Below are 288,358 nucleotides of genomic sequence, written 5' to 3'. Positions count from 1 at the left end.
TTCCTACCATTTGTATATATTAATTTAGCAGGAATTACGTTACCACTAATATATGTTGATATGAAGCAATCTTGTTTAGTACACAATTATCTTAAAACACGTGTATTGGACAATATGAGTCTGTACAAGGGTACATATAAAAGTGCATATAAATAAAAAAGCAGTTTATAATCATATAATGTAAAATAAAAAAGCCATGTACAGACTGTTTCTGCTATACTCGAACCGGTGTTTAAATATGGCTAAAACAATACAATATAACATAAACATGTAATTATAGTACACTTTAAAAACAAAAGCTCAATATTCTAAAAGAAGAGGACGAATAAAAAATTGTAATACTTAACGGGATGGTATACTAATAGATTTTTTCCAGTTGTTCATTAAGACCCCCCGGAGTAAGGGACCTAAGGATTTGGATCCAATACATCTCTCGCGACTTGAGAAGCTCAAACGAGTTGAACCGGTTTTGTGGGATGGTGTCAATAAGTGTAATGTGAAACAGTTCCGGATTGCTGTTGTGGTGGGTGGTGAAGTGTCGTGATACGCTGTGAAGGGGGTATTTTTTGAGTATGTTCCTTTTATGTTGTCCAATTCTGGATCTTGCGGGTTGGGTGGTTCGGCCCACATACTGGAGTTGGCAAGGGCATGTAATGATATAGATTATATATTTCGATTCACAGTTAATATGGTGTTTAATCTGGTGATCTGTTTTGGTGACCTGGGATTGGAATATTGTGGTCTGGTGGATGAATTTACAAGCCAGGCATTTTTTATGATTACAGGGATATGATCCCATGGGGGAATCAATTGGGGTTGGGGTGAGGTCGGGAAGGGGTGTGCGCAGCTTGCTCGGGGCCAGCAAACAACGCACGTTGGGTGCCCGTTTGTAGGTCACTGCTGGTTTCGGGGTCAAGATAGAACGGAGGTGGGGATCCTGTAGTAAGATTTCCCACCTTTTGTTGAGTATATTGCGGATAGATGAATGTTGGGCTCTATATTTCGTAATGAACCGGGGCGCAGTATAGGTCTGAGGTTCGGGGGTGGAGCGGGGGGGGGGGGGTTTGCATCTTGGCTTTCTGTTGTGTGTCAATCAGTAATTTTTTGGGGTATTTACGGTCTGTAAATTTTTTGGTAAGTATTTTTGATTGGGCACTAAACATCTGTGTTTCTGTGCAGTTGCGATAGATTCTTCTGTATTGGCTATAAGGGGTGTTTTTTGTCCAAGGGCGGTGATGAAAGCTATGGTAATGTATGTAATTGTTGGCATCCACTGGTTTGAAAAAAGTTTTGGTTAATATACGGGCTGAGTTTGTGTATAATACCAGATCAAGAAATTCTATGGAAGTAGGGTCTTGGTGGAAAGTGAACTGTAAGCCTGCTGGATTTGAATTGAGGAAATCTACAAAGGACGGAATCAAGTTGCTCGGGCCCTTCCATATAAAAATTAGGTCATCAATATACCGTTTATAAAACATGATGTTGCTGATGAAGGTGTTGTCATTGTACATTTTTATCTGCTCGAGATAGCCCATTGCTAGGTTTGCATATGAAGGGGAGAACGAGCTTCCCATTGAAACCCCATTGACCTGTTGGTATACGTCCTCCCCAAATGTAAAGAAGTTATTGTGGAGAATGAATTCAACGCAGTTTATCAAAAATGTTTGTTGTGTTATGGGCATATTGGTATTGGTTTGTAGGTAATATTGGAGGGCTGTGAGTCCAAATTGGTGTGGTATGTTTGTGTAGAGGGATGTTACGTCACAGGTCAGCCAGATGTAGTCGTCCTGCCAAGGTGTAGACTGTAAAAAACTGATGAGATGTTGTGAGTCCTTGATGTATGAAGGAAGGGCTTGGACATGGGCCTGTAGATGTGTGTCTATGAATCTGGAAAGATTGCTGGTGACTGAGTCTATTCCTGAGATGATGGGCCTTCCTGGAGGTTTATGGATGTTTTTGTGTATTTTCGGAAGATAATAAAAGAATGGAGTTTTGGGGTGGTGATTGATAATAAAATTTCTTTCATTTTTAGTGATGATGTTATTAAAAAGGGCGGTGTTAATAAAATTTTTTAGGGTTTTGTTGAGTTCTAGTGTGTGGTCTGCAGCAAGTAAGGTATAATGTCTGGAGTCACTTAGTAATCTGGCGGATTCCTCGAGATAGTCTGTTCTGTTGAGGATGACGATCCCTCCCCCTTTGTCGGCAGGTTTGATGATAATGTTGGTGTTGTTACGTAGGTTTTTTAGGGCAATCTTTTCTAGTGATGTGAGGTTGGAGTGAGGGCGAATGTCGTCGGCGAGTAGTCCCTGTAGGTCATTGAGGACCAGGGCATAAAAAGTATCAATGTAATTACCCTTGGAGGCCGTGGGATAGAATCTAGATCGGCCCTTTAGGTTGGTGTTGATGAATTTTTCTGTGGCCATGGCTGTAGGGGATACTGAGACTAGTGGAATCGAATCGTTATTTGTGATGATTAGGTTCGCTGGGTCTATGTGTGGTGCATCTTGGAGTTTTTTCATGGCAAAATGTCGTTTCAGGGTCAGTTTCCGAATGTAGGTGTTTAAGTCACTGAATAATTCGAATAGGTCTGAGTTGTTAGTGGGGCAAAAAGACAGGCCTTTCTCTAGGAGGTAGTATTCTTGTTTTGTCAGGATATGATTGGATAAATTAAAGATGCTTGTTTTATTGATGGATGGATTAGTGGTGGGGTTGGGGATTGTTACCGTTTGTTTCTTTTTTCTTTTCCCTCGACATCCTCGTTTTCTGTGTCTGATAATTGGCGTTTCGTTTTCCGAAGTGGCTGCATTATGGTGCGGGTCGGGATGGGGCTGGGTAGTTGGGTGGAGAGGAGGTTCTGTGATAGGGAGGCTGGTAAGTCTAAAAAAGATGAGGACATGTTAACAATTTGCGTCACCTCTGTTGGGGTTGAGTCAGTAAGTTCAGGATTTTTCTCATTGTTTGCTGTCTGTTTGGGATTCAAGATGGTGGATGTGGGGTCTGGGAGACTGGGTGGTGTGGTGGGTTGACTTATTGATGTGGTAAGGTTGAGGTCAGATGTGTATGTGCTGATTTGAGATAACCTTAGATCATTTTGAGAAGGATTTTTATCTATGTTGAGAAACAGTGGGGATGGGCTGACATCTAAAGGGGGTCTTTCAGAGGGAGTCTCGCATATGACCCATTTCTTAAAACTGAAACTGGAAGCGGAGGGGAGAGTTACGGTATTGTCTTTAACATGCTCAGCTCCAGTATGTGGGTTCTTGGGAGCTATGGGTGTGTGTAGGGGTTTAGTGGATGATGGGCGTGATTTTGGGAGTGCAGGGCGTTGTGTTTTGGGTGTATTTTTTTCCGGGGTGGGTTTTTTGTAATTGAAGCTGTGAGGTGGTGGTGCTGTGAGCTTCGGTTGATTGGTGGTGTTTATGGGTGCCAGGTTGTGTGATGGTGGTGGTTGTGTTGGGAAAGTTGCTGGTGCCGTGAATGTGAGGGGGGGAGGAGGATACGGTGGATATTGGATATGTGTGGGTTTGGGTATGGATAGGCTCATTAGTGGCAGCGGTGGTATGGTTGGTGCCACAACCTGGCACCCATAAACACCACCAATCAACCGAAGCTCACAGCACCACCACCTCACAGCTTCAATTACAAAAAACCCACCCCGGAAAAAAATACACCCAAAACACAACGCCCTGCACTCCCAAAATCACGCCCATCATCCACTAAACCCCTACAGACACCCATAGCTCCCAAGAACCCACATACTGGAGCTGAGCAGGTTAAAGACAATACCGTAACTCTCCCCTCCGCTTCCAGTTTCAGTTTTAAGAAATGGGTCATATGCGAGACTCCCTCTGAAAGACCCCCTTTAGATGTCAGCCCATCCCCACTGTTTCTCAACATAGATAAAAATCCTTCTCAAAATGATCTAAGGTTATCTCAAATCAGCACATACACATCTGACCTCAACCTTACCACATCAATAAGTCAACCCACCACACCACCCAGTCTCCCAGACCCCACATCCACCATCTTGAATCCCAAACAGACAGCAAACAATGAGAAAAATCCTGAACTTACTGACTCAACCCCAACAGAGGTGACGCAAATTGTTAACATGTCCTCATCTTTTTTAGACTTACCAGCCTCCCTATCACAGAACCTCCTCTCCACCCAACTACCCAGCCCCATCCCGACCCGCACCATAATGCAGCCACTTCGGAAAACGAAACACCAATTATCAGACACAGAAAACGAGGATGTCGAGGGAAAAGAAAAAAGAAACAAACGGTAACAATCCCCAACCCCACCACTAATCCATCCATCAATAAAACAAGCATCTTTAATTTATCCAATCATATCCTGACAAAACAAGAATACTACCTCCTAGAGAAAGGCCTGTCTTTTTGCCCCACTAACAACTCAGACCTATTCGAATTATTCAGTGACTTAAACACCTACATTCGGAAACTGACCCTGAAACGACATTTTGCCATGAAAAAACTCCAAGATGCACCACACATAGAACCAGCGAACCTAATCATCACAAATAACGATTCGATTCCACTAGTCTCAGTATCCCCTACAGCCATGGCCACAGAAAAATTCATCAACACCAACCTAAAGGGCCGATCTAGATTCTATCCCACGGCCTCCAAGGGTAATTACATTGATACTTTTTATGCCCTGGTCCTCAATGACCTACAGGGACTACTCGCCGACGACATTCGCCCTCACTCCAACCTCACATCACTAGAAAAGATTGCCCTAAAAAACCTACGTAACAACACCAACATTATCATCAAACCTGCCGACAAAGGGGGAGGGATCGTCATCCTCAACAGAACAGACTATCTCGAGGAATCCGCCAGATTACTAAGTGACTCCAGACATTATACCTTACTTGCTGCAGACCCCACACTAGAACTCAACAAAACCCTAAAAAAATTTACTAACACCGCCCTTTTTAATAACATCATCACTAAAAATGAAAGCAATTTTATTATCAATCACCACCCCAAAACTCCATTCTTTTATTATCTTCCGAAAATACACAAAAACATCCATAAACCTCCAGGAAGGCCCATCATCTCAGGAATAGACTCAGTCACCAGCAATCTTTCCAGATTCATAGACACACATCTACAGGCCCATGTCCAAGCCCTTCCTTCATACATCAAGGACTCACAACATCTCATCAGTTTTTTACAGTCTACACCTTGGCAGGACGACTACATCTGGCTGACCTGTGACGTAACATCCCTCTACACAAACATACCACACCAATTTGGACTCACAGCCCTCCAATATTACCTACAAACCAATACCAATATGCCCATAACACAACAAACATTTTTGATAAACTGCGTTGAATTCATTCTCCACAATAACTTCTTTACATTTGGGGAGGACGTATACCAACAGGTCAATGGGGTTTCAATGGGGAGCTCGTTCTCCCCTTCATATGCAAACCTAGCAATGGGCTATCTCGAGCAGATAAAAATGTACAATGACAACCCCTTCATCAGCAACATCATGTTTTATAAACGGTATATTGATGACCTAATTTTTATATGGAAGGGCCCGAGCAACTTGATTCCGTCCTTTGTAGATTTCCTCAATTCAAATCCAGCAGGCTTACAGTTCACTTTCCACCAAGACCCTACTTCCATAGAATTTCTTGATCTGGTATTATACACAAACTCAGCCCGTATATTAACCAAAACTTTTTTCAAACCAGTGGATGCCAACAATTACATACATTACCATAGCTTTCATCACCGCCCTTGGACAAAAAACACCCCTTATAGCCAATACAGAAGAATCTATCGCAACTGCACAGAAACACAGATGTTTAGTGCCCAATCAAAAATACTTACCAAAAAATTTACAGACCGTAAATACCCCAAAAAATTACTGATTGACGCACAACAGAAAGCCAAGATGCAAACCCCCCCCCGCTCCACCCCCGAACCTCAGACCTATACTGCGCCCCGGTTCATTACGAAATATAGTGCCCAACATTCATCTATCCGCAATATACTCAACAAAAGGTGGGAAATCTTACTACAGGATCCCCACCTCCGTTCTATCTTGACCCCGAAACCAGCAGTGACCTACAAACGGGCACCCAACTTGCGTGGTTTGCTGGCCCCGAGCAAGCTGCGCACACCCCTTCCCGACCTCACCCCAACCCCAATTGATTCCCCCATGGGATCATATCCCTGTAATCATAAAAAATGCCTGGCTTGTAAATTCATCCACCAGACCACAATATTCCAATCCCAGGTCACCAAAACAGATCACCAGATTAAACACCATATTAACTGTGAATCGAAATATATAATCTATATCATTACATGCCCTTGCCAACTCCAGTATGTGGGCCGAACCACCCAACCCGCAAGATCCAGAATTGGACAACATAAAAGGAACATACTCAAAAAATACCCCCTTCACAGCGTATCACGACACTTCACCACCCACCACAACAGCAATCCGGAACTGTTTCACATTACACTTATTGACACCATCCCACAAAACCGGTTCAACTCGTTTGAGCTTCTCAAGTCGCGAGAGATGTATTGGATCCAAATCCTTAGGTCCCTTACTCCGGGGGGTCTTAATGAACAACTGGAAAAAATCTATTAGTATACCATCCCGTTAAGTATTACAATTTTTTATTCGTCCTCTCCTTTTAGAATATTGAGCTTTTGTTTTTAAAGTGTACTATAATTACATGTTTATGTTATATTGTATTGTTTTAGCCATATTTAAACACCGGTTCGAGTATAGCAGAAACAGTCTGTACATGGCTTTTTTATTTTACATTATATGATTATAAACTGCTTTTTTATTTATATGCACTTTTATATGTACCCTTGTACAGACTCAAATTGTCCAATACACGTGTTTTAAGCTAATTGTGTACTAAACAAGATTGCTTCATATCAACATATATTAGTGGTAACGTAATTCCTGCTAAATTAATATATACAAATGGTAGGAAAAAATCGTGTCTGTGTAAACTCTGACAATGTCTTGTACATAGAGTCCAGTAGAGGGCAGCAGAGCCCTTTGGTTAATAGAACTAAACATACGAATGGACACACCACAGAATCCCTTATAGTAAATTAATATATATATCCATTTTCTTATATCCACACACTGTACAGATAGATAAGGTCCACCGTACTAGAATATGTAGTGCCTTCACACTCTTAAGAAAAGATCTTGCGCCATCCTTGCCATTCCCACCCTTCCCTATTCCAAAATGTCCGCTTTGGATGAGGAAGAGCTCAGTGCGCATCACACTGCCCACATACGCAGCGTGCACATGCGCATAAGATTGGGACCATAACAAATCCGCCCCACTGTCCACGGCGTGCGTACGTTCCATACGACGCAACGCACTGAACTCAGCCGCCCTCCAGACCCCGCCCATTCCCTCCACAGGGGCCAAACAAACCTGGCCGCTCAATCACGCCCACCGCATCGCCCCGCCCACGCCACGCTGTCCTCCACGTCCTCAGCTTTCTTTTAAACCCCGCAGTAGCAAGATGCCGGCACAGAGGTGCCAAGCTTTATTCAGACTACACGCTGGTAAGTCCTTATTCCTTCCCTTCACGTTTGTTTAACCCAGTAACACAATGTTCGATATACTGTTATTGGTTTTGCTTGATCACCAGTTAGTCCACCTCACAACACAGCCCACACATATATTGTCCCACTTGGTCTATGTTATTCTCACAGCAAAAAGAAAAGCCATACACATATATAAATATTGGGATTGATCTGTGACTAACTTTTAGGATTCCAACATGGCACTCTTGGAGACTAGCTCACAGCATAGTACTGTATCTTACACTGAAATTATATGCATGTAGACACCAGAAAATGTATGCATGTTGATACCGGTTATAATCATGTATTTATAGAACATACTGTTCTTTTGCAATTTGTACCACATATAGTTTTCTGATGATTGCTACGTATCTCTGTCATTTTTCCAGTGTATTGCTCCCGTCCCTTATTGCCTGAAGAAGCGGGTTCTTGCCTGCGAAACGCGTTGCGACTCTTGTACCGGGAGTATTTGAATAAACTGTCTATATGTTTTGAAATTCGACAGCTTGTGTCCGTTTATGGTTGGTCGGTCCACCACCACAACCACAACAATTTTAAACGTTTTAGTTATTTTTATCCTGCCGGCGCCTCTGTACATCTCTACGTATCAATGTGTTATTGTACATGTGACAATGGAAGTATTTGAATTATTTATGCATGAGTTGATTGTACCCAGAGTGGAGCTCATCAGAGGAGAAGGATGTCACTTATAGCTACTAGCTTGTGAAATCCATCTTTTGACAATTTCCCCTGCTTTACCCACCTAATTAACAAATGTTTTAGACTAGGTCAAAAAACATGAGTAATACATTTGGTAATACCAAACTCCCCTTTCATGAAACAGACAAAACGATCAGTAAATTAAAAACCACCCGTAGACAAGTCTTCTCTGCTTCATGAATTGAGGCCAATGACTTTGTTGGACCTCCCCACCTACATTGTGCTTTATAAAGTACTTGCTTTCTTCGTAATTTTTATTCACTTACTGCTGTGAGAGCCTTCAAACTAAATTTCAATTGAACACTACCATGCAACAACTCAATAACTGAACACACTAATAGAACAAACAAATGTAGTGTTGAGTCACTTTCAACCCACTAAAATTTAAAGATAACATTATCCCTAAAACAGGAAAAGTTTACCTTTGTCAGTACTCTGATTGTACCATAGTGTTTCCTCTCTGTAGGTTTTTTTGTTAAAAAACCTGGCGTGTATGTACATTGTATGTGCTTGTTGATATTAAAGAAGGACTGGAGGGGAGGTCGTGGCAAAATGAGTTTAACTTAGCCTGTGCTTGTAATATCCCTCACAAGACATCCTGTTCCCACGGAGCCACTCACCTATGCTCCTGCCACTTATGCACCGGCACCACCTCTTGTCCACGCATGTAATTTCAGACTTTAAATTAGTAAAACCACTGCGCTTGCGTTGCCGAGTCCTCTCCACTGCTAATGTCACCAGGAGCGTACGGCGCAGGCACAGACCATACAGGGCCTGCACAGTCTGCTCCTGGTGACATTAGCAGTACTGAGGTCACGGTGTAATGTCTGATTACGCTGCCTAAAAGCTGCCCTCCATGGCATACGTGTGCAGACATTACTTCCTCAGTAAGTCCAGGGAAGGGCAGCATAATCAGACATAGGAAACCGCAGACTCGGTGCTTCTGCAGAGCTGCCGTCCAATGGTATTTAATACACAGCACTTCCATGCTGTAAATGTGGGCTATTGTAGAGGCTGGCTGCAGGGTGTATTGTAATGCACTGATGGTGGCCGATAGTTGGAGGAGATTACAGGACAGGTCGGTAGGTTAATTTGCAGGGCATACAGCAGTCAGAAGTGCTACATTATTCTTTCTTTTGTCTACCTGCTGTTCCGTCTGCAAATTTTTACATTAACTGCACTTCTTTACTTCTGACTACTGTCTGCCCTGCAAAGTCACCGAATGTCCTGTCCTGTCAGTAGTCTCATACAATCATCCACCTTCAGCGCATTACAGTTGACCCTGCAGCCACTGTAATAAACCCTGCAGGAAGCTCAATACAGGAAGCACTATGCAGCCTGTGTTTTGTTCAGCTGAAAACTTATGCATCTGTGCATGTGTTAATAAATGTCACATGATCCAGTGTGATTGTACATGATGTTGATATTGAGCATGTGAGTCAGCGTAATTGTTAGGGCTGCGTAATCGGTCACTACACCGGCAACACATGCGCAGTCGTTTTCTAACTTTAAAGTCTATAATTCGATAAGTGAACCAGTAGCGGTGATGGAGCATCGGTGAGTGGATGCGCGGGCACAGGATGTCTGTGGTGGAAAATTACAAGCCCATGGTAAGTTTAACTCATTTTGACCAGACCACCCAAGAGGACTCCCTTAACATGCCCACTTAGCTTGGCAACATTGGACCCTGATTTTCAAGCAAAACAATGGAATTATGTAATGTATAAATTGTGATATCAATGTTCAAATCAAGTATTACCAATATTTTTGTGACGGTGCACCTTGATGTGACATAGAGATAAAGTAATCTCATGTATTCTAACATATAGATCATTGTGAACATCAAAAAAAAATTAGACCTAACATGTTTTAAAGAGAATCTGTATTGTTAAAATCGCTCAAAAGCAAACATACCAGTGCGTTAGGGGACATCTCCTATTACCCTCTGTCACAATTTCGACGCTCCCCGCCACATTACAAGTGGTTAAAAACAGTTTTAAAAAGTTTGTTTGTAAACAAACAAAATGGCCACCAAAACAGGAAGTAGGTTGATGTACAGTATGTCCACACATAGAAAATACATCCATACACAAGCAGGCTGTATACACCCTTCCTTTTGAATCTCAAGAGATCATTTGTGTGTTTCTTTCCCCCATGCACTGAAGTTTCAGGCTGCTCTTTTCTTCTTGCAAACAGCTTTGCCCTTGTCTGTAATTCCTCAGTATGTGAAAGCCCAGCCAGCTCAGAGGACGATTTATCCAGCTGATTAGAGCAGCTTCTCTCTTCTCTCTTATCTAAATAACACACAGGCAGTGTGCATAGAGGGGCCAGAAAGGGTAAGTTCATAGCAGAACCACAACACTGAAGAACTTGGCAGCCTTCCAGACACAGGCCGACAAGTCTGACAGGGGAAAGATACATTGATTTATTACAGAGACTGTCATAGTAGAAAGTGCTGCAGTTAGCCAGAACACATTAGAATAGCTTTTGGAACATGTAGGATGATAAAGAGACTCCGTAACAAAAATTGCATCCTGTTTTTTAAGTTTCTCAATGGAATGCACAGCCTTTTTTTTTTGGGCTGATAGCCGATAAAATTCCTGAGTGAGCATTAGGTGTACTTTGGTTGTAATGAATCCTGAGTTAAGCTAGCAGGCAGCAGGCCTGAACTTGAAAATAAAGAGTGAATGCAAAGTTGCTTACTTTTTCATGGCTTATTAGAAGCAATCTTGCCAGTGAAGTTCCTAATTTAACACCAAGGATAGGTAGTATTTTTCTCTACTGTTGACACTGATATTTATGTTAAAAAGTTAGTATCCGGCTCAAAAAGAAAATGTAAGTCTCTATTCTTCTATGCTAAACAGTTTTGATGGAAGACAAAAATGCATTTGTTCATCAAATAAGCTCTGTGATTTAGCTTTTATCTGAAAAACAATGCTCTGTTCACACAGTACACAGTATGTCAAGAAGTACGGAAGGCCGACAACTTGAAGGAATATTTTTTTTGTTTTCAGTGCCCTTTGAAGCCTACGAAGCCAGTGAGGATAAAGAAATAAATAAAAATCTTCCTTCTGTCTGTCGGCCGTTCTTACTGCTTATCATAGTGTTTCAACACAGGATTCATTTTCTACTATAAGCAACATCATACAGCTTCTTAACTGCAAAACGAACTTCTTGCCTTCCTTCCACACTGTTTAACAAAGGAAAATAGAGAATTACATTACCTAGTACAGCCTGAATCTTTCTCTTTAAAAATCTAAGTGTTGTTTGTGTCTGGTTCCTTAACAATGTTTTCCATTTCAAAAGGTCCACTATGCTGAAAAAAAAGACCAATTTGTGATAGTTGCAAAAATAAAAAAGGAAAATAAAATGTGAAAAGGTTGAACATCACATTAGTAATTAACTATGTTGAGGTTGCTTAAAGAGAACCCGAGGTGGATTTTATGAATGTTATCTGCATACAGAGGCTGGATCTGCCTATACAGCCCAGCCTCTGTTGCTATCCCAACCCCCCCTAAGGACCTCCTGCACTCTGCAATCCATCAAAAATAACAGCCACGCTGCTGATAAACAACTTGTCATAGCTGGCTGTGTTTATCTGTATAGTGTCAGCCTGCTGCTCTCCCCCCCTCCTGCATAACTCCAGTCACGGCCTGCATCCCTTCCCTCCCTGCTGATTGGAGGGAATGGACGGGGGCAGGGACCGAGACCGGAGGGAAGGGCGGTGGAGCAGCTGAGACTGACACTACAGATGTAAACACAGCCTCACAGCACGGCTGTGATTTATGAGGGATTGCAGAGTGCAGGGGGACCTTAGTGGGGTTTGGGATAGCAACAGAGGCTGGGCTGTATAGGCAGATCCAGCCTCTTTATGCAGATAACATTCTTTAAACACACCTCGTTTTCTCCTTAAAGTTGCTCCTAAACTTATTGGATGTATAGGACTTATTTGAGTAGGACCTTGTCAGTATGGGTGATATTAGGGGCAATGAGTGAAGTCATGGAAAATGACAGAGCCGTTATAAGTATGTAAAGAACGGATATGTTAACCTTTACTTTTACAAATTAAATCTTTGAACAGTTGTGAAGATCAACTGGCATAAAAAAAAGACTGTTATTCACACTATGCTGAGATTTAGTAATCAAAAATGATTACTCACTGTCAAAGCACTTCAACCAACTGTAAGCGATATCGTCATAGGAGTGAAAATTTTTTTCCATCAATGTGCATAGTTAGATTATGTTACCTTATTTTGAAATCTATTTTGAACATTGTACCACAAAAATATTTTTCAAGTGAACAGTAACGTGACATGTAAGCATGTGAAACCTTACACTTATGGATACACAGTGATGGGGTGGAGTGAAAAAGATTAGAAGCTTCCCGATGCTTGTAATGGTTCATACACAAAGACACTTGGTTCACGCAGCTACTCACCGATGCTCGGGCTACGCCTCGGCTTCAAGGGAAACAAAGAGGAAAGAAATTTTTTTCTATACATACATGGATCGTAACGCAGCTCCACAAACACTAATCGCTCCCACAATGCGGACCTCCGCTTCCTCCTTTGGCCTGTTGCGTGTCACGTCCTTACAGGGGGAGCGTACACATTAAGCAAGTGAAGTGCGCTCTTTGCGCATGTACAGCAGCCACTGGAGAGGTAAGCAAGGAGCAGACTTCCGACTCGCCAATCACCCTAGAGGGACGTGACCCACAGTACAAAATGGAGTAAAGTGAGGACACCGTCGTGGGAGATATTAGTATTAAGGTAGCTGCTGGAAGACCAAGGTATGTATAAAGAACTTTACCACTTTCCTCTCTATTTCCATTTAATTTTTGAAGATTAAGACTTTAAAGTAGGGATGGGACGAATCCACAATTTCTTCAAATCCGAATCCGGATCCAAATCTAAAAAGGTTCTCGAATATCTCGAACCTTTCGAATCCCGAATCTAACGAATCCTGCACATAAGAATTGTGCGATCCATGGTATAGTTGCCCGCAGTATAGGTACCCAGGCATAGGTAGCGAGGTAAAGGTGCCTTCAGTATAGCTAGCTAGGTATGGGTGCCTTCAATATGGGTAGCTTTCAGTACAGGTAGCAAGGTATAGGGGCCTTCAGTATAGGTAGCAAGGTATAGGGGCCCTAAGTATAGGTAGTAGGGTATATGGGCCTTCAGTATAGGTAGCAGGGTATATGGGCCTTCAGTATAGGTAGCAGGGTATATGGGCCTTCAGTATAGGTAGCAGGGTATATGGGCCTTCAGTAAAGGTAGCAGGGTATATGGGCCTTCAGTAAAGGTAGCAGGGTATATGGGCCTTCAGTATTGGTAGTTAACTAGGTATAGGGGCCTTCAGTATAGGTAGGTAGGTAAAGGGACCTTCAGTATAGGTATATAGGGTATAGGGCCTTAACCACCCTGGCGTTCTGATTAAATCGCCAGGGTGGCTGCGGGAGGGTTTTTTTTAAATTAAAAAAAAACTATTTCATGCAGCCAACTGAAAGTTGGCTGCATGAAAGCCCACTAGAGGGCGCTCCGGAGGCGTTCTTCCGATCGCCTCCGGCGCCCAGAATAAACAAGGAAGGCCGCAATGAGCGGCCTTCCTTGTTTTGCTTACATCGTCGCCATAGCGACGAGCGGAGTGACGTCATCGACGTCAGCCGACGTCCTGACGTCAGCCGCCTCCGATCCAGCCCTTAGCGCTGGCCGGAACTTTTTGTTCCGGCTACGCTGGGCTCAGGCGGCTGGGGGGACCCTCTTTCGCCGCTGCTCGCGGCGGATCGCCGCAGAGCGGCGGCGATCAGGCAGTACACGCGGCGAAAATCGGCCCAGCAGGGCCTGAGCGGCAGCTAGGACACTCAGCAGCTAGGACACTCAGTCACTGTTCATAGGCTACTAGCTCCTGCGTGTGTGCACTCACTGTCTGTGTACACACTACACACACTCTATTTCCTTCTGATAACTGATTGATTATTGTAATTAGTTAGTTGTACTTACTGTTACTACTTACTGTACTAGGAGTCTAGGACACTCAGTCACTGTTCATAGGCTACTAGCTCCTGCGTGTGTGCACTCACTGTCTGTGTACACACTACACACACTCTATTTCCTTCTGATAACTGATTGATTATTGTAATTAGTTAGTTGTACTTACTGTTACTACTTACTGTACTAGGAGTCTAGGACACTCAGTCACTGTTCATAGGCTACTAGCTCCTGCGTGTGTGCACTCACTGTCTGTGTACACACTACACACACTCTATTTCCTTCTGATAACTGATTGATTATTGTAATTAGTTAGTTGTACTTACTGACTGTTACTGCTTACTTACTTACTGTACTAGGGACACTCACTCAGTCACTGTTCATAGGCTAGCTCCTGCGCGTGTTTGCGCGTGCGTGCACTCACTGTCTGTAGTGTACACACACTAAATTTACTTGTGATTACTACTGATTATTGTAAGTTGTAACTGCTAGTTGTTCTTCCTGACTGTTAATACTTACTTACTGTACTAGGGACACTCACTCAGTCACCTCACCCACCAACCCACTCCATTAAAGTACCCCACTTTTCACCCGCCCTTTTAAAAAACTTTTGTCTATACGCCCAAAACATCGAAGATGTCTGGAAGTGGCAGCCAGCGCGGTTTGGGCAAGGGGAAGGGCAGCAAGGGAATCAGGAGGAGAGGGAGCAGCATTGTGGCAAGCCGCGGGCGCGGGCGCGCCACCATGCACAGTTCCGCAGCAGCAGCGTCAGTGGCTAACATTCCTCCCATAGCCACTGGCCCTGGACGCCTTGGGCGCCGCCCAGCAGGAGCATCTGCAACTCACGCTGCAGAGACACAGCAGCAGCAGCGTGTAGCACCTGCTCCGATTTTCCTCCAGCCGGGTCGGAAACGTCCCATTGAGGAAAAGCATGCAGACACTGTGGTGCAACTCATGACGGAGGATGAGCAGCCCGCCATCAGCTCTGCATCTGAGGCCTCCACCCTCACCACCACCACCACCACCACCCCTGTTCGCAGCAGCCGCCCAGCAGGGTCTGGGGAGGAGGCCAGTTCACCGTCACTCGCCGACCTGTCATTCAGCAGTCTTTTGACCCCAGGCATCATGAGTAAATTGTCTGCTGTTGTTGGCGATCTTGAGGAGGAGATGCTGATGGGCACTTTGGGGGATGAGGGATTGGACAGCAAGACTGTGGCGACAGTCAAGCAGCCCATCCATGCATCAGGAGAGGAGTTTGGGGGGTCCTCATCCCAGCAGGACATGTTTCAGGAGGGGGAGGATGTTGATGACCCGGTGACAGACAGAGACTGGGTGCCACCACCTCCAGGGGATGTCGTCCTCAGCAGCTCTGAGGAGGAGGAGGAGGATGCTCTTGTGGGCCTTGCAAGGAGGCGCATCATTGCAAGCATTGGCAGCAGCAGTAGGCAGGTCCCACAGCCTGCTGGTGTCTCAGGCTCAGCAGCAGCAGCATCTGCCAGTACCACCACCAGCCGCACCCAAGCCCCCCAAGCTCCCCCCCAAACCACCACAGGGAGACAGGCAGCAGCGCTTCCATGCCGTAGGGGGATGTTTCTGTCACCAATCTGGCGCTTTTTCACCATGCCCACAGTGTACAGCAAGTACGCCACTTGCAACCACTGTCAGCGGAAGTTGAGCAGAGGCGCAGACCCCTTAAAGTTCTGCACCAGCTCGCTCATCAACCACCTTGCTGCGAAACATTTCCACCAGCATCAGGAGTTCCAGAGGCTGAAGGCATCTGGTGCTGGCAGTGGCACCACACCCATCACTGCACAGCCTTCAGCAGCAGCAGCAACAGCAGCCACCCGCCCTCCTGCTCCTCCAGCAGCACCAGCAGGAGTGCGGAAACGCACTGCTCCTCCCCCCTCTGCAACTCCTGCCGCCGACACTGAGGCCTGTTCTGGCAGCCAGTCCTCAGTGGCCTCCTCCGCTGTGTCTGCTGATTCCCGTGCCAGCAAAAGGCCACGCCAGAGCCTTTTGAGCTAGTCCTTCCAGGGGGTGGTTAGGGCTCTGCCTCCCAGCAGCCGTCGCGTGCGGCAGCTGAACGGCTTGCTGGCACGGGCCATGTGCTCCCAACTCCTGCCGTACACGCTCGTGCAGGAGGGGAGCGACATTCGTGCGCTGCTTGCTTGCGCAGCCCCAGACTGGCAGCTCCCCAGCAGACACTTTTTCTCCCGCAAGGCCATTCCTGCACTGCACCGCTTTGTGATGGCCAATGTGGAGCGAGGGCTGGAGCACGCGGTTGGTGAAAGTGTCCACGTCACCATGGACTCCTGGAGCAGCCGCTTCGGGACAGGCCGCTACCTGTCCTTCACTGTCCACTGGGTCAGCTTGGTGGAAGGGGGTGAGGATGGGAGAGCAGCAGCGGGCACAGCAGCAGCAGCAACACAGTGGGTGGTGCCACCCCGCAGGGTCAGGGGAACTGCAGCAGGTTCCTCCGATCCTCTGCCATCCTCCGGCACACCTGGCCAAACCCCCCGCCTCAGCAGCAGCGTGAAGGCCCGCCACTGCCAAGCGCTGCTGCACTTGGTCAGCCTTGGGAAGACCAAGCTGACGGCAACCCATGTGTTGGCCAAACTCCAGGAGCAGGAGAGGATTTGGCTGACCCCCAGAGGCCTCAGAGTCGGAGAGGTGGTGGCCGACAATGGGGCCAATCTGGTTGCCGCAATAGACAGGGGAAACCTGACCCACATCCCCTGTCTTGCCCACGTGCTGAACCTGGTGGTGCAGAAGTTCTTGCGCACCTACCAGGGGATGGGCGAACTGCTGGAAACGGCAAGGAACGTTGTACGTCACTTCCGGCGCTCGGCTGCAGCCTGTGCGAGCCTGGAAGACGTGCAAAAGGAGCTGGATCTGCCACGCCATCGGCTGATCCTTGACGTTCCGACTCGCTGGAACTCCACCCTGGCGATGTTGGAGCGTCTGGTTGAACAGAAGCGCGCTGTCAAACAGTACCTTGCCCTGGCCACTGTTTCCGCCGCTCAGAGAAGGGACAAGACCAGCAACATCCCGTCCATCGTCCCCGATGATGACTGGAGGCACATGCAGCAGGTGTGCTTAGTGCTGGCTCCCTTTCTGCAGGCCACTAACATGGTGAGCAGGGACCATGCTATGGTCTGCGAGTGGGTGCCCCTGGTTTGTCTGCTGAACAGGGCCCTCGATGCTTTGCTGGAACAGGGAGCAGCAGCCTTGGCCCAGCAGGAGCGGCATGCAGCTGCACAGTCCACCTCTGAGGGGGAGGAGGAGGAGGACTTGGTGGAGGTCCCTGACCTTGCTGCTGATGAGGGGGATCAGCACAGTGCAGCTGAGTTGGTGCGGGGGTGGAGAGAGGATGAGGCTGACGAGGCAGAGGAGGAGGATGAGGACAGCAGCACTGCCGTCGATGTGCCAGCAGACGTGGCCCGCCTCTTCCCAATGGCAGCGCACATGCTGACGTGCCTGCGCAGAGACCCCAGGGTGATCCAGATGAAGCAGAGGGAGGACATCTGGATCAGCATGATGTTGGACCCACGCCTCAAGGGGAAGTTGAGCCAGTTCCTGCCGCCTGCAGGAGGAGACCCAGCGCAACAAATAAGGAGCTTGCAGCAGGCCCTTGTTGAGCGCTTGGAGGAAGCCTTCCCCCAGCCTTCCACCCCCACTGTCCAGCAGCCAGCACAGAGGCAGCAGCAGGTGCCTGCATCCAGCAGCAAGCGCCCCACAGACCTGCTGTCTCTCAGCCACGAGCTCTACAGGACTGTAGAGGCTCCGGCAGCAGTGACTAGAGAGGAGGTGCATGCAGCAGCATCCTCCACCGGTCACAGCCAGCGCCTGACCCGCATGGTGGCTGACTACATGGGGTCCTACAGCGGGCTTGACAGCGATGCCCCTGTTGATCCCATGGAGTATTGGGTCAAGCGCCTGGAGATCTGGAGCGAGCTGGCGCAGTACGCCCTGGAAGTGCTGTCCTGCCCCCCTTCCAGCGTGCTGTCCGAGCGCTGCTTCAGTGCAGCTGGTGGTGTGGTCACCGAGAAACGCTCACGTCTGTCTCACAAGTCTGTGGACAGACTGACGTTTCTCAAGATGAACCAGGCGTGGGTGGAAGGCGAGTTCCTGGCCCCTGTTGTCGGCGAGAGGGGGACATGAACTGGCTAAGAACCATCGTTAATGTGCCTTACCACCCTTTACCACCTCCTGGCTCCTGCTCACTAAGCCAGCCTGGTTCACTTTGACTATTACGTCGCCTGCAGCCACACATTTTACACCTACAGTGGGCTGCTGTGTACTGCCCTTCTGCTGTCTGTCTGTGTTTCCCACTGCCAGGGTACACAGATTTACCTTCTGCTGCCACTCTGCCACCAGCTATTACGTCAAACAATAACTATATATCTGTGTAATTTGTTTTACAAACAAAACCAAAAAACCATAAAAAAAAAGGTTTAATTTTTCTGAGGTGCCCGGGTTGAAAACTGTGTTGTCCCAGTTGTGTATTGGACACGATGTGGGCTGCACGACCGCTGTCTGGGACCTCCTGTTGTGTTCATTTACGGCCTGGTATCACCGCTAGGTACCAGGGCTATTATGTCATGCTGCCTGCCTGCTGCCACACTCACACTACTCCTCCATTCCTCCTGATGATGCTGCTGTCTGTCTGTGTTTCCCAACGCCAGGGTACACAGATTTACCTTCTGCTGCCACTCTGCCACCAGCTATTACGTCAAACAATAGCTATATCTGTCTGTGTAATTAGTTGTAAAACCAAAACTACAAAACCATAAAAAAAAAAAAAAGGTTTAATTTTTCTGAGGTGCCCGGGTTGAAAACTGTGTTGTCCCAGTTGTGTATTGGACACAATGTGGGCTGCACGACCGCTGTCTGGGACCTCCTGCCTGCTGTGTTTATTTACAGCCCTGGTATCACCGCTAGGTACCAGGGCTATTATGTCACGCTGCCTGCCTGCTGCCACACTCACACTACTCCTCCATTCCTCCTGCTGATGCTGCTGTCTGTCTGTGTTTCCCAACGCCAGGGTACACAGATTTACCTTCTGCTGCCACTCTGCCACCAGCTATTACGTCAAACAATAGCTGCTCACATTACTCCTCCATTCCTCCTGCTGCTGCTGCTGCTGTCTGTCTGTCTGTGTTTCCCAACGCCAGGGTACACAGATTTACCTTCTGCTGCCACTCTGCCACCAGCTATTACGTCAAAAAATAGCTATATCTGTGTAATTGGTTGTAAAACCAAAACTACAAAACCATAAAAAAAAAAAAGGTTTAATTTTTCTGAGGTGCCCGGGTTGAAAACTGTGTTGTCCCAGTTGTGTATTGGACACAATGTGGGCTGCACGACCGCTGTCTGGGACCTCCTGCCTGCTGTGTTTATTTACAGCCCTGGTATCACCGCTAGGTACCAGGGCTATTATGTCACGCTGCCTGCCTCATTGACTGCCTGCTGCCACACACTCATCCTCCTCCTCCTGCTGCTGAATTTACCTCCTGCTGTCTGTGTGTTTCCACTGCCAGGGAGCACATACAATGGCGCTTCCAACATGCGTGCGCCACCAGCTATTTGTTACGCTCAAAAATAGCTGCATTTCTTTAAAAAAAAAAATTTGAAAAGAGAAATAAGTGAAGAAGAAGACGATATAGAAGAAGATGAAGAAGATGAAGAAGAAGAAGATGAAGATGATGAAGAAGAAGAAGATGAAGATGAAGAAGATGAAGATGATGAAGAAGAAGAAGAAGAAGATGAAGAAGAAGATGAAGATGATGAAGAAGAAGAAGAAGATGAAGAAGATGAAGATGAAGAAGATGAAGAAGAAGAAGATGATGAAGAAGAAGAAGAAGATGAAGAAGATGAAGAAGAAGAAGAAGATGAAGAAGATGAAGATGAAGAAGATGAAGAAGATGAAGAAGAAGAAGATGAAGATGATGAAGAAGAAGAAGATGAAGAAGAAGATGAAGATGATGAAGAAGAAGAAGATGAAGAAGATGAAGAAGATGAAGAAGATGAAGAAGATGAAGATGATGAAGAAGATGAAGAAGAAGAAGAAGATGAAGAAGTTGAAGATGAAGTAGATGTAGAAGAAGAAGATGAAGAAGATGAAGAAGATGAAGAAGAAGATGAAGAAGATGAAGAAGAAGATGAAGAAGAAGATGAAGAAGATGAAGAAAAAGAAGATGAAGAAGAAGAAGATGATGATGAAGAAGATGAAGAAGAAGAAGAAGAAGAAGAAGACAATATAAAAGAAGAAGATATAGAAGAAGATATAGAAGAAGAAGATATAGAAGAAGAAGATATAGAAGAAGAAGAAGAAGATATAGAAGATAAAGAAGAAGAAGAAGAAGTATATACAGTACTGAACAAATTTCTGGACACAACTTCTCTTTTCAACTTTTTTTTTTTAAAGGAACATCCCCACATAATCACTTGCTGTTGTTACTTGGAAAAGTAGACAACAGCAAGTGAACCCGTGAAAAGTAGCAACAGGTATGCAGTGAACCCGCCACTGCATACCTGTTGTGTTCAGTGAACCCGCCACTGTATACCTGTACTGTTCAGTGAACCCGCCACTGGATACCTGTTCAGTGAACCCGCCACTGCTTACCTGTTGTGTTCAGTGAACCCGCCACTGCATACCTGTTGTGTTCAGTGAACCCGCCACTGCATACCTGTTGTGTTCAGTGAACCCGCCACTGTATACCTGTACTGTTCAGTGAACCCGCCACTGCATACCTGTTGTGTTCAGTGAACCCGCCACTGCATACCTGTTGTGTTCAGTGAACCTGCCACTGCATACCTGTTCTGTGAACCCGCCACTGCATACCTGTTGTGTTTAGTGAACCTGCCACTGCATACCTGTTCTGTGAACCCGCCACTGTATACCTGTTCTGTTCAGTGAACCCGCCACTGTATACCTGTTCAGTGAACCCGCCACTGCATACCTGTTGTGTTCAGTGAACCCGCCACTGTATACCTGTAATGTTCAGTAAACCCGCCACTGCATACCTGTTCAGTAAACCCGCCACTGCATACCTGTTGTGTTCAGTGAACCCACCACTGCATACCTGTTGTGTTCAGTGAACCCGCCACTGTATACCTGTAATGTTCAGTGAACCCGCCACTGCATACCTGTTCAGTAAACCCGCCACTGCATACCTGTTGTGTTCAGTGAACCCGCCACTGCATACCTGTTGTGTTCAGTGAACCCGCCACTGTATACCTGTACTGTTCAGTGAACCCGCCACTGCATACCTGTTCAGTGAACCCGCCACTGCATACCTGTTTTCAGTGAACCCGCCACTGCATACCTGTTGTGTTCAGTGAACCCGCCACTGCATACCTGTTGTGTTCAGTGAACCCGCCACTGCATACCTGTTGTGTTCAGTGAACCCACCGCATCAGTGCGCATACCTGTGCAGTTAAGTGAACCCACCTACCTACGTGAGTGCACGCAGTGTGATATACCACTCCGTGCATACCCGATATGGACAAAACAGGTAGAGGAAGAGGTAGTGCCAGAGCCAGAGGAAGGCCACCCGGCAGGTCTGCGCGAGGTTGTGTAAATGTAATTTCGTGTGGACCTGGCCCACAGTACAGTGCTCGGAAGAAGGCACGTCCCATCACCTCCCAAGATTGTCAGGACGTGGTTGAGTATTTAGCGACACAGAACACCTCATCTTGCTCAGCCACCAGCGCTACTACTAGCACCACTTCCGCTGCATTTGACACTTCGCAAGAATTATTTAGTGGTGAAATCACTGATGCACAGCCATTGTTGTTACAGCCAGATGATTTTTCACCAGCTCATATGTCTGCGTTACGCGGCAACACTATGGATGTAACGTGTAAGGAGGATGAAGGACCTACTGATGGTGCATGTTTGGATTTTTCTGAGGCAAGCGAAGCTGGGCAGGATGATTACGATGCTGACGATGATAGGGATCCTCTGTATGTTCCCAATAGAGGAGATGAAGAGGGGGACAGTTCAGAGGGGGAGTCAGAGAGTAGTAGGAGGAGAGAAGTTGCTGAAAGAAGCTGGGGCAGCTCTTCGTCAGAAACAGCTGGTGGCAGAGTCCGGCACCATGTATCGCCACCTATGTACAGCCAGCCAACTTGCCCTTCAGCATCAGCTGCTGAGGTCCCCATAGTGCCCACATCCCAGGGTGGCTCAGCGGTGTGGAAATTTTTTAATGTGTGTGCCTCAGATCGGACCAAAGCTATCTGTTCGCTCTGCCAACAAAAATTGAGCCGTGGAAAGGCCAACACTCACGTAGGGACAAGTGCCTTACGAAGGCACCTGGAGAAAAGGCACAAACAGCAATGGGATGGCCACCTGAGCAAAAGCAGCAGCAGCACACAAAAGAAAAGTCACCCTCCTTCTCCTCTTCCTCCTTCAGGTGCATCATCTGCTTCTGCCACTTTCTCCCTTGCACCTTCACAGGCACCCTCCTCCACTCCGCCTCTGCCCTTGAGCGGTTCCTGCTCCTCTGCCCACAGCAGCAGTCAGGTGTCCGTGAAGGAAATGTTTGAGCGGAAGAAGCCAATTTCGGCCAGTCACCCCCTTGCCCGGCGTCTGACAGCTGGCGTGGTGGAACTGTTAGCTCGCCAGCTGTTACCATACCGGCTGGTGGACTCTGAGGCCTTCCGTAAATTTGTGGCCATCGGAACACCACAGTGGAAGATGCCAGGCCGCACTTATTTTTCGAGAAAGGCCATACCCCAACTGCACCGTGAAGTTGAGAGGCAAGTGGTGTCATCTCTTGCGAAGAGCGTTGGGTCAAGGGTACACCTGACCACGGATGCCTGGTCTGCCAAGCACGGGCAGGGCCGCTACATTACCTACACAGCCCATTGGGTGAACCTGGTGGTGAACGATGGCAAGCAGGGCGCAGCGGACCAAATTGTGACACCTCCACGGCTTGCAGGCAGGCCTCCTGCCACCTCCTCTCCTCCTGCTACATGCTCTTCGCTGTCCTCCTCCTCCTTGACTGAGTGGCAGTTCTCCACTCCAGCTACACAGCCCCAGCTCCGCAGGGCCTATGCTGCATGCCAGGTACGACGCTGTCACGCCATCTTAGACATGTCTTGTCTCAAAGCGGAGAGTCACACTGGAGCAGCTCTCCTGGCTGCTCTTAAGAAACAGGTGGATGAGTGGCTGACCCCGCACCACCTGGAGATAGGCAACGTGGTGTGCGACAACGGCAGCAATCTGCTTGCCGCTTTGCATATGGGGAAGCTGACACACATACCCTGCATGGCACATGTCATGAATCTAGTTGTTCAAAGATTTGTGGCAAAGTACCCTGGCTTAGCGGATGTCCTGAAGCAGGCCAGGAAGTTCTGTGGGCATTTGAGGCGGTCTTACACAGCCATGGCACGATTTGCAGAAATTCAGCGGAAAAACAACATGCCGGTGAGACGCCTCATTTGCGATAGCCCGACTCGCTGGAATTCGACCCTGCTCATGTTCTCCCGCCTGCTAGAACAGAAGAAAGCCGTCACCCACTACCTCTACAACTACAGTAGAATGAAACAGTCTGGGAAGATGGGGATGTTCTGGCCCGACAACTGGACACTGATGAAAAATGCATGCAGGCTCATGCGGCCGTTTGAGGAGGTGACCAACCTGGTGAGCCGCAGTGAGGGCACCATCAGCGACTTAATTCCCTACGCTTACTTCTTGGAGCGTGCTGTGCGTAGAGTGGTGGATGAAGCTGTGAATGAGCGTGACCAGGAACCGTTACGGCAGGAACAGGCATGGGACCAATTTTCATCAGACCCAGCTGTTTCCTCAACACCTGCGGCAGCACAGAGGGGGGAGGAGGAGGAAGAAGAGAAGTCGTGTGCAGAAGACGAGTCAGACTCAGGATGATGAGCAAGGTGTTTCTTTGGGGGAGGAGGAGGAGGAGGAGGAGGGGACGGCGGCAGGAGAACACCCGCAGCAGGCGTCGCAGGGGGCTTGTGCTGCTCAACCTTCCCGTGGTATTGTTCGCGGCTGGGGGGAGGAGGTTGACTTACGTGACGTCACTGAGGAAGAGCAAGAGGAGATGGAGGGTACTGGATCCGACTTTGTGCAGATGTCGTCTTTTATGCTGTCCTGCCTGTTGAGGGACCCCCGTATAAAAAACCTCAAGGGGAATGAGCTGTACTGGGTGGCCACACTACTAGACCCTCGGTACAGGCACAAAGTGGCAGACCTGTTACCAACTCACCGGAAGGTGGAAAGGATGCAGCACATGCAGAACCAGCTGTCAACTATGCTTTACAATGCCTTTAAGGGTGATGTGACAGCACAACGCCAGCAAGGTACCACTGCCACTAATCCTCCTCCCGTGTCCACGCAGTCAAAGACAGGACGCTCCAGCGATCTCATGGTGATGTCGGACAGGCGGACGTTCTTTAGTCCAACGCCTCGCCGTAGCCCTTCCGGATCCACCCTCCACCAACGCCTGGAACGGCAGGTAGCCGACTACCTGGCCTTAAGTGTGGATGTAGACACTGCGGTGAACAGCGATGAGGAACCCTTGAACTACTGGGTGCGCAGGCTTGACCTGTGGCCAGAGCTGTCCCAATTTGCCATCCAACTTCTCTCCTGCCCTGCCGCAAGCGTCCTGTCAGAAAGGACCTTCAGCGCAGCTGGAGGCATTGTCACAGAGAAGAGAAGTCACCTAAATCACAAAAGTGTTAAGTACCTCACCTTTATCAAAATGAATGAGGCATGGATCCCGGAGGGCTGCTGCCCGCCCCAAGACTAAGTCAGTCCCCGCACACACAGCATCTCTGCCTGCACGCCGTGTGACTGGCTGCCTGGGCTGCCCCAAGAAGACTAAGTCGCTCCCAGTCCCTCCACACAGCATGTCTGCCTGCAGGCCGCTTAACTACCTTCTCCGCCACCACCAACAGGGTCCGGGACTCCAGGCGGATTGCTGAATTTTTTAGGCCGCTGCTAGCAGCGGCCGCTGTAATAATTTTTCTGTTGCGTGTACATGACTGCCTAATTTTTCTGGCTGCACTGCGGGCAGCTGCAACAACAAAAGAAAAGGCATGTACATGCGCCCATTCCCCTTCGTGATCATTACCTTGCCGTGGTGAAGGGGCTTGCGTATCACAATGAAGAAATGACCGGCGCCTAGATGAGTGTCTCGGGGGGCACACAAAAGATAATAAGGTCGTTACTTCATTGTGGTCAGACCAAATTTGATCAGCTGGACAGTCACTGTTCTGTCATTCAGCTACATCAGCCAGGCGACCATATGGGCTGTAAAGCCACCAAAACCTGCACTCTCGCCATGGTGCGCACCAGTCCAGCACGGCCATCACTACACAAACAGCTGTTTGCGGTGCGTTACACGTAGTGTTGGGCGAACATCTAGATGTTCGGGTTCGGGCCGAACAGGCCGAACATGGCCGCGATGTTCGGGTGTTCGACCCGAACTCCAAACATAATGGAAGTCAATGGGGACCCGAACTTTTGTGCTTTGTAAAGCCTCCTTACATGCTACATACCCCAAATTTACAGGGTATGTGCACCTTGGGAGTGGGTACAAGAGGAAAAAAAAATTAGCAAAAAGAGCTTATAGTTTTTGAGAAAATCGATTTTAAAGTTTCAAAGGGAAAACTGTCTTTTAAATGCGGGAAATGTCTGTTTTCTTTGCACAGGTAACATGCTTTTTGTCGGCATGCAGTCATAAATGTAATACATATAAGAGGTTCCAGGAAAAGGGACCGGTAACGCTAACCCAGCAGCAGCACACGTGATGGAACAGGAGGAGGGTGGCGCAGGAGGAGAAGGCCACGCTTTGAGACACAACAACCCAGGCCTTGCATGAGGACAAGAAGCGTGCGGATAGCAATTTGCATTTTGTCGCCATGCAGTCATAAATGTAATACAGATGAGAGGTTCAATAAACAGGGACCGGAAACGCTAACCCATCACAGATGTTCATTGTTCATGTTACTTGGTTGGGGTCCGGGAGTGTTGCGTAGTCGTTTCCAATCCAGGATTGATTCATTTTAATTTGAGTCAGACGGTCTGCATTTTCTGTGGAGAGGCGGATACGCCGCCGATCTGTGACGATGCCTCCGGCAGCACTGAAACAGCGTTCCGACATAACGCTAGCTGCCGGGCAAGCCAGTACCTCTATTGCGTACATTGCCAGTTTGTGCCAGGTGTCTAGCTTCGATACCCAATAGTTGAAGGGTGCAGATGGATTGTTCAACACAGCTACGCCATCTGACATGTAGTCCTTGACCATCTTCTCCAGGCGATCGGTGTTGGAGGTGGATCTGCACGCTTGCTGTTCTGTGTGCTGCTGCATGGGTGTCAGAAAATTTTCCCACTCCAAGGACACTGCCGATACCATTCCCTTTTGAGCACTAGCTGCGGCTTGTGTTGTTTGCTGCCCTCCTGGTCGTCCTGGGTTTGCGGAAGTCAGTCTGTCGGCGTACAACTGGCTAGAGGAGGGGGAGGATGTCAATCTCCTCTCTAAAGTCTCCACAAGGGCCTGCTGGTATTCTTCCATTTTGACCTGTCTGGCTCTTTCTTCAAGCAGTTTTGGAACATTGTGTTTGTACCGTGGATCCAGAAGGGTATAAACCCAGTAATTGGTGTTGTCCAGAATGCGCACAATGCGTGGGTCGCGTTCAATGCAGTCCTAGGCCGAAGAGGTCATAGCCTAGGGTCACAAAACCTGTTTATTTGGGCAATTTCAATGGTGGCGAGTCTGACAAATCGCAGCAATGGCCGTTAGCAACGTCTGAATCTCACGAAATGTCTCATGCAGGTAGAAGACAGATTGTTAGACTTGGGCTCCAAAGATGGGTTCCCTACATCTCTGCAAACCAGAGTTACAGGGCTCCAAATTTGGTAAAATCCCCCATAGGCTTTCATTGGGCCTCCTATTTACAGTTCCAAAATCTCACATCTTTTCAAAGGGCAATTACTCAGCAGTGGCAAATTTTCTAGCATTGTAGGGACCCTTAGGGGGAACATGACTGGTGAGTTTCGGGCCCCTAGGCCGAAGAGGTCATGGCCTAGGGTCACAAAAACCTGTTTATTTGGGCTATTTCAATGGTAGTGATGGTGACGTACATAAATCGCAGCAATGGCCGTTAGCAAAGTCTGAATCTCACGAAATGTCTCATGCAGGTAGAAGACATATTGTTAGACTTGGATTCCAAAGATGGGGTCCCTACATCTCTGCAAACCAGAGTTACAGGGGTCCAAAATTGGTAAAATCCCCCATAGGATTTCATTGGGCCTCCTATTTACTGTTCCAAAATCTCACACCATTTCAAAGGGCAATGGCTCAGCAGTGGCAAAACTCACCAGTCATGATCCCCCTAAGGGTCCCTACAATGCTAGAAAATTTGCCACTGCTGAGTAATTGCCCTTTGAAAAGATGTGAGATTTTGGAACTGTAAATAGGAGGCCCAATGAAAGCCTATGGGGGATTTTACCAAATTTGGAGCCCTGTAACTCTGGTTTGCAGAGATGTAGGGAACCCATCTTTGGAGCCCAAGTCTAACAATCTGTCTTCTACCTGCATGAGACATTTCGTGAGATTCAGACGTTGCTAACGGCCATTGCTGCGATTTATGTACGTCAGACTCGCCACCATTGAAATTGCCCAAATAAACAGGTTTTGTGACCCTAGGCTATGACCTCTTCGGCCTAGGACTGCATTGAACGCGACCCACGCATTGTGCGCATTCTGGACAACACCAATTACTGGGTTTATACCCTTCAGGATCCACGGTACAAACACAATGTTTCAAAACTGCTTGAAGAAAGAGCCAGACAGGTCAAAATGGAAGAATACCAGCAGGCCCTTGTGGAGACTTTAGAGAGGAGATTGACATCCTCCCCCTCCTCTAGCCAGTTGTACGCCGACAGACTGACTTCTGCAAACCCAGGACGACCAGGAGGGCAGCAAACAACACAAGCCGCAGCTAGTGCCCAAAAGGGAATGGTATCGGCAGTGTCCTTGGAGTGGGAACATTTTCTGACACCCATGCAGCAGCACACAGAACAGCAAGCGTGCAGATCCACCTCCAACACCGATCGCCTGGAGAAGATGGTCAAGGACTACATGTCAGATGGCATAGCTGTGTTGAACAATCCATCTGCACCCTTCAACTATTGGGTATCGAAGCTAGACACCTGGCACAAACTGGCAATGTACGCAATAGAGGTGCTGGCTTGCCCGGCAGCCAGCGTTATGTCGGAACGCTGTTTCAGTGCTGCCGGAGGCATCGTCACAGATCGGCGGCGTATCTGCCTCTCCACAGAAAATGCAGACCGTCTGACTCAAATTAAAATGAATCAATCCTGGATTGGAAACGACTACGCAACACTCCCGGACCCCAACCAAGTAACATGAACAATGAACATCTGTGATGGGTTAGCGTTTCCGGTCCCTGTTTATTGAACCTCTCATCTGTATTACATTTATGACTGCATGGCGACATAATGCAAATTGCTATCCGCACGCTTCTTGTCCTCATGCAAGGCCTGGGTTGTTGTGTCTCAAAGCGTGGCCTTCTCCTCCTACGTCACCCTCCTCCTGTTCCATCACGTGTGCTGCTGCTGGGTTAGCGTTACCGGTCCCTTTTCCTGGAACCTCTTATATGTATTAAATTTATGACTGCATGCCGACAAAAAGCATGTTACCTGTGCAAAGAAAACAGACATTTCCCGCATTTAAAAGACAGTTTTCCCTTTGAAACTTTAAAATCGATTTTCTCAAAAACTATAAGCTCTTTTTGCTAAAAAATTTTTTCCTCTTGTACCCACTCCCAAGGTGCACATACCCTGTAAATTTGGGGTATGTAGCATATAAGGAGGCTTTACAAAGCACGAAAGTTCGGGTCCCCATTGACTTCCATTATGTTCGGAGTTCGGCCATGTTCGGCCCGAACCCGAACATCTAGATGTTCGCCCAACACTACACGTGACCCGTTCGGCCAATCACAGCGCTAGCCGAACGTTCGGGTAACGTTCGGCCATGTGCTTTTAGTTCGGCCATATGGCCGAACAGATTGGCCGAACACCATTAGGTGTTCGGCCGAACCCGAACATCACCCGAACAGGGTGATGTTCTGCAGAACCCGAACAGTGGCGAACACTGTTCGCCCAACACTAGTTACACGGTGAGTTTGGTGTGTCAGTGTGAAGCAGTACCTTAATTACACTACCTGATTGATGTATACACATGCAAGATGTTTTAAAGCACTTTAGGCCTGTCATTTAGCATTCAATGTGATTTCTGCCCTTAAAACGCTGCTTTGCGTCAAATCCAGATTTTTCCCGGGGACTTTTGGCGTGTATCCCACTCCGCCATGCCCCCCTCCAGGTGTTAGACCCCTTGAAACATCTTTTCCATCAGTTTTGTGGCTAGCATAATTATTTTTTTTTTCAAAGTTCACATCCCCATTGAAGTCTATTGCGGTTCGCAAACTTTAACGCGAACCGAACGTTACGCGAAAGTTCGCGAACCCGGTTCGCGAACCTAAAATCGGAGGTTCGGCCCATCTCTACTAAAAAAATGGTGACAGTTTGGGCTTGTTCATCTACCACTGGCATCAGTGGCTGCTGCGTCACACAACTTGTATCGGATAATGTCTGACATGCGTCACCTGCATTGACGTTTTCGTCCTCGGGAATCTGCTCAGATACCTCTTTTTTCTTGACAACCCGCTTTCCGTGCGCAGCACAGTGCTCGTCATCGCAGTTGCCACATCGCCGCTGTCTGGAGATCCTAGTGGGACTTCCGCGTTTACCCGGCATTGTATTTCGCTATCTCGTCATGGCACGCCACCTCTTCTCCACCAAAGCGCCAGAGGAAAGGGCGTCACTGGCCGCAACCCTACGTAATCACGTGTGCGCGGGACTTAACTCCCGTCACGTGACCTCATTCCCGCGGTACCCTTAGCTCTGAAGCGCCGATGAATTTGGACTGACGTCAGGAAATTAGATTTATAATTTAGCGCGCCCTTTGCAAGAATGCGGGAGAGTAAATGATTTGTTCATACAATGTCACGTCATAAAATAAAGATTTTGCAAACCAATCACATGCCAATGTTTTATTTTATTAACATAAATTCTTTCTGCTTGTTTGGTTGACACAAGGGAAAACCAATGGGGAATTAAGAATTTTTTTTAACTGTACATAAAAGCATACTTGACTGTGTGTTAGCACACACTTGTCCGTGTACCAGAGAGCCATTTATTTCTTTGAGCTCCGTCAGCATCGTTCATTAGTGATTACAGCTTAATCAATGTGAGTACATTAATTAAAATTATTTATGATATGTTTATACATGAAAAAGAGATATTGCATTTTTCAAAATTTTTGGGGGTATAACTATTAATATTTTCGAGGCAACATAAATTAAAATTTAACTATAAGTACCAATTACTTTGAATGATCTTTTAAAAAGAGGTTTTTGATAGGGTTGAAAGTGGAATATCCTTTTTTTCAATCGAAAGATGGGTAGTTGAGTCTGCCGCAATATAATATTATTTACTTAAAACTGTAGGTGGCTATGAGCGCTCCTCAATTAGAACTAAGTGTATCTCAATTAGAACTATGTATATCACAAATACAAAAAATTTAGATAAATGAACATAAATGTCCCTTCGTATCTATGGATCGCCACACAGTGGGGGGTAAACACCCTATTTGCATATATAGTAGTTATCTGTGCAGGCGCTCAACATCAAGTCCCAACAATAGTGACAGTTCCAGTATTTCATATTAATAGCAACAGTTCCAATTCCTGATAAACTTCATGGGTTAATAGTGACAATTCAAATAGCTGATAATCTTCATAAACTCCACTCAGAACAGACAGACCCACACTGGGTACTCCCACCGGATTTACAGGCTGATTGTGTTACAGATCAGCTAAAACGCGTATTTTTGATGATATCCCATCGGTCTTCAGTCGAGATTTTATCTAGAACTCAAACAGGGATACAAGGACATAGCGTAATCCAGTATACACTATAACGCAAGTGACATCAAGTGTAGCACTTCCACCCATACAGTGCCAAAACCGTGATGACCCTCCACCGATACTATGAAGGTAATGTTAACCGCTCACCAGATCACAGGGCTGACCACTTGTAGGAGATCAGCTAATGCGCTTTGTGATCCGACTTGCGTTATAGTGTATACTGGATTACGCTATGTCCTTGTATCCCTGTTTGAGTTCTAGATAAAATCTCGACTGGAGACCGATGGGATATCATCAAAAATACGCGTTTTAGTTGATCTGTAACACAATCAGCCTGCAAATCCGGTGAGAGTACCCAGTGTGGGTCTGTCTGTTTGAGTGGAGTTTATGAAGATTATCAGCTATTTGAATTGTCACTATTAACCTATGAAGTTTATCAGGAATTGGAACTGTTGCTATTGATTTGAAATACTGGAACTGTCACTATTGTTGGGACTTGATGTTGAGCGCCTGCACAGATAACTACTAAATATTATTTACTTATAAGCTTTTTTATTTATGTCTGAACTAAGTTGAAATCAATCTTTTGATGTATGGTGTGAAACAACATTATTTCATACCAAGAATAAAACTTTGTTATGGTTCTTTAGTGATCGGTTCTTTTTTGAGTCTGTTCTTCACTTTGAGTCGAGTGATCCAACTCTCTGAAGAACTATGCAGCACAGTTGTTTAGTAATGAAGTGACGCTGCAAAGCTTCATTCTCACCTTCAAAATTTTTTTATTCAAGTTATATTTGCTGGCAGAATAACAGTGAAATAGAGAAGTTGTTAATACTTTTACACAGATGACCAAAAATTTTCGGGGCGAGGTTTTTTACATTTTTTGGATTGTGACGTGCCTTAAATTTCGGCCCCCAAAAAAATTGTTACATCCTCTTTTTAAAGTGATACTGTAGGCCAGTCGTGTGAAAATGAGTTTTAGTTACCCCGGGCTTGTATTGGTCACCCGCAGACATTCCGTGCCCGCCAAGCCACTCATCGATGCTCCGGCCCCACCTCCAGTTAACTTCTGGAATTTCAGACTTTAAAGTCTTAAAAGCACTGCGCCAGTATTGCCGTGTCCTCGCTCCACCAGATGGCACCAGGAGCATACTGCGCAGAGCCAAGACCATACTGGACTTCTGCTAAAAAATACCGGTTGCCATCAGCGGGAGCGAGGACACGGCAATGCATGCGCAATGGTGTTATGACTTTAAACTCATAAATTGCAGAAGTGAACTGGAGGCGGGGCCGGAGCATCGGTGAGTGGATCTGCGTGCATGGGATGTCTGCGGGGGACCATTACAAGCCCGGTTAGTTAAACTCATTTTCACATGACCACCATACAGTATTCCTTTACACTGACATGATAAGAAAAAGCCTATCTATTAGCAGTGCATCAGTGTAAACAGTGTACGCATCAGTAACACATCTCAAGATGCGATGATACATTAAACTTGATTTTGTCAGTCTACATGCGTGCATTGGCAGTAAACAGAAAATTGTAAGCATGCAGCTTAATGTCGGATCATAGCGGAAAGTATTGCATTTCATGAAAAGTTTTTCACTACTTCACAACCGCTACTCCTACCGTGCGTTGGCAAAGTGCCAGCTGCATGACCAGTGACGCACATATGCTTCCAAGCCCGGCAGGATAATTAATCTGTGAATGCACGTCTTAAGCCAAAAAAAGCGTTACCAAGTGAAATAACATCACCGATACTTCAAACCACATATAAAAATCGCAGGATGGATGTTATGTCGGCGAGCGATGGATCAATATCTAAAAATACGCTCATTAATGTATGCAAAGCTTATTACACAGGCTGCCTAATACCCTCGTGTTCCTAGTGAGCGAGGTAATACTAGGGAACACTGCAGACCTCATTGTCTTCAACCAAGCAGACTGATTCTTCAACCTTATCGGCCACAGCACCCCTAAGAAAACACCCTGACCCCCACCTCTGAAAAATGTTGGCAGACACATTTGACGCACCACCCACCCCACTCAACCAACAATAAACCCCTGTCAACGTCTGTCAATGCTAGCCATGAGATCATAATCTACAGAGTCCTATGTGGGCAACAGAACATCCACAATCACCCACAGACCAGGCCTCAACACCTCTCCAGTGCATTATTTTCATCTGTTTTCTCTTGTAATATTCCAATGATGAACCATCAATCACCTCCTGTCAAAAACTCTCACCCACTACCACAACAACCCATACGATCAGTCCATAATTATTGACGTGTGTATTCCTGAACACTAGGCCAAATCCTCAGACACTTCCAATCAACTCACCAGTGCATTTATTCAATGTATTATGCCCTCTACTCACCCAACGAGAAAAAAAATTAATTAACCCATTTCTCCCCCTAGCAAACGTCCAAAATCAAAACATTTTAGAAACGGACACCTGTGTCCCTCTGATCATCCATACAAACACTCACACGCACCGCTGCAGTTGATGAAAATTATTTCTCTGAACAGTAGTGGTCTGTACTACTTCATATTTGATGAAAAAAACCTTATGCCACAGAAAACGCAAACGCCAATCCAATAATATAGCATGCCCACAATGTTTTTTGAAAATGTATTCAAGTTCCACTACATAACATTTGTTTACAACTTCTCCATTGCACTTCTCTACTGAAATAAAATGTTTATTGGTGTTATTGGTTAGCGCTTCCGATAGCTCATCTGCCCATGATCTCTGAAGACATGTCTAGGTATATTTTTAATTATTGTGTCTCTAGACATGGCATCTTATTCATTAATTTGTTTGGTTTAATTAAAACAGTGTATGAGTACGGTCACACATGCATGTTACTGATAGTTAATACAATTTACCGTATTTTTCGGACTATAAGACGCACTTTTTCTCCCCCAAAAGTGGGGAGAAAAAGTTGGTGCGTCTTATAGTACGAATAGTACGCTAGGCTCCGCCCCCATCCATGGTAATTATGTCCGCTCCCGCTGTCCACTGTAATTACATATGCTCCCGCAGGGTCTTTGTTATGTCGGCTACCATATGCTGTTTGAAATCATGCCCGCTCCTCCCCCGCCATTGTAAGACAGGTCTGCTCCTCCCTCCTATTGAAACAATGTGCGCTCCCCGGCCACGCTAAGGATCCCCACGCAGCAACTGCAGTGAGCAGTGGAAGACCTTACCTCTCAAACAGTGTGCTGCGATTCCTCCCGGGTGTTTTTAAATACCGGCATGTCCGCTCCCCCTGGCTATGGTTAAGGATCCCCGTGCGGCAACGGCGTGCTTGGATTCCTCCTCTACCTCTCAAACGGCGTGCTCGGATTCCTCCAGTCTCCTGAGTCTTCTTATTGGCTTACATCATCACTGGCGCCCTCTCTCTGCGTGACCCCGGCGCACGTGCGAGGAAGAGGAGGAATCCAAGCACGCTGTTGCCGCACGGGGATCCTTAACCATAGCCAGGGGGAGCGGACATGCCGGTATTTAAAAACACCCGGGGAGGAATCGCAGCACGCTGTTTGAGAGGTGAGGTCTTCCACTGCTCTTTGCAGTTGCTGCGCGGGGATCCTTAGCATGGCCGGGGAGCGCACATTGTTTCAATAGGTGGGAGGAGCAGACATGTCTTACAATGGTGGGGGAGGAGCGGGCATGATTCCAAACAGCATGGGGTAGCCGACATAACAAAGACCCTGCGGGAGCATATGCAATTACAGTGGACAGCGGGAGCGGACATAATTACCATGTCTTACAATGGCAGGGGAGGAGCGGGCATGATTAAACAGCAGGTGGGTGCCGACACTGCTTTCTGCAGTTACTGGGTGGGGATCCTTAGAGTGCCTGGGGGAGAGGACGTGATTTTAATGGGAGCGAGCAGCAGACATATTTGCGGTGGCGGGGGGGGGGGGGGTTGGGAGGACTCAAGGGGTCATGATTACAATGGCAGGGGGAGGGGAGGAGCAGACATGATTGCAGGGGGGAGGGGGAGCAGACGTGATTACAATGGGGGGGAGGGGAGCAGACATAATTACAGTGGGGGAGCAGACATGATAAGCACTGGGGGTAAGCAGACTTTTTTCATACAGAATTATTGTATTGGGGACTGGACCTGTGGATTTATGAACAGAACTTAAAGCACTGTAGTGGGATTTCTAGGACGAGGTCTATGTCAAAAAATGAATCCTATTTATCCACTATGTGAGAAATATGTAAATACTTAATGTTTACTACATGCTTTCATAAGGAAACAGTTTGGTAGGAGTAGATCGACAAGACGCCCTGCACCATGGACGTACCAGGTTTAGTAATTTTTTTTCTCTGGTTTTGTCCTCTAAACCTAGGTGCGTCTTATTGTCCGGAGCGTCTTATAGTCCGAAAAATACGGTATTCGCTAGAGCTATCTCCTTTGTTTTTCACTCTATCCTGTTCTTAATTGTAATTCAGATCGTTCACCGTCCAACAAGACAAGTGTAATAATTAGTGGTAAGTATGTCTCAGTATGATCAGAAATGTATACAATTTGGATTACATCATAAAGAATAAGTGACTGAGGCCTTTACCTGGTTTGTGCTTCTCCACAGATTGACTTGTATTTTTTGCACCCCGCTTGACTGTCCGTGGCCCTTTGTGGCCTCTGTGAAAAAGCTTGTTGGCTCGGAAAGTAGGTGAGATGGTGGGAGGAGCTGGGAAGGGTTGTCCTTTACCTTTAGCGAGCTGAAAGACTAACTGAGGCCTGTACGTGGTTTGTGCTTCTCCACAGATTGACTTGTATTTTTGGCACCCCGCCTGACTGTCCCTTTGCCCTTTGGGACCTCTTAAGCAGCCTGTTGGCTCGGTAAGTAGTTGAGATCGTGGGAGGAGCTGGGAAGGGTTGTCCTTTACCTTTAGCGAGCTGAAAGACTAACTGATGCCTGTACGTGGTTTGTGCTTCTCCACAGATTGACTTATATTTTTGGCACCACGCCTGCCTGTCTCTTTGCCCTTCGGGACCTCTGAAACAGCCTGTTGGCTCGGTAAGTAGTTGAGATCATGGGAGGAGCTGGGAAGGGTTGTCCTTTACCTTTAGCGAGCTGAAAGACTAACTGAGGCCTGTACGTGGTTTGTGCTTCTCCACAGATTGACTTGTATTGTTGGCACCCCGCCTGCCTGTCCGTGGCCCTTCGTGATCTTAGTGAAACACTCTTTTGGTTAGGCAAGTAAGTAATGTAAGGGAGTGATCATGTGCGTTTTGTATATATAGCTGAGACAAAAATAGATGATTTATGGCACTGATTTGGTTATAATTTTTCATAGATTTACTTTGATTGAGTTGCGTGAGTTGCGTGCAAGCTCTGCCTTCGTATCCCCGTCCTTCCTTTGTGGTAAATTAATGTTGAGCTTTGGTTCTGTGTAATTTTTATAAGATATCTAAAGAATAGTTCACTGATGCAATTTTTTCTTTCTTTCATAGGTTAACTGATTGTGTTTGGTCCCCGTTTAGAGTGATTTTAAATTTGTGGGCTGTACTCGTCCTTTATCGCTGTAAGTATATGTAAATGTGGGTTGATTTTCTTTTACATCAATGAAATGTGATATGGCAAACTCTCATACATTATTCACATAACAATAATGTGAATTATTATTATAATGGATGTTAAATGTTGGTTAATTTTGCTGTAGGTAATATGGTTTTGAATTAATGAACAAGCTCCATTGTGTTATCTAGAATTTTTTTAATAAAGAATACTCACACACAATGGGGTTGACATGACCATACAATTATGTAATTCTATTTTTCTACAATTATAAGGTTTCACATATACTGAATAACACATTTGAAATATTACTGTCATGATCGCTGCTGCAGCAATTGCTGGAAGTAGTAGTGCTGCAGCTCAGGCAGTTCTGATCTCTTTCCATGCAAGCTGCATAGCTTTGTCTGCCTTTCCCTGCTGTCAGCTTGTGACTGATTATCATTCACCTGTGTGGGAATCTGCATGTCTGCTCCCATTGGATGACCTCAGTATAAAGATCTGCTTCCTGCAGGACTCCTCGGGTTTTCATAGCTTCAGTTTAAGCCTGTCTTGCTGTCGCTTCAGCCCCCGATCGTGTTTCTTGTTCTAAAGATACTTTGCTGGTCTTTGCATCATATATTGGTTCATTGCCAATATATATGCATACCAGCACGTTTATTATTTTCCTTGTATTCGTGTTACGTTGATACATCAGTGTCGCTGATGTATACGTACACGAACTGTTTATATCCTGTGTGCAGTTAGTCAGCTTTCCAGCACGTTTTGGTAGTTTGCGCGTATTCGTGATCACCCGTGCTGAGTAAGTTACCCTGCTCCTGGTTCTGTTTGTGGATTGCGTTCATCTCTGCAAAGAGATAACGAATCCTTCTGAATCCTGTTCTGTTACCGTTTGTGGATTGCGTTCATCTCTGCGAAGAGATAGCAAATCCTTCTGAGTCCTGTTCCCTGTACTACTCCTGTCCTAGTCAGAGTTCCTGCTTATGTCATATATCGGTTCATTGCCGATATATACATATGTTAGTCAGACGTTACAAATAGTTTCATTGATAGCTGTAATTGTAATACGCTAGGAAAACATACTTATTGTATATTTATCTGTGTTACGTTCATCTGTCTCGATCCTGCTATTTTCTGACTATTCTGTCCTGTCTTTGTGAGGCACGCCATCGCTGCAACGCATTGGCTGCCTCATTCCAGTCGGTCTGGTTTTGGACGCTTGCTGTCGCTAAGTAGCCGCTAGCTAGCAAGCGTTCATTCTGTCTACCTGTCCTGATCTCCTCAGTTCTGGTTTATGCGCTCCGCGCTACTTTGCGCTGAGACGTTATCGCAAAAGTATTGTTTGTGGCTGTCAGATCTGCACCGGCTCTGTGCGCCACAATCTCCTATTGGAGTCAGTCCTCCCCTCCACTATACTAGGGATAGCCTGTTTCCTGGTGCTAGTGTGTGTACCTCCTCCACGCCAGCTCATGCGTTGCATGCTGACTGTGGAGAATACACCACCAAGCCTTACATTTACCTTATAACAAATGTTATCAAGCAACATCGATACCTGCAATTGTAGGAAAAAATAAAGTTGAGAATTCAAACCCCTAAAATATGTAGTTGCTCATACAGGTTTGTTAATACTTAGATTGCTGTACCTCTCTCTTTCTCTCTCTCTCTTTCTCTCTCTCTCTTTCTCTCTCTCTCTCTCTCTCTCTCTCTCTCTCCCTCTCTCTCTCTCTCTCTCTCTCAAACTCTCTCAAACTCTCTATATTACGCTTTCTCTCTAACACAAACTGTCTACATCACTTGCCCTACCTACCTGCCTCCCTCTCTCTCCCTCACCACATCAAACTACGTCCATATCCCTTACACTCACTCACCCCCTTCCCTGCCTCTTTCTTTACAACCCTCTCTCTCCATCCACTCCCTCTATCTCTCTCTATTTCTCTCTCTCTCTTTAAATCTAAAACTGAAATGTAAATTGAGATATATATATATATATATATATATATATATATATATATATATATATATATATATATATATATACACACATATACACACACTTACAGTTCTTTATCGATTAAAGAGAACTCTATACATAACTTGTTTAAAAAATAAATTTGGTTATGAAGTCATATTTTCAGGTTATTAAACAGAAAACTTACCCGTCTCACTTTATTTTATTACAGCTGTGGATTTCTCCATTACTGTCAGAAGCAGTCCAAGACAGCTCTTCAGTCCGTCTTTGCTAACTTCACTATTCTACTGCCGTGTTTTTTCTATTGTTGGACACTTAAGGAAGTACGATGGTAAATATTCTGAATTAACTACAGCAGTTCCTTGTGCAGATTTAGACATGTGAATTTAGACATGTGAATACTTTCATACTGAACTTTAAAGATTAGTGAACAGAGGCGCAAGCAGGATAAAATCCGATACAATGGTTAACACGTTGCTTTGAGGAAGTGGTGTGCTTCTCTCCAAATGAGCAGACACAAAATAGTGTCTTATTTAATCCTGCCGCCGCCTCTGTGCCCATACAAATTTAATGTATCCACTACTGGTTGAGGGGAATGTCCACCTTAGCTTGTTCAGTTCAGAGAAATACTTTGTAATGCTGAGTGAGGAGAGGTGTAATCTCCTCACCTGCCTATACATTTGGTTGCCTGAATGTTAAACCAAGTTTGTGAGTATATTTCATCTCACTTATTTGTCATTCACTCCCAAAAATAGTACACAAAATTGGCCTCTCACTTCTTCCATATTATAAGTTTAAAGATGAATGATTCACAAACTTTAGTTCAATATTCAAAGATAAAATAAAAACACAAAAAATATAACAAAAATTCATTTAAACAAAAATTGAAAACCGAGTAAGATACATTAAAGAACGAAATCCTAACCAAAAATATATATATAAAAATTATAATTTTAAAAAAATATGATGTTCTATACTTGTAAAATGTAGATGTTGGTGACATAGTTTTGTACACCAAATGCATTAAGTAAATGTAAGTTAAGGAGGGTAACAAATTGGTCAGTAATACAGACCGTGGGTTCCCAACATGATGGGCCGTGGGCTTTGTAATGGTGGGCCGTGTCGTCTCCCTCTTCCACCTGCCTTCCCCCCCCCCCGGACGCCACTTCTGTTACCTTAAGAGCGAATGGCTGCTTACTTACTTATTAACTTATATTGCCAATAGCCTTGACAGCATCACATACAGCAGTGCTTCAAGCTCGGCTGCTGGGAGGGAAGGAGGCAGGCCAGCTGTTCACCTGATAGCGGGCATCGACGCTACAGAACGATGATGACCCGCCTCCTTCACTCCTTCCAGCACATCACAAGAGCAGGAAGCCCTGCTTTACGAGATGCTTCAAAGGCAATGGGGAATATAAAGAAGGAACTCTACCTAGATACCTACTTGCCGATATACTACATTCCGAATCATTGAAAAAAGGTGGTGTTTGCCCAAAATAGTAACAACGCACCCCCAATTGGACACAGAGGAACGTTTGGGCCCGAGAGTGGCAACCGTGCTTCAAAAGGTTTGTGAACCCTGGTAAAGACAACTAATAAAAGACATGTAAACAGAATGTAACATCATTATGTATGTACCATGTTAACAGTGCTAAAGAGCAACGTTGTCCTACCATTATCAATAAATCGGTGGAGGTTTTTTTTAATTAAGAGTTAATAATTAACAACATTTTTTGGATTACACACTGGCATTTTGATGCTTCATAGCACATTATATAATTTGGTTTCGAAAGATTGGTAGCACACATGCTCCCACCACCACCTTACATAAAAATGTGATATAAATTTACATAGCACTGTGGTGAATGTAATAATGGAGAAGGAATGCTTTGGTTGGTACATCACTTTTATATTTAAAAAAAAGTACCGTATATACTCGCATAGAAGCCGAATTTTTGAGCACAAAAAATGTGCTGAAAAGTCCACCCCTCGGCTTCTATGCGAGTCAGCTGGCTGTGCCCCCGCTATGTCCGTCCTTCCCATGCCCGTAGCAGCGTTAGCACAGCAGTAAACAGACTGATGTTCCCGAGAACCGTGCAGCATTGCAGAGAGCAAGAATCCTTTTGCTGTAACTTTCACTGTTTTTACTCCCCTCCCTCCCGACACGCTGAAGCCGGGAAATGTTCAGTGTCTTCTTGTATTCTCAATGCTGCATCCTCCGTGGCAATGCTGTGCTGTTATGTGCCAATAGATGTGTTTATGTGACAGGCAGCCATACGCTGTTATTATGCCCGGATCTGTATACTGCCATGGCTGCAGCTCGTTATCATGAAGCTCTGATAGTGAGCTGCAGCCACAGTATACAGATCCGGGCATAATAACACAGCGTGTGGCCGCTTGTCACATAAACACATCTATCGGCACATAATAGCACAGCATTGCCACGGAGGATGCAGCATTGAGAGTACAAGAAGCAACTGTACATTTCCCGGCTTCAGCGTGTGGGGAGGGAGCAGGGTAATGACAGTCAAAGTTACAAGTAAATGTCGGGCTTCAAGAAACTACATCTCCCTACATGCTTTGCTGTCTTCAGCACATGCCCAGTAGATGGCAGCAGTCAGGAAGTCAGCTGTAAGGTGCACATGGAGATCAGACGTGCAGAGGAGATGGAAGCAAAGTATTCATTGCAGAATGGCTGTGTTTAGTTTACAAGGAAATGTTATATTCCCTGCTTGCAGCTTTGCAGATCCTGTGGGAAGTACTTTAGTGCCCTGGTGAGTCCAGCTTCACCTTACTGATTTGTCCTATGTCTATTGAGACTCATCTGCCATCATAGGGAAATGCACTTTAGTTAGCAACATTTGAGAGTCCAGACTCCAGGGTGTGGAAGATTTGTCTTGGGCAATGTCCTGGTTGTCAGCAGGATTTGTGTCAAGAAGAGGATGGGAACGAAGGAGATGTGAGGGGCAATTCGCAGAGACATGGATGCACATCTGGCTATGGGGAGATCCTCTGCTTCATACTGGGGGCCTATTTGGCTTTGGGGAGGGGGGGGGGGGGTGTCTCATACTGGGAGCACATCTGACTTTTTTTTACTGGGTATTGGGATGCCTCATATTGGGGGCACATCTGGTTATTAATCCTGAGGCTATACTGGAGGGGGGGGGGGGGGGGGGCTTATATGCGAGTCAATCACTTTTTCCTAATTTATGGGGGGAAAGTGGGTACCTCGGCTTATATGCGAGTCGGCTTATATGCGAGTATATACGGTAATTGATTTTCTTTTGCAATTACAGGCACAATCTTCTGTTGACCCCTTATTAAAATCGAACAAGGGTCACAATATATTTGAACACGAAGGATACATTTACACCTTCGATAGAAAAATCAAAGACGGACTGAAGAACTTCTGGCGCTGTCAGAAAAAAAATTCAGACCCGCCATGTCTTGGAAGAATACATACTGATGCTTCGACAGGGGAGGTGCTCAAAATAGTGCAAGAACACCTCCATGGGGAATCCATAGAGGCGGTTGAGGTAACACGAGTTCGCAACGCCATCAAAGAAAAAGCAATATGCTCAAAGGGTGGTCCCTCCACAATTATTAATTTGGCAATCCAGAATGTGGAACCTGCAGTACTAGCTTCACTACCGCCGAGGGAAAGTTTACGTCATATGGTCCAGAATGTCAGAAAAAGAGAAATGGCACATCCAACAAATCCTGTCTCTCTATCTGACCTTGTCATACCTGACGCGTACAGAACTTATTCTGTGTCAGATCTAGAGACCGTGCCATTTCTCCTTTACGATTCTGGACCTGATGATGAACATAGGATTTTGATTTTTGGCAATAGTACAAACGGTGCTTGGATTAAAAATGTTAAACAGTTATACGGGGACGGAACATTTAAAGTTGCTCCGGTCCTTTTCAAGCAAGTGTTTGAACTATTGGGAAAAAGAAATGACTATGTTCTCCCTCTGCTGTACCTCTTGCTGCCAAACAAGACGCAAGCTGCGTACCAAAACATGTTTGACGCTATCCACCGGATGTGGCCTGAACTGAACCCTGATCACTATTCCTCTGATTTTGAAGGGGCAGGCATCAATGCATTCAAAGCAGTTTTCCCCTCCTGTCGTGTTCACGGCTGCTTCTTTCATTTGAAGAGGAATGTGAAATCAAAACTGGAGAAAATCGGGCTTAAAAAACTCTACACAAGTAGTGCAGAGTTTTCTATGCAGGCAAAAATGATTGCATCTCTTGCCTTTGTCCCCCCTGTGGATTTGGAGGCGGCATTAGATGCAATCAGGTTTGACATGCGACCCGAGATTCTACCTTTGCTCAGATGGTTCAGTCGGGTTTACATTGGGGTCTGTGAGAGCGGGCTTCGTAAACCGATCTTTCCTCCCTCCCTGTGGTCGGTTTATGAGCGCACTCTTACTGGCTTGGACCGCACAAACAACTATGTGGAGGCAGCGCACCGTTGCCTGCGGTCACATCTGGGATTTGAACACTTGAGCATATGGCAGTTCATTGATGGCCTGCGAGAATTCCAAAAAGGGAGAGACCTGCTATACCAGCAGTATGTCCGCGGGGACCCAGCACAAGACAAAAGAAAGAAATACAAGGATTCGGATAAAAAATTGAAAAAAATTGCAAAGGAATACAACAACAGAACTTTCAAAGAATACCTAAGAGGGGCCGCAGCAAATCTTGCCTTAGATGAATGCAAGATATTGAATTTTAAAAAATGTGGACAAATACAATTTTTATCCAAATCAATGTATTTCTGTTAACCGCAAAGGAAGGACGAGGACAAGGATTATGACAAAAGCACACTTTAGCTGTTTCCCATGCCATGTGTTGATTTTTTAGGATCGAATTTAGATCTACTTACACTGCTCGGCACATGATTTCTTGGGATAAAGCCCCACTGAGCCATTTTTCTTAACAATTATACCATCAAACATTACATTATGGGAGCAAAGTTTTGCACGCCATCGATCCACACCTGCCTACATTTGCCCAAATTTTTTTTTTGATAAAGCCAACATCAAGGTGGGGTGTAATATTTAATGATGAAAAGCCATGGCACCTACTTCATGCAAGCACAATCAAAATATATATTAATACCAACAGGCTACTATTTAATACCACCTCCTCCGGCCTAATATTTCAAGATAGACTGCTAAGTTTAGCACGACATATATACACACCTGACATACATTGCTACAAAAAAAATGTATAAAGAAAACATCGAGGTTGTTGTCTGATATTCAATGATGAAAACACATGGCACCTACTTCATGCAAGCCAAATGTAAATATATGTTAATACCAACAGGCTATTATTTAATACCACCTCCTCCGGCCTAATTTTTCAAGCTAGACTGCAAAGTTTTGCACGGCATAGATACACACCTGCCTACATTTGCAAAAAGAAAAAGTTTTATAAAGCCAACATCAGGGTGGTGTCTACTATTTAATGATGAAAACACATGGCACCTACTTCATGCAAGCCCAATGAAAATATCTATTATTAACAACATGCTATTATTTAATACCAGCGCCTCAAGCCTAATATTCAAAGCTAGACTGCTCAGTTTTGCACGCCATAGCTACACACCTGACCTACATTTGCAAAAAAAAAATATATATATAGCCAAAAATCAGGGTGGTGTCTACTATTCTATGATGAAAACACATGACACCGACTTCATGCAAGCCCAATGTAAATATCTGCTATTAACAACAAGCTATTATTTAACACCACCTCCTCCGGCCTAATATTGACAGCGAGACTGCTAAGGCCATAGATACACACCGGCCTACATTTGAAAAAACAAATTGTTGTATAAAGCCAAAATCAGGCTAGTGTCTAAGATTTAATGCTGAAAACACATGGCACCTACTTCATGCAAGGCCAATGCAAATATCTATTAATACCAACAGACTATTATTTCATACCTCCACCTCCGGCCTAATAGTTTGAGCTAGACTGCTAATATTATTGAAAACCAAACAAAACATCCATTTAAAAAAAAAATCCATTATTAATTGTTATAACTGATTACAATACTATTACTTATGAACATCTTTGTTATTTTACAAAGAAATAATTTTTGTCGGGAGATACAACACTATCTTTTGGCATGGTAATAGTACACTTTTTTAGTAATATACATACAGACTACACACAGTAAAATATGTAACTAGAATTTTACACAGTCATAACCGGCAGGTGTTGCTTATACAACACTGTCTTATGGCATGGTAGTGGCGAGAGCCAAAGCAATGAGTACAGATTACTCAGCGTGACATAGGTCAGTACGGTAGTAGGCCACATCTGTTGCTGAAACACTACAGTCTCTTGGCACGTTACTGTAGACAATAATAATAAGAGGAAACACAGCCTTGCACATAGCAGCAGGTGTTGCTTATACAACACTGTCTTATGTCATGGTAGTGGCACGAGCCAAAGCAATGAGTACAGATTACTCAGCGTGTCATAAGTCAGTACGGTTGTAGGCCACATCTGTTGCTTACAAATGACAGTCTCTTGGCACGTTACTGTAGACAATAATAATAAGAAGAAACACAGCCTTGCACATAGCAGCTGGTGTTGCTTATACAACACTGTCTTATGGCATGGTAGTGGCACGAGCCAAAGCAATGAGTACAGATTACTCAGCGTGACATAAGTCAGTACGGTTGTAGGCCACATCTGTTGCTGAAACACTACAGTCTCTTGGCACGTTACTGTAGACAATAATAAGAAGAAGAAACACAGCCTTGCAGATAGCAGCAGGTGTTGCTAATACAACACTGTCTTATGTCATGGTAGTGGCACGAGCCAAAGCAATGAGTACAGATTACTCAGCGTGACATAAGTCAGTACGGTTGTAGGCCACATCTGTTGCTTACAAATGACAGTCTCTTGGCACGTTACTGTAGACAATAATAATAAGAAGAAACACAGCCTTGCACATAGCAGCAGGTGTTGCTTATACAACACTGTCTTATGGCATGGTAGTGGCGCGAGCCAAAGCAATGAGTACAGATTACTCAGAGTGACATAAGTCAGTACGGTTGTAGGCCACATCTGTTGCTGAAACACTACAGTCTCTTGGCACGTTACTGTAGACAATAATAATAAGAAGAAACACAGCCTTGCAGATAGCAGCAGGTGTTGCTTATACAACACTGTCTTATGTCATGGTAGTGGCACGAGCCAAAGCAATGAGTACAGATTACTCAGCGTGACATAAGTCAGTACGGTTGTAGGCCACATCTGTTGCTGAAACACTACAGTCTCTTGGCACATTACTGTAGACAATAATAATAAGAAGAAACACAGCCTTGCAGATAGCAGCAGGTGTTGCTTATACAACACTGTCTTATGTCATGGTAGTGGCACGAGCCAAAGCAATTAGTACAGATTACTCAGTGTGTCATAAGTCAGTACGGTTGTAGGCCACATCTGTTGCTTACAAATGACAGTCTCTTGGCACGTTACTGTAGACAATAATAATAAGAAGAAACACAGCCTTGCACATAGCAGCAGGTGTTGCTCATACAACACTGTCTTATGGCATGGTAGTGGCGCGAGCCAACCCAATGAGTAAAGATTACTCAGCGTGACATAAGTCAGTACGGTTGTAGGCCACATCTGTTGGTGAAACACTACAGTCTCTTGGCACGTTACTGTAGACAATAATAATAAGAGGAAACACAGCCTTGCACATAGCAGCAGGTGTTGCTTATACAACACTGTCTTATGGCATGGTAGTGGCGCGAGCCAAAGCAATGAGTACAGATTACTCAGCGTGACATAAGTCAGTACGGTTGTAGGCCACATCTGTTGCTGAAACACTACAGTCTCTTGGCACGTTACTGTAGACAATAATAATAAGAAGAAACACAGCCTTGCACATAGCAGCAGGTGTTGCTTATACAACACTGTCTTATGGCATGGTAGTGGCACGAGCCAAAGCAATTAGTACAGATTACTCAGTGTGTCATAAGTCAGTACGGTTGTAGGCCACATCTGTTGCTGAAACACTACAGTCTCTTGGCACGTTACTGTAGACAATAATAAGGAGAAACACAGCCTTGCACATAGCAGCAGGTGTTGCTTATACAACACTGTCTTATGGCATGCTACATCTGAGAAGCACACTAAGGATTAAAAAGTTAACATAGTTAGTGAAATTGAGATAGTTTAAAAGAAAAACACCTTCTTATACAGTAATCTCTCATAGCATGGTACTGAACATACTAGCCCAAATTAATATTGGCCACAACACTAACATTTGAACTACTAGGGATTTTGAATACTATGTAAATTATGTATTTGAATTGCATGGTGTTTTTAAATGTAGTATTAAAGATGTAGAAGGAGAAAAAAAGGATATATATTAAAGATATATAAGAGAATTATGTTAATGAGAAATGTTTTTATTTTATTACATCCAGATACTGTATGTGATATAGCAGTTGTATGGAATGGTGATTAAAGTAATAAATAAGTAAGTTTAAATAAAGATATTGTACTGAAGCATGTGTTTCTTTCTAATTCTTGTAGAATTTTTTTTTTCACAATTACAATGTTGTCAGAATTCTAGCGGTTTTATTTATGCAGGAAAAGATGTCATAAGTATATGGTTTAAGCTTTAATGTTCTATGCAAAATTTCAATGTGAACTGTAAAGTTATAGCACTTCTTTAATATTGCTAAGTGACTGAACATATTCCAGGCTGTAAAGCTTAGAAGATTTTAACTTGCAAGCTGGAAGATTGTTGATGTACTGGTTACAAGAAGCCAAAACATTCTTTGTTAATGTCAAGGTTAGACTGCACAGTATGTGTAAGACAGAATGCTGGTTTAAAACTCACATTACTGCAGCAATTATAAATGCACATAATTATTACACATAGATATTATTAATCTAAATATTAATGATCAATACAGTCCTTCTAAAGAAAAGAATAGTTATTGTTAAACCCTATATAATAGAATCTATTACTCTGGAAGATATTTAAAATCTGTAGTCTACCCGTGGAAGATTAGAAAGTAAAACTTTTATAAAATTGTTTCAACTTGTAAGCTAGACAATTGTTGACGTGCTCTAGTCTCAGAAAGCTGATAACACATGATGTTTTGGGAACAAGTTATATAAATATTAAACAAAGAAGTTGTTTTCCCAATTAGTTAAAGATCATTCCATGATGCCACCTGGCGGTCTTATGAAATCAACATTATTAATGCTGTTTGTTATTTGTTATGAAAGCCTGACCTCTGCCGGTTGAAATTAGATATTTATTTCTTCATCAGAAAGACAAATATATGGAAAAGGATTTTATATTATCAAGATTTAATATGCAATTATTTCTTATATGATTCATTGTTTTAAGAAGAATTATATAATAAGCTTTATATTTAAATAAGTATATTAGAAGCCCTGTATGTTTTAATAAGCCTTAAATTGCTGAAGGCTCTTGCAGGTCTGTGTTAGTGTCAATCTGACCTGGGGAAGTACCAAGACATTCCAACATAATTAGCAGCGAACACTTTATCAGAAATGCGTCATGAATGACATTGTTTAGTCTCCATGTCTGGGTCAGCCAACAGACAAGATGGCTGTTGACGTCCATTTTTAACCACTTCGGGACCACAGTCTTTTCGCCCCTTAAGGACCAGAGCCTTTTTCTCCATTCAGACCACTGCAGCTTTCACGGTTTATTGCTCGGTCATACAACCTACCACCTAAATGAATTTTACCTCCTTTTCTTGTCACTAATACAGCTTTCTTTTGATGCTATTTGATTGCTGCTGCGAGTTTTACTTTTTATTATATTCATCAAAAAAGACATGAATTTTGTCAAAAAAATGACTTTTTTAACTTTCTGTGCTGACATTTTTCAAATAAAGTAAAATTTCCTATACATTTGAGCGCGAAAGTTATTCTGCTACATGTCTTTGATAAAAAAAAAAACATTCAGTGTATATTTATTGGATTGGGTAAAAGTTATAGCGTTTACAAACTATGGTGCCAAAAGTGAATTTTCCCATTTTCAAGCATCTCTGACTTTTCTGCGCACCTGTCATGTTTCATGAGGGGCTAAAATTCCAGGATAGTACAAATACCCCCCAAATGACCCCATTTTGGAAAGAAGACATCCCAAAGTATTCAGTGAGAGGCATGGTGAGTTCATAGAAGATTTTATTTTTTGTCACAAGTTAGCGGAAAATGACAGTTTGTGACAAAAAAAAAAAAAAAAAAAAGTTTCCATTTCTTCTAACTTGCGACAAAAAAAAATGAAATCTGCCACGGACTCACTATGCTCCTCTCTGAATACCTTGAAGTGTCTACTTTCCAGAATGGGGTCATTTGTGGGGTGTGTTTACTGTCCTGGCATTTGGGGGGTGCCTAATTGTAAGCACCCCTGTAAAGCCTAAAGATGCTCATTGGACTTTGGGCCCCTTAGCGCAGTTAGGCCGCAAAAAAGTGCCACACATGTGGTATTGCCGTACTCAGGAAAAGTAGTATAATGTGTTTTGGGGTGTATTTTTACACATACACATGCTGGGTGGGAGAAATATCTCCGTAAATGACAATTTTTTTATTTTTTTTACACACAATTGTCTATTTATAGAGATATTTCTCCCACTCAGCATGGGTATGTGGAAAAATACACCCCAAAACACATTATACTACTTCTCCTGAGTACGGCGATACCACATGTGTGGCACTTTTTTGCACCCTAACTGCGCTAAGGGGCCCAAAGTCCAATGAGTACCTTTAGGATTTCACAGGTCATTTTGAGAAATTTCGTTTCAAGACTACTCCTCACGGTTTAGGGCCCCTAAAATGCCAGGACAGTATAGGAACCCCACAAATTACCCCATTTTAGAAAGAAGACACCCCAAGGTATTCCGTTAGATGTATGGTGAGTTCATAGAAGATTTTTTTTTTTTGTCACAAGTTAGCGGAAATTGATTGTAATTGTTTTTTTTCACAAAGTGTCATTTTCCGCTAACTTGTGACAAAAAATAAAATCTTCTATGAACTCGCCATTCTCCTAACGGAATACCTTGGGGTGTCTTCTTTCTAAAATGGAGTCATTTGTGGGGTTCCTATACTGCCCTGGCATTTTAGGGGCCCTAAACCGTGAGGAGTAGTCTTGAAACCAAATGTGGCAAAATGACCTGTGAAATCCTAAAGGTACTCATTGGACTTTGGGCCCCTTAGCGCACTTAGGGTGCAAAAAAGTGCCACACATGTGGTACCGCCGTACTCAGGAGAAGTAGTATAATGTGTTTTGGGGTGTATTTTTACACATACCCATGCTGGGTGGGAGAAATATCTCTGTAAATGACAATTATTTGATTTTTTTTACACACAATTGTCCATTTACAGAGAGATTTCTCCCACCCAGCATGGGTATGTATAAAAATACACCCCAAAACACATTATACTACTTCTTCTGAGTACGGCGATACCACATGTGTGACACTTTTTTGCAACCTAGGTGCGCTAAGGGGCCTAACGTCCTATTCACAGGTCATTTTGAGGCATTTGGATTCTAGACTACTCCTCACGGTTTAGGGCCCCTAAAATGCCAGGGCAGTATAGGAACCCCACAAGTGACCCCATTTTAGAAAGAAGACACCCCAAGGTATTCTGTTAGGAGTATGGTGAGTTCATAGAAGATTTTTTTTTTGTCACAAGTTAGCGGAAAATGACACTTTGTGAAAAAAAAAACAATACATATCAATTTCCGCTAACTTGTGACAAAAAATAAAATCTTCTATGAACTCATCATACACCTAAAAGAATACCTTGGGGTGTCTTCTTTCTAAAATGGGGTCACTTGTGGGGTTCCTATACTGCCCTGGCATTTTAGGGGCCCTAAACCGTGAGGAGTAGTCTTGAACCCAAATGTCTCAAAATGACCTGTGAAATCCTAAAGGTACTCATTGGACTTTGGGCCCCTTAGCACAGTTAGGCTGCAAAAAAGTGTCACACATGTGGTATCGCCGTACTCAGAAGAAGTAGTATAATGTGTTTTGTGGTGTATTTTTACATATAACCATGCTGGGTGGGAGAAATATCTCTGTAAATGACACATTTTTGATTTTTTTTACACACAATTGTCCATTTACAGAGAGATTTCTCCCACCCAGCATGGGTATGTGTAAAAATACACCACAAAACACATTATACTACTTCTCCTGAGTATGGCGATACCACATGTGTGACACTTTTTTGCAGCCTAGGTGCGCTAAGGGGCCCAACGTCCTATTCACAGGTCATTTTGAGGCATTTGTTTTCTAGACTACTCCTCACGGTTTAGGGCCCCTAAAATGCCAGGGCAGTATAGGAACCCCACAAGTGACCCCATTTTAGAAAGAAGACACCCCAAGGTATTCCGTTAGGGGTATGGTGAGTTCATAGAAGATTTTATTTTTTCTCACAAGTTAGTGAAAAATGACACTTTGTGAAAAAAACAATAACAATCCAATTTCCGCTAACTTTTGACAAAAAATAAAATATTCTATGAACTCATCATACACCTAACAGAATACCTTGGGGTGTCTTCTTTCTAAAATGGGGTCACTTGTGGGGTTCCTATACTGCCCTGGCATTTTACGGGCCCAAAACTGTGAGTAGTCTGGAAACCAAATTTCTCAAAATGACTGTTCAGGGGTATAAGCATCTGCAAATTTTGATGACAGGTGGTCTATGAGGGGGCAAATTTTGTGGAATCGGTCATAAGCAGGGTGGCCTCTTAGATGACAGGATGTATTGGGCCTGATCTGATGGATAGGAGTGCTAGGGGGGTGACAGGAGGTGATTGATGGGTGTCTCAGGGGGCGGTTAGAGGGGAAAATAGATGCAATCAATGCACTGGGGAGGTGATCGGAAGGGGGTCTGAGGGGGATCTGAGGGTTTGGCCGAGTGATCAGGAGCCCACACGGGGCAAATTAGGGCCTGATCTGATGGGTAGGTGTGCTAGGGGGTGACAGGAGGTGATTGATGGGTGTCTCAAGGTGTGATTAGAGGGGGGAAATAGATGCAAGCAATGCACTGGCGAGGTGATCAGGGCTGGGGTCTGAGGGCGTTCTGAGGTGTGGGCGGGTGATTGGGTGCCCGCAAGGGGCAGATTAGGGTCTAATCTGATGGGTAACAGTGACAGGTGGTGATAGGGGGTGATTGATGGGTAATTAGTGGGTGTTTAGAGGAGAGAATAGATGTAAACAATGGATTTGGGAGGTGATCTGATGTCGGATCTGCGGGCGATCTATTGGTGTGGGTGGGTGATCAGATTGCCCGCAAGGGGCAGGTTAGGGGCTGATTGATGGGTGGCAGTGACAGGGGGTGATTGATGGGTGGCAGTGACAGGGGGTGATTGATGGGTGATTGACAGGTAATCAGTGGGTTATTACAGGGGAGAACAGATGTAAATATTGCACGGGCGAATTGATAAGGGGGGGGGGTCTGAGGGCAATCTGAGCGTGTGGGCAGGTGATTGGGTGCCCGCAAGGGGCAGATTAGGGTCTAATCTGATGGGTAACAGTGACAGGTGGTGATAGGGGGTGATTGATGGGTAATTAGTGGGTGTTTAGAGGAGAGAATAGATGTAAACAATGGATTTGGGAGGTGATCTGATGTCGGATCTGCGGGCGATCTATTGGTGTGGGTGGGTGATCAGATTGCCCGCAAGGGGCAGGTTAGGGGCTGATTGATGGGTGGCAGTGACAGGGGGTGATTGATGGGTGGCAGTGACAGGGGGTGATTGATGGGTGATTGACAGGTAATCAGTGGGTTATTACAGGGGAGAACAGATGTAAATATTGCACGGGCGAATTGATAAGGGGGGGGTCTGAGGGCAATCTGAGCGTGTGGGCAGGTGATTGGGTGCCCGCAAGGGGCAGATTAGGGTCTAATCTGATGGGTAACAGTGACAGGTGGTGATAGGGGGTGATTGATGGGTAATTAGTGGGTGTTTAGAGGAGAGAATAGATGTAAACAATGGATTTGGGAGGTGATCTGATGTCGGATCTGCGGGCGATCTATTGGTGTGGGGGGGTGATCAGATTGCCCGCAAGGGGCAGATCAGGGGCTGATTGATGGGTGGCAGTGACAGGGGGTGATTGACGGGTGATTGACAGGTGATTGACAGGTGATTGACAGGTGATTGACAGGTGATCAGGGGGGATAGATGCATACAGTACACGGGGGGGGGGGGGGGGTCTGGGGGGGGTCTGGGGAGAATCTGAGGGGTGGGGGGGTGATCAGGAGGGAGTAGGGGGCAGATTAGGGACTTAAAAAAAAAATAGCGTTGACAGATAGTGACAGGGAGTGATTGATGGGTGATTAGGAGGGTGACTGGGTGCAAACAGTGGTCTGGGGGGTGGGCAGGGGGGGGTCTGAGGGGTGCTGTGGGCGATCAGGGGGCAGGGGGGGGGGAAATCAGTGTGCTTGGGTGCAGACTAGGGTGGCTGCAGCCTGCCCTGGTGGTCCCTCGGACACTGGGACCACCAGGGCAGGAGGCAGCCAGTATAATAGGCTTTGTATACATTACAAAGCCTATTATACACTGTTGCAGCGGCGATCCGGATGCCAGTAACCCGCCGGCGCTTCCGAACGGCCGGCGGGTTACGGCGAACGGGGGGCGGAGCCAGTCCCCGGCGGCTGATCGCGTCACGAATGACGCGATCGCCGCATAGCCACTCCCGCAGCCGCCCCCGCCGATGGGCGTATTGCGGTCGTTTGGGCCCAGACTTTGCCGCCGCCCATCGGCTGGGGGCGGTCGTTATGTGGTTAATTAAGTGCGTCAGAAATGACCCTATATAAAATGTCAAGCACTCCAAATGACGTTAATTCCCACAAGATAAGGTAATTAAGAATTTATAAACAATAATATTGTGACTTAGGTAATCAAAACATGATAAAGCATTGACGCACGAAAGCTTTAGCCAATCAGAGCCTGGGATTCAGGGAAAGTCCAGATTAGGCAGCCATATTGCCTCCAACCCCTATAAAAGTAGGGCCTGAAAGCTCATAGTTTGCAGAAGCCCAGCAATCTCCTGAGAAGACACATGAGGCAGAAGTTACCTTCCCACAAGTGGTTCTAGATGCTGAAGAGATGACAGAGAAGGGGTAATATGCTTAATATTCTGGTGATTTACTTTATTAATTTTTCAGCATTAAGTTTTGTTAAGATGTTAGCAAGAAGTTTTTTTAGAAGCTATTTTTTATGCTATTTCTTTAAGAAGATTACTACAAGTTTTACACAGCTACTAGCTATTGATACAGATGAGACTACTTTTGATCTTATTCTACATAACACAACTGTTATATTACTTTTTGAATGTATTTAGAAGATTGATGATCGCTTGGCTCTAAAGCCTTGATAAGATGGAATACTGTTATAAGGAAACACTACTTGGAACTGTTCATATTTTGTATATATGCTGTATGATAAGCAAATACAATTTTTTATATAAAATCATATACTGAGTGCTCTGATTCATTTCAAGGTATACCGTCAATCTATAATTACTGTTATAGAGGGTTCAGATCCCACTATGCCAGATTTATATGATAGCAACGCTTTAAGGGCTGGTCCTTTACTGAGTTGGCAATCATGAAAAAGGCAAAAACCGCTCGGGTTTTTGACAGTTGGCGCCCAACAGTTGATGGTTACCTTGATTGTTATCTTGAAGTATACTTTCTATGGTGGAAATATAGACCATAGTTTTCTATCGCGATAAGAGAATAAAAAAGTACTTATATACTCATATATAGAGTTGGATATGCATATGAAGCATCCAAAAATCTAAAGCAAAGAAGGAAGATATTCTTATGCTTAAAAATCTCATAGAAGAGAATTACTAATGAGCACACTCAGTTTATAGTCTATGAAAAGACTTAGAAGAGAGAATAAATACTTTGACCTATTGAACCTAAGAAAAGGAATAGCGCTACATGTACTTTTCTGACAAAATGAAGCAGATTACATTGGAGCAGCATACTGAAGCAGAGTATATAGCTATACATTATGAAAATGGCTACCCTACAAGTGCAGAAAAACATTTTGAGACAAGGGTCAGTGAAAAAAGAAAAATGAGAGAGCAGTTTTTGTCAAACAAAGAACATTTTTTTTTATATATACGTAAGAGATTCTACTATCAAAAGAATTAACATTGTTTTTTTATACTAGAGAATTGAACAGACTTTGTGATGAAAGCAAAAGCTCCTATAAATAACTTTTTTGAAAAAAAAAAAGAGAAAAATCCTGTTTTAAAGATGTATGGCTCTTTAAATGTAGAAGACTACAGATACAAGACAAGTTGCAGCAGACATAAATGAGATGTAAGAAAATGTTTATTTTAATTTTTGTAATTTTTTTTTTTATGAGAACAAGAATCTTTAGTGTGTGGTTAGCACTACTAGATGCCGACACAGAAGAAGACAAGACAATCCTCAAACAGGCAGCAACACAACATGCATTCAGAAATAGACTTAAAGAGATATGACACTTGATTTTTTTTTTCTCTCTCAGACTACAAATGAAAGATTTTTTTTATATGACTTCTCAGTTTTTTTGTTGAAGATAAGAAAGAAAGAAAAAAAAAAAAAGCCTACTACAGTCTTTTTATACAGACATTAATAAGCTATTATGCCAATAAGTAAAAGAACACACTAGTGAAGATTCAAGTAGTGAAGATTGAAGTGTTTTTTTGTTTTTAATTTTTTTTTATCATGAGAAGCTAAAGGAGTAATGAAGACTCATATATAGCAGCTGCCATGTTGAGATGTAACGGATGAACATACAGAAGTGACTGTTAAAGAAGATTTTAAATTTTTATAGTCCTAGCCTCAAGGGGGGAAATCTCTACTCATTTTTGAGGCTAGATCCTATTAAGAAGCATCAAGAGACTCTATTTTTGTGACTACATTATACTAAGAAGGTTTCACTAAAGAAGAATTGAAAATGTTGCTATTGAAGCTTGGAAGACTCACAAGATAATCTCTTTTGTCTGAACCAAAGAAGACTCCAAACAAGCATTCCTTGCAGGCACCCAGAAGAAACCCGCTAAGATAAAGCGATGAAAGCTACATGCTATAAGACTATGCAAAGATATCAACATGAAGACAAGCCATTGGATGAGGCTATGTTATAAGAAGCTCTGATCTGACAACAGCTGAAGAAGAAACAATTGGAACTGGAGTAACCAGAGAAGTGTGAGGACTAATAAGTACTTTTACTTCTTTAACAACTCCAACCACTGGTTGACGCACCAGCTGAGATAAGATCAAGACAACACTAAGAGAAAAGTGGGCCTGAAGGAATACAAGAAAAGAAGACCAGACAGAAGAATACATCAGGTTAAAAGATAAATGAGATTATCAGGTGGGTGAAGAGAGAGCATTACAAGATGGAGATATTCAGTTTTTACAGATAAATCTGATGAACTAGAAGAGGACAAGATTTTTGATATAGAAAATACCAGAAGATGAGTGAAAGAAGACGTTGATGGACATTTGAAACTACAATAGAGACTGTTACATCATATCAAGATATCAAGACTAAGATGTCAAGATCACCCAGTTTTAGAAGAAGACAGCCAATGTAAAGTTTTTGAAAAAGACTGATAAATATACATAGATATTCTATTTTTGATTCCGTATATGAAGAAGATGTGGAAGATATAGATTTTTCTACCTATGCAGCGATATACTGACATGCTACAAATACAGAAGCAGATGCAATAAAGACTTATGAGAAGTTACAGGAAGAAAGCCATACTACATGAGAAACAAGGAGATAACTGTTCACAATAATGACACACAGCAATCAAGCTGGTACTATGGAAGACTGCACTAAACGACATTATATGTACAAGATGATTAAAGGCCTAATGTGAAGAATGAAGCCTAGATTGATGAAGATTTTTAAATACATGAAGGAGAAAAGAAGTTATGTACACCAAGAGACTGGAAGAGAAATCCATGCCTTAGGTAATCGACTGACGAAGTTCAAGAAGAACAGTTTCAAGATGAATACTCGATTCAAGAAGTGTAACACTGAGGACAACAGATAACTAAAGTGATGAACAGATAACAAGAGAAAATGTTTTTATACATGGACAAGGACTTACTGATGTCAAGCTATGATAAAAGCCACGACACACATAAAGCAACCAATGAAGACATGTATGATATGCTATCAATGGATTTAATACACAGCTTAAACGTGAACGTTTTTTTTTATTGAAGAAGAAAATGAACACTTTTCAAAGAGAAGACATATCTCAACATTTACAGAAAATGGATAATACTACTTTGATTTTTAAAAGACAAACTAAGATGAACTTAAGAAAAGACATAAGCAAGAAGAGAAGGAACCTGCTGTTATAACTTTGAACACTAGAGCAAACTAGTAAGAATGCACCCAGCACCATATAGCATCAATAATATTTTTCTTTTTGAACCACAAGTGGGAAGGTAGTAGTTAGTTTAGTTTTTTATGCTGAAAATTCACCAGAATGTTGCATATTACTTTTTGTATTTCCCCTTCTCTCCTCTTCCTTTTTATTTTTTCTCATAGGTGCTGAGAACAATATCAATTATCCGCAAAAAAACCCATACAATGGGGTTTGCTGTACCTGATACATTTGATGACTACAAAAGCTGAACTTTGCAACTTACAAGGAAGACTTCAAAATAAATTGAACTTGATGCATCAACAGTATGCCCAGCGCCTGAACAAGAGTGACTGCTGGATTTGCTCATACAGCTTTTATCCTTGAAGAGGATGCCCAACCTAGCCATTCCAGTACTATCTGAAGAGTTGGAAACCAGAGTGTCCGGAGGAAACCCACACAGACACAGAGAGCACATACAAACTCCTCTCAGACCCAGCACTGCAAGGCGAGAGCACTAACCCCTACACTACTGTACTGTTCATATGAAGTTAAAGAAAAATATTCTTCAGAAACGTTCAAATATGCAATACATGGACAATTAAAAGAGAAAATCCAATTCACAAGAATAAAGGACAGTTTAACATTTGTTTGCATTCCAAGAGAGATGAAAATATCCTAAATGGTGAAAAGATATGTTCCGCAAGGGACTATTGTAAATCTGCACATAGCTCTGCATAGTGAATGGCAACTGTACTAAACTGCAACCCGACTGATAATGAAAATAATACAACGTTCCGTTTAATAATACAACTTGTAGATGACCGTTGTTACTCATCCTTTTCAAGTTCCAAGAAAGCATCCTGGGACAAATGAAATTGCCCTATGACTGGTTCTAGCATACAAGTTATTGCCTGATGGTGGAAAAGGAAGATGCACCATAACAAGAGGAACACCCACTACATGGCCTAAAGAGCAAGAACAGTTCAAATATCAATTAAATACCTAATCCCTATATATACAAGAGAAGTACTGAAGAAACTAAGAGAGTGAAACGCCTTCAAGTGCCATGATATGCAAAGACTGTCTTATACACTAGACGTAAAGATGCAAGATGACTAGCCATAGTCAACTCAGAAAACAGAGTTATTTGCGAAACTATTGATAATATTACAGATGAAATGTTCTAAACAACCTGAACTGTCAATAATGAGCTAAAGTGGCAGACTTCACTGCTAGTAAAACATTGGACTGGTACTAGATTGCTATAAAGCGGCACAAGGGGGGATCCTATCATGTTATCATGAGAACTGCATGTTGTATACAAGAATTACAGAGACTGAAAGCTATATGAAACATATGATACCTGTAAAAGAAGTTTCCAGAAAAGAAAATTCTGAATGACTACTGATTCCAATACTGATGAATGATTAGTGCGGAGAATTACTTCCATCAGAGAGAAGATCTACACATGACATATCCAGGATCAAGCGTGTAACTACATTAAATATTGCCATGAGAAGAGACTGCTTAACAAGAAAATAATCGTATATCACACTTAATCTACAGAATAATCTATCACATTTGACTTTTTGCGGAAGTAAACATGCCAAGATTTACATACAAGAATGCTGACCGTCTACAACATAAGTTTCAAGAGACTTTTAATTCAACAGTAAAGATCCTAATTAATTCAAGAGAGAGAATTACTCCTAAATATTGGAAACATGAAGTGGAGAAGCAACTTCAACAATGATATGTTAATATATGTTTTATTGAGAATATATTTGAAAACAGCTACTGCAACTAGTTAGCTTGCAATTTGAATTGCTAAAGAACTTTTCCATGCCTACATTTTTGATATGATATCTATATTTAAATAGAAAGATTATATTTTATGGGATTCTGCTGGTAAACTACACATACTTTATTTTACTACATACCATTTGTGAAAAAACCTTGGGGTATAAGAAAGGTGTAATTAACTGTATTAATACATAATACTAACCAACTAACTAATTAACCTGTTGTAAGCTAACAATAAAATGTTGAATGTATTGTGTTCAAAAGAACCTAGGGGCCACATGAACGGTATAATTCCTGTTTATACATTTTGAACTTTAAGTTTTACCACATGTTTTAATGGGTGACAAATATTGCCTAGAATTTTCCTACATATCTACACAAGCTACCACAGTGATAGAAACTACAAATTTAAGGGTGAATCCATACATATGTTATATACAAAGACTATAGCCATATCTAGACCAGCAAAATATGTTTATTGGAGAAGATATTAATTTTACTATTGAGTCTATTGTCAGACAGGTACCACAGCTGACAACGCTACTTAATGAGCAAGGTTTTGCAAGAATGAAAGATTGCATTACTTTTAATTTTGATTATAGATTTTTTTTTTTTTCAGAGAAATATAACAACTACGGAGATCGCTAATCATCTGCCATCATTTTCCTGCAAGGGGGGATGTCAGAATTCTAGCGGTTTTATTTATGCAGGAAAAGATGTCATAAGTATATGGTTTAAGCTTTAATGTTCTATGCAAAATTTCAATGTGAACTGTAAAGTTATAGCACTTCTTTAATATTGCTAAGTGACTGAACATATTCCAGGCTGTAAAGCTTAGAAGATTTTAACTTGCAAGCTGGAAGATTGTTGATGTACTGGTTACAAGAAGCCAAAACATTCTTTGTTAATGTCAAGGTTAGACTGCACAGTATGTGTTAGACAGAATGCTGGTTTAAAACTCACATTACTGCAGCAATTATAAATGCACATAATTATTACACATAGATATTATTAATCTAAATATTAATGATCAATACAGTCCTTCTAAAGAAAAGAATAGTTATTGTTAAACCCTATATAATAGAATCTATTACTCTGGAAGATATTTAAAATCTGTAGTCTACCCGTGGAAGATTAGAAAGTAAAACTTTTATAAAATTGTTTCAACTTGTAAGCTAGACAATTGTTGACGTGCTCTAGTCTCAGAAAGCTGATAACACATGATGTTTTGGGAACAAGTTATATAAATATTAAACAAAGAAGTTGTTTTCCCAATTAGTTAAAGATCATTCCATGATGCCACCTGGCGGTCTTATGAAATCAACATTATTAATGCTGTTTGTTATTTGTTATGAAAGCCTGACCTCTGCCGGTTGAAATTAGATATTTATTTCTTCATCAGAAAGACAAATATATGGAAAAGGATTTTATATTATCAAGATTTAATATGCAATTATTTCTTATATGATTCATTGTTTTAAGAAGAATTATATAATAAGCTTTATATTTAAATAAGTATATTAGAAGCCCTGTATGTTTTAATAAGCCTTAAATTGCTGAAGGCTCTTGCAGGTCTGTGTTAGTGTCAATCTGACCTGGGGAAGTACCAAGACATTCCAACATAATTAGCAGCGAACACTTTATCAGAAATGCGTCATGAATGACATTGTTTAGTCTCCATGTCTGGGTCAGCCAACAGACAAGATGGCTGTTGACGTCCATTTTTAATTAAGTGCGTCAGAAATGACCCTATATAAAATGTCAAGCACTCCAAATGACGTTAATTCCCACAAGATAAGGTAATTAAGAATTTATAAACAATAATATTGTGACTTAGGTAATCAAAACATGATAAAGCATTGACGCACGAAAGCTTTAGCCAATCAGAGCCTGGGATTCAGGGAAAGTCCAGATTAGGCAGCCATATTGCCTCCAACCCCTATAAAAGTAGGGCCTGAAAGCTCATAGTTTGCAGAAGCCCAGCAATCTCCTGAGAAGACACATGAGGCAGAAGTTACCTTCCCACAAGTGGTTCTAGATGCTGAAGAGATGACAGAGAAGGGGTAATATGCTTAATATTCTGGTGATTTACTTTATTAATTTTTCAGCATTAAGTTTTGTTAAGATGTTAGCAAGAAGTTTTTTTAGAAGCTATTTTTTATGCTATTTCTTTAAGAAGATTACTACAAGTTTTACACAGCTACTAGCTATTGATACAGATGAGACTACTTTTGATCTTATTCTACATAACACAACTGTTATATTACTTTTTGAATGTATTTAGAAGATTGATGATCGCTTGGCTCTAAAGCCTTGATAAGATGGAATACTGTTATAAGGAAACACTACTTGGAACTGTTCATATTTTGTATATATGCTGTATGATAAGCAAATACAATTTTTTATATAAAATCATATACTGAGTGCTCTGATTCATTTCAAGGTATACCGTCAATCTATAATTACTGTTATAGAGGGTTCAGATCCCACTATGCCGGATTTATATGATAGCAACGCTTTAAGGGCTGGTCCTTTACTGAGTTGGCAATCATGAAAAAGGCAAAAACCGCTCGGGTTTTTGACAATGTAGCCGATTTGAAAAGAAAATATGCAAAAACTGGAAAAAATGTTTAGTACGTTAACAATACTACAATGATAGGAAAAAGCCATAACTCTCTCATGTGTGAGTACACTGTCAACTAGTCAGCCATTGAAGAGGTCATTTGTGAAAGTGAGTCATGTTAGTATTTGGAATATCAGGCGTGTTACACAGTTACATTGTCATAGATGTTTAAGTTCTGGGTAACACTGAGAGGAGAAGAATGTAATTATTTAAAAAATAGGTTTCAATGTGACACAAAAATGGGAGGTGTACATGTATGCTGTAAAGGGACATATAAGGACATGAATTAGAGTAACCAGGAGAAACAGACATTACACAATACTAGAGTAAAAAAATTAATAGAAGGATAAAGCAAATAGTAACAAGTGACACAAGGAGCACAGAGGTTTACATAGAAGATGAACACAGAAGAGAACACAACTACAAAGGGTGTACTAAGAAACGAGGGACATAAGGTGAAGTGACATTAGTAAATTGAAACGTTACAAAGCTGCAATACATGAAAAAAACTAAACACGGACATGAGATCAACAGAGTTAAAGATGAAAATATTTATAACAAGAGTGGGAAATACAAGTGTCACAAGAAGAGTGGGCACTGAAAATTAAAAGTTTAGAAAATAATTTTATCACAACTAATATAATACCACGTATTTCGGGAATTATATAATATGGGTTTGTAATTTATTACAAAAATTTTGGTTACAAAAATTAGATAATGATTTAGTATTAATTATTCTTTATAAATCGATTAGTAGCGTACATATGTGAAATAGTGATTTATTGTACATATTAAAAATATAATTAATTGGTGGGCAGATTTTGAAAGTGTCAAAATAATGATTAAACAGAAATAGTATATAAGCGTTAAAATAGGTATGTAGTTAAACATATATGTAAATTTGCAATAGAAAATGAGAAATGGGGTGTAAAAATGAATGAAATACAATTTAAGGTTTATTAGTTTTATAAACTTTCTATTAACATCTGCGCCCTTTTTTCACGGTTGAAAAAAAAATTAAGGTTTATTAAAAAAATGCTTATTAAGTGATTTATAAGGTGTGTTTTAAATCATTAAATGAATATTTGGTAACATGCATGTAAAACAGTAATTTATAAGTTTGTACACCTAAAATGAGGATTAATGTATGTATAAAACCTATATTAACACAGGCGCCCTAATTTCCCATTAGGCGCCAGATAAACGCTAATTAATATGGCCGTCTATGGCGGCGCCCTTTTTGTCCACTAGCCCCATGCGCCCAAATTTCCCAGCTCCCCAGTGACCATGTATGGTGTAATAGAGGAGGAGTTACACGCAGAGGTCACTCCATGATGACAGAAGGTCCTGTGGCCACCAGTGACCATGTATGATGTAATAGAGGAGGAGTTACACGCAGAGGTCACTCCATGATGACAGAAGGTCCTGTGGCCACCAGTGACCATGTATGATGTAATGGGAGTCAGAAGATGAGTTACACACAGAGATCACTCAGGGTTCTTCTCGCAGATCCAGCGCAGTTCAGTGTAGCAATTCTCTATGATCAGGTTACGGCCAAGCTTAGCACATCTTTGATCTTTTATTCCCTCAGTGACAGTTCTAGAACATAAACAGAATAAAAGCTGATCGAATCACAGAATCACTTTATCCTGTAAAAATTCACAACACACTGACCCCTCCGCTGGGCAGAATCCCCTCCCTGGAGAAGAACGTCAGTGTCCTGTAAGGAGGATCTGGTCAGCAGTGACAGTGGCTCAGGAACACAACACTTTCCTCACCTGACACTGAAGCTCATACAGGTTACACACATTTAAATGCCAAATCTGGTCACTAAGTCTGTATGTATACAGGATCTTCTCAAAAAATTAGCATATTGTGATAAAGTTCATTATTTTTTGTAATGTACTGATAAACATTAGACTTTCATATATTTTAGATTAACCACTTCACGACCGCCCCCAGCCGATGGGCGGCGGCAAAGTCCGGGCCCAAACGACCGCAATACGCCCATCGGCGGGGGCGGCTGCGGGAGTGGCTATGCGGCGATCGCGTCATTCGTGACGCGATCAGCCGCCGGGGACTGGCTCCGCCCCCCGTTCGCTGTAACCCGCTGGCCGTTCGGAAGTGCCGGCGGGTTACTAGCATCCGGATCGCCGCGTGTACTGTGTATAATAGGCTTTGTAATGTATACAAAGCCTATTATACTGGCTGCCTCCTGCCCTGGTGATCCCAGTGTCCGAGGGACCACCAGGGCAGGCTGCAGCCACCCTAGTCTGCACCCAAGCACACTGATTTCCCCCCCCCCCTGCCCTCTGATCGCCCACAGCACCCCTCAGACCCCCCCCTGCCCACCCCCCAGACCACTGTTTGCACCCAGTCACCCCCCTAATCACCCATCAATCACTCCCTGTCACTATCTGTCAACGCTATTTTTTTTTTTAGTCCCTAATCTGCCCCCTACTCCCTCCTGATCACCCCCCACCCCTCAGATTCTCCCCAGACCCCCCCCCAGACCCCCCCCCCCCGTGTACTGTATGCATCTATCCCCCCTGATCACCTGTCAATCACCTGTCAATCACCTGTCAATCACCCGTCAATCACCCGTCAATCACCCCCTGTCACTGCCACCCATCAATCAGCCCCTAACCTGCCCCTTGCGGGCAATCTGATCACCCACCCACTCCAATAGATCGCCCGCAGATCCGACATCAGATCACCTCCCAAATCCATTGTTTACATCTATTCTCTCCTCTAAACACCCACTAATTACCCATCAATCACCCCTATCACCACCTGTCACTGTTACCCATCAGATTGGACCCTAATCTGCCCCTTGCGGGCACCCAATCACCCGCCCACACGCTCAGATTGCCCTCAGACCCCCCTCACCTTATCAATTCGCCCGTGCAATATTTACATCTGTTATTCCCTGTAATAACCCACTTATCACCTGTCAATCACCCATCAATCACCCCCTGTCACTGCCACCCATCAATCACCCCCTGTTACTGCCACCCATCAATCAGCCCCTAACCTGACCCTTGCGGGCAATCTGATCACCCACCCACACCAATAGATCGCCCGCAGATCCGACATTAGATCACCCCCCAAGTGCAGTGTTTACATCTCTTCTCTCTTTTAAACACCCACTAATTACCCATCAATCACCCCCTATCACCACCTGTCACTGTTACCCATCAGATTAGACCCTAATCTGGCCCTTGTGGGCACCCAATCACCCGCCCACACGCTCAGATTGCCCTCAGACCCCCCCTTATCAATTCGCCAGTGCAATATTTACATCTGTTATTCCCTGTAATAAGCCACTGATCACCTGTCAATCACCCATCAATCACCCCCTGTCACTGCCACCCACCAATCACCCCCTGTTACTGCCACCCATCAATCAGCCCCTAACCTGACCCTTGCGGGCAATCTGATCACCCACCCACACCAATAGATCGCCCGCAGATCCGACATTAGATCACCTCCCAAGTGCAGTGTTTACATCTCTTCTCTCTTTTAAACACCCACTAATTACCCATCAATCACCCCCTATCACCACCTGTCACTGTTACCCATCAGATTAGACCCTAATCTGGCCCTTGCGGGCACCCAATCACCCGCCCACACGCTCAGATTGCCCTCAGACCCCCCCTTATCAATTCGCCAGTGCAATATTTACATCTGTTATTCCCTGTAATAAGCCACTGATCACCTGTCAATCACCCATCAATCACCCCCTGTCACTGCCACCCACCAATCACCCCCTGTCACTGCCACCCATCAAACAGCCCCTAACCTGCCCCTTGCGGGCAGTCTGATCACCCACCCACACCAATAGATCGCCCGCAGATCCGACATCAGATCACCTCCCAAGTGCAGTGTTTACATCTCTTCTCTCCTCTAAACACCCACTAATTACCCATCAATCACCCATCAATCACCCCCTACCACCACCTGTCACTGTTACCCATCAGATTAGACCCTAATCTGCCCCTTGCGGGCACCCAATCACCCGCCCACACCTCAGAACGCCCTCAGACCCCAGCCCTGATCACCTCGCCAGTGCATTGCTTGCATCTATTTCCCCCCTCTAATCACACCTTGAGACACCCATCAATCACCTCCTGTCACCCCCTAGCACACTTACCCATCAGATCAGGCCCTAATTTTCCCCGTGTGGGCTCCTGATCACTCGGCCAAACCCTCAGATCCCCCTCAGACCCCCTTCCGATCACCTCCCCAGTGCATTGATTGCATCTATTTTCCCCTCTAACCGCCCCCTGAGACACCCATCAATCACCTCCTGTCACCCCCCCTAGCACTCCTATCCATCAGATCAGGCCCAATACAACCGTCATCTAAGAGGCCACCCTGCTTATGACCGATTCCACAAAATTTGCCCCCTCATAGACCACCTGTCATCAAAATTTGCAGATGCTTATATCCCTGAACAGTCATTTTGAGAAATTTGGTTTCCAGACTACTCACAGTTTTGGGCCCGTAAAATGCCAGGGCAGTATAGGAACCCCACAAGTGACCCCATTTTAGAAAGAAGACACCCCAAGGTATTCTGTTAGGTGTATGATGAGTTCATATAATATTTTATTTTTTGTCAAAAGTTAGCGGAAATTGGATTTTTATTGTTTTTTTCACAATGTGTCATTTTTCACTAACTTGTGACAAAAAATAAAATCTTCTATGAACTCACCATACCCCTAACAGAATACCTTGGGGTGTCTTCTTTCTAAAATGGGTTCCTATACTGCCCTGGCATTTTAGGGGCCCTAAACCGTGAGGAGTAGTCTAGAAAACAAATGCCTCAAAATGACCTGTGAATAGGACGTTGGGCCCCTTAGCGCACCTAGGCTGCAAAAAAGTGTCACACATGTGGTATCGCCATACTCAGGAGAAGTAGTATAATGTGTTTTGTGGTGTATTTTTACACATACCCATGCTGGGTGGGAGAAATCTCTCTGTAAATGGACAATTGTGTGTAAAAAAAATCAAATAATTGTCATTTACAGAGATATTTCTCCCACCCAGCATTGGTATGTGTAAAAATACACCCCAGCGACATTTGGTTTCAAGACTACTCCTCACAGTTTAGGGGCCCTAAAATGCCAGGGCAGTATAGGAACCCCACAAATGACCAGATTTTAGAAAGAAGACCCCAAGGTATTCCGTTAGGAGTATGGTGAGTTCATAGAAGATTTTATTTTTTGTCACAAGTTAGCGGAAAATGACACTTTGTGAAAAAAAACAATTAAAATCAATTTCCGCTAACTTGTGACAAAAAAAAAAAATCTTCTATGAACTCACCATACATCTAACGGAATACCTTGGGGTGTCTTCTTTCTAAAATGGGGTAATTTGTGGGGTTCCTATACTGTCCTGGCATTTTAGGGGCCCTAAACCGTGAGGAGTAGTCTTGAAACGAAATTTCTCAAAATGACCTGTGAAATCCTAAAGGTACTCATTGGACTTTGGGCCCCTTAGCGCAGTTAGGGTGCAAAAAAGTGCCACACATGTGGTATCGCCGTACTCAGGAGAAGGAGTATAATGTGTTTTGGGGTGTATTTTTCCACATACCCATGCTGAGTGGGAGAAATATCTCTATAAATAGACAATTGTGTGTAAACAAAATAAAAAAATTGTCATTTACGGAGATATTTCTCCCACCCAGCATGGGTATGTGTAAAAATACACCCCAAAACACATTATACTACTTTTCCTGAGTACGGCAATACCACATGTGTGGCACTTTTTTGCAGCCTAACTGCGCTAAGGGGCCCAAAGTCCAATGAGCATCTTTAGGTTTACAGGGGTGCTTACAATTAGGCACCACCCAAAATGCCAGGACAGTGAACACACCCCACAAATGACCCCATTTTGGAAAGTAGACACTTCAAGGTATTCAGAGAGGAGCATAGTGAGTCCGTGGCAGATTTCATTTTTTTTTGTCGCAAGTTAGAAGAAATGAAAACTTTTTTTTTTTTTTTTTTTTTTCACAAAGTGTCATTTTCCGCTAACTTGTGACAAAAAATAAAATCTTCTATGAACTCACCATGCCTCTCACTGAATACTTTGGGATGTCTTCTTTCCAAAATGGGGTCATTTGGCGGGTATTTGTACTATCCTGGAATTTTAGCCCCTCATGAAACCTGACAGGTGCGCAGAAAAGTCAGAGATGCATGAAAATGGGAAAATTCACTTTTGGCACCATAGTTTGTAAACGCTATAACTTTTACCCAATCCAATAAATATACACTGAATGTTTTTTTTTTTATCAAAGACATGTAGCAGAATAACTTTCGCGCTCAAGTGTATAGGAAATTTTACTTTATTTGAAAAATGTCAGCACAGAAAGTTAAAAAAGTCATTTTTTTGACAAAATTCATGTCTTTTTTGATGAATATAATAAAAAGTAAAACTCGCAGCAGCAATCAAATAGCATCAAAAGAAAGCTGTATTAGTGACAAGAAAAGGAGGTAAAATTCATTTAGGTGGTAGGTTGTATGACCGAGCATTAAACCGTGAAAGCTGCAGTGGTCTGAATGGAGAAAAAGGCTCTGGTCCTTAAAGTGACTCTGTAACAAAAATTACAACGTTTTTTCTTCCATCCTACAAGTTCCTAAACCTATTCTAATCTGTTCTGGCTCACTGCAGCACTTTGTACTACCACAGTATCTGTAATAAATCAATGTATCTTTCCCTTGTCAGACTTGTCGGCCTGTGTCTGGAATGCTGCCAACTCTTCTGTGCTGGTCTGTTCCTCTATGCACACTCCAGTGTGTGTTTTGTTTACATAAGCCAGCAGCTTCTCTGCTATCTTATCAGTGATAGAAGAGAGCTGGATAAAAATCCTCCTCTGTTAGGCTGTGAAAGTAGCTGGCTGACACATACTGAGGAATTACAAACACAGGCAGAGCTGTCTGCAGGAAGCCTGTAATGTTCAGTGCATGAGAGAAGAAGGGGCTGAAGGTAAACACACAAATGATCTTTTGAGATTCAAAAGGAAAGCTGTATACAGCCTGCTTGTATATGGATGTATTTTCTATGTGTGGACATATTGTACATCAATCTACTTCCTGTTTTGGTGGCCATTTTGTTTGTTTATAAACAAACTTTTTAAAACTGTTTTTGACTACTTTTAATGCGGCGGGGAGCGGCGAAATTGTGACAGAGGGTAATAGGAGATGTCCCCTAACACACTGGTATGTTTACTTTTGTGCGATTTTAACAATACAGATTCTCTTTAAGGGGCGAAAAGACTGTGGTCCTCAAGTGGTTAAAATACACACAACTGAAGTAGTTCAAGCCTTTTATTGTTTTAATATTGATGATTTTGGCATACAGCTGATGAAAACCCAAAATTCCTATCTCAAAAAATTAGCATATTTCATCCGACCAATAAAAGAAAAGTGTTTTTAAAACAAAAAAAGTCAACCTTCAAATAATTATGTTCAGTTATGCACTCAATACTTGGTCGGGAATCTTTTTGCAGAAATGACTGCTTCAATGCGGCGTGGCATGGAGGCCATCAGCCTGTGGCACTGCTCAGGTGTTATGGAGGCCCAGGATGCTTCTATAGCGGCCTTAAGCTCATCCAGAGTGTTGGGTCTTGCGTCTCTCAACTTTATCTTCACAACATCCCACAGATTCTCTATGGGGTTCAGGTCAGGAGAGTTGGCAGGCCAATTGAGCACAGTAATACCATGGTCAGTAAACCATTTACCAGTGGTTTTGGCACTGTGAGCAGGTGCCAGGTCGTGCTGAAAAATGAAATCTTCATCTCCATAAAGCTTTTCAGTAGATGGAAGCATGAACCCACTTTTGAACCAGAAACAGCGGCAGAAGCGCCTGACCTGGGCTACTGAGAAGCAGCACTGGACTGTTGCTCAGTGGTCCAAAGTATTTTTTTCGGATGAAAGCAACTTTTACATGTCATTCGGAAATCAACGTGCCAGAGTCTGGAGGAAGACTGGGGAGAGGGAAATGCCAAAATGCCTGAAGTCCAGTGTCAAGTACCCACAGTCAGTGATGGTCTGGGGTGCCATGTCAGCTGCTGGTGTTGGTCCACTGTGTTTTATCAAGGGCAGGGTCAATGCAGCTAGCTAACAGGAGATTTTGGAGCACTTCATGCTTCCATCTGCTGAAAAGTTTTATGGAGATGAAGATTTCATTTTTCAGCACGACCTGGCACCTGCTCACAGTGCCAAAACCACTGGTAAATGGTTTACTGACCATGGTATTACTGTGCTCAATTGGCCTGCCAACTCTCCTGACCTGAACCCAATAGAGAATCTGTGGGATATTGTGAAGAGAAAGTTGAGAGACACAAGACCCACCACTCTGGATGAGCTTAAGGCCGCCATCGAAGCATCCTGGGCCTCCATAACACCTGAGCAGTGCCACAGGCTGATGGCCTCCATGCCACGCTGCATTAAAGCAGTCATTTCTGCAAAAGGATTCCCGACTAAGTATTGAGTGCATAACTGAACATCATTATTTGAAGGTTGACTTCTTTTGTTTTAAAAACACTTTTCTTTTATTGGTCAGATGAAATATGCAAATTTTTTGAGATAGGAATTTTGGGTTTTCATGAGCTGTATGCCAAAATCATCAATATTAAAACAATAAAAGGCTTGAACTACTTCAGTTGTGTGTATTTGAATCTAAAATATATGAAAGTCTAATGTTTATCAGTACATTACAGAAAATAATAAACTTTATCACAATCCTGAATTAGAGTGTAAGTGCCTAAGGTCAGTGATATGAGGCAGGGATTAGACTTTAAGCTCCTGAGGTCAGTGATCTGAGGAAAGGGGGCTGCCTCTCCCACATAAGGAGCCTATAGGCATGTGCCTACAGCCCTGAGTGCATGTATGATAGTGTAGGGCCAATTTAGTGGGGGAAGGGGGAGGAAGAGGAGGGTAAAAATGCAAAAAAATGCACTATTTTTATTAATTAAAATAAATTAATTTAATTAATTACTTAAATTAAAACAAAAAAAATAGCAGCAGCAATCAAATACCCCCAAAAGAAAGCTCTATTTGTGAGGAGAAAAAAAACTCATCTGGGTGCTAAGTTGTATGACTGACCAATAAATCGTTAACATTGTGAAGTGCTGAATTGTAGAAAAGGTCACTAGGGGGTATAAGCCTCTGGGGCTGAAGAGGTTACACAGCTGCTTTTGGGTTAGGAAGGTGCTATTAGAACAAAGGTAAGTAACTTGGATGCTATACGTGTCTACCTCTTTATTCTTGTTTTCAAAATATATTATGCATAAAAGATAGTTTGCATGTGAGCTACTTACTCCATGCTGCCGTCATCCCATCTTCCTGTCCACACTCCACCATGTTTGGGATAATACATCAATCCAATCCAGAATTCCTGCCCAGTGATATTCACCAGTCTCTGCAGAAATACATCATATTATTCAACAATATTATAGCTGTGGATGCCCTTTGATGCAAGGAAAAACATCCAGGCCCACTTTAAAGTGTGCTCAATTACAAGAAAATGTATGCGTGCTCTACGCCAAGCTTAACCCTTTCAAGTCTAGCTGTGCAAATCTGGCTAAAATGGCTTATCATGAGACATGCTCATGCAGAAATGCATCTGCTTTCGCATGCCAAACTTTGCAGGGTCAAAAACCAATACCGCGAAGCGGTTGCCCTGCGGGAATTAGTTCATGCTATACAGCACTATCCAGGAGCGCCTCGGGGAGGCTTCCCATTGCCCCCATACAACCGGGGGGGCTGTGGGGCCCCAGGCTCTCTCACTGCCTAGGGACCACAGCAACACCCCGGAGGTGGAGGCTGGGTAGCGCAGACGACCCCCTCAAGCGTGGCCGGCGCCGGGGGGGGCCATCCGCACCCATCTCCCAAAAATTTAAAAACAGGCACTTACCTGAACGTCCATTGCGTTCTGCTGCTGCGCATCGACTCGGGGCACTGCATGGGAAAGGAGTGACGCATGGGTCACCCCGAGCTGTGGGGCTCAGGGCTGGCTCACACACATCACTCCAGAAGGGGGGGGGAGGACAGGCACAGACAGCCCACTTATAGAGCAAGCCATCCACCACCTGCCTCCAAAAGGACAGAATGCAAATATGCTCAATTACAAGAAAATGTATGCGTGCTCTACGCCAAGCTTAACCCTTTCAAGTCTAGCTGTGCAAATCTGGCTAAAATGGCTTATCATGAGACATGCTCATGCAGAAATGCATCTGCTTTCGCATGCCAAACTTTGCAGGGTCAAAAACCAATACCGCGAAGCGGTTGCCCTGCGGGAATTAGTTCATGCTATACAGCACTATCCAGGAGCGCCTCGGGGAGGCTTCCCATTGCCCCCTACCGTCTGCACTACCCAGCCTCCACCTCCGGGGTGTTGCTGTGGTCCCTAGGCAGTGAGAGAGCCTGGGGCCCCACAGCCCCCCCGGTTGTATGGGGGCAATGGGAAGCCTCCCCGAGGCGCTCCTGGATAGTGCTGTACAGCATGAACTAATTCCCGCAGGGCAACCGCTTCGCGGTATTGGTTTTTGACCCTGCAAAGTTTGGCATGCGAAAGCAGATGCATTTCTGCATGAGCATGTCTCATGATAAGCCATTTTAGCCAGATTTGCACAGCTAGACTTGAAAGGGTTAAGCTTGGCGTAGAGCACGCACACATTTTCTTGTAATTGAGCATATTTGCATTCTGTCCTTTTGGAGGCAGGTGGTGGATGGCTTGCTCTATAAGTGGGCTGTCTGTGCCTGTCCTCCCCCCCCCTTCTGGAGTGATGTGTGTGAGCCAGCCCTGAGCCCCACAGCTCGGGGTGACCCATGCGTCACTCCTTTCCCATGCAGTGCCCCGAGTCGATGCGCAGCAGCAGAACGCAATGGACGTTCAGGTAAGTGCCTGTTTTTAAATTTTTGGGAGATGGGTGCGGATGGCCCCCCCCGGCGCCGGCCACGCTTGGGGGGGTCGTCTGCGCTACCCAGCCTCCACCTCCGGGGTGTTGCTGTGGTCCCTAGGCAGTGAGAGAGCCTGGGGCCCCACAGCCCCCCCGGTTGTATGGGGGCAATGGGAAGCCTCCCCGAGGCGCTCCTGGATAGTGCTGTATAGCATGAACTAATTCCCGCAGGGCAACCGCTTCGCGGTATTGGTTTTTGACCCTGCAAAGTTTGGCATGTGAAAGCAGATGCATTTCTGCATGAGCATGTCTCATGATAAGCCATTTTAGCCAGATTTGCACAGCTAGACTTGAAAGGGTTAAGCTTGGCGTAGAGCACGCATACATTTTCTTGTAATTGACCACTTTAAAGTGTATTTGGGGCGGTGTGGGGGGAAGAGGGGACAGATGGGACACAGGGGCATGTGTCCTGCTGCATTACATGCATTTGTACTCCCCCCCCCCACACCACTTTCTGTCCCCCCAGCACCATGCTATCACCCCCTAAAATTGCTGACATGCAGCATGTTAACAACATCGAAGGGAAGGGAGGAGAGGTATTCCCTGCTAAATGCCCGCTGGGGCATTCCTGAAGCTACTGGGCAGCTCTTCCACTCCCCCGCCTCCCTGGCTGTACCCTGCTCTGTGTGAGACACACAGAGCGGAACTTCAGGCATCGTGACCCCAGGGGTCAGGTTCCCTTTAAATGCTGATATAGAATTTGCCATAACTACTTCCTGTAGTAAAATATTACAGATTTTAACCACTCTCAGTGTAAAAGACCCCTTTCTAAATACTGTAGATGGCAAGAAGTTGTTTTACTCCATACACAGATCATGTGACCTTGTCTGTCGTACAACCTTAGGTACAAAAAGCTTTCAAAGGGACTCTGAGCAGTGGTAAAAAAAAAATCAAATCTGGACTTACCTGGGACTTCCTCCAGCCCCCGTAGCCTGCAAGGTCCCTCGGCTTCATCTGGGTCCCCTCTGTTGTCCCGCTGGTGGATGCCAAAGCTTTCCACTTCAGCTGAAGTCACCAGGTTAACAGAGGCACCAGTGGGACCATGGAGGGGACCTAGAGGATGCCAGGGTATGTTGCAGGCTATGGGGCTGGGCTGGAGGAAGCCCCAGGTATGTCCAGATTTACTTTTTTTTTTTTTTACTGGTGTTTAGGGTACCTTTAAATGGTCTGAGATATTTCCAGTCCTGGATTGTGCACAATAGTACACAGGGTTGCTCATCAGGACCTCGTGCTTTGGCTTTGAATTCGGGAAAATTTAAAAGTTGTGATCAATACAGATCACGGCATTCAAATTTGTGTACATTTGTGATTAACGCGAACTCGTTCATGATCACGGGTTAAATCCATGATCACGAATTCGCATTGCACACGGGCGGTAACCATTGGATGACGTCATGTCATTTGGCCAATCAGAGGGCCCCCGGCCGGGCACTAGCAACCAATCCTGGCCCTCCCCTCCTCTATATATAAGGCGGCCATCTTAAGGATCTCATCCTTGCTGTGTGACTTGTGGTACTGAGAGCATCTCCAGTGCTGCTGTGTGTCCGAGCAAGTGCTTTCACTGTGAAAACAGAGCATTTTGCATCCTAAACACATTCTGTACACCTTTATTGTATTGCTGTATAGGTAGATAGTGATTTGAGTGTTATAGTTTTCAGTCAGCTAGTGTACACTGTATACTGTATACTGCGCTAGGCTAGTGTTACTTCTGTGTGCAGGCTAGGCCTGCTAGCCTAGGGTAGCCTTTGCCTACAAGTCTCTGTAGGTTAGGGAATAGGATTACTTAGCTCAGCTGTTATGTAGTGTAATTCATCATTAGTACTGTTTATTTTATTATTACTTCATTTAGTGTTAGACTAGCAGCCGCAGTACTAGTTAGCACTTAGCAGCAGGCAGGCCAGCATCTGTTTGGTTATTTTCTGACTGCTGCATCTGCCTGACTGACTGTATTGATTGCAGTGTGACAGACAGTCTTTTGGTGTCACTGTCTGTCACTCTTGTTACTTAGTTAGTGCTACGTACATGTACCGTATTTTTCGGACTATAAGACGCTCTGGACTATAAGACGCACCCAGGTTTAGAAGACAAAAATCAGGGGGAAAAAAATTCTACTAAACCTGGTGCCTCCATGGTCCAGGGGCGTCTTATGTTTAAGCCCTGGGTAACGTGCATAGTGTGTGGAAGCCAGTTATTACTCCACAGTTTCAGCTGACTGGGATGGAAAAGGGAAAGTAGGAAAGGGAGACCCACAGCACAGAAGGATTAGTTGAAAAGCATACTAATCAGCATATCAGCTGATCAGCATATCAGCATAGTATACAGTATGACTGAGTGATCAAATACTATATATATATATATATATATATATATATATATATATATATATATATATATATATATATATATATATATATATATATATATATATATATATAGTAAAGCCCTACAAATCATGTTCAAAGATGCTGCAGTATCACAAATGAAAATACAGTGCACATAATAGAATTGAAAGTATCCAGTAAAAGTGGTAGGGTGTACTGTGCAGTGTGAGAGTCACCCAGCCAGTCCTAATTGCACTTGTATTATTGCTATAAAAAAAGTACGGTAAGTGTAGCAAGGGTGAGGTGGGGAAAGAGGACAGGATCCTTTTGTTACTTACAGCTTCCCGGATTATTCTGGCGGTGGAGTGCGCCGCGGATCACGTGGTGTGGGTCCGTTAAGGAATCGGCATGACCATCGGCTTATTTCCTTCATCCCCCTGTGTCCTGCTCCCGGTGTCTATGGGTCCCCCTTCCCGTGTCGCGCTGCTCTCGGTCCCCACGTCCGCGTATATACAGTATACACGCTGCAGCCACGCGGCCATCAATAGCAACAAGCCACGCATGTTTGGGTGCCATCTTCCAATCAGGTGCGGGGGCGCTGCCCCAGACCGCCAATCACACAGCTCATTGCTCCCTTCTTCCGGCCCGCTGGTCTCGAAGGCGGGACCACAGGTCCATCATTGTGGCGAATCACTGTGCAGTGAAGGGAGCAATGAGCCATTGGTGCGCCATTGCCACCACCACTGGCCGTACAGTTTTAGAGGAGGGAGCAGAGGCGCAGCAGCAACGTGTTGCGCCCATCTTTGCCATGGGTCATAGTCGCCGGCCCATTGAGGAGAGTCAGGTACAGGCTGTCATGGAAATTATGGCTGAGCAGCAGGCCACCGATTCCAGCCAGACCTCCAGCGAGACCAGTGCCACCACCAGCTCTCTGGTCCCCAGCAGCAGCCGTCCGCCACCGCCGCTTGAGGTCACGTCGACCCCAGCGGCCACCAGCCTGCCCTCAGTGAGCTCGCTGTTTACCCCAAGGACCGCAAGCGAGGGCTGTTGTGGCAGACTTTGAGGAGGAGATCATGGGGACAGGTGAGGAGAATTTGGAGATGGAGGAGTCTGTTGTCGGCGAACAACAACGTGATTTTGATGATGAGGAGGAGAAGCCTGATCCAGGAGATATTGGGGCAGAAGAGGTGGTTGGAGGCTCAGAGGAACTGTTTGGGAAGGATGATTATGCCGATGATGATGAGGTGCGGGACGGTCCCAATGTGCCACAGTTGGGAGGAGGCAGCTCTGGCACAGAGGGGCAGCAGCATGGCAACCAGGGGCCGTGCCAGCAGAGGGCGTGGAAGGCAGGAGCCACAGCCTGCTGCTTCAGCCGCTACCACCTCCGCCGCACCAATCAACCCACAATCAAGGGGAGAAAAAGCCAGCCTTCAAGCCTGAAGGGGCGGTTCACATCCCCAATCTGGAGTTTTTTTTAAAGTGTCTGACACGGATAAGAGTTGTGCAGTTTGCAACAACTGCAGGGCCAACCTGAGCAGAGGTCGTGATCTGTCCAAGATGGGTACCTCATGCCTGAACACCCACTTGCAGACCAAGCACCCGCAGGAGTACAAGGAGTTTAAGAGGCTGAAGGACAGTGGCACTGGCAGTGGTCAGAGCAAGAGATCCACTGCACAGTCTGTAGCAGCATCAGTAGCAGGAGCGGGGAAACTCACTGCCCTCCTCCCACCCCCTGCGCACTTTGTCAGTCCCTCCGCAATTGAGGCTGGTTCATGCAGCAAGTCCTCAGTGGCGTCCTCAGTGGCCACCTCTGCTCCCTCCACAGTTGCTTCCTCATCCTCCTGTGCAGGCAATCACCGCCAGACCCTGCTCAGCAAGTCATTTCCCGGCGTGACCAAAGTGCTGCCTCCCACCAACAGGCTCATCCGGATGCTGAACGTGTTGCTTGCCCGGGCCATGTGCTCCCAGCTACTGCCATTCTCCTTTGTGCAGAAGGGGAGTGACATGAGAGCACTGCTGCAGTATGGGATTCCTGAGTGCTGAATCCCCAGCCACCTCTACTTCTCCTGCACGGCGGTCCCAGCACTGCACCGGTTTGCATTTGCCAACGTGGCCCATTCACTTGATCACGCCGTGTGCGAGCGGGTCCATGTCACCATGGACTCCTGGAGCAGCCGTTTCCAGTCAGACCACTACCTGTCCTTCACGGCTCACTGGGTCAGCCTGGTGGAAAGGGGTGAGGAAGCAGCAGGTCCATCTTCGGCACAGCAGCAGCAGCCCAGTTGGTGGTGCCACCACATGGGTTCAGGGGAGCTGCAGCAGGGTACTCTACACGACGGTAGAGGAGCCGAGAGTGGAGTTGCCTGCAGCAGCATCCTCCTCTCAAAGTCAGAACCAGCGCCAGACCCAGATGGTGGCAGACTACATGGGGTCCTTTAGCGGGGTACTGGGTCAAGCGCTTGGAGATCTGAAGTGAGCTGGTGCTGTATGCCCTGGAAATTCTGTCTTGCCCCCCTTCTAGCATGTGGTCCAAGAGGTGCTTTAGTGCGGCCGGTGGGGTTGTCACCGAGAAGCGCTCTCGTCTGTCCCCAGAGTCTGTGGACAGACTCGCCGTCCTGAAGATCAACCAGCCCTGGATTGAAGGCGATTTCCTGGCCCCTGTTGTCGGTGACAGGGGGGCATGAGGTGGCTGGGAATCTCTTTAGCACACCAACCTTCAGTCTCATCATCATGCTTATTTGGCCTGTTGTTATTTTAGGTGCTGTGGTACCACCACTAGGTGCTATGGCCTATGCTGCCTGCTGCCATGTATGTTACTCCTCCTGCTGCTGCTGCTGCATTTAACCTCCTGCTGTCTGTGTTCCCACCGCTAGGGTCCCCTCAATAATGTGCTGCTGCCACTAGCTATTACACCATCAAAATAGCTACTACTGTGTAAAAAACAAATTTCTGAGGTGTCTGCAAACTGTGCTGTGCTGTCTGAGTTGTGGGGAGAACCCAACTGTGGCTGTATGACCACTTCCTGGAACCTCACGGTTGTTTATTTTTGTTTGTGCTGTGGTACCACCACTAGGTGTCATGGTCTATTATATTGCCTGCTGCCAGACAGGCATGCTCAGATGTACCAAAATTTGATTCGGGTACACTTGAATTCTGGTCCGGAAGGCATTCGGATTCAGATTCGCCCACGAAATTCGGTTCGGGTTCGGATTCGGTTCGGGTGACAGTAACAAAATTCGTTAAAAAATTTGTGTTCGGGAATTCGGATGGGTTTTTTTTTCAAAGGGAAATCACATTTAAATTGGTGTAATTAAAAAACAAAACAAAAAAAGGTGAAGTATGGCATTGGCAGCAGTCAATGTATTGTGTGGAACCTGGCGGTGGGAAAACAGACAGCAGGAGGATAAATACAGCAGCAGCAGGAGGAGGAGTGACGTATGGCAGCAGGCAATGTATTGTGTGGACCCTGGCGGTGGGACCACAGACAGCAGAAGGATAAATACAGCAGCAGCAGGAGGAGTGATGTGTGGCAGCAGTCAATGTATTGTGTGGACCCTGGCGGTGGGACCACAGACAGCTGGAGGATAAATACAGCAGGAGGAGGGGTGACGTGTGGCACTGGCAGCAGGCAATGTCTTGTGTGGGCCCTGGCGGTGGGACCACAGACAGCAGGAGGATAAATACAGCAGCAGCAGGAGGAGGAGTGACGTGTAGCAGCAGGCAATGTATTGTGTGGACCCTGGTGGTGGGACCACAGACAGCAGGAGGATAAATACAGCAGGAGGAGGAGTGACGTGTGGCACTGGCAACAGGCAATGTATTGTGTGGACCCTGGCGGTGGGACCACAGACAGCAGGAGGATAAATACAGCAGCAGCAGAAGGAGGAGTGACGTGTGGTAGCAGGCAATGTATCGTGTGGACCCTGGTGGTGGGACCACAGACAGCAGGAGAATAAATACAGCAGGAGGAGGAGTGGCGTGTGGCATTGGCAGCAGGCAATGTATTGTGTGGACCCTGGCGGTGAGACTACAGACAGCAGGAGGATAAATACAGCAGCAGCAGCAGCAGGAGGAGTGACGTGTGGCAGCAGGCAATGTATTGTGTTGTGGACCCTGGCGGTTGGACCACAGACAGCAGGAGGATAAATACAGCAGGAGGAGGAGTGACATGTGGCACTGGCAGCAGGCAATGTATTGTGTGGACCCTGGCTGTGGGACCACAGACAGCTGGAGGATAAATACAGCAGGAGGAGGAGTGACGTGTGGCACTGGCAGCAGTCAATGTATTGTGTGGACCCTGGTGGTGGGACCACAGACAGCAGGAGGATAAATACAGCAGGAGGAGGAGTGACGTGTGGCACTGGCAACAGGCAATGTATTGTGTGGACCCTGGCGGTGGGACCACAGACAGCAGGAGGATAAATACAGCAGCAGCAGGAGGAGGAGTGACGTGTGGCAGCAGGCAATGTATTGTGTGGACCCTGGCGGTGGGACCACAGACAGCAGGAGGATAAATACAGCAGGAGGAGGAGTGACGTGTGGCACTGGCAGCAGGCAATGTATTGTGTGGACCCCGGCAGTGGGACCACAGACAGCAGGATGATAAATACAGCAGCAGCAGCAGGAGGAGTGACGTGTGGCAGCAGGCAATGTATTGTGTTGTAGACCCTGGCAGTGGGACCACAGACAGCAGGAGGATAAATACAGCAGGAGGAGGAGTGACGTGTGGCACTGGCAAAAGGCAATGTATTGTGTGGACCCTGGCGGTGGGACCACAGACAGCAGGAGGATAAATAAAGCTGCAGCAGGAGGAGGAGTGACGTGTGGCACTGGCAGCAGGCAATGTATTGTGTGGACCCTGACGGTGGGATCACAGACAGCAGGAGGATAAATACAACAGGAGGAGGAGTGACGTGTGGCACTGGCAGCAGGCAATGTATTGTGTGGACCCTGGCGGTGGGACCACTGACAGCAGGAGGATAAATACAGCAGCAGCAGGAGGAGGAGTGACGAGTGGCACTGGCAGCAGGCAATGTATTGTGTGGACCCTGGCATTGGGACCACAGACAGCAGGAGGATGAAAATCAGTGCGGCTTAATATGTTGGCGCTTTATAAATACAATAAATACATAAATAAATTCATAAATTCATAAATAAATAAATAAGTACAGCAGCAGGAGGAGGAGTGACGAGTGACAGCAGGCAATGTATTGTGTGGACCCTGGCGGTGGGACCACAGACAGCAGGAGGATGAAAATCAGCGCGGTGTAATATGTTGGTGCTTTATAAATACAATAAATACATAAATACATTCATAAATTCATAAATAAATAAGTAAATAAATACAGCAGCAGCAGGAGGAGGAGGAGGAGTCACGTATGGCAGCAGACAATGTATTGTGTTGTGGACCCTGGCATTGGGACCACAGACAGCAGGAGGATGAAAATCAGCGCGGCTTAATATGTTGGCGCTTTATAAATACAATAAATACATAAATAAATTCCTAAATAAATAAATACAGCAGTAGCAGGAGCAGGAGGAGGAGTCACGTATGGCAGCAGGAAATGTATTGTAATTCCCAGGCACCTCATGTCCTCCTCTCGCCGACAACAGGTGCCAGGAACGTGCCTTCAATCCAGGCCTGGTTTATCTTCAAAAATGTGAGTCTGTCCACGCCCTCTGGGGACAGATGAGAGCGCTTCTCATTGACCACGCCACCGGCTGCACTGAAGTATCTCTCAGACAGCACGCTGGAAGGGGGGCAAGACAATACTTTGAGGGCGTACTGCGCCAGCTTCCTCCAGATGTGCAATCGCTCCACCCAGTACTCCATGGGGTCCCCAGACTCCGCGCTGCCTGTGTCAAGCCCACTGAAGGTCCCCATGTAGTCGGCCACCATCTGGGTCATGCGCTGGCTGTGACTTTCAGAGAAGGTGGCTGCTGCACGCACCTCCTCTCTCGGCTGCTCTACCGTCATGTAGAACGCCTGCGTCAATGACAGCAGGTCTCCTGGGCACCTGACGCTGCTGCTGGCCACAGGCACCTGCTGCTGTGCTGGCTGCTGGACAGGGACAGAGGGGGTGGAAGGCGGGGGGAAGGCTTCCTCCAGTTGCCGAACAAGGATCTCCTGCAACTCCCTTGCTCGCTGCTCACGGTCTCTACCAGGCAGAAACTGATCCCACCTCCCCCTCAGCCGTGGGTCCAGGATCATGCTGATGTAGGCGTCCTCCCTCGCTTGCATCCGCTTGACCCTGGGGTCTGTGCGCAGAAAGCGCAGCATGTGCGCTGCCATGGGGAACAGGGTGGACCGTCCAACAGAGACATCAGTGTCAGCGTCCTCCTCCTCTGGCCCCAGAACCTCTTCCTCCTCTCTCCACCCTCGCACCACTGCTGCTGCGCTCCGATGTTCCCCCCCAGCAGCAATGTCCAGCACCTCCAACTCCTCCTCCAGGGACTCAAATACCTGCGGAGCAGTGGACTGCGCAGGCGGCTGCTGTTCCAGCTGCTTCAGGGCTTCCTCTCCCAAACCCACCAAATCACCAAGTGCCCTGACCAGCAGACAAACAAAGGGCACCCACTGGCAGAGGGATGCCTGTTGTTCACTCATCAGGTTGGTTCCCTGCAGTAAGGGAGCCAACACCAAACAGACCTGTTGCATCTGCCCCCACTGTGCGTTGGTGAGGAGCTGGAGTTTAGTGGTGCCGGCGAGAGTGCCATCCACGATGTAGCGGTTGACAGCCCTTCTCTGCTCAACCAGTCGCTCCAACATCGCTAGGGTGGAGTTCCAGCGAGTTGGCACATCTATGATAAGGCAGTGTCGTGGCAGGCCCTCGAGCTGCTGGATGTCTGCCAGTTTTGCTGCGGCAGCAGATGAGCGGCGGAAAGTGCACAATTTTCCGCGCCACTTCTAACAGCTCCTCCATCCCCTGGTAGGTGCGCATGAACTTTTGCACCAAGCAAGGGACGTGGACCAAGTCTCCCCTGCTGATGGCAGCCAGCAGGTTGGCGGCATTGTCGGACACCACCAATCCGATTGTGAGGCCTCTGGGGGTCAGCCACGTCTTCTCCTGCTCCCTGAGGTACCGGAGCACATTGGCTGCCGTCAAGCAGTTTTTCCCCAGGCTTTTCATCTCCAGCAGCGCTTGGCAGTAGCGGGCCTTAAAGGGAACCTTAACTGAGAGGGATATGAATGTTTCCTTTTAAACAATACCAGTTGCCTGGCAGTCCTGCTGATCTCTTTGGCTGCAATAGTGAATGAATCACACACCTGAAACAAGCATGCAGCTAATCCAGTCTGACTTCAGTCAGAGCACCTGCTCTGCATGCTTGTTCAGGGGCTGTGAATCAAGAGACAAATGCGAATTTGAATTGGTTCGCGTGGTCATGATTACGACCAAATCCAAATTTTCGGAAACCCGAATTCACAACCACTCGAATAGTAAAAGGGGGTATTCGAGCAACCCTGATAGTACAACATAAAGTTTATCAAGTCATCTTTTAATTTTTCTTCTGGACCAAACTCCTCTGTTGGGGGTCATTTCTGTAGAGTAGCTGAAAAGAACAACTTAATCTCTTTCTGCCAGGGGCGTCGCTAGCCCTATTTTGGGGGGCACGTGCCCCCAATCTGTCCTGGGGTGCCACGGATCTCTTCCCCAGGGGTGCCCGGCACTGCCCGCTGTCCCCTCCTAGCCACCGCTGTCCCCTCTTGGCCGCCGCTGCCCCCCCCCCCCGGCCGCCCGCTGCCCCCTCCGGCTGACCCCGCGGCCAGAGCTTCAGACCTCGATCAGCGGGCGACCAGATACAGTGGCCGCTAGGACCTAGCGTACACCGCTGATATGCAGACGTGACATCACTTCCACATATACATCGTGGTGCATCCGGCACCCACTCTATCTGGTCGGGTCGCCCACGGCGCTGATCGAGGTCTGCTGGCTGCGAGGTAAGGGATGGGGCGCACCTGTCACTCACTACCTAACGGGGTTCCCTGTCACTCACTATCTATCGGGGGTCCCTGTCACTCACTATCGGGGGTCCCTGTCACTCACTAGCTAACTGGGGTCCCTGTCATTCACTAACTGGGGTCCCTGTCACTCACTATCGGGGGTCCCTGTCACTCACTATCTAACTGGGTCCCTGTCACTCACTATCTATCGGGGGTCCCTGTCACTATCTATCGGGGGTCCCTGTCACTCACTAGCTGGCGGGGGTCCCTGTCACTCACTAACGGGTGTCCCTGTCACTAGCTAACGGGGGTCCCTGTCACTATCTATCGGGGGTCCCTGTCACTCACTAGCTAACGGGGGTCCCTGTCACTCACTATCTAACGGGGGTCCCTGTCACTCACTATCTAACGGGGGTCCCTGTCACTCACTAACGGGGGTCCCTGTCACTCACTATCTATCGGGGGTCCCTGTCACTCTCTAACTGGGGTCCCTGTCACTCTCTAACTGGGGTCCCTGTCACTCTTTAACTGGGGTCCCTGTCACTCTCTAACGGGGGTCCCTGTCACTATCTAACGGGGGTCCCTGTCACTCACTATCTAACGGGGGTCCCTGTCACTCACTATCTAACGGGGTCCCTGTCACTCACTAACTGGGGTCCCTGTCACTCACTACCTAACTGGAGGCGCCTGTCACTCACTAGCTAACCTGGGGGTCCCTGTCACTCACTACCTATCTTGGGGGGCTACCATATTAAGGGGGCATTCTTCCTATTTATATGAAATGCTGTCTATTTATGTGCCTCATGACTGCTGAATTTGTCTTGTTAGGAGCCTTATGATTTGTTGGGGGCCTCATGACTGCTGAATTTGTCTTGTTGGGCGCCTTATGATTTGTTGGGGGCCTCATGATTGCTGAATTTGTCTTGTTGGGGGCCTCATGATTTGTTGGAGGCCTCATGATTGCTGAATTTGTCTTGTTGTGGGCCTCATGATTTGTTGGAGGCCTCATGATTGCTGAATTTGTCTTGTTGGGGGCCTCATGATTTGTTGGAGGCCTCATGATTGCTGAATTTGTCTTGTTGGGGGCCTCACGATTGCTGAATTTGTCTTGTTGGGGGCCTCACGATTGCTGAATTTGTCATGTTGGGGGCCTCACGATTGCTGAATTTGTCGTGTTGGGGGCCTCATGATTGCTGAATTTGTCTTGTTGGGGCCTCATGATTTGTTGGAGGCCTCATGATTGCTGAATTTGTCTTGTTGGGGGCCTCATGATTGCTGAATTTGTCTTGTTGGGGGCCTCATGATTTGTTGGAGGCCTCATGATTGCTGAATTTGTCTTGTTGGAGGCCTCACGATTGCTGAATTTGTCATGTCGGGGCCCTCATGATTGCTGAATACAACCCACAATTCCTGCCCACCTGACACAGCCCAGTGCCAAACATCTGAAGATCTATAACATAAGCTTCACATGATTCACAAACCTCAACCTGCACAGAAACCAAGCGTGTTTGTTTTACTTTAAAGATATTGATTCACATGTGTGTGTTATTAATTTAGAAATTACCAAATTACTTTATGTTAATTCCAATCAGTTATTCCCAGTTAATCAAAGTGATCTTATTGTAGAATCACTCCTAAATATTGTCCCTGGTAATGGGGACCTGAACTCTGCAATGGGATCTGTCAGTATGAGCCGGTAAAGTGCTGACACATGGGGAGTGTTTCCATTTATGTTGCTGGTGAGCACAACTGCATACCTCTCAACTTTTTAAGATGAGAAAGAAGGACACTTTAGCCACGCCCCTGCCACACCCCTGATCACCCCCCCCCCCCCCCCCCCCCCCCCCCACCACCACCACACCCTGCAGCTGAGGAGCTATTGCACCACTGCAGACTGCACATGGTAAGTAGTATGTAGGCTGTGTGACGTGTAATGCTTATATACACAGAGTATATATATATTATTTCTTTGCCCCTGGTCCCCCTTTATTTATATTCGTCCACAAGAGGAAACATTGGTGTGGTTTACAGCCTGGATCTGCTGGTCTTCTTGGGGGGGAGAGTTATATAAATGCTGCTATTGTTATCTTCCAGCCGATGCTAAAAAGATCACTCCAGAAACAGTTTGTCTCTATTTCTTTATATTATTACAAACATCAGTCCCTCTATTGATCTGCATGTCCCACATTGCCCTCTGCCCCCTTCCCACCCCTCGTGACCCCAATACTCACCCTAATGGGCCCCTCCTTCACCATAGCCAGTTTGAAGCCGAGGTTCTCACAGGCTGCAGAGACATCTCTGTGGGGCTTCCTGTCCTCAGAGAAGTAATAGCATTTATTGCCAGCTCTGATCCAGAGATCCGGACACAGGAGAGACTGCCCTGTAATATGGAACAACAGAGACTGTCAGTAATGATACAGACAGCTGGACACAGGAGAGACTGCCCTGTAATATGGAATAACAGAGGATGCTGGTAAGGGTGAGGAGACAGCTGGGCACAGGAGAGACCGCCCTGTAATATGGATAACAGAGGATGCTGGTAAGGGTGAGGAGACAGCTGGGCACAGGAGAGACTGCCCTGTAATATGGGATAACAGAGGATGCTGGTAAGGGTGAGGAGACAGCTGGGCACAGGAGAGACTGCCCTGTAATATGGGATAACAGAGGATGCTGGTAAGGGTGAGGAGACAGCTGGGCACAGGAGAGACTGCCCTGTAATATGGGATAACAGAGGATGCTGGTAAGGGTGAGGAGACAGCTGGCACAGGAGAGACTGCCCTGTAATATGGGATAACAGAGGATGCTGGTAAGGGTGAGGAGACAGCTGGGCACAGGAGAGACTGCCCTGTAATATGGGATAACAGAGGATGCTGGTAAGGGTGAAGAGACAGCCGGGCACAGGAGAGACCGCCCTGTAATATGGGATAACAGAGGATGCTGGTAAGGGTGAGGAGACAGCTGGGCACAGGAGAGACTGCCCTGTAATATGGGATAACAGAGGATGCTGGTAAGGGTGAGGAGACAGCTGGGCACAGGAGAGACTGCCCTGTAATATGGGATAACAGAGGATGCTGGTAAGGGTGAGGAGACAGCTGGGCACAGGAGAGACTGCCCTGTAATATGGGATAACAGAGGATGCTGGTAAGGGTGAGGAGACAGCTGGGCACAGGAGAGACTGCCCTGTAATATGGGATAACAGAGGATGCTGGTAAGGGTGAGGAGACAGCTGGGCACAGGAGAGACTGCCCTGTAATATGGGATAACAGAGGATGCTGGTAAGGGTGAGGAGACAGCTGGGCACAGGAGAGACTGCCCTGTAATATGGGATAACAGAGGATGCTGGTAAGGGTGAGGAGACAGCTGGGCACAGGAGAGACTGCCCTGTAATATGGGATAACAGAGGATGCTGGTAAGGGTGAGGAGACAGCTGGGCACAGGAGAGACTGCCCTGTAATATGGGATAACAGAGGATGCTGGTAAGGGTGAGGAGAGAGAGACTGCCCTGTAATATGGGATAACAGAGGATGCTGGTAAGGGTGAGGAGACAGCTGGGCACAGGAGAGACTGCCCTGTAATATGGGATAACAGAGGATGCTGGTAAGGGTGAGGAGACAGCTGGGCACAGGAGAGACTGCCCTGTAATATGGGATAACAGAGGATGCTGGTAAGGGTGAGGAGACAGCTGGGCACAGGAGAGACTGCCCTGTAATATGGGATAACAGAGGATGCTGGTAAGGGTGAGGAGACAGCTGGGCACAGGAGAGACTGCCCTGTAATATGGGATAACAGAGGATGCTGGTAAGGGTGAGGAGACAGCTGGGCACAGGAGAGACTGCCCTGTAATATGGGATAACAGAGGATGCTGGTAAGGGTGAGGAGACAGCTGGGCACAGGAGAGACTGCCCTGTAATATGGGATAACAGAGGATGCTGGTAAGGGTGAGGAGACAGCTGGGCACAGGAGAGACTGCCCTGTAATATGGAATAACAGAGACTGTCAGTAATGATACAGACAGCTGGACACAGGAGAGACTGCCCTGTAATATGGAATAACAGAGGATGCTGGTAAGGGTGAGGAGACAGCTGGGCACAGGAGAGACTGCCCTGTAATATGGGATAACAGAGGATGCTGGTAAGGGTGAGGAGACAGCTGGGCACAGGAGAGACGGCCCTGTAATATAGGATAACAGAGACGGTCAGTAATGATACAGAAATCTGGACACAGGAGAGACTGCCCTGGCCTGTAATATTGGAATAACAGAGACTGTCAGTAATGATACAGACAGCTGGACACAGGAGAGACTGCCCTGTAATATGGAATAACAGAGGATGCTGGTAAGGGTGAGGAGACAGCTGGGCACAGGAGAGACCGCCCCTGTAATATGGAATAACAGAGACTGTCAGTAATGATACAGACAGCTGGGCTCAGGAGAGACTGCCCTGTAATATGGGATAACAGAGGATGCTGGTAAGGGTGAGGAGACAGCTGGGCACAGGAGAGACTGCCCTGTAATATGGGATAACAGAGGATGCTGGTAAGGGTGAGGAGACAGCTGGGCACAGGAGAGACTGCCCTGTAATATGGGATAACAGAGGATGCTGGTAAGGGTGAGGAGACAGCTGGGCACAGGAGAGACTGCCCTGTAATATGGAATAACAGAGACTGTCAGTAATGATACAGACAGCTGGACACAGGAGAGACTGCCCTGTAATATGGAATAACAGAGGATGCTGGTAAGGGTGAGGAGACAGCTGGGCACAGGAGAGACTGCCCTGTAATATGGGATAACAGAGGATGCTGGTAAGGGTGAGGAGACAGCTGGGCACAGGAGAGACTGCCCTGTAATATGGGATAACAGAGGATGCTGGTAAGGGTGAGGAGACAGCTGGGCACAGGAGAGACTGCCCTGTAATATGGGATAACAGAGGATGCTGGTAAGGGTGAGGAGACAGCTGGGCACAGGAGAGACTGCCCTGTAATATGGGATAACAGAGGATGCTGGTAAGGGTGAGGAGACAGCTGGGCACAGGAGAGACTGCCCTGTAATATGGGATAACAGAGGATGCTGGTAAGGGTGAGGAGACAGCTGGGCACAGGAGAGACTGCCCTGTAATATGGGATAACAGAGGATGCTGGTAAGGGTGAGGAGAGAGAGACTGCCCTGTAATATGGGATAACAGAGGATGCTGGTAAGGGTGAGGAGACAGCTGGGCACAGGAGAGACTGCCCTGTAATATGGGATAACAGAGGATGCTGGTAAGGGTGAGGAGACAGCTGGGCACAGGAGAGACTGCCCTGTAATATGGGATAACAGAGGATGCTGGTAAGGGTGAGGAGACAGCTGGGCACAGGAGAGACTGCCCTGTAATATGGGATAACAGAGGATGCTGGTAAGGGTGAGGAGACAGCTGGGCACAGGAGAGACTGCCCTGTAATATGGAATAACAGAGACTGTCAGTAATGATACAGACAGCTGGACACAGGAGAGACTGCCCTGTAATATGGAATAACAGAGGATGCTGGTAAGGGTGAGGAGACAGCTGGGCACAGGAGAGACTGCCCTGTAATATGGGATAACAGAGGATGCTGGTAAGGGTGAGGAGACAGCTGGGCACAGGAGAGACGGCCCTGTAATATAGGATAACAGAGACGGTCAGTAATGATACAGAAATCTGGACACAGGAGAGACTGCCCTGGCCTGTAATATGGAATAACAGAGACTGTCAGTAATGATACAGACAGCTGGACACAGGAGAGACTGCCCTGTAATATGGAATAACAGAGGATGCTGGTAAGGGTGAGGAGACAGCTGGGCACAGGAGAGACCGCCCTGTAATATGGAATAACAGAGACTGTCAGTAATGATACAGACAGCTGGGCTCAGGAGAGACTGCCCTGTAATATGGGATAACAGAGGATGCTGGTAAGGGTGAGGAGACAGCTGGGCACAGGAGAGACTGCCCTGTAATATGGGATAACAGAGGATGCTGGTAAGGGTGAGGAGACAGCTGGGCACAGGAGAGACTGCCCTGTAATATGGGATAACAGAGGATGCTGGTAAGGGTGAGGAGACAGCTGGGCACAGGAGAGACTGCCCTGTAATATGGAATAACAGAGACTGTCAGTAATGATACAGACAGCTGGACACAGGAGAGACTGCCCTGTAATATGGAATAACAGAGGATGCTGGTAAGGGTGAGGAGACAGCTGGGCACAGGAGAGACTGCCCTGTAATATGGGATAACAGAGGATGCTGGTAAGGGTGAGGAGACAGCTGGGCACAGGAGAGACTGCCCTGTAATATGGAATAACAGAGACTGTCAGTAATGATACAGACAGCTGGACACAGGAGAGACTGCCCTGTAATATGGAATAACAGAGGATGCTGGTAAGGGTGAGGAGACAGCTGGGCACAGGAGAGACTGCCCTGTAATATGGGATAACAGAGGATGCTGGTAAGGGTGAGGAGACAGCTGGGCACAGGAGAGACGGCCCTGTAATATAGGATAACAGAGACGGTCAGTAATGATACAGAAATCTGGACACAGGAGAGACTGCCCTGGCCTGTAATATGGAATAACAGAGACTGTCAGTAATGATACAGACAGCTGGACACAGGAGAGACTGCCCTGTAATATGGAATAACAGAGGATGCTGGTAAGGGTGAGGAGACAGCTGGGCACAGGAGAGACCGCCCTGTAATATGGAATAACAGAGACTGTCAGTAATGATACAGACAGCTGGACACAGGAGAGACTGCCCTGTAATATAGGATAACAGAGACGGTCAGTAATGATACAGACAGCTGGACACAGGAGCGACTGCCCTGTAATATGGAATAACAGAGACTGTCAGTAATGATACAGACAGCTGGACACAGGAGAGACTGCCCTGTAATATGGGATAACAGAGACTGTCAGTAATGATACAGACAGCTGGACACAGGAGCGACTGCCCTGTAATATGGAATAGCAGAGACTGTCAGTAATGATACAGACAGCTGGACACAGGAGAGACTGCCCTGTAATATGGAATAACAGAGACTGTCAGTAATGATACAGACAGCTGGGCACAGGAGAGACTGCCCTGTAATATGGAATAACAGAGACTGTCAGTAATGATACAGACAGCTGGACACAGGAGAGACTGCCCTGTAATATGGAATAACAGAGACTGTCAGTAATGATACAGACAGCTGGACACAGGAGCGACTGCCCTGTAATATGGAATAGCAGAGACTGTCAGTAATGATAGAGACAGCTGGACACAGGAGAGACTGCCCTGTAATATGGGATAACAGAGACTGTCAGTAATGATACAGACAGCTGGGCACAGGAGAGACTGTCCTGTAATATGGAATAACAGAGACTGTCAGTAATGATACAGACAGCTGGACACAGGAGAGACTGCCCTGTAATATGGAATAACAGAGACTGTCAGTAATGATACAGACAGCTGGACACAGGAGAGACTGCCCTGTAATATGGAAAAACAGAGACTGTCAGTAATGATACAGACAGCTGGACACAGGAGAGACTGCCCTGTAATATGAAATAACAGAGACTGTCAGTAATGATACAGACAGCTGGGCACAGGAGAGACTGCCCTGTAATATGGGATAACAGAGACTGTCAGTAATGATAGAGACAGCTGGACACAGGAGAGACTGCCCTGTAATATGGAATAACAGAGACTGTCAGTAATGATACAGACAGCTGGACACAGGAGAGACTGCCCTGTAATATGGAATAACAGAGACTGTCAGTAATGATACAGACAGCTGGACACAGGAGAGACTGCCCTGTAATATGGAATAACAGAGACTGTCAGTAATGATACAGACAGCTGGACACAGGAGAGACTGCCCTGTAATATGGAATAACAGATACTGTCAGTAATGATACAGACAGCTGGACACAGGAGAGACTGCCCTGTAATATGGGATAACAGAGACTGTCAGTAATGATAGAGACAGCTGCACACAGGAGAGACTGCCCTGTAATATGGAATAACAGAGACTGTCAGTAATGATACAGACAGCTGCACACAGGAGAGACTGTCCTGTAATATGGAATAACAGAGACTGTCAGTAATGATACAGACAGCTGGACACAGGAGAGACTGCCCTGTAATATGGAATAACAGAGACTGTCAGTAATGATACAGACAGCTGGACACAGGAGAAACTGCCCTGTAATATGGAATAACAGAGACTGTCAGTAATGATACAGACAGCTGCACACAGGAGAGACTGTCCTGTAATATGGAATAACAGAGACTGTCAGTAATGATAGACACAGCTGGGCACATGAGAGACTGCCCTGTAATATGGAATAACAGAGACTGTCAGTAATGATACAGACAGCTGGACACAGGAGAGACTGCCGTGTAATATGGAATAACAGAGACAGTCAGTAATGATACAGACAGCTGCACACAGGAGAGACTGCCCTGTAATATGGGATAACAGTGACTGTCAGTAATGATAGAGACAGCTGGACACAGGAGAGACTGCCCTGTAATATGGAATAACAGAGACTGTCAGTAATGATACATACAGCTGGACACAGGAGAGACTGCCCTGTAATATGGAATAACAGAGACTGTCAGTAATGATACAGACAGCTGCACACAGGAGAGACTGCCCTGTAATATGGCATAACAGAGACTGTCAGTAATGATACAGACAGCCGGACACAGGAGAGACTGCCCTGTAATATGGGATAACAGTGACTGTCAGTAATGATACAAACAGCTGGACACAGGAGAGACTGCCCTGTAATATGGAATAACAGAGGATGCTGGTAAGGGTGAATAGACAGCTGGGCACGGGGCAGACTGCTTTTTTGTCATTGCAAATACCAGGGGTTGGGATGGGACACACCGATTTCGAGGTGACAGTTTTATGCTTTCCCTACACATATCTCTGTGTCACATTATCATTGCCACTGTACTGTTTTTATTATCTGCTTATCTGTGAATCTGCTGCTGCTGCTATATCCTGTTGTTGTTGTCACTGACAACCAATGTCTGTCTTAAGGTGCCCATACCTCAGACGATATATGGTCAGATAGACCAAGGGACAGAGCTCTCTCTGACCGAGTCTGATCTGGGAGAGATTGGCTGCCCATACACTACAGGCCAGCCAATTCCAGATCAATTTCATGCTGAAACCTTGTGACGCTGCATCCGCCGTCTCCACGGCCCAACACTGTCCCCCCTAATGTTCAATGTGCCCCGCCCCCCCCAGTGCCTAGTGCACTATACATTACCTGTCCGCATCTGCCACTGTCTCTGGGCGCCATCCTCCGACCATACACGTGCCCCACGTGGTTGCGTGATGTGGGGATGTGTGTGACGTCACACACAGGGTGTGTGTATGGACAGAGGATGGCGCCCAGAGCCAGCAGCGGACGTGGACAGGTAATGTATAGTGCGCTGGGCACTGGGGAGGCACATTGACCATCGGGGGGGGCGGGGGGGGGCAGCATCTGGGGTTTCGTTGCTCATCCTGATATCGCTTGCCTGACTGACCACACCAGCCTGAGGGCACTGTTTTCATACATAATTATTATTGAATCGTATATCAAATCAGCCACTGAGTCACTACTCTCTAGATGTATGGGAACCTTTACCGCCTACTGTGCCCTGCTGTTGCCAAAGCCAATTCCGGACACAACCTAGTCAAACTGATTGTGATGAAGGCAAATCACTGACAAGCTATTACCTGATGAGTTCTGTGATGCTGATCCCTTAGCAGGTGGACTCTGATCTCCTTGGCCTGGAAAGTGAAGCAGAAACAAGACTCATTGTGATGGATTGCAGAGAAACCGCCGCGCGTTCTGGCAGTGAGGCGGCGGAATCCGCGCACAGAGCGGCGGTTTCCCCGCAGCAACATGCTTCTGGTTTGCCTGGACCTAGTAGTGCACACAGATGGAGAGCTACGCACGCGCGTGCCGCAAGACAGGCTCTTTATGCCAATAGGAGAAGGGTCAGCTGATCGAGGCGGTCAGCTGATCCCAGCTCAGCAGGTGATTGGTTGATGGGAGCTGGGCGGCGCTGTGGAGCGCTTTACTATATATATCTCTTGCTGTTCAGTTGCTGGTTGTCTGGCGTTGCGAATACCTATGTGTTAGCACTCAGACCTTAATCAGATCCTTCAGTGTGGTGGAACCAGGAGGACCTGGGAATCCACACTTAGCCAGTTCACTGTATTATTATCTGTGTTATTCCTTAGACCAGTTCCAGGGTGTAGAGACCACGGACCTCACACCCCAGACTAGGAATATTGTATATCATCTGTGTTATTCCTTAGACTAGTTCCAGGGTGTAGAGACCACGAACCTCACACCCCAGTCTAGGAATATTGTATATCATCTGTGTTATTCCTTAGACCAGTCCCTGTGTGTGAGACCACGGACCTCACACTCAAGACTAGGCATTATTGGATATCTGTTTATGAATTGTATCTCTCCTGACTTCTCTTCTGTTTTCTGATTCGGTACCTTCACACATCTGATCTACTGTTGCCGACCCTGCCTGTCCCTGGTTACCGAATCTGTCTCCAGTCTCTGTACTTTCTCTGCCTGTGTGTTGCCGACCCGGCCTGCCCGACCCTTCTGGCTGTCACCCAACCTTTGGGTGCTCAGTCCTCCTGCAGGGGTCCCCTGCTCCTCAGAGGGGGGCCCTGCTGCAAATCCAGTCGGGGACTCTCCCTCCTGGAGCCCTTGACTGCAGTAGAGTCTTTCTCTACTTATTGGACCACCTGCTACCCCGGTGGTTCAATTCCTACTGTTACACCAAACACTTACACGCTTCAGGTGTCTAGAGGTTAGTACTATATCTGTATTATTGGTGATTCTGCAGATCATCCATAATCAGGTATAGATCTGTATTATTGGTGATACTGCAGATCGCCAATGATCAGATTCTCTCTGGTTGCTGACACCTATCGTTACAAAGGTATCCCAACATCAATTCAGAGACTGTGTCTGACAACCCTGATAGAAAACAATCCAGCAACACAAAAGCCCCCCACCTAGCCGACACCGACCACTTCCTGAACTCAGCTGCATAAACCTCCACTGGATCCTTGCCTTGGCGCAAGGTCTTCAACCTCCGTTCAGCGATAGAGGCAATGTCTGGATCATCAGAAGCAATCTCTTTGGCAGTACGGGTTGATCGTCGGGTACGATATCAAAAACAAACCCGTGGTAAGGACAGGATCAGATATGTCTCCTATGCCACTCCTCCACCTGCCTCACCGCCACCTGAACCAATGCAAATAGGTCAGTCTAAATTGACGCGGTCAGAGAGAAATCGCAGGAAGACAGAACAGCTCTGTTTATACTGTGCAGAGGAGGGTCATAGAGTGCAGAATTGTCCCAGGAAGTCGGGAAACGCTGCCGGCTAGGAGTAGTCAGAGGTAATACCCTAGGCGCACAGTCTTTACCTCTACATAACAATCGTCTGCTACTTCCCTGTTCTGTCACATGGGAAGATCAGACTGTCTCCACTGGAGCTTTCATTGATTCCGGTTCAGCAGCTAATTTTATAGATTACGAGTTTGCTAAAAATTGGGAATACCCATGCTCCCCTTGGATCAACCGATCCTGGTCACTGCTGTAGATGACTCTCCTCTGCAGAGTAGACACCCCTTATCCCGTACTCCAAGTTTGCAACTCAGTGTGGGGGTATTACATGGGGAGAATCTGCAATTTCTGGTTTTGCATATGGCAACCTCTACCATCATTCTTGGCATGCCCTGGTTACAAATTCACTCACCTCAGATAGACTGGGTTTCAGGTCAGCTAACGAGCTGGTCATCCCATTGTTATCATCATTGTTTAGCAAAAGTAACCTTGGGTAATACCAACATTCAGGTTGAAGGTGTACCGAGACAATACGCAGAATTTGCTGACGTTTTCTGTCCTAAGTCAGCGGACAAACTTCCCCCCTATCATGCCTTCGATTGTCCCATCGATCTGAGATCTGGTTGTATGCCGCCCAGAGGTCATCTTTATAACCTGTCTGGGCCAGAGAAACTAGCTATGCAGGAATACATCAGGGAAAACTTGGCGAAATGGTTCATTCGTCCCTCTCGTTCACCAGCAGGGGCACGTTTCTTTTTTGTAAAGAAAAAAGACGGAGGCCTCCGTCCTTGTATTGATTATCGAGGCCTGAATAAGATCACAGTGAAAAACCGCTACCCTTTGCCATTGATTGATGATTTGTTCACGCAAGTGACCAACGCCAAGATTTTTTCCAAAAGCTAGATCTCAGGGGTGCATACAATCTAGTCCGCATCAGGGATGGTGACGAATGGAAGACGGCCTTCAACACACCCGACGGGCATTACGAGTACCTGGTGATGCCCTTCGGGTTGTGCAACGCACCGGCCGTCTTCCAGGAGTTAATTAATGAGGTGTTCAGGGAAGTGTTGGGGAAGTTTGTTCTGGTCTACTTGGACGACATACTAATCTTTTCGTCCAATCTATCTGAACATCGCCAGCATGTCAGATGGGTATTAAAGAAGTTAAGACAGAATCAACTTTATGCCAAACTGGAGAAATGCCTCTTTGAGGTAGAGTCAGTAGCCTTCTTGGGGTACATTATCTCCACTTCTGGTCTCTCGATGGACCCAGGGAAAGTTTCTGCTGTCCTGGAGTGGCCTCAGCCTGTGGGGCTGAAGGCACTTCAGAGATTCCTGGGGTTTGCCAATTACTACAGAAGGTTCATTAAGGGGTACTCTACCATCATCTCCCCTCTCTCCAGTCTCACCAGAAAAGGGGCTGACACTCATCAATGGTCACCGGAGGCTCATGCGGCCTTTCAACTTTAAAAAACCTGTTTTGTTCTGCCCCGATACTCAGGCATGTTGATGTCGCCTTTCCCTTCATCGTGGAGGTTGATGCCTCAGAGGTGGGGGTTGGAGCTGTGTTGTCTCAGAAGTCAGGCTTGCAGGGCAAGCTGCACCCATGTGCCTACTTTTCTCGCAGACTTTCACCCGCCGAGAAAAACTATGACATCGGCAACCGGGATCTCTTGGCCATTAAATTAGCTTTTGAGGAATGGCGACACTGGTTAGATGGTGCAGAACACATTATCACAGTTTACACAGATCACAAAAATTTAGAGTATATTGAGGGGGCTAAGAGACTTAGCCCTCGCCAGGCCCAGTGGTCCCTGTTTTTTTCAAGATTTAGATTTGTAATCACGTATACTCCCGGAAGTAAGAATGTCAAGGCCGATGCTCTCTCCAGGTGTTTTGAGCCCGAGTCAGTGCAGCCTGCAGCCCCTGAGACCATCCTACCCCCAAAGGTAGTTTTGGCGGCCACTGAGACATGGAGAGATTGGACAGCCACTTTGAATCTCTACCAACAGGATGTTCCAGAGGGGAAGCCTGAGGGGGTCATGTTTGTGCCACTGCCTTTCCGCTTACAAATCCTACAATTCTTTCATTCTCACAAGAATGCTGGTCATCCTGGAGCCACCAGAACTCAGGATCTACTAGCTAGATGTGCCTGGTGGCCTACTTTGACTACAGATTGTACGGAGTTTGTAAGAGAGTGTGCGGTATGTGCGAGGAGTAAGCCCTCTCGTCACTGACTTAGGACAGAAAACATCAGCAAATTCTGCGTATTGTCTCGGTACACCTTCAACCTGAATGTTGATATTACCCATGGTTACTTTCGCTAAACAATGATGATAACAATGGGATGACCAGCTCGTTAGCTGACCTGAAACCCAGTCTATCTGAGGTGAGTGAATTCGTAACCAGGGCATGCCCCATTGGCACTTTACAGTCCTTGCCAGTCCCCAATGAACCCTGGACTCATATTTCCATGGATTTTGTGGGGAAACTCCCTCGGTCTGAAGGCAAGACGGTCATTTGGGTGGTAGTGGACCGTTTCAGTAAGATGGCACACTTTGTCCCTCTGAAAGGACTCCCGTCGGCCCAGGAATTGGCTGATCTCTTCATCCAACACATTTTCCGGCTGCATGGCATTCCGGAAAACGTAGTGTCAGATCGGGGAGTCCAATTTGTTTCAAAATTTTGGAGGGCCTTTTGCCATCAATTAGGCATGGAACTCGCGTTCTCATCAGGCTATCACCCACAGACCAACAGTTAGACCAAGAGAGTTAACCAATCTCTGGAACAATTTCTCAGGTGTTATGTTGCTGATGCGCAAACCGATTGGGTAAAGTTTTTTCCGTTTGCAGAGTTTGCGCACAACAACCTGAAGAGCTCTTCTTCTGGGTTCTCCCCATTCCAGGTGGTGTCAGGGAGATCACCTAAGTTTGCTCCCTTGCTGGTCGCATCTACTCCGTTTCCAGCTCTGGAGGACTGGCAAAGGTCCCTGAAAGAGATTTGGGGAATGGTTAAGAGGAACCTAGGGAAAGCTTTCCAAACCCAGAAGAAGCAAGCAGATAAACATCGGTCTATAGAGTGGAGTTTCTCTCCAGGAGATTTGGTGTGGGTGTCCACTCGTCACTTGGCTTTAAAGCAATTGTCACCCAAGCTGGGCCCTAAGTTTATAGGACCTTTTCCAGTGGCCAAGAAAATTAATAATGTCACGTATGCTGTTGATCTCCCAGCCAGTATGAAAGGTGTAAAATCATTCCATGTGTCCCTGTTAAAACCAGCAGTACAGGTGGACTCCTCTCCCCCCCCCCCCCCCTGTGTTGGTGGATGACCAACCAGAGTATGAGATTGAAAAGATTCTGGATTCTCGCCTGGTGCAGAATTCTGTGCAGTATCTGGTCCACTGGAAGGGATATGGCATAGAGGAGAGATCTTGGGTGCCAGGTTGTCGCATGCATGTGGAAGAATTAAAGAAAGAGTTCCATGACTTACATCCTGGGAAGCCTGGTGGAGAGTGTCCGGAGTCCACTCCTCGGGGGGTTACTGTGACGGATTGCGGAGAAACCACCGCGAGTTCTGGCAGTGAGGCAGCGGAATCCGTGCACAGAGCGGCGGTTTCCCCGCAGCAACATGCTTCTGGTTTGCCTGGACCTAGTAGTGCACACAGATGGAGAGCTACGCGCGCGCAGAGTTTGCGCACAACAACCTGAAGAGCTCTTCTTCTGGGTTCTCCCCATTCCAGGTGGTGTCAGGGAGATCACCTAAGTTTGCTCCTTTGCCGGTCGCATCTACTCCGTTTCCAGCTCTGGAGGACTGGCAAAGGTCCCTGAAAGAGATTTGGGGAATGGTTAAGAGGAACCTAGGGAAAGCTTTCCAAACCCAGAAGAAGCAAGCAGATAAACATCGGTCTATAGAGTGGAGTTTCTCTCCAGGAGATTTGGTGTGGGTGTCCACTCGTCACTTGGCTTTAAAGCAATTGTCACCCAAGCTGGGCCCTAAGTTTATAGGACCTTTTCCAGTGGCCAAGAAAATTAATAATGTCACGTATGCTGTTGATCTCCCAGCCAGTATGAAAGGTGTAAAATCATTCCATGTGTCCCTGTTAAAACCAGCAGTACAGGTGGACTCCTCTCCCCCCCCCCCCCCCTGTGTTGGTGGATGACCAACCAGAGCATGAGATTGAAAAGATTCTGGATTCTCGCCTGGTGCAGAATTCTGTGCAGTATCTGGTCCACTGGAAGGGATATGGCATAGAGGAGAGATCTTGGGTGCCAGATTGTCGCATGCATGCGGAAGAATTAAAGAAAGAGTTCCATGACTTACATCCTGGGAAGCCTGGTGGAGAGTGTCCGGAGTCCACTCCTCGGGGGGGGGGGGGGGTTACTGTGACGGATTGCGGAGAAACCACCGCGCGTTCTGGCAGTGAGGCGGCGGAATCCGTGCACAGAGCGGCGGTTTCCCCGCAGCAACATGCTTCTGGTTTGCCTGGACCTAGTAGTGCACACAGATGGAGAGCTACGCGCGCGCGCGCGCGCCGCAAGACTGGCTCTTTATGTCAATAGGAGAAAGGTCAGCTGATCGAGGCGGTCAGCTGATCCCAGCTCAGCAGGTGTTTGGTTGATGGGAGCTGGGCGGCGCTGTGGAGCGCTTTACTATATATATCTCTTGCTGTTCAGTTGCTGGTTGTCTGGCGTTGCGAATACCTGTGTGTTACCACTCAAACCTTAGTCAGATCCTTCAGTGTGGTGGAACCAGGAGGACCTGGGAATCCACACTTAGCCAGTTCACTGTATTATTATCTGTGTTATTCCTTAGACCAGTTCCAGGGTGTAGAGACCACGGACCTCACACCCCAGACTAGGAATATTCTATATCATCTGTGTTATTCCTTAGACCAGTTCCAGGGTGTAGAGACCACGGACCTCACACCCCAGACTAGGAATATTGTAAATCATCTGTGTTATTCCTTAGACCAGTCCCTGTGTGTGAGACCACGGCCCTCACACTCAAGACTAGGCATTATTGGATATCTGTTTATGAATTGTATCTCTCCTGACTTCTCTTCTGTTTTCTGATTCGGTACCTTCGCACATCTGATCTACTGTTGCCGACCCTGCCTGTCCCTGGTTACCGAATCTGTCTCCAGTCTCTGTACTTTATCTGCCTGTGTGTTGCCGACCCGGCCTGCCCGACCCTTCTGGCTGTCACCCAACCTTTGGGTGCTCAGTCCTCCTGCAGGGGTCCCCTGCTCTTCAGAGGGGGGCCCTGCTGCAAATCCATAGGGACTCTCCCTCCTGGAGCCCTTGACTGCAGTAGAGTCTTTCTCTACTTATTGGACCACCTGCTACCCCGGTGGTTCAATTCCTACTGTTACACCAAACACTTACACGCTTCAGGTGTCCAGAGGTTAACAATATATCTGTATTATTGGTGATTCTGCAGATCATCCATAATCAGGTATAGATCTGTATTATTGGTGATACTGCAGATCGCCAATGATCAGATTCTCTCTGGTTGCTGACGCCTATCGTTACACTCATATGTTGTGAACAATGATGAACAATTATGGCTCCCTCATTAGACATAACACAATAAGGTAACACATCTAACAAAACCAATCCAATTTACTCCCCACTCCCCTCAAAACAGCAAGGCAGCACCTCAATATAATTAAAGGACCACTGTCACAAAAAAAAAATTGTAAAGCACATGTAGGCACATAGATACTGTATAGTCATACATTTCTCCAAGAGTAATAGGCTCTATAAATTACCCCTATATCCTCCAATATAAGTCAATCCCATGTATAGGTTGACTCCAAAATGTGACCTTCTTAAGCTGGAATTGTTATTGCCTCCAGTATGAGTCTACCCAGCAAGTTAATGGCTGCACTTGGGGACCAGAAGGAGTATTGGCTGTACTGCATACAGTATTACAGCCATTAACCTCTCCTGTCCCTTCAGTGTAGCCACTTTCTCCTGTTCCCCCCAAGTGCTGCAATCATCCACTCCCCATCCTTAGTAAGCACTGCAGCCCAGTATATTTCCCTCTGTCTCTTCTTGTTAATTGTTGTGGTCAGGACTTTCTTTCTTGTCATTTAACTATATCAAGAAAGTGTTACCACTGGGTAAATTGGTGAAATGGGAACGTCACTAATAGTACACACATTACTCAGTGTGCTCAGTGCTGCAGCCATTGGATGGTAAATGTCACAGCGTCTCAGAGGCAATGGATGTCTTTAAAAGCTTCTCATAGCAAAAGGAAACTGGAAATATCCCACGCCAATAAAATAAAAACGGGTACCCGAACGCGAAGGCATTTTGGGTAACCCGTAGGTACCGACCTGATGCTGGCCTTTAGCATGGGATATTTGTGAGGATATTGGCGTGGGATATTTGTGAGGATATTGGCCTGTGATATTTGTGAGGATATTGGCGTGGGATATTTGTGAGGATATTGGCGTGGGATATTTGTGAGGACATTGGCGTGGGATATTTGTGAGGATATTGGCGTGGGATATTTGTGAGGATATTGGCGTGGGATCTTTGTGAGGATATTGGCGTGGGATATTTGTGAGGATATTGGCGTGGGATATTTGTGAGGACATTGGCGTGGGATATTTGTGAGGATATTGGCGTGGGATATTTGTGAGGATATTGGCGTGGGATCTTTGGATATTGGCGTGGGATATTTGTGAGGATATTGGCGTGGGATATTTGTGAGGATATTGGCGTGGGATATTTCTGAGGATATTGGCGTGGGATATTTGTGAGGATACTGGCGTGGGATATTTCTGAGGATACTGGCGTGGGATATTTCTGAGGATATTGGCGTGGGATATTTCTGAGGATATTGGCGTGGGATATTTGTGAGAATATTGGCGTGGGATATTTGTGAGGATATTGGCGTGGGATATTTGTGAGGATATTGGCGTGGGATATTTGTGAGGATATTGGCGTGGGATAATTGTGAGGATATTGGCGTGGGATATTTGTGAGGATATTGGCGTGGGATATTTGTGAGGATATTGGCGTGGATTATTTCTGAGGATATTGGCGTGGGATATTTCTGAGGATATTGGCGTGGGATATTTCTGAGGATATTGGCGTGGGATATTTCTGAGGATATTGGCATGGGATCTTTCTGAGGGTATTGGCGTGGGATATTTCTGAGGATACTGGCGTGGGATATTTCTGAGGATACTGGCGTGGGATATTTCTGAGGATACTGGCGTGGGATATTTCTGAGGATATTGGCGTGGGATATTTCTGAGGATATTGGCGTGGGATATTTCTGAGGATATTGGCGTGGGATATTTCTGAGGATATTGGCGTGGGATATTTCTGAGGATATTGGCGCGGGATATTTCTGAGGATATTGGCGCGGGATATTTCTGAGGATATTGGCGTGGGATATTTCTGAGGATATTGGCGTGGGATATTTCTGAGGATATTGGCGTGGGGTATTTGTGAGGATATGGGCGTGGGATATTTCTGAGGATATTGGCGTGGGATATTTCTGAGGATATTGGCGTGGGATATTTCTGAGCATATTGGCGTGGGATATTTCTGAGAATACTGGTGTGGGATATTTCTGAGGATATGTAATGATGGGTGTCTGCACACAGAGAGTATCTGATTATTGGTGATCTGCAGTATCACCAACAATACAGACGTATGCCTGATTATTAATGATCTGCAGAATCACCAATAATACAAGTATGACTAACCTCTGGACACCTAACCAGTGTAAGTGTTTGAGTGCAACTGTAACTTTATTAGTTTGGTCAGACGTCGCCAGAGGAGCTGGGGAGGTACTAACAGTACACTAACCGTGCACTAGCGTACAAATTCCAGCAGGCTGGAGAGTACAATAACGAAGAGGCTGAATCTCCCAGGGAGCGGGTGATTCAGACACCACTGCAGGCTCGAGGACACCCGTGGGGCGGGTGACCCAGACTGAACAGCAGCCAAGGAGATACAATAACTTTAATGACAGATGCCCTACTAGAGCAGGTAGTTGAAGCTGTACAACAGCTTAGCAAAACTGTTTCACCAGAGGAGCTGGTGTAAGCAGAACCTCACCAGTGGCGAGGGCCCACTGGTGAATAGAGTGGTCAGGCAGGCAAGGTTCGGCAACAGAGAGGTAAGTATATACAAAATCGTGAGACAAGAGAGTAATCGGTAATCAGGCAGAGGTTCAGCAACGGATAGACAGATGGGCAGAAGTACAGGATCAGAAGACAGGTACAGAGTCACAGTGCTAGCCAGAGTCAAATCACAGGAAATCAATACAATAGTAATATCCTAGCCTGGGTGTGACGTCCTTGGTATCAACACCCCGGATCTAGTCTATACAATAACAATAATAAGAGCAATTCCTAACTTGGTGTGAAATCCGTAGCATCAACACCAGGGAAGCTATCTAAGGTCTGCGCGCTAACACGCAAGTATTCACGACGACAGACAAAGTATCAATGCAGCCCGGCTGCTTATGAAGCAGAGGAGACCTCACTGGCACGCCCTCCTCTCAACAGCCAATCCTGGGCGCCGTGGGTCTCCTCTGACGTCAGCCGACCAGCAGGTCAGCTGACGGGCTTCCTCCCCGCATAAAGTTCTCGTCTATGCGTGCGCCCGCGCGCTATGGCGGCCCCCTGCATGGGAGAACGTTCCGTCCTCGGCGTCCTGCACGCCGAACGGACGGATGGCCGCATGGAGGCAGCTGCGGCGGCGGTGCTGTTCGCCGCAGCTGCCTCGGATATTACAGGATATTGGCGTGGGATATTTCTGAGGATATTGGTGTGGGATATTTCTGAAGATATTGGCTTTAGATATTTGTGAGGATATTGGTGTGGGATATTTGTGAGGATATTAGCGTGGGATATTTGTGGGGATATTGGTGTGGGATATTTCTGAGGATATTGGCATGGGATATTTCTGAGGATATTGGCATGGGAAATTTCTGAGGATATTGGCGTGGGATATTTGTGAGGATATTGGCGTGGGATATTTGTGAGGATATTGGCCTGGGATTTTTCTGAGGATATTGGTGTGGGATATTTCTGAGGATATTGGCGGGGGATATTTCTGAGGATATTGGCGTGGGATATTTCTGAGGATATTGGCGTGGGATATTTCTGAGGATATGCGGGGGATATTTCTGAGGATATTGGCGTGGGATATTTGTGAGAATATTGGTGTGGGGTATTTCTGAGGATATTGGCGTGGGGTATTTCTGAGGATATTGGCATGGGATATTTCTGAGAATATTGGCAGGGGATATTTGTGAGGATATTGGCGTGGGATAGGCATGGGATATTTATGAGAATTTCAGCATGGGATATTTGTGAGGATATTGGCAGTGGATATTTCTGAGGATATTGGTATGGGATAATTCTGAGGATATTGGTGTGGTATATTTCTGAGGAAATTGGTGTGGGGTATTTCTGAGGATATTGGCGTGGGGTATTTCCGAAGATATTGGCAATGGATATTATTTAAGAATACTGGCGTGGGATATTTCCAAGGATACTGGCGTGGGATATTTCCAAGGATACTGGCGTGGGATATGTCCAAGGATACTGGCGTGGGATATTTCTGAGAATATTGGCGTGGGATATTTCTGAGGATATTGGCGTGGGATATTTCTGAGGATATTGGCGTGGGATATTTCTGAGGATATTGGCGTGGGATATTTCTGAGGATATTGGCATGGGATATTTCTGAGGATATTGGTGTGTGATATTTCTGAGGATATTGGCGTGGGATATTTCTGAGGATATTGGTGTAGGATATTTCTGAGGATATTGGCAGGGGATATTTCTGAGGATATTGGCTTGGGATATTTCTGAGGATATTGGCTTGGGATATTTCTGAGGATATTGGTGTGTGATATTTCTGAGGATATTGGCGTGGGATATTTGTGAGGATATTGGCGTGGGATATTTGTGAGGATATTGGCGTGGGATATTTGTGAGGATATTGGCGTGGGATAATTGTGAGGATATTGGCGTGGGATATTTGTGAGGATATTGGCGTGGGATATTTGTGAGGATATTGGCGTGGATTATTTCTGAGGATATTGGCGTGGGATATTTCTGAGGATATTGGCGTGGGATATTTCTGAGGATATTGGCATGGGATCTTTCTGAGGGTATTGGCGTGGGATATTTCTGAGGATACTGGCGTGGGATATTTCTGAGGATACTGGCGTGGGATATTTCTGAGGATACTGGCGTGGGATATTTCTGAGGATATTGGCGTGGGATATTTCTGAGGATATTGGCGTGGGATATTTCTGAGGATATTGGCGTGGGATATTTCTGAGGATATTGGCGTGGGATATTTCTGAGGATATTGGCGCGGGATATTTCTGAGGATATTGGCGCGGGATATTTCTGAGGATATTGGCGTGGGATATTTCTGAGGATATTGGCGTGGGATATTTCTGAGGATATTGGCGTGGGGTATTTGTGAGGATATGGGCGTGGGATATTTCTGAGGATATTGGCGTGGGATATTTCTGAGGATATTGGCGTGGGATATTTCTGAGCATATTGGCGTGGGATATTTCTGAGAATACTGGTGTGGGATATTTCTGAGGATATGTAATGATGGGTGTCTGCACACAGAGAGTATCTGATTATTGGTGATCTGCAGTATCACCAACAATACAGACGTATGCCTGATTATTAATGATCTGCAGAATCACCAATAATACAAGTATGACTAACCTCTGGACACCTAACCAGTGTAAGTGTTTGAGTGCAACTGTAACTTTATTAGTTTGGTCAGACGTCGCCAGAGGAGCTGGGGAGGTACTAACAGTACACTAACCGTGCACTAGCGTACAAATTCCAGCAGGCTGGAGAGTACAATAACGAAGAGGCTGAATCTCCCAGGGAGCGGGTGATTCAGACACCACTGCAGGCTCGAGGACACCCGTGGGGCGGGTGACCCAGACTGAACAGCAGCCAAGGAGATACAATAACTTTAATGACAGATGCCCTACTAGAGCAGGTAGTTGAAGCTGTACAACAGCTTAGCAAAACTGTTTCACCAGAGGAGCTGGTGTAAGCAGAACCTCACCAGTGGCGAGGGCCCACTGGTGAATAGAGTGGTCAGGCAGGCAAGGTTCGGCAACAGAGAGGTAAGTATATACAAAATCGTGAGACAAGAGAGTAATCGGTAATCAGGCAGAGGTTCAGCAACGGATAGACAGATGGGCAGAAGTACAGGATCAGAAGACAGGTACAGAGTCACAGTGCTAGCCAGAGTCAAATCACAGGAAATCAATACAATAGTAATATCCTAGCCTGGGTGTGACGTCCTTGGTATCAACACCCCGGATCTAGTCTATACAATAACAATAATAAGAGCAATTCCTAACTTGGTGTGAAATCCGTAGCATCAACACCAGGGAAGCTATCTAAGGTCTGCGCGCTAACACGCAAGTATTCACGACGACAGACAAAGTATCAATGCAGCCCGGCTGCTTATGAAGCAGAGGAGACCTCACTGGCACGCCCTCCTCTCAACAGCCAATCCTGGGCGCCGTGGGTCTCCTCTGACGTCAGCCGACCAGCAGGTCAGCTGACGGGCTTCCTCCCCGCATAAAGTTCTCGTCTATGCGTGCGCCCGCGCGCTATGGCGGCCCCCTGCATGGGAGAACGTTCCGTCCTCGGCGTCCTGCACGCCGAACGGACGGATGGCCGCATGGAGGCAGCTGCGGCGGCGGTGCTGTTCGCCGCAGCTGCCTCGGATATTACAGGATATTGGCGTGGGATATTTCTGAGGATATTGGTGTGGGATATTTCTGAAGATATTGGCTTTAGATATTTGTGAGGATATTGGTGTGGGATATTTGTGAGGATATTAGCGTGGGATATTTGTGGGGATATTGGTGTGGGATATTTCTGAGGATATTGGCATGGGATATTTCTGAGGATATTGGCATGGGAAATTTCTGAGGATATTGGCGTGGGATATTTGTGAGGATATTGGCGTGGGATATTTGTGAGGATATTGGCCTGGGATTTTTCTGAGGATATTGGTGTGGGATATTTCTGAGGATATTGGCGGGGGATATTTCTGAGGATATTGGCGTGGGATATTTCTGAGGATATTGGCGTGGGATATTTCTGAGGATATTGGCGGGGGATATTTCTGAGGATATTGGCGTGGGATATTTGTGAGAATATTGGTGTGGGGTATTTCTGAGGATATTGGCGTGGGGTATTTCTGAGGATATTGGCATGGGATATTTCTGAGAATATTGGCAGGGGATATTTGTGAGGATATTGGCGTGGGATAGGCATGGGATATTTATGAGAATTTCAGCATGGGATATTTGTGAGGATATTGGCAGTGGATATTTCTGAGGATATTGGTATGGGATAATTCTGAGGATATTGGTGTGGTATATTTCTGAGGAAATTGGTGTGGGGTATTTCTGAGGATATTGGCGTGGGGTATTTCCGAAGATATTGGCAATGGATATTATTTAAGAATACTGGCGTGGGATATTTCCAAGGATACTGGCGTGGGATATTTCCAAGGATACTGGCGTGGGATATGTCCAAGGATACTGGCGTGGGATATTTCTGAGAATATTGGCGTGGGATATTTCTGAGGATATTGGCGTGGGATATTTCTGAGGATATTGGCGTGGGATATTTCTGAGGATATTGGCGTGGGATATTTCTGAGGATATTGGCATGGGATATTTCTGAGGATATTGGTGTGTGATATTTCTGAGGATATTGGCGTGGGATATTTCTGAGGATATTGGTGTAGGATATTTCTGAGGATATTGGCAGGGGATATTTCTGAGGATATTGGCTTGGGATATTTCTGAGGATATTGGCTTGGGATATTTCTGAGGATATTGGTGTGTGATATTTCTGAGGATATTGGCGTGGGATATTTCTGAGGATATTGGCGTGGGATATTTCTGAGGATATTGGCATGGGATATAGGCCTGTGCGGGTCTCATTTTTCAGACCTACACCCGATCCGCACCCGCAGCCCCACTACACCCGGTTGTGACTGCTACGTGCCTGTTGGAGGTACTACATAACACAGAAGGATATCTGGAGAATGGTGGGATGTCTTTTTAACCCATCTGTGTACTCACATCTTTTACTTGGGGCCAGGTAGATGATCACTATGAGGAGAATCACACAGATGATGGTCAGCACGCCGATCAGGATCATCGTCTGCCTCCCGCCTGGAACTAAAGGATAAGGCAGACAAATTACTAAATGGAAACTGTTCCCCAAATTCAGAGGCCCAGCCTGGTGACCCCATCAGACTAGTAATGCCTAACCGTGTTGCCATAGCAATGCGTGTGTTACCATAGCAGTGCGCGTGCTACTCAGGTATCACAGGTTGCACTCCTCCCGCTACGCACATATCTCTACTGGCATGAGTACCGGTAAATTGCCATGTGCTGTCTGCAAACAGTATTTATACTGACCTTTTGTGAATCATTTTTATGTTTGCCAATACAGCATTACACTGTATTTAATGCATTGCTTTACACACATTATTTCACATGTGTAAAAGTTTAGGCTTGCCAGGGAAGTCTCACTGAAGCTTAATGCCTGACAACCTCACAACACAGATTGTGAGTGAGCAGATAACAGAGGCATACCTCCCAACTTTTTGAGATGAGAAAGAGGGACACTTATGCCACACCCCCATCACACCCATAGTCATGCATACCATAAAGATTTCATAAGAAAAATATGTTTTATAATTCAAACCACACTGGTCCTTTCTAGCCTGGTTCATTTTCCTTCATATTAACAATTTAAAGGATTGGCATAAAGTTTAGAGTCAATCACACATTTTAGTAGAGAAATATATATATTTACATAGAAAGAGGGACAAAGTCCTGAAAGAGGGACAAATGAGGAGGAAAGAGGGGCAGAGGGACAGGGCTCCCAAAGAGGTACAGCTGGGAGCTATGCAGATGTAACATTTGTACCTACTCATGTGCAGTCTGCTTGGTCACCCCTTCTTTTATGGCTTCTATAGGTAATGAGCACTTACAAGTGTAAACTTTAATATAACATGTGTAATCCCATGTGTCACAGCACAATCACTCCCATATACTACACTAAGAGAGCTGCCTGGCTCGGGTGTCAGCTGCTCCTGAGATTGGAGTGACTCCGGCTGCCATGTAATATAACATTTAATATAACATACATAATCCCATGTGTCACAGCACAATCACTCCCATATACTACACTGAGAGAGCTGCCTGGCTCGGGTGTCAGCTGCTCCTGAGATTAGAGTGACTGCAGCTGCCATGTAATATAACATGTAATATAACATACATACATACATACATATAACATACATAATCCCATGTGTCACAGCACAATCACTCCCCATATACTACACTGAGAGAGCTGCCTGGCTCGGGTGTCAGCTGCTCCTGAGATTGGAGTGACTCCGGTTGCCATGTAATATAACATGTAATATCACATGTGTAATCCCATGTGTAACAGCACAATCAGCCCCATTTACTACACTGAGAGAGCTGCCTGGCTCGGGTGTCAGCTGCTCCTGAGATTGGAGTGACTCCAGCTGCCATGTAATATAACATGTAATATAACATACATAATCCCATGTGTCACAGAACAATCACCTCCATATACTACACTGAGACAGCTGCCTGGCTCGGGTGTCAGCTGCTCCTGAGATTGGAGTGACTCCGGCTGCCATGTAATATAACATGTAATATAACATACATAATCCCATGTGTCACAGCACAGTCACTCCCATATACTACACTGAGAGAGCTGCCTGGCTCGGGTGTCAGCTGCTCCTGAGATTGGAGTGACTGCAGCTGCCATGTAATATAACATGTAATATAACATACATAATCCCATGTGTCACAGCACAGTCACTCCCATATACTACACTGAGAGAGCTGCCTGGCTCGGGTGTCAGCTGCTCCTGAGATTGGAGTGACTCCAGCTGCCATGTAATATAACATGTAATATAACGTGTAATCCCGTGTGTCACAGCACAACCAGCCCCCATATACTACACTGAGAGAGCTGCCTGGCTCGGGTGTCAGCTGCTCCTGAGATTGGAGTGACTCTGGCTGCCATGTAATATAACATGTAATATAACATGTGTAATCCATGTGTCACAGCACAATCACCCCCATATACTACACTGAGAGAGCTGCCTGGCTCGGGTGTCAGCTGCTCCTGAGATTGGAGTGACTCCAGCTGCCATGTAATATAACATGTAATATAACGTGTAATCCCGTGTGTCACAGCACAATCAGCCCCTATATACTACACTGAGAGAGCTGCCTGGCTCGGGTGTCAGCTGCTCCTGAGATTGGAGTGACTCCAGCTGCCATGTAATATAACATGTAATATAACATGTGTAATCCCGTGTGTCACAGCACAATCAGCCCCTATATACTACACTGAGAGAGATGCCTGGCTCGGGTGTCAGCTGCTCCTGAGATTGGAGTGCCATGTACCATACCCAGCAGCACCCACAAATGTGAGATTTTTGTCCTATAAAGATGAATACAAACACATCTTATATACAGTTGTCTTAAAGGAGTCATCAGGGGAAAAATGCTAAAATAAGTGGTACTTACCGGGGGCTTCCTCCAGCTACAAGCTCCCTCGCTGCAGCTCTGCCCGCAGCCGTTCGCCGCAGGTCCGTCCCGATCCCTGGCGATGACGTACTGCAGGTATAGAGTTTCCCATAACGACTTCCTGTGGCAATGCATTCCACATCTTAATCACTCTTACTGTAAAGAACCCTTTCCTAAATAAATGGCTAAAACGTTTTTCCTCCATGCGCAGATCATGTCCTCTAGTCCTTTGAGAAGGCCTAGGGACAAAAAGCTCATCCGCCAAGCTATTATATTGCCCTCTGATGTATTTATACACGTTAATTAGATCTCCTCTAAGGCGTCTTTTCTCTAGACTAAATAAACCCAGTTTATCTAACCTTTCTTGGTAAGCGAGACCTTCCATCCCACGTACTAATTTTGTAGCTCGTCTCGGCACCTGCTCTAAAACTGCAATATCTTTTTTGTAATGTGGTGCCCAGAACTGAATTCCATATTCTAGATGTGGCCTTACTAGAGAGTTAAACAGGGGCAATATTATGCTAGCATCTCGAGTTTTTATTTCCCTTTTAATGCATCCCAAAATTTTGTTTGCTTTAGCTGCAGCGGCTTGGCATTGAGTACGATTATTTAACTTGTTGTCGATGAGTACTCCTAAGTCCTTCTCCAAGTTTGATGTCCCCAACTGTATCCCATTTATTTTGTATGGTGCTAGACCATTGGTACGACCAAAATGCATGACTTTACATTTGTCAACGTTGAATTTCATCTGCCATGTATGTGCCCATATAGCCATCCTATCCAGATCCTGTTGCAATATGACACTATCTTCCTGAGAGTTGATGATTCTGCACAATTTTGTATCATCTGCAAAAATAGCAACATTGCTCACTACTGCATCTACTAGGTCATTAATAAATAAATTGAAGAGCACTGGACCTAGTACAGACCCCTGTGGGACCCCACTGCTAACAGTCTCCCATTTTGAGTACGATCCATTGACCACAACTCTTTGTTTTCTGTCCATTAGCCAGTTCCCTATCCATGAACACAGACTCTTCCCCAGTCCTTGCATCCTCAACTTTTGCACCAGACTTTTGTGGGGAACAGTGTCGAAGGCCTTTGCAAAGTCCAAGTATATCACATCTACAGCATTCCCAATATCCATATTAGCATTCACTACCTCATAAAAGCTGAGCATGTTAGTCAAACAGGACCTGTCTTTAGTAAACCCATGTTGATGCTGAGAAATAAGATTATTTTCTACTATGAAGTCATGTATAGTATCTCTTAGTAACCCCTCAAATAGTTTGCATACAACTGATGTTAAGCTTACAGGTCTATAATTTCCTGGATCTGATTTTTTGCCCTTCTTAAATAATGGGAAAACGTGGGCTGTACGCCAATCCACTGGGACTCTGCCAGTTGCAAGAGAGTCACAAAAGATAAGATAAAGGGGTTTATCTATAACTGAACTGCACTCCGCTCCGGCCCACGTGGAGGTGATTGACAGCGCTGTTTGCACAGGCGCAGTACAGAGCGACCTGGAGTTCGCTCTGACGTCATCGCCCGGGACCGGGACGGACCTGCGGCGAACGGCTGCGGGCAGAGCTGCGGCGAGGGACATCCTGGGAACTTGGAGCTGGATGAAGCCCCCGGTAAGTACCACTTATTTTAGCATTTTTCCCCTAATGACTTCTTTAAGTTATAATAACTGTTGCAACAAGTTTAAACTGAGGCTCTGCTTTTTATGAATCAGGGTCTGTTTCCACTGCACGCAGATTCTAGATGCAGAAAAACTGTCTGCAATGAAATCCTATGTAGAGATGTCGCGAACCTCCGATTTTCGGTTCGCGAACTTCCGCGGAAGGTTCGGTTCGCGGAAAAGTTCGCGAACCGCAATAGACTTCAATGGGGAGGCGAACTTTGAAAAATAGAAAAAATTATGCTGGCCACAAAAGTGATGGAAAAGATGTTTCAAGGGGTCTAACACCTGGAGGGGGGATGGCGGAGTGGGATACATGCCAAAAGTCCCCGGGAAAAATCTGGATGTGAAGCAAAGCAGCGTTTTAAGGGCAGAAATCACATTGAATGCTAAGTTGCAGGCCTAACGTGCTTTCAAACATCTTGCATGTGTATACATCAAACAGGGAGTGTAATTAGAGTACTGCTTCACACTGACGAACCAAACTCACTGTGTAACGCACCGCAAACAGCTGTTTGTGTAGTGACGGCCATGCTGGACTACTGCGCAACATGGCGAGATTGCTCTTCCTCACTCAGTGATGTCAGGTAATGTGTGACTTCCTTCTCAACTTTCCATGGCATTGTTAAAAAGCTTACGTTTTGTTTTTAAATTACATTTTCTACTTGCTGTGTACTTGTTCAGTACCGCTACAATGAGAATCCTGTGGAGGCGGGCAAGTCTGCCATTGTGACCCCGGGTAATGGCCGGGGAATGAGGGGTTTGAATCCGGTGTGGAGCCTGAGCAACGGCTACCACTACACACCCAAGGAGGGCAGCGGGCAGGCATGCACGCCCGCCCGCCCCGAGGTAGTGACCAAAAATAACAATACAGGAGGCGGACTTTCGAGGCCCTGCTGTGTATTTGAAATGAATGTACTTTAAATCCTTTAACGAGAACCAGTTATGGCCGGCAAAGATGACACCACATTCCTTTCACGAGAATCATATGGAGGCGGGCAAGTCTGCCAATTGTGACCCCGGGTAATGGCCGGGGAATGAGGGATGGAATCCGGTGTGGAGCCTGAGAAACGGCTACCACTACACATCCAAGGAGGGCATGCACGCCTGCCCTGAGATAGTGACCAAAAATAACAATACAGGAGGCGGACTTTCGAGGCCCTGCTGTGTATTTGAAATGAATTAACTTAAAATCCTTTAACGGGAATCCGTTATGGAGGGCAAGTCTGCCATTGTCACCGCGGGGAATGAAGGTTGGATTCCGGCCCGAAGTGGGAGCCTGCTGAGACCCATGCTGTAGCTGCCCTGACCGTGCTTTGCAGACCAGGCATCTGTGGTCAGATGGACCCTTGAGCCAGCGGAAGACAAACCAAGACGAAAGCATTTGCCAAGAATGTTTTACGGAAGGCAAGTTTTTTTGCCCTTTTTTTTACATTGTTTGAAAATGATAGATGGTTGTATTTTTAACTTGTTTGAAAGTTTAGATGGTTGTATTTTTAAATTGTTTGAACGTTTAGATGGTTGTATTTTTAAATTGTTTGAAAGTTTAGATGGTTGTATTTTTAAATTGTTTAAGTGTAGCCATTCTTCCTCCCCCCAGCCACGAACAATACCATGGGAACGTGGAGCAGCAGAAGCCCCCTGTGACGGCTGCCGCGGTTGTTCTCCGCGGCTTGTCTTTTGAGGGGTGCTGCTTTTCCTCAGGTGTTCTTGCCATAGCTGTATGTGCCTTCTCTCCAGGTGCCTTCGTAAAGCACTTGTCCCTACGTGACAGTTGGCCTTTCCACGGCTCAATTTTTGCTGGCAGAGATAGATAGATAGCCTTGCTCCGATCTGAGACACACACGTTAAAAAATGTCCAAACCGCTGAGCCCCCCTGGGCTGATGATGCTACGGTGGCATCAGCAGCTGAGGTTGAAGGGCATGTTGGCTGTCTGGCCATAGCGGGCGATACATGGCGCCGGACACTGCCCCCAGCTGTTTCTGAGGACGAGCTCCCTCTTGTATTGCGTTCCGGAGTTGGAGCCTGATCAACGGCTACCACCACACATCCAGGCAAGGAGGGAGGCAGGCAGGCATGCACGCCCGCCCCGAGGTAGTGACCAAAAATAACAATACAGGACTCAGGAGGACCTTTTGCGGCCCTAATTGAAATGAATTAACTTTAAATCCTTTAACGGGAATCCGTTATGGAGGGCAAGTCTGCCATTGTCACCGCGGGGAATGAAGGTTGGATTGCGGCCCGAAGTGGGAGCCTGCTGAGACCCATGCTGTAGCTGCCCTGACCGTGCTTTGCAGACCAGGCATCTGTGGTCAGATGGACCCTTGAGCCAGCGGAAGAAAAACCAAGTCGAAAGCATTTGCCAAGAATGTTTTACGGAGGGCAAGTTTTTTTGCCCTTTTTTTGAATTGTTTGAAAATGATAGATGGTTGTATTTTAAAATTGTTTGAAAGTTTAGATGGTTGTATTTTTAAATTGTTTGCAAGTTTAGATGGTTGTATTTTTAAATTGTTTAAAAGTGTATCCATGCAAGTGCAAGTTATGCACTGACTGCCAGGTATAATGTGCAGTAACAGATGCAGTGAAAGGTATGCAGTGACTGCAAACAGCCATTTGTGTAGTGACGGCCGTGCTGGACTGGTGCGCACCATGACGAGAGTGCAGGTGATGGTGGATTTTCAGCCCATATGCTCGCCCGGCTGATGTAGCTGAATGACAGAACAGTGACTGTCCAGCTGATCAAATTTGGTCTGACCACAATGAAGCAACGACCTTATTATCTTTTGTGTGCCACCCCCACCCGAGACACTCAAATAGCCGGCGGTCATTGCTTCATTGTGATGGGCAAGCCCCTTCACCGCCGCAAGGTAATGATCATGAAGGGGGATGGGCACATGTACACGCACCAGAAAAATTAGTGTAGCGGCCGCTGCTAGCAGCGGCCTTAAAAATTCAGGAATCCGCCTAGAGTCCTGGACCCTGTTGGTGGTGGCGGAGAAGGCAGTCAAGCGGCCTGCAGGCAGAGATGCTGTGTGTGGGGACTGACTTAGTCTTCGGTCGTGCAGTAGCCCTCCGTGATCCATTCCTCATTCATTTTGATAAAGGTCAGGTACTGAACACTGTCGTGACTTAGGCGACTTCTCTTCTCAGTAACTATGCCTCCAGCTGCACTGAAGGTCCTTTCTGACAGGACGCTTGCGGCAGAGCAAGAGAGAAGTTGTATGGCAAATTGGGACAGCTCTGGCCACAGGCCAAGCCTGCGCAACCAGTAGTCCAAGGGTTCATCGTCGCTTTTCGCAGAGTCTACAACCACACTCAAGGCCAGGTAGTCGGCTACCTGCCGCTCCAGGCGTTGTTTGATGGTGGATCCAGAAGGATTATGGCGAGGAGTTGGACAAAAGGACGTCCGCATGTCCGACATCACCCTGAGATCGCTGGAGCGTCCTGTCCTTGCCTGCGTGGACTTGGGAGGAGGAGGGTTACTGCCAGTGGTACCTTGATTGCGTTGTGCATCCACATCACCCTTAAATGAATTGTAAAGCATCATCGACAGCTTGTTCTGAAAGTGCTGCATCCTTTCCGCCTTTTGTTGAGTTGGTAACAGGTCGGCCACTTTGTGCCTGTACCGAGGGTCTAGTAGCGTGGCCACCCAGTACAGGTCATTCGTCTTGAGTTTTTTGATACGGGGATCCCTCAACAGGCTGGACAACATGAAAGAGGACATCTGCACAAAGCTGGATGCAGACGTACTCTCCATCTCCTCTTGCTCTTCCTCAGTGACGGGATGCAACTCCTCTTCCTCCCCCCAGCCACGAACAATACCACGGGAACGTGGAGCAGCAGAAGCCCCCTGTGATGGCTGCCGCGGTTGTTCTCCTTCCGCCGCCTCTTCCTCCTCCACAGAAACACCTTCCTCATCATCACCATCATCAGAGTCTGACTCCTCTCCTTCCCCACATGACTCCTCTTCTTCCTCCTCCTCCCCCCTCTGTGCTGCCGCCGGTGTTGTGGAAACATCGGGTTCGGGTGTAAATGGATCCCACGACTCCTGCTGCCGTAACTCGTCTTGTTCACGCTCCTCCACAGCTGTATCCACCACTCTACGCACGGCACGCTCCAGGAAGTAGGCGTAGGGGATCAAGTCGCTGATGGTGCCCTCATCGCGACTCACCAGTTTGGACACCTCCTCAAAGGGCTCCATGACCCTGCATGCATTTCGCATCAGTGTCCAGTTGTTGGGCCAGAACATCCCCATCCTCCCAGATTGTGTCCTTGTACTGTAATTATACAGGTACTGGGTGACGGCTGTTTCCTGGTCTAGCAGGCGAGAGAACATCAGCAGGGTGGAATTCCAGCGAGTCGGGCTATCGCAAATTAGGCGTCTCACCGGCAAGTTCATTCTACGCTGAATCTCCACAAAGCGTGCCATCTCCTTGTAAGAGCGCCTGAAATGCCCACACAACTTCCTGGCCTGCTTCAGGACGTCCTCTAAGCCTGGGTACTTGGACACAAATCTTTGCACGACCAGATTAAGCACATGTGCCATGCAGGGTATGTGTGTCAGCTTTCCCAAATTCAACGCAGCAATGAGATTGCTGCCGTTGTCACACACCACGTTGCCGATCTCAAGCTTGTGCGGGGTCAGCCATTGCTCCACCTGTTTGTTAAGAGCAGCTAGGAGAGCTGCTCCAGTGTGACTCTCCGCTTTCAGGCAAGACATGTCTAACACTGCATGACACCGTCGCACCTGGCATGCAGCATAGGCCCTGGGGTGCTGGGGCTGTGTAGCTGGAGAGGAGATGGCGGCACCAGCCAAGGAGGAGGAGGAGGAGGAAGACGACAGCGAAGCGGTGATAGCAGGTGGAGAGGAGGTGGCTGGAGGCCTGCCTGCAAGCCATGGAGGTGTGACAAGTCGGTCCTCTGTGCAGCCCCGTACTCTCTGCTTGCTGCCATCGGTCACCAGGTTGACCCAATGGGCTGTTTATGTAATGTAGTTGCCCTGCCCATGCTTGGCAGACCAGGCATCCGTGGTCAGATGGACCCTTGACCCAACGCTGTGTGCCAGAGATGACACCACTTGCCTCTCAACTGCACGGAAGAGTTTGGGTATGGCCTTTTGTGAAAAATAATTGCGGCCTGGTATCTTCCACTGCGGTGTACCAATGGCCACAAACTTACGGAAAGCCTCCGAATTCACCAGCTTGTATGGTAATAGCTGGCGAGCTAATAGTTCTGCCACGCCAGCTGTCAGGCGCCGGGCAAGAGGGTGACTGGCAGACATTTGCTTCTTCCGCTCAAATACTTCCTTCACGGACACCTGGGTACTGCTGTGGGCAGAGGAGAAGGAACCGCTGAAGGAAAGAGGCGGTGTGGAGGAGGGTGGCTGCGAAGGTGCAAGGGAGAAAGTGGATGAAGACGATGCACCTGAAGGAGGAAGAGGAGAAGGAGGGTGGCTTGTCTTTTGAGGGGTGCTGCTTTTCCTCAGGTGTTCTTGCCATAGCTGTTTGTGCCTTTTCTCCAGGTGCCTTCGTAAGGCACTTGTCCCTACGTGAGAGTTGACCTTTCCACGGCTCAATTTTTGCTGGCAGAGACAACAGATGGCTTTGCTCCGATCTGAGACACACACGTTAAAAAATTTCCAAACCGCTGAGCCCCCCTGGGGTGATGGCGCTACGGTGGCATCAGCAGCTGACGTTGAAGGGCACGTTGGCTGTCTGGCCATAGCTGGCGATACATGGCGCCGGACACTGCCCCCAGCTGTTTCTGAGGACGAGCTCCCTCTGCTTCTATCATGGAGTCGTCTCCTCCTACTCCTCTCTGACTCCTCCTCTGAACTGTCCCCCTGGTCATCTCCTCTACCGGGAACATATGTGGTATCCGTATAATCGTCATCATAATCCTCCTGTCCAGCTGCACTTTCCTCAGACACCTCCTCAACTGCACCAACTTCAGGTGTTTCATCAGCCCCCTCCACACACGTTACGTCCATACTATCGCCACCTAACTCAGACGTAGGAGGTGGTGTACCTGCGCCTTCTTCTTGTTGTTGCAGTAGTGGCTGTGAATCGGTGATTTCACCACCACCACCACCAAATAACTCCTGCCAAGTGTCAAATGCAGCGGATGTGGTGCTTGTTGTAGCGCTGGTGGCTGCGGGAGATGAGGTGTTCTGTGTTAAATACTCAATCACCTCCTCACGATTTTGGGAAGTGATGGCACGTGCCTTCTTCTGAGCACTGTATTTTGGGGCAGGTCCGCACGAAATCACAGCAACACCACCTCGCACAGACCTGCCGGTGCCTGGTGGCCTTCCTCTGGGTCTGCCTCTACCTCTTCCTCTACCTGGTTTGTCCATTTTGTCCATCTCGGGGGGATGCTATGTATATGCAGTGAGCTGGGTTCACTGAACAGTAAAGGTACTAGGATGCAGTGAGATGGGTTCACTTAACACAACAGGTAGTAGGTATATGCAGTGAGCTGGGTTCACTCAACACTACAGGTAGTTATGTGCAGTGATGAGGTGGGTTAAGTAAACACAACAGGTAGTAGGTGTATGCAGTGAGCTGGGTTCACTCAACACTACAGGTAGTTATGTGCAGTGATGAGGTGGGTTAAGTAAACACAACAGGTAGTAGTAGGTATATGCAGTGAGCTGGGTTCACTCAACACTACAGGTAGTTATGTGCAGTGATGAGGTGGGTTAAGTAAACACAACAGGTAGTAGGTGTATGCAGTGAGCTGGGTTCACTCAACACTACAGGTAGTTATGTGCAGTGATGAGGTGGGTTAAGTAAACACAACAGGTAGTAGTAGGATGCAGTGAGCTGGGTTCACTCAACACTACAGGTAGTTATGTGCAGTGATGAGGTGGGTTAAGTAAACACAACAGGTAGTAGTAGGATGCAGCAAGCTGGGTTCACTCAACACTACAGGTAGTTATGTGCAGTGATGAGGTGGGTTAAGTAAACACAACAGGTAGTAGGTGTATGCAGTGAGCTGGGTTCACTCAACGCTACAGGTAGTTATGTGCAGTGATGAGGTGGGTTAAGTAAACACAACAGGTAGTAGTAGGATGCAGTGAGCTGGGTTCACTCAACACTACAGGTAGTTATGTGCAGTGATGAGGTGGGTTAAGTAAACACAACAGGTAGTAGTAGGATGCAGTGAGCTGGGTTCACTCAACACTACAGGTAGTTATGTGCAGTGATGAGGTGGGTTAAGTAAACACAACAGGTAGTAGTAGGATGCAGTGAGCTGGGTTCACTCAACACTGCATGCATGCAAACACAACAGGTAGTAGTAGGATGCAGTGAGCTGGGTTCACTCAACACTGCATGCATGCATGCAACACAACAGGTAGTTATGTGCAGTGATGAGGTGGGTTAAGTAAACACAACAGGTAGTAGGTGTATGCAGTGAGCTGGGTTCACTCAACACTACAGGTAGTTATGTGCAGTGATGAGGTGGGTTAAGTAAACACAACAGGTAGTAGTAGGTATATGCAGTGAGCTGGGTTCACTCAACAATACAGGTAGTTGTGTGCACGGAGGGAGGGTGCGGGGATGCTCTTCGGGTCTACCACACTGCTTGCCGCAGGGCTGCTGCTTTCCCACCACGCAGCCCGCTCCATCACCGCCGCCGATGGGAAGCACATTGCCGCTGCACACGTCGGCGGGCTGCAGCTGATAGGGCCCCCGGGAGACCTCCGGGCTCTGCTGGCTGCTCCAACACCCGCTGCACTGCCACCTATAGCCGACCCACCCGCCGCCGCTTCCTGCTCGGCCTGCACGTGGAGGAGCTCCTCACCGCATGAGCGGCTCTGCGGGCCACCTTCCGCGTTCATCTGCCAGCTGCCATCCCACGTCCTCCAGCGTGACCACCACCTGAGGATCAGCTGCCCACCATTCAACCGGTCCACAGAGCGGGATACAGGGTCATTTTGCCCAACTCTGCCTGCTCGAGCCACCTGAGCAAAGAGAACATCTTGGGCTACAATATGCCCTCGGCCGCTCCTGAATGTCTGGGGCTGCCGCCCGGGAAGAGGCCGCCACGTGCTCCCGCCGCCATCACCAGCAGCCCAGAGCCGCCTGAGACCTCCCCAGAGACCTCCACATCACCGGGCGGGGACCCGACGTCTGCAACTCAGGATTGCTGGGGTTGCCGGACCCTCTTCACCACGGGTCTCCCAGGGGCCTAGGGACCAGCTATGTCCACTAATGCTGCCCAGACGAGATGCCCCCCGGCCTCATGTTCACCACTGCTGCCCAGCCCGGGTGGTCCCAGGCCCCACGTCCACCACTGCTGCCCAGCCAGGGTGCCCCCCCCGGCCCTATGTCTACCAATGCTGCCCAGGCGAGGTGCCCCCGGCCTCATTTCCTCCACTGCTGCCCAGCCCGGGTGGCCCCAGGCCCCACGTCCACCACTGCTGCCCAGCAAAGGTGCCCCCCGGCACCACAGGGCCCTCACTGCATCTGCACCCGTATTACCCAGCCGTGCGGACTTTGAAATTAGAAGCGCTTCTCCTCGAGCAACCTGGCTCAAGTGATCCCTGCTGTCCGCCTCCATCAGGATCCCCCCCAGCTTCCTCTCTACTTTTCGCGGACAATCGGTAGCACCTGTCTAGTTGGGAGCGTGTCGCTGTTTAGCGTCCAGTGCCGAAAATGGCAGCGCTCATATCAGCTCTCAGGCTGCTCCTCCAGTCCCACGCTTTTCTGTTCCTGCTATCAGTGTATGTCTTGCTCTGTTTGTATTACGTTAACTGTACGTGTATGCTGCATTGCTCTCTGTGTTTGCTTTTGATTTTACTTTTATTGTTTATACGTATGTACCATGCTTAACTGTATACGACGCTCTACTTAAATGTACGCACAAACTGTAATGTTGTCCTATGTATGCTTGTCACATTGTCTACGTATGTACCATGCTTAACCGTGCTATTTTCTTGTTTTTCACCAACTACCCTGTATGCGCCAAAACCAATTCCGGGTACAATCCACCGTTGTACTTGGCGAAATAAATTCTGATTCTGATTCTGATTCTGATGAGGTGGGTTAAGTAAACACAACAGGTAGTAGTAGGATGCAGTGAGCTGGGTTCACTCAACACTACAGGTAGTTATGTGCAGTGATGAGGTGGGTTAAGTAAACACAACAGGTAGTAGGTATATGCAGTGAGCTGGGTTCACTCAACACAACAGGTAGTAGGTATATGCAGTGAGCTGGGTTCACTTAACACAACAGGTAGTTACGTGCAGTGATGAGGTGGGTTAAGTAAACACAACAGGTAGTAGTAGGATGCAGTGAGCTGGGTTCACTCAACACAACAGGTAGTAGGTATATGCAGTGAGCTGGGTTCACTTAACACTACAGGTAGTTATGTGCAGTGATGAGGTGGGTTAAGTAAACACAACAGGTAGTAGGTGTATGCAGTGAGCTGGGTTCACTCAACACAACAGGTAGTAGGTGTATGCAGTGAGCTGGGTTCACTCAACACTACAGGTAGTTATGTGCAGTGATGAGGTGGGTTAAGTAAACACAACAGGTAGTAGTAGGATGCAGTGAGCTGGGTTCACTCAACACTACAGGTAGTTATGTGCAGTGATGAGGTGGGTTAAGTAAACACAACAGGTAGTAGTAGGATGCAGTGAGCTGGGTTCACTCAACACTACAGGTAGTTATGTGCAGTGATGAGGTGGGTTAAGTAAACACAAAAGGTAGTAGGTGTATGCAGTGAGCTGGGTTCACTCAACACTACAGGTAGTTATGTGCAGTGATGAGGTGGGTTAAGTAAACACAACAGGTAGTAGGTGTATGCAGCGAGCTGGGTTCACTCAACACAACAGGTAGTAGGTATATGCAGTGAGCTGGGTTCACTCAACACTACAGGTAGTTATGTGCAGTGATGAGGTGGGTTAAGTAAACACAACAGGTAGTAGGTATATGCAGTGAGCTGGGTTCACTCAACACTACAGGTAGTTATGTGCAGTGATGAGGTGGGTTAAGTAAACACAACAGGTAGTAGGTGTATGCAGTGAGCTGGGTTCACTCAACACTACAGGTAGTTATGTGCAGTGATAAGGTGGGTTAAGTAAACACAACAGGTAGTAGTAGGATGCAGTGAGCTGGGTTCACTCAACACAAAGCTAGGTATATGCAGTGATGAGGTGGGTTAAGTAAACACAACAGGTACTGGGGTATATGCAGTACTGGGTAGTACAATGTGCAGCTCCCTGTCACACACACAGGTAGTCAGTCACTGAATGTGCTGGGCTGCTGGCAGTGGCACACACACTATCAATTAGCAAGGCTGTGCATACAACAAAAGTGTCAGTTTGACACACAGTAAAAAAAATAAAGTACAGGATGAGTTCTGACAAAAGCTAGGGTGCTATAAAGCAATAACAATCAGCCAGGAGCAAACTAAGCAGCCAAGAACCTAACTAATCTGTCCCTAGAAGAACAAGTCTGCAGCAGCTCGCCCTAGTCTGTCTAATAGCAGGCACACGAGTGAGTGTAATGGCTGCCGGACCCTGCCTTATATAAGGGGGGGTGGGGCTCCAGCGCTTACTATAGCCTGACTGGCTACAATGCGCCTGCTGACTGTGATGCAGAGGGTCAAAGTTGACCCTCATAGTGCATTATGGGGCGAATCGAACTTCCGTAAAAGTTCGCCTGGCGCAGGCGAACGCGAACCACCAATGTTCGCCTGGAACCGTTCGCCGGCGAACCGTTCGCTACACCTCTAATCCTATGGGCCTGTTTAAACTGAACGCAATTTGCAGATTTCTGCATCATGCATCGTTTCCCATAGCCACATCCAGAGATCTGGATGCAGAAAAACGGATGTAGAACTAATGGAAATAGGCCCTAACCCCCCTGCTGATCAACTCTTTACAATGCTGTGACTATACATTGGGCCAGATGCACTAAACTGCGCAAAGCTGTGCACAACCGGATCAGTGAATAATGGCGCACAGCGCCTATGCATAAAAATGGCGCCGCATTAAAAAGATACGCTTATCGCTATTTATCGTTAGTACTGCATAATAATGGCGCACAGGGAAAAAAGAAGAAAAACGGCACACACTAACGTTATTTATCAATAGTGGCACACACTAACGTTTATCAATAGTGCCGTTCATTTCTCAAACAGCAGACGTTATTGCCCACAGTAACGTTATTTATCAATAGCGCCCTACATAAGCCAAACTGCAGATGTTATTTAACTGCAAAATGGTGAATGGATTTAATGTAACACTGTCAAGGTTAGGGTTAGGCACCACTGGGGGGTCTTAGGGTTAGGCACCATCAGGGGGGTGGTTAGGGTTAGGCACCACCAGGGGGGTCTTAGGTTTAGGCACCACCAGGGGGGTCTTAGGTTTAGGCACCACCAGGGGGGTGGTTAGGTTTAGGCACCACCGGGGGGTTTAGGGGTTAGGGATAGGTACAGAGAGGGTTCTGTGTGTTAACTCTAAATAACTATAAGGCTTTAACGCTAAATAACAATAAGGCTTTAATGTTAAATAGCGATAAGCGGCAAACGGATTAGCGTCAACACCGTGCGCCATTATTCGCAAGCGCCATTTTCAGATGGATCCGTGCACGCCTATTTTACCACTACTGCTGCCGGTGGAGCATCTCCCGTTCACCTAATAGCGTCACTGGAATGATCACGGTAACATGCACATTGCTATGGTAATGCGCATTACACCTCGCTAGCATAGCAACACATATTTCTGCAGTAATGCGCATGGTGATAACAGATTAGTGGGCGGGGCTTCACTGGCAGCAGTAATGGCAAAATTGTCGAGCATAATTTACACAGTTTATTGCATTCTGCTCTATTATTACAGATCTTCTTTACCTTGGTGTTATGTGCATATTGTAGTAGTCCTAACAAGGACTGCAGCATGGTACTGTCAGTCTGCTGTAAGTACTTGAATGGTGTCAGGTGTGCCTAGATACAAAAACACTCACTTTGGCCTGGTGCACACCAAAAACCGGAAGAAGATCCGCAAAACGCTAGCGTTTTTAGCTGCATTTTTTCGTATTATTTTGAAGCGTTTTGCTAGCGTTTTGCGGTTTTGTGCTGCGGTTTTTGGTACAGCAGATTACAGATATTGTTACAGTAAAGCTGTTACTGAACAGCTTCTGTAACAAAAAACACCTGGCAAACCCCTCTGATCTAGCGTTTTTCAGAGCGGTTTGCGGTTTTCCTATACTTTACAATGAGGCAGAAATGCCTCCGCAATCCAAAATCTGCAGCAGCCCGGGAGTATGCCTTTCTGCAAAACGCCTCCCGCTCTGGTGTGCACTAGCCCATTGAAATACATTACCCAAGCGTATCCGCAGCCGCATGCGGATCGCAAACCGCTGCCGAACCACTCTGGTGTGCACTAGGCCTTTATGCCCTTTGTGTTTATCAGATCTGATCACTGATATGAGTAAACCTCACAATGCAGCAAGGAATAATGGGAATTCACTGTTCTGTGGAGCAGATGAAACACGGAGGGAAATAGGATTTTGGGGATGCTTTGTGCACAGAAGCGAATGTTGATCTGTACTCTAAACTCTGTATTCTTGAGATTCATGCGGTTTGATCAGCCTGAACATTTTATAAAACTAAACTTAGGCCCGGTTCACATTAGCGGTTGTTTGCCAAACGGACCGGATGACCTGACCGGATCCGGACCGGATCCGGATCGGAACCGTACGGTTCTGATCCGGATCCGATCCGGATCCGGTCAGGTTGCATCAGGTGTCCATCAGGATGCGATCCGGATCCGTTTGGCAAAAGTTCATTAAAAACAAAAAAAAAGTTGGGGTCTGGGAGGTCAGCAGAAGGGGGACCTGTGGAATCAGGCCCTCTGCTGTTTAGCACTCACCTCCACCTCCGACATGCTGCCAACATCTCCGGATCCGGATCCAGCTGTGCTGCTCCACTCCAAAATGCTTGCCCATGTGTCCCCAGCCAATATCGCCGCAACAATCCGCATAGGAAGTGGGGTAGAACATCCGGATTTCTCAGCCAGTGTGTTGTGCGGCCTCCGGTTCCCATTGGTTTGTATTGGCCGGATGGTGCAGTCCGGCTCCGCCCCGGATACGGCTGCCGGAGGAGCCGGACCAAAAAATAGCGCATGTTGGAACGGAGGCCGGAGTCCGGATCCGGCCCGGATCCGGTCCGGCTCCGGTTTGGCAGAACGGACGCATGTGAACGGACGCATAGGCTTTCATTGCTATGCCGTGCGTCCGTTCCGTCCGTTCTGCAGGCGGTGCGGCTCCGGCACGGCGATTCCGGAGGGCCACCGCAAGTGTGAACCGGGCCTTAGGCCCAGTGCACACTGAGCGGTTTTGGATGCGATCCGCCGGCCGCATCCACCTGTAAAAACGCTTGGCTAATGTATTTCAATCAGATGGTGCACACCGGCGGTTTGAGGATTGTAGCAAACCGCAAACATGCCTCCTGCTGCACGTTTGCAGTTTGCAGAGGCGTTTCTGCCTCAAAGTAAAGTATAGGAAAACGCAAACTCTCTGGAAAACACCAGATCAGAGCGGTTTTCCAGGCGTTTTTGTTACAGAAGCTGTTCAGTAACAGCTTTACTGTAACAATATATGACATCTGCTACACAAAAATGCTCCAAAAAACGCCAGGCATGTTTAGAAATCCCCTCTAAACATGCCTAGAATCACTCTGAAATCTGCCTCTAGCGTTTTGTGGATCTGCTAGAGGTTTTGGTGTGCACTGGGCCTTAAATGAAAAACTGATCCTAATACTACTAATCCTTCCTGCTGCACTCTCTGGCTGTGATAAGTGGCAGAGGCAGAGCCTGCCCACTCTATGGTTTATGTACGCCACAGCCAGGTCAGTAACCTGAGAGCTGGGCGCAGCTAGGGCGAGAAGGGGCATGACCGGGTGGGCTCTGAGCTGGACTGTCCAGGAACAATAGGGTCGCCAGGTGTGAAAGAAAGTGAGGGATGGACAGGGGGACGCAGGACGTAAGGGAGTCCCAGCATGATAGGGCAGGCTTGCCGGGACAGGATAGGGTTAAGTGTGTCGGGGGGGAGGGGCGGGGCAGCTAGGGTTGCCAGGTGTCCGGTTTTACACCGGACAGTCCGGTTTTACACCGGACAGGCCGGTTTTTGTGCGCTGTGTCCGGTGCAAAAAGGCATGCTAAACCGGACAATTAAGTTGTCCGGTTTAGAGCCCCCCCCCCGCAGCGCAGGAGGAGAACAGCGCAGCAGAGAGAGAGCTGGGAGCAGCGGTGGAGAAGGGGGGCAATCTCCCCCCCTTCCCTCACCTTAGGGTGCTCTCTCTCCCCCGCTGTCTCCTCCAATATGATGTGCAGGCTGGCGGGTGGCTGCGGGCGGAACTTACCTCTGTGTCGCTCCAGCGCCGGAAGTTCGGGTCCCGCAGCCGCTGAGATTCGACTCAAAAAAGATCCGGATCAAAGATCCGAATCATTCATGAGCCGGACAACACTAATCAGTCTGAATAGTGTTGTCCGGCTCATGAATGATTTGAATCTTTGATCCGGAACTTTTTTGAGTCGAATCTCAGCGGCTGCGGGACCCGAACTTCCGGCGCCTGCGACACAGAGGTAAGTTCCGCCCGCAGCCACCCGCCAGCCTGCACCTCATATTGGAGGAGACAGCGGGGGAGAGAGAGCACCCTAAGGTGAGGGAAGGGGGGGGGAGATTGCCCCCCTTCTCCACCGCTGCTCCCAGCTCTCTCTCTGCTGCGCTGTTCTCCTCCTGCGGGGGGGGGTGGGGCGGGGGGCACCTGGCTACCTATTCTGGGCACATATACCCCCTGGCTACCTATTCTGGGCACATATACCCCCTGGCTACCTATTCCGGGCACATATACCCCCTGGCTACCTATTCCGGGCACATATACCCCCTGGCTACATATACTGGGACATATATACCCCTGCCTACGTATACTGGGACATTTACACCCCTGCCTACATATACTGGGACATATATACCCCCTGGCTACATATACTGGGCACATATATCCCTGGCTACATATACTGAGAACACTGGCTGTTTGTCATTATGTGCATTTAGTGGTGAAAAGCTGTCTCTTTTGTGCATTTACTGGTGAAAAGCTGTCTCTTATTATGTGCATTTACTGGTGAAAAGCTGTGTCTTATTATGTGCATTTACTGGTGAAAAGCTGTCTCTTGTGCATTTACTGGGGAAAAGCTGTCTCTTATTATGTGCATTTACTGGCGAAAAGGTGTCTCTTATAATGTGCATTTACTGGTGAAAAGCTGTCTCTTATGTGCAGTTACTGGTGAAAAACTGTCTCTTATGTGCACTGGACCAGTACTACTGGTGAGGACAGTTAGTGACATGGCTATGTACTCTGTAATGTGCTGCAGAAGATGTCAGTGCGATATAAATACTATAAAAAAATTTTAAAATTGCTTAGCCCCACTCTACATAAAAGTGCGCTTCTGACTCCGCCCCTAACTCCTCCCCTAACTCCACCACCTGTCCGGTTTTCTCCATCAGCCGACCTGGCAACCCTAGGGGCAGCGCCCGGGGTTCTGGCACGTAGGAGAGAGCGCTGATTGGCCAGGGGCGGGGGGCGCAGAGGATCTTGGGTGCAAGATGGGGGGGCGGAGCAGGCATTCAGGCAGACTGCGCGCGGAGATAGGAAGTCTGTCACGCGCGTCTGCACCGAGCGGGGCCATGGAGGATCTGATGAGGTTAGTGAGGGAGGCAGCAGAGGCAAACGGGGCCCGCTGGGTTCAGGAACAACTTGCGGGCAGCCAGCCTTGTCCCTCGGCGCCACCCACAGAGGCTTTGCGTCCCCGCAAGTCCAGGCCGCCAGAGCGGCTTAGCCCTGATGTGACCCCGCGAGCACGCCGCCGGCATGGGGGCCCCCTCGGGGACCCTCCGCCCGCCGCCAAAGCTTCCACCCATGCTTCTGGTCGGTCGGGTGGGAGGAATCCCGCAAAGAAACTGAGCTCGCAGTGCGGGAGGGGAGGCAAGGGCAAGGCATCCAGCAGTACAGTCCCCTCCACAGGTGTGACTGCGGCAGCAGTGTCCGCTGCTGCCCGGCCGGGAACAGGAGCAGCACCCACCCAGGCCAGGGCGGCCCACCCCCACGGGCGTCCACCTCTTCGGCCGGTGGCTCTACGGCAGCCCCCCCTGGGGCTGCCCGGTGGGGGAAGAGTCAGAGCACGGGGACCGGCAAGGGCAAAGCTCCTGCTCCCCCAAAAAGCACCATCAAGAACGTTTCCAAAGCCCCGGGCAAGGGGTCAGGCAAAAAAGGACATGGAGTTTCGGCCGCCAGGAGAGCCAGGTTTCCTTCCCCAGCATCTTCCGCTCAGCAGACATCCGAGCCGGAGTCGAGATCCTCTGAAGACGAGGCCCTGCAGCAACAAGGATCGGGATTGCCCGCTGATCGGGACGGACGTCCGATGCAGCTCGGTGAGCCAGCAACCTTGAATGTTATGCATGCTGTACCAAACATTGTTGCAAATAATTTGTCTAGTTCTGTTGTAGATGGGGGTTTGGGTGTCGGCGGGAGGGTTGCCGGAGTTGGGAGTGGAGTTGCATCGCCACACATGGTAGTGTCAGGGGGACAAGGGTTGCCTCAGTCAAGCGGGGTTGGGGTGGCGGCAGATACTGCGTTAGCACTTTTGAACTCAGTTATGGTTTCCATCAGGGACGTTATGGCTAAGAGCGCAGGCTCGTCGCGCCTTCCTTCCCCGACAGTAGCATGGACAAGGTCAGCTCCCCTGGCTGGTTCGGCGCCCGAGGGGACAGCAATGGTATCGTCCGAGGTTACGCAGGCACCAACAACACTGGCGCCCGCTGCTTCTGCAGCCTCTAGTGGCGTTGTGGTGGGCAAGTCAGACAAAGGTGTCCGTATAGCGGATGCGGCTCATTCAGAGATGTATTTGTGTGTGGAAGGGCCGTTAGGGTCGCATTTGAAGCAGGAGGTACGTGAGCGCATCTGGAGGGGTGAGTACGTGGAGATCTTTTCCCTCCTTCCGCTCGAGAAATTTAATCTCGACAGAGTGAAGCCTGACGAGAGTAAGAAGGAGGAGGAGGAAAAGCGGAGGTACCGGCTGATACCGAGAACATTCCAAAATTGGTTTCAGGCCTTTACCATCCTGGCAGGGGTAATCGGTGAGAATCAGCCGGAATGCTGCACCGGTTTGTTCTGCTACATGGACTCAATTGGTCACGCATATCGATCATACGGAGGCAACGCCTGGCTCCGGTATGACGAATTGTTTAGGAAGAAAAAAGCGGTGCGGCCTGGGGTCCGGTGGGATCACAAGGATATGATCTCCTGGATGAATTTGATGATTCCGACTCGGAGTTCCCAGTCCTTTCTCGCCACGGCTAGTGGGTCGTCCACAGCTGGACAGCAAACAGGTAAGCGAAAGGGGCAGTGCTGGCAATATAACGAGGGAGCTTGCAAGTTTGGTGGATCATGCCGCTTTCGACACGAGTGCTCCTCATGCAATGGAAGTCACCCCGCCAGCAAGTGCTCAAGGCCAGCAAAGTCGCGGGGTAGCGAACCTCATTCAAAGAGGGACGATGCCGGTGAGAGCGGACGCGATGGCTCCTTTTCTAAGTAGGTATCCGGACGCGGAGGCGGGAACCTTCTTAAAGAACGGTTTTCAGTTCGGTTTTGTGATTCCCAGTTCGTGCTCCACTGCAGTAAGTTCGCCTTCAGTTAATTTGAATTCGCGTTTGTTAATTTGAAATCCGCTCAGGAAATGCCCGAGGTGGTGGCGGAAAAGTTGAAAAAGGAGGTGATCTTAGGTCGAATGGCAGGTCCTTTTAGGGAAAAACCTTTCAATGATTTAGTAGTGTCACCGCTTGGAATCGTGCCCAAAAAAGAGCCAGGTAAGTTCCGTATGATACACCACCTTTCATATCCTAGAGGTTCGTCGGTGAACGATGGCATTAGTGACATGGAGGCATCAGTGGCTTACACGTCTTTCGATGTAGCCATACGTTGGGTGAGTAAATTAGGGCAGGGAGCTTTGTTGGCTAAGTCCGACATTGAATCGGCCTTAAGATTGCTGCCAGTTCACCCGGAGAGTTCACGACTGTTGGGTTGTGTGTGGAATGATGAATTCTACGTTGATCTTTGTCTCCCTATGGGGTGTTCGATTTCCTGCTCTTACTTCGAGTAATTTAGTTCATTCTTAGAATGGGTAGTGAGGGACATCGCTGGAGTGAATTCGGTTATTCACTACTTGGATGACTTTTTGTTTCTAGGCCCGCCTGGCTCAAATATATGTGCGCAATTGTTGGCTACAATGGAACACATATGTGAGAAGTTCGGAATTCCGTTGGCTAGGGACAAGACCGAGGGGCCGGCCACTACTATGAAGTTTTTGGGCGTGGAAATCGATTCCATGGCCATGGAGTGTAGATTGCCTCAGGAGAAAATTGAGGACCTACGGGGGTCAATTTTACTGGTTTTGGAGTCCAAGAAGGTTACGTTGCGGTCCCTGCAATCTCTGTTGGGTAAGTTTAACTTTGCGTGTCGCATTATACCCATGGGTAGGATGTTTTGCAGATGCTTGGCAAGGGCGACATCGGGGGTAAAATCCCCTCATCACAGGATCAGGATTACGGCCGAACACAGGGAGGACCTAAAAGTGTGGTTATCGTTTTTGCAAGAGTACAACAGTCGGTCATTTTGGTTGAGCGATACGGTGGAGGATTTTCAAATTGAACTTTATACGGACGCTTTGGGGGCGCATGGATTTGGAGCTTATTTTGGAGGGAAGTGGTGCGTGGCGGCATGGCCGGCGGATTGGAGAGAGGCCGGTCTTACAAAAAATCTTTTATTGTTGGAACTATTCCCAATCGTGGTCGCGGTGGAATTATGGGGTGATTTCTTTAGGAATCAGCGCATACATTTTCACTGTGATAACCTGGGAGTGGTGGGGGCCATTAATAATGTGTCCGCCTCGTCGCCACAGGTGGTACGCTTGTTGCGTCATTTGGTTTTGTGCTGTTTACGTTTGAATATGTTTGTGTCGGCTGTGCATGTTCCGGGTTGCACTAACACTATCGCCGATGCTCTCTCTCGTTTTCAGTGGGAGAGGTTTCGAGCGGCAGCACCGGACGCGGAAGATCAGGGGTATCCTTGCCCGGATGCGGTGTGGTTGATTCCGGGAGGGCGGTCGCATCATTGATTCAGAGGTCGTTGTCAAGAGCTACCTGGGCGGCATACTCAGGGGTCTGGGAGCAATGGAACGGCTTAACGCGCCATATAAGTTGCTCGTCAGATGAAGATTGCCTAAGTCTGCTGATCTACTTTATTGGTAATGGGTTTGCTCAGGGTATTTCGGCGACGGCCATGTCCAGGAAGCTGGCTGGGCTTGCCTTTATGTTCAAGCTACATGGGTTTAAGGATGTGACGAAGGAATTTATAGTTAGGCAAGCAATGAGAGGTTTTCGGTTGGGTTCCAAAGTACGGGACTCCCGTAGGCCAGTGACATTTGAAGTGTTGGGTTCGCTAGTGGAGCTTTTGCCAGCGGTATGTTCATCGCACCAAGAAGTGTTATTGTTCAGAGCGGTGTTTACGCTAACATTTTTTGGGGCGTTTAGAATAAGTGAGGTGGTTAGCCCGGCAAAATGGAAGCATGGGGGTTTGTTGGCTGATATTGGTGGGGGAGGGTCTGAGGGTTCATATCAGAGAGTCCAAAACGGACCAGGCAGGGAAGGGTGTCACTGTTGTTTTATCGCCAATTCCGGGTTCAAAGATTTGCCCAGTTGCAGCGATTAGGGAATTCCTGGTAGAGCAGAGGCAGTCAGGGGTATCCTTCTTTTGCCACGGGGACGGATCTTCATTATCTCGCTACCAATTTGTGGCAGTTTTTAGGGCATGCTTGACTCGTTTGGGTTTTCAGGCGAAGCAATTTGCTTCCCACTCTTTTAGGATCGGGGCAGCCACGGAGGCCGCCAGGTGGGGTCTAGGTAGTGCTATGGTAAAGCGCATCGGCCGTTGGGAATCCAGTAGATTTTTGGGTTATGTTAGGCCGCATTTAGTGTAGTATTTAAGTTGTTAAGTTACATTGTTATGTGGACATATTACTGAGTTGTTTCCTCCTTTGCTCGCTTAACCCCTCACCCAACGCCCCCCCACCCCTCCTCACCCCCCCCCCTTCACTCCCACCGCCCCTCATCCTTCTTCCCTCCGCTTTATCTTTCTTGTGTCCTCAGATGGCTCCCCACCTCTACTGGTTTGGATTTTGGGACATTCCTATGTAGCTTGGGGTGCCAGGAGAGCGGACGTCAGGCCTGAAGGCCGTCAGTTGGGCTTTCCAAGAGGTAAAGTGTTGGTACGTTGGTTGGGGTTCCCGGGTATGCTGTGGTCAAGAGTTTTGATGGAGGTTCACAAATACTCCAGACTGGATCGGGCCCCGGACGTGCTGGTGGTGCATGTGGGCGGCAACGACCTGGCGGCCAGATCGGCTAGATCATTGAAGCAGGACATTAAGTTCGACGTCTTGAGAATCAGGAGGGAGTTTCCCGACACGTTTATAGTCTGGTCCGACATAGTGGCCAGAACATCATGGCGGCTGGCCAGATCGGTTGACAAAGTTAACAAAGCACGGTCAAAATTGAACAGGGCTATTGCTAAGTTTGTGACAAGGAATGGGGGGTTTGCGATTCGTCATAGGGAGCTGGAGGATAATGTGAGTTTGTACTTGAGAGCTGATGGAGTTCACTTAAACGCGGTAGGGATTGATATGTGGGCTTTGGGCTTGCAGGATGGCATCCAGAGGGCACTCAGGTTGGTGGAGGTATCACGGGCTTAAGGGGGTCAAGCACGCGATCTGTGGCGGGGTGAGGTCTCCGGAGGTCAGTTTCTTGTGTTTTTTGTGAGGGTTTTGCCGCGGGGCAAAACACCTAGTGTAAAAGAAAGCTCTGCTGTTGCAGAAGAGGTGGGGGACATTCAGCTGTCCCTGAGGCGGGAACACAGCTGGGGGCCGGACAGGCTGCTTGCCCAAAATAATTCCTTGGTTGGAAAATAGTAGGCCCCCGGTTGACTCACCTCAATTTATTTTGTGTTCTTTATAAGAATTGTTAATTTGGTTCTGTTAATAAAGAAGGGCTGCTTTGGCCTATTTTATCCAACTAGCTAAGCAGTCCAGTGTTTTAATCGTTTGTCTAAGGGAAAAATGTGACGGGAGGGGGATGTTTGAGTTATGGTCCTGGAGGCATATAAGCCTTGCCCATTATCAAGTGAAGGATGGACAGCGGGACGCAGGACGTAAGGGAGTCCCAGCATGATAGGGCAGGCTTGCCGGGACAGGATAGGGTTAAGTGTGTCGGGGGGGAGGGGCGGGGCAGCGCCCGGGGTTCTGGCACGTAGGAGAGAGCGCTGATTGGCCAGGGGCGGGGGGCGCAGAGGATCTTGGGTGCAAGACGGGGGGCGGAGCAGGCATTCGGGCAGACTGCGCGCGGAGATAGGAAGTCCCACCCTCCCTCCCAAAATTTGTTAGTTATTGGGTTAAGAGCTTAGTGTATGGGTATAGAGTAAGAATTAAGTAAGGAAGTTAGGTAAGAATTGTCATTGCAGCTTGGCGGGGTGAGGTCTCCGGAGGTCAGTTTCTTGTGTTTTTTGTGAGGGTTTTGCCGCGGGGCAAAACACCTAGTGTAAAAGAAAGCTCTGCTGTTGCAGAAGAGGTGGGGGGCATTCAGCTGTCCCTGAGCCAGGAACACGGCTGGGGGCCGGACAGGCTGCTTGCCCAAAATAATTCCTTGGTTGGAAAATAGTAGGCCTCCGGTTGACTCGCCTCAATTTATTTTGTGTTCTTTATAAGAATTGTTAATTTGGTTCTGTTAATAAAGAAAGGCTGCTTTGGCCTATTTTATCCAACTAGCTAAGCAGTCCAGTGTTTTAATCGTTTGTCTAAGGGAAAAATGTGACGGGAGGGGGATGTTTGAGTTATGGTCCTGGAGGCATATAAGCCTTGCCCATTATCAAGGTGGAGAGTCCTGGCCAGGGCCAGGCTACAATAAAACCAAGGGTGCAGGCCAAGCAGCCCCCTTTTGTGATCATGTGGATACAGCAAACTTCTCTTCGCTGGAAAAAAGGCTGGAGGTAAGTGCAAACGTTTTTCATTATATTCAGCCCCTTATCCCATCCATCCAGCGCTGCTCCAGGTTACGACAGTCCTCCCATCCCGAGCAGCCTCAGGCCGAGCCAGCCCTCCTGCCCCATCTATCCCGGAAAGCTTCAGGCTGAGCCAGCCATCACATCCCATCCATCCCGAGCAGCTTCAGGCCGAGCCAGCCCTCCTGCCCCATCCATCCCGGACAGCTTCAGGCTGAGCCAGCCATCCCATCCCATCCATCCCGAGCAGCTTCAGGCCGAGCCAGCCCTCCTGCCCCATCCATCCCGGACAGCTTCAGGCTGAGCCAGCCATCCCATCCCATCCAACCCGGGCAGCTTCAGGCTGAGCCAGCCATCCCATCCCATCCATCCCGAGCAGCTTCAGGCCGAGCCAGCCCTCCTGCCCCATCCATCCTGGACAGCTTCACGCTGAGCCAGCCATCCCATCCCATCCATCCCGAGCAGCTTCAGGCCGAGCCAGCCCTCCTGCCCCATCCATCCCGGACAGCTTCAGGCTGAGCCAGCCATCCCATCCATCCCGAGCAGCTTCAGGCCGAGCCAGCCCTCCTGCCCCATCCATCCCGGACAGCTTCAGGCTGAGCCAGCCATCACAAACCATCCATCCCGAGCAGCTTCAGGCCGAGCCAGCCCTCCTGCCCCATCCATCCCGGACAGCTTCAGGCTGAGCCAGCCATCCCATCCCATCCATCCCGGGCAGCTTCAGGCCGAGCCAGCCCTCCTGCCCCATCCATCCTGGACAGCTTCAGGCTGAGCCAGCCATCCCATCCCATCCATCCCGGGCAGCTTCAGGCTGAGCCAGCCATCCCATCCATCCCGAGCAGCTTCAGGCCGAGCCAGGCATCCCATCCATCCCGGGCAGTTTCAGGCTGAGCCAGCCATCCCATCCATCACGAGCAGCTTCAGGCCGAGCCAGCCCTCCTGCCCCATCCATCCCGGACAGCTTCAGGCCGAGCCAGCCATCCCATCCATCCCGGGCAGCTTCAGGCTGAGCTAGCCATCCCATCCATCACGAGCAGCTTCAGGCCGAGCCAGCCCTCCTGCCCCATCCATCCCGGACAGCTTCAGGCTGAGCCAGCCATCCCATCCATCATGAGCAGCTTCAGGCCGAGCCAGCCCTCCTGCCCCATCCATCCCGGACAGCTTCAGGCTGAGCCAGCCATCACAAACCATCCATCCCGAGCAGCTTCAGGCCGAGCCAGCCCTCCTGCCCCATCCATCCCGGACAGCTTCAGGCTGAGCCAGCCATCCCATCCCATCCATCCCAAGCAGCTTCAGGCCGAGCCAGCCCTCCTGCTCCATCCATCCTTGACAGCTTCAGGCTGAGCCATCCCATCCCATCCATCCCAAGCAGCTTCAGGCCAAGCCAGCCCTCCTGCCCCATCCATCCTGGACAGCTTCAGGCTGAGCCAGCCATCCCATCCATCACGAGCAGCTTCAGGCCGAGCCAGCCCCCCTGCCCCATCCATCCTGGACAGCTTCAGGCTGAGCCAGCCATCCCATCCATCACGAGCAGCTTCAGGCCGAGCCAGCCCCCCTGCCCCATCCATCCTGGACAGCTTAAGGCTGAGCCAGCCATCCCATCCATCACGAGCAGCTTCAGGCCAAGCCAGCCCTCCTGCCCCATCCATCCTGGACAGCTTCAGGCTGAGCCAGCCATCCCATCCCATCCATCCCGAGCAGCTTCAGGCCGAGCCAGCCCTCCTGCCCCATCCATCCCGGGCAGCCTCAGGCTGAGCCAGCCATCCCATCCATCCCGGGCAGCTTCAGGCTGAGCCAGCCATCCCATCCCATCCATCCCGGGCAGCTTCAGGCCGAGCCAGCCCTCCTGCCCCATCCATCCCGGACAGCTTCAGGCTGAGCCAGCCATCACATCCCATCCATCCCGAGCAGCTTCAGGCCGAGCCAGCCCTCCTGTCCCATCCATCCCGGACAGCTTCAGGCTGAGCCAGCCATCCCATCCCATCCCATCCATCCAGAACAGCTTCAGGCCGAGCCAGCCCTCCTGCCCCATCCATCCTAGACAGCTTCAGGCTGAGACAGCCATCCCATCCCATCCATCCCGGGCAGCTTCAGGCCGAGCCAGCCCTCCTGCCCCATCCATCCCGGACAGCTTCAGGCTGAGCCAGCCATCCCATCCATCCCGAGCAGCTTCAGGCCGAGCCAGCCCTCCTGCCCCATCCATCCCGGACAGCTTCAGGCTGAGCCAGCCATCCCATCCATCCCGAGCAGCTTCAGGCCGAGCCAGCCCTCCTGCCCCATCCATCCCGGACAGCTTCAGGCTGAGACAGCCATCCCATCCATCCCGAGCAGCTTCAGGCCGAGCCAGCCCTCCTGCCCCATCCATCCCGGGCAGCTTCAGGCTGAGCCAGCCATCCCATCCATCCCGAGCAGCTTCAGGCCGAGCCAGCCCTCCCACACCATCCATCCCGAGCAGCTTCAGGCTGAGCCAGCCATCCCATCCATCCCGAGCAGCTTCAGGCCGAGCCAGCCCTCCCACACCATCCATCCCGAGCAGTTTGCTCCAGGCCCCATTCCTCACACAGCAGCCCCAGCAGACTTTCCCTTCCATCCATCCAACCAACCGTCCCAGGGCGAATAGGCTCTGGCACCCCCTCCTTCCTCTTGCCAAAACCCCTCCAACCTCAGCCCCTCCAAAAAGGGATCCCCCCTGCCGGCCCTGCTGGGGAGGCCAAGTGCTCTCCCAGCTGGGCAAAGTGAGGATTGGGTCAGGTCACACATGCCCAGCTTACCTTCAGAGGGCATATCTGATCCATCCTCTTGCTGGTCCAGGAGGCCTCCGGCCCGGTCAGCCCCTCAGGGTCCACAGCTGGTCTGACCAGGAGATCGGCCTTGGCTCAAGCCCCAGCGGCCGCCCCGCAGCTCCATCCTCCCGCCAAGGACAGGATGCAGGCCCCAGGCTCCACGTTGCCTTGCGCCCGGCTTCCCCCGCCCCCTCCAGGTTCCCCCCTGGTGGCCGCAGACCATCAGCCGGCCACAACAACCAAAAGATGAGGAGGGCCGGGCCACAAGGTGGACCGGACAGTTGACCACCCGCCGCAATAACCCCCGACCGCCGCACGCCAGGCCGCCTCCTCTACAGCTCTCCCCTCCGAAGACCAGGCACCACCAAGATGGCGGCACCCGTCGGCTCCAGGAAAATGGCCGCCGGTCAGCCAGCCTCCCACAAGATGGCGGCGCCCATCGGCGCTGTCAAAATGGCGACCGCTGACCCGGACCCCCACGGTTTTCCTCCCTCCATTCACCTCTCGCTCTAGAAACACTGCGTCCCCCGCCAAAGTGGCCAACAGGTAGTCCTCACCGCAGCAAAGGTCCCACAAGAAAATGGCCACCTTAAAGGGTGAAAGGCAGAATAGGGGGCAGGAGCGGGGGACCAGGAGGGGATACATGGACTGGAGTTGAGGGACCCTAGGGGGGCAGGCAGGCACAGACCAGCCCAGGGTATAGGTCACAGGGCAGGGGGAAGCTGAAAGGGGCAAAGTAAGGGGGGCCACTAGACACCAGGGCAGGGGCCTCGGGGCCACAGAGATACCCAACGAGGCAGAGGGAGCCAGCGGGCACCAGGAAGCGGAGGGGGAGAGGGGCGTATGGCAGGCAGCAGGAGGAAAGCGACACAGAGGTGAGTTCGGCGGAAGACTGGGAGGGGGGCGAGGAGGAGGAAGAGCAAGAAGAGGAGCAGAACCAGTGCTGGGATCAGCAGGAGGAGGGTATGAGCATCTATACTCAGCAGGGGAGGCAAGGACGGAATGCCGGGCCACAGGCAGCGGCAACGGACGGCAGACGCAGGTCGCCCGACCGCAGTACAACTGGGCGGAAGAAGTTCCTTCTTTGTTGTTGCCTCAACAGGTCACCCACTGTAGCTCCGGGGAGCAGAAAGCTCAGGAGCCGCAAGGAAGGGGTCGGACCAACGGCGGCAGGGACCGAAGTCCGGGCAGGTGAGACAAACGGTGCTATTGCTAATCAAGTGCCTTCTAAAGTCTGATCCCTGCCATAGTCATGTGTCTACGTCTGTATTGGGTAGAGTATGTATTGTTGTGTATGAGGAGGATGTTCTCATATGCAGGATTGTCAATACTTTTCTACAAATTTTACTGTTAGAAGTTTTGAATCAGGATGATACCGTTTGTTGGCTAACCTACAGGTAAATAAAAAGTAAGCCTTTGGAAAATACCCCTTCTTCAGACATCCATCCTGTATATACAATTTTTACAAATACACATTTAGTTATGCTCTCCCTGAATCTAAAACTTTGGAGGGCAGCAAGGGGTGCTAGTTCTACTGCTGCAGTTCCCATTTTAAACGTCCCAGATCACCCGTAAACAACAATGTCCTGCTAGTTTCTGCAGGAAATAGGTTGTAACTGAGCTTACGCAATTTGATTCTCTGCAAATGCATGTTGACATAATACTGCAGACAGGGCCGGATTTGTACTTTTTACCGCCCAAGGCCAATGTCACCAGCCACCCCCTTTCAGTATAGGTAGCGAGATGACCCTTCCCTCTAGTATAGGTAGCCAGATGACCCCCCCCTCCAGAATAGGTAGCCAGATGACCCCACCCCTCTTTCCCTTTAGTATAGGTAGCCTGATGACCCCTTCTCTTCCCCCTCCAGTATAGATAGCCAGATTACTCCCTTAATCCCTTCCTTTCCCACTCCCCCCTTTCAGTACAGCTTGCCTCCACACCGTAGCAGCCATCCGTGTCACTCACTTCTCTGCTCGTCTCCATTGCAGAAGCTTCCTCTTCCCCTCCATCTCCAATGCTGCCAAAGTCAGAAGCCGCCCCTGCCACAATGCCAACGTGCACAGAGAACATGGCAGCCGCTGCACAGATAGCTGGCAGCAGAGTACTCGAGGTCAGGCACTTGCCTGATCTCCCTGCATTGCAGCATTTACAATCTTGCAAATGCTGCACCAGTTTAGTCTGCTGCTTTGGTGCCCTTGCTGCTGTGGTGCCCTAGGCCATGGCCTAGGTGGCCTAGGCCTAAATCCGGCCCTGACTGCAGACCCAGTACACTGAGGAGTAGACTGCACGGGAGGTAAGTGACTTGGGTTGGTTATTTTGACTTTTGATTTTCAGTTCAGGTTTTCTTTAACAGAGCAGAGAGCTAGAACCTTTTTTTCTTCAGGGCCAATGTTAAGCATTTAGCACAGTGATATACACATTAAATCCAACAGGGGGGAGGTGGTTCCTAAATGCCTCATCTAGTAATATTTATTTATGGTACTTGTAAAGCGCCAACATACGATACTAGTTGCATTATACGTATGGCGTAGGTTACATTATACGCTTCTACGCATTGGAGCACATAGCTGGAAATAATCCAACCCGATAAACTATATCATGTCATAATGATTGGGATCACATTGCCAAGCAATGTTATTATCTCCAACATCCTTTACAAATAAAGCACAAATAGGCAGAGGCCTTATTACTACCCCTTGTTGCCACCTGAAAAGACGCAGACAATAATCACTATAGAGTCAGAGAAAGGGAATTAACAACATGGAGTTGTTTTACTTTAGTGTGGCAAGCCGCCCTTGGCCTGAGTTGGGGCACTGGTAACTCCGAGTCGTGGAGTGACCCCCTTTGGGTTCCTCACCGAGGGTACATAATTTGATCCCACGTCATGACCAGAGTGCATTGCTTCATATTACACTCAGTAAAAAGTTATTTAAAGTACTAACAAGAGGTACTAAGTTTATTTCATGGAGTTTTCATACCAAATTGGTTTGACAAACAAAAGCCCGGTAGCCAGTTCTGAAGGATAAGGGAATGGAAGATCACTGCTGATGATAAAGAAGCGTTCATAGTAGGGCTTGGTTATCAGAGCTTATAGCAAACACCCACCTTTGTGCATAAGGAATATGGGGCACCATAGAATTGGGTGCACCCCCCTCCCCCCTTTTCCCCGGTATATAAAGCTATATTGCACAATACCTAGGGGAGCCTAGGACAGCCGGTTAGTCTGCTTCTGCATTTAGCAAGGGATTTAGCCGGAAGAAGCAATAAGGCAAATTAGAGTCATGTAGACATCTTTGCACTACATTGCATGCAGAATGATGCCTGGCTTTATACAGCCTTTTGGCAAGGAGCGGGTGTAACGATTGTGGAATTCTCTCCGTGATCAGCGCACAAGATGTGCGCTGACACTGCGGAAATCCTCCACAAGCGTAGAATTTGAGGGAACCCAGCACAAGGTGCAATGCACCTGTAGAGGGAAATTCCTGTCGGCAGATGGAGCTGTGGAGTGCAGAGGAACAGATCCTCTGCCCTACCACAGACGCCAGACAGGAATTGTACGAAGGGAAGAAACGCAATCACAAGAGAAGCGATTGAGAATGAGCACAGAGACAGATTGTATGTGTATGTACCAAACTAGTCGCCAACCTGCAACGGTGCACACACAACAGCAGATATGAAATAGGAACGCGATCGCGAGAAGTGCGATCGCCAGACGTGACACAAGGCTACAGCAAGGCAGAGCACGAGAGTAGCAAAGGCACAGCAAATCATACAATGAGAATGACAAGGAAAACAACAAACGCTAGCTAAACGCGAACACCGCACTCATTCGCAACAGTGCATGCGTAAGCACAACAGGGACAAGCACGCCTAACTAACCACCGACAGACAAACATAAAACAGAGGACTCGAGCGCTTGCTTAACGGTTACCTCACCGAGCCTCCAGCAAGCGTTCGTAGCAGACAAGACAGATACACGAAAACGGGATTACGTGAGAGATACGATCCACTGCTCTTTCCGCCAGAGCGAGTGTGATCCAAGTAAGCAACAGAGCGAGCTGGACCCACTGCTTTTACCGCCAGAGCGAGTGCGATCCAAGTAAGCAACAACAGAACAGAAGGGCCTACCAGTAACAACCGCTGCTCTGGTTAGCACCCCACAGACAGACAGAACAGGCAATACAAATAATGCAATCCTAACTGCTCTAGCAAGGATGCCTAGTGCAGTCCCTGAGAATTACTCTAAGCTAATCTTCAACAAGAAGCAAGGCTGACACTCCAGGAGTGTTCCACAGGATGAATCCTTATGACCAGCCAAGGTCTGTGATATCACATGGTATATATAGAGCAAGCCTACAAAGGATGTGGCTAGGCAATTTGCAGGACAAACGTATGCAAATTCCGCAGCAGCAGCAAGCTGAAAAACTGACAAAAGGTCTCTCTTCCAGAGACCTGCAGAATGCAGACCTGAACAGCAGCAGATCATTACAGCGGGGTGACGGACAAGTCTTGGTAAGCATTTTTCTTAGACAAAAAAGTTGCAGACTTGCATGACTGCGTGGACACACATTGTCATGGGGCCCCCGGGGCTCACCTTAGTCAGATGTGTCAAAAATTCTACAGACGGTCCCGGCTATGGTATAAACTTTTATACTCAGAGCATGCGACCTGTTTTCCGGCCTAGTGATAATTTGGTCAGAGATGATCCCGAGGCCGCGCTGGCGTCAAAAAATCTCATACACGAGGTTAAATAGTGAGAGAGGCTCTCGAGGCAGCGCTCTGCGTTTGGGCGGGCATTCGTCCTTGAAGGGGCAAGGATGAATGCTGTGGCGGGTCCTTGCCGTAGCTTTGGACATCGAGAAGTATTTCCCACCGAGCTGGCATAACCAATTAATGCGCCGATTGAGGATCCCATAATGAAATATACATGATAATGGATAATGGCAATAATGGATAATGCAATAATAGAGTGAGGATTGGTGGTATAATGTGATAATGTATGCCGAAGGCTGGTGGCCGGCATGCAAAGGCATTGTCAAGGGACCAGCAGAGCGCTCAAGCGCCCCGCCATCTGTTTAATGGAGATATGTGTTTACTGTAATATGTTTTCTCTTTTTTATTTCAGTGTTTTTATAGCTCATCTAATGTATAATGTCGATACTGTAATAAAGCTGTGGCCTTATAACTCCAATTGGGTGTCATAGCTTCTGTTACAGTAATTAGTAAGGTCAGCTCAATTAGGGCCCTACCCTGGTCATGACTCCACCCATCACATTCTTTCTAGAACTGTCCAATAAGCAATGCTGGAGATCTGGTTACTTCCAGGGGAAGAGCTGGAGATCTGACCAGACGCAGCATTTGTGAATATTGCAGTCTTCTACAGCTGAGGTCACTTAAAGGACAACATACATTTAAGAAATGATAAATCCAGTTCCTACACCCAATGCCATGTTACATGTGCATAACACTAAACTTCAAGAGACTGGCAAAGAGAGACACGTTAAAACTCCTGTTCAGCTACGCCCTAAATGCATTTGCAGTGTGCACAATGGGCGTGGTGATGAGAGGCTGTGGGTTTTTATAAGCAGGATCTGCATAGTCTCTGGACCATGCATAGAATTCCCAATAATGAGGTAAGTATCTATTTTCGTTTTAATTATTTTTTTCACCTTTACTTTCTCACAGGTTTGCTGTAAGCAGATATATCCTGCACACAACAATAATGCAGCATTGTTCCCCCAAAACATATTACTCAGCAGCTTGTGCATCAAAATCTATATATATAAAATCGGATGTATGTGTGTATGTATGTATGCATGTATGTGTCGCGATCACTCGAAAACTGCTCGACCGATTTGAACGAAACTTGGTATGCAGATCCCTTACTACCTGGGATGATATGCTATGGGGGTCTCGCGGCCCCCCTGCACACCTGGGCGGAGCTACAAACAGCAAATCAGATTTCACCCATTCAAGTCAATGGGAAAAATCTAAAAGGCTGCCATTCTCACAGTAATCAAGCCAGAGTCCCCACACTTGGCACAGTTGGTCACTTGGTGACTGAGGTGACAAATCCAGGAAAAGTGGGCAGAGAATAAAAGATCCTATCAAATTTCAGCCTAATAAATTTCAATGGGAAAATGTTAATTGCTGCCATTCTTAGACTATTAATCGCAGGAGTCTCAAAATTTGCACATTTGGTCACTGGGTGACTGGGATTAATATTCAGGAAAGTGGGTGGAGCCTACAACAGCCAATCAAAATTCACCTATTGATTTTCAAGGGGAATATTTAAACTGCTGCTATTCTTACATTGTTTATGGCAGAGGCTTCAAACTTGCTACAGTCGGTCATTGGGTGACTGGGATTAAAATTCACTAAAGGGGCGGGGCCACACACTGCCAATCAGATTTCCTTGGTGGATAAACTGCTTCCATTCACACATTTTTTGATGCCAGGAACCCAAAAGCTCACAAACTTGGTCATTGAGTGACTGTGTGTCAAGGTTACAAAAAGTGGACGGAGTCAAAAACAAATTTCAGAGGGAAAATATAAACTGCAGCCATTCTTACACTCTTAATGGCAGGTTCTCAAACTTTGCCCAGATGATCACTTGGTGAATGGAATTAATAATGTGAATAATACTCTCCGGCGCTGGAAAATCACCTGAACAATAAGCTGTGTGTACTGTGGAGGGGATCCCCCAACCCTCAAAGTTTCACAGGTTACAATTTTATAATACACTGACACGCGCTAAATAGTACCACTGATTTATTAAAAGATAAAAACACAAATATGAAATACGTATTTCAATCACTGCTCATTTGTTCACACACTTCCACTCCACATCCATACTCCAGAGAGGCCTCTCCGTTTTCTTAAACTACCCAAATCCACTACTCTACTATAAAATGGATACTATTCCACCCCGTTTCAGTCTCCTTATTATAAAACCCACTTTCCTTATTCATAAAATGAAAAAAATATTGTTTCAATCTCTGCCGCTATTTAAGAGAACTTTCTTTGATCAATCCTTGTTGTAGACAGTGGGGTCAAACTCACGGTTTCCTTTATTGCTCGATACACCGCTCGTTTTCAAAAGTCCTAGCTGGTTCCTTGCCCTCTATTTTCCGGCTACCAAACCGTTCATTAGTTGTGGATCCTCTCCGTCTGCCCGCCGCTTGCTAGACTGACGTTCTTCCACAGCCTACGTCACTTCCGTATACAAGTCTCAGAAGTCCGCCTGCTGTGCTTCTCGTCCTCCAGCCTCTCGCGTGCACTGCTGTTAGGTGACGTCACCTCTCACAGGTTACTGGAACTTTGCTTGGCGGCTGTTGCGCACTAACAGTACGCTGCTTCCAGAGCCTCTGCAGATCCTTTGTGGGCATAAAATTCAAGAAACTTGAATCCTCCTGAAGAAGGCCGACGACTTATCGGCAGAAACGCGTAGAGGTGCTAATTCAAGCTTAATTTTATGCCCACAAAGGATCTGCAGAGGCTCTGGAAGCAGCGTACTGCTAGCGCGCAACAGCCGCCAAGCAAAGTTCCAGTAACCTGTGAGAGGTGACGTCACCTAACAGCAGTGCACGCGAGAGGCTGGAGGAGGAGAAGCACAGCGGGCGGACTTCTGAGACTTGTATACGGAAGTGACGTAGGCTGTGGAAGAACGTCAGTCTAGCAAGCGGCGGGCAGACGGAGAGGATCCGCAACTAATGAACGGTTTGGTAGCCGGAAAATAGAGGGCAAGGAACCAGCTAGGACTTTTGAAAACGAGCGGTGTATCGAGCAATAAAGGAAACCGTGAGTTTGACCCCACTGTCTACAACAAGGATTGATCAAAGAAAGTTCTCTTAAATAGCGGCAGAGATTGAAACAATATTTTTTTCATTTTATGAATAAGGAAACTGGGTTTTATAATAAGGAGACTGAAACGGGGTGGAATAGTATCCATTTTATAGTAGAGTAGTGGATTTGGGTAGTTTAAGAAAACGGAGAGGCCTCTCTGGAGTATGGATGTGGAGTGGAAGTGTGTGAACAAATGAGCAGTGATTGAAATACGTATTCCATATTTGTGTTTTTATCTTTTAATAAATCAGTGGTACTATTTAGCGCGTGTCAGTGTATTATAAGAATGGAATTAATATTCAAGAAAGTGAGTAGAGCCTACAACAGCCAATCAAAATGCACTTATTGATTTCAAGGGGAATATTTACATTGCTGCCTTTCCTATACTCTTAATGGCAGAAGCCTCAAACCTGGTACAGTCGGTCATTGAGTGACTGGGGTTCAAATTCTGGAAAGGGGGCGGGGCCACAAACAGCCAATCAGATTTTTTAATTTCTATGGGAATATACAAATTATTGATACCAATGACCCCAAAGCTTATAAACTTGGTCATTGACATGTCAAGGTCATAAAAAGTGGGCGGAGCCAATAACTAAACTTTTTACATGGGAAAACATCAACTGCAGCCATTTTTACACTGCTAGTGGCAGGGTTCTCAAACTTCACACAGTTGGTCACTGAGTGACTGGGATTAATATTCAGGAAAGTGGTTGGAGCTTACACCGACCAATCAAAACTCACCTATTGATTTTCAAGGGGAATATTTGCCATTCTTACACTGTTAATGGCAAATCCGGTACAGTCAGTCATTAGGTGACTGGGGTTCAAATTTTAAAAAGGGGGCGGGGCCACAAACACTCAGATCTGTTTAATTTCAATGGTAAAATGTAAAGTATTGATGCCAAGGACCCCAAAGCTCAAAAACTTGGTCATTGAGTAGTGACTGTGTGTCAAGGTTATAAAAAGTGGGTGGATTCAAAACAGATTTCCATGGGAAAATGTAAACTGCAGCTCTTCCTCACTGTTAATGGTAGGGTTCTCAAACTTTGCACAGTTGGTTACTGGGTGACTGGGATTAATATACAGAAAAGTGGGTGGAGCCTAAAAAAGCCAATCAGAATTCATCTGTTGATTTTCAAGGGGAATATTAAAATTGCTGCCATTCTTCCACTGTTAATGGCAAAAGCCTCAAACTTGGTACAGTTGGTCATTGGGTCACTGGGGTTCAAATTCAGAAAAGGGGGCAGAGCCACAAACAGCCAATCAGATTTGTTTCATCTCACTGGGAAAATACACATTTTTGATGCCAAGGAGCCCAAAGCTCACAAACTCATTGAGTGACTGTGTGTCAAGGTTACAAAAAGTGGGTGGAGCCAAAAACACATTTCACTGGTAAAATATAAACTGCAGCCATTCCTACACTATCAGGGTTCTCAAACTTTGCCCAGATGGTCAATGAGTGACTGAGATTAATATTCAGGGAAGTGGGTGGAGCCTTTAATAGCCAATGAAAATTCACCTGTTGATTTTCAAGGGGAATATTTAAATTGCTGCCATTTTTACACTGTTAATAGCAGATGCCTTAAACCTGGTACAGTTGGTTATTGGGTGACTGGGGTTCAAATCCTGGAGAGGGGCGAGCCAAAAACAGCCAGTCATATTTGTTTAATTTCTATGGGAATATACAAATTATTGATGCTAAAGACCCCAACGTTCCAAAACTTGGACATTGGGTGTTTGTGTGTTAGGGTTAGAAAAAGTGGGCAGAGCCAACAGTAGCCAAATACATACCCGGGCTAGTTATTATTATTATTATTATTATTAATTTACATAGCGTTAGCAGCATTTCTGAAAAGGATTGTTTAAACAATCATTCAAATTTCAATGAACTTTTGCAGAGGTCTGGAGAATCAGTTGCGGCGTGATCTGCGGCGTGGCATGTGCCTCTCCACTCTGGGGCTGTCCTTAGACACACACCATTCTCTCTCTCACCTAACGTGTACTGTTTCTTCTTTCTTTCTTTCTTTCTTTCTTTCTTTCTTTCTTTCTTTCTTTCTTTCTTTCTTTCTTTCTTTCTTTCTTTCCCTTCCCTCATACCCTCACTTTCACACTCTTGGTACTCCCTCCTCACTTCCTGCCCCCTTAGGGATCTTTTTCCTGTTCTGCTCAAATATTTATCCCTCTCCATATAGCTGGTACTTAAGCTAATATAACTAATATTTATGTGAGAACCCCTGCATATTACATTTCCTGCTTATGGGCATCATACTTTTAAAGTATTTTTGCCTTAGATTGCTTGGTGCCCGAGCTGTGCCGGACACGGGGCAGCTGAAGTTGCTATGGTAACCATCACTGTGTACGATACAAGCGCTTACTTTAACAGCTCCATACACAGCAGGAACACCATGCACAGCCATTGATCAGCGTGAGGTGACGCCATCCATGACGCTCACACGCGACCTCTTTGCAAATGGCTGTGCGTGTCACCAGTCTTATTCGAGGTATGGGCAGCACAGTTTAGATTTCCCGGAAGGGGCGGGTCTTTATGCGGCGGTACGGAAGTGCGTCATCACACACTTCAAAATACCCCGCCGCCTATCTAGCAATTGATGCACGCTTACCTCAGAAGAAGCTTGGCGCAAGTCAATGCGAAACGGTCGTTAGGCGGTGCACCCTTCAGCACCCACATCTGCTACCTCCCATCTACACCCAGGCATCCTTAAAGACACCAATGGTATGATACATGTTTGTGATGTTTATCAAGTCGTCATATCTCTGCCATGTTCACATCTACATGCCACTTTTGTGTCAATTTTGCTGCACAATAAACTATAGTGCCAGACTTTTTTTCTTTTGCTTGCTGTTTATGCAGCGTGATCTAACACTGCTTTTAGCTGAACATCGTTTAAAGAGACACTGAAGCAGGAACAAACAAAATATTATATAATGATTTGTATGTGTAGTACAGCTAAGAAATAGAACATTAGGAGCAGAGACATAAGTCTAATATTGTTTCCAGTACAGGAAGAGTTAAGAAACTCCAGTTGTTATCTCTGAAAAAAGCCATTGAGCTCCACACTTTCAAAGTTGCAGAGAGCTCTGTCTTCTGAAGCTTATTATCTCAAGTGTCTGTCACTGTACTTTGTTTTTTCATCAGCTGAGGACAGGTCAATAGTTCACTGGCCTGCTCTGTAAAATCATTTCAAATGCTGAGTAGTGTGTAAACTGCAAATATTAGAGAATGATGCAATGTTATGAAAAACACTATATAACTGGAAATAAAAATATGAGAATTGTTTTTTTTTTTTTTTGCTACTAATGTCCTAGTAATTTACTGTACTACACAACCAATTCACTATATATTTTTTTTTTTCGCTTCAGTGTCTCTTTAACAAATTGTTGTTAAACAATGTTATGCAATATTGCGAAAATGATTGTTCATTGCAAAAAAATAGCAGAAAATATTGTGCCGTGGATATGGATCTCTATTGTCATTAAATGGGAGCCAGCTGTAGCTCTACCAGGCTGGGATTATAGTTACCTGGAGGCAGGAAGTTTCTCAGCTGCTGCTTGATTCGTCCATTCCCTGCTGCCGATCTCTGGACTCTCTTCACATCTTCATATGTGACCGGAGAGTCCGGAAGGACCGATGAGACCCGAGGTACCGATATGTGTTCTGTAAGACAGAGGCCTGATATAACACTGCATAGAAAAATGGTTTCTGAGGACTGATATAACATGGGACACTGAGGCATCTAGCCTATGCTACACTCATAGTACAGTGCAGCCAGGTGCCTCACCGAGAGTACCGTATGTGTCATGGCTTACACACCTCATCCTGCCCTCATGTCTGTTATCCTCTGATGAAGGTACAAGGAACCATAATACTTCTACACCACTGGTGTCCAACTCCAGGCCTGGAGGGGCATGGCCATGCCAGTGTTAAAGGGAACCTAAAGTGAGGCTTTCACATGTATTTCCTTTTATCTACGCCCTGTTTTTATGGCTACCTGGCTGGCAGGGCGTAGATTTCAATCCACCGACGCTGCGTGTTCTCGCCGCTTTTGTCGCTCCCAACGATCTCGCCACTGTCTCCCTGCCGCAGCTCACCTGCTCTGCCACGTCTATAACAGCAGAGCCCTGTGAGCGGGTCAGGAGAAGATTTCCTTGGCTCCTGACCCTTACATTGAAGGGCAGGGTAAGGAGTGCCTTTGAAAGGCAATCAAACTTTGGCTCTTAACACAGTGAGGCACTTGATTTGGCCTGAGGAAGTGGGCAGGGACCCACAAAACGCGTTGCCAGTGCTATTAAAGTTTTTTTTATATGTATTTGTCTCCATTGAGGTAAGCCACCTCAAACTTTATTTATTTTATTGTTTTAATTTTTATTCTGTTGTGCATCTGATCTGCATGCATGTTTAGGGGCTATGGCTAAACGTATTAGCGGCAGAGGATCAGCAGGACAGCCAGTCCTGGTTTAAAATATAAAATAAAGAAACTGGGAGCCCAATATAGTGTAGTATGTTAGAAGCAACTGAAAATAATGAACAGTGAGATGTGAATACTCACAAACATGAGTTACCACCCAGGGACGGATCTGGGGGGGGGGCAGCGGGTTTCTTGCCCCAGGCGCAGTTTGTTGAATTCTTAAAAAGGCAGCACAATTTGGATGGGGAATGGCAGTTTAGGCGCCAAAACCTGACCTTTAGGTGCCAAAACCTGACATTTAGGCGCCAAAACCTGACCTTGCCCCAGGCGCAACTTGGTCTAGATCCGTCCCTGTTACCACCTAGGCAACCACTGCATAGGCAGGTGGGGAGATTAGACCTGTCCCCAGGATTAAGAAGTCGCTCTCTGTAGATTGGAAAGGATGGGTTAGATCACCCCTCCACCAGGGGTGGACACGGTATCGTAATAAAAGAACAGAGGCACCAGCAGGATAAAAATTAATTAAACTTTAAAATTTGCTGGGAGGAAGCGGTGGACTTACCGTTGGAAAGCAGACACGAAGACTGTATTAGTATAAACACATTTATTTAAAGGTACCCCAAGGATGCAATGCGTTTCGCAGGCACAGCCTGCTTCATCAAGCAATAAAGTGGGGACAAACAGAAATTCGGCAACAGCATGTTTAGCGCCTCTGTAGAATTTAAAATATGGCAGCCTCCATATGCCTTTCACTTTAGGTTCCCTTTAAAGAAAACTTGGAAGGAAAAAAAGTGCCTCTGGGGAGTACTTACCTCAGGAGGGGGAAGCCTCCGGATCCTAATAAGGCTTTCCCGTCTGGTGGAAATAACCAAGCTCGATCAGGTCCACTCTGCTGTGCAGGCAACTCACGCTGGATCTTGGAGGTTGCGGAGGACGGGGGCAGCCTCATTAGCATACAGAGACTTCCCCCTCCTGAGGTAATGACCCCCACGGGCACTTTTTTTCCTTACAGGATTTTTTAAGGATGGATGGAGAAATGTGTTCTACTTGATGAACTGTACCTTTCCTGATTCAGACCCATCAATTTATTTGAACTGAGCCAAAATTGTGTGAGGACCTCGGCCCCTGAGGATTGGAGATCAGTATCCCTGGTCTGTACTGATCAGCCCAAACATAACAATCATCTGCCAAAACGTGCCCATACACTTGTCAATTTTCCTGAACTTGAAACCAATCAAAATTATAAATCACTGCAGATGGGAGATCTCACCCAAAACGCATCAAGTGCGTGGAAGTCGTAGCATTAGAGTTACTGCTGATCAATAGACCTCCCCCCCCCCAAGTGTCTCTCATCTAAAACAGTCTCTCTCTAAGGAGCTTGCAGAGGGTTGGCAGTAGAGAGCACACTCACCTGTTCCCCTGCGTGCTCCTTCCTATGTCCTGTCTCCATCACCATTGGCCACCTGTTTCCCCCAGCAGCATATCTGTTACATGACCAGTGCCATGGCAATGGACACAGAAGGAGCATACCAGTGGACAGGTAAGTGTGCTCTGCTGCCAATCCTACTGAAGGTACCCTGGGGCAGCACTAGATGGGGGAGACCTGGGGGGGGGGGCGCTGCATAGCATTGGAGGCAGTTCCAAAGATTTTAATAGTTTTCAAGCTGAATTCTATTAAAAATCTGTTTGCAGTGTGAGGCAGTAATAGGTCCTATTCTAATCAGATTTCGATCAGAGAGGATCTATCTGTAGGTAAAGTCGGGTAACCATCTGGTATTTGGCACCAACACACTAGCAGAAGATCCTTTAAGTCCGGCAAGTCATGAAGTGTGACCTCCATGGAGAGAAGACGTTTCTTCAGCACACCCCACAGATACTCGATTGGATTGAGATCTGGGGGATTTGAAGAACAAAGAAATTGTGATCCATCAGATCAGACCAACTTATGCCATTGCCATTCCTTCTGCCAGCAAATTCAGCCTAAATTTCCACTTCTAAGGATCCTCCTCTCATATTAGTTATAAAAGACAGGGGAATGCACACAGCTGCACTGCGCTGAAGTTACTGGGAGGATTGCGGATGAACAAGGAGGCAGCGGAGAAAGGCGGGGGATCGATAAGAGCTGGAGGAAGCCCCAGGTAAGTATACATTTTTGCTTTTCTACCATCTCAGATACACTTTAAGTATTGCTTTCTGAACCTGAGGTTCTTAACAGAAGGTATAATTTATTTTGCATTGCCTAATTAGGGCCCTCTTGTGGTGTCTTTGTAAATTGCAATGATATCAGTATTGGCTGTAATGTTATATCTGACTATGAGCTTTGTAACATACTGTAGAGGGTGATGATTAGATTCCACTTTGCACTTTGACACTTGAGTGTCTGGCTCTTGTCATTGTTAGGCTGTGACTGTACCTTGCTTGGCAGGTCTTGTTCCGCCGTTCTGCGCCATACTCTTGGATTTTTCCACTTCGGAGTACACTGTGAGGACCTGAATCTTGTCTTCCTCCTGTGCGGAGACTGAGACAACACAGCAAACAGTCACTCCTTGCAGGAGACACACAACATACCATCACATCCTTACAGTGAGCTCCTCGTCAGGCACACATGCATCTGTAGTAGTAGATCTGTGAAGATACAAAGCTGCACACCTTGTCTTTATCTGTGTAGACATTACTTGGTCAGCAAATGCCAAATACAACAGACATACAACATTTATATTGCGCTTTTCTCCTGGTGGACTCAAAGCGCCAGAGCTGCAGCCACTAGCTCTATAGGCAGTAGCAGTGTTAGGGAGTGTTGCCCAAGGTCTCCTCACTGAATAGGTGCTTGCTTACTGAACAGGCAGAGCTGAGATTCGAACTTCTTGTACAAAGGACAGTAAGGGCTATATGCTGCAATGTTCTACACGAGTTCGGTCTGTGCTGAAGATCAACTCAGCTCCCCTGGTAATGTTATTACAAATATGAAGCTGGGAATTTTACATGCAGAAGCCTTTTCATAAAAAAAAGGTAACCTCAGAACTGTATGCTTACTAAGCTATTAGATGGTATGTTTAGATTTGTACCCAGAGAAGCTCTTCACAGCTTCCAGCCCAGCTCTTCTTATCATGTTTATTGATGCATGTCTACTCTCCACATGTCTATCATAAGAGGTCTCATACAGTACATGTCAGCTGCATACACAGCAATACGTTTCAAGGTCAGCTGCTCCCACTTAACAGCCTTGTTTTTGGTGTATATGCAGAGCTTCTGTTTGGGTTCAAGGTGCATTTGTAGTTCTTGGGGGGGGGCTCAGCGCACCTCTGATTGTAGGCCATTCGGAGGCGGCCTGGTGATGCGCTGATCCACCTTTTGCGCAATTTTCAATTTTTCAATTTTACTTGGTAGCGCACCCAGGCTATGCATATGCATAGGTTAGGATTTAGTTAGTGTTAGGTCCCCTCCCATGGAGGATTGACTTCTTCGCAGTGGGAGGGACGAGTACTTAAAAGGTTGCATGCAAGGTGTTACAGGAAACCAACATCCTCCAGTGGTAGACAGGTCATGTGTATGCTCGGTGTGTATTATATCCCACAAGTGGGGCTTGCACTCTTTTGCAGGTAGGCACTTGTCTGTTTTTAAGTAGCGCTGCTCATTTCCTTGCCATGTAGAAATGGAGTATGCTCAAGCCGGAGTCACCTGCGTGGCAATTACCGACAGGGCAAATGAGGAACCCATGGCTGTCCTCATTCATGATGAGAGATGAGCTCAGAGTCACACCCCAAAGAAAAGGGGAAAACCTTAAACCAAATCCTCCACCGATGGTTGGTGACAAGCAATACTGAGTTGAAGGAGACACATATGATGATAAAATCATTAAAAAAAATAAAAAGGAGCATAGGTGACAGACAGATTAAGCAGGGGTGCAGAGGGAGGGTGCCCTGGTGCCCAGAACCTTCCTCTAGCAGTACCAGACTTCTCTCTAGAGGCAGACAAATGCAGTCTCTCTCCCAGGGATGCTATGAGGAAGGGTAGAAGAAAGGTACTGCCTGAGTGCCTAGCTTGTAACGGATAGATAGATAGATAGATAGATAGATAGATAGATAGATAGATAGATAGATAGATAGATGGTCTAGCGCTCAATAGAGTTGGTCCGAACCTCCGATTTTAGGTTCGCGAACCGGGTTCACGAACTTCCGCGGAAGGTTCGGTTCGCGTTAAAGTTCGCGAACCGCAATAGACTTCAATGGGGATGCGAACTTTGAAAAAAAAAAAATTATGCTGGCCACAAAAGTGATGGAAAAGATGTTTCAAGGGGTCTAACACCTGGAGGGGGGCATGGCGGAGTGGGATACACGCCAAAAGTCCCCGGGAAAAATCTGGATTTGACGCAAAGCAGCGTTTTAAAGAGAATCTGTATTGTTAAAATCGCACAAAAGTAAACATACCAGTGCGTTAGGGGACATCACCTATTACCCTCTGTCACAATTTTGCCGCTTCTCGCCGCATTAAAAGTGGTTAAAAACAGTTTTAAAAAGTTTGTTTATAAACAAACAAAATGGCCACCAAAACAGGAAGTAGGTTGATGTACAGTATGTCCACACATAGAAAATACATTCATACACAAGCAGGCTGTATACACCCTTCCTTTTCAATCTCAAGAGATCATTTGTGTGTTTCTTTCCCCCTGCAGCTATCTTCCACTGAAGTGTCAGGCTGTTTCTTCCTGCAGAGTGCAGACAGCTCTGCCTGTATGTAATTCCTCAGTATGTGAAAGCCCAGCCAGCTCAGAGGAGGATTTATCCAGCTTGAAAAGATAAGAGAGAAGCTGCCCTAATCTTAATAATACACAGGCAGTGTGCAGAGAGGGGCCTGGAGGGGGGAGATTCATCACAGAACCACAACACTGAAGAACTTGGCAGCCTTCCAGACACAGGCTGACAAGTCTGACAAGAGAGAGATAAGTTGATTTATTACAGAGATGGTGATAGTAGAACGTGCTGCAGTAAGCCAGAACACATTAGAATAGCTTTTGGAACTTGTAGGATGATAAAAAACAGGATGCAATTTTTGTTACGGAGTCTCTTTAAGGGCAGAAATCACATTGAATGCTAAATGACAGGCCTAAAGTGCTTTAAAACATCTTGCATGTGTATACATCAATCAGGTAGTGTAATTAAGGTACTGCTTCACACTGACACACCAAACTCACCGTGTAACGCACCGCAAACAGCTGTTTGTGTAGTGACGGCAGTGGCGGGTTCACTGAACAGGAATACAGTGGCGGGTTCACAGAACAGGTATGCAGTGGCAGGTTCACTGAACATGTATACAGTGGCGGGTTCACTGAACAGAACAGGTATGCAGTGGCGGGTTCACTGAGCAGTACAGGTATGCAGTGGTGGGTTCAATGAACAGGTATGCAGTGGCAGGTTCACTGAACAGGTATACAGTGGCGGGTTCACTGAACACAACAGGTATGCAGTGGCGGGTTCACAGAACAGGTATGCAGTGGCAGGTTCACTGAACAGGTATACAGTGGCGGGTTCACTGAACAGAACAGGTATGCAGTGGCGGGTTCACTGAGCAGTACAGGTATGCAGTGGTGGGTTCACTGAACAGGTATGCAGTGGTGGGTTCACTGAACAGGTATGCAGTGGCAGGTTCACTGAACAGGTATACAGTGGCGGGTTCACTGAACACAACAGGTATGCAGTGGCGGGTTCACAGAACAGGTATGCAGTGGCAGGTTCACTGAACAGGTATACAGTGGCGGGTTCACTGAACAGAACAGGTATGCAGTGGCGGGTTCACTGAGCAGTACAGATATGCAGTGGTGGGTTCACTGAACAGGTATGCAGTGGTGGGTTCACTGAACAGGTATGCAGTGGCAGGTTCACTGAACAGGTATGCAGTGGTGGGTTCACAGAACAGGTATGCAGTGGCGGGTTCACTGAACAGGTATGCAGTGGTGGGTTCACAGAACAGGTATGCAGTGGTGGGTTCACAGAACAGGTATGCAGTGGTGGGTTCACTGAACAGGTATGCAGTGGCAGGTTCACTGAACAGGTATGCAGTGGCAGGTTCACTGAACAGGTATGCAGTGGCGGGTTCACAGAACAGGTATGCAGTGGTGGGTTCACAGAACAGGTATGCAGTGGTGGGTTCACAGAACAGGTATGCAGTGGCAGGTTCACTGAACAGGTATGCAGTGGTGGGTTCACAGAACAGGTATGCAGTGGTGGGTTCACAGTACAGGTATGCAGTGGTGGGTTCACAGAACAGGTATGCAGTGGTGGGTTCACAGTACAGGTATGCAGTGGTGGGTTCACAGAACAGGTATGCAGTGGTGGGTTCACAGAACAGGTATGCAGTGGTGGGTTCACAGAACAGAACAGGTATGCAGCCAGGAACAAGCTAAGCCTAACTAATCTTTCCCTATGAGAGACAGTCTTCAGCAGCTCGCCCTACTCTCACTAACGCAGGCACACGAGTGACCGTAATGGCCGCCGCTGCCTGCCTTTTATTAGGGGGGAGTGGCTCCAGGGGCTAGTGTAGCCTAATTGGCTACACTGGGCCTGCTGACTGTGATGTAGAGGGTCAAAGTTGACCCTCATGGTGCATTATGGGGCGAACAGAACTTCCGCAAAAGTTCGCCTGCGGGACGCGAACGCGAACCACTGAAGTTCGCATGGAACCGTTCGCAGGCGAACCGTTCGGCCCAACTCTAGCGCTCAACAGTCTGAAGTGATTCCACAAACAGTATTCTCACATACATCTTAAAGGGAACCAGAGGCCCCAGGAAGAAGATCCTCTACATACCTGGGGCTTCCTCCAGCCCCATACGCATGGATCGCTCCCACGCCGCCGTCCTCCGCTTGCTCTATCAGCCAGTTCCAGGTCCCGTAGTTGCGGCCGACTGGCCAGTCGGCGGCAGCACACGGACAATTGTCCGCATCAAAGGGGCTCCCAGCATACCAGTACGCATGCGGCTGCTTACTGCACAGCCGCATGCGTACGGGTATGCTGGGAGCCCCTGTGATGCGAAAAATTGTCCGCGTTCGCCGGAAGTGACGGGACCCAGTACGACCGATCCAGGAAGCGGAGGATGGCGACGTGGGAGCGATCCAGGTTTATGGGGCTGGAAGAAGCCCCAGGTATGTATAAAACCTTTTTCTTTTTTTCACAGCAGTTCCTCTCTGGTTCCCTTTAAGATATAAAATCTTCCTTCACAAGCAAACAGTTCCCACAATCATCTTCATATTTTGCAGCCCTCCAACATATACAGATTGTGCTCATTAAAGTTCCAGGCCAATCATATCTACATCAGCAAATGCTCTCTTGGCCCGGCCAGCACACTCCTTTCCTCTCCAGCAGTTTAAAGGGACATACACCCCTTTATGGTTTGAGCGATCCAAGAGGTTCTAAATTTTAGACATCTGCGACCCTTTTATGTGAAAGAGGTGCTATTTTTTTGTATTATTATACATAGAGGTAGCGGTAAGCAGGCCCGCCTACAGAGATAATCATATACTACCCCCCCCCCCTCCTCAGAGATAGTGTATACGGGGCCCTCTACAGGTATACTGATGAATGTGCCCCTCTACAAACACAGCAGTATAATCTAAATATTTATATAGCGTGTGAGGATATATTGGGGTGCTGATGATGTTGGGATAATACAGGAGTATATTTCTATCATTTTTCTAATCTGCTGTGTATTATGTCAAAGGTGTAGATAGGCCAGGCTAGATTCATGGACTGTTCATGTGATTGTGTATGTGGGTCAATAGACCTACATTTGCATTGAATTCCTCTGGAAGCAGGGGGCTGGGACATTAGCATACAGTTCCTCTGGACAGCCAGAAAACAGGTAATTAGGAAACACTTAATCAGACAGTTGCTTTGAAGCCTATACAGGTGGTCAGACCCTGTTGTCTGAATACTGTAGCAGAGGTGTATGGTGCTTGGGAGCAATTGTCACCTGGACTGGCTGCAGTATGCTTTGAAGCAGATCACACCAGCCTGAGCCAGGACTTTACATATGACATCCTGCTGGAATATGAAAGCCTTGCTCAAGTTGTCACCTGGGGATGGGAAATCTCTGTAAAGATCAAAAGCGTACAGGAAAACGCCTTTAAATTCGCATGTCACAGCTAGCCCAGATGTGACAAGTGGCTTGGCAGACCGTGATGTCACAAACAGGGAAATTGCGTTAGTCTTGGGGCAAGAAACTGCCTCTGGCCAGGAAATGGCTTATTATGCCAAGAGCAGTCAAGTCCCCACCTTTGATCTGCTGTGAAATTCACTTTTAAAACTAGTTCCTCCCCTTCCCAATTAAGTTGCAGCCTCCAGGATTATATACCAGTATAAGAAGCAGGGCCAGATGCCTAAAAAATTGTAGCTCTCTGGAGATAGCAAGGACGCTAAGGCCCGGTTCACACTTGCGGTGGCCCTCCGGAATCGCCGTGCCGGAGCCGCACCGCTTGCAGAACGGACGGAACGGACGCACGGCATAGCAATGAAAGCCTATGCGTCCGTTCACATGGGTCCGTTCTGCCAAACCGGAGCCGGACCGGATCCGGGCCGGATCCGGACTCCGGCCTCCGTTCCAACATGCGCTATTTTTTCATCCGGCTCCTCCGGCAGCCGTATCCGGGGCGGAGCCGGACTGCACCATCCGGCCAATACAAACCAATGGGAACCGGAGGCCGCACAACACACTGGCTGAGAAATCCGGATGTTCTACCCCACTTCCTATGCGGATTGTTGCGGCGATATTGGCTGGGGACACATGGGCAAGCATTTTGGAGTGGAGCAGCACAGCTGGATCCGGATCCGGAGATGTTGGCAGCATGTCGGAGGTGGAGGTGAGTGCTAAACAGCAGAGGGCCTGATTCCACAGGTCCCCCTTCTGCTGACCTCCCAGACCCCAACATTTTTTTTTTTTTTTACGTATATTTTGCCAAACGGATCCGGATCGCATCCTGATTGCCACCTGATGCAACCTGACCGGATCCGGATCGGATCCGGATCAGAACCGTACGGTTCCGATCCGGATCCGGTCCGGATCCGGTCAGGTCATCCGGTCCGTTTGGCAAACAACCGCTAATGTGAACCGGGCCTAAGGGCTGCCCGACTACTGGTCGAAGCGGCGTTCTCCCTCCAATGACGTTCAAACAACACGGTAATGTTTATTTTTCCCTTTTATTTCGGCAACCTGTCTTGTGTGTACCTTTGTAAACTCTTAATCTTGTAACTTTTACTTTGTAACTTTTTTACTTTGTTTTTTGTACATCTTTTGTATATATTATTTTCTGCATTGTTCCATTTTTTTCTGGAATATTAAATTGTTATTTAATAAGCTTGACTTCTGCTGTACTAAACTAACACTCATAGCCTAGAAGAGACTGAAGTGTAACTAAGTTCATGCCTGATTGTATGATTGAGCGACACTACCGTATAAGATTGTAATTGCATTGTTTGTGGGGCGTTTGTCATGCGTTGGCCTAAGCGCGCAGCTGACCCAATGTACGAAAACGCCAGTGCGAGTAGCTTGAAAGCAGAGTGGCTAACAGTATCGTTCGGAACGACTATTAGTGGTTTTGCTTCACTACAGTGTAAGATTGCAATTGTGCGTGTCCGTGCGTGGCGTTCCCGTATTCGGCCTAAGCGCAAAGCTGACCCGAATACGAAAACGCGGATTGCATGAGCACTCGACCGCAGAGTGGACATTTCTAGCAACAGCTAGTGGTGGCAGTAAGGAGCGTTTGAGGGGTCCCAGCCTTGTCTGTAGCTTGAATAAGGCTGTTCCCCGCTTGATCTGGTCAAACCCGCAGTCGGGAACCGTATACGCAGGCGTGCCACGGGCCGGTTCCTGACATAGCGCTTTTCTCCTGTCGGACTCAAAGCGCTAGGGGAGCTGCAGCCACTGGGACGCATTCAGGAGGCCACCCTGCAGTGTTAGGGAGTCTTGCCTTGAACTCCTTACTGAATAGGTACTTGACCTAGCCAGGATTTGAACCCTGTTCGCCCATGTCAAAGGCAGTGCCCTTAACCAGTACTCTTTTCAGCTACTGCCACTGACACAGACTGCCTGCAGAGATAGTGGTACATGGCACCCCTACAGAGATAGTAGTACACGCCTCCACCCTCTACAGAGATACTAGTACACCTTCCCCCCCACAACAGAGGTAGTGGTAAGCAGGGGTCCCAACAGAGATAGTGTATACGGGGCCCTTCTACGGGCACAGTGGAGCATGCACCTTTCTACAAACACAGCAGTATACAGACCTCCTGCTGAGAGAGTGGTAAGCAGGTCCCCTACAGATGTAATGGTATACTGCCCCCGCTACAGAGATAGTGTATACGGGGTCCTCTACAGGATGCATGTTCCTTGCTACAAATATAGTGGTACACAGACCTCCTGCAGAGATAGTGGTACATGCCCCCCTTCCCCTGCAGAGATAGTGGTACATGCCACCCTTTCCCTGCAGAGATAGTGGTACATGCCCCCATTCCTCTGCAGAGATAGTGTAGTGGTACATGCTCCCTTTCCCCGCAGAGATAGTGGTACATGCCCCCATTCCCCTGCAGAGATAGTGGTACATGCCCCCTTTCCCCTGCAGAGATAGTGGTACATGCCCCCCTTCCCCTGCAGAGATAGTGGTACATGCCCCCTTCCCCCGCAGAGATAGTGGTACATGCCCCCTTTCCCCTGCAGAGATAGTGGTACATGCCCCCCTTCCCCTGCTGAGATAGTGGTACATGCCCCCTTCCCCCGCAGACATAGTGGTACATGCCCCCCTTTTCCTGCAGAGATAGTGGTACATGCCCCCCTTCCCCCGCAGAGATAGTGGTACATGTCCCTCCCCCCTGCAGAGATAGTGGTACATGCCCCCCTTCCCCTGCAGAGATAGTGGTACATGCCCCCCTTCCCCTGCAGAGATAGTGGTACATGCCCCCCTTCCCCTGCAGAGATAGTGGTACATGCCCCCCTTACAGAGATAGTGGTACATGCCCCCCTTCCCCTGCAGAGATAGTGGTACATGCCCCCCTTACAGAGATAGCAGTATAAGGGGCCCATTATGGGCTCCTATGATCCTTACAGTCTGTTTGATGAAAGTTCATTTTCTAGGCTCTACCTTCCGTGTTCTTGACTGACTTCCTCTTTTCTTTTTCTCCCTTCTTCTTGGCTTTATTCACAACACTGTACATTGCACTGGGGTCTTCCTGCTGTGGAGAAACTGCACAGAAACACACAATGAGGAAGGATTCACGAGTATCACAGTTTTCACTGTATACATACAAATATGTTTAGCTCTGCAGATGACAGAGAAGACAGGATCCACTGCAATGTCTCTTACCCAGACAATGGGACCTCCATACCTGCTCTGAGCTCCATAGATGACTTTCCACCAAGATTCTCCAGAATGTCTCTTATCCCAGCTATAGGTCCTCCATACCTGCTCTGTGCCCCATAGATGACTTTCCACCAAGATTCTCCAGAATGTCTCTTATCCCAGCTATAGGTCCTCCATACCTGCTCTGTGCCCCATAGAGGACCTTCCACCAGGATTCACCAGAATGTCTCTTATCCCAGCTATAGGTACTTCATACCTGCTCTGAGCTCCATAGATGACCTTCCACCAAGATTCACCAGAATGTCTCTTATCCCAGCTATATGTCCTCCATATACCTGCTCTGTGTCCCATAGAGGACTTTCCACCAAGATTCACCAGAATGTCTCTTATCCCAGCTATAGGTCCTCCATACCTGCTCTGAGCTCCATAGATGACCTTCCACCAAGATTCACCAGAATGTCTCTTATCCCAGCTATAGGTCCTCCATACCTGCTCTGTGCCCCATAGATGACTGTCCACCAAGATTCTCCAGAATGTCTCTTATCCCAGCTATAGGTCCTCCATACCTGCTCTGTGCCCCATAGATGACTTTCCACCAACATTCTCCAGAATGTCTCTTATCCCAGCTATAGGTCCTCCATACCTGCTCTGTGCCCCATAGATGACTTTCCACCAAGATTCTCCAGAATGTCTCTTATCCCAGCTATAGGTCCTCCATACCTGCTCTGTGCCCCATAGATGACCTTCCACCAAGATTCACCAGAATGTCTCTTATCCCAGCTATAGGTACTTCATACCTGCTCTGAGCTCCATAGATGACCTTCCACCAAGATTCACCAGAATGTCTCTTATCCCAGCTATAGGTCCTCCATATACCTGCTCTGTGTCCCATAGAGGACCTTCCACCAAGATTCACCAGAATGTCTCTTATCCCAGCTATAGGTCCTCCATACCTGCTCTGTGTCCCATAGATGGCCTTCCATCAAGATTCTCCAGAATGTCTCTTATCCCAGCTATAGGTCTTCCATACCTGCTCTGTGCCCCATAGATGGCCTTCCACCAAGGTTCACCAGAATGTCTCTTATCCCAGCTATAGGTCCTCCATACCTGCTCTGTGCCCCATAGATGGCCTTCCACCAAGATTCACCAGAATGTCTCTTATCCCAGCTATAGGTCCTCCATACCTGCTCTGTGTCCCATAGATGGCCTTCCATCAAGATTCTCCAGAATGTCTCTTATCCCAGCTATAGGTCTTCCATACCTGCTCTGTGCTCCATAGATGGCCTTCCACCAAGATTTACCAGAGTGTCTCTTATCCCAGCTATAGGTCCTCCATACCTGCTCTGTGCCCCATAGATGGCCTTCCACCAAGATTCACCAGAATGTCTCTTATCCCAGCTATAGGTCCTCCATATACCTGCTCTGTGCCCCATAGATGACCTTCCACCAAGATTCACCAGAATGTCTCTTATCCCAGCTATAGGACCTCCATACCTGCTCTGTGCTCCATAGATGGCCTTCCACCAAGATTCACCAGAATGTCTCTTATCCCAGCTATAGGTCCTCCATATACCTGCTCTGTGCTCCATAGATGACCTTCCACCAAGATTCACCAGAATGTCTCTTATCCCAGCTATAGGTCCTCCATATATCTGCTCTGTGCCCCATAGATGACCTTCCACCAAGATTCACCAGAATGTCTCTTATCCCAGCTATAGATCCTCCATACCTGCTCTGTGCCCCATAGATGACCTTTCACCAAGATTCACCAAAATGTCTGTTATCCCAGCTATAGCTCCTCCATACCTGCTCTGTGCCCCATAGATGACTTTTCACCAAGATTCACCAAAATGTCTCTTATCCCAGCTATAGGTCCTCCATACCTGCTTTGTGCCCCATAGATGACCTTCCACCAAAATTCTCTGGAATGTCTCTTATCCCAGCTATAGGTCCTCCATATACCTGCTCTGAGCTCCATAGATGACCTTCCACCAAGATTCACCAAAATGTCTCTTATCCCAGCTATAGGTCCTCCATACCTACTCTGTGCCCCATAGATGACCTTCCACCAAGATTCTCCAGAATGGCTCTTATCCCAGCTATAGGTCCTCCATACCTGCTCTGTGCCCCATAGATGGCCTTCCATCAAGATTCACCAGAATGTCTCTTATCCCAGCTATAGGTACTTCATACCTGCTCTGTGCCCCATAGATGACCTTCCACCAAGATTCTCCACAATGTCTCTTATCCCAGCTATAGGTCCTCCATATACCTGCTCTGTGCCCCATAGAGGACCTTCCACCAAGATTCTCCACAATGTCTCTTATCCCAGCTATAGGTCCTCCATATACCTGCTCTGTGCCCCATAGAGGACCTTCCACCAAGATTCACCAGAATGTCTCTTATCCCAGCTATAGGTCCACCATACCTGCTCTGTGTCCCATAGATGGCCTTCCATCAAGATTCTCCAGAATGTCTCTTATCCCAGCTATAGGTCTTCCATATACCTGCTCTGTGCCCCATAGATGACCTTCCACCAAGATTCACCAGAATGTCTCTTATCCCAGCTATAGCTCCTCCATACCTGCTCTGTGCCCCATAGATGACCTTCCACCAAGATTCACCAAAATGTCTCTTATCCCAGCTATAGGTCCTCCATACCTGCTCTGTGCCCCATAGATGACCTTCCACCAAGATTCACCAGAATGTCTCTTATCCCAACTATAGATCCTCCATACCTGCTCTGTGCCCCATAGATGACCTTCCACCAAGATTCACCAGAATGTCTCTTATCCTAGCTATAGGTCCTCCATACCTGCTCTGTGCCCCATAGATGACCTTCCACCAAGATTCACCAGAATGTCTCTTATCCCAGCTATAGGTCCTCCATACCTGCTCTGTGCCCCATAGATGAGCTTCCATCAAGATTCACCAGAATGTCTCTTATCCCAGCTATAGGTCCTCCATACCTGCTCTGTGCCCCATAGATGACCTTTCACCAAGATTCACCAAAATGTCTCTTATCCCAGCTATAGGTCCTCCATACCTGCTCTGTGCCCCATAGATGACCTTCCACCAAGATTCTCCAGAATGTCTCTTATCCCAGCTATACGTTCTCCATACCTGCTCTGTGCCACATAGATGACCTTCCACCAAGATTCACCAGAATGTCTCTTATCCCAGCTATAGGTCCTCCATACCTGCTCTGTGCCCCATAGATGACCTTCCACCAAGATTCACCAGAATGTCTCTTATCCCAGCTATAGGTCCTCCATATACCTGCTCTGTGCCCCATAGATGACCTTCCACCAAGATTCACCAGAATGTCTCTTATCCCAGCTATAGGTCCTCCATACCTGCTCTGTGCCCCATAGATGACCTTTCACCAAGATTCCCCAGAATGTCTCTTATCCCAGCTATAGGTCCTCCATACCTGCTCTGAGCCCCATAGATGACCTTCCACCAAGATTCACCAGAATGTCTCTTATCCCAGCTATAGGTCTTCCATACCTGCTCTGTGCCCCATAGATGACCTTCCACCAAAATTCACCAGAATGTCTCTTATCCCAGCTATAGGTCCTCCATACCTGCTCTGTGCCCCATAGATGAGCTTCCATCAAGATTCACCAGAATGTCTCTTATCCCAGCTATAGGTCCTCCATACCTGCTCTGTGCCCCATAGATGGCCTTCCACCATGATTCACCAGAATGTCTCTTATCCCAGCTATAGGTCCTCCATACCTGCTCTGTGCCCCATAGATGACCTTCCACCAAAATTCACCAGAATGTCTCTTATCCCAGCTATAGGTCCTCCATACCTGCTCTGTGCCCCATAGATGACCTTCCACCATGATTCACCAGAATGTCTCTTATCCCAGCTATAGGTCCTCCATACCTGCTCTGTGCCCCATAGATGGCCTTCCACCATGATTCACCAGAATCCATGGGGTTTTCTTCCACAGACAAAAAAAAAATGAACAAAATACAAATCAACTTGTTAAGTATTTATTTAGAAGTGAGAGGAACAACCTTCACACCCTTTGCATCACATTATCATCAGAAGACGCCCCTGCATATATTTGCCCCAGTCAGAACCAGAATGCCCCAAACTTTACCTTGCTGGGTCTTGGAAGGTTTTTTCTTTCTGCTCATTTCCTTTGAGGTCTTGAGAGCTGAGTACGTGACATTATCCCCACTGTGCAGAGCGGCTAGAATATCAATGGAGAGACAGGTTATAGAAAAATATCCTGGATCATTCAACTAACCAACACCAACACACACCACTACCGACACAACATCAAACACCTCCACCATGAACCAGCAACTGACACCCAGCAGTACCAACATCCAGCACTTCCACACGGCCAACACCCAGTATTTCCACCAACACCGAGTACCACTCCTATGAACCAACACCTGACATACTGCAGCACCAACAGCCAGCATAACCACCATCACCGAGGACCACCACCACCATGATCCAACACCTGACACCAGGCACCACCAACAGCCAGCATTACCACCATCACCTAGATCCATCACCATGATCCAATACCTGACACCCGACAGCACCAACAGCCAGCACTTCCACACAGCCAACAGCCAGCATTACCACCATCACCTAGGTCCCCCACCACCATGATCCAATACCTGACACCCGGCAGCACCAACAGCCTGCACTTCCACACAGCCAACACCCAGTATTTCCACCATCACTGAGGACCACACTGATAAACCAACACCTGACATCCAGCAGCACCAACAACCAGCATTACCACCATCACCTAGGTCCCCCACCACCATGATCCAACACCTGACACCCAGCAGTACCAACATCCAGCACTTCCACACCGCCAACACTCAGTATTTCCACCATCACCGAGTACCACTCCCATGAACCAACACCTGACATACTGCAGCACCAACAGCCAGCATAACCACCATCACCAAGGACCACCACCACGATCCAACACCTGACACCAGGCACCACCAACAGCCAGCATTACCACCATCACCTAGATCCACCACCATGATGCAACACCTGACACCCAGCAGCACCAACAGCCAGCATTACCACCATCACCGAGGACCACCACCACAATGATGCAACACCTGACACCCAGCAGTATCAACAGCCAGCATTACCACCATCACTGAGGACCACCACCACCATGATCCAACACCTGACACCCAGCAGTATCAACAGCCAGCATTACCACCATCACTGAGGACCACCACCACCATGATCCCATATCCAACACACAGCAGTACCAACATCCAGAATTACCACCATCACCTAGGACCACCACCATGATCCAACACCTGGCACCCAGCACTTCCACACCATCGGCATCCAGTATTACCTCCATCACCGATGACCACCACTATGATCCAACACCTGACACCCATCAGTACCGACATCCTGCATTATCACCATCACCCGAGGACCACCACCACCATGATCCAACATCCAGCAGTACCAACATCCAGAATTACCACCATCACCTAGGACCAACATTATGATCCAACACCTGGCACCCAGCAGTATTATCATCCAGCATTACCACCATAACCGAGGACCAACATTATGATCCAACACCTGACACCCAGCAGTACCAACAGTCAACATTACCACCATCACCTAGGTCCACCACCATGATCCAACACCAGACACCCAGCACTTCCACACCACCGACATCTAGCATTACCACCATCACCGGGGACCACCACCATGAACCAACACCTTGAACCAACACCTGACACCCATCAGTTCCAGCATCCAGCCCCATCCAACTCATGGCATTGTGACAATATGTTATTTATCTGTCACAAAACGCTGACAACATATATCATAGTTTCTTCAACCATATAAAACCTGGGGAATGTGTTTTTGTAAGAAATGAGATAATCTTATTTTACGTGCATTAAAACTACACAGCGTGCGTAAAACTTCACAGTGCATATTACAAACTGCACAGTGCGCAGTGGGGTAGACAGCACTCATTACACATGCACACCTGCATAGAGCGCTATGCGTGCTGGAACTATATACAGTGGTGTGAAAAACTATTTGCCCCCTTCCTGATTTCTTATTCTTTTGCATGTTTGTCACACTTAAATGTTTCTGCTCATCAAAAACCGTTAACTATTAGTGAAAGATAACATAATTGAACACAAAATGCAGTTTTAAAGAGACACTGAAGCGAGACTAAATCTCGCTTCAGCTCTCATATATAGCAGGGGCACGTGTGCCCCTGCTAAAACGCCGCTATCCCGCGGCTAAACGGGGGTCCCTTCACCCCCAACCCACCCCCCGCAAAAGTTGGTCGCAAAGTTGGTCGTGGGGATTGTCTTCCTGGAGGCAGGGCTAATGGCTGCAGCCCTGCCTCCAGTCGCGTCTATCGCCGCCTCTCCCCCGCCCCTCTCAGTGAAGGTAGACTGAGAGGGGCGGGGGAGAGGCGGAGATACGCGCTGACAGACGCGCGTGGGGCAGGGCTGCGGCGGTTAGCCCTGCCCCAACCAGGAAGCGCTCCCCCGCATTACGGAGGGGGTTTGGGGGGACAGGGACCCCCGTTAAGCCGCGGGATAGCGGCGTTTTAGCAGGGGCACACGTGCCCCTGCTATATATGAGGTCTGAAGCGAGATCTATTCTCGCTTCAGACTCTCTTTAAATGATGGTTTTTATTATTTAGTGAGAAAAAAAACTCAAAACCTACATGGCCCTGTGTGAAAAAGAAATTGCCCCCTGAACCTAATAACTGGTTGGGCCACCCTTAGCAGCAATAACTGCAATCAAGCGTTTGTGATAACTCGCAACGAGTCTTTTACAGCGCTCTGGAGGACTTTTGGCCCACTTATCTTTGCAGAATTGTTGTAATTCAGCTTTATTTGAGGGTTTTCTAGCATGAACCGCCTTTTTAAGGTCATGCCACAACATCTCAATAGGATTCAGGTCAGGACTTTGACTAGGCCACTCCAAAGTCTTCATTTTGTTTTTCTTCAGCCATTAAGAGGTGGATTTGCTGGTGTGTTTAGGGTCATTGTCCTGCTGCAGCACCCAAGATCGCTTCAGCTTGAGTTGACAAACAGATGGCCGGACATTCTCCTTCAGGATTTTTTGGTAGACAGTAGAATTCATGGTTCCATCTATCACAGCAAGCCTTCCGGGTCCTGAAGCAGCAAAACAACCCCAGACCATCACACTACCACCACCATATTTTACTGTTGGTATGATGTTCTTTTGCTGAAATGCTGTGTTTCTTCTATGCCAGATGTAACGGGACAGGCTCCTTCCAAAAAGTTCAACTTTTGTCTCGTCGGTCCACAAGGTATTTTCCCAAAAGTCTTGGCAATCATTGAAATGTTTTTTTTTAGCAAAATTGAGACGAGCCTTTGTTCTTTTTGCTTAAAAGTGGTTTGCGCCTTGGAAATCTGCCATGCAGACCGTTTTTGCCCAGTCTCTTTCTTATGGTGGAGTCGTGAACACTGACCTTAATTGAGGCAAGTGAGGCCTGCAGTTCTTTAGATGTTGTCCTGGGGTCTTTTGTGGCCTCTCGGATGAGTTTTCTCTGCACTCTTGGGGTAATTTTGGTCGGCCGGCCACTCCTGGGAAGGTTCATCACTGTTCCATGTTTTTGCCATTTGTGGATAATGGCTCTCACTGTGGTTCGCTGGAGTCCCAAAGCTTTATAAATGGCTTTATAACCTTTACCAGACTGATAGATCTCAATTATAGTACTTTTGTTCTCCTTTGTTCCTGAATTTCTTTGGATCTTGGCATGATGTCTAGCTTTTGAGGTGCTTTTGGTCTACTTCTCTGTGTCAGATAGCTCCCATTTAAGTGATTTCTTGATTGAAACAGGTGTGACAGTAATCAGGCCTGGGGGTGACTACAGAAATTGAACTCAGGTGTGATAAACCACAGTTAAGTTATTTTTAACCACTTAAGGACTGCAGTCATAAAACCCCTTAAGGACCAGAGCCTTTTTTTCCATTCAGACCACTGCAGCTTTAACGGTTTATTGCTCCTAAATGAATTTTACCTTCTTTTCTTGTCACTAATACAGCTTTCTTTTGGTGCTATTTGATTGCTGCTGCGAGTTTTACTTTTTATTATATTCATCAAAAAAGACATGAATTTTGTCAAAAAAAAAGACTTTTTTTACTTTCTGTGCTGACATTTTTCAAATAAAGTAAAATTTCCTATACATTTGAGCACGAAAGTTATTCTGCTACATGTCTTTGATAAAAAAAAAACATTCAGTGTATATTTATTGGTTTGGGTAAAAGTTATAGCGTTTACAAACTATGGTGCAAAAAGTGAATTTTCCCATTTTGAAGCATCTCCGACTTTTCTGAGCACCTGTCATGTTTCATGAGGTGCTAAAATTCCAGGATAGTATAAATACCCCCCAAATGACCCCATTTTGGAAAGAAGACATCCCAAAGTACTCACTGAGAGGCATGGTGAGTTCGTAGAAGATTTTATTTTTTGTCACAAGTTAGCGGAAAATGACACTTTGTGACAAAAAAAAAGGAAAAAAAAAGTTTCCATTTCTTCTAACTTGCGACAAAAAAAATGAAATCTGCCACGGACTCACTATGCTCCTCTCTGAATACCTTGAAGTGTCTACTTTCCAAAATGGGGTAATTTGTGGGGTGTGTTTACTGTCCTGGCATTTTGGGGGGGTGCTAAGTTGTAAGCACCCCTGTAAAGCCTAAAGGTGCTCATTGGACTTAGGGCACCTTAGCGCAGTTAGGCTGCAAAAAAGTGCCACACATGTGGTATTGCCGTACTCAGGAGAAGTAGTATAATGTGTTTTGGGGTGTATTTTTACACATACCCATGCTGGGTGGGAGAAATCTCTCTGTAAATGACAATTTTTTTTTTACACACAATTGTCCATTTACAGAGATATTTCTCCCACTCAGCATGGGTATGTGTAAAAATACACCCCAAAACACATTATACTATTTCTCCTGAGTACGGCGATACCACATGTGTGGCACTTTTTTGCACCCTAACTGCGCTAAGGGGCCCAAAGTCCAATGAGTACCTTTAGGATTTCACAGGTCATTTTGAGGCATTTGGATTCTAGACTACTCCTCACGGTTTAGGGCCCCTAAAATGCCAGGGCAGTATAGGAACCCCACAAGTGACCCCATTTTAGAAAGAAGACACCCCAAGGTATTCTGTTAGAAGTATGGTGAGTTCATAGAAGATTTTTTTTTGTCACAAGTTAGCGGAAATTGACACTTTGTCAAAAAAAAAAAAACAATACAAATCAATTTCCGCTAACTTGTGACAAAAAATAAAATCTTCTATGAACTCGTCATACACCTAACAGAATACCTTGGGGTGTCTTCTTTCTAAAATGGGGTCACTTGTGGGGTTCCTATACTGCCCTGGCATTTTAGGGGCCCTAAACCGTGAGGAGCAGTCTTGAACCCAAATGTCGCAAAATGACCTGTGAAATCCTAAAGGTACTCATTGGACTTTGGGCCCTTTAGCGCAGTTAGGCTGCAAAAAGTGCCACACATGTGGTACTGGCGTGCTCAGAAGAAGTAGTATAATGTGTTTTGTGGTGTATTTTTACGTATACCCATGCTGGGTGGGAGAAATCTCTCTGTAAATGACATATATTAGATTTTTTTTACACACAATTGTCCATTTACAGAGAGATTTCTCCCACCCAGCATGGGTATGTGTAAAAATACACCCCAAAACACATTATACTACTTCTCCTGAGTATGGCGATATGACATGTGTGACACTTTTTTGCAGCCTAGGTGCGCTAAGGGACCCAACGTCCTATTCACAGGTCATTTTGAGGCATTTGTTTTCTAGACTACTCCTCACGGTTTAGGGACCCTAAAATGCCAGGGCAGTATAGGAACGCCACAAGTGACCCCATTTTAGAAAGAAGACACCCCAAGGTATTCCGTTAGGTGTATGGTGAGTTCATAGAAGATCTTATTTTTTGTCACAAGTTAGTGAAAAATGAAACTTTGTGAAAAAACAATAAAAATCAATTTCCGCTAACATTTGACAAAAAATAAAATCTTCTATGAATGCTTCATACACCTAACAGAATACCTTGAGGTGTCTTTTTTCCAAAAAGGGGTCACTTGTGGAGTTCCTATACTGCCCTGGCATTTTACGGGCCCAAAACCGTGAGTAGTCTGGAAACCAAATGTCTCAAAATGACTGTTCAGGGGTATAAGCATCTGCAAATTTTGATGGCAGGTGGTCTATGAGGGGGCGAATTTTGTGGAACCGGTCATAAGCAGGGTGGCCTCTTACATGACAGGTTGTATTGGGCCTGATCTGATGGATAGGAGTGCTAGGGGAGTGACAGGAGGTGATTGATGGGTGTCTCAGGGGGTGGTTAGAGGGGAAAATAGATGCAATCAATGCACTGGGGAGGTGATCGGAAGGGGGTCTGAGGGGGATCTGAGGGTTTGGCCGAGTGATCAGGAGCCCACACGGGGCAAATTAGGGCCTGATTTGATGGGTAGGTGTGTTAGGGGGTGACAGGTGGTGACAGGAGGTGATTGATGGGTGTCTCAAGGTGTGACTAGTGGGGGGAATAGATGCAAGCAATGCACTGGCGAGGTGATCAGGGCTGGGGTCTGAGGGCGTTCTGAATGTGTGGGCGGGTGATTGGGTGCCCTAGGGGCAGATAGGGGTCTAATCTGATGGGTAGCAGTGACAGGTGGTGACAGGGGGTGATTGATGGGTAATTAGTGGGTGTTTAGAGGAGAGAACAGATGTAAACACTGCACTTGGGAGGTGATCTGACGTCGGGTCTGCAGGCGATCTAATGGTGTGGGTGGGTGATCAGATTGCCCGCAAGGGGCAGGTTAGGGGCTGATTGATGGGTGGCAGTGACAGGGGGTGATTGATGGGTGGCAGTGACAGGGGGTGATTGATGGGTGGCAGTGAGAGGGGGTGATTGATAGGTGATTGACAGGTGATCAGTGGGTTATTACAGGAAAGAACAGATGTAAATAATGCACTGGCGAATTGATAAGGGGGGGTCTGAGGGCAATCTGAGCGTGTGGGGCGGGTGATTGGGTGCCCGCAAGGGGCAGATTAGGGTCTATTCTGATGGGTAACAGTGACAGGTGGTGATAGGGGGTGATTGATGGGTAATTAGTGGGTGTTTACAGGAGAGAACAGATGTAAACACTGCACTTGGGAGGTGATCTGATGTCGGATCTGCGGGCGATCTATTGGTTTGGGTGGGTGATCAGATTGCCCGCAAGGGGCAGGTTAGGGGCTGATTGATGGGTGGCAGTGACAGGGGGTGATTGATGGGTGGCAGTGACAGGGGGTGATTGATGGGTGATTGATAGGTGATTGACAGGTGATTGACAGGTGATCAGTGGGTTATTACAGGGAAGAACAGATGTAAATAATGCACTGGCGAATTGATAAGGGGGGGTCTGAGGGCAATCTGAGCATGTGGGCGGGTGATTGGGTGCCCGCAAGGGGCAGATAGGGGTCTAATCTGATGGGTAGCAGTGACAGGGGGTGATTGATGGGTAATTAGTGGGTGTTTAGGGTAGAGAACAGATGTAAACACTGCACTTGGGAGGTGATCTGACGTCAGATCTGCGGGTGATCTATTGGTGTGGGTGGGTGATCAGATTGCCCGCAAGGGGCAGGTTAGGGGCTGATTGATGGGTGGCAGTGACAGGGGGTGATTGATGGGTGGCAGTGACAGGGGGTGATTGACAGGTGATCAGTGGGTTATTACAGGGAAGAACAGATGTAAATAATGCACTGGCGAATTGATAAGGGGGGTCTGAGGGCAATCTGAGCGTGTGGGCGGGTGATTGGGTGCCCGCAAGGGGCAGATTAGGGTCTAATCTGATGGGTAACAGTGACAGGTGGTGATAGGGGGTGATTGATGGGTGATTGATGGGTAATTAGTGGGTGTTTAGAGTAGAGAACAGATGTAAACACTGAACTTGGGAGGTGATCTGATGTCAGATCTGCGGGTGATCTATTGGTGTGGGTGGGTGATCAGATTGCCCGCAAGGGGCAGGTTAGGGGCTGATTGATGGGTGGCAGTGACAGGGGGTGATTGATGGGTGATTGACAGGTGATTGACAGGTGATCAGGGGGGATAGATGCATACAGTACACAGGGGTGGGGGGTCTGGGTGGGGGGTCTGGGGAGAATCTGAGGGGTGGGGGGGTGATCAGGAGTACCCAGGGGGCAGTTTAGGGACTAAAAAAAAAATAGCGTTGACAGATAGTGACAGGGAGTGATTTATGGGTGATTAGGGGGGTGATTGGGTGTAAACAGTGGTCTGGGGGGTGGGCAGGGGGGGTCTGAGGGGGCTGTGGGCGATCAGGGGGCAGGGGGGACAGATCAGTGTGCTTGGGTGCAGACTAGGGTGGCTGCAGCCTGCCCTGGTGGTCCCTCGGACACTGGGACCACCAGGGCAGGAGGCAGCCTGTATAATACACTTTGTAAACATTACAAAGCGTATTATACGCTTCCTATCCGGCGATCGTCGGGTTAACAACCCGCCGGCGCTTCCGATTGGCCGGCGGGTTGACGTCGCGGGTGGGCGGAGCCTATTGCCGGCGGATGCGCGCGCATCCCAGCGCGCGATCCCCGGCAAAACAGTGCCCCAGGACCTGACGCCATTCTGCGTTACGTGGTCCTGGGGCTGCCACTTTGCCGCCGCCAATATGAAGTAGGCGGTCGGCAAGTGGTTAAACAAGGGGGGCAATCACTTTTTCACACAGGGTAGATTTGGAGGTTTTTTTTCTCACTAAATAATAAAAACCATAATTTAAAACTGCATTTTGTGTTCAATTATGTTATCTTTGACTAATAGTTAACGGTTTTTGATGAGCAGAAACATTGAATTGTGACAAACATGCAAAAGAATAAGAAATCAGGAAGGGGGCAAATAGTTTTTCACACCACTGTAGTTTTAGACTGGGCGAGGAAGTGTTGTTTGCATGTGTCCTTTAAATGTTTTGCTGTTTTTGTGCTATGTGTATCTTTTCATTTTTTTTAAGTAGTAATTCAATTGATTTGGTCATATGTACAGTGCCAAACAACCATATCTTTTATTGACTGCATATCACTGTAGGCAATGTAACGTGTGGATACTGTGTAGTGTGACTTGTGTTGTGTGCTGTGTAATGTGTGTTAGTGTTGTCCGGATCATGAACGATTCGGATCTTTGATCCGAATCTATTTTGTGAGTCGAATCATCCGAATCATCAAAATGAGTGATTCGGATCGCAAAAGGGGCGGGGCCATGAGCGACACGCCCCCCTCTCAGCGGGCAGTGGGGTCCTGGAAGCAGAGAGCAGAGATGGATCGCTCTGTTGGATGGGAGCCAGCCTTGCAGGGAGACAGGTAGATGAGAAGGGCAAAAAATCAGATCCAGGAAATTATAGACCTGTAAGCTTAACATCAGTTGTATGCAAACTATTTGAGGGGTTACTAAGAGATACTATACATGACTTCATACTAGAAAATAATCTTATTTCTCAGCATCAACATGGGTTTACTAAAGACAGGTCCTGTTTGACTAACATGCTCAGCTTTTATGAGGTAGTGAATGCTAATATGGATATTGGGAATGCTGTAGATGATAGACACTGTTCCCCACAAAAGTCTGGTGCAAAAGATGAGGATGCAAGGACTGGGGAAGAGTCTGTGTGCTTGGATAGGGAACTGGCTAATGGACAGAAAACAAAGAGTTGTGGTCAATGGATCATACTCAAAATGGGAGACTGTTAGCAGTGGGGTCCCACAGGGGTCTGTACTGGGTCCAGTGCTCTTCAATTTATTTATTAATGACCTAGTAGATGCAGTAGTGAGCAATGTTGCTATTTTTGCAGATGATACAAAATTGTGCAGAATCATCAACTCTAAGGAAGATAGTGTCATATTGCAACAGGATCTGGATAGGATGGCTATATGGGCACATACATGGCAGATGAAATTCAATGTTGACAAATGTAAAGTCATGCATTTTGGTCGTACCAATGGTCTAACACCATACAAAATAAATGGGATACAGTTGGGGACATCAAACTTGGAGAAGGACTTAGGAGTACTCATCGACAACAAGTTAAATAATCGTACTCAATGCCAAGCCGCTGCAGCTAAAGCTAACAAAATTTTGGGATGCATTAAAAGGGAAATAAAAACTCGAGATGCTAGCATAATATTGCCCCTGTTTAACTCTCTAGTAAGGCCACATCTGGAATATGGAATTCAGTTCTGGGCACCACATTACAAAAAAGATATTGCAGTTTTAGAGCAGGTGCAGAGACGAGCAACAAAATTGATACGTGGGATGGAAGGTCTCACTTACCAAGAAAGGTTAGATAAACTGGGTTTATTTAGTCTAGAGAAAAGACGCCTTAGAGGAGATCTAATTAACATGTATAAATACATCAGAGGGCAATATAATAGCTTGGCGGATGAGCTTTTTGTCCCTAGGCCTTCTCAAAGGACTAGAGGACATGATCTGCGCATGGAGGAAAAACGTTTTAGCCATTTATTTAGGAAAGGGTTCTTTACAGTAAGAGTGATTAAGATGTGGAATGCATTGCCACAGGAAGTCGTTATGGCAAACTCTATACCTGCATTTAAAGGGGGCTTAGATGCTTTCCTTGCGTTGAATGACATCCATGGCTACAATTACTAGGTAATGCCAATGATGTTAATCCAGGGATTTTATGATCAACAGGGATATGTGGGGGACGGGCTGGAGTTGTACTTTGTACTGGTTGAACTCGATGGACGTATGTCTTTTTTCAACCAAAGTAACTATGTAACTATGTAACTAAGAGAGAGGGGACATGGGTGCCACTGCCAGATATGTGTAGAGCACACATACTGGCTATAAGGTGCTGCTCATTATAGGCTGCCTGTTCCGTAGTTGTGCACAGTGATCACATTGGAAGCTTTTGGCTCAGCACAGCTCAGTAACTTTGCAGGCACTGTGATTGAAAGGCAATATGATCCTCCTGCACTCGGCACTAAACAGCTGCACTTATCTTCTGGGAATGCTTTGGGGAATGCTTTCTTTCACTGTGCGACGTTTGCATTCAAAGTACACAGATGAGCATATAGGTGAAATATATGTAAAGCATATGATTGCAGCATGTGGGTATTGTGTGCAAACATTTCTGCTCTCTGCTCGTCCCTCCTCCCTTCTCAGTCCACTCCCTGCCTTCTGTCCATCTTCTCCCCTTCTCTGTGTGTCCACCCCCCTCCCCTTCTCCTGCCCAGAGCAGGGAAAGACCTGTCCTGCTAGTCATTTCACCCCCCGAATGCTTCGGTAGTAAAATGATCCGAGATTCGGATCAAAGATCCGGATCTTTTCAATGATCCGATTCGAATCATCCGGATCATTGAAAAGATCCGAACTTCCCATCTCTAATGTGTGTGGTATGCAGGGCCGAAGATAGACCATCAGTGGGGGGAGGCTGGGGTGGAGACCAGAGAATTTGAGGGGCCTGACAGGGGGGTTCTACATTGAAGGACATGAAGGCACCTATCAGACACTTGGCCAGAGCTGCAAGCTCTGAGGGGATGCTTGCTGGTATAATCATGTTATTCAATAGCAGCACTGGATTTATCTTTGTCACAGAGACCTCTTGACCCCCCCCCCCCCCCCTTGTGAATGCATCTTCTCATCATTATTCACTTCAGTCTCCACCCTCCCCACGTGGAAACAGTGCTGACTGCAAGAGTAAGTTACCATCTTGGAACTCCTGTTCACATTTGTTCATACGTTTATCTTAGTATGGAGGTTTTTTGGTCTCTTTCAGTCCCTTACACACTCCTAGGAGTTCTGGTTCACCATAACCTTGCAGGGCAATCTGTAACATTTGTACATGTGATTCGAGTATTGTGTAGAAATTGACAATTGAATGGAGACCACGCAATCCAGAGCAGAGAAAGCAGTAACCTGAGAGCTGGGCGAAGCTAGGGCGAGAAGGGGCGTGACCGGGTGGGCTCTGAGCTGGACTGTCCAAGAACAATAGGGTCGCCAGGTGTGAAAGAAAGGTGGAGTGTCCTGGCCAGGGCCAGGACACTATAAGACCAGGGGGCTGGACAGGCAGCTTTCCTTTTGGGATCGTGTGGATACAGCAAACTTCGCTGGAGCAGAGGCTGGGGTAAGTGCAGACATTTATTACTTAGGCCTTAGCCAGAATTCCCTCCCCAACCTTCACCCAGCAGCAATCCCACAATCAGCAGCTTCCCTCCTGGGATACCTGCAGCCCAGCCGACCCGCAGTTTTCCACCTAACCTGCTCACCCCAAGCTACTTCTGGGCACTCCAGCCTCCCTCCATCCAGCTTCAGCCACCCCACCTCACTCATTCCTTGCCAACCAGCGCAACCACCCCCCGTCCCATCCATCCTATGCATCCGATCCCACCAGGTCCAGATTCCAGCTAACCAGCTCACCTCGAGCTGCTTCGGGGCACCCCAGGCCTCCCTCCCAACCAGCTTCAGGTGGCCCTTATAGGCCAGCCCAGCCATCCCACCCATTCACTGCTAACCCCTATAAACCTCCTCCCTCCCTATCCCCGAGCAGCTGCAAATTCAGTATCGGCAGGGACAAACATGGATGCCCTGATGCAGCAGCTCTGGGACCGGGTGCGGGCCATGCCGGGCGAACAGGGGATGCTGTGGCTACAGGCGCAGCTCACTGACCTGGCTGGTGCGCGCCCGGAGAGCACGAGGAGAAGGAGGCCTCCGGCCCGTTTCAGCCCCGCAGGCTCTCCAGCCAGGAGCAGGAGGCGGGGGGAGGAAGGTCCCATCCTGTCAGATGTCGGCACGGCGAGCGGTGGGGCCCAGTCCCAGGCAGCAGGGCGTCAGGGGAGAGCGGCGGCGGAGGGGGGAGAAGGCAGGAGCGCCCTAAGCGCGGTGTTCAGCCCGGCCGAGGTGACCCTTTCACCCAGCCAGCGCCGTGCAGGAGGCCCCCGCCCCCTCCCTCTTCCTCTCCCTGTTCCAACCCAAAATGGCCGCCACCCGGAGCTCCCACAAAATGGCCGCCACCGGGTCTCCGGCACAATGGCCGCCATACTTGCTCAGAAAGCCCACGGCAAGATGGCCGCCGCCGGGACAGGGCACAGCAGAGCCCCTGTCAGCGCGGCCAAGGAGGACGTAGCAGCAGCGGTGGGGCCAGCGAGGGTCCTGCTCCAACCCCCCCAACCCGGAGCACATACACCCCAGCCCCAGTCAGCGGACAGGCAAACACCCCCACCCACAGGCTGCACAAACAGGGCCACCGAGGGGGACGCAGCACAGCGCAGGGCGAGCCCACAGCAAAATAGCCGCCGCCGGGACAGGGCACAGCAGAGCCCCTGTCGGCGCGGCCGGCCAGGAATCGCCAGCAGCGGTGGGGCCAGCGATGGCCCTGCATCAACCCCCCCAGTCCACGTGGCACCCACCCCATCTTCAGCTAGCCGGCAGGCGTCCACCCCCACACGCAGGCCACACAAACAGGGCCACTGAGGGGGACCCAGCACAGCTCCGGGCCCGCAGGGGCTCAGACAGTTAAAGGGCTCACCACAGAGCCAGAACCCAGAACTGGGGGCCAGCGGGGGGATGCAGGAGCCTCAGCCAGGGGGCCCCAAGGGGACAGAAGGGCGCAGGGCAGCACAGGGTGGGGGCAACAAGAGCGGGGGGAAGGGAGCAGCGGGCAGGGGGGTCACAAGAAGCCAGGGCAGGGGTCAGGGGGCAGGACAGAGGCCCAGCAGGTGGAAGGGGGCCAGAGGGCGACAGCAACAGGCGGAGCATGCCGTGGAGGTGAGTCAGAGAGCAGAGGAAGGGGGGGAGAGTGAAGGGGAACAGGAAGAGGCGCAGGACCAATACTGGGGCCAGCAGGAGGGTGGACGGGGATATCAGGAAGACGCTGGGGAAACAATGGCGGACCCGGCACTAGGTCGGGCCAGCAACAGCGGTGAAAGACGGCGGCGGCGGCAGGGCGCACGGCAGCAGTATAACTGGGCGGAGGGAGTCGCATCTTGGTTATTGCCTCCGCAGGTCTCCCATCACGGCTCCGGGGAGCATGTAGCTCAGGGGCCACATGGAAGGGATGGACCAGCGACACTCCCGGAAGCGGAAAGCCATGCAGGTGAGACTAACAGAATGATTGCCAATGAAATGCCCATTGCTACTACTGGGGGAGGAAGTAGGGCCAGCGAAACAGGCGGGGGTGAGCGGCTCGGTCCCAGAGGCTGGGAACGTTCGACCGCCGGTCGCCGCAACCCCAGAGGTGGGAACGACCGAGAAATCCGAACGGACACCCCGTCTAGCCGACTCGGCTAAGAGCAGCACCTACGTCTGTTTCGCAGGTCCTTTGGGTTTCCACGTACCAGAGGAAACGAAAGAAAAAATTTGGAAAGGCCAGTACATTGACATATTCACGGTGCTCCCGCTAGATAGTTATAACATAGACAAGTGGGAGAGGGGCAAAGAACACCGCAAGGAGGAGGACGACCAGAGGCGAATGTATAGATTGATACCTAGGACATTTCCTAATTGGTCAAGAGCTTTTCACATCTTCGCCAGCATAGTGGGTGAGAAGACCCCAGAACAGTGCGCAGCAATGTTCTGTTACTTAGACGGCATCAGGGAAGCATAGCACAAATATGGAGGGAGGGCCTGGCTGCTATATGATGAGCAGTTCCGGCAGAAGATGGCAGTCAGGCCATCTTTAACGTGGGAACACAGGGACATCATGCTATGGATGTCGCTGAGTAGCCCAGCCAAGCCGGAGTACGGTAGCAAGTACAAGGGGGGCCACAACACCCCCTTTCAAGCGCCGGACGGCGGGGCAGATGCCTCGCTGGCCCAGCAGAAAAAAGGTTTATGCTGGAACTACAATAATGATACCTACAAGCGGGGAACCACATGTAGATATAAACACGATTGCGCGGCCTGCGGGGCCAGCGGGCATCCAAGGGCTAATTGTTTCAAAGGAAACAAGAACACACAGGGAACCAAGACAGAGCAATGAACTGGGAAAGGGGGTCACGCCAGTTAATGTCGGGGAGATGGCCCCATGGCTAGATAGGTACCCCAATAGGGAGCAGGCCGACCATCTAGCATATGGCTTTCGGGAGGGGTTTATAATGCATGCAAATCGGCCTACTCAAACGGCAAATGCAAAATTAGAAATCCGCTCACCAATTCCCAGAGGTGGTGGCACAGACACTTGACAAGGAGCTAGCCATGGAAAGGATGGCAGGCCCCCCTTTTCAGCACCCACCCATACCCAATCTACACACCTCACCCCTAGGGGGTGGCCTCAAAAGAGAGGCAGGTAAATATCGCGTTACCCATCACCTATCGCACCCATGGGGCACGTCGGTAAGCGACGGGATCGACCCAGACTTAGCGGCGGTACGATATGCAACTTGCGTCAGGGCCGCGGCCATGGCGAATTGAATGGGGGAAAAATGATTGGGCCATCACGCTGGCACGGCTGATTGAACTACCGGGCGCACTGGAGGTATATTGCCGCAGTGAACACGAAAGTTCGTCTGTTTCCACTGGCTTTTGCATTAGCCTTCCATGGAGCTCTAAGGTTGGGGGAGCTGGTAGGCCCCAATGGAAGTAGAGGGGGGGGGGGTACAGCGGGAGGATATCTCGCTGTCTCTTTTATATGGCCCGAGAGAGGCTCTCGAGGCAGCGCTCTGCGTGTGGGCGGGCATTCGTCCTTGAGGGGGCAAGGACGAGTGCTGTGGCGGGTCCTTGACAATGCCGTATCTTTGGACATCGAGAAAGTATTCCCCACTGAGCTGGCATAACCAATTAATGCGCCGAATGAGGATCCCATAATGGAATATATATGATAATGATAATGGATAATGGCAATAATGGATAATGCAATAATGTATAATGTGATAATGTAAGCCGAAGGCTGGTGGCCGGCACGGGAGGGCATTGTCAAGGGACCTGCAGAGCGCTCAAGCGCCCCGCCATCTGTTAATAGAAATATGTTTGTGATTGTAATATGTTTTTGTTCCCCCCCCCCCCCCCCCCTTTTTATTTCAGTGTTTCATGTCACAGCTCATTTAATGTTTAATGTCAATATTGTAATAAAGCTGTGGCCTTATAACTCCAGTTGGGTGTCATAGCTTTTATTACGGTAATTAATAAGGTCGGCTCAAATAGGGCCCTACCTTGGTCAAGTAACCTGAGAGCTGGGCGAAGCTAGGGCGAGAAGGGGCGTGACCGGGTGGGCTCTGAGCTGGACTGTCCAAGAACAATAGGGTCGCCAGGTGTGAAAGAAAGGTGGAGTGTCCTGGCCAGGGCCAGGACACTATAAGACCAGGGGGCTGGACAGGCAGCCTTCCTTTTGGGATCGTGTGGATACAGCAAACTTCTCCCACCCACGTTGGTAATATGTTTTTGTTCCCCCCCCCCCCCCCTTTTTATTTCAGTGTTTCTTGTCACAGCTAATTTAATGTTTAATGTCAATACTGTAATAAAGCTGTGGCCTTATAACTCCAATTGGGTGTCATAGCTTTTATTACGGTAATTAATAAGGTCGGCTCAAATAGGGCCCTACCCTGGTCATGTAACTGATCTCCTTGCTGACTGTTTACAGCTCTGAACCAAGCTGATAACCAGAGTTATGCTACAAGAAATTCCTCAGGACAGGGAGACAGTGAGGACTATTGCCTGTGTGTGAGCTATGCATGTAGCATGTCTTTGTGCGTGTATCAAAAAAGGGCGCCTGGAAAAAAGGGCGCGGGGTATAGCCGAAATTGTAAGTTTGAATGCAAAACCATATTTTTAGGTTAAGAGGTTATAAACGATAATTTAGTGCTAAATAGGTTAAATAAACGGAAATGAAATGGCAAAATACCGTCTATAACAGTAAACGAATTCTGAAATGAAACGTCAAATAGCGTCTATAGCATAAATGATATTTACACTTGTATTAAGCATAGTAATAGAATGGTAGGTTTTACAGGTATTTTACTACAATTATACCTAACTTTAGGGTCACAGATATCTCTCCTTATCCCTATCCCTCACACCTAGACCCCCCCCCTTTGTGTAAATACACATAATGTAATAAATTGTATATATTACATATTTTGTACTATAACTATACCTAACCTTACTCTCATACAGAGCCCTCCCTGTACCTATCCCTAACCCCTAGACCGCCCCCTGGTGGTGCCTAAACCTAAGACTCCCCTGGTGGTGCCTAAACCTAAGACCCCCCCTGGTGGTGCCTAAACCTAAGACCCCCCTGGTGGTGCCTAAACCTAAGACCCCCCTGGTGGCGCCTAAACCTAAGACACCCCTGGTGGTGCCTAAACCTAAGACCCCCCTGGTGGTGCCTAAACCTAAGACTCCCCTGGTGGTGCCTAAAACTAACCACCCCCCTGGTGGTGCCTAAAACTAACCACCCCCTGGTGGTGCCTAAAACTAACCACCCCCCTGGTGGTGTATATCGCACTGTAACTATACCTAACCCTCCCTGTACCTATCCCTAACCCCTAGACCCCCTAGTAATGCCTAAACCTAACCATCCCCACTGCACAAACACGCTAAACACATATAAACAATAATATATTTAATCCTTAAAATACTTCAGTCCAAATAACATGAATAAAATAATTTATATATTTGTAATAGAATAACTAGCCTTAAAATCACGTATACATTAATAATATTATAAGTAGAAAAAGGTATATATAATATATATACACATACAATACAATAGATAGCCTTACAATCACGTATGCATTAGAAATCTTAAAATAACAGTAATATTTAAAGCAATATTTTAGTAACTATAATCAACGCATTATAAGTGTAAAAACAAAGTTAATACCAAAAGCGATGCATTTGTAATACAATCAGGTTGACAAACGTTATTTAAGCATTATACATATGAAAACGAATTTTAAATGATAAAAGAAGTGTAAACGAAATTTTAGTTGTTATAGTTTTGTAAGCGCAATTTTAAAACGAAAAAACTAGTTAAAACTCATATAAGCGAAATTTACAAACAAAAAAATAAGTATAATACAAAGTCAAAACGAACTTGTAAACGATATTTGTTATAAACTTTATCCTGTAAATGAAAAGTTTTGTTAACACGATCCCTGTAACCGCGATCCCCCTTTTTCCTGTCGGGCGCCGAATAGCCGATATTTTGCATTGCAGTCTATGGCAGCGCCCTTTTTGTCCACTATCCCTGTGCGCCCTTTTTTACTAGCTCCTGTCTTTGTATGTAGTGTGCTCTAATGTAGACAGTATGTACAGAGGGCTGTGTTGGCTTTGGATCTGAGAGCTCATGCACACTTATAATGCACATGTGAATGCATTGATCCTCAGGTGTTTTGTCACTGTCACAGCTCCTCAGCCCAGAAACACAAGAGATTAGCATGTCATCTGTAAAAATACATCCGCTATCATGTGATTTATATGAAATCTTCATATGCTCATGCACATCACAGAGCATGTGAAGTACATAAAAGTTAGCTGGTGTGTGCAATATACACACACACTCTATTTCCAGTGCATGGACACGCCCATTCAGCTACACTGGAAGTTGGTCTGGCACCTGCATAGCACCCTCAATAAAAACATCCTGGAGCCGCCCCTGGTGTAAACACTTTGTAGGTGATTGCAGCTGCATTTTCCAGCGATTACGCTAACTCATAGACTATATATATGAGTGAAAACACTCACAAAATGCTGCATGCCCTGCGATTACGATTTCCAAAATCACAATCGCTCTAGTGGGCTCAACACCATAGCCTGGTATTAGCAAAGCTTTTTTACAAATGCCGGCGAGTCTCAAAACTCTAAAATCTTTCCATAAAGCATTCTAGCTGCTCAGGACCTTACAGATGAAAGATGAAAAGCGGGCACAAGAGCGCCCGTGTCTTCAGGCATTTAACCACTTGAGGACCGCAGTGCTAAACCCCCCTAAAGACCAGGCTATTTTTTTCAAAATAAGCCACTGCAGCTTAAAGGGACTCCGAGCTCATCAAAAAAATGAAAGTTGTACTCACCTGGGGCTTTCTCCAGCCCAGTGCTGGTCGGGAGGTCCCACGACGGCGTCCTGGCTCCTCTCCAAGTCCCCGCTCCGGAATGGCTGACCGGCCGCAGCCCGGGTGACACTCGGCCGAGTGTCGGGCTGCTCCTTCCGCGTATGACACGGCTGACGTCACACGCCGGCCGTCTCGCGTCATCACGGCGGCCGGCGTGAAAGTACTGCGCATGCGCGATTAAAGCGGAGCGGGGACTAGGAGAGGAGCCAGGACACCGTCGTGAGACCTCCCGACCAGCACTGGGCTGGAGAAAGCCCCAGGTGAGTACAACTTTCATTTTTTTGATGAGCTTGGAGTCCCTTTAAAGGCCAAGCTGCAAGGCCGGACAACACAGCACACTAGTGACCCCCCCCCCCCCTTCTCCTCACCAACAGAGCTTTCTCTCGGTGGGATCTGATTGCCCCACAGTTGTTTCTTTTTTCTTTTTTTTTCAAATATTTATTGTATTTTTTAAAAAATAAATTTACGTTTTCTTTTTTTTTCTCCCTCTGCCTCCCTCCCACCCAACACCTCCAGCCAATCATAGCGATCGGCTGTCCTAGGCTTCAGCCTATGAGAGCCGATCACTCTCTTGTGCCCCAGGGGGACAATCGTGTCACGTGGCTGTCCCCAGTACAGCGCTGCTGCAGATCGCAGAGCTGTACTAAGTAAAAAGCCGTCTAACAGTCTCTGAGTGGTGATCACCACTGGGAGACTGAAGATGCACACACAGCCTACGTGCGATCTCCTGCAAACTGAAGCGCCAGGACTTTACACCAATCGACTTTAGGCCGTGCTGGGGCTGCCGCTGCGGCCAAGCCCATTGCCGTGACGCAGTCGGCAAGCAGTTAAAGAGCAGTTTTCTGCAGACTGCGATCTGGCATGAGGGGGCCCAGTAGGTTTTCACAGTATGGGGCCAAGAAATTTCTGAAGGCGGCCCTGGTGGTATGAATGCATACTGTGAATTTTCATGGCATAGTTAATAAAATGTTATTGCTGACATACATGTTTAATGTAAGACACTCAGTGGTGCTCATCCGGATTCCAGATATCCAAACTACCCAGATAATCCGAACTTTTTCCACTATCCGAACCCGGATCCGGATTCTGGATTTCTTTGCAAATCCGAATAGCACTATCCGGGTAACGCGGATATTTATACGCAATCCGTATATCTGATCGGATATCCAGTGGATATCCAAATCCGGATACTGTAACCATGGAGATGATGTCATTGAGCCAATCAGAGGGCTCCCAGCAGAAACCCTAGCAACCAATCACAGAGGGGAACCCTGGCCAGCCCCTCCTGACCTCATTGAGACAATCAGAGGGCTACCAGCCTAAGCCCTACCACCCAATCACAGAAGGAAACCCTGGCCAGCCCCCCCTGTGAAATAATGAGGGGTGCATGATGAGAAATATTGTCCTTGCTTGTGTGACTGGCTGCTCACTGAGAGGGAAGCAGTAGATTTGGGCGCATGAGACAAGTGGACAAAAAGGGCGCCCCATTCACTTTCATTATAAATATCGTTTAATGGGCGCTGAACGGGGAAAATAAGGCGCCAGAGATTTTTAAGGATTTATAACGGCGCCCGGAGATTTTTAAGGATTTATAACTGTTTGTGATGATTTAAGTTTACAAAATGAGCCCGTGACGAATAACGTTTATGAAGATAATAAATCACTATTTCTAAAACATTTCTAACACATTATTATCCACCCAAAAAAATAATTTACATTTTTTTTCTTTACATTCTTTATTTATTCATGTCTGTAAAACATTATTATCCATAGGGGGTTTTAGGTTTAGGCACCAACAGGGGGGTCTTAGGTTTAGGCACCAACTGGGGGGTCTTAGGTTTAGGCACCACCAGGGGGGTCTTAGGTTTAGGCACCAACAGGGGGGTCTTAGGTTTAGGCACCAACAGGGGTGACTTAGGTTTAGGCACCAACAGGGGGGTCTTAGGTTTTTTGCACCAACAGGGGGTCTAGGGGTTAGGGATAGGTACAGGGAGGGTTTTTAATAAACGAAAATATAAGTTTCACTTTACAAACAGGGAAGATTAACGTTTTAAGAATTGCCGATCTCATACACATTATTTAGTGATTTATACATTTTTAAAACACTATTTATAAACGAAATTCTACACAATAATTTCTATAAACGATATTTCCATTTATCGTTTATGCCACGCGCCCTTTTTTCCCGACGCCCTTTTCGTACGTACGCCACTGAGAGACTTGCTCCAGTGCTGCTGCCTGGCCTAGCAAGTGCTGTATACAGTGATAAATCTAAAGCTTTTGAGTGATTAACACCTTCACTACACTATTGTTCTATTGTTTATTAGTTAGCTAGCTTGATTTAATTCAGTGACACTCAGAGTATGTGCTGCAGGCCAGCAGCAGCTGCTGTTAGGTCCTGTGTCTGTGTGTGCTGTGCACAGAGACCAGGCCTGCTGCTGGCCTGCTATTATCCACAGTATAGGTTAGGGAATAGGATTACTGTGTTATTGTGTAGTTAGTACTGCAGTGCTAGTTAGTTGTTAGAGTAGTACTACTGTGTTAGCTTACTACAGATTACTGCAATTCTGCTACGCTGAGCAGTGTCAGTGTGACAGTTAGGCAGTTAGTGTGCACTGTCTTCTCCACTGCTGTCTGTCACTCCGTGCTGATTTGCTTTAAAGTCCAACCCAGATTTTAATAAAGTACCGTACATCATCTGGCTGAAGCAAGCTGGCTCTGGCAGTGGTCAGACTCAGAGCACCAGAACTCCCTCTGCCACTCCTGCCGACACTGAGGCCTGTTCAGGCAGCCAGTCCTCAGTGGCCTCCTCTGCTCCCTCCATTGCTTCCCGTGCAAGGAAAAACTCAGCCAGACCCTGTTGGGTGAGTCTTTCCCTGTTGGAAGACACACTGGAGGGCGCTGCCCAAAGAAAACTGTTAGGTGAATAACTGTTGTTAATAACCTTCTACAGTATAGACTACCTCCTGCTGCAGCCACCTGGGGTGGGGTTCTCCCCTATCCCCACCTAAAGAGAGGCAAATTTAAATGTAGTCAGGGGTACGCTGGACATAAGTTAATACACAATTGCTGTTCTAATTACACATTTGTTATTGTGAATAATATTACCAAGTACCATAAATCTCAAACATATATACTCTCATGTATTCATCCTTTCATACAAAGAGCAAGCTGGTTCTCTTTTAGGGATAAAAAACCTCAACAATTGTGAGCTGCAAAAATGCCACAACTGTCGCATAAAATTGCAAAATATTAAAATGTGAAAAATACAGTGTTGTATATTTTCTTAAAAATTTGCTGATATGCCAGAATTATCTATACACTCCTAAAGATACTGCACAGTTCCCATATAAAAATGCAGGTCCTGGAACAATGATTATATGTCCTAAGTGGTATAGACTCTAACTATATAAATGGCAATCAATAGCCGTTATGCATAGGATGCCTTGGCAATTCTCACCACTCCTGCGATTAGTCCTCCAGCATGTCCCAGAGGTTCCCAGATAGGATGGTCCTAATACCCACCAGGGGTCTTCCTCAGTAATGCGGGGAGCCGCCTCAGTCACTCAGCGGGCAGTGCCGCAGAAGCGGCAAGCTGCTAGCAGAAAGCGTGACGCCGGATCGGCTATGACCTGCGACTTCCGGTTCTCCGGATCACCAACTTCAGGGGAGAGACGTCACTTCCTAGTGCGTCTCAACCCAAGCTGTGGCCTCTTTCTTGCGTTCCAATCCTCTGTGGTTCCATAATTCCTCCGTATAACCAGTTGTAACAATGTTGGTGGAGGGAACGTGGGCCAATCTGTAATATAGCGGGGCGCCCCTATATCAATACAGTTCACAGCTACTCGATTAACATGTTTCAACGGCGCGGCCGTCTTCCTCAGAATCTATGAGTTGGTGTAGAGGTCGCCATCTTATATATAGGGATGATCTTGACTCAGCCACTCCTCCCTTCAATCTTACTATGGTGAAGAAATGCAAAAAAACTCCAACGGGATTTGTGATTATACCAAATAAATATTGCCACCAACTCATAGATTCTGAGGAAGACGGCCGCGCTGTTGAAACATGTTAATCGAGTAGCTGTGAACTGTATTGATATAGGGGCGCCCCGCTATATTACAGATTGGCCCACGTTCCTTCCACCAACATTGCTACAACTGGTTATACGGAGGAATTACGGAACCACAGAGGATTGGAACGCAAGAAAGAGGCCACAGCTTGGGTTGAGACGCACTAGGAAGTGACGTCTCTCCCCTGAAGTTGGTGATCCGGAGAACCGGAAGTCGCAGGTCATAGCCGATCCGGCGTCACGCTTTCTGCTAGCAGCTTGCCGCTTCTGCGGCACTGCCCGCTGAGTGACTGAGGCGGCTCCCCGCATTACTGAGGAAGACCCCTGGTGGGTATTAGGACCATCCTATCTGGGAACCTCTGGGACATGCTGGAGGACTAATCGCAGGAGTGGTGAGAATTGCCAAGGCATCCTATGCATAACGGCTATTGATTGCCATTTATATAGTTAGAGTCTATACCACTTAGGACATATAATCATTGTTCCAGGACCTGCATTTTTATATGGGAACTGTGCAGTATCTTTAGGAGTGTATAGATAATTCTGGCATATCAGCAAATTTTTAAGAAAATATACAACACTGTATTTTTCACATTTTAATATTTTGCAATTTTATGCGACAGTTGTGGCATTTTTGCAGCTCACAATTGTTGAGGTTTTTTATCCCTAAAAGAGAACCAGCTTGCTCTTTGTATGAAAGGATGAATACATGAGAGTATATATGTTTGAGATTTATGGTACTTGGTGATATTATTCACAATAAAAAGTTTGTAATTAGAACAGCAATTGAGTCTTTCCCTGTTGTTGCCAAGAGGGGGACATGAAGTGGCTGGGAATCACTATGCCTACCTTACCACCCTTTACCACCACCACCACAGCCTCCTGGCTCCTCCTGATTGTTAACTATGACTAACTAAGCCGCCTGGTTCACAATTTTTTTACAGTCGTGGTACCACCAACACTATGTGTCACGTACATGTGCCACATGCCACGTACGGCATGCTTCTGGCACACGTTATACCTGCTGCTGCTGCCGCATTGCCCTGCTCCTGCTGCCTGTGCTGCTCCCACCGCCAGGTTGCCACAGGCCACAGCTGCTGTGTTGATACCACCTATATTTAACCCAAAACACAATTGCTGCATAATTTTTTGGAGGTGCCTGGGATGAAAACTGTCATGTCCCAGTTGTGCGGTTGGACTTTGGACACAATGTGGGCTGCACGACTGCTGTCTGGAACCTAGTCCTGATGTTTTTTTTTGGTTTTTAAGTCCCCACATAATCAGTTAGTGTTTCCCTTTAAAAAAAAAAACATGATGCGACATGCCTCATTTACCCTTGAAAACGTTTTGGAAGCAATTTAAAGAGACTCCGTAACAAAAATTGCATCCTGTTTTTTATCATCCTACAAGTTCCAAAAGCTATTCTAATGTGTTCTGGCTAACTGCAGCACTTTGTACTATCACTGTCTCTGTAATAAATCAATGTATCTTTCCCCTGTCAGACTTGTCGGCCTGTGTCTGGAAGGCTGCCAAGTTCTTCAGTGTTGTGGTTCTGCTATGAACTCCCCCTTCCAGGCCCCTCTATGCACACTGCCTGTGTATTATTTAGATTAGGGCAGCTTCTCTCTTCTCTCTTATCTTTTACAAGCTGAATAAATCGTCCTCTGAGCTGGCTGGGCTTTCACATACTGAGGAATTACAGACAAGGGCAAAGCTGTTTGCAGGAAGAAATGAGCAGCCTGAAACTTCAGTGCATGAGAACAGGGGGAAAGAAACACACAAATGATCTCTTGAGATTCAAAAGGAAGGGTGTATACAGCCTGCTTGTGTATGGATGTATTTTCTATGTGTGGACATACTGTACATCAACCTACTTCCTGTTTTGGTGGCCATTTTGTTTGTTTATAAAAAAAACTTTTTAAAACTGTTTTTAACCACTTTTAATGCGGCGGGGAGCGGCGAAATTGTGACAGAGGGTAATAGGAGATGTCCCCTAACGCACTGTTATGTTTACTTTTGTGCGATTTTAACAATACAGATTCTCTTTAAAGGCCACTTCCGGTTCTCAATCCGGATATCCGCCCGGATATCCCAGATAATGCGTTCGGATATCCGCGTGTACACGGATCCCGCAAAGTTCGGATTCGGATATCTGATTCGGATCCGGATATCCGGGTATCCGAATCAATTCGGATTTTAAAAAGGGGTGATCCGAACACCCCTGAAGACACTGTAAAGGTGCAGCATATTGCTGGGAACACTGTGAATATTAATCGTATTTATGACATTTAAAAAGTATGAATAGTCCTGGACAAATGTTAATTTTTTTTTTTAATATTTTTGTTAAAATGTTCCTACAGTGATGGAGCTGTTTGAGGCTTGGCTGGATGAGTGCATGTTTGGTAATGAGTGATAACTTTGCTATGTTTTTAAAGCATACACTATTACAGTACACACTATTTAAATTAATAACATATATAATTTGTATGCGTGTAATTCTTTAACAGCTCTAAGTATTAAAAACATCAACACTCTTTATTGTTTCACTTTTCAACCACTATTTAATGAACATGCGCTATACCGTACCTGCTGATAGCATGATTGCTTGTAGCGTTATGCCGATAGCGCACACAGCTTTACGCCATACATGCATTATAAAATAACGCTGTTTGGTGAATCTGCCCCATATTTCGGGGATAATGTCCTTAAAGTGATTGGACCCGCAGGAGCTCAGGGCAGGACGAGTGGAGCTCTTGTCATTGCCAATATGCAGCTATAAGTTCGTAGCACACGTTAACTCTTATAAGACACATTAACTCTGATAAGGCATTCTAACTCTGATAAGGCACAATAACTCTGATAAGGCATGCTATTTATTATAGTGAATCAACCCCATGATGTGTTGGCCTGACTTTGCTTGCCAAAGGACAAGATATAAATGCTGAGGTCATGGAAATCAATGAAATACTGGAGAATCCAGAGACAAGTCCAGAACAATTATTATTATTATTGATTTATATAGTGCTCAGACCAGCTGAGCGCTGGAGTTTGGGGGCACTAAAAACACACAGGAGGTGGGAAAAAGCTGCTGAAAGCCCAAATAACCTCACTCTAAAGGCTCATACACACATCAGACCATAGTCTTTGGAAAATGAAAGATCACAGACCAATCTTACCACCCTTCATGTAGTATGAGAGCCATACTCTACACAGTCTATTCTATGGAGCTGCACTCCCCATCAGACAGAAATCTTACCCCCTTCCATGTAGTATGAGAGCCAGACCTACACAGTCTATTCTATGGAGCTGCACTCCCCATCAGACAGAAATCTTACCCCCTTCCATGTAGTATGAGAGCCATACCTACACAGTCTATTCTATGGAGCTGCACTCCCCATCAGACAGAAATCTTACCCCCTTCCATGTAGTATGAGAACCATACCTACACAGTCTATTCTATGGAGCTGCACTCCCCATCATACAGAGATCTTACCCCCTTCCATGTAGTATGAGAGCCATACCTACACAGTCTATTCTATGGAGCTGCACTCCCCATCAGACAGAAATCTTACCCCCTTCCATGTAGTATGAGAGCCACACCTATACAGTCTATTCTATGGAGCTGCACTCCCCATCAGACAGAAATCTTACCCCCTTCCATGTAGTATGAGAGCCATACCTACACAGTCTATTCTATGGAGCTGCACTCCCCATCAGATAGAAATCTTACCCCCTTCCATGTAGTATGAGAGCCACACCTACACAGTCTATTCTATGGAGCTGCACTCCCCATCAGATAGAAATCTTACCCCCTTCCATGTAGTATGAGAGCCATACCTACACAGTCTATTCTATGGAGCTGCACTCCCCATCAGACAGAAATCTTACCCCCTTCCATGTAGTATGAGAGCCACACCTACACAGTCTATTCTATGGAGCTGCACTCCCCATCAGACAGAAATCTTACCCCCTTCCATGTAGTATGAGAGCCATACCTACACAGTCTATTCTATGGAGCTGCACTCCCCATCAGACAGAAATCTTACCCCCTTCCATGTAGTATGAGAACCATACCTACACAGTCTATTCTATGGAGCTGAACTCCCCATCAGACAGAAATCTTTGCAAGATGCTGCACACACAGATGCTGTACAGACACAAAAGATCAGTATCTGCAAAAGATCTCTTCCTGCAAGTTGCATTCATAGTCTATGAGATCTGCAGATCATCATACACACCTTGTTTAACTGACATTCATCTGCAGATCTGAAGATCCACCCTGGTCTGATCTGCAGATGAATGTCTGTTAAACAAGGTGTGTATGATGATCTGCAGATCTCATAGACTATGAATGCATTTTGCAGGAAGAGATCTTTTGCAGATACTGATCTTTTGTGTCTGTACAGCATCTGTGTGTGCAGCATCTTGCAAACATTTCTGTCTGATGGGGAGTTCAGCTCCATAGAATACTGTGTAGGTATGGCTCTCATACTACATGGAAGGGGGTAAAATTGGTCTGTGATCTTTCATTTTCCAAAGACTATGCTCTGATGTGTGTATGAGCCTTAAATGTGAGTACACACATCAGATAAAAGTCTTTGGAAAATGAAAGATCACAGACCAATTTTACCCCTTTCCATGTAGTATGAGAGCCATACCTACAGAGTGTATTCTATTGAGCTGAACTCCCCATCAGATAAAAATCTTTGCAAGATGCTGCACACAAAGATGCTGTACACATGCAACAGATCAGTATCTGCAAAAGATCTGTTCCTGCAAATTGCATTCATAGTCTATGCTATCTGCAGATCATCATACACACCTTGTTTAACAGACATTCATCTGCAGATCAGACAATCATCTGCAGATCTGAAGATCCATCCTGGTGGATTTGATCTGCAGATGAATGTCTGTTAAACAAGGTGTATGATCTGCAGATATCATAGACAGAGGCGGGACAAGGTCCTCCAGCACCCAAGGCTGAGACACCAAAGTGCGCCCCTCCATCCCTGCCACCCCAGCTGTCACTAGAGTTGGGCCGAACCTCCGATTTTAGGTTCGCGAACTTCCGCGGAAGGTTCGGTTCGCGTTAAAGTTCGCGAACCGCAATAGACTTCAATGGGGATGCGAACTTTGAAAAAAAAAATAATTATGCTGGCCACAAAAGTGATGGAAAAGATGTTTCAAGGGGTCTAACACCTGGAGGGGGGCATGGCGGAGTGGGATACACGCCAAAAGTCCCCGGGAAAAATCTGGATTTGACGAAAAGCAGCGTTTTAAGGGCAGAAATCACATTGAATGCTAAATGACAGGCCTAAAGTGCTTTAAAACATCTTGCATGTGTATACATCAATCAGGGAGTGTAATTAAGGTACTGCTTCACACTGACACACCAAACTCCACTGAACAGAACAGGTATGCAGTGGCGGGTTCACTAAACAGGTATACAGTGGCGGGTCCACTGAACAGAACAGGTATGCAGTGGCGGGTTCACTGAACAGGTATGCAGTGGTGGGTTCACAGAACAGGTATGCAGTGGTGGGTTCACAGAACAGGTATGCAGTGGCAGGATCACTGAACAGGTATGCAGTGGTGGTGGGTGGGTTCACAGAACAAGTATGCAGTGGCAGGATCACTGAACAGGTATGCAGTGGTGGGTGGGTTCACAGAACAAGTATGCAGTGGCAGGATCACTGAACAGGTATGCAGTGGTGGGTGGGTTCACAGAACAGGTATGCAGTGGCAGCAGGATCACTGAACAGGTATGCAGTGGTGGGTGGGTTCACAGAACAGGTATGCAGTGGCAGGATCACTGAACAGGTATGCAGTGGTGGTGGGTGGGTTCACAGAACAGGTATGCAGTGGCAGGATCACTGAACAGGTATGCAGTGGTGGTGGGTGGGTTCACAGAACAGGTATGCAGTGGCAGGATCACTGAACAGGTATGCAGTGGTGGTGGGTGGGTTCACAGAACAGGTATGCAGTGGCAGGATCACTGAACAGGTATGCAGTGGCAGGATCACAGTACAGGTATGCAGTGGGCTGAGGGCTCACTGAACAGAACAGGTATGCAGCCAGGAAGAAGTTAAGCCTAACTAATCTTTCCCTATATGAGAGACTGCAGCAGCTCGCCCTACTCTCACTAATGCAGGCACACGAGTGGCCGTAATGGCCGCCGCTGCCTGCCTTATATAAGGGGGGTGGGGCTCCAGGGGCTAGTGTAGCCTAATTGGCTACACTGGGCCTGCTGACTGTAGAGGGTCAAAGTTGACCCTCAGGTGCATTATGGGGCGAACCGAACTTCTTCCGCAAAACGTTCGCGTGCGGTACCCGCACGCGAACCACCTAAGTTCGCGCGAACCACGTTCGCGCGAACCACGTTCGCCGGCGAACCGTTCGGCCCAACTCTAGCTGTCACACACTGATTGCTATTAGACTAAGAGGGCCACAGGGCCCACAACCTCCCCAACACCTTAATCTCTAGTTATCTGGCTTGCAGTCACTGCCATGTATCCCCTTTTCTTATTTCTTTCTGCTTCAAACACAATTAGGAATGACAGCTGAATGAATTGTGCGCCCCCTCCTACAATGCGCCCTGAGGCTGGAGCCTCTCCAGCCTATGCCTCGGCCCGGCCCTGATCATAGACTATGCATGCATTTTGCAGGAACAGATCTTGATATGGGCATATCCCATTACCTGTCCCAAAAATCTTTACCCCCACACCAATCTTTCACACAAAGAATATAAAGGACTCACATTGACATGGAGAAAATAGGCCAATGCAGCCCAATTTATTGAACAATATATTTTAATATAAAACAATTCTTAATAAAAAACTAGAACTATAAAAAACCTTGCAGGACAAGGAAAACCGGAAGTTTAAACCAGACCAAACTTAGGGAATGCAGCTAAATAACTGCCCCCCCAGCTGCAAACGCCGACTCGGGGACAGCTGCATGCCCTTAATAACCACCTTTCAGATGACGGAGACGCTGAGGAATTCCTCTGAGAATTAACCACCGTCCTCCGGGATCCCTTCCCCGCCAGCTGCAAATTATGACAACCAAACTTAACACCATTCGAAGGGAGGGTGGGAGGGAACTTTCTCCTCCCGTTCTGGCTCCTCCCCTTCCGCTGACGCCCTTCCTGTCTCCAGCTACACTCTCTCCGACCTGCCTCCCCACTAGCTCAGGTCGCCTGGCCAGCCCTTCCCAGAATTTAACCCCTTCCCCACTGGACAGAAGGTCTATCCCTATCATGGGAGGCCTTCCTCAGCTCCTTTCCCTCGCCTATCCAGGCCCTGCTTTTGCAGGAACCGATCTTTTGCATGTGTGCAGCATGTCCATTAATGGTACAATTTTTCAGAAAATGCTATCCTTCAAGGTGATTTGAACGATTGTAACTAATCGGAAGGCAATTATCGATTGTTCACATTTACTGAACAATTCTTTCTTCAAATTTGATCATAAAATCCAACTTTCGGATCGATTTTATCCTATTTTACTTATTGATTGCTTTCATAAAATGCAAATTTTCTATACAATTCAATCGTAAAAATCACATTGAAAGACCGCATTTAGTGAAAAATTGTACCGTTAATGGACACCTTTAGAAAGATCAGTCTTTTTCAAAACTCCCTGACAAACCTCTGCGACAGATAAATCCCTCAGTTTGCACAGATATCTGTCTGATGGGGAGTTCAGCTCCATAGAATAGACTGTGTAGGTATGGCTCTCATACTACATGGAAGGGGGTAAGATTTCTGTCTGATGGGGAGTGCAGCTCCATAGAATAGACTGTGTAGGTGTGGCTCTCATACTACATGGAAGGGGGTAAGATTTCTGTCTGATGGGGAGTGCAGCTCCATAGAATAGACTGTGTAGGCGTGGCTCTCATACTACATGGAAGGGGGTAAGATTTCTGTCTGATGGGGAGTGCAGCTCCATAGAATAGACTGTGTAGGTGTGGCTCTCATACTACATGGAAGGGGGTAAGATTTCTGTCTGATGGGGAGTGCAGCTCCATAGAATAGACTGTGTAGGTGTGGCTCTCATACTACATGGAAGGGGGTAAGATTTCTGTCTGATGGGGAGTGCAGCTCCATAGAATAGACTGTGTAGGTGTGGCTCTCATACTACATGGAAGGGGGTAAGATTTCTGTCTGATGGGGAGTGCAGCTCCATAGAATAGACTGTGTAGGTGTGGCTCTCATACTACATGGAAGGGGGTAAGATCTCTGTCTGATGGGGAGTGCAGCTCCATAGAATAGACTGTGTAGGTGTGGCTCTCATACTACATGGAAGGGGGTAAGATCTCTGTCTGATGGGGAGTGCAGCTCCATAGAATAGACTGTGTAGGTGTGGCTCTCATACTACATGGAAGGGGGTAAGATCTCTGTCTGATGGGGAGTGCAGCTCCATAGAATAGACTGTGTAGGTGTGGCTCTCATACTACATGGAAGGGGGTAAGATTTCTGTCTGATGGGGAGTGCAGCTCCATAGAATAGACTGTGTAGGTGTGGCTCTCATACTACATGGAAGGGGGTAAGATTTCTGTCTGATGGGGAGTGCAGCTCCATAGAATAGACTGTGTGGGTGTGGCTCTCATACTACATGGAAGGGGGTAAGATTTCTGTCTGATGGGGAGTGCAGCTCCATAGAATAGACTGTGTAGGTATGGCTCTCATACTACATGGAAGGGGGTAAGATTTCTGTCTGATGGGGAGTGCAGCTCCATAGAATAGACTGTGTAGGTATGGCTCTCATACTACATGGAAGGGGGTAAGATTTCTGTCTGATGGGGAGTGCAGCTCCATAGAATAGACTGTGTAGGTATGGCTCTCATACTACATGGAAGGGGGTAAGATTTCTGTCTGATGGGGAGTGCAGCTCCATAGAATAGACTGTGTAGGTGTGGCTCTCATACTACATGGAAGGGGGTAAGATTTCTGTCTGATGGGGAGTGCAGCTCCATAGAATAGACTGTGTAGGTATGGCTCTCATACTACATGGAAGGGGGTAAGATTTCTGTCTGATGGGGAGTGCAGCTCCATAGAATAGACTGTGTAGGTGTGGCTCTCATACTACATGGAAGGGGGTAAGATTTCTGTCTGATGGGGAGTGCAGCTCCATAGAATAGACTGTGTAGGTGTGGCTCTCATACTACATGGAAGGGGGTAAGATTTCTGTCTGAGGGGAAGTGCAGCTCCATAGAATAGACTGTGTAGGTGTGGCTCTCATACTACATGGAAGGGGGTAAGATTTCTGTCTGATGGGGAGTGCAGCTCCATAGAATAGACTGTGTAGGCGTGGCTCTCATACTACATGGAAGGGGGTAAGATTTCTGTCTGATGGGGAGTGCAGCTCCATAGAATAGACTGTGTAGGTGTGGCTCTCATACTACATGGAAGGGGGTAAGATTTCTGTCTGATGGGGAGTGCAGCTCCATAGAATAGACTGTGTAGGTGTGGCTCTCATACTACATGGAAGGGGGTAAGATTTCTGTCTGATGGGGAGTGCAGCTCCATAGAATAGACTGTGTAGGTGTGGCTCTCATACTACATGGAAGGGGGTAAGATTTCTGTCTGATGGGGAGTGCAGCTCCATAGAATAGACTGTGTAGGTGTGGCTCTCATACTACATGGAAGGGGGTAAGATTTCTGTCTGATGGGGAGTGCAGCTCCATAGAATAGACTGTGTAGGTGTGGCTCTCATACTACATGGAAGGGGGTAAGATCTCTGTCTGATGGGGAGTGCAGCTCCATAGAATAGACTGTGTAGGTGTGGCTCTCATACTACATGGAAGGGGGTAAGATCTCTGTCTGATGGGGAGTGCAGCTCCATAGAATAGACTGTGTAGGTGTGGCTCTCATACTACATGGAAGGGGGTAAGATCTCTGTCTGATGGGGAGTGCAGCTCCATAGAATAGACTGTGTAGGTGTGGCTCTCATACTACATGGAAGGGGGTAAGATTTCTGTCTGATGGGGAGTGCAGCTCCATAGAATAGACTGTGTGGGTGTGGCTCTCATACTACATGGAAGGGGGTAAGATTTCTGTCTGATGGGGAGTGCAGCTCCATAGAATAGACTGTGTGGGTGTGGCTCTCATACTACATGGAAGGGGGTAAGATTTCTGTCTGATGGGGAGTGCAGCTCCATAGAATAGACTGTGTAGGTATGGCTCTCATACTACATGGAAGGGGGTAAGATTTCTGTCTGATGGGGAGTGCAGCTCCATAGAATAGACTGTGTAGGTGTGGCTCTCATACTACATGGAAGGGGGTAAGATTTCTGTCTGATGGGGAGTGCAGCTCCATAGAATAGACTGTGTAGGTGTGGCTCTCATACTACATGGAAGGGGGTAAGATTTCTGTCTGATGGGGAGTGCAGCTCCATAGAATAGACTGTGTAGGTGTGGCTCTCATACTACATGGAAGGGGGTAAGATTTCTGTCTGATGGGGAGTGCAGCTCCATAGAATAGACTGTGTAGGTGTGGCTCTCATACTACATGGAAGGGGGTAAGATTTCTGTCTGATGGGGAGTGCAGCTCCATAGAATAGACTGTGTAGGTGTGGCTCTCATACTACATGGAAGGGGGTAAGATTTCTGTCTGATGGGGAGTGCAGCTCCATAGAATAGACTGTGTAGGTGTGGCTCTCATACTACATGGAAGGGTGGTAAGATTTCTGTCTGATGGGGAGTGCAGCTCCATAGAATAGACTGTGTAGGTGTGGCTCTCATACTACATGGAAGGGGGTAAGATTTCTGTCTGATGGGGAGTGCAGCTCCATAGAATAGACTGTGTAGGTGTGGCTCTCATACTACATGGAAGGGGGTAAGATTTCTGTCTGATGGGGAGTGCAGCTCCATAGAATAGACTGTGTAGGTGTGGCTCTCATACTACATGGAAGGGTGGTAAGATTTCTGTCTGATGGGGAGTGCAGCTCCATAGAATAGACTGTGTAGGTGTGGCTCTCATACTACATGGAAGGGGGTAAGATTTCTGTCTGATGGGGAGTGCAGCTCCATAGAATAGACTGTGTAGGTGTGGCTCTCATACTACATGGAAGGGGGTAAGATTTCTGTCTGATGGGGAGTGCAGCTCCATAGAATAGACTGTGTAGGTATGGCTCTCATACTACATGGAAGGGGGTAAGATTTCTGTCTGATGGGGAGTGCAGCTCCATAGAATAGACTGTGTAGGTATGGCTCTCATACTACATGGAAGGGGGTAAAACTGGTCTGTGATCTTTCATTTTCCAAACACCCTTATCTCCTGTGTGTACTCAGCTTTATACTAAAATGCAAGTGGTAAACTGGTTAATCAAAAGTAGACATGTGTATGCACCCTAAAGCCTGGGGTACACACATTCAATTATGATTGGCCAATCACTGGCCAATTTCAGCACCTCCATGTAGTATGAGAGTTTACCTAAACAATCTGCTCCTAGTATTTAATATCTGCTAGCTCGCCTCTCACACTACACGGAGGTGATAAAATCGTTCAGTGATTGCACAATCATAACTGACGGTGTGTAGCAGGCCTTAGGCTAGGCTCACACTGATGCATTGCGCACAGTGTGAGTGCAGGAGGGCCTGTGTTGGTGAAGTCAGTGATATGCTTGCCTCTCACCTGCTTTCAGGCCTTAGGCTAGGCTCACACTGATGCATTGCGCACCGTGTGAAATCACAGGAGGGCGAGAGTTGGTAAAGTCAGTGATACGCTTGCCTCTCACCTGCTTTCAGGCTTTAGGCCGGGCTCTCACTGATGCATTGCGCACCGTGTGAGAACAGGAGGGCCTGTGTCGGTGAAGTCAGTGATACGCTTGCCTCTCACCTGCTTTCAGGCGTTAGGCCAGGCTCACACTGATGCATTGCGCACCGTGTGAGATCACAGGAGGGCAGGAGTCGGTAAAGTCAGTGATAAGCTTGCCTCTCACCTGCTTTCAGGCATTAGGCCGGGCTCACACTGATGCATTGCGCACCATGTGAGATCACAGGAGGGCAGGAGTCGGTAAAGTAATGCTTGCCTCTCACCTGCTTTCAGGCCTTAGGCCGGGCTCACACTGATGCATTGTGCACCGTGTGTGATCACAGGAGGGCAGGAGTCGGTAAAGTAATGCTTGCCTCTCACCTGCTTTCAGGCGTTAGGCCAGGCTCACACTGATGCATTGCGCACCATGTGAGATCACAGGAGGGCAGGAGTCGGTGAAGTCAGTGATAAGCTTGCCTCTCACCTGCTTTCAGGCTTTAGGCCAGGCTCACACTGATGCATTGCGCACCGTGTGTGATTACAGGAGGGCCTGAGTCGGTAAAGTAATGCTTGCCTCTCACCTGCTTTCAGGCTTTAGGCCAGGCTCACACTGATGCATTGTGCACCGTGTGTGATCACAGGAGGGCAGGAGTCGGTAAAGTAATGCTTGCCTCTCACCTGCTTTCAGGCGTTAGGCCAGGCTCACACTGATGCATTGCGCACCGTGTGAGAACAGGAGGGTCTGTGTTGGTGAAGTCAGTTTGCCTCTCACCTGCTTTGCCCTGTGAGTCCCGTTTATTGGAGAAGTGCATCTGAGCGTAGGTGATGGCGTCCCCCATCCTGTGTGCAGGTCCTGCTCTGTCACTGTCCTCTGGAGAAGTGAGAAGAGGGAAGGGAAGTGGTCCTGTCTGATGGAGAATCATGAGAGGAACCTGCGAGCTCCCCCCCCCCCCCTGACTGCGGCCACCACATGTCTTTATTTATATATGTGTTTGTGTGCCTGTTATATTTAAAGAGGACCTGAACTCTTGCACAGGACAGAAGGAAAACACAGAGCAATGCACCCTGTAATTTTTGGGGTTTAGTCTGCTTAATTCCCCCTCATTTGTGACTAATCACAAGTTGTAATTTGATCTCTCTCCCATGTCACATGACTGCCTATGGCCGATAAGCAGATAAGCCCATTTGAAAGCCCAGGCTGCTAACAATATGTGTGCTTCCATGAAAGCAGGAAGTAGACACACTGCAGATTTATTTTAGGAATTGTATCAGCTACAACAAAGAAATGTTTTTTTGTGTAAAGGTTATTTATGCTGTTGTGTATCTTTTAGAGCAGAGAGGAGTTCTCAGGCCCACTTTAGCACTAGATACGGGGGAAACCTGAAAAACTAGAATATTGTACAAAAGTCCATTTATTTCAGTCAGAGAATCTGCAGTGAAAATAAACTTATAATGATATAATGATTTGTATGTGTAGTGCAGCTAAGATATAAAACATTAGCAGCAGCAGAGACAAGTCTAACATTGTTTCCAGTACAGGAGAGTGTAGCGTGTGAGAATAGCGTGTGAGAATAGCGTATGAGAATAGCGTGTGAGAATAGCGTGTGAGAATAGCGTGTGAGAATAGCGTGTGAGAATAGCGTGTGAGAATAGCGTGTGAGAATAGCGTGTGAGAATAGCGTATGAGAATAGCGTGAGAATAGCGTGTGAGAATAGTGTGAGAATAGCGTGTGAGAATAGCGTGTGAGAATAGCGTGTGAGAATAGCGTGTGAGAATAGCATGTGAGGATAGCGTGAGAATAGCGTGTGAGAATAGCGTGTGAGAATAGCGTGTGAGAATAGCGTGTGAGGATAGCGTGAGAATAGCGTGTGAGAATAGCGTGTGAGAATAGCGTGTGAGAATAGCGTGTGAGAATAGCGTGTGAGAATAGCGTGAGAATAGCGTGTGAGAATAGCGTGTGAGAATAGCGTGAGAATAGCGTGTGAGAATAGCGTGTGAGAATAGCGTGAGAATAGCGTGTGAGAGAATAGCGTGTGAGAATAGCGTGTGAGAATAGCGTGAGAATAGCGTGTGAGAATAGCGTGAGAATAGCGTGAGAATAGCGTGTGAGAGAATAGCGTGTGAGAATAGCGTGTGAGAATAGTGTGTGAGAATAGCGTGAGAATAGCGTGTGAGAATAGCGTGTGACAATAGCGTGTGAGAATAGTGTGAGAATAGCGTGTGAGAATAGCGTGTGAGAATAGCGTGTGAGAGTAGCGTGTGAGAATAGTGTGAGAATAGCGTGTGAGAATAGCGTGTGAGAATAGCGTGAGAATAGCGTGTGAGAATAGCGTGTGAGAATAGCGTGAGAATAGCGTGTGAGAATAGCGTGTGAGAATAGCGTGTGAGAATAGCGTGTGAGAATAGCGTGTGAGGATAGAGTGAGAATAGCGTGTGAGAATAGCGTGTGAGAATAGCGTGTGAGAATAGCGTGTGAGAATAGCGTGTGAGAATAGCGTGTGAGAATAGCATGTGAGAATAGCGTGAGAATAGCGTGTGAGAATAGCGTGTGAGAATAGCGTGAGAATAGCGTGTGAGAATAGCGTGTGAGAATAGCGTGTGAGAATAGCGTGTGAGAATAGTGTGAGAATAGCGTGTGAGAATAGCGTGTGAGAATAGCGTGTGAGAATAGCGTGTGAGAATAACGTGAGAATAGCGTGTGAGAATAGCGTGTGAGAATAGCGTGAGAATAGCGTGTGAGAATAGCGTGAGAATAGCGTGTGAGAGAATAGCGTGTGAGAATAGCGTGTGAGAATAGTGTGTGAGAATAGCGTGAGAATAGCGTGTGAGAATAGCGTGTGACAATAGCGTGTGAGAATAGCGTGAGAATAGCGTGTGAGAATAGCATGTGAGAATAGTGTGAGAATAGCGTGTGAGAATAGCGTGTGAGAATAGCGTGTGAGAGTAGCGTGTGAGAATAGTGTGAGAATAGCGTGAGAATAGCGTGTGAGAGAATAGCGTGTGAGAATAGCGTGTGAGAGTAGCGTGTGAGAATAGCGTGTGAGAATAGCGTGTGAGAATAGCGTGAGAATAGCGTGTGAGAATAGCGTGTGAGAATAGCGTGAGAATAGCGTGTGAGAATAGCGTGTGAGAGTAGCGTGTGAGAATAGCGTGAGAATAGCGTGTGAGAGAATAGCGTGTGAGAATAGCGTGTGAGAGTAGCGTGTGAGAGTAGCGTGTGAGAATAGCGTGAGAATAGCATGTGAGAATAGCGTGTGAGAATAGCGTGTGAGAATAGCGTGTGAGAATAGCATGTGAGAATAGCGTGTGAGAATAGCGTGAGAATAGCGTGTGAGAATAGCGTGAGAATAGTGTGTGAGAATAGCATGTGAGAATAGCATGTGAGAATAGCATGTGAGAATAGCATGTGAGAATAGCATGTGAGAATAGCGTGTAAGAATAGCGTGTGAGAGTAGCGTGTGAGAATAGAGTGTGAGAGTAGCGTGTGAGAATAGCGTGTGAGAATAGCGTGTGAGAGTAGCGTGTGTGAGAGTAGCGTGTGAGAATAGCATGTGAGAGTAGCGTGTGAGTATAGCGTGTGAGAGTAGCGTGTGTGAGAATAGCGTGTGAGAGTAGCGTGTGAGAGTAGCGTGTGAGAATAGCGTGTGAGAATAGCGTGTGAGAGTAGCGTGTGAGAGTAGCGTGTGAGAATAGCGTGTGAGAATAGCGTGTGAGAGTAGCGTGTGAGAGTAGCGTGTGAGAATAGCGCGTGAGAATATTGTGTGAGAACAGCGTGTGAGAACAGCATGTGAGAATAGCGTGTGAGAGTATCATGTGTGAGAGTAGCATGTGTGAGAATAGCATGTGAGAGTAGCGTGTGAGAGTAGCATGTGAGAATAGCGTGTGAGAATAGCATGTGAAAGTAGCGTGTGAGAGTAGCATGGGAGAATAGCGTGTGAGAATAGTGTGTGAGAGAAGCGTGTGAGAATAGCGTGTGAGAATAGCGTGTGAGAATAGCGTGTGATTAGCAGCAGAGACACAAGTCTAATATTGTTTCCAGTACAGGAAGAGTACAGGAGAGTGTAGCGTGTGAGAGTAGCGTGTGTGAGAGAAGCGTGTGAGAGAATAGCGTGTGAGAATAGCGTGTGAGAAAAGCATGTGAGAAAAGCGTGTGAGAGTAGCGTATGAGAATAGCATGTGAGAATAGTGTGTGAGAATATTGTGTGAGAATAGCGTGTGAGAATAGCGTGTGAGAATAGCATGTGAGAGTAGCGTGTGTGAGAATAGCGTGTGAGAATAGCTTGTGAGAATAGCGTTTGAGAATAGCGTGTGAGAATATTGTGTGAGAATATTGTGTGAGAATAGCGTGTGAGAATAGCGTGTGAGAGTAGCGTGTGTGAGAGTAGCTTGTGTTAGAGTAGCGTGTTTGAGAGTAGTGTGTGTGCGAAAACCGTGTGAGAGTAGCGTGTGAGAGTAGTGTGTGAGAATAGCGTGTGAGAATAGCGTGTGAGTATAGCATGTGAGAGTAGCGTGTGAGAATATTGTGTGAGAATATTGTGTGAGAGTAGCGTTTGATAGTAGCGTGTGAGAGTAGCGTGTGAGAATAGCGTGTGAGAATAGCGTGTGAGAATAGCGTGAGAATAGCGTGTGACAATAGCGTGTGAGAATAGCGTGAGAATAGCGTGTGAGAATAGCATGTGAGAATAGCGTGAGAATAGCGTGTGAGAATAGCGTGTGAGAATAGCGTGTGAGAATAGCGTGTGAGAGTAGCGTGTGAGAATAGTGTGAGAATAGCGTGTGAGAATAGCGTGTGAGAATAGCGTGAGAATAGCGTGTGAGAATAGCGTGTGAGAATAGCGTGAGAATAGCGTGTGAGAATAGCGTGTGAGAGTAGCGTGTGAGAATAGCGTGAGAATAGCGTGTGAGAGAATAGCGTGTGAGAATAGCGTGTGAGAGTAGCGTGTGAGAATAGCGTGAGAATAGCATGTGAGAATAGCGTGTGAGAATAGCGTGAGAATAGCGTGTGAAAATAGCGTGTGAGAATAGCATGTGAGAATAGCGTGTGAGAATAGCGTGAGAATAGCATGTGAGAATAGCGTGAGAATAGCGTGTGAGAATAGTGTGTGAGAATAGCGTGTGAGAATAGCGTGAGAATAGCGTGTGAGAATAGCATGTGAGAATAGCATGTGAAAATAGCATGTGAGAATAGCATGTGAGAATAGCATGTGAGAATAGCGTGTAAGAATAGCGTGTGAGAGTAGCGTGTGAGAATAGCGTGTGAGAATAGCATGTGAGAGTAGCGTGTGTGAGAGTAGCGTGTGAGAATAGCATGTGAGAGTAGCGTGTGAGTATAGCGTGTGAGAGTAGCGTGTGTGAGAATAGCGTGTGAGAGTAGCGTGTGAGAGTAGCGTGTGAGAATAGCGTGTGAGAATAGCGTGTGAGAATAGCGTGTGAGAGTAGCGTGTGTGAGAGTAGCTTGTGTTAGAGTAGCGTGTTTGAGAGTAGTGTGTGTGCGAAAACCGTGTGAGAGTAGCGTGTGAGAGTAGTGTGTGAGAATAGCGTGTGAGAATAGCGTGTGAGTATAGCATGTGAGAGTAGCGTGTGAGAATATTGTGTGAGAATATTGTGTGAGAGTAGCGTTTGATAGTAGCGTGTGAGAGTAGCGTGTGAGAATAGCGTGTGAGAATAGCGTGTGAGAATAGCGTGAGAATAGCGTGTGACAATAGCGTGTGAGAATAGCGTGAGAATAGCGTGTGAGAATAGCATGTGAGAATAGCGTGAGAATAGCGTGTGAGAATAGCGTGTGAGAATAGCGTGTGAGAATAGCGTGTCAGAGTAGCGTGTGAGAATAGTGTGAGAATAGCGTGAGAATAGCGTGTGAGAGAATAGCGTGTGAGAATAGCGTGTGAGAGTAGCGTGTGAGAATAGTGTGAGAATAGCGTGTGAGAATAGCGTGTGAGAATAGCGTGAGAATAGCGTGTGAGAATAGCGTGTGAGAATAGCGTGAGAATAGCGTGTGAGAATAGCGTGTGAGAATAGCGTGTGAGAGTAGCGTGTGAGAATAGCGTGAGAATAGCGTGTGAGAGAATAGCGTGTGAGAATAGCGTGTGAGAGTAGCGTGTGAGAATAGCGTGAGAATAGCATGTGAGAATAGCGTGTGAGAATAGCGTGAGAATAGCGTGTGAAAATAGCGTGTGAGAATAGCATGTGAGAATAGCGTGTGAGAATAGCGTGAGAATAGCATGTGAGAATAGCGTGAGAATAGCGTGTGAGAATAGTGTGTGAGAATAGCGTGTGAAAATAGCGTGAGAATAGCGTGTGAGAATAGCATGTGAGAATAGCATGTGAAAATAGCATGTGAGAATAGCATGTGAGAATAGCATGTGAGAATAGCGTGTAAGAATAGCGTGTGAGAGTAGCGTGTGAGAATAGAGTGTGAGAGTAGCGTGTGAGAATAGCGTGTGAGAATAGCATGTGAGAGTAGCGTGTGTGAGAGTAGCGTGTGAGAATAGCATGTGAGAGTAGCGTGTGAGTATAGCGTGTGAGAGTAGCGTGTGTGAGAATAGCGTGTGAGAGTAGCGTGTGAGAGTAGCGTGTGAGAATAGCGTGTGAGAATAGCGTGTGAGAATAGCGTGTGAGAGTAGTGTGTGAGAGTAGCGTGTGAGAATAGCGTGTGAGAATAGCGTGTGAGAGTAGCGTGTGAGAGTAGCGTGTGAGAATAGCGCGTGAGAATATTGTGTGAGAACAGCGTGTGAGAACAGCATGTGAGAATAGCGTGTGAGAGTAGCATGTGTGAGAATAGCATGTGAGAGTAGCGTGTGAGAGTAGCATGTGAGAATAGCGTGTGAGAATAGCATGTGAAAGTAGCGTGTGAGAGTAGCATGGGAGAATAGCGTGTGAGAATAGTGTGTGAGAGAAGCGTGTGAGAATAGCGTGTGAGAATAGCGTGTGATTAGCAGCAGAGACACAAGTCTAATATTGTTTCCAGTACAGGAAGAGTACAGGAGAGTGTAGCGTGTGAGTGTAGCGTGTGTGAGAGAAGCGTGTGAGAGAATAGCGTGTGAGAATAGCGTGTGAGAAAAGCATGTGAGAAAAGCGTGTGAGAGTAGCGTGTGAGAATAGCATGTGAGAATAGTGTGTGAGAATACTGTGTGAGAATAGCGTGTGAGAATAGCGTGTGAGAATAGCATGTGAGAGTAGCGTGTGTGAGAATAGCGTGTGAGAATAGCTTGTGAGAATAGCGTTTGAGAATAGCGTGTGAGAATATTGTGTGAGAATATTGTGTGAGAAAGGCGTGTGAGAATAGCGTGTGAGAGTAGCGTGTGTGAGAGTAGCTTGTGTTAGAGTAGCGTGTTTGAGAGTAGTGTGTGTGCGAAAACCGTGTGAGAGTAGCGTGTGAGAGTAGTGTGTGAGAATAGCGTGTGAGAATAGCGTGTGAGTATAGCATGTGAGAGTAGCGTGTGAGAATATTGTGTGAGAATATTGTGTGAGAGTAGCGTTTGATAGTAGCGTGTGAGAGTAGCGTGTGAGAATAGCGTGTGAGAATAGCGTGTGAGAATAGCGTGTGATTAGCAGCAGAGACACAAGTCTAATATTATTTCCAGTACAGGAAGAGTACAGGAGAGTATAGCGTGTGAGAGTAGCGTGTGTGAGAGTAGCGTGTGAGAGTAGTATGTGTGAGAGTAGCTTGTGAGAGAATAGCGTGTGAGAATAGCATGTGAGAAAAGCGTGTGAGAATAGCATGTGAGGAAAGCGTGTGAGAGTAGCGTGTGAGAATAGCGTGTGAGAATAGCGTGTGAAAATAGCGTGTGAAAATAGCGTGTGAGAGTAGCGTGTGTGAGAGTAGCGTGTGTGAAAGTAGCGTGTGTGAGAATAGCGCGTGAGAATAGCATGTGAGAATAGCGTGTGAGAGTAGCGTGTGAGAATAGCGTGTGAGAGTAGCGTGTGAGAATAGTGTGTGAGGATAGCGTGAGAATAGCGTGTGAGAATAGCGTGTGAGAATAGCGTGTGAGAATAGCGTGTGAGGATAGCGTGAGAATAGCGTGTGAGAATAGCGTGTGAGAATAGCGTGTGAGAATAGCGTGTGAGAATTGCGTGTGAGAATAGCGTGAGAATAGCGTGTGAGAATAGCGTGTGAGAATAGCGTGAGAATAGCGTGTGAGAATAGCGTGTGAGAATAGCGTGAGAATAGCGTGTGAGAGAATAGCGTGTGAGAATAGCGTGTGAGAATAGCGTGTGAGAATAGCGTGTGAGAATAGCGTGAGAATAGCGTGTGAGAATAGCGTGAGAATAGCGTGAGAATAGCGTGTGAGAGAATAGCGTGTGAGAATAGCGTGTGAGAATAGTGTGTGAGAATAGCGTGAGAATAGCGTGTGAGAATAGCGTGTGACAATAGCGTGTGAGAATAGTGTGAGAATAGCGTGTGAGAATAGCGTGTGAGAATAGCGTGTGAGAGTAGCGTGTGAGAATAGTGTGAGAATAGCGTGTGAGAATAGCGTGTGAGAATAGCGTGAGAATAGCGTGTGAGAATAGCGTGTGAGAATAGCGTGAGAATAGCGTGTGAGAATAGCGTGTGAGAATAGCGTGTGAGAATAGCGTGTGAGAATAGCGTGTGAGGATAGAGTGAGAATAGCGTGTGAGAATAGCGTGTGAGAATAGCGTGTGAGAATAGCGTGTGAGAATAGCGTGTGAGAATAGCATGTGAGAATAGCGTGAGAATAGCGTGTGAGAATAGCGTGTGAGAATAGCGTGAGAATAGCGTGTGAGAATAGCGTGTGAGAATAGCGTGTGAGAATAGCGTGTGAGAATAGTGTGAGAATAGCGTGTGAGAATAGCGTGTGAGAATAGCGTGTGAGAATAGCGTGTGAGAATAACGTGAGAATAGCGTGTGAGAATAGCGTGTGAGAATAGCGTGAGAATAGCGTGTGAGAATAGCGTGAGAATAGCGTGTGAGAGAATAGCGTGTGAGAATAGCGTGTGAGAATAGTGTGTGAGAATAGCGTGAGAATAGCGTGTGAGAATAGCGTGTGACAATAGCGTGTGAGAATAGCGTGAGAATAGCGTGTGAGAATAGCATGTGAGAATAGTGTGAGAATAGCGTGTGAGAATAGCGTGTGAGAATAGCGTGTGAGAGTAGCGTGTGAGAATAGTGTGAGAATAGCGTGAGAATAGCGTGTGAGAGAATAGCGTGTGAGAATAGCGTGTGAGAGTAGCGTGTGAGAATAGCGTGTGAGAATAGCGTGTGAGAATAGCGTGAGAATAGCGTGTGAGAATAGCGTGTGAGAATAGCGTGAGAATAGCGTGTGAGAATAGCGTGTGAGAGTAGCGTGTGAGAATAGCGTGAGAATAGCGTGTGAGAGAATAGCGTGTGAGAATAGCGTGTGAGAGTAGCGTGTGAGAGTAGCGTGTGAGAATAGCGTGAGAATAGCATGTGAGAATAGCGTGTGAGAATAGCGTGTGAGAATAGCGTGTGAGAATAGCATGTGAGAATAGCGTGTGAGAATAGCGTGAGAATAGCGTGTGAGAATAGCGTGAGAATAGTGTGTGAGAATAGCATGTGAGAATAGCATGTGAGAATAGCATGTGAGAATAGCATGTGAGAATAGCATGTGAGAATAGCGTGTAAGAATAGCGTGTGAGAGTAGCGTGTGAGAATAGAGTGTGAGAGTAGCGTGTGAGAATAGCGTGTGAGAATAGCGTGTGAGAGTAGCGTGTGTGAGAGTAGCGTGTGAGAATAGCATGTGAGAGTAGCGTGTGAGTATAGCGTGTGAGAGTAGCGTGTGTGAGAATAGCGTGTGAGAGTAGCGTGTGAGAGTAGCGTGTGAGAATAGCGTGTGAGAATAGCATGTGAGAATAGCGTGTGAGAGTAGCGTGTGAGAGTAGCGTGTGAGAATAGCGTGTGAGAATAGCGTGTGAGAGTAGCGTGTGAGAGTAGCGTGTGAGAATAGCGCGTGAGAATATTGTGTGAGAACAGCGTGTGAGAACAGCATGTGAGAATAGCGTGTGAGAGTATCATGTGTGAGAGTAGCATGTGTGAGAATAGCATGTGAGAGTAGCGTGTGAGAGTAGCATGTGAGAATAGCGTGTGAGAATAGCATGTGAAAGTAGCGTGTGAGAGTAGCATGGGAGAATAGCGTGTGAGAATAGTGTGTGAGAGAAGCGTGTGAGAATAGCGTGTGAGAATAGCGTGTGAGAATAGCGTGTGATTAGCAGCAGAGACACAAGTCTAATATTGTTTCCAGTACAGGAAGAGTACAGGAGAGTGTAGCGTGTGAGAGTAGCGTGTGTGAGAGAAGCGTGTGAGAGAATAGCGTGTGAGAATAGCGTGTGAGAAAAGCATGTGAGAAAAGCGTGTGAGAGTAGCGTATGAGAATAGCATGTGAGAATAGTGTGTGAGAATATTGTGTGAGAATAGCGTGTGAGAATAGCGTGTGAGAATAGCATGTGAGAGTAGCGTGTGTGAGAATAGCGTGTGAGAATAGCTTGTGAGAATAGCGTTTGAGAATAGCGTGTGAGAATATTGTGTGAGAATATTGTGTGAGAATAGCGTGTGAGAATAGCGTGTGAGAGTAGCGTGTGTGAGAGTAGCTTGTGTTAGAGTAGCGTGTTTGAGAGTAGTGTGTGTGCGAAAACCGTGTGAGAGTAGCGTGTGAGAGTAGTGTGTGAGAATAGCGTGTGAGAATAGCGTGTGAGTATAGCATGTGAGAGTAGCGTGTGAGAATATTGTGTGAGAATATTGTGTGAGAGTAGCGTTTGATAGTAGCGTGTGAGAGTAGCGTGTGAGAATAGCGTGTGAGAATAGCGTGTGAGAATAGCGTGAGAATAGCGTGTGACAATAGCGTGTGAGAATAGCGTGAGAATAGCGTGTGAGAATAGCATGTGAGAATAGCGTGAGAATAGCGTGTGAGAATAGCGTGTGAGAATAGCGTGTGAGAATAGCGTGTGAGAGTAGCGTGTGAGAATAGTGTGAGAATAGCGTGTGAGAATAGCGTGTGAGAATAGCGTGAGAATAGCGTGTGAGAATAGCGTGTGAGAATAGCGTGAGAATAGCGTGTGAGAATAGCGTGTGAGAGTAGCGTGTGAGAATAGCGTGAGAATAGCGTGTGAGAGAATAGCGTGTGAGAATAGCGTGTGAGAGTAGCGTGTGAGAATAGCGTGAGAATAGCATGTGAGAATAGCGTGTGAGAATAGCGTGAGAATAGCGTGTGAAAATAGCGTGTGAGAATAGCATGTGAGAATAGCGTGTGAGAATAGCGTGAGAATAGCATGTGAGAATAGCGTGAGAATAGCGTGTGAGAATAGTGTGTGAGAATAGCGTGTGAGAATAGCGTGAGAATAGCGTGTGAGAATAGCATGTGAGAATAGCATGTGAAAATAGCATGTGAGAATAGCATGTGAGAATAGCATGTGAGAATAGCGTGTAAGAATAGCGTGTGAGAGTAGCGTGTGAGAATAGAGTGTGAGAGTAGCGTGTGAGAATAGCGTGTGAGAATAGCATGTGAGAGTAGCGTGTGTGAGAGTAGCGTGTGAGAATAGCATGTGAGAGTAGCGTGTGAGTATAGCGTGTGAGAGTAGCGTGTGTGAGAATAGCGTGTGAGAGTAGCGTGTGAGAGTAGCGTGTGAGAATAGCGTGTGAGAATAGCGTGTGAGAATAGCGTGTGAGAGTAGCGTGTGTGAGAGTAGCTTGTGTTAGAGTAGCGTGTTTGAGAGTAGTGTGTGTGCGAAAACCGTGTGAGAGTAGCGTGTGAGAGTAGTGTGTGAGAATAGCGTGTGAGAATAGCGTGTGAGTATAGCATGTGAGAGTAGCGTGTGAGAATATTGTGTGAGAATATTGTGTGAGAGTAGCGTTTGATAGTAGCGTGTGAGAGTAGCGTGTGAGAATAGCGTGTGAGAATAGCGTGTGAGAATAGCGTGAGAATAGCGTGTGACAATAGCGTGTGAGAATAGCGTGAGAATAGCGTGTGAGAATAGCATGTGAGAATAGCGTGAGAATAGCGTGTGAGAATAGCGTGTGAGAATAGCGTGTGAGAATAGCGTGTGAGAGTAGCGTGTGAGAATAGTGTGAGAATAGCGTGAGAATAGCGTGTGAGAGAATAGCGTGTGAGAATAGCGTGTGAGAGTAGCGTGTGAGAATAGTGTGAGAATAGCGTGTGAGAATAGCGTGTGAGAATAGCGTGAGAATAGCGTGTGAGAATAGCGTGTGAGAATAGCGTGAGAATAGCGTGTGAGAATAGCGTGTGAGAATAGCGTGTGAGAGTAGCGTGTGAGAATAGCGTGAGAATAGCGTGTGAGAGAATAGCGTGTGAGAATAGCGTGTGAGAGTAGCGTGTGAGAATAGCGTGAGAATAGCATGTGAGAATAGCGTGTGAGAATAGCGTGAGAATAGCGTGTGAAAATAGCGTGTGAGAATAGCATGTGAGAATAGCGTGTGAGAATAGCGTGAGAATAGCATGTGAGAATAGCGTGAGAATAGCGTGTGAGAATAGTGTGTGAGAATAGCGTGTGAGAATAGCGTGAGAATAGCGTGTGAGAATAGCATGTGAGAATAGCATGTGAAAATAGCATGTGAGAATAGCATGTGAGAATAGCATGTGAGAATAGCGTGTAAGAATAGCGTGTGAGAGTAGCGTGTGAGAATAGAGTGTGAGAGTAGCGTGTGAGAATAGCGTGTGAGAATAGCATGTGAGAGTAGCGTGTGTGAGATTAGCGTGTGAGAATAGCATGTGAGAGTAGCGTGTGAGTATAGCGTGTGAGAGTAGCGTGTGTGAGAATAGCGTGTGAGAGTAGCGTGTGAGAGTAGCGTGTGAGAATAGCGTGTGAGAATAGCGTGTGAGAATAGCGTGTGAGAGTAGTGTGTGAGAGTAGCGTGTGAGAATAGCGTGTGAGAATAGCGTGTGAGAGTAGCGTGTGAGAGTAGCGTGTGAGAATAGCGCGTGAGAATATTGTGTGAGAACAGCGTGTGAGAACAGCATGTGAGAATAGCGTGTGAGAGTAGCATGTGTGAGAATAGCATGTGAGAGTAGCGTGTGAGAGTAGCATGTGAGAATAGCGTGTGAGAATAGCATGTGAAAGTAGCGTGTGAGAGTAGCATGGGAGAATAGCGTGTGAGAATAGTGTGTGAGAGAAGCGTGTGAGAATAGCGTGTGAGAATAGCGTGTGATTAGCAGCAGAGACACAAGTCTAATATTGTTTCCAGTACAGGAAGAGTACAGGAGAGTGTAGCGTGTGAGTGTAGCGTGTGTGAGAGAAGCGTGTGAGAGAATAGCGTGTGAGAATAGCGTGTGAGAAAAGCATGTGAGAAAAGCGTGTGAGAGTAGCGTGTGAGAATAGCATGTGAGAATAGTGTGTGAGAATACTGTGTGAGAATAGCGTGTGAGAATAGCGTGTGAGAATAGCATGTGAGAGTAGCGTGTGTGAGAATAGCGTGTGAGAATAGCTTGTGAGAATAGCGTTTGAGAATAGCGTGTGAGAATATTGTGTGAGAATATTGTGTGAGAAAGGCGTGTGAGAATAGCGTGTGAGAGTAGCGTGTGTGAGAGTAGCTTGTGTTAGAGTAGCGTGTTTGAGAGTAGTGTGTGTGCGAAAACCGTGTGAGAGTAGCGTGTGAGAGTAGTGTGTGAGAATAGCGTGTGAGAATAGCGTGTGAGTATAGCATGTGAGAGTAGCGTGTGAGAATATTGTGTGAGAATATTGTGTGAGAGTAGCGTTTGATAGTAGCGTGTGAGAGTAGCGTGTGAGAATAGCGTGTGAGAATAGCGTGTGAGAATAGCGTGTGATTAGCAGCAGAGACACAAGTCTAATATTATTTCCAGTACAGGAAGAGTACAGGAGAGTATAGCGTGTGAGAGTAGCGTGTGTGAGAGTAGCGTGTGAGAGTAGTATGTGTGAGAGTAGCTTGTGAGAGAATAGCGTGTGAGAATAGCATGTGAGAAAAGCGTGTGAGAATAGCATGTGAGGAAAGCGTGTGAGAGTAGCGTGTGAGAATAGCGTGTGAGAATAGCGTGTGAAAATAGCGTGTGAAAATAGCGTGTGAGAGTAGCGTGTGTGAGAGTAGCGTGTGTGAAAGTAGCGTGTGTGAGAATAGCGCGTGAGAATAGCATGTGAGAATAGCGTGTGAGAGTAGCGTGTGAGAATAGCGTGTGAGAGTAGCGTGTGAGAATAGTGTGTGAGAATAGCGTGTGAGAATAGCGTGTGAGAGTAGCGTGTGAGAATAGCGTGTGAGAGTAGCGTGTGTGAGAGTAGCTTGTGTTAGAGTAGCGTGTTTGAGAGTAGCGTGTGTGCGAAAACCGTGTGAGAGTAGCGTAAGAGAGTAGTGTGTGAGAATAGCGTGTGAGAATAGCGTGTGAGAATAGCATGTGAGAGTAGCGTGTGAGAATATTGTGTGAGAATATTGTGTGAGAGTAGCGTTTGATAGTAGCGCGTGAGAGTAGCGTGTGATAATAGCGTGTGAGAATAGCGTGTGAGAATAGCGTGTGATTAGCAGCAGAGACACAAGTCTAATATTATTTGCAGTACAGGAAGAGTACAGGAGAGTGTAGCGTGTGAGAGTAGCGTGTGAGAATAGCGTGTGAGAGTAGCGTGTGAGAGTAGCGTGTGAGAATATCGTGTGAGAATAGCGTGTGAGAGTAGCGTGTGAGAGTAGCGTGTGAGAGTAGCGTGTGAGAAAAGCGCGTGAGAATATTGTGTGAGAACAGCGTGTGAGAACAGCATGTGAGAATAGCGTGTGAGAGTAGCGTGTGTGAGAGTAGCATGTGTGAGAATAGCGTGTGAGAGTAGCGTGTGAGAGTAGCATGTGAGAATAGCGTGTGAGAATAGCGTGTGAAAGTAGCGTGTGAGAGTAGCGTGTGAGAGTAGCGTGTGAGAATAGCGTGTGAAAGTAGTGTGTGAGAATAGCGTGTGAGAATATTGTGTGAGAGTAGCGTGTGAGAATATTGTGTGAGAGTAGCGTGTGAGAGTAGCGTGTGAGAATAGCGTGTGAGAATAGCGTGTGAGATCAGCGTGTGAGAATAGCGTGTGATTAGCAGCAGAGACACAAGTCTAATATTGTTTCCAGTACAGGAAGAGTACAGGAGAGTGTAGCGTGTGTGAGAGAAGCGTGTGAGAGTAGCGTGTGAGAGAATAGCGTGTGAGAATAGCATGTGAGAAAAGCATGTGAGAAAAGCGTGTGAGAGTAGCGTGTGAGAATAGCATGTGAGAATAGTGTGTGAGAATATTGTGTGAGAATAGCGTGTGAGAATAGCGTGTGAGAATAGCGTGTGAGAATAGCATGTGAGAGTAGCGTGTGTGAGAATAGCGTGTGAGAATAGCTTGTGAGAATAGCGTGTGAGAATAGCTTGTGAGAATAGCGTTTGAGAATAGCGTGTGAGAATATTGTGTGAGAATATTGTGTGAGAATAGCGTGTGAGAATAGAGTGTGAGAGTAGCGTGTGTGAGAGTAGCTTGTGTTAGAGTAGCGTGTTTGAAAGTAGCGTGTGTGCGAAAACCGTGTGAGAGTAGCGTGTGAGAGTAGTGTGTGAGAATAGCGTGTGAGAATAGCATGTGAGAGTAGCGTGTGAGAATATTGTGTGAGAATATTGTGTGAGAGTAGCGTTTGATAGTAGCGTGTGAGAGTAGCGTGTGAGAATAGCGTGTGAGAATAGCGTGTGAGAATAGCGTGTGATTAGCAGCAGAGACACAAGTCTAATATTATTTCCAGTAGAGTACAAGGAGAGTGTAGCGTGTGAGAGTAGCGTGTGTGAGAGTAGCGTGTGAGAGTAGCGTGTGAGAGTAGTATGTGTGAGAGTAGCTTGTGAGAGAATAGCGTGTGAGAATAGCATGTGAGAAAAGCGCGTGAGAGTAGCGTGTGTGAGAATAGCGTGTGAGAATAGCGTGTGAAAATAGCGTGTGAGAATAGCGTGTGAGAGTAGCGTGTGTGAGAGTAGCGTGTGTGAGAATAGCATGTGAGAATAGCGTGTGAGAATAGCGTGTGAGAGTAGCGTGTGAGAATAGCGTGTGAGAGTAGCGTGTGAGAATAGCATGTGAGAATAGCGTGTGAGAATAGCGTGTGAAAGTAGCGTGTGAGAGTAGCGTGTGAGAGTAGCGTGTGAGAATAGCGTGTGAAAGTAGTGTGTGAGAATAGCGTGTGAGAATATTGTGTGAGAGTAGCGTGTGAGAATATTGTGTGAGAGTAGCGTGTGAGAATAGCGTGTGAGAATAGCGTGTGAGAATAGCGTGTGATTAGCAGCAGAGACTCAAGTCTAATATTGTTTCCAGTACAGGAAGAGTACAGAAGAGTGTAGCGTGTGTGAGAGAAGCGTGTGAGAGTAGCGTGTGAGAGAATAGCGTGTGAGAATAGCATGTGAGAAAAGCATGTGAGAAAAGCGTGTGAGAGTAGCGTGTGAGAGTAGTGTGTGAGAATAGCGTGTGAGAATAGCGTGTGAGTATAGCATGTGAGAGTAGCGTGTGAGAATATTGTGTGAGAATATTGTGTGAGAGTAGCGTTTGATAGTAGCGTGTGAGAGTAGCGTGTGAGAATAGCGAGTGAGAATAGCGTGTGAGAATAGCGTGTGATTAGCAGCAGAGACACAAGTCTAATATTATTTCCAGTACAGGAAGAGTACAGGAGAGTGTAGCGTGTGAGAGTAGCGTGTGAGAGTAGTATGTGTGAGAGTAGCTTGTGAGAGAATAGCGTGTGAGAATAGCGTGTGAGAATAGCATGTGAGAAAAGCGTGCGAGAGTAGCGTGTGAGAATAGCGTGTGAGAATAGCGTGTGAGAATAGCGTGTGAGAATAGCGCGTGAGAATAGCGTGTGAGAATAGCGTGTGAGAGTAGCGTGTGAGAATAGCGTGTGAGAGTAGCGTGTGAGAATAGTGTGTGAGAATAGCGTGTGAGAATAGCGTGTGAGAGTAGCGTGTGAGAATAGCGTGTGAGAGTAGCGTGTGTGAGAGTAGCTTGTGTTAGAGTAGCGTGTTTGAGAGTAGCGTGTGTGCGAAAACCGTGTGAGAGTAGCGTGTGAGAGTAGTGTGTGAGAATAGCGTGTGAGAATAGCGTGTGAGAATAGCATGTGAGAGTAGCGTGTGAGAATATTGTGTGAGAATATTGTGTGAGAGTAGCGTTTGATAGTAGCGTGTGAGAGTAGCGTGTGATAATAGCGTGTGAGAATAGCGTGTGAGAATAGCGTGTGATTAGCAGCAGAGACACAAGTCTAATATTATTTGCAGTACAGGAAGAGTACAGGAGAGTGTAGCGTGTGAGAGTAGCGTGTGAGAATAGCGTGTGAGAGTAGCGTGTGAGAGTAGCGTGTGAGAATATCGTGTGAGAATAGCGTGTGAGAGTAGCGTGTGAGAGTAGCGTGTGAGAAAAGCGCGTGAGAATATTGTGTGAGAACAGCGTGTGAGAACAGCATGTGAGAATAGCGTGTGAGAGTAGCGTGTGTGAGAGTAGCATGTGTGAGAATAGCGTGTGAGAGTAGCGTGTGAGAGTAGCATGTGAGAATAGCGTGTGAGAATAGCGTGTGAAAGTAGTGTGTGAGAGTAGCGTGTGAGAGTAGCGTGTGAGAATAACGTGTGAAAGTAGTGTGTGAGAATAGCGTGTGAGTATATTGTGTGAGAGTAGCGTGTGAGAATATTGTGTGAGAGTAACGTGTGAGAGTAGCGTGTGAGAATAGCGTGTGGGAATAGCGTGTGAGAATAGCGTGTGATTAGCAGCAGAGACTCAAGTCTAATATTGTTTCCAGTACAGGAAGAGTACAGGAGAGTGTAGGGTGTGTGAGAGAAGCGTGTGAGAGAATAGCGTGTGAGAATAGCATGTGAGAAAAGCATGTGAGAAAAGCGTGTGAGAGTAGCGTGTGAGAATATTGTGTGAGAATAGTGTGTGAGAATAGCGTGTGAGAATAGCGTGTGAGAATAGCATGTGAGAGTAGCGTGTGTGAGAATAGCGTGTGAGAATAGCTTGTGAGAATAGCGTTTGAGAATAGCGTGTGAGAATATTGTGTGAGAATATTGTGTGAGAATAGCGTGTGAGAATAGCGTGTGAGAGTAGCGTGTGTGAGAGTAGCTTGTGTTAGAGTAGCGTGTTTGAAAGTAGCGTGTGTGCGAAAACCGTGTGAGAGTAGCGTGTGAGAGTAGTGTGTGAGAATAGCGTGTGAGAATAGCGTGTGAGAATAGCATGTGAGAGTAGCGTGTGAGAATATTGTGTGAGAATATTGTGTGAGAGTAGCGTTTGATAGTAGCGTGTGAGAGTAGCGTGTGAGAATAGCATGTGAGAATAGCGTGTGAGAATAGCGTGTGATTAGCAGCAGAGACACAAGTCTAATATTATTTCCAGTACAGGAAGAGTACAGGAGAGTGTAGCGTGTGAGAGTAGCGTGTGTGAGAGTAGCGTGTGAGAATAGCGTGTGAGAATAGCATGTGAGAAAAGCGCGTGAGAGTAGCGTGTGTGAGAATAGCGTGTGAGAATAGCGTGTGAAAATAGCGTGTGAGAATAGCGTGTGAGAGTAGCATGTGTGAGAGTAGCGTGTGTGAGAATAGCATGTGAGAATAGCGTGTGAGAATAGCGTGTGAGAGTAGCGTGTGAGAATAGCGTGTGAGAATAGCGTGTGAGAATAGCGTGTGAGAATAGCGTGTGAGAGTAGCGTGTGAGAATAGCGTGTGAGAGTAGCGTATGAGAGTAGCGTGTGAGAATAGCGTGTGAGAGTAGCGTGTGAGAATAGCGTGTGAGAGTAGCGTGTGAGAATAGCGTGTGAGAGTAGCGTGTGAGAGTAGCGTGTGAGAGTAGCGTGTGAGAGTAGCGTGTGAGAGAATAGCGTGTGAGAATAGCGAGTGAGAAAAGCATGTGAGAAAAGCGTGTGAGAGTAGCGTGTGAGAATAGCATGTGAGAATAGTGTGTGAGAATATTGTGTGAGAATAGCGTGTGAGAATAGCGTGTGAGAATAGCATGTGAGAGTAGCGTGTGTGAGAATAGCGTGTGAGAATAGCTTGTGAGAATAGCGTTTGAGAATAGCGTGTGAGAATATTGTGTGAGAATATTGTGTGAGAATAGCGTGTGAGAATAGCGTGTGAGAGTAGCGTGTGTGAGAGTAGCTTGTGTTAGAGTAGCGTGTTTGAGAGTAGCGTGTGCGCGAAAACCGTGTGAGAGTAGCGTGTGAGAGTAGTGTGTGAGAATAGCGTGTGAGAATAGCGTGTGAGAATAGCATGTGAGAGTAGCGTGTGAGAATATTGTGTGAGAATATTGTGTGAGAGTAGCGTTTGATAGTAGCGTGTGAGAGTAGCATGTGAGAATAGCGTGTGAGAATAGCGTATGAGAATAGCGTGTGATTAGCAGCAGAGACACAAGTCTAATATTATTTCCAGTACAGGAAGAGTACAGGAGAGTGTAGCGTGTGAGAGTAGTGTGTGTGAGAGTAGCGTGTGAGAGTAGTATGTGTGAGAGTAGCTTGTGAGAGAATAGCGTGTGAGAATAGCATGTGAGAAAAGCGCGTGAGAGTAGCGTGTGTGAGAATAGTGTGTGAGAATAGCGTGTGAAAATAGCGTGTGAAAATAGCGTGTGAGAGTAGCGTGTGTGAGAGTAGCGTGTGTGAGAGTAGCGTGTGTGAGAATAGCATGTGAGAATAGCGTGTGAGAATAGCGTGTGAGAGTAGCGTGTGAGAATAGCGTGTGAGAGTAGCGTGTGAGAATAGCGTGTGAGAGTAGCGTGTGAGAATAGCGTGTGAGAATAGCGTGTGAGAGTGGTGTGTGAGAATAGCGTGTGAGAGTAGCGTATGAGAGTAGCGTGTGAGAATAGCGTGTGAGAGTAGCGTGTGAGAATAGCGTGTGAGAGTAGCATGTGAGAATAGCGTGTGAGAGTAGCGTGTGAGAGTAGCGTGTGAGAGTAGCGTGTGAGAGTAGCGTGTGAGAATATTGTGTGAGAATATTGTGTGAGAATAGCGTGTGAGAGTAGCGTGTGAGAATATTGTGTGAGAATATTGTGTGAAAATAGCGTGTGAGAATAGCGTGTGATTAGCAGCAGAGACACAAGTCTAATATTGTTTCCAGTACAGGAAGAGTACAGGAGAGTGTAGTGTGTGAGAGTAGCGTGTGTGAGAGTAGCGTGTGTGAGAATAATGTGAGAGTAGCGTGTGAGAGTAGCGTGTGAGAATAGCGTGTGAGAATAGCGTGTGAGAATAGCGTGTGAGAGTAGCGTATGAGGATAGCGTGTGAGGATAGCGTGTGAGAGTAGCGTGTGAGGATAGCGTGTGAGAGTAGCGTGTGAGAATAGCGTATGAGGACAGCGTGTGAGAGTAGCGTGTGAGAATAGCATGTGAGGATAGCGTGTGAGAATAGCATGTGAGAATAGCGTATGAGGATAGCGTGTGAGAATAGCGTGTGAGAGTAGCGTGTGAGAGTAACGTGTGAGGATAGCGTGTGAGAATAGCGTGTGAGAATAGCGTATGAGAATAGCGTGGGAGAGTAGCGTGTGAGAATAGCGTGTGAGAGTAGCGTGTGAGGATAGCATGTGAGAATAGCGTGTGAGAATAGCGTGTGCGAGAATAGCGTGTGCGTTTTCACGTGCAGAGTGTGCGTTGTGTTATGGTTGCATTATAACACACACATTACACAACGTACATTGTGCACACTCCACCTGAAGACAATCCTGCACGGCACAACTGGCAGCCGTGGATCAGGATGACTCTGCTATAGGGCAGCCGGGTGTAGCAGAGATGGAAGAACTCATGTCACAGTGTACATATACAGTGACCGGAGGGGAGGGGGGATATATCTGTGGAAACAGGAAGTGAGAGGCCGTGTTTCCTCTTCCATAATTACACAGAGGAAACCTCCTCCGCACATGATGGATAATTATACACACTGAGCTCACACACTTCCCCAATGTCATGTAATATGACTGTATGGAGGTGACTTGTGTTATATCAGAGGTCAAGCCACTCCCAGGCCTGAAGATCTCAGAGGAACGTGAAGCAAAACACCTGAATAGTGATGCTCAAATACCCCTTTTTAAAATTCGAGTTTGGTCGAATTCGAATAGTAAATTATTCGAGGTCAGTCGAATATTCGAGTCGAATAATTTTTACTATTCGATTCGACCTCGGACTTCGAGCTCACTATTCGAGTCGGTATTCGAGCTAACTATTCGAGCTGACTATTCGAATTGGCCTTAAATAGCTTCCAACACTTGTTTTGAGGGTGAATGATGCAAGAAACCTCTTTTTTTCCAAGTAACAACAGCAAGTGATTATGTGGGGATGTTCCTTTAAAAAAAAATGTGGAAAGAGAAGTTGTGTCCTTAATTTTGTTCAGTAGTGTTACTGTATATACTTCTTCTTCTTCTTCTTTATCTTTCTTCTTCTTCTTCTCGATCTTCTTCTTCTATATCTTCTTCTTCTTCTTCTATATTGTCTTCTTCTTCTTCTTCTTCTTCTTCATCTTCATCTTCATCTTCATCTTCATCTTCATCTTCATCTTCATCTTCATCTTCTTCATCTTCATCTTCATCTTCATCTTCTTCATCTTCTTCTTCATCTTCATCTTCATCTTCTTCATCTTCATCTTCATCTTCATCTTCTTCATCATCTTCTTCATCTTCTTCTTCATCTTCTTCTTCTTCATCTTCTTCTTCATCTTCTTCTTCTTCATCTTCTTCTTCTTCATCTTCTTCTTCTTCATCTTCTTCTTCTTCATCTTCTTCTTCTTCATCTTCTTCTTCTTCATCATCTTCATCTTCTCCTTCCTTTTCAATATCGTCTTCTTCTTCTTCACGTATTTCTCTTTTCAATTTTTTTTTTTAAGAAATGCAGCTATTTTTGAGCGTAACAAATAGCTGGTGGACGCACGCATGTTGGAAGCGCCATTGTATGTGCTCCCTGGCAGTGGAAACACAAAGACAGCAGGAGGTAAATTCAGCAGCAGGAGGAGGAGGATGAGTGTGTGGCAGCAGGCAGTCAATGAGGCAGGCAGCTCGCCGTGACATAATAGCCCTGGTACCTAGCGGTGATACCAGGGCTGTAAATAAACACAACAGGAGGTCCCAGACAGCGGTCGTGCAGCCCACATTGTGTCCAATACACAACTGGGACAACACAGTTTTCAACCCGGGCACCTCAGAAAAATTAAACCTTTTTTTTTTTTTTAATGGTTTGTTTGGTTTTGGTTTTGCAACCAATATAGCTATTGTTTGACGTAATAGCTGGTGGCAGAGTGGCAGCAGAAGGTAATTCTGTGTACCCTGGCAGTGGGAAACACAGACAGACAGCAGCAGCAGGAGGAGGAATGGAGGAGTAGGCGAGCAGCTATTGTTTGACGTAATAGCTGGTGGCAGAGTGGCAGCAGAAGGTAAATCATCTGTGTACCCTGGCAGTGGGAAACACAGACAGACAGCAGCAGCAGGAGGAGGAATGGAGGAGTAGGCGAGCAGCTATTGTTTGACGTAATAGCTGGTGGCAGAGTGGCAGCAGAAGGTAAATCATCTGTGTACCCTGGCAGTGGGAAACACAGACAGACAGCAGCAGCAGCAGCAGGAGGAGGTATGGAGGAGCAGTGTGAGTGTGGCAGCAGGTAGGCAGCATGACATAATAGCCCTGGTACCTAGCGGTGATACCAGGGCTGTAAATAAACACAACAGGAGGTCCCAGACAGCGGTCGTGCAGCCCACATTGTGTCCAATACACAACTGGGACAACACAGTTTTCAACCCGGGCACCTCAGAAAAATTAAACCTTTTTTTTTTTTTTAATGGTTTGTTTGGTTTTGGTTTTGCAACCAATATAGCTATTGTTTGACGTAATAGCTGGTGGCAGAGTGGCAGCAGAAGGTAATTCTGTGTACCCTGGCAGTGGGAAACACAGACAGACAGCAGCAGCAGGAGGAGGAATGGAGGAGTAGGCGAGCAGCTATTGTTTGACGTAATAGCTGGTGGCAGAGTGGCAGCAGAAGGTAAATCATCTGTGTACCCTGGCAGTGGGAAACACAGACAGACAGCAGCAGCAGGAGGAGGAATGGAGGAGTAGGCGAGCAGCTATTGTTTGACGTAATAGCTGGTGGCAGAGTGGCAGCAGAAGGTAAATCATCTGTGTACCCTGGCAGTGGGAAACACAGACAGACAGCAGCAGCAGCAGCAGGAGGAGGTATGGAGGAGCAGTGTGAGTGTGGCAGCAGGTAGGCAGCATGACATAATAGCCCTGGTACCTAGCGGTGATACCAGGGCTGTAAATAAACACAACAGGAGGTCCCAGACAGCGGTCGTGCAGCCCACATTGTGTCCAATACACAACTGGGACAACACAGTTTTCAACCCGGGCACCTCAGAAAAATTAAACCTTTTTTTTTTTTTATGGTTTTTTGGTTTTTGGTTTTGCAACCAATATAGCTATTGTTTGACGTAATAGCTGGTGGCAGAGTGGCAGCAGAAGGTAAATCATCTGTGTACCCTGGCAGTGGGAAACACAGACAGACAGCAGCAGCAGGAGGAGGAATGGAGGAGTAGGCGAGCAGCTATTGTTTGACGTAATAGCTGGTGGCAGAGTGGCAGCAGAAGGTAAATCATCTGTGTACCCTGGCAGTGGGAAACACAGACAGACAGCAGCAGCAGGAGGAGGAATGGAGGAGTAGGCGAGCAGCTATTGTTTGACGTAATAGCTGGTGGCAGAGTGGCAGCAGAAGGTAAATCATCTGTGTACCCTGGCAGTGGGAAACACAGACAGACAGACAGCAGCAGCAGCAGCAGGAGGAGGTATGGAGGAGCAGTGTGAGTGTGGCAGCAGGTAGGCAGCGTGACATAATAGCCCTGGTACCTAGCGGTGATACCAGGGCTGTAAATAAACACAACAGGAGGTCCCAGACAGCGGTCGTGCAGCCCACATTGTGTCCAATACACAACTGGGACAACACAGTTTTCAACCCGGGCACCTCAGAAAAATTAAACCTTTTTTTTTTTTATGGTTTTTTGGTTTTTGGTTTTGCAACCAATATAGCTATTGTTTGACGTAATAGCTGGTGGCAGAGTGGCAGCAGAAGAAGGTAATTCTGTGTACCCTGGCAGTGGGAAACACAGACAGACAGCAGAAGGGCAGTACACAGCAGCCCACTGTAGGTGTAAAATGTGTGGCTGCAGGCGACGTAATAGTCAAAGTGAACCAGGCTGGCTTAGTGAGCAGGAGCCAGGAGGTGGTAAAGGGTGGTAAGGCACATTAACGATGGTTCCGGCAGCCAGTTCATGTCCCCCTCTCGCCGACAACAGGGGCCAGGAACTCGCCTTCCACCCACGCCTGGTTCATCTTGAGAAACGTCAGTCTGTCCACAGACTTGTGAGACAGACGTGAGCGTTTCTCGGTGACCACGCCACCAGCTGCACTGAAGCAGCGCTCGGACAGCACGCTGGAAGGGGGGCAGGACAGCACTTCCAGGGCGTACTGCGCCAGCTCGCTCCAGATCTCCATGCGCTTGACCCAATACTCCATGGGATCAACAGGGGCATCGCTGTCAAGCCCGCTGTACGACCCCATGTAGTCAGCCACCATGCGGGTCAGGCGCTGGCTGTGACCGGAGGAGGATGCTGCTGCATGCATCTCCTCTCTAGTCACTGCTGCCGGAGCCTCTACAGTCCTGTAGAGCTCGTGGCTGAGAGACAGCAGGTCTGTGGGGCGCTTGCTGCTGCTGGATGCAGGCACCTGCTGCTGCCTCTGTGCTGGCTGCTGGACAGTGGGGGTGGAAGGCTGGGGGAAGGCTTCCTCCAAGCGCTCAACAAGGGCCTGCTGCAAGCTCCTTATTTGTTGCGCTGGGTCTCCTCCTGCAGGCGGCAGGAACTGGCTCAACTTCCCCTTGAGGCGTGGGTCCAACATCATGCTGATCCAGATGTCCTCCCTCTGCTTCATCTGGATCACCCTGGGGTCCCTGCGCAGGCACGTCAGCATGTGCGCTGCCATTGGGAAGAGGCGGGCCACGTCTGCTGGCACATCGACGTCAGTGCTGTCCTCATCCTCCTCCTCTGCCGCCTCATCCTCTCTCCACCCCCGCACCAACTCAGCTGCGCTGTGCTGATCCCCCTCATCAGCAGCCAGGTCAGGGACCTCCACCAAGTCCTCCTCCTCCTCCCCCTCAGAGGTGGACTGCGCAGCTGGTTGCCGCTCCTGCTGGTCCAAGGCTGCCGCTCCCTGTTCCAGCAAAGCATCGAGGGCCCTGTTCAGCAGAGAAACCAGGGGCACCCACTCGCAGACCATAGCATGGTCCCTGCTCACCATGTTTGTGGCCTGCAGGAAGGGAGCCAGCACTAAGCACACCTGCTGCATGTGCCTCCAGTCATCATCGGGGACGATGGACGGGAAGTTGCTGGTCTTGTCCCTTCTCTGAGCTGCGGAAACAGTGGCCAGGGCAAGGTACTGTTTGACAGCGCGCCTCTGTTCAACCAGACGCTCCAACATCGCCAGGGTGGAGTTCCAGCGAGTCGGAACGTCAAGGATCAGCCGATGGCGTGGCAGATCCAGCTCCTTTTGCACGTCTTCCAGGCTCGCACAGGCTGCAGCCGAGCGCCGGAAGTGACGCACAACATTCCTTGCCGTTTCCAGCAGTTCGCCCATCCCCTGGTAGGTGCGCAGGAACTTCTGCACCACCAGGTTCAGCACGTGGGCAAGACAGGGGATGTGGGTCAGGTTTCCCCTGTCTATTGCGGCAACCAGATTGGCCCCATTGTCGGCCACCACCTCTCCGACTCTGAGGCCTCTGGGGGTCAGCCAAATCCTCTCCTGCTCCTGGAGTTTGGCCAACACATGGGTTGCCGTCAGCTTGGTCTTCCCAAGGCTGACCAAGTGCAGCAGCGCTTGGCAGTGGCGGGCCTTCACGCTGCTGCTGAGGCGGGGGGTTTGGCCAGGTGTGCCGGAGGATGGCAGAGGATCGGAGGAACCTGCTGCAGTTCCCCTGAGCCTGCGGGGTGGCACCACCCACTGTGTTGCTGCTGCTGCTGTGCCCGCTGCTGCTTTCCCATCCTCACCCCCTTCCACCAAGCTGACCCAGTGGACAGTGAAGGACAGGTAGCGGCCTGTCCCGAAGCGGCTGCTCCAGGAGTCCATGGTGACGTGGACCCTTTCACCAACCGCGTGCTCCAGCCCTCGCTCCACATTGGCCATCACAAAGCGGTGCAGTGCAGGAATGGCCTTGCGGGCAAAGAAGTGTCTGCTGGGGAGCTGCCAGTCTGGGGCTGCGCAAGCAAGCAGCGCACGAATGTCGCTCCCCTCCTGCACGAGCGTGTACGGCAGGAGTTGGGAGCACATGGCCCGTGCCAGCAAGCCGTTCAGCTGCCGCACGCGACGGCTGCTGGGAGGCAGAGCCCTAACCACCCCCTGGAAGGACTCGCTCAAAAGGCTCTGGCGTGGCCTTTTGCTGACACGGGAATCAGCAGACACAGCAGAGGAGGCCACTGAGGACTGGCTGCCAGAACAGGCCTCAGTGTCGGCGGCAGGAGTTGCAGAGGGGGGAGGAGCAGTGCGTTTCCGCACTCCTGCTGGTGCTGCTGGAGGAGCAGGAGGGCGGGTGGCTGCTGTTGCTGCTGCTGCTGCTGAAGGCTGTGCAGTGATGGGTGTGGTGCCACTGCCAGCAGCAGATGCCTTCAGCCTCTGGAACTCCTCATGCTGGTGGAAATGTTTAGCCGCAAGGTGGTTGATGAGCGAGCTGGTGCTGAACTTTAAGGGGTCTGCACCTCTGCTCAACTTCCGCTGACAGTGGTTGCAAGTGGCGTACTTGCTGTACACAGTGGGCATGGTGAAAAACCGCCAGATTGGTGACAGAAACTTCCCCCTACGGCATGGAAGCGCTGCTGCCTGTCTCCCTGTGGTGGTTGGGGGGGGGGGCTTGGGTGCGGCTGGGGGTGGTACTGGCTGATGCTGCTGCTGCTGCTGCTGAGCCTGAGACACCAGCAGGCTGTGGGACGCTGCCAATGCTTGCAATGATGCGCCTCCTTGCAAGGCCCACAAGCGCATCCTCCTCCTCCTCCTCAGAGCTGCTGAGGACGACATCCCCTGGAGGTGGTGGCACCCAGTCTCTGTCTGTCACCGGGTCATCATCATCCTCCCCCTCCTGAAACATGTCCTGCTGGGATGAGGACCCCCCAAACTCCTCTCCTGATGCATGGATGGGCTGCTTGACTGTCGCCACAGTCTTGCTGTCCAATCCCTCATCCCCCAAAGTGCCCATCAGCATCTCCTCCTCAAGATCGCCAACAACAGCAGACAATTTACTCATGATGCCTGGGGTCAAAAGACTGCTGAATGACAGGTCGGCGAGTGACGGTGAACTGGCCTCCTCCCCAGACCCTGCTGGGCGGCTGCTGCGAACAGGGGTGGTGGTGGTGGTGAGGGTGGAGGCCTCGGATGCAGAGCTGATGGCGGGCTGCTCATCCTCCGTCATGAGTTGCACCACAGTGTCTGCATCCTTTTCCTCAATGGGACGTTTCCGACCCGGCTGGAGGAAAATGGGAGCAGGTGCTACACGCTGCTGCTGCTGTGTCTCTGCAGCGTGAGTTGCAGATGCTCCTGCTGGGCGGCGCCCAAGGCGTCCACGGCCAGTGGCTATGGGAGGAATGTTAGCCACTGACGCTGCTGCTGCTGCTGCGGAACTGTGCATGGTGGCGCGCCCGCGGCCGCGGCTTGCCACAATGCTGCTCCCTCTCCTCCTGATTCCCTTGCTGCCCTTCCCCTTGCCCAAACCGCGCTGGCTGCCACTTCCAGACATCTTAAATGTTTTGGGCGTATAGACAAAAGTTTTGTAAAAGGGCGGGTGAAAAGTGGGGTACTTTAATGGAGTGGGTTGGTTGGTGAGGTGACTGAGTGAGTGTCCCCTAGTACAGTAAGTAAGTAGTAACAGTCAGGAAGTACAACTAGCAGTTACAATAATCAGTAGTAATCACAAGTAAATTTAGTGTGTGTACACTCAGACAGTGAGTGCACGCACGCAGGAGCTAGTAGCCTATGAACACAGTGACTGAGTGTCCTAGACTCCTAGTACAGTAAGAGTAAGTAGTAACAGTAAGTAGAACTAACTAATTACAATAATCAATCAGCGATCAGAAGGAAATGGAGTGTGGGTGTGTGTACACTCAGACAGTGAGTGCACGCACGCAGGAGCTAGTAGCCTATGAACACAGTGACTGAGTGTCCTAGACTCCTAGTACAGTAAGAGTAAGTAGTAACAGTAAGTAGAACTAACTAATTACAATAATCAATCAGCGATCAGAAGGAAATGGAGTGTGGGTGTGTGTACACTCAGACAGTGAGTGCACGCACGCAGGAGCTAGTAGCCTATGAACACAGTGACTGAGTGTCCTAGACTCCTAGTACAGTAAGAGTAAGTAGTAACAGTAAGTAGAACTAACTAATTACAATAATCAATCAGCGATCAGAAGGAAATGGAGTGTGGGTGTGTGTACACTCAGACAGTGAGTGCACGCACGCAGGAGCTAGTAGCCTATGAACACAGTGACTGAGTGTCCTAGACTCCTAGTACAGTAAGAGTAAGTAGTAACAGTAAGTAGAACTAACTAATTACAATAATCAATCAGCGATCAGAAGGAAATGGAGTGTGGGTGTGTGTACACTCAGACAGTGAGTGCACGCACGCAGGAGCTAGTAGCCTATGAACACAGTGACTGAGTGTCCTAGACTCCTAGTACAGTAAGAGTAAGTAGTAACAGTAAGTAGAACTAACTAATTACAATAATCAATCAGCGATCAGAAGGAAATGGAGTGTGGGTGTGTGTACACTCAGACAGTGAGTGCACGCACGCAGGAGCTAGTAGCCTATGAACACAGTGACTGAGTGTCCTAGACTCCTAGTACAGTAAGAGTAAGTAGTAACAGTAAGTAGAACTAACTAATTACAATAATCAATCAGCGATCAGAAGGAAATGGAGTGTGGGTGTGTGTACACTCAGACAGTGAGTGCACGCACGCAGGAGCTAGTAGCCTATGAACACAGTGACTGAGTGTCCTAGACTCCTAGTACAGTAAGAGTAAGTAGTAACAGTAAGTACAACTAACTAATTACGATAATCAATCAGCGATCAGAAGGAAATGGAGTGTGGGTGTGTGTACACTCAGACAGTGAGTGCACGCACGCAGGAGCTAGTAGCCTATGAACACAGTGACTGAGTGTCCTAGACTCCTAGTACAGTAAGAGTAAGTAGTAACAGTAAGTAGAACTAACTAATTACAATAATCAATCAGCGATCAGAAGGAAATGGAGTGTGGGTGTGTGTACACTCAGACAGTGAGTGCACGCACGCAGGAGCTAGTAGCCTATGAACACAGTGACTGAGTGTCCTAGACTCCTAGTACAGTAAGAGTAAGTAGTAACAGTAAGTAGAACTAACTAATTACAATAATCAATCAGCGATCAGAAGGAAATGGAGTGTGGGTGTGTGTACACTCAGACAGTGAGTGCACGCACGCAGGAGCTAGTAGCCTATGAACACAGTGACTGAGTGTCCTAGACTCCTAGTACAGTAAGAGTAAGTAGTAACAGTAAGTACAACTAACTAATTACGATAATCAATCAGCGATCAGAAGGAAATGGAGTGTGGGTGTGTGTACACTCAGACAGTGAGTGCACGCACGCAGGAGCTAGTAGCCTATGAACACAGTGACTGAGTGTCCTAGACTCCTAGTACAGTAAGAGTAAGTAGTAACAGTAAGTAGAACTAACTAATTACAATAATCAATCAGCGATCAGAAGGAAATGGAGTGTGGGTGTGTGTACACTCAGACAGTGAGTGCACGCACGCAGGAGCTAGTAGCCTATGAACACAGTGACTGAGTGTCCTAGACTCCTAGTACAGTAAGAGTAAGTAGTAACAGTAAGTACAACTAACTAATTACGATAATCAATCAGCGATCAGAAGGAAATGGAGTGTGGGTGTGTGTACACTCAGACAGTGAGTGCACGCACGCAGGAGCTAGTAGCCTATGAACACAGTGACTGAGTGTCCTAGACTCCTAGTACAGTAAGAGTAAGTAGTAACAGTAAGTAGAACTAACTAATTACAATAATCAATCAGCGATCAGAAGGAAATGGAGTGTGGGTGTGTATACACTCAGACAGTGAGTGCACGCACGCAGGAGCTAGTAGCCTATGAACACAGTGACTGAGTGTCCTAGACTCCTAGTACAGTAAGAGTAAGTAGTAACAGTAAGTAGAACTAACTAATTACAATAATCAATCAGCGATCAGAAGGAAATGGAGTGTGGGTGTGTGTACACTCAGACAGTGAGTGCACGCACGCAGGAGCTAGTAGCCTATGAACACAGTGACTGAGTGTCCTAGACTCCTAGTACAGTAAGAGTAAGTAGTAACAGTAAGTAGAACTAACTAATTACAATAATCAATCAGCGATCAGAAGGAAATGGAGTGTGGGTGTGTGTACACTCAGACAGTGAGTGCACGCACGCAGGAGCTAGTAGCCTATGAACACAGTGACTGAGTGTCCTAGACTCCTAGTACAGTAAGAGTAAGTAGTAACAGTAAGTAGAACTAACTAATTACAATAATCAATCAGCGATCAGAAGGAAATGGAGTGTGGGTGTGTATACACTCAGACAGTGAGTGCACGCACGCAGGAGCTAGTAGCCTATGAACACAGTGACTGAGTGTCCTAGACTCCTAGTACAGTAAGAGTAAGTAGTAACAGTAAGTAGAACTAACTAATTACAATAATCAATCAGCGATCAGAAGGAAATGGAGTGTGGGTGTGTGTACACTCAGACATTGAGTGCACGCACGCAGGAGCTAGTAGCCTATGAACACAGTGACTGAGTGTCCTAGACTCCTAGTACAGTAAGAGTAAGTAGTAACAGTAAGTACAACTAACTAATTACGATAATCAATCAGCGATCAGAAGGAAATGGAGTGTGGGTGGTGTGTGTACACTCAGACAGTGAGTGCACGCACGCAGGAGCTAGTAGCCTATGAACACAGTGACTGAGTGTCCTAGACTCCTAGTACAGTAAGAGTAAGTAGTAACAGTAAGTAGAACTAACTAATTACAATAATCAATCAGCGATCAGAAGGAAATGGAGTGTGGGTGTGTATACACTCAGACAGTGAGTGCACGCACGCAGGAGCTAGTAGCCTATGAACACAGTGACTGAGTGTCCTAGACTCCTAGTACAGTAAGAGTAAGTAGTAACAGTAAGTAGAACTAACTAATTACAATAATCAATCAGCGATCAGAAGGAAATGGAGTGTGGGTGTGTGTACACTCAGACAGTGAGTGCACGCACGCAGGAGCTAGTAGCCTATGAACACAGTGACTGAGTGTCCTAGACTCCTAGTACAGTAAGAGTAAGTAGTAACAGTAAGTAGAACTAACTAATTACGATAATCAATCAGCGATCAGAAGGAAATAGAGTGTGTGTTGTGTGTGTACACTCAGACAGTGAGTGCAGTGCGCACACGCAGGAGCTAGTAGCCTATATGAACAGTGACAGTGAGTGTCCCTACGGGTACAGTAAGAGTAAGTAGTAAGTAAGTACAACTAACTAACAATAATCTATCAGTAATCAGAAGGAAATAGAGTGTGTGTACACACAGACGGTGAGTGAGTGCACACACGCAGGAGCTAGCTAGTAGCCTATAAACAGTGACAGTCAGTGAGTGTCCTACTCCTAGTACAGTATAACTACAATACTATTAGTAAAGGACAGCAGAAATACTGGTATAGATGAGAGAAATAAACAGAGGACAGCTGCCCACAGAGGCAAGGCCCCCCTGAGGCCTAAACCTGTAAGCTTGCAGCAGCTGCCTGTCTCTAATGTAACACACAAGCTACTAACTAAAATACAATGTCTATCTAACTAACAACAATATAGGTGTATATGGCAGGTGTAGGTGAGCAAAAACGCTAGGTAAATGATCACAATAGAGCACTTGCTAAGCCAAAGCACAAAGGAGCAACTCTCTCTCTGTACAAGTCTCAGGCAAGCATGGAGAAACGGAACATGGCGGCCGCTATTTATAGGGTAGGGGCTGGCCAGGGTCCCCCTTTGTGATTGGCTGCTGTCAGAGGGCCTGGGAGCCCTCTGATTGGCTCTAAGGACATCAATCTGGGCTATGACGCTATTCGAGCTCGGTACCGAGCTCGAATAGCGCCGAGTTGCTCGAATAGCTCGAATAGTGAATGGGCTATTCGAGTGTACTCGGATAGCCCATTCGAATAGCTCCAGTTATTCGGAGCTCGAATACCGAGCTCGAATAGCTGAAAAAGAGCTCGAATATTCGAGCTACTCGAATATTCGAGCTCTGCTGAGCACCACTGCACCTGAACACACCTGGGCTCTATACCAGGGCCGGACCGAGGCAGAGGCAAGAGAGGCTCCAGCCTCAGGGCGCAGTGTAGGAGGGGCGCAGGGCAAGGCAGAGGCGAGAGAGGCTCCAGCCTCAGGGCGCAATGTAGGAGGGGCCCCGGGGGCTGGGCTGAGACAGAGGCAAGAGAGGCTGCAGCTTCAGGGCGCAGTGTAGGAGGGGGCGCAGGGCTGAGGCAGAGGCGAGAGAGGCTCCAGCCTCAGGGCGCAATGTAGGAGGGGCCCCAGGGGCTGGGCTGAGACAGAGGCAAGAGAGGCTGCAGCCTCAGGACGCAGTGTAGGAGGGGCACACACAAGGCCGTGCTGTGGCAGAGGCAAGAGAGGCTCCAGCCTCAGGGCGCAGTGTAGTAGGGGCACACACAAGGCCGTGCTGTGGCAGAGGCAAGAGAGGCTCCAGCCTCAGGGCGCAGTGTAGAAGGGGGCGCACAACTCACCCAGCTATCATTCCCCTATTCTGTTTGAAGCAGAGAGAAATAAGAAAAGGTTGTATCTGGCAATGACTGCAAGCCAGATAACTAGAGATTATGGTGTTGGGGGCCCTGGCGTCAGGGGCATTGCTAGGATCCTAGAGATCTGGGGCACTTTTGGGCACTCTAGATCGAAAATGGTTGTGGCCATGCACCAGAGTGTGGGTGTGGTCATGGGTGTAGCCAGTTGTACGTGAACTTAACAGCAGTCTAAGGCCCGGTTCACATTAGCGGCTGCTATCCGGAATCGCCGTGCCGGAGCCGTGCCGGAGCCGGACCGCATGCGGACCGGACGAAACGGACGCACGGCATAGCAATGAAAGTCTATGCGACCGTTCACATGCGTCCGTTTCGTCCGGACCGGAGCCGGACCGGATCCGGACTCCGGCGTCCGTTCCAACATGCGCTATTTTTTGGTCCGGCTCGTCCGGCTGACGTATCCGGACCGGAGCCGGAATGTTGCATCCGGCCAATGGAAACCAATGAGAACCGGAGAGCGCACAACACACTGGCTATAAAAACCGGATGTTGTACCACACTTCCTATGCTGACTCTATGGTATGGTGGCCATTTTGGATGGGGACCACATGGCACCAGCGTTCACAGAGTGGAGCAGCAGTGACTTCATGCTGGAGCTCTTTGGCAGCAATATGGAGCAGGATCTGTCTGATAGCGAGGGGGTGAGGCCCTACACATCAGAAGACCTCATCCTACAGGTGCAGCAGGTACCAGCCCTGTGGGACAAGGGGGATGCGGACCACAGCAACATCAAAAAATGCAGAGGCCTGTGGAAAAAAATTGCCAAGCTGTATGTGGAGGACTTTGAGCACTTGAGCAAGAGACAGCAAGGCACAGAGGGTATGTTGACTAGAAGTTTTTTGGGGGGGGCTTGTGGTTTAAGCTTGTGATGTATTCAACTTTTGCTCTGGATTTGTGTCACCCACGTGTTGCCCACCCACCCGTGGCCCACCCACCTGTTCCCCACCCACCTGTACCCCACCCACCTGTACCCCACCTGTGATGTATCCCACCTGTGATGTATCCCACCCACCTGTACCCCACCTGTGCTGTATCCCACCCACCTGTGATGTATCACACCCACCTGTACCCCACCTGTGATGTATCCCACCTGTGATGTATCCCACCCACCAGTACCCCACCTGTGATGTATCCCACCCACCTCTACCCCACCTGTGATGTATCCCACCCACCTGTACCCCACCTGTGATGTATCCCACCTGTGATGTATCCCACCCACCAGTACCCCACCTGTGATGTATCCCACCCACCTCTACCCCACCTGTGATGTATCCCACCCACCTGTACCCCACCTGTGATGTATCCCACCTGTGATGTATCCCACCCACCAGTACCCCACCTGTGATGTATCCCACCCACCTCTACCCCACCTGTGATGTATCCCACCCACCTGTACCCCACCTGTGATGTATCCCACCTGCGATGTATCCCACCCACCTGTACCCCACCTGTGCTGTATCCCACCCACCTGTGATGTATCACACCCACCTGTACCCCACCTGTGATGTATCCCACCTGTGATGTATCCCACCCACCAGTACCCCACCTGTGATGTATCCCACCCACCTCTACCCCACCTGTGATGTATCCCACCCACCTGTACCCCACCTGTGATGTATCCCACCTGTGATGTATCCCACCCACCAGTACCCCACCTGTGATGTATCCCACCCACCTCTACCCCACCTGTGATGTATCCCACCCACCTGTACCCCACCTGTGATGTATCCCACCTGCGATGTATCCCACCCACCTGTACCCCACCTGTGCTGTATCCCACCCACCTGTGATGTATCACACCCACCTGTACCCCACCTGTGATGTATCCCACCTGTGATGTATCCCACCTGTGGTGTATCCCACCTGTGCTGTATCCCACCCACCTGTGATGTATCACACCCACCTGTACCCCACCTGTGATGTACCCCACCTGTGATGTATCCCACCCACCTGTACCCCACCTGTGCTGTATCCCACCCACCTGTGATGTATCCCACCCACCTCTACCCCACCTGTGATGTATCCCACCCACCTGTACCCCACCTGTGATGTATCCCACCCACCTCTACCCCACCTGTGATGTATCCCACCCACCTGTACCCCACCTGTGATGTATCCCACCTGCGATGTATCCCACCCACCTGTACCCCACCTGTGCTGTATCCCACCCACCTGTGATGTATCACACCCACCTGTACCCCACCTGTGATGTATCCCACCTGTGATGTATCCCACCTGTGGTGTATCCCACCTGTGCTGTATCCCACCCACCTGTGATGTATCACACCCACCTGTACCCCACCTGTGATGTATCCCACCTGTGATGTATCCCACCTGTGATGTATCCCACCTGTGGTGTATCCCACCTGTGATGTATCCCACCCACCTGTGATGTATCCCACCCACCTGTACCCCACCTGTGATGTATCCCACCCACCTGTACCCCACCTGTGATGTATCCCACCCACCTCTACCCCACCTGTGATGTATCCCACCCACCTCTACCCCACCTGTGATGTATCCCACCCACCTCTACCCCACCTGTGATGTATCCCACCCACCTCTACCCCACCTGTGATGTATCCCACCTGTGATGTATCCCACCCACCTGTACCCCACCTGTGCTGTATCCCACCCACCTGTGCTGTATCCCACCCACCTGTGATGTATCCCACCCACCTGCGATGTACCCCACCTGTGCACATAAAACATACACAATGACCAATTATTATACATCAATTTATTTTAAAAAATTAATACATTTAAAATCACTCAAACTTGAAACTCCAAAATAAACACATTTCAACAAAACATATTAAAAACCAAACATTCACCCTCGTCCAGGTGGTGTGGTAAAATAAAGTCTCAGTTGGTCCCTGTTCCGCAGTGACACTACCCTTGGCCTGGTTGCATACCTCCGCAGGGGCATTAGTGGAAGCACATTTGGGGGTTCCGGAGTCTCTCTTTCCTCCTGCCGCACAAAGTTGTGGAGGATGCATGCTGCCTTCACCACGACAACTGCGTTGCCCGGTTTCAGCAGCATGGGCGTGTGGAACACCCTCCACTTTGACACCAGGATCCCAAATGTGCACTCCACCATTCTCCTTGCACGGCTCAACCGAGCATTGAAGTGTAGCTGGCTGGCATCAAGTCCCCTGTCTGGGTACGGACGCATTACATGGTCGGACAGGGCGAAGGCCTCGTCCCCCACAAACACATAGGGGTAGGCCGGTGCCCTTGTCCCAGGCCAGGGTCTGTCACGGGGGAGACGCAGTCTGCCTTCCTCCATCAGCCGGCAAAGGGTCGTACGCTGGAAAATTCCAGAGTCATTGGAACTACCGTACGACCCCACATCCACGTACACAAACTTGTAGTCCGCATCTGCCACTGCCATTAGAACAATGCTGAAGTATTTTTTATAGTTGAAATAATGGCTGCCACTCCCCACGGGTTTCTGAAGCCGGATGTGTTTCCCATCCAGTGCGCCAACACAATTAGGAAACTTGCACTCGGTCCAGAAGCCCTGGGCGATCTCCTCCCATTTCGTGGTGTCCGGCACAGGCATGTATCTGGCCCTCAGTCGCGTCCAAAGGATCCTCGAAGTCCTCACGACGATGCCTGCCACCGTGCTCTTCCCAATACGAAATGTGACATGTAGCGATGTATATGTTTGTCCAGTTGCGATGTACCTACAAGAGAAATAATCGAAATCAATTTTTCATGTCGTTACAGGAGAAAGGTACAAGACAAGGTGGCGCAATATACGGGATGCATATGTGAAATGGCTACGGAAGAAAAAACTTGCCGAACGAAGTGGCAGTGGCGGGGGAAGGCGACAAAAAGACTACCAATTTGCCAAGCAATTGTCTTTCATCAATGCAAGCCTGGAACCTAGACTGTAAGTACCACTACTGTGGGCAGGAACTGAGAGCTCATTTACCATGACTTCGGCCATGTATTGCTATGGCCTCAATTCCCATGGCTAGCGAACTTTTCTCACAAGCTTTATCAAATGTTGGGTAGAAACGGGTGATAAAGTGATTGCTAGTGTTTGCTAGCTCTGTGAATTGACGCCACATGCTGTTTGGCACACCAATAAATATTTTTTTTATCTACAGGACTGAAGACAATTTGGAGCAAGAGGAACCGACCCAGGAGGCACGGTTCAGCAGTGAGGAGAGCTTGGTGGATGATGACGTCGCCGATGTAACCTATTGCCCCGAGGCGAGGAGTAGGAGGAGGGAGTCCTTAATCACAACTCCGTCCTTTGATGATGACTTGGCAGAAGAGAGCTTGGATGTTGAGGTTGCAGGACCGAGTGTGGAAGAAGCTGAACCTCCACAATCGACCGCTATGGAAGCTCCAGGGGAACAAGAACAAAGTGAGGAGCACCGAGAGACTGCAGCACAACCAGCGCGCAGGGCAACCCCGACACAGGCCAGAGGACGGGAAGATGCTGCCACACCACCAGTGAGGACCACCACACCAGTGAGGCGTCGAGGTACCCTCCCCCCAACAAGGAGAGAGACAGAGTCCGAGATGTCCGGGGCTGTCTCCGGACTTCTCGGGATTCTTCAGAGCCACCAAACTCTCATAACCCTGCAGTTGCAAGATGAGGACAGGGGCCATATCATGGAGTAGTACAAGTCCCACATCACTACACTGCAATGTGAGCTCGACGCTGTACATGGGCACTACAGGGACGAGCTTAAAATGATGCATGAGATGCACAGAGGAGAAATCGACCAACTGCGTGCGCAGCATCATCAGTCGGTGGGCCAGCTGCAGAACATGATGCAGCAAATGCATCAACAAAGCAAGGAACTACTGAAATTGCAGGCACACCCGTGTTTTCACACTGTGATGTCTCTAATACCATATCTTGAAAAGGTGCCTTCACAAAACCTGATGGCGTGCCATTCCAATTTGCTGGAGGTGATTAAACAGCACATGGACACGCCATTATTGCAACCACCAATTTTTAGACCCCCACAACCAACAGCGGTGCCCACCTGGCAATCATCACAGATGTACACCGGCTACAGAGGCAGTCAATATGGGCCACCGCTGTCAGGGTCCAGCTCATCCACGACCAGCACCCAAGAGAGTCCAGATTTCCAGGCAGCAACTCCCACCTTTTCTAGTAGTGGTGCCGATACAATTTGAAAAAAAAAGTCAAATTGTTCCTGGACATGCTCCTCTGAATACCTCCGATCCTCGGAGGAAGGATACCATCACAGGGCTTTTTAACTTTTGGTTTTGCTGGACTTGAACTTTAGGGCCTGGTGTCCCCGAAAGACACTACCTGGGTCACAACCTTGTGCCTGTTGCACTGCACCTGTAGTCCTGCACCTGTGCCTTTGATTCCTCTTGTTCCTTAAACTTTGTTGATCCTAATCACTTGCACAAGACCCTTGGAGCCATGGGTGAAGGACACCTTCACTGGTCGGTGAGAGGCCTAGCCTTTTCACTGACCTGTGTCCTTCATCCATGGCTCAGAGGGTCCTGTGCCAGTCGTTAGGTTTTAGAAGCACTAATAATTTAGGGCCTGGTGTCCCCGAAAGACACTACCTGGGTCACAACCTTGTGCCTGTTGCACAGCACCTGTAGTCCTGCACCTGTGCCTTTGATTCCTCTTGTTCCTTACTTTGTTGATCCTAATCACTTGCACAAGACCCTTGGAGCCATGGATGAAGGACACCTTGACTGGTCGATAGCCTTTTCACTGCCCTGTGTCCTTCATCCATGGCTCAGAGGGTCATGTGCCAGTGGTTAGGTTTTTGAAGCACTTCAACTTTAGGGCCTGGTGTCCCCGAAAGACACTACCTGGGTCACAACCTTGTGCCTGTTGCACTGCACCTGTAGTCATGCACCTCTGCCATCGGTTCCTCTTGCTCCTCACTTTGTTCTTGTTCCTAACCACTTGCACAAGACCCTTGGAGCCATGGATGAAGGACACCTTGACTGGTCGGTGAGAGGCCTAGCCTTTTCACTGACCTGTGTCCTTCATCCATGGCTCAGAGGGTCATGTGCCAGTGGTTAGGTTTTTGAAGCACTTCAACTTTAGGGCCTGGTGTCCCCGAAAGACACTACCTGGGTCACAACCTTGTGCCTGTTGCACTGCACCTGTAGTCATGCACCTCTGCCATCGGTTCCTCTTGCTCCTCACTTTGTTCTTGTTCCTAACCACTTGCACAAGACCCTTGGAGCCATGGATGAAGGACACCTTGACTGGTCGGTGAGAGGCCTAGCCTTTTCACTGACCTGTGTCCTTCATCCATGGCTCAGAGGGTCATGTGCCAGTGGTTAGGTTTTTGAAGCACTTCAACTTTAGGGCCTGGTGTCCCCGAAAGACACTACCTGGGTCACAACCTTGTGCCTGTTGCACTGCACCTGTAGTCATGCACCTCTGCCATCGGTTCCTCTTGCTCCTCACTTTGTTCTTGTTCCTAACCACTTGCACAAGACCCTTGGAGCCATGGATGAAGGACACCTTGACTGGTCGGTGAGAGGCCTAGCCTTTTCACTGACCTGTGTCCTTCATCCATGGCTCAGAGGGTCATGTGCCAGTGGTTAGGTTTTTGAAGCACTTCAACTTTAGGGCCTGGTGTCCCCGAAAGACACTACCTGGGTCACAACCTTGTGCCTGTTGCACTGCACCTGTAGTCATGCACCTCTGCCATCGGTTCCTCTTGCTCCTCACTTTGTTCTTGTTCCTAACCACTTGCACAAGACCCTTGGAGCCATGGATGAAGGACACCTTGACTGGTCGGTGAGAGGCCTAGCCTTTTCACTGACCTGTGTCCTTCATCCATGGCTCAGAGGGTCATGTGCCAGTGGTTAGGTTTTTGAAGCACTTCAACTTTAGGGCCTGGTGTCCCCGAAAGACACTACCTGGGTCACAACCTTGTGCCTGTTGCACTGCACCTGTAGTCATGCACCTCTGCCATCGGTTCCTCTTGCTCCTCACTTTGTTCTTGTTCCTAACCACCTGCACAAGACCCTTGGAGCCATGGATGAAGGACACCTTGACTGGTCGGTGAGAGGCCTAGCCTTTTCACTGACCTGTGTCCTTCATCCATGGCTCAGAGGGTCATGTGCCAGTGGTTAGGTTTTTGAAGCACTTCAACTTTAGGGCCTGGTGTCCCCGAAAGACACTACCTGGGTCACAACCTTGTGCCTGTTGCACTGCACCTGTAGTCATGCACCTCTGCCATCGGTTCCTCTTGCTCCTCACTTTGTTCTTGTTCCTAACCACCTGCACAAGACCCTTGGAGCCATGGATGAAGGACACCTTGACTGGTCGGTGAGAGGCCTAGCCTTTTCACTGACCTGTGTCCTTCATCCATGGCTCAGAGGGTCATGTGCCAGTGGTTAGGTTTTTGAAGCACTTCAATTTTAGGGCCTGGTGTCCCCGAAAGACACTTGGGCAGCTATGCCCTACAACTCTTCCAGCACAAAGTTGGTGGTTGGTGTTCCTTAAAACTGACCGGGCTATACCATAGATATGTTATTTTTTTGTCTTCCATGTTGGAAGAATGTTTCCATGTTGGAAAGTGGTTGTTTTTGCAATAAAAAAATTTGTTTTTACATACCTCAGTGTGATGAGTAGTTGTTCTTGTGGTGTGACTGCTCTCCTGAACGTGGTATCCTTCTTCCTAAGGTCATCCTTCACCATCTCCAAAAGGGTATCAAACCTGTCAGGAGATGGAAAGGAAGAAGCTGTAAAGTATGTTGTGGGACAAGGTGTTGGGTGGAGGATGGGGGAAGTGTGTTTACAGAGGTTTGGGAGTGTTGTGGAGGGTGGGGGTGTACTGTATAGCTAGGTATACAGGGGTGTGGGGGTCAGGGTGGTGTGTTTAGCTAGGTATACAGGGATGAGGTGTTGTGGGGGTGAGGGTGGGGTGTTTAGGAATGGTGGGGGTTGGTGTATTTAGGCCTATATACTTACAGGGGAATAGACATCCGAGTGTAGCTGTAGAACTTCTGTGGGTGTCGTCTGAGGTCCCGGTAGAGGGCCTGGAACTCTCCCTTCCTCTGCCTCCTGGCTAGTAGAGGGTGCACCCACCATCTCCTGCGAGGAGCACGCCTTCTCCCCACATAGTAGTAGGTAAACAACAGGAAGGAGAGAATTCCCAGGTAATAAGCGTAAAAAATGACTGGATCCATGGTCCCAACTGCTGTCTCTGTATCCAAGGATGGTCTCCACACGTCCAGCTGTCTCCAACAATGACCCCAGAGCTTCTGCTGACCTCTCAGAACCCCAGGTATTTATACAGGTTGTTATCTCTTTAAGAATCCGGATCCGGACCGCAACCGTGTTCATACCGCACGGAAACCGTATGCAACCGGACCGGATCCGGACCGGATCCGGACAGGAACCGTACGGTTCAGGTCCGATCCGGCTCCGGTGCGGTCCGGACATCCGGTGCGGTTTTTGCAAAACCGCAAGTGTGAACGGGGCCTTAGTAAGCCTGCCCAGCAAAATGTTGGATGAATCCCCCCTCTCCATTAATAAAAAACAAAAATGCAGCATATCACATAAATAGGCAGTGTCACGTAACTAGGCAGAGTTCCCTGGCTTCTGTAGTGGCTGATCTGGCTTTCTGCTGGGTGGGCTGGCCTGCTGTCAGGTTATTTGGCAGTTTCCCCCATAGCTTTCCCTGACCTTCTATTGGATCCCCTCCCATGCTCCCACGGGCTTCCCATTCAGGCACCACAACTCCCAGCATTCTCCCATACAAGAACCACAGCTCCCTACATGCCCCCATAAAGGCATCACAGCACCCAGTATAGCACTACAGCACCAAGTATGCCCAGATAGAGGCACCACAGCACCCAGTATACCCCCGATTGATGCACCACAGCTCCCAGCATGCCCGCCATTGAGGCACCACAGCTGACTCTGCCTGGTGGACGTCCGGGGCACCCCAGAATTGATCCGGAGCACGTGCCACATGCTTTGTACAAGTGAGGCATGGTTTTATAGCTCCCAGCTGTCCCTTGTTTGGATCCCCTGTTTATCTTTCTCCCTCATTCGTCTCTCTTTCAGCACTGATTTACAAATCTATATAAATATTTGTTTTTTTTTATTGAACAATGTGTTTAGTTATCTCTAAACTTTATTCCCATCCTTTAAGCCAGGGGTCAGGAACCTTTTTGGCTGAGAGAGCCATAAACACCACATATATTAAAATGTAATTCTGTGAGAGCCATACAATACCTTTCACACTGTGTAACGAGCAGTGCATGCAGATTTGCACTGAATGCAGGATGTCACTTAATGTAGAAATACTGAAGACCAAACCAGGGATAAGGTGAAAATAAAGTAATGATTTATTTACAAGGGCAGGATATATACACACACAAGTGATGCTGCAATTGGTGAATGAACGTAAATACAAGTGAACTGTACAAGTAGCAAATGGTTGCAAACTGGCAATACGGTTGCAGGTAAATGTCTTACGATCAGACATACACAAACCAAATATATACAGTGTGCACACAGTGAACCCCGGACCCTGTCTAACTAAGCTAACTAACTAATATATATATACAGAATAATATACAATCAAGCGCAGGACATATGCAGCAGGCAATAGGTTAGTCGACAAGCCGAGATCAGATACCAGGACATCAAGCAATACAATCAGTGAGCAGAAGAATAGTCAGACAAAGCCAATATCATACACCAGGGAGTCAAACAATCAGGTAACAGGCAGACAGGTACAGGTAACAGGGAACAGGTATCAGGAAGCAGGTAACAGGAGCAGTGACCAGAACACAGGCTCTAGGGCTATCCACATCAATGAACTAGCAAAGGTGTTCTGTTGGAGCTGGACTTAAATACTGTGCAGCATGGTCATGTGACCTCTTCCAAGGCTGCAGAGACAGTTCCTGAATGCAGAGACCTCTGCTGGTAGACAGAGGGAACTTCAGGAGGAATGTACAATGTTCTTGAAATGAGAGGGGACATCTGCTGATGAACAGAGGAAGTCCATACAGTTCACAAGTGTCACCAGCAGGAACAGATCGTGACAGTACCCCCCCCTTGAGGAGCGGCCTCAGGACGCTCCACCAGACTACTAATTCACATCCACCTGGGTCCCAGGAAACATTGGGAAAAAAGGCAGACAACAGACTAGAGACCGTCAGGCAACAAGGCAAGATGCACAGCAGTCTGAAGAACATCAGGAAGGACCAGGAATCAGATGTCATCAGGAACGGCAGCAGGCAGAACCAGGAACCAGATATCAGGAAAGGCAGCAGGCAGAACCAGGAAGCAGATGTCATCAAGCAGGGCAGCAGGCAGAACCAGGAACCAGATGTCATCAGGAAAGACAGCAGGCAGGACCAGGAACCAGATGTCATCAGGAAAGGCATCAGGCAGAACCAGGAACTGGATGTCATCAGGAAAGGCAGCAAGCATAACCAGGAACCAGATGTCATCAGAAACGGAAGCAGGCAGGACCAGGAACCAGATATCAGGAAAGGCAGCAGGCAGAACCAGGAAGCGGATGTCATCAAGCAGGGCAGTGGACTAGACACCAGCAGGAAGGACAGCATGTAAACAAGTCTCCAGAAAAACAGCTCAATAGTATACCCCCTCCAGGGCAATAGATTTGGCTTTAGCAGAGGTCTGCAAAACTGAGCTTTCTTGTCAGAAGTCTGTAGGAGCTGAGGAACAACAAAATTATGAGGGTGGGCATCAACAAAAGTCTTTAGAGGGTGGGCATCAGACAAGGTAGCAACAGGCTGGCTGGCTTCAGGCAGGGTGGCAACAGGCTGGCTGGCTTCAGGCAGGGTGGCAACAGGCTGGCTGGCTTCAGGCAGGGTGGCAACAGGCTGGCTGGCTTCAGGCAGGGTGGCAACAGGCTGGCTGGCTTCAGGCAGGGTGGCAACAGGCTGGCTGGCTTCAGGCAGGGTGGCAACAGGCTGGCTGGCTTCAGAGGTCTGGACCATTAGCTGAGCACCTTGCTGGGCCGTTGGCTGAGCATCTTGCTGGGCCGTTGGCTGAGCACCTGGCTGAACCGTTGGTAGACACCCCAATACAGTCTGTGCAAGCTGAAACATATCCTGTGCGGGCTGGAGCAAAACCTGTGCGGGCTGAAGCAAAACCTGTGCGGGCTGAAGCAAAACCTGTGCGGGCTGAAGCAAAACCTGTGCGGGCTGAAGCAAAGTCTGTGCGGGCTGAAGCAAAGTCTGTGCAGACTGAAGCAGACCTTCCGCTGTACCTGTTGGCAGAGATGCAGCTGAACAGGATGGCAGAGATGCAGCTGGACAGGATGGCAGAGATGCAGCTGGACAGGAGGGCAGAGATGCAACTGGACGGGCTGGCAAACTTGTTGACAGTGGCTGGAGCGAAGTGCTGTCCCTTGCAGGCTTGGCAAGAGTTATAGACTGTGTAGACATGTCAGAAGTTGTAGTTTGCAAAGATCTGGCAGGAAGAGATGAAGTTAACCACTGCTGTACCGAAAGTAAGAAGACTGTGAGCTGAATACAGGTTTCTGCAAGCTGGATGCAAAGTTCTGCTGGCATGATGCAAGAGTCTGCAGGCGGCTGGAGACAAGGTTCTGCAGATGGCTGTAAGCAAAGTTCTGCAGATGGCTGTATGCAAAGTTCTGCAGATGGCTGTATGCAAAGTTCTGCAGATGGCTGTATGCAAAGTTCTGCAGATGGCTGTATGCAAAGTTCTGCAGATGGCTGTATGCAAAGTTCTGCAGATGGCTGTATGCAAAGTTCTGCAGGAGGCTGGGTGCAACAGTCTGCAGGAGGCTGGGTGCAACAGTCTGCAGGAGGCTGGGTGCAAAGTTCTGCAGATGGCTGGGTGCAAAGTTCTGCAGATGGCTGGGTGCAAAGTTCTGCAGGAGGCTGGGTGCAACAGTCTGCAGGAGGCTGGGTGCAACAGTCTGCAGGAGGCTGGGTGCAACAGTCTGCAGGAGGCTGGGTGCAACAGTCTGCAGATGGCTGGATGAGAGGTTCTGCAGGCGGCTGGATGAGAGGTTCTGCAGGCGGCTGGATGAGAGGTTCTGCAGGCGGCTGGATGAGAGGTTCTGCAGGCGGCTGGATGAGAGGTTCTGCAGGCGGCTGGAGGCAAGAGTCTGCAGGCGGCTGGAAGCAAGAGTCTGCAGGCGGCTGGAAGCAAGAGTCTGCAGGCGGCTGGAAGCAAGAGTCTGCAGGCGGCTGGAAGCAAGAGTCTGCAGGCGGCTGGAAGCAAGAGTCTGCAGGAAGCTGGGTGCAAGAGTCTGCAGGAAGCTGGATGAGAGGTTCTGCAGGAGGCTGGATGAGAGGTTCTGCAGGAGGCTGGATGAGAGGTTCTGCAGGAGGCTGGATGAGAGGTTCTGCAGGAGGCTGGATGAGAGGTTCTGCAGCAGGCTGGATGAGAGGTTCTGCAGCAGGCTGGGTGAGAGGTTCTGCAGCAGGCTGGGTGAGAGGTTCTGCAGCAGGCTGGGTGAGAGGTTCTGCAGCAGGCTGGGTGAGAGGTTCTGCAGCAGGCTGGATGAGAGGTTCTGCAGCAGGCTGGATGAGAGGTTCTGCAGCAGGCTGGATGAGAGGTTCTGCAGCAGGCTGGATGAGAGGTTCTGCAGCAGGCTGGATGAGAGGTTCTGCAGCAGGCTGGATGAGAGGTTCTGCAGCAGGCTGGAGGCAAGAGTCTGCAGGCTCTTGTGTCAAAGTTTGTAAGGTGATTCCACCTGGATCTGGTGCAACAGGTAGTAAATGGTGAATAGATGAGGTTGGAAAGTATTTTCGTTTATTCTTTGCTTTGACGGTTTTCAAAGCGAGAACAGGCTCTTGGTATGTAACTGGATACTGCTTTAACCAAGGTGTAGATCTTTTTGCAGTCTGAAGGGGAACTGATTTGTGATTAGAAGCAGGTTTAACTTTAGCCACTGAGCACTGTGTGAGCTGGTCATTAGAAAGATTAGCAGAAGGAAAGTAGGTAGACAGAACTTTCTCCCATGCATCAATTAATGGGGAAACATACCTTTGCATGCACGCATCCACGTTTACCAACATTTGTGCAGATCTTATACATGCAAATACAAATGATTCATCTTTCTGAGCATAATACTGAGTAAACGACCTCCAATCATCCACCAATTCATTAAACAGACACTCAATCTCCCATTTTCCAAATGGAGGGTCCCAGTCACTTTTAATGGGAACTGATAGATTACCCTGGGCACAACTTGAGGATTGAACTGTCAGTGTGGAGGTAACTGGAACATAATTTGATTTAATTGGTTCAGACTGATTTATTGCTGTGGAGGAGTTATTACAATAAATGGAAACTGGCAAGGTTCTGGCTTGAGTCCAGGATGCGGAAGGATCTCTTACAGTGACAAGAGTTTGCAGAATTTGCAATAAAGATTGCACCTCATATTCCGCAAACTTGCCCTGTTGCACAAGGGATTTAACATGCCTAATAATTTGTATTAATTCCTCACGGGAATACCCTGACAATTTATTATAACAATCATGTTTGTCTTTATCTGCTAACAAGGCATAATATTTATTATGCTGAATAGACCAGTCCACTTCCATAGCTGAAACAAATGTGTTTCCAGTGTTGATGGAGGTAGCAGGACCATGATTGGATTTAATTGGCTCAGTCTGTCTGATTACTGGCAAGGATCTGGCCTGATTCCAAGAGGTAACAGGACTTTTCATTCTTATCAGAGTTTGCAAAATCTGCAGCAAAGCTTGTACCTCAGACTTTTCAAATTCTCCCCGATAAACAGAAGATTCAACTTTGACAATAATCTGCATTAATTCATCACAGGAATATATAGACAAGTCATCAGAACAATAGTCCCCTTCATCCTCTGCTAGCAAGGAATAAAAATCACTATGCTGGAAAGTCCATTCAATTCCTATGACTGCAAGCATGGAGGTAGCAGGAATATTCCTTGATCTAATTAGCTGGGTTTGGTTAACTGCCATGGCTGAACAAATGAACCTTCAGTATTTCCTAGTGACTGTTTATGGCTAGTTCATTCTGTAACGAGCAGTGCATGCAGATTTGCACTGAATGCAGGATGTCACTTAATGTAGAAATACTGAAGACCAAACCAGGGATAAGGTGAAAATAAAGTAATGATTTATTTACAAGGGCAGGATATATACACACACAAGTGATGCTGCAATTGGTGAATGAACGTAAATACAAGTGAACTGTACAAGTAGCAAATGGTTGCAAACTGGCAATACGGTTGCAGGTAAATGTCTTACGATCAGACATACACAAACCAAATATATACAGTGTGCACACAGTGAACCCCGGACCCTGTCTAACTAAGCTAACTAACTAATATATATATACAGAATAATATACAATCAAGCGCAGGACATATGCAGCAGGCAATAGGTTAGTCGACAAGCCGAGATCAGATACCAGGACATCAAGCAATACAATCAGTGAGCAGAAGAATAGTCAGACAAAGCCAATATCATACACCAGGGAGTCAAACAATCAGGTAACAGGCAGACAGGTACAGGTAACAGGGAACAGGTATCAGGAAGCAGGTAACAGGAGCAGTGACCAGAACACAGGCTCTAGGGCTATCCACATCAATGAACTAGCAAAGGTGTTCTGTTGGAGCTGGACTTAAATACTGTGCAGCATGGTCATGTGACCTCTTCCAAGGCTGCAGAGACAGTTCCTGAATGCAGAGACCTCTGCTGGTAGACAGAGGGAACTTCAGGAGGAATGTACAATGTTCTTGAAATGAGAGGGGACATCTGCTGATGAACAGAGGAAGTCCATACAGTTCACAAGTGTCACCAGCAGGAACAGATCGTGACACACTGGGACAGTAGGGCTCACGTCCCTGTTGCCATGGTGATGTGTATACAGTTGATCAGCCGTGCAGCAGAAGTGTCAGACAAGTCTTCAGCTTCTCTTGGGTTTCAGCAACATCAGCAATTTCCCGGGAGCCAGAGAGGTGAAATACAGACTAACAGCTTGTACAATTATCTAGCTGATTTGGGGGTTGATTCACTTTGTAGGAGAGATCCCCACACTTTGGCCCAGTAAGCTGTCTGTCAAGTGACAGGCAGCCTATTGGGCCAATCAAAGTGCGGGGATCTCGTCCTACAAAGTCACTGGACCTGACAGGATCCAGAGTGGGACAATTGGCGTTTGTTTTGGGGTGGTGCGAGTACTGCTTGAGCGGTGCAATTTAGTGAATCATCCACCACTGACTTGTATATGAGCCAGGTGCAGCCATCAAATGAGCCACATCTGGCTCCCGAGCCATAGGTTCCCTACCCCTGCTTTACATTGATATATTTCTTATATTTAAGACTTGCATATTAACATGAAGGAAATGAAGCAGAATAAAAAGAATTAGTGTGATTTGTTTATAAAACAACATTTTTCTCATTAAATATTTATGGTATGCATGACTAGGGGTGTGCTGGGGGTGTGATTAGAGGTGTGGCTTAAGTGTCCCTCTTTCTCATCTCAGAAAGTTGGTAAAGTATGCTGCTGTGCAAGTCAAATGAAACACTGCTGCTCTCCTGGGGGGGGGGGAGCCCTCCTTACTCACTGTCAGACTCCTCACACAGCACAACAAGCTGCTTTTCCCCAATGGTGCTCTCCTGCCTCCTCCTCCTCACTTACTGTCAGACTCCTCACACAGCATAATAAGCTGCTATTCCCCAATGATGCTCTCCTGCCTCCCCCTTCCTCACTCACTGTCAGACTCCTCACACAGCACAACAAGCTGCTTTTCCCCAATGATGCTCTCCTGCCTCCTCCTCCTCACTCACTGTCAGACTCCTCACACAGCATAATAAGCTTCTTTTTCCCAATGATGCTCTCCTGCCTTACCCTCTTCTCACTCACTGTCAGACTCCTCACATTATACAACAAGCTGCTTTTCCCCATTGATGACCTCCTGCCTCCCCCCTCCTCACTCACTGTCAGACTCCTCACACAACACAACAAAAAGCTGCTTTTCCCCAATGATGCTCTCCTGCCTCCTCCTCCTCACTCACTGTCAGACTCCTCACACAGCACAACAAGCTGCTTTTCCCTCCCCAATGATGCTCTCCTGCCTCCCCCCTCTTCACTCACTGTCAGACTCCTCACACAACACAACAAGCTGCTTTTCCCCAATGATGCTCTCCTGCCTCCTCCTCCTCACTCACTGTCAGACTCCTCACACAGCACAACAAGCTGCTTTTTCACAATGATGCTCTCCTCCCCCCCCCCTCACTGTCAGACTCCTCACACTGCACAACACGCTGCCTTTCCCCAATGATGCTCTCCTGCCTCCCCCCTCCTCACTCACTGTCAGACTCCTCACACAGCACAATAAGCTGCTTTTCCCCAATGATGCTCTCCTGCCTCCCCCCTCCTCGCTTGCTGTCAGACTCCTTACACAGCACAACAAGCTGCTTTTCCCCAATGATGTTCTCCTGCCCCACCCCTCCACCCCGCCCCCTCCTCACTCACTGTCAGACTGCTCACACTGCACAACACGCTGCCTTTCCCCAATGCCACTCTCATGCCTCCCCCCTCCTCACTCACTGTCACTCCTCACACAGCACAACAAGCTGCTTTTCCCTCCCCAATGATGCTCTCCTGCCTCCCCCCTCCTCACTCACTGTCAGACTCCTCACACAGCACAACAAGCTGCTTTTCCCTCCCCAATGATGGTCTCCTGCCTCCCCCCTCCTCACTCACTGTCAGACTCCTCACACAGCACAACAAGCTGCTTTTCCATCCCCAATGATGCTCTCCTGCCTCCCCCTCCTCACTCACTGTCAGACTCCTCACACAGCACAACAAGCTGCTTTTCCCCAATGATGCTGTCCTGCCTCCCCCTCCTCACTCACTGTCAGACTCCTCACACAGCACAACAAGCTGCTTTTCCCCAATGATGCTCTCCTGCCTCCCCCCTCCTCACTCACTGTCAGACTCCTTACACAGCACAACAAGCTGCTTTTCCCCAATAATGACCTCTTCATCTCACTCTCCTCTCACCTCCTACTCTGACTGCATGCTGTAAGTGTAAACACAGTACAAACATGCTACCCCTGTAATCTCTGTGCCTGATGCAAATGCATCACCTTGCTTCATGAGAGAAGTTTAATAAATCACTGGGAGACTAAATCAAGGTAATTAACAGAAATCCTGACTTTTACGTGGCCACCTAAAATAGTTGGTCCTACCCCATATCATCCACCAGCCTGCCGCGCCTGCCACGTGTCCACCTGTTCACTTGTCCGCACACTACTGTATACTTGCATGGAAACTAGTCTCTACACCGCACACGGCACATGTGTATGATGTCATGTGCATGATGTAGTGATTTTGCTCCCGGCCACGAGCACGCGCTGTAGGGCGCCGGATGGGGCATTTATGGTAGAATGTGAGGGCAGAGCGGAGAATGGGGGGAGTGGTAGGCATCAGGACAGGTTACCATATAGCCTTCTCCCCAGTTTCTCTAGGTTTATTCATCTCTGGTATCCTTTAAGTGTACCTGGCCAACCGCAGACAGGATGGCAGCCACATGCCTCAGAGACAAGATGGCTGCGCCATGGCTCAGAGACACAATGGCTGCTCCAGTTACAGAGAAACAAGATGGCTGCTCCAGTTACACAGAAACAAGATGGCTGCCCCATGGCTCAGAGACAAGATGGCTGCTCCAGTTACACAGAAACAAGATGGCTTCCCCATGGCTCAGAGACATGATGGCCACCCCAGTTACACAGAGACAAGATGGCTACCCCATGGCTCAGAGACAAGATGGCTGCTCCAGTTACACAGAAACAAGATAGCTGCCCCATGGCTCAGAGACATGATGGCTGCTCCAGTTACACAGAAACAAGATGGCTGCTCCAGTTACACAGAAACAAGATGGCTGCCCCATGGCTCAGAGACAAGATGGCTGCTCCAGTTACACAGAAACAAGATGGCTGCCCCATGGCTCAGAGACAAGATGGCTGCTCCAGTTACACAGAGACAAGATGGCTGCCCCATGGCTCAGAGACAAGATGGCTGCTCCAGTTACACAGAGACAAGATGGCTGCTCCAGTTACACAGAGACAAGATGGCTGCCCCATGGCTCAGAGACAAGATGGCTGCTCCAGTTACAGAGAAACAAGATGGCTGCCCCATGGCTCAGAGACATGATGGCTGCCCCATGGCTCAGAGACACGATGGCTGCTCCAGTTACAGAGAAACAAGATGGCTGCCCCATGGCTCAGAGACAAGATGGCTGCTCCAGTTACACAAAAACAAGATGGCTGCGCCCTGGCTCAGAGACAAGATGGCTGCTCCAGTTACACAGAAACAAGATGGCTGCCCCATGGCTCAGAGACAAGATGGCTGCTCCAGTTACACAGAGACAAGATGGCTGCCCCATGGCTCAGAGACAAGATGGCTGCTCCAGTTACAGAGAAACAAGATGGCTGCCCCATGGCTCAGAGAGAAGACGGCCAACCTAGTTACACAGAAACAAGATGGCTGCCCCATGGCTCAGAGACAAGATGACTGTTCCAGTTACAGAGAAACCAGATGGCTGCCCCATGGCTCAGAGACAAGATGGCTGCTCCAGTTACACAGACACAAGGTAAACAAACGAAAAAGAGACGAAACACAATTGGCTGCAAAACGGTTGCTGTGTATTATGGAGCAAAGCACTGCATTACATGTTACGGACTTCCGTCCTTCCTCAGATGCAGATGCAGTGCTTTGCTCCATAATACACAGCAACAGATTTTGCAGCCAATTGTGTGCCGTCTCTTTTTCGTTTGTTTATGGTGAACCAGCGACCGCTTGGGCAATCCGGTCGAGACTGAGCACCGGCAAAGTGTACAGGTCATACATACCTGGCCCATATGCAATTCACTTTTTCACCTGAGCTTTCTCCTAGGTGATAACTTTTCAACGTCTTTTTAAAAAAGATTTTCAGCATTTTGTAATCGAAAAAGGTGAAAAAGTATTATCAAATTTATTTTGAGTATTTTCTTGCCTCCTGGTGGTTTGAAAGGCATGTTATTTACAAGTTTAAAAATATCACCTAGGAGAAAACTCAGGAGAAAAAGTGAATTGCATACGGGCCCAGGTGTACTGCTTCCAAGGCATCCCTTTCACTAACTACACACAGAAACAAGATGGCTGCCCCAGCTACACAGAGACAAGATGGCTGCTCAAGTTACAGAGAAACAATATGGCTGCCCCATGGCTCAGAGACAAGATGGCCACCCCAGTTACACAGAAACAAGATGGCTGCCCCAGCTACACAGAGACAAGATGGCTGCTCAAGTTACAGAGAAACAAGATGGCTGCCCCATGGCTCAGATACAAGATGGCTGCTTCATGGCTCAGAGACAAGATGGCCACTCCAGTTACACAGAAAGAAGATGGCTGCCCCAGCTACACAGAGATAAGATGGCTGCTCCAGTTACAGAGAAACAAGATGGCTGCCCCATGGCTCAGAGACAAGATGGCTGCCCTATGGCTCAGAGACAAGATGGCCACCCCAGTTACACAGAAACAAGATCGCTGCCCCAGCTACACAGAAACAAGATGGCTGCTCAAGTTACAGAGAAACAAGATGGCTGCCCCATGGCTCAGAGACACGATGGCTGCTCCAGTTACAGAGAAACAAGATGGCTGCCCCATGGCTCAGAGACAAGATGGCTGCTCCAGTTACACAAAAACAAGATGGCTGCGCCCTGGCTCAGAGACAAGATGGCTGCTCCAGTTACACAGAAACAAGATGGCTGCCCCATGGCTCAGAGACAAGATGGCTGCTCCAGTTACACAGAGACAAGATGGATGCCCCATGGCTCAGAGACAAGATGGCTGCTCCAGTTACAGAGAAACAAGATGGCTGCCCCATGGCTCAGAGACATGATGGCTGCTCCAGTTACACAGAAACAAGATGGCTGCCCCATGGCTCAGAGACAAGATGGCTGCTCCAGTTACACAGAAACAAGATAGCTGCCCTATCGCTCAGAGACAAGATGGCTGCTCCAGTTACACAGAAACAAGATGGCTGCCCCATGGCTCAGAGACAAGATGGCTGTTCCAGTTACAGAGAAACCAGATGGCTGCCCCATGGCTCAGAGACAAGATGGCTGCTCCAGTTACACAGAGAAAAGATGGCTGCCCCATGGCTCAGAGACAAGATGGCTGCTCCAGTTACACAGAGACAAGATGGCCACCCCATGACTCAGAGACATGATGGCTGCTCCAGTTACACAGAAACAAGGAGGCTGCCCCATGGCTCAGAGACATGATGGCTGCTCCAGTTACACAGAGACAAGATGGCTGTCCCATGGCTCAGAGACAAGATGGCTGCTCCAGTTACACAGAAACATCACATTCACAATGCAGTTTACCATGAACCTGAGGTGAGAGGGATATGAAAGCTGCCATATTTATTTCTTTTTAAACAATACCAGTTGCCTGGCAGCCCTGCTGATCTATTTCTGAATCACACCAGAAACATGCATGCAGCTAATCTTGTCAGATCTGACAATGTCAGAAACACCTGATGTGCTGCATGCTTGTTCAGGGTCTATTGCTAAAAGTATTAGAGGTAGAGGATCAGCAGGACAGCCAGGTAACTAGTAAAGGAAATAAATATGGCAGCCTCCATATCCCTCTCAACTCAGTTTCACTTTAACCTGCTGGGCGTTTCAATTCCCGCGGCTAGGGTTTTTTTCACCCGATTTTTTTTTTCTTATCATGTAGCTAGCCTAGCGCTAGCTACATGATTCGCCCCTTCCTCCTCTCTCCCTCCCACCCTTCTGATCGCCGCCGGCGATCACGCCCATAAGGAAATCCCGTTCTGAACGGGATTTTCTTTAGGGCTTCCCCCGTCGTCATGGCGACAAACGGAGTGACTCCCGATCCACCCCAAAGCGCAGCCTGGCGGCGAATGGCCGGGCTGTGCACGGGGTCTGCGGGGGGGGGGGGCTCTTTCACGTCGGGTAGCGGTGGATCGGTGGCGAGCGGCGGCGATCGGGGCAAACACGCAGCTAGCAAAGTGCTAGCTGCATGTTTGAAAAAAAAAGTTATCAAAATCGGCCCAGAGGGGCCTGAGCGGGTGCCCTCTAGCGTCTCTGGACAAGCTCAGCTCGTCCAGAACGCTAGGGAGGTTAAGTATTCAGAGATTAGATCAAGGCGTACGTTCTTCTTGAAGATCAGCACTTTTCACGCTTTTGTTGCACAGACATGTTGCCTCCATTGTTTTGCTGCTATCAAGGTTTGATGTGTAAAATTTTGCACTAGGCAGTTTTTTGAGTATTGTTTACAGTTAACACTATTGTGATAGGCTTTTTGGATCCAGGACACTGTTTATTGATTTGATCTAGCTGCTAACATTAAAGTCTTCCCTCTCCTCTCCTGGTCCCTGTTTCAGTGCTGGCTCGAGTCCCCCATAGCAGTATTCCACCAATTTGCTCACATGCTCCTGTCTCCACTGTCGAAGGGAGGCTATGGAAGTCTTCGGGAGCCCGAGTGCTCAGGAAGACGGCTGCTCTATACTGCGCATGCGCGAGCGTCCTCTATGCATAGAGCCGCCTGTCTTGGGGAGGTCTCGGTTCCCAAAGACTTTGGAACTCCTCTACGGCGGGGGACTCAATTGGAGGAGCTGCCGCTGCAACGAGGTCACCGTGAGAGGAGCGGGAAGGTTCTACATGACTCCAAGCCTTCCCTATCCTTAGGTGAGGATCTGTTTTTGTTTTTTATGACTCCCAATGACTTTAACCAATTGAATCACCTTTGTTACTGTACAGGTGTTACCAGCATCTTGTGGGGGTTCTGTTTATGTTCTTAATCAGGGGAGGTTTTCATTGCTTTTAACATTTGTTTTTGTGCTAGATAAGTCTATAATAAATTGTTATACTTTCTCACCAACAGTCAGTTCTTTGGCTTGTTATGATAATAGATATTTTCCAGAACATGGACACTCTCTCTTTTGTATGCAACAAATAGATTGTCAGACAAGAGGCAAGTGTCACACCATGGTGTATGCAGTGGGTACTGTTACTCTGTGCTGACAGTGTTCTAGTGTATCATAATCCCCGTTTAACATGTTGTGCTTCAGTGATGTCCCCTGTTCCCTCCTGTCTTGTAAAGTGCTCCTTTGTCCTCCTTATACCCCAGCTGCAGACAATTGTCAGAGCTGACCGGAAGACAGCTGTAACTGTAACCTGTAGGAGAGATATGCCTGAATTTTAAAACATGGCTAAAATCAATATTGTTATATCATCACTGATCATTGCCCAGAATTCCCACCACACCTGTTCTCATATACATGTTCTCACCCTATCAAGCAGCTCCCTAAAGAAACAATCAAAACCCGTCCCCTGAGTAAATTAACACCGGAGAGGATAACTGCCAACCTGGATTTTACAAATCTGCTCCACAGTCAAATGGACCCAAACTCTCTAGTAACCCAGTACAACAACACAATATATGAAACACTTGACAGTATTGCCCCATGGCGCACCAAATCAGCAACCAAAAAGCAGAAAGCTAATTGGTTTGACAAAACCATCATGGATCTAAAAAAGAAAGGGCGCAGACTAGAAAGACAGTGGCGTAAATCAGGGACTGGGGAGCACAAATCTAGCCTAGTTCAACACCTCAGACAATACCAACAAGCAATAACCAAGAAAAAATCAGACTTTATCTCGCACAAAATATCTACAGCCAACAACAGAGCTGCTCAACTCTTCCACACAGTGGAATCACTCTGCAATCCTTCCTGCCTAAAAGCCCCAACCACATACTCCAGGGAAAGGTGTGAAGAATTCTCTGCCTTCTTCACAAACAAGGTGTCTACCATCCGTGCCAGCATTACACCAACAACATCAATTGACCACTGGACGTTGCATATGCCTACTACCGTACCACCATGGCAAGTCTTTGACACTCTGAGTGTAGAAGATTTTGGAATTCTCATTCAAAGTCTCCGCCCCACTACCTGCGACCTGGATCCTGGCCCAACTGGATCCTTAATGCAGTACCCAGCGCTGTTCAGGCCAGCACTTCACAAAATCACTCAGTGCTCCTTGCAAGGTGGACTTTTCCCAGAAGAACTAAAGAAAGCAATCATAAAACCCCTCCTGAAGAAACCATCACTAGATCCTGATTCTGTAACCAACTACAGACCTGTGGCGAACTTACCATTCCTATCAAAAGTTATCGAGAAAGCAGTCGCCAACCAGCTAGAAGCCAGGCTTACAGATAACAACATCTTTGATACTTTTCAGTCAGGATTCAGGAAAAGGCACAGCACTGAAACAGCATTAGTCCGAGTAATGAATGATCTACTTACTGCAAGGGACAAGGGTGATTGCTCAATTCTGATTCTTCTTGACTTGTCAGCAGCATTTGATACTGTGGACCATGAAATACTAATCCAGCGACTGAAGAATTACTGTGGCCTAAGGGGTACTGTTCTTAGCTGGTTTCAGACCTTCCTATCTGGCAGGACACAGCAAGTATGTCTGGGCACACACTACTCTAATCCAGTGCCACTTGCCTATGGAGTTCCACAGGGTTCTGTACTATCACCATTACTCTTTGCAGCCTATATGCTCCCACTGGGCAAAATAATCCAGAACTATGGTTTAGGATACCATTGTTATGCAGATGACACACAACTGTATCTGTCCTTCAAGCCTGGCACCCAAGACCCATCAGCATCCATAAATGCGTGTCTAGTGGATTTACAAAATTGGATGAACACCAGCTGGCTGAGGCTGAACTCTGACAAAACAGAGGTGTTGGTGGTAGGTGGTCCACACATGATGGATAAAGTTCAAAACGCTCACCACCTCAAACTAGCAATTGGGGGAGATACTGTACAGTATAAAGACTCTGTGCGAAACCTTGGGGTGATCCTGGATGGAAATCTAAAACTCAGACAGCAGGTATCAGCTGTCATCAAGTCTTCCTTCTTCCATCTAAGAAATATAGCGAAAATAAAACACCTAATCCCAGCTGAAGACCTACCTGCCCTGGTTCACGCATTTGTATCCTCCCGCCTAGACTACTGCAACGCCCTGTTAATCGGATATACAGATAAGGTTCTGCGCCCCTTACAGCTAGTACAGAATGCTGCAGCCAGACTCCTAGCCAATGCCCCCCGCAGCTCACACATCACCCCAGTACTGCAAACTCTTCACTGGTTGCCAGTAAAATGGAGAATCAATTTTAAGATCTGCCTGCTGACATTCAAGGCTCTACACCACATGGGACCCAAATACATAGCGGATCTATTGGAACTTTATGCCCCTCCACGCACCCTCCGCTCTGCCAACAAGATGAAGCTGGTTATTCCCAGGATACACTTAACATTTGGTGCTCGGGCCTTTTCCTATGCAGCCCCTACTCTATGGAACTCACTTCCACAATCAGTACGAGAGGCTACTTCTCTGGACAGCTTTAAAAAAAGGCTAAAAACTCACCTCTTTTCCCTAGCCTTTGAGACTGCATAATGCAGGGTCACAGCGCTTTGAGTCCCCAGGGAGAAAAGCGCTATATAAATATTATTGTTATTGTTATATTTCTGGAGGTAAATCTCATAGGTTGCAAATTGCTGTAAGGACATACACACACTAACACACTCACCTTTTCATGCTTTATTCTTGATTACATGCATAATTCCACAATCATTTTACATTAGGAGTGGCTAAGAATTATAATATTTTCATGACAAAAAGCAATGAAAAAATCCTGATTAGTAATTCATTGTTGTGGTCCTCAGACTGGTGGACGTGCCTATTTTCAGACTGGTGGGATTTCATCAGACTAGTGGGCGTGTCTTTTATAAGACTGGTGGGCATGACTTTCATCTGAGACAAGGTCTGGAGCAGCTGTAAGGAGTTATCAGGTTTTTCGCCCCCCACGCCCCCCCCCCCCCCCCCCTTACTTGTGGCTTCCTCCAGCTCGTTGCCGGCGACATGTGCCACGACACAGCTCTGTTCGCAGCCCGTGGCCCGGAATCCCTGCCGGTACTGAGGCCGACCGCAGTACAGCGCAAAAAACATGGCGGTGATTGACAGGTACCCTGAGGTCAGCCTCAGTACCGGCGGGTATTCCGGGCCGCGGGCTGCGAGCAGAGCTGCGTCGTGGCACATGTCGCCGGCAACGAGCTGGAGGAAGCCACAAGTAAGGGGCAGAGCTGGGACAAGGTCCTCCAGCACCCAAGGCTGAGACACCAAAGTGCGCCCCTCCATCCCCCCCAACCCAGCCGTCACACACTGATTGCTATTAGACTAAGGGGGCCACAGGGCCCACAACCTCCCCAACACCTTAATATCTAGTTATCTGGCTTGCAGTCACTGCCATGTATCCCCTTTTCTTATTTCTTTCTGCTTCATACACAATTAGGAATGACAGCTGAATGAATTCTGCGCCCCCTCCTACACTGCGCCCTGAGGCTGGAGCCTCTCCAGCCTATGCCTCGGCCCGGCCCTGGTAAGGGGGGGCGAAAAGCCTGATAACTCATAACTCCTTTAAGAGAGCTGCAGCCCAGTTGGGCTCAGACCAATAATTGGTCTGAGCCATGCTTATGCGTTTTGAGTTGTACGAAAGAAAAGCGCTTTACAAATGTTATTTGTTGTTGTTGTCTTTCATCAGACTGTAGGCGTGTCTGTCCCTCGTGGCGGGTTGTCTTGGGAAGTGGAGTTTGCGCACCGATGCCTGGGACCTTTGATCATCTCTCACATGACCTCCACTCAGGAGAAGTTATATCCAAACTCCTTGGAGGCCCTCAGAAGGTTTTCATGCCGATAGCAGGGGATGAAGGGCATGGCGCAGTCTATGGAGTTCTGCCCCGGGTGGTCGTTAGCAGGATAAATAATGAAGGACTGATTCCTCCCTGTGATCCATGTCTCCAGAATCCTGTAAGAGAAGAAGCAGAGAATGTGTACCAAGGCTGTGGATTCGGTACAAAATCAGCTGACTCCAACCCTGACTCCTTACTTTATGAAACCACCGACTCCGACTCCTGGTACCAAGTGTGACCCCTTACTCTGTTTATACAGGAAGTAGCGTCAGACGTTACAGCGAGGAACATCCGCAGTGGAACACAGGAAGGTATGTGTATCTGCCCGCTGCCCGCCGCCTGCACACACTCTAATTGGGTCCCCCAAAACGGCCCTGAGCGGTCCCCAGGCCCCCCCCCCCATCCCCTTTTGTTACGCTCCTGCTTGGAGTATTATTTGGGAACAGCTCACCATCAGCTGAATCTGCATAGAAGAAGGTGCTGCTCATATTCATATCAACATGTTAAAATAAGAAATACTGTATGTCAATTTAAATGATGGGAATGGAGGTTAGAGTCAAGTAAACATATTTTTAGTAGAAAAATCCTGACATAGCTCCCAAATGTCCCTCTTTCAGAGTGACAGTCCCTCTTTGGGAGCCCTGCCCCTCTGTCCCTCTTTCCTCCTCATTTGTCCCTTTTTCAGGACTTTGTCCCTCTTTCTATGTAAATATATATATTTCTCTACTAACAAATGTGCTTGATTGACTTTAAACTTTATCCCCCTCCTTTAAATTGATATATTACTAATTTTAAAATGTTACTTTGAAGGAAGATTAACCAGGATAGAAAGGACCAGCGTGGTTTGAATTATAAAACAACATATTTTTCAGAAGAAATCTTTATGGTATGCGGGACTAGGGGTGTGAGGGGGGCGCGACCAGGGGAGTGGCAGGGGCATGCCTTAGGTGTCCCTTTTTCTCATTTCAAAAAGTTGGGAGGTATGTAATTACATAAATCTGTACAAGAGACTCCTGAAAGAGGGACAGATGAGGAAGAAAGAGGGACAGATTCCCAAAGAGGGACTGTATTAGGTGAACAGTTAAGGAAGTGAAAGCATAATAATAATAATAATAATAATAATAATAATAATAATAATAATAATGAGATCTCTGCATGCACGCACACATCCAGGGTCGGATTCATACACTTTACCACCCAAGGCCCAATGTCACCAACCCCACCACCCACCCGCCCTGTCCCTGTGCTTCCCTCATCCTGTGCTGATCATCCCCAGTCCTGTAATGTCCTTTATTGCCACAGGCCGGGTCTGTGACTGCTGGCATTTACATGTTCGGTAATTTAACTGCCTGAGTGTGCCAGCGGCTGCCCGACCCTTGCTGTCTGCTGCCCTAGGCCATGGCCTTCATGGCCCTGCCTCAAATCCAGCCATATGCACTTCTCACCTCCCACATACAAAGTAACGTTTATAAGATTTGCAACGTATTTCACGGGTCACTATCTCGCTTCATCAGGCAATATTTTGGAGGGTACACAGTCGGGTCAATATCCTGGCTAAGCTCTTAGCACATAGACTGTGTACCCTCCAAACTATTGCCTGATGAAGCGGGATAGTGACCCGTGAAATGCAAATCTTGGAGCTTTTAATAAAAGTTACTTTGTATGTGAGTAACGTCACATTGTCCGTTTTGTTTTCTACGAGGGAGGTGAGTCCACACACTTTCCCATTTTAAATGGTTTTTAGTCGCTTTTACTCTTGTTGGTACCTCTGATATACTGTTTTACAGATTTCCTTATATATAGCTCCAGGCATGTTACTGCAATGTCTGTTCTCCTCCAATATGCTCCCGCTGCCTGTAAAACAGCCCATCACCAGCCCCCACCAGAGTGAGTCGGCAACCTCTGACCTGGAGGCAGTGTAGCAGCGCATGCCTAGTATGTAAGTTCCAGCTATCAACCCACATTGTCCTGTGATCTCTGCACTGCTGTATGAGACGTATGCGTATGGCTGGAATTGAGGCAGGGCCATGAAGGCAATGGCCTAGGGCAGCAGACAGCAAGGGGCGGGCAGCCACTGGCACACTCAGGCAGTTAAATTGCTGAACATGTAAATGGCAGCAGTCACAGACTCGGCCCGTGGCAATGAAGGACATTACAGGACTGAGGATGAACAGCACAGGATAAGGGAAGCACAGGGACAGGGTGGGTGGCCAGCGGGGTTGGTGACATTGGGCCTTGGATGGTAAAGTGTATAAATCTGACCCTGGATGTGTGCGTGTGTGCAGAGATCTTATTATTATTATACGAGGGAGGTGAGTCCACCAACTTCCCCCTTTTAAATGGTTTTTAATCCCTTTTACTCTTGTTGGCGCCTCTGTTATACTGTTTTACAAATCAACTAGTCCCCCCTGGTGGAGGGCTGTATCCCCTTTTTCCTATCCACAGAGCGACTTCTTATACCTAAGTGGAGTCAGGTTATAATTCTCCCCGCCTGCCTTTCCAGTGGTTGCCTTTGTGTGGCGACCTATACTTGTGAGTATAACCATTGCTTGATTACACATTATCATCTGCTACTAAGGTACTACACTATTTTGGGCTCTCAGTCTCGTTTTGTGTTTTTCAAGATATAAGGAAATCTGTTTTTCATGTGTGATGATTTTCAGGCTGTCACTATAGACATGAGAGACCATCAGCCACCAGTGACCATCAGCCATGAGTGGCCATCAGCCATGAGTGACCATCAGCCAAGAGTGACCATCAGCCAAGAGTGACCATCAGTCACGAGTAACCATCAGCCACGAGTGACCATCAGTCACGAGTGACCATAATCCATGATTGACCATCAGCCAAGAGTGACCATCGGCCACCAGTAACCATCAGCCATGAGTGACCACCAGCCACGAGTGACCATCGGCTGCGAGTGACCACCAGCCATGAGTGACCATCAGCCACGAGAGACCATCAGCCACTAGTGACCATCAGCCACCAGTGACCACCAGCCATGAGTGACCATCAGCCACCAGTGACCACCAGCCATGAGTGACCACCAGCCATGAGTGACCATCAGCCACGAGTGACCATCGGCTGCGAGTGACCATCAGCCACGAGTGACCATCAGCCACCAGTGACCATCAGCCACCAGTGACCACCAGCCATGAGTGACCATCAGCCACGAGTGACCATCAGCCACGAGTGACCATCAGCCACTAGTGACCATCAGCCACTAGTGACCGTCAGCCAAGAGTGACCATCGGCCACGAGTGACCATCAGCCACGAGTGACCATCAGCCATGAGTGACAATCATCTACTAGTATCTTTGCCCGGGTTTAGGTTTTATTGTTAGTAGTGTCTTGTAGCCTCAAAGTCCCAGTGAATGTCTTCTGTATGACTATATTCAATGTCACCACCCAATGGAAGGACCATAAGACGCCCTCTACACTTACTTGTCAATGAAGTTGTGGTGTAAGAAGAATATGGGATCATTGGCAGAGATGGCAACCTGAGACATGGTCCCTCCAATGTAGTCGTGGAACATGTTGTGCATATTCTCGTCTGGGGCCATCTGGTCGTGCACATTCTTGAAACCTTTAATATACATAAAAGGCAATGAGAGGTGAGAAGTTATTCTTTATAATATCCATAGTCGGTGTCTCACAGCATTGTCTTTATTGGTACAATGTATTCTGTGTACAGAAGACTCTGATAGCTGTGTTACCGTATGTTACAGTATGTGGAGACATTGGGCTCGATTCACAAAGCGGTGCTAACCCAGTTAGCATGCCTAAAAGACTTTAGGCATGATAAGCATTGCACCATGCTGGTGAAAAGCCAGTTTAGGCGTGATAAGTTTAGGTGTGATAAGTTTAGGTGTGATAAGTTTAGGCATGCTAAGTTTAGATAAGTTTAGATCGCTTGCAAAGTCCCGCACGCAAAGCAGCGCCATTAAACTTTATACAAAGTGCACCAGTCTTTGCTAGCGTAAAACTTTTGATCAGCTGTGCACTGCGGTGCTAACGCAGTTGGCGCTTAAACTTAGCATGCCTAAACTTATCACACCTAAACTTATCATGCCTAAACTTATCACACCTAAACTTATCACACCTAAACTTATCATGCCTAAACTGAGTTTAGGCATGATAAAGGGCTTTTCACCAGCGTGCTAACTGTTAGCACCGCTTTGGGCTTGATTCACAAAGCGGTGCTAACAGTTAGCACCCTGGTGAAAAGCCCTTTATCACGCCTAAACTCAGTTTAGGCATGATAAGTTTAGGTGTGATAAGTTTAGGTGTGATAAGTTTAGGCATGATAAGTTTAGGTGTGATAAGTTTAGGCATGCTAAGTTTAAGCGCCAACTGCGTTAGCACCGCAGTGCACAGCTGATCAAAAGTTTTACGCTAGCAAAGACTGGTGCACTTTGTATAAAGTTTAATGGCGCTGCTTTGCGTGCGGGACTTTGCAAGCGATCTAAACTTATCTAAACTTAGCATGCCTAAACTTATCACACCTAAACTTATCACACCTAAACTTATCACGCCTAAACTGGCTTTTCACCAGCATGGTGCAATGGTTATCATGCCTAAAGTCTTTTAGGCATGCTAACTGGGTTAGCACCGCTTTGTGAATCGAGCCCTTTGTGAATCAAGTCCGATAAGTTTAGGTGTGATAAGTTTAGGTGTGATAAGTTTAGGCATGATAAGTTTAGGTGTGATAAGTTTAGGCATGATAAGTTTAAGCACCAACTGCGTTAGCACCGCAGTGCACAGCTGATCAAAAGTTTTGCGCTAGCAAAGTCTGGTGCACTTCGCATAGAGTTTAATGGAGCTGCTTTGCGTGCGGGACTTTGCACACTATCTACACTTATCTAAACTTAGCATGCCTAAACTTATCACACCTAAACTTATCACACCTAAACTTATCACACCTAGGGCTCGATTCACAAAGCGGTGCTAACCCAGTTAGCATGCCTAAAAGACTTTAGGCATGATAACCATTGCACCATGCTGGTGAAAAGCCAGTTTAGGCATGATAAGTTTAGGTGTGATAAGTTTAGGTGTGATAAGTTTAGGCATGATAAGTTTAGATAAGTTTAGATCGCTTGCAAAGTCCCGCACGCAAAGCAGCGCCATTAAACTTTATACGAAGTGCACCAGACTTTGCTAGCGTAAAACTTTTGATCAGCTGTGCACTGCGGTGCTAACGTAGTTCGCGCTTAAACTTATCATGCCTAAACTTATCACACCTAAACTTATCATGCCTAAACTTATCACACCTAAACTTATCACACCTAAACTTATCATGCCTAAACTGAGTTTAGGCATGATAAAGGGCTTTTCACCAGCGTGCTAACTGTTAGCACCGCTTTGTGAATCAGGCCCCAAAACTGGCTTTTCACCAGCGTGGTGCAATGGTTATCACGCCTAAAGTCTCTAACTGGGTTAGCACCGCTTTGTGAATCGAGCCCGATAAGTTTAGGGGCCTGATTCACAAAGCGGTGCTAACAGTTAGCACCCTGGTGAAAAGCCCTTTATCACGCCTAAACTCAGTTTAGGCATGATGGGCTCGATTCACCAAGCGGTGCAAAGTGTTAGCACCGTGGTGAAAAGGCCCTTATCACGCCTAAAGTCACTTTAGGCATGATAAGTAGAAACTCGCGCGAAGTTGCCGCGCGTACGTGCGTAAGTGCGCGCGCAACACCCGACGCTTCGCGCGAAGCTCCCATTAAGCCCTATGGGACTTTTCGCGCACGCGTACGCGCGGTAACTTCGCGCGAAGAGCAGGAAAAATCGGTGATAACTCAGTGGTGAAAAGGTCATCACGCCTAAAGTCTTTTAGGCGTGATAACTGGGTTATCACCGCTTTGTGAATCGAGGCCGATAAGTTTAGGGGCTCGATTCACAAAGCGGTGATAACCCAGTTATCACGCCTAAAAGACTTTAGGCGTGATGACCTTTTCACCACTGAGTTATCACCGATTTTTCCTGCTCTTCGCGCGAAGTTACCGCGCGTACGCGCGTGAGAGCGCGCGAAAAGTCCCATAGGGCTTAATGGGAGCTTTGCGCGAAGCGTCGGGTGTTGCGCGCGCACTTACGCACGTACGCGCGGCAACTTCGCGCGAGTTTCTACTTATCATGCCTAAAGTGACTTTAGGGGCTCGATTCACAAAGCGGTGCTAACCCAGTTAGCATGCCTAAAAGACTTTAGGCATGATAACCATTGCACCATGCTGGTGAAAAGCCAGTTTAGGCGTGATAAGTTTAGGTGTGATAAGTTTAGGTGTGATAAGTTTAGGCATGCTAAGTTTAGATAAGTTTAGATCGCTTGCAAAGTCCCGCACGCAAAGCAGCGCCATTAAACTTTATACAAAGTGCACCAGTCTTTGCTAGCGTAAAACTTTTGATCAGCTGTGCACTGCGGTGCTAACGCAGTTGGCACTTAAACTTAGCATGCCTAAACTTATCACACCTAAACTTATCATGCCTAAACTTATCACACCTAAACTTATCACTCCTAAACTTATCATGCTTAAACTGAGTTTAGGCATGATAAAGGGCTTTTCACCAGCGTGCTAACTGTTAGCACCGCTTTGTGAATCAGGCCCTAGGCGTGATAAGGGCCTTTTCACCACGGTGCTAACACTTTGCACCGCTTGGTGAATCGAGCCCCAGGTGTGATAAGTTTAGGCATGATAAGTTTAAGCACCAACTGGGTTAGCACCGCAGTGCACAGCTGATCAAAAGTTTTGCGCTAGCAAAGTCTGGTGCACTTCGCATAGAGTTTAATGGCGCTGCTTTGCATGCGGGACTTTGCGCGCTATCTACACTTATCTAAACTTAGCATGCCTAAACTTATCACACCTAAACTTATCACACCTCGGGCTTGATTCACAAAGCGGTGCTAACAGTTAGCACCCTGGTGAAAAGCCCTTTATCATGCCTAAACTCAGTTTAGGCATGATAAGTTTAGGTGTGATAAGTTTAGGTGTGATAAGTTTAGGCATGATAAGTTTAGGTGTGATAAGTTTAGGCATGCTAAGTTTAAGCGCCAACTGCGTTAGCACCGCAGTGCACAGCTGATCAAAAGTTTTACGCTAGCAAAGACTGGTGCACTTTGTATAAAGTTTAATGGCGCTGCTTTGCGTGCGGGACTTTGCAAGCGATCTAAACTTATCTAAACTTAGCATGCCTAAACTTATCACACCTAAACTTATCACACCTAAACTTATCGCGCCTAAACTGGCTTTTCACCAGCATGGTGCAATGGTTATCATGCCTAAAGTCTTTTAGGCATGCTAACTGGGTTAGCACCGCTTTGTGAATCGAGCCCCTAAACTTATCATGCCTAAACTTATCACACCTAGGGCTCGATTCACCAAGCGGTGCAAAGTGTTAGCACCGTGGTGAAAAGGCCCTTATCACGCCTAAAGTCACTTTAGGCATGATAAGAAGAAACTCGCGCGAAGTTGCCGCGCGTACGCGCGTACGCGCGTAAGTGCGCGCGCAACACCCGACGCTTCGCGCGAAGCTCCCATTAAGCCCTATGGGACTTTGCGCTCGCACTCACGCGCGTACGCGCGAACGCGCTTACGCGCGGTAACTTCGCGCGAAGAGCAGGAAAAATTGGTGATAACTCAGTGGTGAAAAGGTCATCACGCCTAAAGTCTTTTAGGCGTGATAACTGGGTTATCACCGCTTTGTGAATCGAGGCCCTAAACTGGCTTTTCACCAGCGTGGTGCAATGGTTATCATGCCTAAAGTCTCTAACTGGGTTAGCACCGCTTTGTGAATCGAGCCCAATGTAACTCACACTTTTGTGAACTCAAAGGGCTCGATTCACCAAGCGGTGCAAAGTGTTAGCACCGTGGTGAAAAGGCCCTTATCACGCCTAAAGTCACTTTAGGCATGATAAGTAGAAACTCGCGCGAAGTTGCCGCGCGTACGCGTGTAAGTGCGCGCGCAACACCCGACGCTTCGCGCGAAGCTCCCATTAAGCCCTATGGGACTTTGCGCGCGCTCTCACGCGCGAACGCGCTTACGCGCGGTAACTTCGCGCGAAGAGCAGGAAAAATCGGTGATAACTCAGTGGTGAAAAGGTCATCACGCCTAAAGTCTTTTAGGCGTGATAACTGGGTTATCACCGCTTTGTGAATCGAGCCCAAACTGTCCACCTAGGTAACAACACACTGATTGACAATCAATGTCACATGCTGTTGTGCAAATGGAATAGACAGCAGGTGGAAACTATACGAAAATTAGCAAGACATCCCCAATAAAAGTCCTATAATTTCTGGCTGATGTTTTGGTCAGTGCTGCTCGGATACCCCGGATATCTGGGTATCGGATTCAGATATCCAGATACAAAACTGGAAGTGGCCTTTAAATTGCTTGCAAAATCAATCTCTCTCTCTCTCTCTCTCTCTCTCTCTCTCTCTCTCTCTCTCTCTCTCTCGGACTCTATGCTTCCAGACTGAATTCTGACCTGAAAACCTTCTGCTCGGATATCAGAACTAAGTATCCAACCGGATATCCGGATTTCAGATAGATATCCGAGTTAACTCGGATAATGCAATTCGGATTTTAACAGATATCCGTAATCTGAATCCGGGTTCAGAGAGCTGAAAAAGTTCAGATTATCTGGGTAGTTTGGGTACCCGAATATTGGATGAGCACCACTGGTTTTGGTCACTTCTGAATGCTGGTGGTGCTGTCACTCTGGTGGTAGCATGAGACGGAGTCTACAACCCACACTAGTGGCTCAGGTAGTGCAGCTCATCCAGGATGGCACATCAATGTGAGCTGTGGCAGGAAGGTTTGCTGTGTCTGCCAGCGTAGTGTCCAGACCATGGAGGGGCTACCAGGAGACAGGCCAGTACATCAGGAGATGCGGAGGAGGCTGTAGGAAGGCAACAACCCAGCAGCAGGACCACTACCTCTGCCTTTGTGCAAGGAGGAACAGGAGGAGCACTGCCAGAGCCCTGCACAATGACCTCCAGCGGGCTACAAATGTACGGTGACCAGATGGGGTCGGCTAAAAAGGAGGACAGAGACGGTTAGAAAGGAGAACAAATACTGTATGACCAAATAACTGCAACTCCATGGTTACCATCAGAGCAGGATCCTTCACCAGGCAACCTAGGCAAGTGCCAGGGGTGTAAAGGGTGTCAAGAGGCCCACCTGCTTCCTTCTTTGACCTCTCTCCACTTCAGCTTACTAAAGGCACCACAAAGAGGTGGCAAATCTAACCAACTTGCCTAGGGTTCCATTACATCTTAATCCATCTCTGGTTAGTACCAATGCCATACGGGACAGTTTCTTTTCATCCTGCCTCAGAACATGGACATTTTGTCTTGTGACAATCAGGAAACTTGCAACTTCTCTGTTTTATACATTTCTGTTTCTTTTTCATTTGACATTTTACAAGAAGTATTGGTTAGTTGCGCTGTCGGATGGAACTAGAATATAACCAGTGTTGCCACGCTCCCACTTCTTAAGGTTATAAATATGGATAACCTGGTAACGGAAACCGAAGTCTGCTCAATCTCAGTATATCTCATATGTATCTCATATCTCATATGTATATCACATATGTCATAAGTAAAATGCAGTCAACTCTGTTTCTGATTCTGTGAAAGGAGGACATTTTAATGAACTTTTGGGGCTCGATTCACAAAGCGGTGATAACTCAGTTATCACGCCTAAAATACTTTAAGCGTGATAACCTTTGCACCAGCAAAGTTATCACCGCTTTGTGCTCTAACTCGCACAAAGTCCCATAGGGCTTAATGGGAGCTTCGCGCAAAGCGGGGGCCGCAAAACTTTGCGCGTGGAAAATTCGCGCGAGTTTCTTCTTATCATGCCTAAACTGAGTTTAGGCATGATAAAGGGGTTTTCACTCGTGTGCAAACACTTTGCACCGCTTTGTGAATCAGGCCCCTGGAGTGCCTGGAGGACAGAGGAAACCATGCTAAAAAAGAGGACATGTCCTCCTTTTGGAGGATGTCTGGTCACCCTAACAAATGTGCATCTGTCTGCTCAAACGGTCAGAAGCAGACTCCATGAGGGTGATATGAGGGCCCGACGTCCACAGGTGGGGCCTCTGTTTACACCCCAACACCGTGCAGAACGTTTGGCAAGAACACTGAGATTGACAAATTTGCCACTGGTGCCCTGTGCTCTGAAAGCAGGTTCACACTGAACACATGTGACACGGCTGTCCCACTGGGACACAGGAGAGCGATTGGCTCTCAAAGGCTGAAGCCTCTGACAGCCGATCGCCGTCATTGGCTGGCGGGGAGGGAGGGAGTTCAGTAAATAAAATAATAATTAAATAGCTACATTTATTTAAAAAAAAAGAACATAAATATTTATAATCAGATTTTATCAGACCCCACCAACAGAAAGCTCTGTTGGTGGGGAGAAAAAGGGGAGGGATCACTTGTGTGCTGAGTTGTGCGGCCCTGCAGCAAGGCCTTAAAGCTGCAGTGGCTAATTTAGCATAAAATGGCCTGGTCTTTAGGGGGGGTTAACACTGCGGTCCTCAAGTGGTTAAAGAGAACCTAAGACGTCACAAAGTTAAAAAAAAGCAACTACTTACCTAAGGAGAGGGAAGTCTCTGGATCCTCGAGGGCGGGGCTGGCCAATCTTTACGTGGCCCGGCTGCATGCTGTGGACCGCGGGCCACATTCGTTATATTCCAACCCCAGTCCCCCCCTGCAGAGTTGTGAGCGGGCAGTGGGAGATTTGAAACTCACCTTTAATCACCACTTCCCGAGTCATGTCTCCATGGCCGGATCAGTGAATAATGGCGCACAGCGCCTATGCATAAAAATGGCGCCGCATTAAAAAGATACGCTTATCGCTATTTATCGTTAGTACTGCATAATAATGGCGCACAGGGAAAAAAGAAGAAAAACGGTACACACTAACGTTATTTATCAACTAGCCAACCCGCGTCGTAGCATACGCCGCATCTATCTATCTAATAGAGTACGTGCCTCAACCTTGAAGCAAGAAGAAGTAGGCTTTCCATGAGAAAATGTATGCGTGCTCAAACACCAAGTTTAACCCTAGCAAGTCTGGCTTTGCAAATCCGGCCTAATTGGCTATTCATGAGGCAATACTCATGCAAATATGCATTTGCTTTCGCATGCCAAACTATGCAGAGTCAAAAAAACAATACTGCAAAGTGGTTTCCAGGCAGTGAGAGAGCCTGGGACCCTGCGGTCCCCCCAGTTGTATAAAAAGGGGGCATTGGGAATCCTCCCCGTGGCGCTCCTGGAGGCCTGGAGCACACCAAAAACTGCTAGCAGACCCGCAAAATGCTAGCAGATTTTGAAACGCTTTTTCTTATTTTTCTGTAGCATTTCACCTAGCATTTTGTAAAGCGTTTTTGGTGTAGTAGATTTCATATATTGTTACAGTAAAGCTGTTACTGAACAGCTTCTGTAACAAAAACGCCTGCAAAACCGCTCTGAACTGCCGTTTTTCAGAGCGGTTCGAGTTTTTCCTATACTTAACATTGAGGCGTATGAGTATGCGTTTCAGCAAAACGCCTCCCGCTCTGGTGTGCACCAGCCCATTGAAATACATTACCCAAGCGTATCCGCAGCCGCAAGTGGATCGCAAAACGCTGCCGAACCGCTCTGGTGTGCACTAAGCCGGATAGTGCTAATGTAGCGGTGACTGCTTTGTGGTATTGGTTTGTGCATGCATTTGCATGAGCATTGCCTCATGAATATCCAATTAGGCCAGATTTGCAATGTCAGACTTGCTAGGGTAAGGCCTCTTTTACATGGACTGTGAATAGGCAGTGATATGGCTCTCAAACTCTCACAACTGCTCACTGCTGCCTGGTAACTGCTCACTGCTGCCTGGTAACTGCTTGCTGCTGCCTGGTATCTGCTCGCTGCTGCCTGGTATCTGCTCGCTGCTGCCTGGTAACTGCTTGCTGCTGCCTGGTAACTGCTTGTTGCTGCCTGGTAACTGCTTGTTGCTGCCTGGTATCTGCTCACTGCTGACTGATAACTGCTTGCTGCTGCCTGGTAACTGCTTGTTGCTGCCTGGTAACTGCTTGTTGCTGCCTGGTAACTGCTTGTTGCTGCCTGGTAACTGCTTGTTGCTGCCTGGTAACTGCTTGTTGCTGCCTGGTAACTGCTTGTTGCTGCCTGGTATCTGCTCACTGCTGCCTGGTATCTGCTCACTGCTGCCTGGTATCTGCTCACTGCTGCCTGGTATCTGCTCACTGCTGCCTGGTATCTGCTCACTGCTGCCTGGTATCTGCTCACTGCTGCCTGGTATCTGCTCACTGCTGCCTGGTAACTGCTTGCTGCTGCCTGGTAACTGCTTGTTGCTGCCTGGTATCTGCTCACTGCTGCCTGGTATCTGCTCACTGCTGCCTGGTATCTGCTCACTGCTGCCTGGTATCTGCTCACTGCTGCCTGGTATCTGCTCACTGCTGCCCGGTATCTGCTCGCTGCTGCCTGGTAACTGCTTGTTGCTGCCTGGTATCTGCTCACTGCTGACTGATAACTGCTTGCTGCTGCCTGGTAACTGCTTGTTGCTGCCTGGTAACTGCTTGTTGCTGCCTGGTAACTGCTTGTTGCTGCCTGGTAACTGCTTGCTGAGCACACAGCTCAACAGTCCGTGGAAAAGAGGCCTTAAACTTGGTGTTTGATCACGCATAAATTTTCTCATGCAAAGTACTTCTTCTTCTTGTTTGAAGGTTGAGGCACTAAAGGTTCGTATACACGTCCGATAAAGATCGTTCGTTACGAACGATTCGTGACGTTTACACGATATTCAAATTAGACTGAAAAGATCGTTCGTAATGAACGATTGTGTACACACGTGAACGATATAAGTATAAAGTACTGAACGACGAACGATAAAAAAATGCGTGCGCAAACGGAAGTGACGTTATGACAGGCAATAAGAACATGCGTTATCGGACGATCTTTGTACACACTGCAACGATTGAACGATTATCTTTCGAAAAAATCCGCCGGGTTGGATCGGTCCGATTGAACGATAACGATCGTTATCGTTCACAAAAACGATCGTTCACACTTTTTGAACGCACGATTATCGTTCCGATTGTCGTTATCGTTCGTTTTTGAACGATCGTTATCGTACGTGTGTACTCAGCTTTAGTCTATTATATATATAGATAGTTGCACACAATAACGTTATTTATCAATAGTGGCACACAATAACGTTATTTATCAATAGTGGCACACACTAACATTATTTATCAATAGTGGCACACACTAACATTATTTATCAATAGTGGCACACAATAACGTTATTTATCAATAGTGCCGTTCATTTGCCAAACAGCAGACGTTATTGCCCACAGTAACGTTATTTATCAATAGCCCCCTACATAAGCCAAACTGCAGACGTTATTTAACTGCAAAACGGTGAATGGATTTAATGTAACACTGTCAAGGTTAGGGTTAGGCACCACTGGGGGGTCTTAGGGTTAGGCACCATAAAGGGGGTCTTAGGGTTAGGCACCACCAGGGGGGTCTTAGGGTTAGGCACCACCAGGGGGGGTCTTAGGGTTAGGCACCACCAGGGGGGTGTTAGGGTTAGGCACCAACAGGGGGGTCTTAGGGTTAGGCACCACCAGGGGGGTCTTAGGGTTAGGCACCGCCAGGGGGGTCTTAGGGTTAGGCACCATCAGGGGGGTCTTAGGGTTAGGCACCACCAGGGGGGTCTAAGGGTCAGGCACCACCAGGGGGTGCTAGGGTTAGGCACCACCAGGGGGGGTCTTAGGGTTAGGCAACACCAGGGGGGTGGTTAGGATTAGGCACCGCCAGGGGGGTCTTAGGGTTAGGCACCATCAGGGGGGTCTTAGGGTTAGGCACCACCAGGGGGGTCTTAGGGTTAGGCACCACCAGGGGGGTCTTAGGGTTAGGCACCAACAGGGGGGTGTTAGGGTTAGGCACCACCAGGGGGGTGGTTAGGGTTAGGCACCAACAGGGGGGTGTTAGGGTTAGGCACCACCAGGGGGGTGGTTAGGGTTAGGCACCACCAGGGGGGGTTTAGGGGTTAGGGATAGGTACAGAGAGGGTTCTGTGTGTTCACGCTAAATAACAATAAGGCTTTAACGCTAAATAACAATAAGGCTTTAATGTTAAATAGCGATAAGCGGCAAACGGATTAGCGGCAACACCGTGCGCCATTATTCACAGGCGCCATTTTCAGATGGATCCCTCCATGGTAACAGAACGACACATGATGTGACATCAGGACATGCCAGCGTATAACATGCTGCCTGCCAGCAGTGTGTAATTTTTATCCCCTGATGAAGACGGTTGCTGAAATCCGTGTATGTGCAGTCTTACAACTATAGGCACAGTCTGCACTATTGGTTTGTCCTTCGCTTGCCCCCATATCCAGGATATCTTGGCCGAGTCTGGATCACATCGTGGAGCGCAATACGGCTGATGCATCATTTCCGGCTGATGCATTGGGTGGAAACAGTTTGTCCCGACACGCGCGCAGACATTGCACAGTACGTTTTGGACTGAGACAAGCCACATATCTGCCCATTATCCGTCTGCAGGATGTGAGTAATTGAAATATAAGCCTCTTTGCCATGGACCAGGTACTTTTTTTCATCATGTTTTCAGCTGAACAGTGTACATCATTTAGCGATCGGTTCTTCACCGTTTATTTGACTATCCACTTCAGGGGGCCTTGTGGACCAGCCCTGAGAACTTTGAGCAGCTTGTCTTATTACTGCGCCGCCTTTGCATAATATAATTCTGCCAACGTGTAATACGCTGGCGCGTCATGAAGTCCCATCATGTGACGTACTGTAACCATGGAGATGCGATGTGGGAAGAGGTAATTGAAGGTGAGTTTCAAATCCCCCACTGCCCCACTCACAACTCTGCAGGGAGGGGGGTAAGGAGGGGAGGTCCTTGCACAGATGTAGTATGGCCGCTCGTACCTGAAGAGGGGTGGGGCCCCAATGTGATTACCAACAAGCCCTCGTCAGTAATCCTCAGACAGTCAGCACAATAAATACTACAAAGGTAAGAGAATTCTCTTGTTACAGTCCGAGGCTGTATCTGGTGGGCATATGACCATCCTTCTGAGCAGACTACTGAGATCTGAGAGCTACACTCTACAGAGTCTTGACTGTCTAGACCCCACCCCTATCCAGGCCACACCCACCTTTACAAGAAAGTAACTAAAAGATCAGCCACACCTTCTCCAAGAGAAGGCACTGCAGCAGGGAGAGAGATTAGTAAGACACATAGGGCTTGATTCACTAAGCAGTTTAGACTTGTCTACGGATGGTTTTTAGTCTACTGATGATTTTTAGTCTACTGATGGTTTTTAGTCTACTGATGGTTTTTAGTCTACTGATGGTATGGTCAGTTGCATCAAAGGGGAATTCACTATTACCAAATGTTTTAGACCTGCTTTTAGACCTGGTCTAAACCATTTGGTAATTAGGTGGGTAAAGCAGGGGAAGTGATCAAAAGATGCAATTCACAAATGAGTAGCTATGACTGACATCCTTCTCCTCTGATGAGCTCTCCTCTGCATACAATTAAACTCCTGCATAATTAATTCAAAAGCTTCCATCCTCACATCTAAAATACCTAACAGAATTACTTTACCGACAAGAAATCAGCTGGTCTGTTTGTGTGCTGCTGTTCATCAGAAATGCAGACAAGCTGCTTGTTGTGTTACAGGAAGGGGCGTTCCCCCTGCACGCCCATTCCAGCCTCTGACACGCCCCTTCCCTGCCTCCAGCTGAAAAACAATACAGTGCACGAGAGGACCTTCGGAGCCAGCCTGAAGCTCAGGTCCTCTCGTGAGCGGTGCTGGTGTGTGTGCTGCAATCCGGAAGTACTTCCAGGGTCAAGGTCATTTTCCATTTCTAAAGATTTTTTGAAAAGTTTATAAATAAAGATGGGAGTGGCAAACATTGGCAGGAAGTGGCACAGCGTGATTCAAAGTGCCATCAGTATAGGTTAGTATTATTATTATTTTGTGAGAGAGATCTCCTTGGGTTTACACTATAAGAACTTCTTATTATTTAATTTTACCTTCCAGAGAGACTCACCTTCCAGAGCATTGCGGAAGCTCCAGTTTGCATTCCTGTCATACGGAGGATTATCAAAGTTTGGAAATCTTAGTGTGGCAGCCACATCATCGGCGCTGGGGATACGGGTAAGGGGGTCCCGGCCGGGCTTCCTCAGCAGCGTCTCCAGCTGGTTAGTGGCAGCACTCCGGCAGTACGCATCAGCATAGTTATACCCGCTGCAAATGGCCTGATGGGAGATGGAGAGAGAGGAGTCAGAGCTCTTTGTTGGGAGATTTATGAAAAATGAAGAGTATAGAGTAGGTTAGGGAATCATGATGCAGATAACGCACGTGTGCAGGCAGCTAGAGGATGAGGATTGCAGATAACGCACGTGTACAGGCAGCTGGAGGATGAGGATTGCAGATAACGCACGTGTACAGGCAGCTGGAGGATGAGGATTGCAGATAACACACGTGTGTAGGCAGCTGGAGGATGAGGATTACAGATAATGCACGTGTAGAGGCAGCTGGAGGATGAGGATTGCAGATAACACGTGTGCAGGCAGCTGGAGGATGAGGATTGCAGATTACGTACGTGTGCAGGCAGCTGGAGGATGAGGATTGCAGATAACGCACGTGTGCAGGCAGCTAGAGGATGAGGATTGCAGATAACGCATGTGTGCAGGCAACTAGAGGATGAGGCTTGCAGATAACACACGTGTACAGGCAGCTGGAGGATGATGATTGCAGATAACGCACGTGTACAGGCAGCTGGAGGATGAGGATTGCAGATAACACACGTGTGCAGGCAGCTGGAGGATGAGGATTGCAGATAACACACGTGTGCAGGCAGCTGGAGGATGAGGATTACAGATAATGCACGTGTACAGGCAGCTGGAGGATGAGGATTGCAGATAACACGTGTGCAGGCAGCTAGAGGATGAGGATTGCAGATGACGTACGTGTGCAGGCAGCTGGAGGATGAGGATTGCAGATAACGCATGTGTGCAGGCAGCTGGAGGATGAGGATTGCAGATAACGCACGTGTGCAGGCAGCTAGAGGATGAAGATTGCAGATAACGCACGTGTGCAGGCAGCTGGAGGAAGCTGAGGAGCAGATGCCCAGAACAAGGGCTCTGGTTGGCCACCAGGAGTAACTGCTCCAGTTTTCTGTACTTTTCCTTGCACACGCACCAATAAGTCTCCCCTTGTGAGTCTATTCATAGGAGGACACATTATTTAAGACTGGATAAATTAACCACTTAATGTTTATAGTACAGTAAATCTACTCCCCTAAAATCTTAATTTAAACCTCCAGGGGAGTAACGATCGCCACTGTGCACACCCCCACTCGATTGTGCACACCCTCCTGCGCTCCTTCTCACCGCTGCACGTTAGCCCAGAGATCAATGAATGAGAGCACAGTTCCCATTTATTGTTCTAAGTCCCCATGCGAATGATTGCAGCATTAATGAGATGCCTGCAGTCATTTGTAAACACTGTAAGTTACACTTACAAGCATTAGTTCATGTTCGCGTACTAAAAGCATGCGCAGGAAGAAAATGACTGAGGACATCTCGTGGCCAAATAGTAAAATTACTCCTACATCCATTGATTTTTAATAAAGAGACCTACACAGAATTTAAAATTAACCCCTTACCTCCGACGCTCTCCCATAAATACCCAAATAAAACCTTTGCATTAAAAAAAAATTACAATAAAAAAATAAATAAATAAATAAATAAATGGTTAGCTTAGGGACTGAACTTTTTTAATATGTATGTCAAGAGGGTGTATTACTGTATTTTTTAAATTATGGGCTTGTAAATAGTGATGGACGCAAAACTGAAAAAATCCACCTTTATTTCCAAATAAAATATTGGCACCATACATTGTGATAGGAACATAATTTAAATGGTGTATTAACCGGGACAAACGGGCAAATAAAATACGTGGGTTTTAATTATGGTGGCATGTATTATTTTAAAACTATAATGGCCGAAATCTGAGAAATTATGAATTTTTCCATTTTTTTTCTTAATAGTCCCGTTAAAATGCATTTAGAAAAAAAATAATTCTAGCAAAAGGTACCACCCAAAGAAAGCCTAATTGGTGGCGGAAAAAAATAAGATATAGATCATTTTGTTGTGATAAGTAGTGGTAAAGTTATTGGAAAATGAATAGGAGGAAAGGTGAAATGTGAAGATTGCTCGGATGCATAAGGTGAAAATACACTGAAGGCTGAAGTGGAAGCAAGGGTGGAGCTGCCAATCAGAATCACGACTCTGTTCAGGGCCGGGTCTAGATCCAGTGGGGGCCACAGGCAAACGTAACTTGGGGCCCTCCTGAGCACCCCCCGACCACTTCCATCAATACATGGCCATAGGTAGTTTCTCCCCAGTATAGATAGCCAGATCTGCCCCCAGGGTTATGTAGCCCACCACAGTACAGAAAGCCAGATGTTCTCCCAAGGATTGGATATCCCCTCCCCCCAGTATAGCCAGGTGTGCCCCCCACTTGCAGACATTCCCATGCGCTGTCATGTGAGTTTTACTGTCGCTTCCATTCGCATTACTCTGCATACGGGCAGGTGAGGGGGCACTGGTGCCAATGGCGCTTTGAGTCCGCAAGGAGAAAAGCGCAATATAAATGTTATTTGTCTTGTCTTGTCTTGGTGGTGGGGTTTCCTTTCTCCTTCCCATGCTGGTGATTTCCCCAACAGCCGCGGTACTTGGCAGCTGGCTGGATAAATTAAATTTTCAACTACCCAAAGATTGTACAGGCTTGGGGGGGCCCCTTGGGCTCTGGGGCCCGGGGCAATTGCCCCCCTTGCCTTAAAGAGAATCTGTATTGTTAAAATCGCACAAAAGTAAACATACCAGTGCGTTAGGGGACATCTCCTATTACCCTCTGTCACAATTTTGCCGCTCCCCGCCGCATTAAAAGTGGTTAAAAACAGTTTTAAAAAGTTTGTTTATAAACAAACAAAATGGCCACCAAAACAGGAAGTAGGTTGATGTACAGTATGTCCACACATATAAAATACATCCATACACAAGCAGGCTGTATACACCCTTCCTTTTTAATCTCAAGAGATCATTTGTGTGCTTCTTTCCCCCTGCAGCTATCTTCCACTGAAGTGTCAGGCTGTTTCTTCCTGCAGAGTGCAGACAGCTCTGCCTGTATGTAATTCTTCAGTATGTGAAAGCCCAGCCAGCTCAGAGGACGATTTATCCAGCTTGTAAAAGATAAGAGAGAAGAGAGAAGCTGCCATAATCTAAATAATACACAGGCAGTGTGCAGAGAGGGGCCTGCATCACAGAACCACAACACTGAAGAACTTGGCAGCCTTCCAGACACAGCCTGACAAGTCTGACAAGAGAGAGATAAGTTGATTTATTACAGAGATGGTGATAGTATAAAGTGCTGCAGTAAGCCAGAACACATTAGAATAGCTTTTGGAACTTGTAGGATGATAAAAAACAGGGTGCAATTTTTGTTACGGAGTCTCTTTAATGGTAGCACCGGCCCTGACTCTGTTCAAAAGTGAAAGCTGATTGGTGCTGCTGAGTAGCAGTGGAGGAGGGCTCTGCTCTGGCATCTGTTGTGTAGCTGCTGCTCCAGATTCATTTGATCAGGCTATGTAATTACAACAGCCACCAATTCATGCCATGCCTTTGTGACAGCCTCTCACACATTGACTGTCCCCTCCTCTGCTTACACCTCTGACACAGTGGCTGTCCCTTCCTCTTCTTACACCTCTGGCACAGTGGTGGTCCCCTCCTCTGCTTACACCTCTCACACAGTAGTTGTCCCCGCCTCTGCATTCACCTCTCACACAGTGGCTTTCCCCTCCTCTTCTTGCACCTCTCACACAGTGGCTGTCCCCTCCTCTGCTTACACCTCTCATACTGTAGCATGTCCCCACCCTTCTTTACACCTCTCACACAGTGGCTGTCCCCACCTCTGCTTTCACCTCTCACACAGTGGCTGTCCCCGCTTCTGCTTTCACCTCTCACACAGTGGCTGTCCCCGCCTCTGCTTTCACCTCTCATACTGTGGCTGTCCCCTCCTCTGCTTGCACCTCTCATACTGTGGCTGTCCCCTCCTCTTCTGGCACCTATTCCACAGTGGCTGAACCCGTCCTTTGTTTACACCTCTCACACAGTGTCTGTCCCCTCCTCTTCTTGCACCTCTCACACAGTGGCTGTCCTCTTCTCTTCTTGCACCCCTGCCACAGTGGCTGACCCCCTCCTTTGTTTACACCTCTCACACAGTGGCTTCCCCCTCCTCTTCTTGCACCTCTCATACTGTGGCATGTCCTCTCTTCTGCTTTTGCCTCTCACACAGTGGCTGTCCCCTCCTCTGCATACACCTTTCACACAGTGACTCTCACCTCCTCTGCTTACACCTCTGACACAGTGGCTGTCCCCTCCTCTTCTTACATCTTTGACACAGTGGCTGTCCCCTCCTCTTCTTACATCTCTGGTGCAGTAGCGGTCCCCTCCTCTGCTTACACCTCTCACACAGTAACTGGCCCCTCCTCTTCTTGCACCTCTCACACTGTGACTGTCCCCTCCTCTTCTTGCACCTATCCCACAGTGGCTGACCCCTCCTTTGTTTACACCACACACACAATGGCTGCCCCCCCTCCCTCTTCTTACACCTATCCCACAGTGGCTGTCCTCTCCTCTCCCCTGTTTACACCTCTCACACAGTGGCTGTCCCCCCCTCTTCTTGCACCTCTCACACAGTGGCTGTTCCATCCTCTTCTTGCACCTCTCATACTGTGGCATGTCCCCTCCTCTGCTTACACCTCTGACAAAGTGATTGTCCCCTCCTCTTCTTCTTCTTGCACCTATCCCACAGTGGCTGACCCCCCCCCCCCTTTGTTTACACCCCTCACACAGTAGCTGTCCCCCCCTCTGCTTATACCTCTCACACAGTGGCTGTCCTTGGGAAGCTAGTTAAGACATCTTCGTCATATGATTATTTTACATGCAGTACTGAGAGGGGCAGAATACAATTTGCACTGGGACCCATGGATCTGTAGCTATGCCACTACCAGCATCATTTACGATTTTAGCTTCTGTATCCACAATATTCTGAGTAAGTCCAAGGCAGCACTTTGAAGGACTTGTTATCTAGTGGTGGTCCAAATGCTGCAGCCGAACTCTATAAGGTCACTCACCTTCCAGGAAGCAAAATGGGAATGCTTATTTATGTTGCCTTCCATGTCGTTGCCCCCAATAAAGTCATCAATGCAGATGCTGCAAGTGTTGTCATGACTCCAGTCGTAGTATGGAAGCGCAAAGTCCGCATCTCCGGTTAGGCGCTGAATCTCTCTCTCTACAAAGAGGAGCAGCAGGCGGTGCCAGGTGGTGAACGCTGGACCCTGGTGGGCAAAGTTTCTGTCAGATACAAATGAGCTGTTCACCAGTATTGGCTTCACGGTGAAGTAGTGTATCCAGGCAAAGAGGTCATAGACGGATGCATCAATAAAACGATAGGTGTTTCGGTGGTGCCGGTCTCCAGTCACCAGTATGACATATTCTTTGCTTATTGTGGATTTGGCCAGTGTCAGGTAGCTGAAGAACCTTTTCCTCTCGATGGTGGTCAGATTACGGATCTCTTTTCTTGTTACTGTCTTAGTTTGGTTACAATTTTCCCCATAATAGCCAAACTTACACTGTGTACAATCGTACCCGCTAAAATTATCATGGCATATGCAAGTTTTATTGTAATAAGAGAGTGGCCAGTCCAGGCGATCATCATACGCCTGTAGAAAGCTTTCATTATTGGAGAGGAGACGTTCCAGAAGGAGACAGTGTCCATGTCCATTGCACAGCTTACCATTCACCTCTGGGCAACATCTGCCTGCATCCAGGGCTTCCTGTGTAGTGCAGACCCGGGGGAACTGGCCAAACACAGATCCAAGACTGATAGCAACGAAGAGGAGAAAGACAAGCATGGCTGCTGGAAGAATGGCTTTCCTACAAAGCAAGACAAGATATACAGATAAAATGCAAATACAGATTGCATAGCTACACATCTTATAAGCAGGCTTGCTCAAATCCGTATTCGGGAGACATCCGGATAGTTACTATCCGGATATCTCCCAGTAAAGCTGTGCGGGGGGGGTCAATCTTACCTGCATGACGTCTTCTTCGGTCCGTCCCTGGCGCCTCCCACAATGCGCTCCAAGCGGCGGTCACGTAACTACAAACACTTCCTCCTTTTGGGTTGAAGGAGAAAGTGTTTGTAGTCACGTGACCGGCGCATGGAACGCATTGTGGGAGGCGCAAGGGACGGACCGAAGAAGAAGCCATGCAGGTAAGATTTACCCCCCCCGCACAGCTTTACTGGGAGATATCCGGATACAACTATCCGGATGTCTCCCGAATACGGATTTGAGCAAGCCTGCTTATAACCTTCCAACGTATCACATAATCTTTATTATTCTGGCACATCAGCTGAACCATCAGCTCAGCAGAGAGAAACCATAAACAATTATCACCTTTTCACTCTGGCCTACCACCCCTCACTGGTATGCTATACTCGCATCTGAACTCTGGTCCCCTACCTTTTCATGTCCCTACCTCTCCCTCTAGATTGTAAGCCTTTGGGCAGGGTCCTCCTCCTTATGTCTCCTACCTGTTCACACACCTCCATTACTGTGCACCCATCCTATGGATCTTAGTGAACCAAACTTGCCTAATCTCCATGCTCCATCCAGTGACTGACTAAGCATTACCTTGTACTCATACTGTGCTGTGTGATCTCCATGCTCCCCTCCAGTGACTAAGCATTACCTTGTACTCATACTGTGCTATGTGATCTCCATGCTGCATCCAGTGACTAAGCATTACCTTGTACTCATACTGTGCTGTGTGACCTTTATGCTCCATCCAGTGACTAAGCATTACCTTGTACTCATACTGTGCTGTGAGATCTCCATGCTCCCCTCCAGTGACTAAGCATTACCTTGTACTCATACTGTGCTGTGTGATCTCCATGCTCCCATCCAGTGACTAAGCATTACCTTGTACTCATACTGTGCTGTGTGATCTCCATGCTCCCCTCCAGTGACTAAGCATTACCTTGTACTCATACTGTGCTGTGTGATTTCCATGCTTCATCCAGTGACTAAGCATTACCTTGTACTCATACTGTGCTGTGTGATCCCCATGCTTCATCCAGTGACTAAGCATTACCTTGTACTCATACTGTGCTGTGTGATCTCCATGCTCCATCCAGTGACTAAGCATTACCTTGTGCTCATACTGTGCTGTGTGATCTCCATGCTCCCCTCCAGTGACTAAGCATTACCTGGTACTCATACTGTGCTGTGTGATCTCCATGCTCCCCTCCAGTGACTGAGCATTACCTTGTACTCATACTGTGCTGCGTGATCTCCATGCTCCATCCAGTGACTAAGCATTACCTTGTACTCATACTGTGCTGCGTGATGTCCATGCTCCATCCAGTGACTAAGCATTACCTTGTACTCATACTGTGCTGTGTGATCTCCATGCCCCATCCAGTGACTAAGCATTACCTTGTACTCATACTGTGCTGTGTGATCTCCATGCTCCATCCAGTGACTAAGCATTACCTTGTACTCATACTGTGCTGTGTGATCTCCATGCTCCCATCCAGTGACTAAGCATTACCTTGTACTCATACTGTGCTGTGTGATCTCCATGCCCCATCCAGTGACTAAGCATTACCTTGTACTCATACTGTGCTGTGTGATCTCCATGCCCCATCCAGTGACTAAGCATTACCTTGTACTCATACTGTGCTGTGTGATCTCCATGCCCCATCCAGTGACTAAGCATTACCTTGTACTCATACTGTGCTGTGTGATCTCCATGCTCCATCCAGTGACTAAGCATTACCTTGTACTCATACTGTGCTGTGTGATCTCCATGCTCCCCTCCAGTGACTAAGCATTACCTTGTACTCATACTGTGCTGTGTGATCTCCATGCTCCCCTCCAGTGACTAAGCATTACCTGGTACTCATACTGTGCTGTGTGATCTCCATGCTCCCCTCCAGTGACTGAGCATTACCTTGTACTCATACTGTGCTGCGTGATCTCCATGCTCCATCCAGTGACTAAGCATTACCTTGTACTCATACTGTGCTGTGTGATGTCCATGCTCCATCCAGTGACTAAGCATTACCTTGTACTCATACTGTGCTGTGTGATCTCCATGCTCCATCCAGTGACTAAGCATTACCTTGTACTCATACTGTGCTGTGTGATCTCCATGCTCCCCTCCAGTGACTAAGCATTACCTTGTACTCATACTGTGCTGTGTGATCTCCATGCTCCATCCAGTGACTAAGCATTACCTTGTACTCATACTGTGCTGTGTGATCTCCATGCCCCATCCAGTGACTAAGCATTACCTTGTACTCATACTGTGCTGTGTGATCTCCATGCTCCATCCAGTGACTAAGCATTACCTTGTACTCATACTGTGCTGTGTGATCTCCATGCTCCCATCCAGTGACTAAGCATTACCTTGTACTCATACTGTGCTGTGTGATCTCCATGCCCCATCCAGTGACTAAGCATTACCTTGTACTCATACTGTGCTGTGTGATCTCCATGCCCCATCCAGTGACTAAGCATTACCTTGTACTCATACTGTGCTGTGTGATCTCCATGCCCCATCCAGTGACTAAGCATTACCTTGTACTCATACTGTGCTGTGTGATCTCCATGCTCCATCCAGTGACTAAGCATTACCTTGTACTCATACTGTGCTGTGTGATCTCCATGCTCCCCTCCAGTGACTAAGCATTACCTTGTACTCATACTGTGCTGTGTGATCTCCATGCTCCCCTCCAGTGACTAAGCATTACCTGGTACTCATACTGTGCTGTGTGATCTCCATGCTCCCCTCCAGTGACTGAGCATTACCTTGTACTCATACTGTGCTGCGTGATCTCCATGCTCCATCCAGTGACTAAGCATTACCTTGTACTCATACTGTGCTGTGTGATGTCCATGCTCCATCCAGTGACTAAGCATTACCTTGTACTCATACTGTGCTGTGTGATCTCCATGCTCCATCCAGTGACTAAGCATTACCTTGTACTCATACTGTGCTGTGTGATCTCCATGCTCCCCTCCAGTGACTAAGCATTACCTTGTACTCATACTGTGCTGTGTGATCTCCATGCTCCATCCAGTGACTAAGCATTACCTTGTACTCATACTGTGCTGTGTGATCTCCATGCTCCATCCAGTGACTAAGCATTACCTTGTACTCATACTGTGCTGTGTGATCTCCATGCTCCCCTCCAGTGACTAAGCATTACCTGGTACTCATACTGTGCTGTGTGATCTCCATGCTCCATCCAGTGACTAAGCATTACCTGGTACTCATACTGTGCTGTGTGATCTCCATGCTCCCCTCCAGTGACTAAGCATTACCTTGTACTCATACTGTGCTGTGTGATCTCCATGCTCCCATTCAGTGACTAAGCATTACCTTGTACTCATACTGTGCTGTGTGATCTCCATGCTCCCCTCCAGTGACTAAGCATTACCTTGTACTCATACTGTGCTGTGTGATCCCCATGCTTCATCCAGTGACTAAGCATTACCTTGTACTCATACTGTGCTGTGTGATCTCCATGCTCCATCCAGTGACTAAGCATTACCTTGTGCTCATACTGTGCTGTGTGATCTCCATGCTCCCCTCCAGTGACTAAGCATTACCTGGTACTCATACTGTGCTGTGTGATCTCCATGCTCCCCTCCAGTGACTGAGCATTACCTTGTACTCATACTGTGCTGCGTGATCTCCATGCTCCATCCAGTGACTAAGCATTACCTTGTACTCATACTGTGCTGCGTGATGTCCATGCTCCATCCAGTGACTAAGCATTACCTTGTACTCATACTGTGCTGTGTGATCTCCATGCCCCATCCAGTGACTAAGCATTACCTTGTACTCATACTGTGCTGTGTGATCTCCATGCTCCATCCAGTGACTAAGCATTACCTTGTACTCATACTGTGCTGTGTGATCTCCATGCTCCCATCCAGTGACTAAGCATTACCTTGTACTCATACTGTGCTGCGTGATGTCCATGCTCCATCCAGTGACTAAGCATTACCTTGTACTCATACTGTGCTGTGTGATCTCCATGCCCCATCCAGTGACTAAGCATTACCTTGTACTCATACTGTGCTGTGTGATCTCCATGCTCCCCTCCAGTGACTGAGCATTACCTTGTACTCATACTGTGCTGCGTGATCTCCATGCTCCATCCAGTGACTAAGCATTACCTTGTACTCATACTGTGCTGCGTGATGTCCATGCTCCATCCAGTGACTAAGCATTACCTTGTACTCATACTGTGCTGTGTGATCTCCATGCCCCATCCAGTGACTAAGCATTACCTTGTACTCATACTGTGCTGTGTGATATCCATGCTCCATCCAGTGACTAAGCATTACCTTGTACTCATACTGTGCTGTGTGATCTCCATGCTCCCATCCAGTGACTAAGCATTACCTTGTACTCATACTGTGCTGCGTGATGTCCATGCTCCATCCAGTGACTAAGCATTACCTTGTACTCATACTGTGCTGTGTGATCTCCATGCCCCATCCAGTGACTAAGCATTACCTTGTACTCATACTGTGCTGTGTGATCTCCATGCTCCATCCAGTGACTAAGCATTACCTTGTACTCATACTGTGCTGTGTGATCTCCATGCTCCCCGCCAGTGACTAAGCATTACCTTGTACTCATACTGTGCTGTGTGATCTCCATGCTCCCCTCCAGTGACTAAGCATTACCTGGTACTCATACTGTGCTGTGTGATCTCCATGCTCCCCTCCAGTGACTGAGCATTACCTTGTACTCATACTGTGCTGCGTGATCTCCATGCTCCATCCAGTGACTAAGCATTACCTTGTACTCATACTGTGCTGTGTGATGTCCATGCTCCATCCAGTGACTAAGCATTACCTTGTACTCATACTGTGCTGTGTGATCTCCATGCTCCATCCAGTGACTAAGCATTACCTTGTACTCATACTGTGCTGTGTGATCTCCATGCTCCCCTCCAGTGACTAAGCATTACCTTGTACTCATACTGTGCTGTGTGATCTCCATGCTCCATCCAGTGACTAAGCATTACCTTGTACTCATACTGTGCTGTGTGATCTCCATGCTCCATCCAGTGACTAAGCATTACCTTGTACTCATACTGTGCTGTGTGATCTCCATGCTCCCCTCCAGTGACTAAGCATTACCTGGTACTCATACTGTGCTGTGTGATCTCCATGCTCCATCCAGTGACTAAGCATTACCTGGTACTCATACTGTGCTGTGTGATCTCCATGCTCCCCTCCAGTGACTAAGCATTACCTTGTACTCATACTGTGCTGTGTGATCTCCATGCTCCCATTCAGTGACTAAGCATTACCTTGTACTCATACTGTGCTGTGTGATCTCCATGCTCCCCTCCAGTGACTAAGCATTACCTTGTACTCATACTGTGCTGTGTGATCCCCATGCTTCATCCAGTGACTAAGCATTACCTTGTACTCATACTGTGCTGTGTGATCTCCATGCTCCATCCAGTGACTAAGCATTACCTTGTGCTCATACTGTGCTGTGTGATCTCCATGCTCCATCCAGTGACTAAGCATTACCTTGTACTCATACTGTGCTGTGTGATCTCCATGCTCCCCTCCAGTGACTGAGCATTACCTTGTACTCATACTGTGCTGCGTGATCTCCATGCTCCATCCAGTGACTAAGCATTACCTTGTACTCATACTGTGCTGCGTGATGTCCATGCTCCATCCAGTGACTAAGCATTACCTTGTACTCATACTGTGCTGTGTGATCTCCATGCCCCATCCAGTGACTAAGCATTACCTTGTACTCATACTGTGCTGTGTGATCTCCATGCTCCATCCAGTGACTAAGCATTACCTTGTACTCATACTGTGCTGTGTGATCTCCATGCTCCCATCCAGTGACTAAGCATTACCTTGTACTCATACTGTGCTGCGTGATGTCCATGCTCCATCCAGTGACTAAGCATTACCTTGTACTCATACTGTGCTGTGTGATCTCCATGCCCCATCCAGTGACTAAGCATTACCTTGTACTCATACTGTGCTGTGTGATCTCCATGCCCCATCCAGTGACTAAGCATTACCTTGTACTCATACTGTGCTGTGTGATCTCCATGCTCCATCCAGTGACTAAGCATTACCTTGTACTCATACTGTGCTGTGTGAGCTCCATGCTCCCCTCCAGTGACTAAGCATTACCTTGTACTCATACTGTGCTGTGTGATCTCCATGCTCCCCTCCAGTGACTAAGCATTACCTGGTACTCATACTGTGCTGTGTGATCTCCATGCTCCCCTCCAGTGACTGAGCATTACCTTGTACTCATACTGTGCTGCGTGATCTCCATGCTCCATCCAGTGACTAAGCATTACCTTGTACTCATACTGTGCTGTGTGATGTCCATGCTCCATCCAGTGACTAAGCATTACCTTGTACTCATACTGTGCTGTGTGATCTCCATGCTCCATCCAGTGACTAAGCATTACCTTGTACTCATACTGTGCTGTGTGATCTCCATGCTCCCCTCCAGTGACTAAGCATTACCTTGTACTCATACTGTGCTGTGTGATCTCCATGCTCCATCCAGTGACTAAGCATTACCTTGTACTCATACTGTGCTGTGTGATCTCCATGCTCCCCTCCAGTGACTAAGCATTACCTGGTACTCATACTGTGCTGTGTGATCTCCATGCTCCATCCAGTGACTAAGCATTACCTGGTACTCATACTGTGCTGTGTGATCTCCATGCTCCCCTCCAGTGACTAAGCATTACCTTGTACTCATACTGTGCTGTGTGATCTCCATGCTCCCATTCAGTGACTAAGCATTACCTTGTACTCATACTGTGCTGTGTGATCTCCATGCTCCCCTCCAGTGACTAAGCATTACCTTGTACTCATACTGTGCTGTGTGATCTCCATGCTCCCCTCCAGTGACTAAGCATTACCTTGTACTCATACTGTGCTGTGTGATCTCCATGCTCCCATCCAGTGACTAAGCATTACCTTGTACTCATACTGTGCTGTGTGATCTCCATGCTCCATCCAGTGACTAAGCATTACCTTGTACTCATACTGTGCTGTGTGATCTCCATGCTCCATCCAGTGACTAAGCATTACCTTGTACTCATACTGTGCTGTGTGATCTCCATGCTGCATCCAGTGACTAAGCATTACCTTGTACTCATACTGTGCTGTGTGATCTCCATGCTGCATCCAGTGACTAAGCATTACCTGGTACTCATACTGTGCTGTGTGATCTCCATGCTGCATCCAGTGACTAAGCATTACCTGGTACTCATACTGTGCTGTGTGATCTGGTTTTCTTGTATTCCTGTATTGTCTTATTGCTGTATGTCACCCCTAAATATTGTCTGTAACCTAAACTAATGTAATATGTTGGCACTTTATAAATACAATAAATAAATAAAGTATCATATAATCGTTACTCTTCTGGCATGTCAGCTGCTGAACCATCCATCAGCCCAGCAGAGAGAAACCATAGACAAGAGAAAAACTTCAAAAACATCACTTACTTCAGCACAGGGAAGCCTCTGGAAAGTGCAGGCTTCCCTCATGTTCCTTGAGCCCACCAGCATTAAGTCCCCCTTGTCTTATATGCTCTTGTGGCTGTGCTCCCATCCGTGTACACGTGTGACAGTACTGTGAATGTGTGAGTATGGTCCTCTCAGTGCAGTAGCCTTAAAGTCGCACTAGCATGGCTTTTCCCAATGTGCATGGGTGACTTCATGATGCTGCACAAGCGCAGACTGTACTGGCGCATGCACAATACGGCCAATGTCCTTACATGGACGGAAGCACCACCATGGAGAGAAGAAGGCTTATTAGGTGAAAGCTTACTCCTTTTCTCTTAAAGTGGATCCGAGGTGAACTTTTACTCATTGCATAATTGTGTTCCTTTCCTATTGTTTATAGGGCATTCCTCAAGCCAAATACTTTTTTGTTTTTGTGTTAATTCTCTAATTCCCTATAAACTAAATAAACCACACCCACAGGTTTTCAGAGAGCCCTGGCAGTAGCAAGGGCTCATGGGAGCTCAGTCTGGGCAGGAGGAGGAGGAGGTGTTACTAGCCATTGATTTCAGAGGCAGAGGGGAGGAGCCGGAGGGAGGAGGGGGGATTCGTTTTTTTTTTCACAGGCTGAGTGATCAAGATACAGATAAGCCTGCCTCTGTGTAATGTTTAGAAACAACATGGCTGCTGTCATTGTGTCACAGGAAGAAATAATCATTTTCTATTAAAGCTGTTTGCAGCTAGATTTGCTGTGTAAACTATCTAAACTTTAGATAAGATATATAGACAAGTTACTTGTTATAGTTAGTTTTTCATCTCGGATCCACTTTAAGTTAGACAATAAATGGTATCTTCCTGATTCAAAGCTTCTTGTGATTATCTACTGTATACACATAATGTTAGAGGATTTAAAGATGGCCACACATCACCCAGTCTGCCACTAGATCAACCATTATATAGATCCCTCACTGATTGAATCTGATCAAAGAGGAATCTATTGCTTGCCCACACACTGCACACCGATTTCAAATAGATTTCAGCACTCGTTCCGGTGGCACAAATCATGGCGTACTCCAATGTCCAGCGTCACTGCGA

General features: G+C 47.5%; 1 protein-coding gene across 1 annotated transcript; it reads right to left on the bottom strand.

Moving 5' to 3' along the window:
• Positions 1 to 62,798: 62,798 nt before the first annotated feature.
• On the bottom strand, positions 62,799 to 199,862 carry LOC137561399 (C-type lectin domain family 2 member D3-like). The gene is made up of 10 exons (XM_068272693.1): positions 199,776 to 199,862; positions 164,204 to 164,296; positions 159,870 to 159,971; positions 151,160 to 151,264; positions 147,861 to 147,995; positions 107,395 to 107,493; positions 92,623 to 92,676; positions 85,127 to 85,275; positions 70,992 to 71,092; positions 62,799 to 63,268 (listed from the first exon to the last, which is right to left on the bottom strand). Exons 1-10 carry the CDS (start codon positions 199,840 to 199,842, stop codon positions 63,157 to 63,159), a joined length of 1,017 nt encoding a protein of 338 aa, XP_068128794.1. The 5' UTR covers positions 199,843 to 199,862; the 3' UTR covers positions 62,799 to 63,156.
• Positions 199,863 to 288,358: the final 88,496 nt, after the last annotated feature.

This window comes from Hyperolius riggenbachi, chromosome 1, assembly GCF_040937935.1.
Source record: "Hyperolius riggenbachi isolate aHypRig1 chromosome 1, aHypRig1.pri, whole genome shotgun sequence".
Classification (NCBI taxonomy): domain Eukaryota; kingdom Metazoa; phylum Chordata; class Amphibia; order Anura; family Hyperoliidae; genus Hyperolius; species Hyperolius riggenbachi.
This window is presented reverse-complemented; position numbering and strand designations above follow the sequence as displayed.

Excerpts from the sequence above, each read along its gene's own strand:
- LOC137561399 (XM_068272693.1), bottom strand. The coding sequence starts at position 199,842 with ATGGGGGACGCCATCACCTACGCTCAGATGCACTTCTCCAATAAACGG. Across the intron at positions 151,265-159,869 it reads GTCAGTCAAGAACACGGAAG|TCTCCGCACAGGAGGAAGAC; the intron begins GTAGAGCCTAGA and ends GTGTTGTCTCAG. Across the intron at positions 147,996-151,159 it reads AACAAGACCTGCCAAGCAAG|AACACATATCGGTACCTCGG; the intron begins GTACAGTCACAG and ends TCTGTCTTACAG.